The sequence below is a fragment of the Caretta caretta genome, chromosome 10, assembly GCF_965140235.1.
Source record: "Caretta caretta isolate rCarCar2 chromosome 10, rCarCar1.hap1, whole genome shotgun sequence".
Taxonomy (NCBI): Eukaryota; Metazoa; Chordata; order Testudines; family Cheloniidae; genus Caretta; species Caretta caretta.
In genome coordinates, this window is record NC_134215.1 from 83,197,348 (window position 1) to 83,457,056 (window position 259,709).

General features: G+C 44.5%; 2 protein-coding genes, 1 long non-coding RNA gene and 1 other non-coding gene across 8 annotated transcripts; 2 read left to right on the plus strand and 2 right to left on the minus strand.

The window, feature by feature from the left end:
- Positions 1 to 9,523: 9,523 nt before the first annotated feature.
- On the minus strand, positions 9,524 to 50,021 carry MORF4L1 (mortality factor 4 like 1). Of its 4 annotated transcripts, none has more exons than XM_048866555.2 (14): positions 49,914 to 50,021; positions 41,560 to 41,606; positions 34,391 to 34,458; positions 32,083 to 32,109; positions 31,579 to 31,665; positions 30,664 to 30,744; positions 27,238 to 27,300; positions 22,552 to 22,577; positions 21,818 to 21,906; positions 20,647 to 20,748; positions 18,095 to 18,183; positions 14,069 to 14,241; positions 13,650 to 13,734; positions 9,524 to 10,212 (listed from the first exon to the last, which is right to left on the minus strand). In XM_048866555.2, the coding sequence occupies exons 1-14, from the start codon at positions 49,951 to 49,953 to the stop codon at positions 10,128 to 10,130; spliced, it is 1,062 nt and encodes a 353-aa protein (XP_048722512.1). In that variant the 5' UTR covers positions 49,954 to 50,021; the 3' UTR covers positions 9,524 to 10,127. The 4 variants fall into 4 exon arrangements, with proteins under 4 accessions (XP_048722512.1, XP_048722513.1, XP_048722514.1 ...); XM_048866556.2 differs by lacking the exon at positions 49,914 to 50,021 and adding an exon at positions 41,757 to 41,775; XM_048866557.2 differs by lacking the exon at positions 27,238 to 27,300.
- Positions 50,022 to 50,510: 489 nt separating this feature from the next.
- On the minus strand, positions 50,511 to 50,583 carry TRNAK-CUU (transfer RNA lysine (anticodon CUU)). The gene has a single exon. It is a non-coding gene; the product is annotated as a tRNA-Lys (tRNA).
- Positions 50,584 to 55,599: 5,016 nt separating this feature from the next.
- Positions 55,600 to 64,517, plus strand: LOC125644140 (uncharacterized). The gene is made up of 2 exons (XR_007358911.2): positions 55,600 to 56,203; positions 64,347 to 64,517. It is a non-coding gene; the product is annotated as an uncharacterized LOC125644140 (long non-coding RNA).
- A 3,470-nt stretch (positions 64,518 to 67,987) lies between these two features.
- On the plus strand, positions 67,988 to 213,032 carry ADAMTS7 (ADAM metallopeptidase with thrombospondin type 1 motif 7). 2 transcript variants are annotated; one of them, XM_048867455.2, is made up of 24 exons: positions 67,988 to 68,473; positions 75,914 to 76,269; positions 85,379 to 85,577; positions 90,554 to 90,750; positions 92,104 to 92,187; positions 93,120 to 93,244; positions 94,634 to 94,783; positions 97,872 to 98,015; positions 108,773 to 108,917; positions 109,464 to 109,556; positions 111,095 to 111,240; positions 120,738 to 120,907; positions 121,379 to 121,512; positions 127,195 to 127,315; positions 129,217 to 129,461; positions 139,350 to 139,491; positions 150,931 to 151,057; positions 151,958 to 152,171; positions 162,008 to 163,945; positions 166,448 to 166,600; positions 167,421 to 167,594; positions 169,108 to 169,254; positions 170,327 to 170,486; positions 210,958 to 213,032. In XM_048867455.2, exons 1-24 carry the CDS (start codon positions 68,389 to 68,391, stop codon positions 211,119 to 211,121), a joined length of 5,613 nt encoding a protein of 1,870 aa, XP_048723412.2. In that variant the 5' UTR covers positions 67,988 to 68,388; the 3' UTR covers positions 211,122 to 213,032. The 2 variants fall into 2 exon arrangements, with proteins under 2 accessions (XP_048723412.2, XP_048723413.2); XM_048867456.2 differs by lacking the exons at positions 67,988 to 68,473; positions 75,914 to 76,269 and adding an exon at positions 90,262 to 90,399 and having other exon boundaries at positions 85,503 to 85,577.
- The last annotated feature ends 46,677 nt before the right edge of the window (positions 213,033 to 259,709 follow it).

Sequence of the window (259,709 nt, forward strand, 5' to 3'; positions counted from 1 at the left end):
TTCTCAGCACAACCTGACTGGAATTTCATGGGACACAGAAAAGCCACTTCTCCAGCCCCAGGATGGTCCCTATTGAATTTCAGCGCTCTGCTGCAGACACATGAAGCATGAGAGTTTCTCAAATGACGGGCAAGGGCCTTTGACCAGGGGAAGGTTAGGCAAGCTAAATATAAGGATCGCAACCAACTCCCTTTATAAGAAGAAATCAGTTCCAACTAGTCTTCTCTCCAGGGTCTAGCCAGAATCCACTCCCCCTTTGTCCTCCAATTAAGTCAATCTACTGTTTGTAGAAGCACTTCCTCCAAAACACTGGTCTAGAGAAGCATCACTGGCTAGGCACTCCAGTATGGTCCAGTGGGGAGAAATGTAGGACTGGACGCCAGCAGGATGAGCGTCTATTTCAGGTTCTCCAGCTGATTCACTGTGTGACCCTGGGGAAGTCATCACTGCTCTGAGCCTTAGTTCCCCTGCTCTGTAAAAGGAGGTTATTTGCTCCCCTTTGTAAAGTGCTTTGAGGTCCTCACAAGAAGCCTTCATGTTATTGTGTGCTGCTGTGTCCAGCCCTTAACTCCAGGCATTGCTGGTCCGCAGGCTCTGCCCGAGCATGGCACGAAGAGAAGACAATGATTTCCCTAGTATGTGGCATCTGGTTTGGCCACGGATCCTGAAAAACACAAGCAAGGAATCACAGAACAGGAAGGGACCTCGAGAGGTCATCTAGTCCGGTCCCCTGCACTCGGGGCCAGAGCCGTCCCGTCCATAGGACGGCCCAGGGCAACCCCCCGCGTCCTGCGCTTCGGGATGTGCAGTCCAGGGTGGCCTGGGGAGTTAGCGGGGGCCTGGTGCTGGCAGCAGCGAGCGACCCAGCCTCAGTCCACTCCACCCTGCCCCGCCGGCTCCAAGCACCACTCGGGGGAGGGGATGAAGCCAGAAAGAGGCGGGGCGGGGGTTTGGAGGAAGTAGTGGAATGGGGGCAGGGTGGAGCAAGGGTGGGAAGAAGTGGGGCAGGGGCTTGGGGCAGAGCAGGGGGTTGTCCTGGGCCCCACACCCCCTTGAGGACAACTCTGCTCATGACAGGACTAAGTATTATCTAGACCAGCGTTTCTCAAACTGGGGGGTCAGGACCCCTCAGGGGGTCAAGAGGTTTTTATGGGGGGGGGGTCACGAGCTGTCAGCCTCCACCTCAAACCCCTCTTCACCTCCAGCATTTATAATAGCACTGAATGTATATTAAAAAAATGTTTAAATTTATAAGCAGGGGAGGGGTCACACTCAGAGGCTGACTGTGTGAAAGGGGTCACCAGTACAAAAGTTTGAGAACCACTGATCTAGACCATCCCTGACACGTGTTTGTCCAACCTGCTCTTAAAAAAATCTCCAGTGGTTCCACAGCCTCCCTGGGCAATTTATTCCAGGGCTTAACCACCCTGACAGTTAGGAAGTTTTTCCTAATGTCCAACCTAACCGCCATTATTGCTATTTCATTCGTCACTCTGAAATTTACCTAGTCTCATTCCTAGGCCAACTTAATTCCAGGCACCAAACTCTCCTGCTCCCCTCTACCCCACGTTGCCCAGCTCAGTGACAGTGGTTGCGTTTTTCCAACCGGAACACGCAGGGATCTAGTTCCTACCAAAGGAACAAACGAAGAATTGCAGCAGATCTGTACGGCGCACACACAAAATACCATTTTCCAGATTCCGTGTGCTGGAAGGGAGACCCCCGCTTCCACTCGCAGGGGTGGTTTGGCAAACTGCCAACGCATTGCTCTAATTCAGAATGTAATCTGGGCTCCCCTGCTGGGTAATAGCCGGGATAAACAAGAAGTAGTTGCTAATTACAGTCTCAAAGCTATTCATTGAAGGCTGCACTCTGAGCGGCGCGCACAGCAATCTGTAACAACGCCCAAGCACTGAGAGATGTGTTCTTCTACACCATGCACCCGTAGCTCCTAGAGACCCCACTCAGCCCCTCCTCCTACCGCCCTCCCAGTAGACCCTGGGGCACGGCTTGAATCCACAGCCAGCTTCTCACTATCAGCTTCCACACCAGGGCAAAGGGCCCTCTCTGGACTGGGCCCCCTGCATCTCCTAAACCAGCCACTCTTGCAACCATGAACTGCTCTCAATGTAATTTAGAGTTTCCATAGCAACTTGCAGAAACTTAATTGCTCAGTGTCCTTATTTCCATTTAAGGAGACGCCTGCTGGTCCTTTAGATCTTTCCTATTTGTCTTTTTACTTCTCAATAGCCAGCCAGGGGACAAAGCTCAGTTTTGTGCAAAAGTGATCAGCTCTTTAAAACCTTATGCTCTGGGCTTCTTAGAGCACAATTAAAGATGCACAAAAAGACCACCCGTGCATGCAGCCACCTCCAGTCCTCAGCTCAGACCCCCCTGAGAGTAGCTGCACTTTGCAGCATATCCAGGAGGTTAAACAAATCTGACATCTGATGGAGCAAGGTGGGGATGGGCGGGTAGAGGGAGCGATTTGCAAATGCAAAGTCAAGGAGCCCTCATAGAAATGCCCTGATAATCACGGTCTCTTGTGCACATCAGGATGGCTCCTGTTCAAGTGCATCTGCTGATCTCCATATTTATTGTGTGAATCAATCTCCTCTGGAGATTCCCCCAGGGCAACAAAGCTCTGCCCTGACCATTATTCTGGTCTGTGCCTTAATGGCCCCTCTTAACCTTTAGGGCACGGGAATAGCCAAATACTATATTCCCGGTATTCCTATAGTCCTGGACTTCTCGTCAATTCTATGCCTTTGCATCCAGCCTAGGAATATCAATCACTCTGAATAAAGCCACAGTAACTGCCTTCAGGAGGACAGGAAAGCCACATTCGTTATTCAGGTTTCGGAGTAGCAGCCGTGTTAGTCTGTATCCGCAAAAAGAAAAGGAGGACTTGTGGCACCTTAGAGACTAAGAAACTTATTTGAGCATTATTCAGTGGCACATACACATTGGTCCCTAGGCCAAAGCAGGAATTGATTCCAAAGTTTGATGATCAACATTTCAGACATGCAAAGTTGGAGAGTAGACTGAATAAGATTTGTATGATTAGGGGGAAATCCCCAACTCCCTTCCCAGGGAAGATCTGATTCGACCAGAAAGAATGGTATGAGACTATTTGGCAGTAAAGCAAACCTGCCATACTTAATGCAGTCTGACTGGTTTTGCAGGTTTAGTTTTTAACCACACAAATGCATAAAGCGCTATCGGTGTAGAGGGCTTGATAAACACCCAGGGCAACTGGTTGGGAGGGAGCTTTCAGTCTAAAGTAGACATTAAAATAAATGATGCAGCAGGCATCGCAGTAGAAGCAGCCACAGCCAAGAAGATGTTAGGGAGGGAGGGAGGATTAAGAAACAGCGTTTGGACGAGGACGCTGGGAAAGTGGGCTGGGGACTTGCTGCACAGGAGCAGGGAGGCTCGTCGTAGCAGTGGGGGAGGACAGGAAAAGGCGGCAAAATGCTTGAGGAAGGGAAGGAGGCAAAGGGAGCAAGGTATGGACAGAGCACATGCCAGAAGTAGAACATGAGAACCAGGGCAAATCAGCGTGCTTGAAAAGAGAGCTGCATGCCAGGGCTACTGTAATTACTCTGCCCTTCCCAGAACAAAACACTGTTGAGCTGGCAGGGACCTTGCAACCTCACAAGGAAAGGGGGAATCCAGGTGTCTGCTGCTTGTTAGAAAGAAGCCCAAGCAAAAATCAGACCAACCAACCTGCTGAAGGCCAAAGAGGTCTCAGCACAATGGATTTAAAGCAGTTAGCACCATCAGGCAGTCCTTCAGTTCCTCTGACTCTGAGGATCAATTTCCCCTGTCATCACCAGGAGATGCAGTAACCCCTGGTTCTAGCTCACCACCCTGCAATATTTGGCATCTACTCCTCCTCAAGCAGATCTATTTAATGTCTCCAACTTTGAAAGGGTCACATAGTACATGGACTCACCTGATGGGAGTTCTAACCCTATCACATCAGTGATGGGTAAACTAAGATGTAAACTGGGACATGGTGACCTGGCTGTCAAAACTCTGCATTAAGCAGTCCAGGCAACTAAAGATGTTAATAGCTTCCAGAAAGCCATCAGATTGACCATATTAATTTAATGCAGCTCAAGCTGCTCTTTCCTGGTTCAGTATTTCCATAGATTCATAGCTTCCAAGGCTAGAAGGGATCATAGATGACCTACTGAGGTCCTGTGAGCCTCCAAAACCAGCCTCTCTTTCTAACATAAGCTGCTCCGCATGTAATTGAGTTTCCATAGCAACTAAAAAAGGTCCCTTCCAGTCCCACACTTTTATGATTCTATGACCATGATCTAGTCTGACCTCCTGTGTAACACAGGCCAGAGAACTTCCCCACAATAGTTCCTAGAGCAGAGCTTTGAGAAAAACATCCTATCTTGATTTTAAAATTGCCAGTGATGGAGACTCCACAAGGACACTTGGTAAATTGCTTGAAAGGTTAATTACTCTTAAAAATTTACACCTTATTTTCAGTCTGAATTTGTCTGGCTTCAATTTCCAGCCAGGGGATTGGGTTACACTCTTCTCTGCTAGATCGAAAAACCCACGGTCAAATATTTGTTTCCCATATAGGCACTTATAGACAGTCATCACATCATCTCTTAACCTGATCTGTGTTAAACTAAGGAGACTGAGCTCCTTGAGCATCACGGTAAGGCAGGTTTTCTAAGCCTTTAATCATTCTCGGGGCTCTTCTCCAGTTTACAACATCTTTCTTGAATTGTTTGCAGAAGAACTGGACATAGTATTCCAGCAATGAGCACACAAGTGGCAAATACAGAGGTGTAGGAACAGAGAGTTTATGCATCCAAGGATTGCGTTAGCCCTTTTGGCCACAGTCACACTGGGAGCTCACGTTTAGCCGATTCTCCACCATGGCCCCCACATCTTTTTCAGTCACTGCTTCCCAGGGAACAGTCCGCCATCCTGTAACTATGGCCTACATTCTTTGTTCCTAGATGTACACATTTACATTTGACTGTATTAAAACGCATACTGTTTGCTTGCGCCCAGCTTACCAAGTGATCTAGATCACCCTATCAGTGACCTGTCCTCTTCATTAATTACCACTCCCCCAATTTTTGGCTCATCTGCAGACTCAGTGATTATTTGTTTTCTTCTAGGTCATTGGTAAAAATGTTAAATAGGGAAGAGCCAAGAACAGACACCTGCAGGACCCAACCAACACACCTGCTTGATGATTCCCCATTTACCATTATATTTAGAGGCCTATTGATTAGCCAGCATTTAATCTAATGTGTTCCATGTTAATTTTATATCATTCTAGTTTGTTAATCAAAGTGTTATGAGGTACCAACTCAAACACTGTTTGATAGTCCAAGTATATTATATCAAACACTGTTACCCTTATCCAAACGGGTCAGCTCAAAAGGTATCAAGTTAGTCTGACAGGATCCATTTCCCATAAACCCAAATTGCTTGGCAATAACTATTATCCTCCTTTAATTCTCTAAAAATCAAGTCCTGTATCAGCTGCTCCATTATCTTGCCCAGCATCAATGTTAGGCTGACAGGCCGATAGTTACCCAGGTCATCCCATTTGCCCTTTAATATTTCCACACTTTCAAACAAAGCTAGTTAAAAGCTGATTAGAAAATTAAAAAGAAAAAACACCAGAAGAGTGATTCCTGCTGAAAAGCTAAGCACAATGCAATCTCTTGCGAGATTAAGCCTTCAACATTTAACATTTGCTGGTTTGCTACTTTTTATACAGACATTGTGGCTTTCCTCCACCAGGTTTGTTCCATTGACACGGAGATGCACACGCAGCCGGTTATAGAATCCCTGTGCTGAAACACCCTCAGCAGCTCCTTTGGCTAATGGAGGTCAGTGGCTGTAAACAATTCCTGCATTTCCACGTTTTAGCATCTTGAGATTCCAGTTACATCAAGAGAAGAGTCAGGAAGGGCGGGCTGGGGGGACATGCCCTTACACAGAATTCTAATCATGTCACTCCAGCAGAGACTGTGCACAATCTTTACCTGTTAGTGACCACTTACATGGACTAGGACAGATTAACATGTGAAATCAACATGTGTACAATGCGGATCACAAGATGGTTTGTGTCTTTATGCCTAACACTTATCTAATTCAGTAATAAAACAAATGCCAATATATAAATCTTGAGTAAGGCATGCAGTTTTGTTCACCCTATCTCAAGATTATAACTGGAAAAGGCACAAAGAAGAGCAACAACAATGATGAGGGGTCTAGAACAGCTTCCATATGAGGAGAGATTAAAGAGACTGGGACTGTTCATTTTAGAAGAGAGATGAACAAGAGTCATAGGTGCCAGCTCCCTCCAGGCCCAGGGGGCGCTCAGCCCTCTGCTATGCCCTGCCCCCACAGAGTCTGCGCTTATCCTAAGGGTGGGAATATGAGAGGTCTACAAAACAAAAAATGGTATGGAGACAGTGTTATTTACTGTTTCACATAAACACAAGAACTGGGGATCAACTTATGACATTAAAAACCAAACGAGTAGTTCTTCACCCAATGCACAGGCAACCTAAGGAACTTATTGTCATGGGACGTTGTGAAGGTCACAAGTACAACTGGCTTCAAGATAAGTTCCTGAAGGATAGGTCCATCAATGGCTATTAGCCAAGATGGTCAGAGATGCTACCCCATGTTCCTGGTGTCCCTAAATTTGACTTCCAGAAATTGGGACTGGACAACAGGGAATGAATCACTTGATAAATTGCCCGGTTCTGTTTATTCCCTCTGAAGTATCTGGCACAGGCCATTGCCAGAGACCGGATACTGGGTTAGATGGGCCATTGGTCTGGCCTAATATGGCCGTTATGTACTTCGGATAACTCACAAGAACTGTATTGATTTGTGACTTCAAGATCACTGGAAAGTAGTGACTGCTACAAAGCAGTTGTTTAAAGAGATGAGCAGAGAGGTGGTAACACATCAGGAATGATTTTATGGCTGAAAACTTTGGACTCATTTGGTCACTCCAATACCATCAGAAGAAAGTTTCTGCAACAGAACAGAAGGAAATGTTGTAAACCGGGTGAAAAGTCAATTTGCCAAATCAGTGTTGAAAGTTTATCTAAAAAGCTACATATACCATGCAAACATGTACCATAAAAGCTACACATACCATGCGTGGATAACGTGCTCTTTTGTTAGCTTGTTAAAAAATAAGAATATAATTTAAACATTCAAAATTCAACCATCAGTAGCCTCATGAAAAATGTATGGTTAAGACAGTTATCCCTACCTGATCTAAACACAAGAGGCAGCATCAATGGAAGGATGAATCCAAATCTATCATGAACACCAAAAAGTTAAGCAATACAGGATGCAAACAGTTGCAGCGAAGGCTAAAGAAGTGTTTCGTATTGTACAGCTGTGCTATAAAGATAAATTACTGAGCAGATAAATTTCTTTTTTGTAGAATTAAGGATTTAAACAGCAGATTTTCTTTAAATAATCAAATCAGACATTTGTGAGGGTCCCCCTGTCAGACTGGATTTTAAAGTTTAGAAGGGTGAGGGAAGGCAGATGTACAAGAGGTAGATGTACGCATGGCAAGTTTTAGGTTGCTATTGTTGTAGATTAAGTTTAAGATCACATCGATAACCAAATAGAAGCCATGACAATATCAGGTGTTAAGACAGGAAACTAGCCTTAATTCTGAGGATTTTCTAAAAGAAGCTATGTTTTCCCAGGTTCTTATTTTAAAAGGTTTTTTTTGCCAACAGGGTGTGTCAATGATTTCAGACTGGAGAGACTGAATTCTGCCGCCTACGAAGACTTTACATATTCATAGTTCAACCACAGCAATATTCTCTCACAAGTGTCTGAAATCCTTTCAAATGATCCCAGACTGGAAGCTTATATTTGGGTCAAGACCCACCATTGTGAAGTCCTTAGCAGGCGTGTGTAGCTGTAAAAATAAGAATTGAAGTACTGGTATGAATTTGCAGTGATAATTCAGGGTGATCAACCCTAATTTAGGGCCTCTGGGTGCTACCATTATATAAATATTTAATTATGTTAAGGCAGATGTCCGTTGAAAGGCTATGCCTCATTTATATCCTTTAACTATTCACTATGCCAGGGACCGGCAACCTTTGGCCCGCGGCCCGCCAGGGTAAGCCCCCTGACAGGATGGGATGGTTTGTTTACCTGCTGCGTCTGCAGGTTTGGCCAATCGCAGCGCCCATCGGCTGGGGTTTGCCACTCCAGGCCAATGGGGGCTGCGGAAAGTGGCGCAGCCCGAGGGATGTGCTGGCCACCGCTTCCCACAGCCCCCATTGGCCTGGAACATCGAACCGTGGCGAGTGGAAGTGGCAATCGGCCGAACCTGTGGACACAGCCAGTAAACAATCAGCCCGTCCTGTCAGGGGGCTTACCCTAGCGGGCCGCGTGCCAAAGGTTGCCGATCCCTGCACTATGCTTAGCACTCAGAAGTGACTAAAATCCATTGTACTTGTTGAGATTTTAATTTGTTAGATCAGTGCTTGGCAATGTGCTTTAACAGCTTTCAACCTTGTATGAATATACTGTGATTAAAGATACAGACGGAAAATTAAGAGGGAAAACTTGGGAAAACATTATTCTAACAAATTTTCGTTTCTCGTCTGCTCAGACAAAAAATCATATCAATACATATTTAACACATCTTAAATTTTTTTTAAGGATTATCCAAAAGAAATGCATAGAACTCATTGCACTCAGTGTGTATTATGTAAAATTACAACTGCGACTTCATGCATATTGTTTGGAACTACCAAGTTAGTTATTCAAGAGTTCTGGATTAAAGCCACTGTAGATATACAAGTTTCTTCATGCATGGTTTGCATTATTAATCTGTCCCAATTTAGTTTAGAAAGATATACAAGTCAAGTATATTGCAACTGTCTTATCAGTAGATAGGAATTGAATTATTCCCTACTGGAGGGAGGAATCTAGTCCATCAATAGAAAAAATAAATACTTTTGATGCTTCTTTACCACTGGAAAATGGGGTTTATTGAACAAGAGGCACACTGGGGCTTTTTGAGAAAAATACGCTAGTCCTACTTCACATTTTATCTGTCCAGGGTCACAGTCCTGTGAATTTCAAGTTTCTGCTGTCTGAATGGGTTGGGAGAGGCTGAAAAGTGGTCTGTTTTCAAAGTGTTTGATTGGTTTCAAAACACTGTTTCTAATGATCTTTTACAGCTTTGTTGCTGTTCCATGCAGTTTGATTTCTTTATTCAAAGAAGTTGGAGTAGGAGTGCTGTATCCTAATGGATTTCAGTTAGGAGTAAGGAATGCTGAAGAAGGCTCAGACACAGCACCTCCAAATTACAACTAAAAATCACAAATTCACACTTTATACTGATATTTTCAGAATACTGCAGATTTAACTATGACAAAGCAATCTGATTTATGACTGAGCGCGAGATCATGTGAAAATGCTCCAACAGATGAAGCAGGACACAGGTCAGTTAAAAAGTCAAAATAGGTAATGTTTGAAATAAAAAAGTTTATTTGAAGACTTGAAAAATAGCTCCTTGAAAGACCAACATTTCCAGAACACCAAGATACAATACATTTTTCCATTGTGTTAGAACAGAAAAGTCACAATCCTTCAACTCACTAGGCAAGGAATGAATTTATGGATCAACAAATGCTATACTTCAAACACCAAGAAAGTGAGTCTGCTTGAAAGTCAGACTAATTAGTAGCATGTAAGTTAGGTGATCACAACCCTGTGGCACACTTGTCATCACTAATCAATAATGCAGGTTAGGTAAGAGCTTAGTGTCAAAACAATGAACCTATAAACTTTAAGGAGCTCAGACAATGAAAATATGCTAAATTGCATTTCTTTCCACATCCTACTGATGGGTTCCCAAAGCCTCCTTTTTAGGCTTCTGTTTCAAAACAAACAAAAGAAAACTTTAGAACTTACAAATGTCAGTTCAGTTTTAACACACACTTTATTCACTTCAAATTTACATAATCTGTGCAAGAGACATGTGCAATGGAAGGACAAAACAAAATGTAGACATGGACAGCACTGTTACAGAAGATCCAAGTATTACTTCACTATACAGAGGCATGCTGTTATACTGCTTTCCGATGGTATTCGGGAGGGGCTACTTCATAGTCACTGGCACTAAACAACGTGGAAGCATTCTTCGCTAAATACCTATGAAAAATATACACATTCAGAAATTAAAATACCTTGTTGCTCATTGTCTCAAGATTTCAGTTTTAGTGTACACAAACTGTTATTTCACTGCTTGGAACCGGATTCCAGCATACGCTGTTGAAAAATCTGTCAGTCTTTGAACAGCCCAGAGAAACACAGAGTTTAATTCTGGACAGGTGTCAGACGTTGTACTATTGAAATCCTCCCTAGTGCCTCACTCAGAATTCCAAGCAGTGAAATCATATTGTCAAACAAATGAGACCACAGCCAAGTGTTGCCGCAAGACCTCCGCCAGGTTGAAATAGGTTCCGCTTCGTATCAAGTGTCTGTCCTTTCTGGACGTCTGCCAGTCACTCAAGCAGGCAGGTAAAAAGTACCCTACTGTTCTGTACAAACAAGTGTGGTTCTTAACAGGTGCTAGGAGAAGCTTTGTAACTAGGGCTCCACCAAATTCACAGCCGTGAAAACCACATCATGGACCGTGTAATCTGGTCTCATGCGCTTTTACCCTATACAATAGGGATTTCAAAGGGGGGACCAGCACGTGTCCAATTGGGATCCTGACCCAAAAGAGTTGCAGGAGGGGTTGTGGTATTGCCACCCTTACTTCCGTGCTGCCTTCAGAGCTGGGCGGCTGGAGAGCAGTGGCTGTTGGTCAGAGGCCCAGCTCCAAGGGCAGCACCCAGCCAGCAGCAGCGTGGAAGCAAGGACGACAATAACCACACCAGGCCACCCTCCCTTCTGCGCTGCTGCTGGCGGGGGCTCTGCCTTCAGAGCTGGGCTCCCAGCCAGCAGCTGCCGCTCTCCAGCTGCCCAGCTCTGAAGGCCGTGCCGCTACCAGCAGCGCAGAAGTAAGGGGAGCATTATCGCACCCCCCCACAATAATCTTGTGACTCCTCCCCCCCCAAACACCACCCTCCTTTTTAGGTCAGGATCCCTACAAATTAAGGCACCACGAAATTTCAGATTTAAATAGTTGAAATCATGAAATTTACAATTTTTAAAATCCTTTGACCATGAAATTGACCAAAATGGACCGTGAATTTGGTAGGGTACCATTTATAACCAAGGCTAGTAGAGGAGTGGCCAGTAAATACGGCATTCTACAAACGGAGTGCTGCAGCGATACTCAGGCCGTCTTTGTAGGGCAGATTCAGGTTTCCTCCCGAACCACAAGCTTTTACATTTTAAATGGGGATATTCTTATGGTTCTGTAAGGCCCCCTGTGAGAATCACTAATTTTATCACCTACTGCACTTCATTTACTAACATTTTCAAACGTTATGGATTCGCTACCAATGGCTTTTAGCCTGTCTTTGATCTATGAAATTAAGTCAGTTTTCAATTCTTCACAATAGTGTTAAAGAAACAATGGCTTTATTGAAGGAATAAAGAGAAAGCAACAGCAACAGAATGTGGTGGTAAAAAGACTAGATATAAACAGGTAGTTCGCGCATAGAGAAAATAATGGTATGCCTCTGGAGTATTAAGGCACAAGGCCAAGCAATTTCAAACATTAAGTATTTAAAGTGCCTACAAGACTGAGACTGCCTGACATTTCCCTCCCATACTGGAAAGCAAGAATCGTGCTTGTGCATTTGCCGGGGATTATAAGCATAGACACCAATGACAATTGGAGAATTAACCCTGCACCCGGAGTTCTAAAGCATAAGCCGTAAATAGAAGTCCTCTTAAATTTTAGAACTGCAGAGGATTCTTTCATAAATTAGAACTCAAAATCAGATTTTAAGTTTCTAAAATACAGAGGACTGATTCTTTAGAGTAGACAGCTCCTCCACTAACAGAACATGAACTTCCCGCTTTTCGATTTCACATTTAAGTCCTATAGTAAGATAGAGTAAAACTTTAAAAAGCACCTAACTGACATAAGAGTCTAAGTGTCTCGAAGTGCTATGAACAAACGGGACTTAGACTTTGTTTGTAACTGTCGCCTTGCACATATTTCAGGAAAGGCAGATCAACGAGTTCTAAACGCATCAAGAAACAAATGGCTTAAGCTTGGCCTTTCAATGAGCTGAAAGATGGTCTCGTAGCTCAGCTACTTAACTGGGATTAGCTCCCAGCTCTGCCACATACTGAGACACTTTGGATAAGTCATTTAACCTCTTTTGAGCTCTATTCCCCATCTGTAAAATGAGGAGAATGCTCCTCCTCCCCACACTTTTGTCTGGATTGTCTACTTGGATAAGCTCTTCATGGCAGGGACCATCTCTTATTGCATGTATGTAGAATTGGGTGCCAATCTTGACTGGGGCCTCTACACAACTAAAATATAAAGCTGCATAATAAATTAAAGATGTTTTTCATTAAGGCAATCATAGATGACAGTTTTTGAAACTCCTGATGGAATTGCTCTGATTTAGCAGTTTGCAGCAGTGCATGCAAGAACAAAAATGGATCTTTTTTCTACCCAAATGGTTTGATTGATCTTTTTCCTTTTAAACAGCAGTGTACTGGAAAAGAGAGGGAGTATATAAATTGGGCTTGTTTTTGGCTTAATTGGCTTGTGAGTTGCTAGTTTTTTTGCTTATAGCTTGTTGCTTTCTTTTTTTAATTGATCAGCTCCCAGCAAGCATGGGGTAAGGGGGGGGCAAGCAGGGGGAAGACTCAGGGGTGCACAGCAGGCCCACCACAGTCCCAGAAACTGCAAGCTGGGGGGGAATCTAGTCATAGTGTTGGGGTTCTTAAGGATTGGCTTGTTTTGAAATGGGATTAGCTTGATTTGTGGTTTATTGTGAAAGTTGGGTGCTTATTTACCACGTGAAAGTTGGAAACTGCTTCAGATGTCAAAGAACTTTACTGAATGTGAGTAATGACAGAAAAACTCAACTGTAAAAACCCATGCATTTCACCTTGGTTATGTGCCTTCACATGGAAGCACACACTTGTCTCTAATCAGGAACAATTTTGTAGTATGTCAACACAGAGTGCCAAAGCAATTTCTAGTACAAGACCTCTCGTACCAACTCTGTGTTGCTACAAAGGTATGACTCACTGCAATATTAACCAAGCAAGCTTTTTTCAGTTTAGTTAGTACAGAAAAATTTAAGCTGCTTTAGGTAAATTTAGGTCCTGAAACTTGAAATCTTTAACAAGTTACAGCCTATTGTGCATTTTACTGAAGAGTAATACTAATTATGCACAACTGACCACCACCACAAAACTGCAAGAAAGGCTGTCAAGAGATCAAAGTGCTTGCTCTGGATTAGTGTTTCAGATTAACTGTGACATGCACTGTCAATATGATAATCAAAATACTGTCATAAAAAAATTATGAGTCAGAAAGCATGCAGGTCAGAGTCGTATAAACACACACATGCTTAACATTAAGCATATAAATAAGTGTTTGCAGGATCAGGGCTTTAGCGTTTTTAAAATACCTCCAACACACAAACATGAAAGGCTGAACTTACTTCAAGAAATCATGCAAGTAGTTTAACAACAAAGCCAGGCTCTTCTCATCAAGAGGGGTGTAGGCAAGCATAGCTCCAATTCGTACTGTTAAGAAAAGCATAAAGTTGTCATGAAAAACAGTCAAATATAACAAGTTTCACCATACATGAGTATAAGTCCAAGATCTGTTCTAACTTCAGACTGCCATTCTTCCCTATGCAAGCTTGTCTAAACAACTATGTTTTGAAAAGTTCCATTCTGAGTAGGTGATTTGTGGCTTTGAACATTGTATATAAATGACCCAAGGATAGAACTGAGTCATTTGTTTAGGCATTTTACTCTGATTCACTGTATTATTCCAATTAACAGGACAGAAAAGAAGTCGGAGCAATGTAACCATTTGTCCCTTTTTATGGTGGAATCAAGATGCCATACTTACCAAATAATCGTAGTAGGTGTGGTGCACCATAGACCTGTGACATAGGTGCATCAGGATGATCTGCTAAAATTTCAGCATACTGTGGCCTCTCAAATTTGTACAGCAGCTGAGTCCCCAGCATTACATTGAAGTACTCTTTTATTCCAGCAACAACTTCATTAACAGCATATTCTCTGGCACACAGAAAGGAAATGTGAAATATCATTAAAAATTTAAATAAAAAAACCAAACCGAACACCAGGGCTGTGATTTTTTCAGGGTAGTTGTGCACTTGACTTTTAGAAGTCGGAAGAGCCAGTATTCATGAGATGGCACAGAGAAACATATGCATCATTCTAGTGGTTCTGCTTTTTAAAAATGGGGTATTCTGGCTCTACATGAAGACATGCTTCAAGCCAACTTAGTTCTAAGTAAAAAGTGACTAAAAGGAAACATTCTGCCTTCCCACCTGCACCTGATACTTATCCAAATGCATGACTAAAGTGGCACATTCAAAGCAAGATAAAAAGGCGATTTCTTAAAGTCTTGGAACATACGCTTGTCAGTTTTATGCCACATACATTACTAACTTCAGCAACAATTGGCATTGGAATGAAGTCAGAGCTGGGTTTGATAGCTCAAGCAGTCCTGCACTTCATGATGGCAAACAATCATTCACGCAGCTGAATTTTAAAATATCTAGCCACACTTTTTCAAAACCATAATACATATGGCCCTACAAATCTTCAACTCCATTATCTGTCATGAAGTCATTACACAGTGTCTGCACCAGAACCATGCTATGACTCCAGCTTTAAAACAGTCTGTTGGAGGAACCCTTCGATGTGCCCGACACCATGGTGGTCTCACTCTTCCTTCAGTTTAGGCCACACAGCCTCATCGGCTCCTGAGTCTGAGCTTCAGCACTCCTGCTTTACACCATGAGCTGTATTCAGTGAGTCCAACTGAGAGACTCCTGGTAGAGGCTGGTCCACCCTTCCAGGATTAATGCACCTCACCCAGTATTTAAAGTCACACCAAGCAGGGTTTTCAAAACAGCAGGGCTTATTAGGCAGCTGGAAGACAGCACAGGAAGTCCTGAGGTTAGCACACAGAAACAAAGGTTAAAGCACAGTCCATTCTGGTCAGTCCAGAGCCCAGCCATGCTGTACTGAACTCCATTTTCAACGGAGGAAGGGGGTGTCAGTCCAACCTCCTTAGTTGGTTCCCAAGTGTGAGAGAGAGAGAGAGAGAGAGCGCGCGCGCTCAAGTTTCTTCCAGAACTCACCCTCCCCTCAGTCTTCTGTTCTCAATTTGGGGTTTTTGCTTAGCTTCTCTGCTGAGAGGCAGGGAAATCCATGAGTTATTGGAGCTTGCATTGTCTTGTTGACCAGGGTTGGTTTCAACCAGTTCTTTAATGACTCTTCACTCCACCCAAACAGGAAGGGGACACACGCCCTTATGACCCTCAGAGACCCTGAGAAATAATTTAATCCTCCCCCACATTGGGTAGCCATGCAAAGTTGAGCAGGAAACTGAGGCACATATTGGCTTCATACGAAATATTACAAACAGTTTCCACTTCATCACACATAGCTTCGCCTTCTGTACAAAAGAGGTCAACTACTGCATCTCTCTTAACAGAAGAGACACTCAGTCCTTATCCCTATAAGGAAATTCAAAACGTTGAGGTTACTGCTTTTAACTTTAGACTTCCGTAACATCAGCAAAGAACATAAGCCTTTCACATCGAACAGATTTAACATTTGAGGGAAAGTGCTGTGCTCTGCATAGGAGTAAGGAAGGGAAAAAGATGTACCATCAGGAGAAAAAAATTCTCTTCCCCTCAAGTTAGTTTTATTTCTACAGGGTTCACTTACCATAGCGAATCCATTAAACCAGGCTATTCTCCTGACATTTTGCAAGGAGTCCAATAATACCCAAACAAGAGGTCAGGACACATCAAGAACAGGATGGAAGACATGGAAGTTCTAATGCCATGATATAAATCAGTGTCATCCTCATCTGGAACACCAGTCACCCAATCTCAAACGATATTGTAGAATTAAAGGCGTTTTCAGAAAAGGATCATGAGAACAATTAGGAACGTGGAAGACTCATTGATGAGAGATTGAAGGACTGATCGTTTACCTTTGAAAGTAGACGTAAGAGGGAATGTGACAGAACTTTATAAAATGAATGACACAGAAAAGGGAGATTGGGAGCTTCTATTTTCCCTGTCTCAAAACAAAAAAAAAAGGGGGGGGCATGTGATGAAACTGAAAGATGGCAAATTCAAAACTGATAAAAGGAAACACTTCCATGCAATTCAATTAGACTGGAATTCATTGCCTCATGATTTAATGGAGGCAAAGGGATTGGACCATTCACTTGGAATACAAGCATACCCAGTATTCTAGCAGTTAATACCAACAAAAAACCTTTCAGGTCTTAAACCAATCTCTATAAGTAATTAAGGTACGAATTTCACGGAGGGTACATTATTTCATATCTGCAAGCTGCAGGGTTTCTTGTATCTTCCTCTAAAGCACCCGGTACTGGCCACTGTGAGAGACAGGATACTAGACTAGATGAACCCCAGTTCTAATCCCTAGGTTTCTCTTCCCACTGACATCATGTGGGTGTTTATTTCAATGGACATTGGATCAGGCCCTGGATCTGGGAGAATCCCGTAGGAGCCCTTACAAGATGCACAAAGAGGGTAAGATACTGTGCAGCTTCTTAGAAGCGCTTCCCCTCATGTGCCTCAAAGTGCATGAAAGAGCATTCCAGTAGTGTCCAGCCCTAGAAAAATCCACAAAGAGAACTAAAACAAAGCTATTAAGATTGCACAGTTAAGCACTCAGAAGTCAGAAAGTGTAAGCTACGGTCTTGCAGGAAACTTAAATAGTGTATTATGTGCATACAAACAGGGGGCAATGCTAAACAGGGCGTTATAAGGGAAACACTAATCAACCTAAGCTATTCAGAGCCACTCCAACTATAACATATATATAAAGACATGCAAGCCTAATTTTCAAAAGTGTAAACCTAGATTTTGGCATATACAGGAGCACAAGATTAGCCCCCTTTATGAAGAGCACTTTTAGCAACTGGACCTTGTGTTACATATACCAATAGAAGGAGAGAAACAAGCAGGTACATTTACACTGGTATTTTCAAAGAAGCTCAAGGAATCAGGCTTCTTTGAAAATTCCAGCCTGACAATTTGGTAGCACAGAAGTTATTTAATTATTCAGGTTCACTTCTTGATTTGCACTGCAGGTACTCAAGTACCATTTGTATTTAACAATTTCTGTGGTCGCTGTGAGATTGGGAGAGGTTTCGATCAAACTGAACTCCAGGTTGTATTTCAGCCTTCATTTTAATTGTAACCATCAGTCACTTTGTGCTATAGCCTTCATTTGGGGATTAGAACGTTCCTTTCGGGCTGGGGACTGGTCACAAAGGTGAATGACTATAAATGGGAGTCGGAGAACCATCAACTCGGATTAACTCTCTGCTGCTGTGTTCTGGATTTGCAACCAGGAGGCATAACTGACTTGACTCTACCCAAATCTAAAAGGACAGGGCTGGAACTCCTTGGTCTAAGCACATAGCTGGAAAGCTGCAGTTTGACCACCTGACCACAGATGAGACACTTTAAGGATGGGTCTGTGAGGGGGAAGCCATCCACTACCAGATAACGAAGAGGAATGGAAGAGGAAGAGGAAGGCAGCAAGAGTGGTCTACCTTGCTTAAGGATGCTGAACAAACCCAAGGCTGACAAGAGCAGGGAGATCAAATCGGGTGGATTGTGTTCATGGGTTTGCGGTTTTCCAGCGATCTAGAACATTCTAGTGCTGTTCCACAGTAAAGATCTGTGGTTAAGAAATTCCTGAGCTAAACTGGGCCCAGGATTACGTGTGGTCCATTTACAAGGAAGCGGTGCTCATCCAGGAAGGGGGACTGGGACAGGCTGTAACAGTAAACAGCAGAAAGCCATTTTAATGGCTAAGACATGCCTTTTAAAATGCCATTACTTACTTATTATCAGTGTTTCCTCGTGATTTCTTGTAGCTTGCGTAATCCTCTAAAATTGAGTCAACGTTCTTCTTGGCAGGAAGATAAAAGAGCTATGAAAATCAAAGAATAAGTAGATGGACTAATGCAAATAGTCTCACCTGCAGAATATTTGTGTCTGCATACTGGTTTTAAAGTACTGACAAATACAAGAGGACCTTTGTAGAAAATAATTTTTCTACAACATTCAGCTGTTGAGAATTTGGAGCTAGGATTTTACTTAACCATGAAGGTATTAAATCACAACTAATCATTCCATCAAGTTTGCCCCTTCTCTTTTTGCATGTTACATGCTTTTCAAAAGTCATCTTTTACTGTTTGACTAAGCAGAGCTCCTCAGAATCTAGAATATGCAGCTATGAATTCTAGAACATCAGCAAACAAATCCCTACATGATCTAGTGGATATAGGTAGGAATTACAGAACTCCTCCCATCCAGGGACAAGACTGAGCACCACAATATCTTTATGCATCAAACCTTGCCCACTATTTTAAGTTTTATCTAAAATAAAGTATTCTGTTCTAAATCTAATAGCGGATAGCATTGGGTTACACACAAGAGTCCAGATTCTTCTCTTTTGACTCCCTACAGATATCAAGGGCTCCTCATTTCTTGTTCACTCTCTGCTAAGATCTGCTTGCTGACAGCAGACATATTTCAGACACCACTGAGCACACCCTGTATGTTTGTAAATTGTAACGCATGCAGGTGGAATGTCTATCTAAAGAGGGCATCACCCAACTGCACCAGAGCACAGAGAAGCAGAGGAGTTATTATTCAAATGCATGTGTCATTAAGGATTTTAGATTCTATGTTTAACACTGTACATAGAAGCCATTATATATACACATACAAGCCACAATTAAACTGTATATTAGTTACTACACTCACTTTTCACTTCTGAAACATGAGCTCAAATACAAATCTTTTGTCACAGCTGGATTCAATGAGCCAATTCCTTTCACAAGAGCATTCCAGTCTGAGGAGATTCAGAAACTGATGTTCCCAGAACTGGAAAAAGTACTGTATTGAATACCACTACTAAAGTACATTTTCAGAGTTGCATGGGAAAGCGTCCACAGCCTTATTTCAGGCTCAAGTCATGGCTACTCATCTCTTAAAAATGTGACTTCTTTTAAAAGCAAAAGGAAGTAGTTGGGTCTGCCTGTAAGAGTCTACCACAAGTTCGAGATCCATTCTAGGCTTTGGTGTTCTCTCAACTCCTTTCCTATCCTGAAGGTTAATCATAGAAGCATAGGACTGGAAACAGCCCCCAGCACTCAGGGCAGGACTAAGTAACTACTAGACCATCCCTGACAGGTGTTTAACCTGTTCTTAAAACCCTCCAATGATGGAGATTTCATAACCTTTCTAGGCTTAACTATTCCTGTGCTAACTAGCCTGACAATTAGGAAGTTTTTCCTAATGTCCAACCTAAACCTCCCTTGCTGCAATTTAAGCCCATTGCTTCTTGTCCTATCCTCAGAGGTGAAGAACAAATTATTCTTCTCCCTCCTCCTTGTAACAACCGTTTACATACTTTAAAACTGTTATGTCCCCTCTCAATCTTCTCTTTTCCAGACTAAACCCCAATTTTTTCCAATCTTCCCTCATAGGTCATGTTTTCTAGACCTTTAATCGTTGTTGCTCTTCTCTAATTTGTCCATCTTCCCTGAAATGTGACGCCCGGAACTGGACACAATACTCCAGTTGAGGCCTAATCAGCGTGGAGTAGAGCAGAAGAATTACTTCTTGTGTCTTGCTTACAACACTCCTGCTAATACATCCCAGAATGATGTTTGCATTTTACACAACAGCGTTTCACTGCTGACTCATTAAGCTTGTGGTCAATTATGACCCCCAGATCCCTTTCTGCAGTACTCCTTTCTAGGCAGTCATTTCCCATTTTGTATGTGTGCAACTGATTGTTCCTTCCTAAGTGGAGCACTTTGCATTTGTTCTTATTGAATTTCATCCTATTTATTTCAGACCATTTGTCCAGTTTTGACTTTTAATCCTGTCCTCCAGAGCACTTGCAACCTCTCCCAGCTTAGTATCGTCCACAAACTTTGCAAGTGTGCTCTCTATGCCACTAGCTAAATCACTGACAAGGATATGGAACAAGTCAATGTCTGTATAAAATGCTGCTATGGACGAACTTTCTCTACCAGCTAAAATGAGTATGTATCAAAAGGCAAACAAACAGCCACAGGCAACATCATGAGTTTAAAAGGGCAAGCTGACATTTTAGTTTATGCCTGCCCAGACTTAAGAAGCCTCCAGGATGTGCTCTTAACTGGCAGCTCTGCTGAACATCACAGGTGACCTGTGGGAAGAAACCAGCTGGTACCTACAACCCAGTCAAATAAGCCTCAAGTAGACATAATACCAAGTATACCTTCAAAAATAGACCAACACATTCCCCCAGCTGGAAGGAGCAGAAGTTCCAAACTGTCAGCTGACATCAGTCTACATGCTTATAGATAAAGGATAATTTTCACAATGTGAGGGTTACCTGTTTTTGCCTGGTGATCAAATCCCAGTCATCAACAAGCCATGGTTTCAGCTCTTCTGGAATTTTTACCTTTACTTCAACTCTGTTCATAAAGGTTTCTTCCTGAAGAATCAACAAAAAAAAGTCATCCTTCTTTGGTCATTATACCCAGGTAAGTCTTAATTTTCCAAAATGTAGCTATTACATAACAGTCTATCAAAAGACTCAAGACTGCAGCTGCTATTGTTACCTCAAAATCTTATGGAGCGACAAACAGTTCAACTCTTGCCAGTTCAACTCTGTTAGACAAAGCTATCCCCATGGCAGCACTTCAAGTCTAAGATATTAACCTTACAAAACTAGTAGAGCTTTTCCACTTGAGAGCATTACTTCTCTTTTCTGTTACATTACCTATTCATTAATTCATGCTTACACCACCACTTTGTTGAACAGGGACAACAGTCAATAGTAACAGCTAATCATAAGCCAGCTTTTAAGTAGTTGCGTAACTATGCAACTTCACTTCGTTACAAATGCCTCATGCAGTGCTGATGGCTCAGTGTCACCTCTGACTCTAGACCCACATGTCTGATATTCTTTAAATGCTATTAAATAGATCTATTGACAAATTAAGTGTTTTCCTCCAACCAAAAAAAGTTTAAGACCACTTAAATATCAGAATTTATGAAAATAGATTTTTTTTTTTTAATAAAACTGTTAATGGAATAGTTAAGTCCCACAGCTGCAAACATCATCTCTGAAATACTTAAGATGCAGCCTCAACTAAAGCAGTGCTTCGAGATGGAAAGAACAAACTCAAAGCTCTCCGATTTCAGTCTGAAAGCTGCTCACAACGATAGCATGTTAACTGGTGGCATTTTCCTCCATATACTTATCTTTTGCCAGAAGCACAATGATAGCTTGGAGTGCTAGGTCTGGAAATTCTGTATTAAACAGGGATAGGACGCTAACTCAGGTAAATACATTACTCAGAATATTTTTCCCCTGCTTCAATTACTGACATACTTGTCATGCATTTGTGACCAAAAAGATAAAGCAGATCAAAAGCTGCAGATTTCAACAGGACCTTGTTTAAAAACCAGTAACCAAAGACTGAAACAGAACTACCAAGACAAACCATTCAATCTGTTACAACTAAATGGAGAGTTACTACAGAGTTAAAAATACATACACTTTCAACCGTGGGATCTACTCGAGCCCTTTTCTTCCTAGGAGGCTGGGGAGTCTCGCTGGTACTGCTGCCTTCCCCAATTCCAGGAGCTACACATACAAAAAACAGCTATTATTTTGTTCGCAGATGCATTTTATATCTACACTAACAATAGTATTTCTACTGACATTTTCACTAAAGGACTTGTTTGACTATACGCAGGTCTCAAACTGCAGATGAATTCATTGTTTTCAATAAAAAAAATCATTCCCCCTCCTGAAACATCCCCTACATTGATAACTTGGACACAAAGATTACAGGTTACAACGCAATATAAGTTCTATTGCGGACCCACTCTTACTCCTGCATGTCCCCACTATGCTACAGCAGCTGAGCCTGGCCAATATTCCACACTGAAAGAAAGAAAGAATACCCAACACCTGTTTAATCAGAGAAAGAATGATTCTACTGCAGAACTGTTATATGCAAACAATTTGTGTTGTTTTTAATTTGTAAGCAGTCCTGACCCTGACAGACATTTCCATTTGTATGATTTTAATGCTGCCACCTGGTTAACAGCCTAAAATCCGAGGCAAAAGTTATTTCATAAACTTAGTTGGGCAGATCATCAACCAAGTAAATGATCATAGCCCCAGTGAAATTGGAACTATAGCAATTTACATCAGATGAGCATCTGTCCCAGTAGATCTTCCATTATGTACCAAACACTAACTTACGAATAAAAATATGCTTACTTTTCTGTTTGTTCTTTTTTGTTTTCCTGCAAAAATGGAAAAAAAAAACACATTATTTCAAGTCTTAAGGTACCATAAGAAATAAGTCTTAATTTTTGTGGACACCCATACACAAAGATCTCTAGAAAGTATTTAAAAAGTTAATCAATAGGCAACTTGACCCAGTAACCCAGGACAATGAACAAAAGCCCACCAACCCGCTTGACTACATAGCGAGAAGAAACTAATAAAATAAAGGAAGGTAGAGGTTGTCACTAATGTAGTGTCATTTACTTTCTCCAATATAAATATAAAGGTACAACCAATGAAGTTAAATGGCAACAAAGTCTAAACTGATAAAAGCTATTAGTGGCATGCTCTTAGCACCATAGTTAATCCTATGCCAGCTTTTTCCATTTAATAGAACATTTACAAGACTGTTTTGATTGGAATGGTAGTGTAAAAGTAGATTATATAGGTGGGGATTAAAAAACCCACAATGCATGGCTAACTGATGGAATTCTCTGACACAGAATAGAGGCCAAGAACTATTAGTATTCAAAAGAGGTAGTGACATTTATTTAAATAATATCTACAGTGCTGTGCAGAGGTGATACTTCAAAGTTACCTTGGGTAACGTGCATATCTTGGGTAACTAAATAAAATTTGTAGCTGGCCAGTATTTCAGGTATTTACTATCATAAGCTCAGTGCTGTGAAAGGAATACAGCTTGATAGGGAGGTTTATAAATTAATTAAATCTCAGTCTAATCTTGGGTAAAATTGGCATGTTTTAGTATTATCACCATAGATGCAGAGGATGAGAAAAAATTAAAGTAAATGGCAAGGTCAGATTGATAAAGATGCGTGAAGCTAGTATGGATTGTCCTTCACATCTGCATCATGATTGGCAAGAACAGTTCACTACCATACTCACACCACCAGACACTGTTCAGCACTCGCTCTGCTCCATGTACCTTTTCAGGTTTCTAATTGAAAGGCAAATCTTTAGACTGTTCTCTAAACCCATTACACTTCAGAACAGCTTTTCATATTTTTATGCTAAACACAGAACTGTACAGAGAAATCATTTCCATGAACAACCAGAAAATTTAAGTTGGTTACTTTAAATGAAAACATGTAAACCCCCTTCAACTAGTTTTCTTAACATTCACAAATGCAGAATGTGCCTAAAATCATATAAATTATGCCTAAAATGCAAAATCAATCACATACAAGCACAATTGTTTTCTAGGATATAGACAACTGCCTGTGTTACATACGCATCTGCTAGGCCAAGCCACTGGTTCAAGTTGTCTGGATACAGTCCTAAATAAGATCTTAACCATAATTCTGTCACATTCATATTTGCCTATCATCTTCAAGGGCAGATTTCTAATACTACCATGACTTAGTCCAGATAAATTTGGATGATGGAACAAGAACTATCTGTCATAACTGTTTGGGTCATGTTCTTTATAATGTGATGACTAACAAATATGCTCCCATACACTAAACATGATGTTGTGATTTTGTTCCATACTGTAAGAGTGAACCTTCAGAAATTCAGTACAGTGTCAGGTCAGGTCTCACTCTATTCATATTTTAGACACCAGTAAGTCAGTGTTCACATACAGAACCTTTTTTCACAAAGGAGCCTCCATTTACACTGTTTTAGGGCCCAATCCAACATCCACTAACGTCCAGTTGGCAAAGAATCAGGCCACTAGTGAAGCTGCATGTGCATTGGGTTTTCCCCAACAGCTTCTGAACTCTTACCCTGTATGTGACTAGGTACTACCTGGGTAACAAAAGGGGACAAGCAGAGCCACCACAGAAGTGGTGGGGGTTAGGGAAGAAGAGGCATTATAAGAGTTACTTTTTCCCCCCTACATGGGGCGCGTAAAATGTATCAAAGTGTTTTTCAGATGTGAATGAGGAGGGTTAAGGCAATAGATCACTTCGCTTCCCACTGAAATGCAGCCACAAACAAGGTGGAATAGCTGTCATCCTATGTCAGTTTGTGCGGGGGAAAAATAGAAGCAGACAGGCTGAATGTCACACAAGTGGAATTCTGACCAGAACACAAAGGCAAAAAAAGTTACTCTTAAACACACCAACTAGAAGCAGAGGCCTGGGGGGGGGGGGGTGTCTTTATAATCCATAAGAGAACTGGAACGATTGTGATAATTAGGGAATATAAATTAAAGCATTTAAGAACCACTGCAATTTGTCAGAACAAAGAATCCTCCTAGGTCTGGAGCAGTTCTGTTTTTTGCACGACCGATATGTACAGTATAATGCAGGTGCCTTGTGCTCTCCCATCTCTCAGATCCCTAAATTTCAAAGCTATTGCTCTGTATTAGGTCAAAGTGACTATCATTTTTCAAAAAGTCTAACAGACAGTGGCAGTGCAGCAGGGGACTACTAAAGAAGCAGCAAGACACCAAGGTCTCCTGTTGAAATAGGTTAAAAATAGCTCACTAGTAACAGGTAGCTTTTAAAGAAGTAGCTGCTCTCTGAGGTTTCTGTGACCGTCAGTCTGCCGAAAGAGTCACCTCTACACAGTAGAAGGCTGAGCTAATCACCACTCTCTATAGTAACGGAAGCAAGACACCTTAGTGAAAGGTTTATTACGAACAGAAGTAACTCAAAGTTTTGTGACCGCAGCTGTGGAGGAATCGGCTTAATCCCGCTGTTGAAGCGGCACTGAACAGCAGTCTTCAATTTGACATTTACTCAGTATCTTTCACCCTGAAGGATCCTGAAGTATTTTACAGGCTACATAGACAGGAAAAACTTTACCTACTACTGAAATGCAGTCCTCTGAGCCTGAACATGGCAGCTGTTTAACAGCATTACAACTGAGGACAGGAAGTGAACCTCACTAACCAAAAGACTGAAAAGTAAATGCCATTTTAGTGACTGTCCAGAAAGCAACAGGGTTCTGGGGCCTTTTAGTGATGTCTGGTTTTCAACTGAAGTCTATATTTTCAGATGCAGAATTTTAATGGGCATGTTCTAATCTAGCAGTGGGCAAAAGAGTTTGAACAGCTCATCTTCCAGAACTCAACCACATCTTGATAACAGAAAACACATCTAAGCAAGATTTCGTTTTCAAACACTCAACCTTAAAATATAGTTTCACTTCATAATATCATGCTGTGCTCTCATTCTGCCAGTGGAACAAATTATGCCACTTGGCAACAAGATGACTTGCCAGTCAGCCAGCTCAGAAACGCCACCTTTCCAACACCTTGAAGTGTACATGCGGAGAACTGCTTCCGACCATGTGAGCTTTCAGAACAGAGAACTGATATATGACCACAGTTCCCCGTTAAAAGGAAGTCCGAGTTTAACTCATCAGCCTTTTTAAATTCAGCATACAAGTTCTTGCTGTAGCATTAGGCAATAATATGAAAGTTAAAGCTCGAAATTAACTTCACATCTTAGGGACTTGAGTTCTATTATTCATGCAGCTTTACCTCATTTTGCTAAAGGTGGACACCTGAAACATACACATGTGTTTCAAAGGATGGGTAGAGCCTGAAGTCTGAATCTCCTATCAAAGGGAGAAAAATGTAAACAAATTCCAATTCCCAGGTTCCTAAATTGTCAACGCAGTTGCCTTGGTAGCACTTCTGGCCAGAGCTGTAGCAAATCATGCTATTTAAAAAGAACCACAAGACTTCCATTTCCTGACTTCTCTAACAGGTTTGCCGCTGGCTCTTGTGTTCTGATTCTCTAAAAGTACAGCATGTCTTTCTTCACATATTCCAAAGCACTGGCTGCCTTCTGACTGCTCGCTAGCTGTTCTAAGTGAAAAAACTTCTGTAGCTAGGTCAGCCATGTCAGAAGGGCAGAACCCCCGAGTTGTCCAGGGACAGCAACCAGAAGCCTGTAATTTTGCAGAGAAAAGTACAGGGAAGTTTATCTCTAGAAAATGTTAAGCCTGTTTTTTTGATAGCCAACTGTCATTGTATGGCATTCTTCCCATCCGTAAGAATAGCACCATAAAACAAATTTGTATTATTAATACAACTAGCACATTACAAATCATTGTATTTGGTTAAAAATTACTTAATACCCTCAGCATACTTTTCTAACATACAAACTATAGCAGGTTACAGAATAAGTATTTTGAAAGTTCCCAAATCCATAGTTACATGAGACTCAATCCTTACATTCACAACACCATCTATGAGCAAAGGCCAGAACTTAGCCCTACTGATGTCAATAAGAGTTCTGTCATTGATCTCAGTGACACCAGGACTTCACCCTTTGGTAAACAGGTAGCAGACCAAGACTAGTCTTCTAAAACCACCAATTTCTAACACACAAATAAATAAATGGAAGTCTTAAAGTTAAAATGTCTGCAGTTCCTTTTTAAATGGATGCACAGAATTCTCACTGAAGAGCACACATCTCATAGGTTTGTATACTTTCAATTGGCACAGTGCACATGTTTAGAAATAGGTAAGAGCTACTAGCCCATACAGACTTTTAAAAAGAATTTTAAGTAGCAACTGTACTTTATGGAGATGTTGTCAAAGTAAGAGTTACTTCCACAGTTGTTACCTGTGTTATCACCAGCACCTTACATTATTGCAACTTAAGACTTTAAGAGCCTATAAAAGAAATCTACAAAAGCAAGGAAATTTGGATTTCAGGATGAAAATCCTGGTGTGACAATCCATCCTTAACTCACCGCGTCGATATTGTAGGGGTCTCCAAACAGCAAACTGTATGCGCTCCATCTCGTCTGAAAAATCTAGGCACAATGGGGGTTGAGTTAAGGACAGAGTGTCAGACCTGATATTTAGCCTTTAAGAGAATCTATTTAAGCTTCAAAAATTTACCTTTTAGAGGACATTAAAAACACATTCCACATCCCTGGAGCATGATACACATTTACATTGTTATTTCCTTGCTATATTGTTTGGGTCACTGAAGAGCCAAATTTTTTTGTTCTTGTTGTATTTTTAAATTAAAATTTTTCTTTTTAGATTACAGGCATCCTCCAAGGATGCTACAGAAGGTAAATTCTGAGGCCTAAACAGATTGACAGTGTTACCCCTTTAAAAATGTGGTTAGATCAATTACTTTCCCTCCCCCACTAACCACACTCTGCATCTGCAATGCCCCTTTGTTTTTTAAAATGCCAGTTATGGTTTCTTTAAAAGAAAAAACCCTTATTTTAGTAGTGCAATTTGAGAGGATATATTTGCAGTTCTCAGATCCCATCTTCACTTTCTGGCTTAAGTGGTCCAAGAGCCACTGTTCTGCAACTCTCTGCCCTACAGTCCCAGGCACAGTGTTGGGATACTATCATGGGGAAGTGATTTCTCTTCCTCAGTCTCCATCAGAAGGGGACAGGGAGAGTTTCTGCTGTTGAAGGAAGCCGTTGTACATCCAAGCTGCTAACTGAGGAGAAAGCACCAACGGTGCTGACAAACGAAAGCGAGGAAGAGCAAGTTCAATGCAAGAGGCACAAGGCCCTTATGCTAAAAAGGTACCTTTACTACCATGAGGTTAGGGCCCTACCAAGTTCAGTCATGAAAAGCGTGTCATGTACCGTGAAATCTGGTCTCCCCCCATTGAAATCTAGTCTGTGTGCTTTTACCCTATACTATACAGATTTCACAGGGAGACCAGTGTTTCTCAGATTGGGGGGTGCTGACCCAATAGGGAGTTGCAGGGAGGTCACAAGGTTATTTTAAGGGGCGTTTGCAGGATTGCCACCCATACTTCTTGGCAGACAGAGAGCAGCGGCTGTTGGCCAAATGCCCTGCTCTGAAGGCAGGGCCCTACTGGCAGCAGCATAGAAGTGAGGGTGGCAATACCACATCATGCCATCCTTATTTCTGCGCTGCTGCTGGCAGCAGCTCTGCCTTCACAACTGGGCTCCCAGCCAACAGTCGCAGCCCTCCAGCTGCCCAGCTCTGAAGGCAGGGCTGTCGCCAGCAGCAGCAAAGTAGTAAGGGTAGCAGTACCGCAACCACCCCTACAAAAACTTTGTGACCTCCCCGCAACTACTTTTTGGGTCAGAATCCTTACAATCAGAATCCTTACAGTTACAACTACCTGACATTTCGGATTTTAATAGCTGAAATCATGACATTTACGATTTTTAAAACCCTATGTCTGTGAAATTTACCAAAATGGACTGTGAATTTGGTAGGGCCCTACATGAGATGAACGATAGCATCAAAAGCCAGTTCACTATTCCAATAACATCTTCCCTTTTCATGGATTCCTCTTATTGATCTGAAGATCCATCATTGATTAACTGTTCCCCACCCCAAAAATGAGAGACTTATCAAGGTTTAGGAGGACAGTTAACCTACCTATGATAGTGTCCCAGCTACTATGGGACACCATCAACCCCAGTTTCTGTTCTAGTGGCAACAGAAGAAGAGATACATCCTCCTCTCAGATGCTGTTTCAACCGTGAAGCAAAGCCAGGGCTTGAAAACATGGTTTCAAAATTACACAAAATAAGACAGGCTCTTAAAGAAAAAAAGCCCACACCAGAGTGGTGTTTCTGATGTGCTTTATAACTAGAGTGATTGAGAGGGTTATGATAGCAACTTTGAATTTCATTGCTTTTCTGAGAGAGTTAAATCTTTAGGGGTCACTCCTGCTCACCTTACTCTCACAAGCCATCCCAGTGAATTCAACTGGGACTGCTCATATGAGTAAGGCTAGCAGGAGCTGGTCTCTAATCTTACCATTAGGAGTGTTCAAATACCATGCAAATTAGGAGTGGGGAAAGTCAGAACTCTGATCTCAAAAGCATGGATACATATATTCATGATATTAGTAACCATAACCCTGTTATGGTAACAGAGCAACACAGAAGCACAACTGTACTCTTACCAACTTCACTGTCCATAGAATCAAGTGCACTAGGCCCTTCGACAGAAACACCAGCTCCTGTCAGTTTAAATCTATTATGCTAACTTAATAGTGTTACACTAAAAGTGTCTAAATAACACTTTTGACATCAAAATAGAAGATCCAAAACAGAGATACATATTTCATAATGCTAAAAAATCACCATCATCAAAAGAATGATACAGGACCTAAAAAGGAGATTTGAAACTGCCATCAAATGCCTTTATTTTTAGGAAATGGTGTCAAACCTTAGCCAGCTCTCTCTTGACAAAGACCAAAAAGCAAATCAAGCTAGGAGCTCAAAGTATCACATTAGCAATGAATACCTTCAAAAATTAATCAAGCCCACCACCTTCTGAAATAAAATATTAAAAGTACATTGTGGCTACGAGTCTGGAGCGAATTTTGCTCTAACATTAAGTGCCTGGATGTAACTGAGTCTAGATATAACACCACAATCCTAGTCACTAAAACCCTACAGATAGAACTGAGACGATCTGTTGATTACTTGTGAATATACGTTTGTTTTCTAACAAACACTTGAGCTTGGGTCTGGGTCTCTCAAGCTTGCAATTTTAACATGCAAAGCCATTTTGTTTTAAGACCCACACACGTACTTAGCATTATTTTTGTCCAAAGAAATAGAATAGTTAAAGAACAAAATGCAAAAAATGCAACTTGCGGTAAATAAGCTAGTATTCCATGAATGGCAGAATATCACAAAACTTCGTTTGCATCCTAAACCGTCCTTTAATAAATATACACCATGAAGGCAATATGAAATCTATTCTTTTGAGCTACATCCCTGTTTTCAAGGATTCTTTATTACTGTTTGCGTGACCAGGGTTGATTCTGCCATTCCATGGGGAAATATCAGTTTCACTAAGATCTACCATGTGAAATATGATGTGCCCTTATAACTTTTGTTCAATAATTTACGAGAAATTGTATGTAAAGACTGGTGCAGAATTTAAAAACGTAAGTGCATCCAGTCATGTAGTTTCAGCAACATGTGGGTCCTGCATTAGTGAACAGTGCATTGAGAGAAGGTTTTGCTGGATAGATAAGTAGTTTGTCACAACAGAAGCACTCCATGTTTATAAACTAACAGTTCTTTGAATTTTAAGCAAAGATTTTGCACTTTAAATTTAACCTCTGGAAACTCACAAAAGAGTGCTGCTTAAGATTTAAGTGTAATGACTGATAAGCAAAGATAATTTTTAAAAAAGCTTCTTACACTTCAACATTTTTCTGTTGCAGACCAGATGTCTTCTTGCCTGGAGCAGCACCTCTCATCTTGCCCTCTGCATATTGTTCCCTTTAAAAACAAATTCAGCAATAAGAGTTTACTGTAAGAGAAGTGATTATCTTTTCTAAAAGGTAAGAGTCCATACAAACATTTAGAGAATTTGTAGTGAATGGGTTTAAAGAGAACAGACACTGAGGAAGCTCCTTCATGACACCGGGGGAGGGGGGGGAGGAGAAAGAAGAATCCAACTACTGACAAGATTGAACTTCATTATATAGTTCTGACCAACCATTTTTACTTACACATAGACACCCAACTCTTCCCCACTCCTCCCAATATTCAGAATTGTGAGAAAGAAATACACGGGAGCTGCTTCAGAAAGATACCTACTAGAAATATTTGTATTCTAAGAGGTCATTTTTTTCCAGAATAAAAAAAGCATTCATATGGATCAATACATGTAGAGCCATCTTATAAAAAATTAGTCTTCAATAAGAGGACATTACTATTTTACAAGATATTTTAGGTGACTATTACATATATATATACACACACATCTATGCTTTATTTTCTGAGATACCACAAAGCAGTCTCCTTCATTTAAAACTATGTTACCCTTTTCCTTGCAACTTAAAATTCACATACTTCAGGTTTTGATTACAAGCTATCGGGAAGTCAAGGAGTAGTGATCCATTTGGCTGAAAGATTATGAAGATAAGGACAGGTCCACGTTAGAAGTCTGAAGACAGGCACAAAAAACAAAAAAAGGGAAAGACAATATGACTACCACATTCCTTCAAATCTAAAAAGCCCATCTACTCCCTTGGAGATTTATTTCTTGGGCTGAAGCACTGTAAAAAGGAAATCATGGTAAGTCAAATCAGTCTATCACAAAATACTTACTGATTGGCCTTTTGAAGTTCTTTCTGTTTCTGCAGATTCGTGTCCACGTATTTGAGCACTCTGCTTTCTGGAACCCATTCATCCCAGCTGAAAAATTAAACCATCATTCAAAAACACTACATAATTAGATTCTGTTCCCAATAATCAATTAAAGACTTCACAGGATTTGAGACTGAACTTTTGCTTCTGTGGTAAGTCATGAACTGGCACAACTGAAAGTGTAAGTTACCAGATAAAATGCATTCCCACTGATTGAAGCTCTAACCATTTCTCTAGGACAAAGTGAAATTCAGTCTTTCCCGCAGAGGTTGCCAATTGTGAAAGACTCCATATCTTAAAATTTCCTTAATTTTTTTTTTTAAGTCCAGTTTTTTTTTTAAAAAGTGCTACACTTACTATAACATGGGAAATCTGCAGCCATAACTAATTTATGCAGCAAGATAAATTTACTGTATCTTTTCCAACATATTTTATAGGTGAACAAATTCAGCAATAAGATCTTACTGTAAAAAGAAGAGCTCTGATTTCTCTCTGTAAAGGAAACCAAGATGGCATGAACATTTGAAAAATCTGAAGTAAATGATTTAATATAAACGTATGTTGGAGAAATTGCCATTGTAAGCAAGCAAATTCCACTTTGATAAAGTGCAGATAATCTTTCAGCAATTTGACAAAGGATTTTAAATTAAAAGCACATTAAAAATGGCCATGTGAAATTATGTACAAGTTTTTCAAAATATATCAAGTTGTATGTTTATTTATATAAATGTGTATGTAATATACAGAGCTTTGTAAATTAGAGTTTCTCAACCATTCATTTCATGGTGAAGTAATGATCTCATTGCAAAAGTTGTCAAGCTTAGAATGTCAATATGGTAAAAACAAGTTCACTATAAGTCTTCAAGATTCTTAAGGTAAGTTTAGTGTGCAACTATTACAAAACACAAAAATAAAATACATCCAACTGTACATATATTAGAGGCTATATATTTAGGATGAGGCCTTGGTGAAGTATTTAAGCCACTTGATCTTTGCTCCCAAAGTTTATATTGTTGCCAGAAACCCTCAATAGAAGAAAACTGTACAACTGCGTGAGAATGTATTATGCTATATATGACGTGAAAACTACTTCCTACCAAGGCTTGCAGAAAACACTGGAAGCCAAGCAGTTTAAAACTCATGTATTATAGAGAGCCATAGCTTAATTATAAAGTCATAAATTAAAAAGCCATACAGTCCCAGTTGTCTAGATGTTGCAGCAATGCCACTTTTAATGGAGATAATTGGAAGCTTGGAAAAGCAAGAAAATAATCAAAGGCAAACAGTTAGTGCAAGTGGAGAAAGACAAGAAAAAGTCATTTGACACAGCCAATGACACCCACCACTACCGATTAAATAGAAAAGAATGGATTTTAACTGACCCCAAAGAGTCAGCATGAACTTAGCAGCAGGCACAAGCGTTCAAGTTCCAACTTGTTACACAAGTGTTTACATGAGGACACTCCTTTGGCTGTTCACTGCTTTGGGGGAAACATTTTTTTGAAGATACCAGATACCAAAACATGAAGTTTAACTTGGACCTCGCTACATGCTGACAAAAAAAAAAACAACAACAATTCAGCCTCGTGTGTCCACAGTGCCTTTTTCAGAGTATATGGCAGCAATGTTCACATGAACCAAAACGACTCTGAAAACTGCGGTCTCTGAAGGAGACCGGGAATATGAAATGCTGCTGCTAAGGAAAAACAAGTATTTACTGCTCCTACACTCAGTGTTAGACCAAAGAATATAGTTAAACTTGAACTGAGCAATAAAACTGAGGGCAGTCTAGTAATATTCTCCTTTTGAAAATAAGAACACTTCGCAACCTCCAAGCGCCATGTGGATGCTGCATCACGATTGTTTACAGAAAGCTGGTGACCAAGAATAGGAACAACTTGTAATCAAAACATTTTATCAATGATGTTGTTCTCAATCCTTATTGATCACCCAAAAAACTCACAAGAAATATACTTGCAATTCCAAAAGCAAGATGCTCACACAGACTTTTTAATCTTTGGAGACATGAAAGAGAAGTTTTAGTTCCTGAGAGGAAGAGAGAAAATTCTAAAATCTCATCATTTTTACAGAAAGGAAAACCTTGTAACCAGCTTTACTACAACCTTCCATCACCCCTGACCTCAAACAAGTTTCTACCCAACAGGCGGATGGTGCAGTAGAGACGGAAAGCCTCACTTATCAGAACTTAGGGCACACACCCTCTCATCTATTCTGAGAGCAGCCTTCCCCATCATGCCACTAATCCTACTCCCTTTTACATCACCTGTAGTACTTGTTTACATAAACAGAACAGATGTGTCTGACTGGAGAAAGTACTGCTCCACTGTTCAACAAGCAGGGATTGTCCCATATCCCAGTAAACAACAAAAAGTTTGTTGTATCCTATATCTTCAAACCTAGAAAACATTGAAAGAGTTCTCAAAATGGGTAGGCTGTGCACTGGACTGCTGCGATAAGGCAACCTAGTTAATCTAGCAGCACTTTGAGCTAGTTTGACTATCCAACTGATGCACCAAGGAAATGTGCCTTTAAAAACAAAACAATTATTTGAGCAACATGAGCTTTGTATTATTCCAGGCTTTAAGTGGTTAGGCTTTGCTGCAGTACGTTGACTTAAACCCAAGTTAATTTCCGAGTTAGTGAAACATATTCAATTGACTTATGCTTGGGAGTGTCAGTCCATTAAGTTAACACCATCTTGGGCAATCAATAAAGGAAAGTTAAGTCTTGTTTTCAGAGACTTGTTACTTACTTTTTATTCCAACCACTGTAATGTATAAAGTATTTCACTTGTTTGTCCTTTATGGCAACCTTTACACACTGAAATAAAGAAGAAAGTTGGGTTAGCAATATGATTTGGGGAAAAAGAAAAAAAATCTTTGGAAGACTGATTAAAAGCTTTCAGTCTAAATACAAAGATTGCCGTGCAAGCCACTGAAGTATTTGGCAGCAATGTCACCACAGACTAGAAATTTTTCAGCAAAAAGATACACACAAAATATTTAACTGAAATACAAAGCCTATAATAATGTATCAGAAGGGCTATATAAGCAGAATAACTGATACTCAGCTACCCAGAGGTTTTTTGAAAGGCTTAATAACTTCTATTAGGAGGAGAGCAAGAGAACATGCTGCTGAACAGAAGACACAAGGAGCAGGTCACTTTAATCTCTTCAATACTCTCCAGATGGCTAACCAGAAGTCACGTTTACATAGTGAATGACTCAAGGCTTGTCTCACTACCACACTGCGGGTGTCTATTAAGCAGGTCTAGTGAAGACTCACTAAATCAACAGCAGAGTGCTCTCAGGTTGACTCTGGTACTCCAGCTTCCCAAGAAGAGTAAGGGAAGTCGACTGGAGGGCATCTCCCATCCATGCAGTGCAGTGAAACCACCACGGTAAGTCGACCTAAGCTATGTCAATTCCAGCTATGTTATTCATGTAGCTGGAGTAGCTTAACTTAGGTCGACTCACCCCAGTAGTGAAGACAAGTCCTCAGTATCATTGTTCGCATGCATACCCCTATCTCAGAGTTAATTACAGGAGAGGACTTCACAAAAGTAAAGAACTATTTTGGATTTCTGCAGCCACATAGCAAGCTCTACATTCAGCAGTAACTGTTTGCAGGCTGAAAAATTTCTGAAGGATAAAGCTTAGCTTGGTCTCACTATACTAGAGTGAGGTAACCTAAAACATTCCAAGCCCTGAATATCTGATCAAGGTGAAGATAAACTGTTGTTGTTACACACTTTAGCTAAGATAGAGTATACAATAAGAGTAAAACATAGGTAATGAGTATAAAGAGTAAAACAAAATAAGCTGCTGCACCAGACTACAATACTATTCGTAGATTCATAGAATAAGGCCAGAAGGGGCCATTAGAGCATCAATTCTGACCTCCTGTGCATCACTGGCCATTACATTTCACTCACTTACACCTGTATTAAACCCAGTAACTTGTGTTTAGCTAAAGTATATCCTTCCAGAAAGGCATCCAGTCTTGATTTGAAGACATCAAGAGAGAATCCATCACTTCCCTTGTTCCAACAGTAAATCACCACCATTAAAAAACTGTCCCCTACTTCCAATTTGAATTTGTCTGGCTTCAGCTTCCAGCCACTAGTTCTGCCTTTCTCCATTATATTAGAAAGGCCTTTAGTACCCAGTGTTTCCTCCCCATGAAGGTACTGATCCACTAATCAAATGCTCTCTCAATCTTCTTTCTGATAAGCTAATCAGATTGAGCTCTTTAAGTCTCTCACTGTAAGACATTCTCAAATCACTTTGGTGGTTCTTTTCTACTCCCCCTCTCCAATTTGTCAACATCTTTAAAAATGCTGACACTAGAACTATTCGAGTATCGGCCTCACCAATAGAATATACAGAGGTCAAAATCACCTCCCTACTCCACACTCCAAGTACCTCATTATCCCTGTGTCATATCACATCACACTAGGTTAGGTTGTTAATTGCTTGGTCACTAGGATCCCTAAATTGTTTTCAGAGACACTGCTTTCCAGGATACTATTCCCCCATTTGGCTGGTATGGCCTGCAATCCTTGCTCCTAAACATGACCTTGCATTTGGCGGTGTTAAAATACATTGTTTGAATGGGTCCAGGTAACCAAGAGATCCTGAACACTCTGTACAACTGCCCTGTCTTCATCATTTACCACACTCCACCAATCTTTAGCTACATCCAGACTGAGAGCGAGTCTCCGGGTCCTACACACACTTTCCCTACCTCTGACTGACCTACTGGGAGCATTCCTAGCAGCGCAGCCGCAGCACCATGGGCAGAGGTGACACAGCGTAGCTGTGCTGAGTTCAGAACCAGCAGTTTCAGGCAGGTTTGTACTTGGCACAGCTAAGTTATGCCTCTGCTGCTGCCCTGGCTACTGTGGCTACACTGCTGTTTAGACTCCTGCTAGCTCAAGGAGGGCTAGCGAGAGCACGTGTGCACAACCAAGAGAATCACACCCCTACCTCACATGTTAGTGGTAGATTTTGTGTCATCTACTGATTTTATCAGCAGTGATTTTATATTTACTTCCAGATCATTGATGAAAAAGATATTAAATAGCATTGGACCTAGCATCAGTACCTGCAGAACCCCTTTAAAACACCTCCATTTGATGATTCCCCAGTGACAACTACTTCGAGAGCTGTCATTTAACCAGCTATTAATCCATTTAACATGTGCTCTGTTGGGATTTTATAGTGCTTAATTTTTTTTTAATTGAAGTGTTGTGTGGTACTAAGCCAAATGCCTTACAAAGGCAAAGTATATTACATCTGCACAAAGAAAAGGAGTACTTGTGGCACCTTAGAGACTAACCAATTTATTTGAGCATGAGCTTTCGTGAGCTACAGCTCACTTCATCAGTGTAGCTCACGAAAGCTCATGCTCAAATAAATTGGTTAGTCTCTAAGGTGCCACAAGTACTCCTTTTCTTTTTGCGAATACAGACTAACATGGCTGTTCCTCTGAAATCTTACATCTGCACAGTTATCTTTATCAACCAAACCTGTGATCTTCTCAAAGAACGAAATCAGGTTTGTTTAACAAGACTGTTTTCCATGAAACCTTGCTGACTGGCATAATATTCCTAGCATTCAATGCTGTATTAACTGAATTGCATTTTGTCCAGGACTGATGACAGGCTAACCAGCCTATAGTTACCCAGGTCTACCAGCTTGCTCTTTTTTGCATAGTGGCACAACACACACACTCTCCTAGAATTTTCCTAGTATTCCAAGATTTATTAAAATCAGTGGGCCAGAGATCTCCTCAGCCAACTCTTTTTGGACCCTTGAGTGCAAGTTATCCACACCTGCTGATTTAAAAACCAATCATTCATCCCTAAGAGTTTACAAACCATCTAAGTGAAGAACACAGATTAGAATGAAAAAGGCACGTGAAGTTCAAGTCAATCAGAAGGGCAAATTTTGTGGACCCCAGTATTTTCCTTACCAACTGATCCTTTTATGGAAACAGACTGCATTAGTCTCAATTATGGAGAAAAATCATTCCTTCTACACTCCCAGCTGTCTTATATATGGAGATGGAAGAGCACAGAAGGATAAAATAGTAGACTAAAGGAACCGGGGGGTGGGGGAGGAGAGAGAGAGAGGAGAGGAAATCAAGGATACTACATACCATAGACTACAGACTGAATTCTCACTTAAGATGCAACTTCTTTGTGCCACTCAGGCAGCACAAAGGGGTCAGATACTGGCTCTAAGTGGGCAGCAGGAATTACTCTGGCAGACAGTTCTTGCACCATCCACCTCACCTCCACCTAGGGGATGTATTGTGCAGCATGGGAGAGAAGAGATAAGCGGATCATACTCTAGTGCGTGTGTGATGCACAAGAGATCACACAATAATGGCATAAGATGGAGCAGCCTACAAGCTGCTCCAACTCACAGACTGGTGGCAGTAGAGACTGGCCCTCATAACTAGGAAGCCATAATGATTTCCCTGGCCATCACCTCCCCTCTCCTGCATCAGGAAGAGCTCAGATAGAGGAGGCAATCTGGACCCAGGTGCACACATTCAAAATGAGCCCATCTTCAAGTGCCAGGGGAAGGGAAGGAACAGACTAAATAAAATGCAACAGATTGCTATTAGAACAAACTTACTGCTTTAAGTTTTGCATCCATTGCATTATGTTAGTCTTTGTCAGCCCAAAATTGAAAGAAAAAGATTTAGTGTCTTAGCTGTAAGAGATACACTCTAAACAACAAACTGAAGTCTCACTGCTAGAGAGGTACTCTTGAAAATGTTTACTACATTACAACGATCACTTCTAGATGGCATAAAGAAAATTTGGGACATTTGTAATCAGTCTCCCTTTACCTACTCCATTCCAATCAAGTCCTCCCTATAGTAATTTTTTTTCCAATTAGCCTTTACAGATACTAAAAACTATTAAATTAAAGCATCAGTTTTCCTGGTAGGTCTAAGCATAAAACTAAATATCTCAAGAAAGCTTCTACAAAATTCCCCAGCCAACATGCCTACAGTTCCTTCTTGGTTCAAGAGGAAAACAGAGTTCTAGCCAGTATCAAATAGATCAGGGACAGAACTTTTAAGTACTCAGATGATACTGCACAAAGGCATCAGGTGAATACACAAACCAAATGGTTTAAAAAAATGAATAAATGTAGCAAACTCAGACTCGCATATGAAGCGCGTACATGTTCTTTTAGTAACAAAGCCTAATGCTTAGTTCCTGAGATTAACACATTCTCACTTCAATTTTTAGGAGGACACTGTCAATCAAGTTTGTTTTAAATTTAATCCAGGATCTATAGCCATCCCTCAGAGCGTTGAGAAATAAAATTGGTCTCAGTTCCAATTTTGTCTTGTCTAATGAACACGGACTTTGTTCAGCATCTGCATTCCTAACGAAGCTCAAATTAGCATAATAGTCATGCATCAGCATTAGGACCCAATCTCATGATGTGCTAATGCCTCCCACAGAGCGACAGGTACCTCAACTCTCATTAAGGTCAACAGAAAGAGTGGACCTTTAGTGAGTATACCAGGATAGGTCTTTAGGATCACGGCCTGTAAAGCCATGCCTCACTAGCGCTAAGCTACCATGGCATTACAAATGGTCGAACCTGCTGTAATGACTGGCTTTAGAAATTCACCCTAATTGAGAGCTCAACTGTGGGAAAGTGGATAAATGTTTACAAAGTGTTCCAGTCACATAGAACAATAAACATTGATGGGAAAAGGTACAAAAGGGAGAGACAGACTGAATTAGTCCAATCAAGGCAGCCTCCTAATCGAACTCCAGGACTGTGTTAAGCTCATGACTGGTAAACAAGAAAAGCATGGGACCTAAAATTGGTGTCTGAAAATAAGCCTGTTGGGGGACAAAATGACAAAGGGATGAGTTATTCCACACACCACTCTTTTGGGGCCCTTAAAAAAAAACCCAGAGTTTTGGGGATAATTTGAGGATGAGTGCAACAACTGCTGACTGAAAGAAGGGAAGAAGCAAGCATCACCATTGTGGCTGCTACTCCCAAAAGCTCCTGGGGCCCTGGAATCCACTGAGACATTGTTGGACATTCAGCATCCTAACCAGCCCAGGCCGAAAGAGGGACCCAGAAGACATTGCCATCTCCACTGGCTCCAAGTGAATCTCAACCACCATGTAGTGCGTCAGACTTCATCTCTTCCTCCACCCCTTGTGTTCTTCTTTCCCCTTCTCTTTCCTACCCCTCTTCTTCTGCCTTCTGTTCAATAAGAGTCTTGTTAGCCAGCAAAGACAGCATCTTTTGCAACAGTACTGTAAGCCTGTAACCAAAAGACAGTAAATGCAGTGCCCGTACCAACCCATGCTGGTACAAACCTGCTAGGTCACAAGAGTGGCTGATAAAACCATGTACTCTGTTTTGCAAGCAGTGAGGCTGAAAGTGAGATCAGGCACCAGAGAAGCTGCATTTTCTCTCTTGTGTGTTCTCCTCATCTTCTAGGAAGCAGGATCATACTTTAAACAACCACTATCTCAGCTCCAGCCCCTCTCAACTAATGTCTTCTCTTTCCCCCCCCAAAAGGACTGTTATTAGCATCTTTAACTCCATCTAGGACTGTCAAACAAGAGCAGTTTCCCTTCTAAAGGGAAAAGGAGCAATGGATGTTCAAATGAAAGCCTTAAGACTTTACATTTAAAATGTTTTAATTATTTCTCCTTTTTCTGTATCTTCAATAAAAGACAAAGGATTTTTAATGGTGTTTGCGTCACGGTACTAAGCAGGCTGAGGTCTCTGTAAACCAAATCCCAAACTTTGTTTAACCCTGTTTAACGTTGGACAGGGACAGGATCATATTAACACTTTTGGCTTTTCAGGCCCATTGATTCCATCTCAATATAACAGACCCGTCCACATGCCATTACTACCTCTGCAGGAACTATTTTAGTGCATTTGACATGGTTCCTGAATCTTATCTGAACGGAATGCATAAGACAGAATGGGCTTTGACTACTTCTGTAGATCTAGTACGTACTGAGGAGAATTGGTTACTCACCCATATCCACCCCTAAAAAAAGGGTAGAAAACATTTGGAATTGGAGTAATCTCACTGTATGAAATATGTTGTAGTCCTGCTCTGCCTTAGAATACCCTTTTAAAACCTCTCCAACTACACCTCATTTTGTCCTAGTACAAGACAGAGCTTTTTTGGTTTTATTGTTATTCATTCTCCCTTGACGCAATTAGGTGTCATTTTGTCCCCACCTACACAGATTTACAAGCAACCTTAGAGCCTAAAAAATTTTTTTTAGAAACTGATCTGACTAGAAATATGGTACGGGGATAGAGGGAGCTTCAGTAACCTGAGAATTCAGTATTTTATCTAACAACTGAAAGATTAAAGTATTAAGAGATGACATTCATGATGAATGGGAGGCCAAACTGGAAGCCAAACCAACTTCCAATTTCTTATTTTGTAATATATGAATACATACACATGCTCCTTAGAATCCGAGAGCATATTTCAAAATAGCAGACTTCTAATAGGAGCCTACATGATATATATTCCATTTCTCATTTGGTGAAATCTTTTCATGTTTTTACACACACGCCTAGGTCCATTCACATGGCTTCAAATTCCCACTTACTACCTCCATTACACCTTTATCTTGAAAGTTTTTAATTTGAATATCAATATCCAACAAATGTATGTGCTTTACAGTTTGTAAAACTGCAGGTTTTTTTACAAAAAGCAAAGTAATTTAATATTTTCTTTTCATCGGTTCTCTCCTCAGTTTAGCTTGAATTCTTGACTCAATCCAATCTAGTGCTTAGCCAATAGGCTACTTAATCCATTCAATTCTTGTGTTCTTTATGTAAATGCTATTTTTTGCCATCATCTGCAAAAATGAAAATCCAGACATACCTTTGCTTCATAAAGGAGAGGTCCATGAAAACACAGCACTCGTTCACCTGGAAAAATTTGCAAATAGCCATCTGATTAGACATATTGATGAACAATACTGCATACGAAGACATGCATTTTACAAAAAAAACACAGGAAACCAAATGCCATTAAGAGTGCTGTGCCAAGAGACTGTCCAGTGGCAGCATATTACCTACACATGTCAAGCTAGAAAGCAATCCAAAGGTGGTCATAACTTCAAAAAGCACCTGCTTATAAAATGGAAGATGAGTGGAGGGTTAGCTCAAGGCTCTCTGCACCACCAATCCCCATGCTGGGGATGTGCAAACGGGTTGCCTGCTGAGCAGCCTCACAGGGGTGCCTGTGTATCCCCTGTGCTCTGCAAGAAGGACTTCTGTGCAACCCCTGCACAGGCTGGCACTGAAGGCCACACTGTATGGAATATCTTGGGCTGCCCCAGATATCTGTTGATGCAGATACATAATGGATGCAAATGGCACAAAGCCCTCTCTCTATTCCAGCCCACAGCCTGGGGCAACAGCTGTGAGGGAGTGGCACAGCAGCCCTATACCCAGGTTCTGAGCTGGATTTTACCTGCCTAGCCTCTCTGCATTCTAACTGGATAGAGTTCTATTACGCTGGCTTTACATGAGTGGACTGAATTTCAACCTGAATGTACAAGCAGTAAATAGCACAGCAGAAACAGGTCAGTCTTGTTGCAACAGAGTTAAATTCTTTTAGAGTGCTCGGTTTCATTTTGTTTTGAGAAAGGGAACATGATTCTCTCTTTTCAAGCCAACCTACCGTCTCATTTTAAAATTATGGTGCAAAAGCAGCCTAGTATTTAAATAAGATTTTTCCTTTTCCTGGAGGAAACTCAGCACCTGACATTTCTATTGCAAAAAATAAACTAAAGAAAACTAGATATAATGACATCAAGTTCTCCCCCTCTCCAAAGGAGCCAAAAAAAGAGTACATCTGAACGAGGGCACGGGGGAAGGGGGAAGAAGAGGCTCTTTCACTTTTGAACAGATTGTTTTTACAATCAGGATTTCAGCTGCTATAAGATCCCTATTGTGCAGTTGTTTACAAAGTGGAAGTCTCATTTATTTAACATAAGATCTCAGAGGGCAGATGTTTCCTCCTGTACAGTACTCCCTTGTAATAAAGGTCACACCCTTCACATTGGTGACCAGTTCTGCATACCAAAATAATTAAGCTGTACCAATAACTTACAGGGTTACAGTCCACTACTGAATACCCCACATTCCCTTCCTTTTGCAAGGCGGCCATTTCTAGCTTTGTCTGTCATTCCTTATTCTATGCCTACAGAGTAAGCTGAGTTTTAATAATCCTTTAACTGCATCAAATATTTAGTGATCAATTTACTAAACCACTTTTCCAATTAATACTTTATTCCCAGATTCAATATAGTGGTACAATAAAATAGATTTGGAGAGTTCACTGTAAATGCTAATCAGCGGGATTTCATGCTCACAGTGGGTCAGAAAAAAAGATTCACTTACATGAGAGCAAATTCAAGATAACTTTGTACAGAAACTGTTTTAAGAAAAAAATCCGTATGAAAGTGGCTTGCCAAGACTGGTTTGACATTTTTAGACACCAGCTTAAAAAATATTTTGCACAGAGGAAGTACCCACTTTGAAGTCTATTGTGTATTGTTATTAAAATGTGTTTTCCATTATGAATATTTAATCTTAAAACCAGTTACTCAGCATGCAAAACAGCTATTTAAAAATTATGACTATACTATTTCACCTCTATTTTGCACGGTTTGTTAACACTACTAGAAAACAAGCCTTGTTTACCTGTTCTTAAAAATGAAAATTTTGCCTGTGTTTAAGAGGCGTTAGGCTCTTTACATAAATAGAGACCAAGAACATTCTGTGGCATTATGGCTGCAAGACACCCAGTACGGAGAAATCAGAAAGGCTGACAAACCTTCTCCCCCACCACCACACTTCACACTCAAACATTAGGAAGAAATTTACAATAGTCTTCCTTAACACTAACTTAGATCAAAATTCCAAATCATATCTGTACAGTATATAGACATACAAGGTGCACTACAGTGAGACCCCACCTTTATTTATTCAGTTCTCATTAAAAAAACAAACCAAAACCCATTTTTTAATGGAGTCGTTTTTTGGCCAGGCATGCTTTACCAATGTTCTTGAATGCCAAACTATGCCAAGTGGTTTTGTTGCTTAGTAATGCTGCTCCTAGTTTCTAAGCTAGAGCTGGTCAGTCCATGCTGCTGTCCCGAGCTTGCAAGTTCTTCTGCCCACATGGCACAATCTTGGCTTCCATTGGGCTCCAGATAAGCCCCCCCCCACCCAAAAAGACACAAAAAACCACACCTTGCAGGATTGGGGCTTAAATGCTTAATGCTACATTAATTTCACATGTGGAAGGTCTCATGTAGTCCATGGGATTCTAATATCTACATTAACGACCTGATCCAACACCAAGTGAAGTCTTTCCATTGACTTCAATGGGGTTTCAATAAATTGCCAGTTGCTGGATCAAGATCCAGAATGGACAAGATATAATGCAAAAGACAACTTTGCAAGATAAGTCTGCTTTTTAAAATAAGTAAATACTACTAAATCCAGGGAAAATTTTTAAAGATCACTTGGTGTCAGCTTTTCTGAAGCTAAAATAAAAATGTGGCATATTATATATTACACCAGAAATTCACATCATCAGCACTTATAATACTTCTCTTTCCTATATGAATACATCTTAATCTGTGCATTTAAAAAAAAACCACCAATCTTTCAAATTGCGTATTTAAATATCAAGAAAATCTCATTTTCTTAAATCGTAGTGAATCTATTATAAAAAGCTAAAATAACTCTCCCCTCTCGCCATCCCCACCCAAACATTCCCAATAGGATTCCTTCTACAGAAAAACTAGAGCAGGGGTTCTCAAACTTCATTGCACTGTGACCACCTGACAACAAAAATTACTACACAAGCCCAGGAGGGAGGACCAAACCCTGAGCCCACCCAAGCCCCACAGGGGCGAAAGGGATTTCAGCCCTGGGCAGGTGTCCTGTAACCTGAGCCTTGGGCTTCAGCCCCAGGCCCCAGCAAGTCTAAGCCAGCCTTGGTGACCCCATTAAAACAGGGTCACAACCCACAGTTTGAGAACCACTGAACTTGATAAAGGATATATTTGAGTAAGCCACCAACCTTAAAAGGGACACTCAATGCAAAAAAGCATACCTAGTAAACTGGTAATATACCTGGTTTCAGAGTAGCAGCCGCGTTAGTCTGTATTCACAAAAAGACAAGGAGGACTTGTGGCACCTTAGAGACTAACCAATTTATTTCAGTTAGTCTCTAAGGTGCCACAAGTACTACTTTTCTTTTTGGTAATATACCTGTTTATCAATTTCTTAGATTACAAGTGAAAATATTTTTTTTTACATCAAATCTGTCACTATTTATGTTCTGTTTACTAATAGGCCGTCCTCAGCACAGAGTGAAGATCAGTTAAGTTGATTTAATTTTAGATTCCTAGTGCTGTAATGTTTGTGGTTTAGGCACCACAGGGAAAAGTTTGTTGAAGTAAATGTTTTCAGTTGACTTTATTTCCTTTTGGGCTGTGAACATGTTTATTTTGATCTCAGGCCTCCTAAAAATGAAGTTTTATAAAATTTAATTTGAGCCAAATTTAAGTTGATGGTGCTCTTCAACTGTGAAACCATCTCACTTCCTTGTGTGAAGTTTCACTGAAGTAGTTATATAAGGTTTTGCACGCCATCCAATCTGATGTTAGTGGAATGATTATAACATAAATCCCACCACAGAGACAATGAAATTCCTGAGCTTTGCATAATTTCCATACTAGATACTGAAGTTTTCTATGCAGTGTTGATGAGGTATTAAACACTTTTTTAGAGCCGAGGTGGCCAAACTGTGGCTCATGAGCCATATGCAGCTCTTCTATTGTTAAAGTGTGGCTCACAAGCCCCCCACCTTCTCTACCTACCAGGCTGGGAGTGGGGGAGCTCAGGACCTCTGTCTTGCAGTGGGACCGTGGGGTAGGGGCTTCTGTCCAGCAGGGAGGCGGGGTCTTGGGGCTTCATCCCTGCAGGGCACACCTGCCAGGACTTGGGGCTTCAGCAGGAGTGGGGCTGAAGTCTCAAGCCCTGGCTCCCAGCAAGTGTGCCCCAGCTCTCAAAACTTCTGAAGATTTGTTGTATGCTGTTCCTGTCGGCTTGTAGTCCATCTTTGTGTGGAATGGAGATGTGGAGGGCTTCTACATCCATAGTGGCCAGGATGGTGTTTTCAGAAAGATCACCAATGGATTGTAGTTTCCTCAGGAAGTCAATGGTGTCTCGAAGATAGCTGGGAGTGCTGGTAGCGTAGGGCCTGAGGAGGGAGTCTACATAGCCAGACAATCGTGCTGTCAGGGTGCCAATGCCCGAGATGATGGGGCATCCAGGATTTCCAGGTTTATGGATCTTGGGTAAAAGAATACCCCAGGTCGGGTGTCTGAGCGGATTTGTTCTTGTGCTTTTTCAGGGAGTTTCTTGAGCAAATGCTGTAGTTTCTTTTGGTAACCCTCAGTGGGATCAGAGGGTAATGGCTTGTAGAAAGTGCTGTTGGAGAGCTGCCTAGCAGCCTCTTGTTCATATTCCGACCTATTCATGATGGTGACAGCACCTCCTTTGTCAGCCTTTTTGATTATGTCGTCAGACTTGTTTCTGAGGCTGTGGATAGCAATGTGTCTGCACGGCCGAGGTTATGGGGCAAGTGATGCTGCTTTTCCACAATTTCAGCCAGTGCACGTCAGCAGAAGCACTCTATGTAGAAATCCAGTGTTGTTTCAACCTTCAGGAGGAGTCCACCCAGAATCCTCCTTTATGTAGTCTTGGTAGGAACGTCTCTGTGGGTTAGTATGTTGTTCAGAGGTGTGTTGAAAATATTCCTTGAGTCGGAGGTGTCGAAAATAGGATTCTAGGTCACCACAGAACTGTGTCCTGTTCGTGGGGGTGGAGGGGCAGAAGGAGAGGCCCCAAGATAGGACAGATTCATTCAAAAACCAGTTGGAGAACACTTCAATCTCTTTGGTCACTCGATTACAGACTTGAAAGTTGCAATTCTTCAACAAAAGAAACTTCAAAAACAGACTCCAACGAGAGACTGCTGAATTGGAATTAATTTGCAAACTGGATACAATTAACTTAGGCTTGAATAGAGACTGGGAGTGGATGGGTCATTACACAAAGTAAACTATTTCCCCATGTTTATTCCCCCCCTCCTCCCCCCACTGTTCCTCAGACGTTTTTGTCAACTGCTGGAAATGGCCCACCTTGATTATCACTGCAAAACATTCCCCCCGCTCTCCTGCTGGTAATAGCTCACCTTAAGTGATCACTCTTGTTACAGTGTGTATGGTAACACCCATTGTTTCATGTTCTCTGTGCATATAAATCTCCCCACTTGTATTTTCCACTGAATGCATCTGATGAAGTGAGCTGTAGCTCACAAAAGCTTATGCTCAAATAAATTTGTTAGTCTCTAAGGTGCCACAAGTCCTCCTTTTCTTTTTGCGAATACAGACTAACACAGCTGCTACTCTGAAACCTATATCATTCTTGGTTTTTCCAAAGTTACTGTTATTAACTGGCCAGGTTATGTTTCTTTTGCAATAGCTCTAAGGATAGACTTCAGTGTTGTACAAAATTCATCTCCGAAGCCAACAAAGCTTAATATACCCCTACAGTTGTCATTTGTCTATTCTAAAACCACCACCTATTTTTAAACCAGATTTTATGGAGTAAGTTGAATCTTTCATGGAAATTTGTATGTCATGTTTCAGCCCAATGAGAATTAAGGCCTGGTCTACACTACAGAGATAAGCTGCCATGCATCGAGCTATGTTGACTTAACTACGCAAGTGTCTACACTAAAATTTTGCTCCGACAACAATTGTCCTGCTACACCGACTTAACTCCACCTCCATGAAAGGCATAGAGCCAATGTTGATATAGTTACGTCAATGCAATGTCAGTACAGACACTGTGTTGCTTATATTGACTATTACTGGCTTTCAGAAGCCATCACACAATGCCCCACACTGACGGTACAATCAGTAAAGCGCTCCTGGTGAGGCTGCACACTGACGTAAGTTAGGTTGACTTAATTTTGTAGTCTAGACACGCCCTAAATATTAAACTAAACTGGGGGTCTGTTATGAACAGAGGCAACCATAGCTATAGCAGTGTTGCAAGTCACCACAATAATCAGCACACGGGATTTTACAATATCCTTAAGCCATACTTAAAAAAAACATGTCATAAGGCAAGATTCAAGATCCCTAATTGGGCTATCTTATAAAAATATTTTAAGTAACAAAGTAAACATACTTCTCAACCTCAAGAAGGGAAAATCTTGACAGTCCTACTAAAAAAATCTTTCAATGGCTTAAATGCCCACCGATGTCCATGGGAGTGCTTTGATACACACCTATGAGAAAAACAAAAATCAAGCATATTTTGAGTAAAGGAAAAAGTCCAGAATCTCACAGGTGAGCTGAGAGTGTTGAGAAGTATGAAAAAACTAAACAGCCATTTCCTAACCCTTTCTCTGATCCAGGGAGTATTAACATCCTAAAGGTCCTCTGTGTCCTCAGGTACCAGAACAGAATGGAGCCCAAATCTTGGCTAGCTAAAGGTCTCATTGAAGGATTGCCAAGGAGCTGCAAGCGCTCTGCAAGATGGAGTACACATACTGCACCTACCCCTCCTTTTACCAGAAAGGGGTAGCTGGAGGAGACTGCTTCCAGCAGGAAACCGTCCACCTTGAGCTAGGCTGCAAGGCCACTCAGATTCATCATCACCTGCCAGGATGGGTCATCTCCATGGGTTATAACTGGCCTTGGAGGCTGCATTTCAGCCGCACAGTCCACAAATCGCTAGTTTCAGATACACAGTGCGTACAGAAAAGGAGGACTTGTGGCACCTTAGAGACTAACCAATTTATTTGAGCATAAGCTTTAGTGAGCTGTAGCTCACGAAAGCTCATGCTCAGATAAACTGGTTAGTCTCTAAGGTGCCACAAGTCCTCCTGTTCTTTTTGCGAATACAGACTAACAGGGCTGCTACGCTGAAACCTGTCACAGTGCATACAAGGGGTACAAAGCACAGAGCGATAGAGTGGCTTCCCCTACAAAAACTGCAGCAGTTGGTTGGTTGATGGGTTGGGTTTTGTTTTGTTTTTTTAAGAGAACCATCATTTCCTTTTACCCTCCCCCCCCCCCCCCCCCCCGGCCCCGCAGAGTTAGAAAAAATAAACTGCAGCCAGAAGACTAAAAAGGCCCTTCCCCAGCGCAGACACGCCCCACAGCTTTGTGCAATGCTACAGCATGGATTGGCCACAGGATCAGCTCTGCTTGCCTCCCCAACCCCCGGACACCCCACCCCCCCATAGCCCAGCCGGCCTCTCCCTGCACCGCCCCCCCCCCATAGCCCAGCCGGCCTTTCCCTGCACCGCCCCCCCCCATAGCCCAGCCGGCCTCTCCCTGCACCGCCCCCCCCCATAGCCCAGCCGGCCTCTCCCTGCACCGCCCCCCCCCATAGCCCAGCCGGCCTCTCCCTGAACCGCCCCCCCCCCATAGCCCAGCCGGCCTCTCCCTGAACCGCCCCCCCCCATAGCCCAGCCGGCCTCTCCCTGCACCGCCCCCCCCCATAGCCCAGCCGGCCTCTCCCTGCACCGCCCCCCCCCATAGCCCAGCCGGCCTCTCCCTGAACCGCCCCCCCCCCATAGCCCAGCCGGCCTCTCCCTGAACCGCCCCCCCCCCATAGCCCAGCCGGCCTCTCCCTGAACCGCCCCCCCCCCATAGCCCAGCCGGCCTCTCCCTGAACCGCCCCCCCCCCATAGCCCAGCCGGCCTCTCCCTGAACCGCCCCCCCCCCCATAGCCCAGCCGGCCTCTCCCTGAACCGCCCCCCCCCATAGCCCAGCCGGCCTCTCCCTGAACCGCCCCCCCCCATAGCCCAGCCGGCCTCTCCCTGCACCGCCCCCCCCATAGCCCAGCCGGCCTCCCCCTGCACCGCCCCCCCCCATAGCCCAGCCGGCCTCCCCCTAGCCCCACGGGCCTGCCCAGCCCCTCATCAGCCATCCCTCCCCCGACTCCCCACCATAGCCCAGCCCGCCTCTCCCTGCACTTCCCCAGCCCCACACAGCCCCTCCATCACCCACAGCCCCCCGCCCCGTCCCCCCATAGCCCAGCCGGCCTCCCGCTGTAGCCCCCGCCCCCCAGCACACACAGGTCTCCGGGCCCCCCCCCCGGGGAGCCGTGGCCCCGGCCCGCACTCACCCTCCTGGAATTTGGGCTTGGGGTCCTGCTTGGGCGCCATTTATAAGTGACTCTCCCTCCTCCCCTCCCCGCCCCTCCCAGCGGGGCCTCGCCCGCTCCGCCGCATTATAGCGGCCAGCCCCGCGCATGCGCGCCGCCGCCGCCCGAGGCATGCTGGGATTTGTAGTCCTGTGCGGGTTGAGGCCCGGGCCCCCCGGGCGGGGCGCTGCGGTTGCGGGGGGGAGGCCCCATCGCTGGCGTTGCAGAGCCAGCGACTCCCCGGGCAGGGACCCCATCGCCAGCTGTCCCCAGGGGCCAGCCCCCGGCCGGGGCGGTATTGCCTGCCCGGCTCCAGGGAGGCGGGCATGGGGCTGGCATTGCTCCGGCTCCCGGCTCCCGCTCGCAGCTCCGCGGTGCCCCTTTCCTCGCCCTGCCGACCGGGGCCGGGAGCCTCGCCCGCTGCCCTGACAGCCTGTGCACGAGGGGCCCTGCACGGGGCCTGGCCGCGGACTGCCGCGGGGCTTGTGCCGGGCGAGCCGGGGCCGTGCCCAGGGCGTGCGCCCCGCGGGTCAGGCTGAAACCTGGTGCACTGGCTGAGAGAGGAAAAAGAAAAGCTCGCGCCCAACGTGGGGCTCGAACCCACGACCCTGGGATTAAGAGTCCCATGCTCTACCGACTGAGCTAGCCGGGCGCTGCAGGGAGGCTGCCGGGCGCTGCGGGGAGGCTGCCGGGCGCTGTGGGGAGGCTGCCGGGCTTTGCTGCAGATCCTGCCTTGCCCGCCTCCGCCGGTTTGCAGCGTGCGTCCCGCGCTCCTGCCGCAGGCGGACTTGGAGAGGGCTGGGGCAGGGTCCCCGGGGTGCTGCGCTAGGCCGGGCCCGCGCCTTTGTCCGAGGGCGATGCAAAGCCGGCGCCCTCCCGTGGCTGGCCGCGAGCTGCGGGGCCGGGGTTCTCACGGGATGGTGCCGCCCTTCCCGGACAGCGCCGTTCCCACGGCCCCCGCGGGGCGGGAGGGGTGTCAGGATCATGCCCCCACCCGGTCATCTCTCAGCGGCTCGGGCCAACACATCGCACTGCTCAGCTCTCCCAGGCTGTCGTTTCCAACGCCAGAGCACCCTCGCCCCAATCCCGCGGGCTGCTCCGTGGCCTGGGCAGCTCCAGTGCCCAAGCTGCTTCACCCGGCGCGACTGACGCGGCTTTCCCCTTACCCGCCTCCTCGAACCCGTGCACGCTGCGAGCCCCGCTGTGCACCGGCAGGATGCAAGAAACTGAGGCTCCCCTGCTCCCCCCCGGAGTGATTCAGACGCTCCTGCTGCCTGCACCGCCCTAGCAGAGCTCGGCTTCAGGGCCTGAAGCGTTCCCCGTCTCAAAGGCGAAAATCCCAGCCCTGCCTCAGAAACCGCAGAGTTTAGTTCATACTCAATCGTGAGAAATTGCAAATTAGGCCCAAACTTGTGTGTTCACCCTGTGTGTCCCTTTGCTCCCAAAATACATCTGCGCTTCTGCTTTTGTGACTAGTTTTACATTCATTGGATCAAAAGGAGTATTCGGATCTCTAACGTGGGGTGAGCTATGATCACATTTTTCATGTATTAACCAGCACCAGGTTGAGATCAGTTGGACAATAAGATGGAGGGGCCAGGGGACTGGGCTTGACCGTTCACAAGCACACAATTCTGTGGCTGTCAAGTCCACACCGATGGGTTAGTGAGTACAGTGTATGTGCCCACCCCTCCACCAAACACGATTGTTTAAAGGTTGCCAGACTTGCAATCCTGGGGGGACTTTAACTTGTCGGTGCTCTCTAACATTGAGCGTCTTCACCCAGGTGCATGTTATGTGCTTCATATTTTAAATATTTCCAATAAACATTAAAAAAAAATGAAGCCAAAATGTAAATACCTTAAGAGATGAAGTATTCAGGTGTCGCTGGCTGCAGGGGCCAGAGTCGTGGTAGCGGTGTGCAGGTTGTACCCTGGGTACACACCTTCCAGTTGTGCTAGATAACATCTCACTGGGAAACCTTCCTCTTCCCCCCGCCCGTAGTCAGCTACTCAGCCCATTTTGAGGGACCACCTTAAACACAGAGCTAACCTGCTCCTGCTGCCCAGAGAGCCCGGGGATGACACAGTATACAAAGACTAATGAACCTAGTAAAAAAGTCAGTTCCAGCAGTGAATTGAAGATAGCAGCTCTGGAGGAAAGGGAGTCTGCCCTGTGGAATGCTGGGCTCCAGGAATGCTGGGCTCCTCTCCCATCACCGCAAGAGCCTTCACCAAGGAACTGGAACCCAGCCAGCCAAATAACTGGTGCTTTATACCTCCATTAGGAAGAATATAAATAGCTTATGCATGTAAAAGCTAAAGAGGCGTAGCAGAGCGTTTGTTTTTTATTTGTTTGTTACATCTGATGAAGTGAGCTGTAGCTCACAAAAGCTCATGCTCAAATAAATTGGTTAGTCTCTAAGGTGCCACAAGTCCTCCTTTTCTTTTTGCGAATACAGACTAACACGGCTGTTCCTCTGAAACCTGTTTTTTATTTGTGTTCTAGGTCTGAGAAATCTAAGAATTTGTACTGGAATTCATTCAGACCGGTATGTTCTGAATGGCCGGCAGCCAGTGCTTTTGTTTATAGCAGCGTATGTTGGTCAGCTTGTCAGACAGCCATTCCCCATTCCAACTAATCCCGTACCTAGGGCCCTACCAAATTCACAGCCATGAAAAGCATGGCATGGACTGGGAAATGTGGTCTTTTGTGCACAGATTTCACAGGGGAGACCAGCATTTCTCAAACGGGGATCCTGACCCAAAAAGGGGTTGGGGGGTCGCAAGGTTATTTTGGGGGGGTTGCGGTATTGCCATCCTCACTTCTGCGCTGCCTTCAGAGCTGGGCGGCCGGAGAGCAGCAGCTGTTGGCGGGGTGCCCAGCTCTGAAGGCGGTGCCCTGCCCGCAGCAGCACTGAAGTAAGAGTGGCAACACCATACCATGCCATCCTTACTTCTGCGCTGCTACTGAAGGCAGCTCGGCCTTCACAGCTGGGTTCCTGGCCAGCAGCTGCCGCTCTCCGGCCACCCAGCTCTGAACGCAGCAGCGCCCCCAGCAGCAGTGAAGAAGTAAGGGTGGCGATACCACAACCCCCCTACAATAACCTTGCGACCCTCCAACTGCTCCTTTTGGGTCAGGATCCCGACAACTACAACACCGTGAAATTTCAGATTTAAATAGCTGAAATAATGACATTTAAGGTTTTTTAAATCCTATGACTGTGAAATTGACCAAAACTGGGGCCATGAATTTGGTAGGGCCCTACCCATACCCTTTCACCATGCAGCGCACCTCCACAAATTAGGAGAAATCCATCCCCTGCAGAGAGCCAGGGCAAGGTATAAGTGGTGCCTAGCCCTTGTTCTGTTCTTTTGCAGAGGACTGAATCTTGTCTTATTGTAATTTATGATTGGGTAGCCCCCAGTGGTAGGGGGCAGGGCTCAGCAACCCTGGTACTGTCTTCTAGTTTATGTCCTATGTTCCTAACGTGCATGCTTCAGGGTTTCAGCCAACCACTGGCAGGGGTCAGGAAGGGATTTTGTCTCCTCGAATGTATTCTGGCAGGGGCTTTTATCTTCTTCCTCCAAAGCATCAGGGTTGGCCGCAGCTGGAAATGGGACATTGGATGAGGAGGGCCAGGGCCCTGAGGTGGCAGCAAGCATTCTCTCTCTCAGGTGCGTGGCTGGCCGGTTCTTGCTCACAGGCTCAGGGTCTAACTGATCGCCACATGTGGGGTCAGGAAGGGATTTTCCTCCAGGTCAGACTGGCAGTGACCCTGGGGATTTTTCACCATCCTCTGCAGCATGTGGGTGTGGGTCACTTGCCAGGATTATCTGGGTGTATCTCACTGAATCATTTCCCTGTCCCTGCAGGAGCCTCAAGCACTGGTGCACCTCAGGCCCTCGTAGTTCTCGGCCTCTGGTCTCCAGTGCTTGTTAGACTTTGGTCTCCATTCAGTAGTCGGGCTTAGCATGTGCGTGCTGGTGTTGGTGGCCTGTGAGATACAGGAGGTCAGGCTGCATGACCTGGTAGTCCCTTCTGGCCTTGAATTCTATGATTCCAGGCTGTGAGCTACTCACAGGATGCTTCAGGCAACACTCTGCTGTGTGCACTCTGCAGGCCAGGGCAGGATTCAGCCCTGTGATCCCACAAATACAAAATAAATAAATTCAAGTTGATCTAAAACAAACAATTTGGGGAGCAGATGTTTTAAAAAAGCAGCTTTTTATTGGCAGTTTAGTATTGAGCCTTCATTAAATAGCATGAGAAGCACCTTGTTATAAGAATGGTACAAGGGTTTGGCTATTTACAGGCCATTCATGTTTTTGTACAAGTCAGGCATAAAGAATCACTTTAAAAATTGTTCATACTTTGCTGCCCTTCTGTGATAAAACTCTCTCCATTTTCTTAGGCCAGTTACCCAGTGGAAAAGTTTATAAATAATCTTTTAAAGTAAAACTCTTCTAAAAAATAAAGATTCTGGTGGAGCTGTCTGACACCCTTATGTCAGTTTAGCTAGCAGGTAAGCTCTTTGTGGCAGGGACTGTCTTTGTTCTGTGTTTATACAGCACCTAGCACACTGCAGCCCTGCCCCAGACTAGGGCTCCTAAGCGCTGCAGTAATAGCAATAAAATAAAAATAAATAATAATACAGTGTAAACATCACTCTCTGATGTTGGGCTCTCATGTTGCTGACTTCAGCTTGCCACAGAGCAAAATAACACATACAAATAAATACACACTTTACAATTATTCATGTTAAGACTCACATTTAAGACAACGCGTTTTGTATTTGGGATGCCAGCGAAGACTTTGTACCCACTGTGCTCGCATTGTGCCCACAGCAGAGAAACGATGCCATGCTGCGCTGAGGCAAATGCAGCCGTCCCTCCAGGTGAAGGGGGAGATCCCCTGTTGGCTTCTCTCTTTGACAAGGCAGGACTGTCTCGCCAGGGCTCGCATGTGCAAGGAACTCTGTTCAGCCTGGCTCCGGAGCTGAGGAGACAAAAACAGCTTTATACGGGGCTGATGATTGTGTCACCCCACGTTATCAAAGCCCAGTTCACGCGCACCTTTTCCACATTCTTCGCTATTGTACGTGCAAACACTCCCCGGGCAGTTCATTTCGAGGGGATCCTTGTCCTTCCTGAGCGTTTGCAGTCACCCTGGTCGGCTCGCACCCCTAGAAGCAATTTGCAGTTGCCTGGAAATGCACCGCCAACCCCATTGCTAACCGACAGCACCCGCATACGATACACCTGAGCTCTGAGACCATGGGCTACATCCCCAAGAGCTGGTGCTTTTCAACCCCCTTCCGTTCTTTACTCCGCCGCCGGTGCCCGGGGAAAATGCACCGATCTGGCGGAGTTTGCAGGAACTTTTGGGTCTCCTTTGGCCTTCATCCGAAGGAAGGGCTCGGGCCGGGAGCGCACGGGGGCTGCGCCGCTGGGCCTGGGTCCATGCCAAGCGTTGGCAGGTCAGCACGGCGACTCCTGGAGCTGCCCTGGAAGCCTGGCTTCCAAGGTGGGTCCAATGCGCCTTCCCGGGGGCTGCCGCAGCCGCTCCCGCGCGGCTCTGGAGGGGGGTGCTGGTGAATGAAGGGGCGGGTCTTTCCCTCTCTGTGTCACCCGGCTCCCATCCTCCGGCGGCCGGCGGGCGCGCAGGGGCCCCAGCACAGCTCCCGGCGCGGCTGGCGGAACTCGGGGCGCCGCAGGCAGTACAGCAGAGGAAGGGGTCGGCGTGCACCGGGCAGCAGGCTGGCTCCCAGGGCAGGGCGCCCCAGAGGCGGGGGGCCTGGTTGGGCAGCCAGCGGAGGAAGAAGGCCAGCACCGCGATGGTGGGGGCCCGGGTGACCCGGGAGCCCCGGGGCCGGGCGCTGCCCAGCCGGCGTAGCAGCGGCCCAGGGTGGCCAGCGGCAGCACGAAGGCCAGCAGGACCTTCTGCAGGTGGTAGAGGGCCAGCCGGTGCCGGCCGTCGGGGAAGCGCAGCCGGCAGAGCTGCTCGCCGGGAGGAGAGGGCGGCGGGCAGGGTGGCCAGGCCGGCGGCGGCCCAGAGGAGCGCGCAGAGGCAGCGCACGGAGCGGGGGCGCCGCAGGGCGAGGCCAGAGAGCGGGAGCGGGCCACGCTGAGGGCGGTGAGGAAGAAGGCGCCGGCGCCCATGTCGAGCACGGTGGCGGAGAGCACCAGGCTGCAGAGCGGGCCCCCGCAGGGCCAGCCGAAGTCCAGCGCCGAGTCGGCGGCCCAGAAGGGCAGGGGCAGCGCGAACTGCAGGTCGGTGGCCGCCAGGTTGCGCACGGAGGCGTTGAGGCTGGAGCGGGGTTGCCCGCCGCGCCCAGGGCGCACACGCCCAGGTAGACGGCGGCGCTCAGGATCCGCTGCGCCGGGGGGCGCGGGCCGGCACCGCCAGCTCCTCCAGGGTGCGGAAGGTCGGACGCCCCCGGGCCGAGCCGTTCGGGCGACCCCCAGGCGCGTTGGCGGGGCCCCCTTCCAGCCAGGCCGCCCCGCCGCGGGCTGAGAACATGGCCCTGCCGGGGCTCTGGTGGGGGGCGCAGCCTAGACGGGCTGCAGCCGGGGTCGCCTCTGGGTCCCTCGCAGGGCCAGGGGGGAGTCCGGGAGCTGCCGGGGAGGGGGCGGTCGGCGCGCAAGGCTGGGCGCCGGGACCCGCAGCCAGGACTGAGGACCCCGGCTGTCTGGTGGCCGGCTTCGAGGCGCTTTTATCGGGGAAGCAGCCACGGGGGCGCCTCCCCTGGCCCCGGCGATTGTCCGCTGGTGCCTGGCCCCTGGCAAGGAGGGCGGGCTGGCCTGTCCCTCGCCGCCTGCGGCCGGAGGGGCCGCCAGCCCCGGGGTCGCACGGAGCTGTCCGCGGTGCTGAGCGCGGCTCATGGGCGGCTCTCCAGGGAGGCGTCTTGCCGCCCGGCTCGGGGGAGCCTAGGCCCGCTGCCGCACTTGGCTCATGGCTCGGCTCCTCCGACGGGTGAAGGGAGGTGAGAGTCTGCCAGCGCCGGGCTGGGGGGACCAGGGTGTAGGGCGCTGCCCTGGACTGGCGATGCGGCGGACCTGCCGCGTCCCCTGGCCCAGCCACTCCCGGGGCAGGGATCTTGTCAATGCGCTGCGCGTTGCGGGGCGGGTGCATGTGAGGCTGTTCCCTCTGCTCGCTGGGCTGGGGGCACCCGCTGGAGACCATCAGCAAGGGATTAAAACCCCCCTCCTGCGGGTCTGCTTCTCCCCTTCCCAGCGCAACCGTGGGTCACCCAGCGCCCCCGCCCGAGGCCACTTCCCGCCGGCTGGCGGAAAACAAACCCACCGGGCGGTTCCCAAAAGGGCCTGAGCCTCCCATTACCGCCGATGCAGCCCAGGTGCTGCTGGGTCACAGGGACAAGGGTCATACCTGTTACACACACAGAGAGACACACTCACAGGGACACACACTACGCCAATACATTGTCACACACACACAGAGACGGACACACCTACCTACATAGAATCATAGAATATCAGGGTTGGAAAGGACCTCAGGAGGTCATCTAGTCCAACCCCCTGCTCAAAAGCAGGACCAATCCCCAATTAAATCATCCCAGCCAGGGCTTTGTCAAGCCTGACCTTAAAAACTTCTAAGGAAGGAGATTCCACCACCTCCCAAGGCAACGCATTCCAGTGTTTCACCACCCTCTTAGTGAAAAAGTTTTTCCTAATATCCAACCTAAACCTCCCCCACTGCAACTTGAGACCATTACTCCTTGTCCTGTCCTCTTCTACCACTGAGAATAGTCTAGAACCATCCTCTCAGGTAGTTGAAAGCAGCTATCAAATCCCCCCTCATTCTTCTCTTCTGCAGACTAAACAATCCCAGCTCCCTCAGCCTCTCCTCATAAGTCATGTGTTCTAGACCCCTCATCATTTTTGTTGCCCTTTGCTGGACTCACTCCAATTTATCCACATCCTTCTTGTAGTGTGGGGCCCAAAACTGGACACAGTACTCCAGATGAGGCCTCACCAATGTCGAATAGAGGGGGACGATCACGTCCCTCGATCTGCTCGCTATGCCCCTACTTATACATCCCAAAATGCCATTGGCCTTCTTGGCAACAAGGGCACACTGCTGGCTCCTATCCAGCTTCTCGTCCACTGTCACCCCTAGGTCCTTTTCCACACACTCCCCCCAACGCAAGCTCTGTAGCCTGATCTATAGATTATATATTAATTACTTAGGCATTCCCCGGTATCCCGAGGAGGGTTGACAGGTTCTTGTCTCAAGACCAGGCCCAGTATTATTGAAATGACAGTGTAGTTAGGAAGCCGGTGGGCACAGGTGTACCATTCACACTATGGGAACTCTTCACTATTTACCCTTAGCACAACCACACTCACTTGTCTCAGGAAGGTGGCTAGTCATAATACAGAAAGTACTTCTGGACATCCGTGCTCACACCATCCCTTGCAGAACAACTTGCAATGCTACCCATTATCTTCCTTATCTTTGCTAGTGGCCGTCATTCTGGCCCCTCCCACGGACTACTTCTCTCTGTCCTACCCCCCTAGGCTGGGATACAACTTGTATAATGTGTTACACTGATGCCACTATGGCTAATGCATATTCAATAGGGATTTCCCCCTCCCCCATTTGTATTTCCTAAGTCTGCTAATGTTGAGGTGTCCTACTTTTTTAGGTTACAGAGTAACAGCCGTGTTAGTCTGTATTCGCAAAAAGAAAAGGAGGACTTGTGGCACCTTAGAGACTAACCAATTTATTTGAGCATGAGCTTTCGTGAGCTTTCATGCATCCGATGAAGTGAGCTGTAGCTCACGAAAGCTCATGCTCAAATAAATTGGTTAGTCTCTAAGGTGCCACAAGTCCTCCTTTTCTTTTTTAGGTTAGTATATTAATTATTTCAACTCATTATCATATAGGTCAGCTCATTGCCATGGCACGCTTTTGGTTGGATGTTCTTCCCAAAACCTGCTGTTAGCTCATGTTTCTGTAGTTGGCTGATGTCATTATGGAGAAAATTCCCCCATATGCTCTACTTCCAGTTCTCCAAAACTTAGGGGTGACTGTTGGGGCGTTTATCTGTGCCAAAGTTCATAGGCCGCAAGCCTCCTGCTAGCTGCTGAAGCCCATGTCTTACAGGATACAGGCCTGAAGTTTCCTTGTGGTACTGCTGAATATAATGAAGGTGGCATAATAAAGGCAAGGCAGTGAATATAGTAAAGGCAAGTTCACACCCACAAATGTTCACTCCCCCCAACACATGGTGTCTCACACACACACACACAAATGGGGACACACACTCCCCTGAACACATGGTTACACACAAAGGGACACCGTCACACACACACACACAGAATTTAAAATAAGGAAAAGTGTGTAAAGACAGACAATCCCACTGGTAACCCATCACTCAAAGGGGGTCCCAGTCCAATCCCCAGGCCAACCGCTTGCAGGGAAGGGCTGGCTGGGGACATGAAAGGTCTGGGGGGGAAGGGACTTTTCCCTTCACAGAACGAGCCTGTCCAGATTCTGGTGTTCCCCAGTTCTCCGGCTTTGCCATGGTGAACCCCTTTCTGTGAGAATGGATGGGTTATTGGAGAGACAGGCACTCAGAGGGCACAGTGCTTGACACTGACTGGCAAACAGAAGGCCAGCCCTGTCACTCCTCCACCTTGAGTGCATTCTTGGCCAACCTGATGAAACACCCAGGGGGCAAGATGGGTTGGATAGGACTCCAGGACATTGCTGTGCAAAAGAAAGAGGGGTCAAGGCTTTGAGGGCCCAGCTGTGGATGTGAAATGCACAGCTCCTTCCTCCCCCATCCTAAAGAATGGACGGGGTGGTAATATTGCTAGAGTAGCCTCTGCATAATGCACAGGCAGCCTACCGGGCTTCAAGCCGCTCTAAGCGAAGGTTAGCATGTAACAGGCACCGTTCCCCACCAGGAACCATCCCTTTGCCAACCCTCCTCCTCCAAGGGTGCTTTCTCTTTATTTTGTGTATTTAGTTTGATACTGATTTCAAATATGTGTTATTAAAAAACAAAAAAAACTCAAATACATCTCAGGTAAGAGTTTGATCTAGCTATCCTGCAATCAGAAGATGGAGTGGAAATGGTGGTTTCTAGATTATTGTTCTGTATCAGCATTGTTCATATCTAGTTCTATGAGACTAAGACCCTACCACAAGCTTCAAAGAGATCTGAGATCTCTCCTCACCTCTGCACATGTCGTCAATGTCAGGCTAACCAACAGCCAGGACAGGCTTTTGAAGCCAGCATGAGATCCATTTGTTTCCTCATGCAAAATTATAACAAACAGCACATATTTCCTCCTCGCTGCTTGTTAAATTTTGCTTTGTAAAGCAACTGGATGGCAGCAGTAATGGGGATGCCTGCTTGCAGTTGCACTAGATTTCCCTGATGAGATCATATCATGCTCCTGTGTAAGAGAAAATCCAAAGGAGATCTTTAAATATCAATGTAATTTGCATGGTGAGACAAAAGTTTACAGTTGCTACTAATGTTTCTTATCATAGATTAAATACTATGGTAACTGGTCATAAATACCATAGGTGGCTAGATAGTTAGCTAGAGAGAGCATTGTATAATCCTGGGGGAATTCTGCACCAAAAATATTCAAAATTCTGTGCACAATGTTTTAAAATTCTGTGTATTTTGTCAAAACACCACAATATAATCATGCCAGTTTCAATTATTTTGGTAATTTATTTCAAAATACAAGCATCTCTGTAGCAATATAGACAACAAAAAAAGATTAGTTACTAGGCATATTAATGCAGAACGTTGAGTAAAAATTCATTTAAACTATGATACAGAAACATATTTCCTGCACCCGTCAGAAGCAGTGCAAAGTCTTGGGGGAGTCGGGGGTAACAGAGGAGCTGAGGGAACAAGTCTGGGAGTGAACTTGGAGGGTTGTTGGGTGTGGGTGGGAGAAGTATGCAACAGATTTGGTGGTGGGGGGGGGATTATTAGGGAGTTGTGGAGCCTCCCCCATGCAGACCCAGGCTGACCCCTAGCCTCTCCCATTCAGTCAGGCACATCTGCCCAGTCCTCGTGTGTCCCTGCAGGCCCCTACCCCGTCCCCAGGTGTTCCTGCACCCCTCTACACCCTGTCTCCATGTGGCCCTGCAGCCCCAACCCACTCATCCCCTGGATCAGTGATGTCACCCCACTAGCCCCTGAGCCCATGCCCCACTCTGTCCCCCTCCCTAGCCCTTCTGAACCACGGTCTGACTCTCCAGCAACCCAGCGTGACCTGCTCTGTCCATCGGGTGCCTCCTCCCCTGACCCCACTGTGAGGAATACCGCCCCTCCACCAGCTGACTGCCCTCTCTTCTGATGCCACAGCAGCTGCTGGGGAGCAAAAGGTGTAACTGCAGCGCCTCTCTAGTGGAATCTATATTCTGCAGAGAAAAAAAAAATCTGTGGGGGACATGGATTCTGTGCACATGCTGTGGTGCAGAATTCCCCCAGAAATGATTGTAAAATATGCATTTTCTGTATTGTGAATGAGGTGGGAAGGGAGATATCCTGGTAAAAATAAATTGTTCATAAAAGTTGTTGTCAAATCTATGACAAAGCATACCTGTTAAAGGCAATTTTAATTAACCTTCAGCCACTCCACTCTGAGCAGTTTTCCCAGCCTATGCAAAGCTAGGCCTGCTCAAAACTGGGATAAGCAACATCTGACTAGAACCCAGGTGCTATAGACAGTGGTGTTAGTAATTCATTTGATTAGAATGCTTCCTACTGCATCAGCTCTGACCCAATATCCCAACCTGGTTTTGTTAGAAGACACAGGAGGGACTGTCCTGCTGGAGATGCTGCATTATGGATGAATGATAAAAGCAAGTGCCTGGCCATTAAATCACCCATCTCACTTTCTGCAAAGTAGGGGTGTGTACCCAGCAAATTTCAACAGAAATAAATATATTCTGCCTAATTTAAATTCCTTCTGCAGTTCACTGAAGTTATTCTGCACTTGCACACCCCAAAAAACAGCTGTGTAGTCTCTCTGAGAAAGGGCAGCTGTCCTCCTCTAGTCCAGAAACAGCACATTTCCGTAGCAGTGATTTATGGCCAAAATTTTCAAAAGAACTCAGCACACACAACTGTGGCCAGATTTTTTTTTTTTAAAGAGTTCAGCATTCTAGGTGTGTTGAACTCTTCTGAACAACTGGTCACAACGGGAGCTCCTGGGGCGGGGTGGGGCGCGATTATTCTGGAAAATGTGGTCCTTATTTAGATGTCTAAATGGGATCTGAGCTCTTGAAAATCTGGGCCATAGAGATCAATCCTTCCCAATGCTAAATACCATCTGTGAAGGGCAAAGCACCCTCAACTTCCACTGATCTAGGTCCCATTGCCTGATTCATTCATAGTCTGTAAAAGGCGGAAAGCCTACCTGATAAAAGACTATCTAAACTGAACCTGTAGCCATGTGTGGAGCTGCCTCAGATTGGGCTCTTTACCAAAAAAGAAGCACACTATTCTTTCAAATATTACAAAAGCAGTGAAAGAGCTCTCACATGTAACATAACTGGAGCATACCCACGTCTATCTAGATATTGCTAGGGTGGCCATCTCTCCGTTAGCTTTTTGGACACAAATGATTCATCTTATAAGGTTAAAATGATTGTAAATGGACATCTGTGAAATCAGGCCAATTTATTTAAACAAATGTCTAATTATCCAACTGTTTATGGCTAAACTTTTATCAGTTTTGTTGTAAAAATCTCTCCTTGTCGTTCCTTCCCCGCCCCCCCCCCCCCGGGACCTTTTCACACATTTCAGTCATCAGCCAAATAAAGACCCAAACCAGCACAAAGGAAAAAAAGAGTAGCACAAAGAGACAAGTTTATGGGAAAGCTACTGGACATCTAATACAGTTTAGAAATGTGACCCAGGTTTCAGAAATGCCGCCTCCCCCCCCCCCCCCAAGAGATAGCCAAATATATAGTTTGAATGTCTAAGGGAATAATTATTTCCACATTTTTAGCATGACTGGCTTGTAAAATATCAGTGACACTCAGGCAGCATTGCTTTACTTGAGATAAATTATATATTATTATTTTATCTTATACCTAAGCATCTGTTGATCAGCCTTAAACAGACCGTGATTGTTTGGTTCCCCCACCAGGTGTCATGCTCACTGTAAAATACAGTACCTTAAAATGTGATCAATATTATTTTCAAAACAATATTCCTGAAAATCAGAAAGGCAAAAGGGGACTAATTCTGCTCTCAGATACATACCCAACCCCAGTGTAACCAAAAATAGGTCCTTTAAAGTAAGCAGAGTGACTGCATTTAGCCTGGGGTAGCTGAACAAAATTTGGCCAAAGTGTAGCAAACATTTCGAATGTGCTTCAAAACGTTCATAAATCTTTTTCTTTAAGGAAACATGAAACAGTGGCTGGATTTTCAGAATTGCCCAGCACAGATCTAATTCTGCCCTCACTGAAGCCAGAGTTGGGCCAAAGTTAAGTGCTCTAAAAAAATCTCATCCATTGTGTTTTTGCAGCGATTCCCATTTGCTGGAACATCAGCTATTGGGGTGAAATTCACCCATGGGCAGAGGACCAGAACATCTGATTCAATAAGTTAATTCATAACAGATGGAATCTGTCAGACTCAGAGTCCTGCTGCTTCACCTGACCACTGACTTTGCCCCTGTCCCCTACTCCAGTCCATTTAGCCCAGTATCATAGAATATCAGGGTTGGAAGGGACCTCAGGAGGTCATCTAGTCCAACCCCCTGCTCAAAGCAGGACCAATCCCCAATTTTTGCCCCAGATCCCTAAATGGTCCCCTCAAGGATTGAGCTCACAAGCCTGGGTTTAGCAGGCCAATGCTCAAACCACTGAGCTATCCCTCCTCCCAAAACTTAGTTAACAAGAGTGCAGAAACGGTCTGTAGTTGGTAAAGTTTCTTCCTGTTAAGTTAGAGGATGCATTTAGCTTGCTAAGTTTGATTTGGGATGTCAGTTTTTTGCCTGCTGAGGGTTTGTGTTAGTGCTGCTTAAGCAAGAGTTACCTTACCAGTGTCCTGTCTTCCAACAGCGGCCAAGGCCAGGTGCCCCGGAGGGAATGAACAGAGCAGGGAATCACCACGTGATCCATCCCATCACCCATTCCCAGCTTCTGGCAACTTTAACAATACATAACGCAAAGACTAACTCAACTGTGCTTAGCAAGACCAATAGGTCTGGCAATGAAGTACTTCCTTAAAAAGCATCTGTGGGTCTAAGAGAACAAAAACTTAACATCCTGTTTTCATGAGAATCTTGCATTTAAAAAAAAAAAAAAAAAAGCACAAATAACCCTCCAGCATGTACTTCTCTGAAACCAGACTCTCATTTTTGCCATTCATTAAATCTCTTCCCTTTCCTCCCTATTCAGAGCTTGCCTGGTGATGAATGTCAGCAACGAAGGAGGGATGCAGTCAGCAAAATGAAATAGGATAATCCTGCTAAATTACAATAATTGAATGTATTTAATAAAGATGTATCATTTCCTGCACTCCAAGTGCTGTGCTGAAGCAGAGGTTTAAATAAAAAAATACTTAGCAAGGCAGAGCCTAGGATCATATTCTCCTTCAGCCATTTCTAACCTGGGAGCATTTATTCTGAGGGCTGTATCATGGGTCTTATTCTATACAGAGAATGTGCATGCAGGTTGCAGAGCACAGTCACCCCAGGGCACTCCCTGCTAGCCACACATGGTACTGCCTCAGTTTCCTTCCCCAGGCTGGGTCTCTTCAGCTCTCCACACACCTCTCTGTGCGGGAGATGGGGCTCTGCTCACCAGGCACGGCATAGACAAACTCAATTCCTTTTAGGGTAGCAGAAATCCAACTAAAAAGTCCCAACAAACAAACAGCTCTTCTGCCCTCGAAGGGCTTTTCTTCATCCCACTTTCAGGGCTCTGTTCTCACCCCTTTCTGGGCTACCTTTGAGAGTCCCCAGTCTGGCTACCTGGCTGGCTACCTGGAGTACCATTTTCAGCCCCTGCTGGGCTTGTTCCATGTACCCTTCCCTGCTCCGTTATAGAACCCCAGATCTACAGGAGCACTCAGCTGACTCCTGCAGACCCTGACTCAGAGCCTTTCACAGGCATCTACCTCCTCTCTGTGATTCAAACCCCCACCTGAGTTCACTTAGCTCTTTCATAAGGCCCAGGTGTCCATTCATGTATCTGCTGACCCTCCTTAATCCCACCCCCTCAGGCTGGAAAGCAGTTAATTCATGGCATAGGCACGGCTGGCCCCAGCTCCCCTTAAAGGGACTAGGGACCATGTGAGCATGGTACACAGGAAAATGTAGCCCTATGTGCCTTATGTACAACATACAATTAGGGTGACCAGACAGCAAATGTGAAAAATCAGGACAGGGGTGGGGGGCAATAGGAGCCTATATAAGAAAAAGACCCCCAAATCAGGACTGTACCTATAAAATCGGGACATCTGGTCACCCTACATACAATTATTATGTGAGGAGGGGGAGAAAAAACGTACTCCAGTAAATGTCCAGACCTTGTCCCAAGTGCTAGAGCTCAGTGGAGACACCGCTTTGTTGCATGCTGCTGCCCAAGCTTTCAAAGCGAAAGTTCACCAGGGTCAATGGCTCCTCAGGTGACATCGCGAAGGCACGTCAGTTTCACGGCCAGTGGTGCACAGGGAGCGAGAGGGCCAGCATCACATTTGACTGCCTTTGGCTGCCCTAACCCCATGGCTCGGGCACCCATTTTGCAGCTGGGTGAACTGAAGGTGGCCTGTCAGTGAGAGATCCAACGAGACTCAGACCAGTGACCTTCAGGATTGTAGTTGAGTGCCTTCACCATGCACCATGGCACCTCTGTTTCACACTGTAAATAAATATCTTTGTTGCACTATTATTTGAGGAGTTGGGATAAGTATTAATTAAATCAGTACCTATAGAAATTCCAGCTGCTGAGCAGCCTTCTGTAGGACAAAGGAGTAAGGAAGGGTGGTTCTGTGATTAAAGGCCAGGTCTAAGAATTAGGAAATCAATGTCCTATTCCCATCTCCACTGCAGACCCTGGGCACTTAACTTCCCTGTGCCTCAGTTACCCCCACTTGTACAATGGGGATAACAACACTATTTCTCTAACCTCTGTTCAAGTCCTAAACCTGTGCAAATAAGGTGAGTGAATAGCAAGTGTGAAAAATTGGGATAGGGTGGTGGAGGGTACTAGGTGCCCATATAAAACAAAGCCCCGAATATCGGGACTGTCCCTGCTGGAACAGCTTCCTGCGGTTATCATCAATAATAAAACGGCCCATTTTTGACCCACGTGGCTAGTCAGAGTTGGGGGGCCTGGGAGCAGAAATCAGTGATTGTCAGGTATTTCTTGGATGCAGCTTTATTTATTTACTAGGACTGTACAAAGTCATGTGTCTCCGAATGCAGAAGGGATCAAATAGCAGGAAACAGCTTCTTTTGCTCACAGCCCCTAAAGCATTCTCTTCAGGCTTCACCCCTGATCCCAAAACTTCTCCCCAGGTTTCTTCCGCAGTCAGACACCATGCTTACAGCTGCTCCTTCTGCCTGTCTGTCCCCCAATCTGCTCTGCATTTGTGTGTGTTCTCCCTTCCCTCAGACACCCCACCCCCTTACCCAAAACAACAAATAGCAAAAGTCCTCTGCCTGCTCATTCCAAAAACTCCTAGGTGCACTCACAACCCCTTTTTGTCTGAGGGGTAGGGGTGCCTTGTGATTAATGTATCCAGTTACGTTAATTGAAGGGTGCGTCCACATCCAGTCTCAAAGATGTCTGTGATCTAAGCAGTCACCAGCACACAGCATAGCAATAAGAATACAGGGGAGCATACAGCAGGCCACCACTGAGATCAAGGCCCTGTTGTGCAAGGCGCTGTACATATGCATAGTAAGATGTAGTCTCTGCCCCAAAGAGTTTACCCCCTAGATTGCCAAAACAAACAGTACGGGCAACTTGCCCTGGTCACACACCTAGAGAATCTGCTGCACAGGGGGAGTTGATCTCACACCTCCTGAGTGCCAGTCTGATATTGCTATGGGTCCCAGCCTTGGGACAGGATAAGGGGTTCATCCCACTCCCAGAAATAAGATCCAATACTTTCAGACCCTGTAACAGACATTGCTCCACCTTCCCCCCACACTGGTGGAGGAAGAGAAGCTGGTTAGTATTATTTAAATTAATGCTAGCTTTATTTCTAAAATCTCATTTCTGGCGACCTTGAGCCAGCAGCGCCGGACTTCCTGGAGAATGTCAGAATTAGACCAGCAGGCTGTACTGGGCAGTGGGCAGATGGGCACAAGTTAGAGCAGATTTGGGGCTACTCTAACTGACAATGTGGCATCTAGTCTATAGCTACTCCCCGACTCTGGATGGCCCCTCAAAGATGCCCTCCCCCTCCTGCCCTGTGCAAAACATAGCTCCGGGGCAGCTCAGAATCTGGGGCCAATGTGTATAACTCCCCCCAGCAAGGTCTGCTGCGTACTGCAGTGTTTGAAGGGACAGTCTTGTCATCTTTGTATCTCAGTCTTTACTTTGTTTTTTAAACGATTTCCCACGGGGATGTAAGTTCTAGGGCGCTGCGGCTGGCCTGCCACCCTACCGGTCTAGAAATCACCTGGCGGACGCTTAGCATTAGATAAAGTGGCTCCTGGGGTTACCCTTACATCTCAGGTTCCTCTTCACTCCTGCAGCAGCAGGGACCCGGAATGGGACCACGGAGGCCTGGGGTGGTTTATGCCCAGCCCAGCACCACACCGAAGTCTCAGGCCAACCCCCCCCTGCTCCCAGCCCCCGCCGCGGGACACGCAGCTGCGCTCCACGTGGGGCGGGCCCCCCGGGGCCACCTGTAGCGCCCAGCGGCCGAAGGAAAAGCCCTCGGCCAAGGCAGATAACTCAGCGGGGGAGGCCGAGCGGGGCGGGGGACGCACCGGTGGGTGCTTCGCAGAGCCACCAGGCGGCTCCCTCGCACCAGCCCGAGAGGCCGGGCCCGGGGAAGGAGCCGCAGCGGCGGAGGGGGCCCGGGGGCTCGGCGGGGAACGTCTGAGTCACTCCCAGCGCTGGTCCTGCCCCGTGTGCGCGGCGAGCAGCGGCTGCGGCCCCGGCCCGGGACACGCTGGTTTCCCCCGGAGCCGCGGGGCGCTTGCGGGGCACCCGGGGGGGCTGTTCCCTTTCAGCCCGAGGCGGCCGGGGTAACGCCCGGGGCGCACACGCTGACAGCCGGGCACGGGGCCGGGGCCGCCGCGGAGCCGCCCCGGGAGAGCCGGCAAGTGCCCGCCAGGGGCCCCGGGGCGAGGAGCGGCCCCGGCCGGGGCAAGGAGGCGTGCAGGCAGCGGGACGCGGCGCCGTGGGGCGCCGAGGCGAGACGGGGACATGCCCCTTCGCCCAGCCCGCCGGGAGAAGTGAGCCCCGGGCCGTGCCCAGCATGGCAGCCCCCCTGCGGCGCCTCCTGCTCCTCGCCGGGGTCCTGGCGGGCTGCGCGGAGCCGCCGGACAGAGCCGCGGAGAAAGGTCTGTACCCCGCGGGCGGCTCTTTTGTTTGCATCGGGGGAAGCCGCTGCGAGTTTTGCACCAGAGCGGAAAGAGGGAGGGAGGCGGCGGCGGGCGAGCCGCCTTGCCGGGCTGGCTGCAGCCGTGTTTTGCGGGGGAGCCTGCGGAAGGCTGCAAGCGGCTGCCCCGGGGCGCACCGGGCGAGGGAGCTGCAAGGTTTGCAAAAGCGGGTTTGCCGCGGGGAAGCGGGCAGGTGGGATTGGACAGTGGCGGCTGTTTCTCGGCCGGAGACACGCGCGGTCCCGCCGGACAGAACCCGGGCCAGCTCCGCTCCTGCCCGTGGGTCCCGGGAGAGCCCGCTCAGTCCGGGCCCTTCATTGCAACGAGTCGTGTTCCGCCCGCCGGCGGGTCCGGGGTCAGCTGCCTCGTACCGGCCGGTGGACACCCGTGTGCGGCAGGAGAGGAGGCGGTGAAACCAGGAACAGAGGTTGAGCTGGACCCCACAGCCCCGGGGATCCGTTTACTGAGCGACTGAACCATGCGCTTGGCAAAACTCAGCCGCAGGGTAGATGCAAGGGCCGGCCCCTGAGAAGCGGTGATGGCCGTTGACCCGGAGAAGAAGGGGCATGTGTCTAAGCGCTCCCCTGTCTCCAGCATTAGAAGCCCTGTAATGTATCCCCAGCAATAAACTCCTGGCTTGCAGCAGGTACCAAGAGATGGGAAGACTCTTGAAGGCTGGGACCCTTTCCTCCTTAGAAACAGAGCATGGTAGGACTGGGAGGCACCTCCAGAGGTCTTCTAGCCCAGTCCCCTGCACTCAAGGCAGGACTAAGTATTACTTGGCCCAGACCAATTCCTAGAGAGTCCCCCAGGCCTCAGAGCCGGGACCCTCCATCACTCAGATTCCCGATGAGTAGAGACAGAGGAGAAACTAGTGCAGATGCCAAAGCAGTCAAGAGGTCTGGGGAGATCCCCTGGCATACAGGGTGCTTTGGTACCTTCCCCTGGTGTAGGTGCCCTGACGAGGTCACACAAGTGGAACTACTGTACAAGCCTTAACTAGTCACCACATGTATCACTAGGGGGCAACTGTTTACCTGAGGAGACTTTGTCTCAGAAATCACATCCGCTGCAAAGTGATTTTCCTGGACGGTCGCTGCATACTTTTTACTTTGTCCCTTCCGGTGTGACAGGCATTTTTTTATGGGTAATATAGATGTACAAAGACTGTTTGGTTTTAGAGGAGCAGCCGTGTCAGTCTGTATCTGCAAAAAGAACAGGAGGACGTGGGGCACCTCACAGACTAAGCAATTTATTTGAGCATAAGCTTTCATGAGCTACAGCTCACTTCATCCGACTGTTTGGTGCTTGCAGTATTGGCAGACCAAGGGATCCATATGTCTTTGAGGCTGCTGTGCCGAATCGTGTCTCCTGTCCTTTTTACATAGCGTTCTCCTGGGGGAATTCTACGTCACCATGCATGCACAGAATACATGTCCCCCGCAGATGGCTGCCACTACGGGCCACTGGACCCAGCAGAGCCCAGCTCCAGGGCCAGATTAACCTTTTGTGGGCCCCAATGGAGAATGGTGCAGGGAGGTCAGTCCCCAGAGCGAGGGGCCAGCCAGAAGCAATGGGGCATGGCATGGCAGGGGCGGCCCTGCTCTGCCCAGTGCGAGGGCGCTATTTACAAACCGGCAGTTGCCAGATGCACAGTGGCCCACCTGGCCCTCTGCTGCCAGCATGCCCCTTCCCCTTGGGGGTGGGCCCATGCCACACCACACAGCCTCCCTGCCCAACACCCCCTGACTCCCTATGGCCAGAGCCCCCCGGACCCACTATGCCCAGTACCCCCCCAAAACCCTCCAAACAAATGCACAGCGCCTTGCACACCAATCCTGCCCAGCACCCCCCTGCCCACAACCCCACCACAACTGCCCAGCACCCCACACAGAACCCCCACTTCCTAGTGCCCCAACATACACATCTTCCCTGTCCCCTCATGACCCAGCACCCCCCGAGACTCCCCAAGAGACCCACTCCCCCATGCCCTGTCTCCCGGCCGCACTCACCAGTCCTGTTGGGAGGTGACCATCTGCTGAGCTGAGCTGGCCGTGCAGCCAGGGCTGGTCCCAGGGCCAGGAATCGCTCGGGCCCCTCGGGAGTGGCATGATCAGCCAGGCCAGGGCCTGCCCCGGCTGGGCTCCCTCAAGACCCACTTGCCTGGAGGGGCCCAGCCAAGCCCCCTCTCCCCCCAACAACCTCCCCTCCCCGCACCTGGCTGAGACTGGCCAGGCTTCTGCACCAGTCCCAGGCAGCTCGGCTCCGGGGAGTCAGGCAGGGCCCCACAGGTGGTGGAAGCGGAGACTGCCCGGAGCTGGAGGTGCCCTGAGGTCCAGCCGGGGAGCCGAGAGGAGCCCTCAGCCAGCCAGACAGCCGGCCGGCAGACCGAGAGAAGCAAGTGGTTGGCCGGGGGAGCCAGTGGGGTCTCTGTCACAAGAGGCACGCCCAGCTCGCACATAGAAGACACTGCTGGGGGGAGAGAGAGGGGGCGAGAGGTCTCCTGGCAGCTGCAGGTCCCCGCACGCCCTGAGGGAAGGAGAGGGCAGCGCACAGGAAACTGGGACCAAGCATCAGGCTGTTTCTCCCTCTGCATCCCTGGGCTCAGGGGGAGGTGAGCAGGTGTCTGGGCTGGTGAGGGGGGCATGGCTGGGCTCTGGGGAGAGGAGGTGTGGGTATCTGGGCAAAGGGGGGGCTCTGTAACTGGGCTTTGGGGGGGCAGGTATCTGGGCCATGGCGGCCCTGTGGCTGGACTCTGGGGGGGTGGGGGTTCAGGTATATTGGCTAGGGGGGGCCATGGCTGGGCTCTGTGGGGGAGGGGTTGTGTGTGTCTGGCCCCCGAGCTGGGCTCGGGGGAAGGGGCAGAGAAACAGGAGCTGGGTTGTCATAGGGGTTTCTTTAACTCTTTACTCCTGGGGGAGTTTTTGTGTGTCTGTATTGTTACAGACATACTTGCTGACAGGTATTTTGAAGTAAATTACCAAAATAATTAAAACTCGTGTGATTATGTAGTGTTATTTTGACAAATAAAATTTGCAGAATTTTAAAATTTGTGGTGCAGAATTTTTAATTTTTTGGCACAGAATGCCCCCAGGAGTAAATGGGGTTTGGGATTCTCTTCTGGGATTGTTTGTTTCTATTAACTGTTGACGACTATTTAAAGAGATTCTGTGGTTAGGTGATGGTTTGTGGCTTCTCTGGAACTCAACTCTGGGGGAATCAGAGTACACTATCCTAGAGTACTGGGCTGTAATTATTCATGTTTTCCTGTGTCAGGTGGCTCTTCAAATGATGGAGAACATAAGAATGACCATTCAGGTCAGACCAATGGTTCACCTAGCTCAGTATCCTGTCTTCTGACAGTGGCCAATGCCAGACGCTTCAGGGGTAATGAATAGAACACGGCAATCATCAAGTGATCCATCCCCTGTTGTCTAGTCTGAGCTTTGGGCAGTCAGAATCTTAGGGACATGTAGAGGCTGTGTGCTTGACCATCTTAGCTAATAGTCATTGATGGACCATATGAACTTATCTAATTCTTTTTTGAACCCTGTTATAATTTTGGTCTTCACAACATCCTCTGGCAAGGAGTTCCACAGGTTGACTGTGCATTGTGTGAAGAATTACTTCCTTCTGTTTCTTTAAATCCTGCTGCCTGTTAATTTCATTAGGTGACCCCTGGTTCTTGTGTTAAGTGAAGGAGTGAATAATGAAGTGTTATTTACCTTCTCCACACCAGTCATGATTTTATAGACCTCTGTCATATACCCCCTTAGTCGTCTCTTTTCTACATTGAGCAATTGCAATCTTTTTAATCTCTCCTCATATGGAAGCTGTTCCATACTCGTAATCATTTTTGTTGCGCTTCTCTGTACCTTTTCCAATTTTAATATATCTTTTTTGAGATGGGGCAGCCAGATCTGCATGCAGTATTCAAGGTGTTGGTGTACCAAGGATTTATATAGAGGCAATATGATATTTTCCATTTTATTCTCTATCCCTTTCCTAATGGTTCCTAACATTCTGTTCGCTTTTTTGACTGACGCTGCACATTGAGCAGATGTTTTCAGAGAACTATCCCTGGAAACGCCCCAAGATCTTTCTTGAGTGGTAACAGCTAATTTAGAACCCATCATTTTGTTTGTATAGTGGGATTATTTTTTCCAATGTGCATTACTTCGCATTTATCAATGTTTCATCTGCCATTTTGTTGCCCAGTCACCCAGTTTTGTGAGACCCCTCTGTCACTCTTCTCAGTCAGCTTTTGACTTCACTGTCTTGAGTACTTTTGTAACATACACAAACTTTTCTACCGCACGGTTTACCTCCTTTTCCAGATCATTTATGAATATTTTGAACAGCACTGGTCCCAGGACAGATTGTTGGTGTACTCTGCTATTTACCTCTCTCCGCTGTGAAAACTGACCATTTATTCCTACCCTTTGTTTCATGGATCGGTAACTGGTTACAAGATAGGAGAGGACCTTCCCTCCTATCCCATGACTTCTTACTTTGCTTAAGGATCTTTGGTGAGGGATCTTGTCAAAGGCTTTCTGAAAGTCCCAGTATGCAATATCAACTGGATCACCCTTGTCCACATGCTTGTTGACACCCTCAAATAATTCTAATAGATTGGTGAGACACGATTTCTCTTTATAAAAGCTGTGTTGACTCTTCCCCAACATAGTGTGTTAATCGATGGGCCTGATAATTCTGTTCTTTACTACAGTTTCAACCAATTTGCCTGGTACTGAAGTTAGGCTTACCGGCCTGTAATTACCAGGATCACCCTGGAGCCTTTTAACAAAAATCAGCATTATATTAGCTGTCCTCCACTCATCTGGTACAGAGGCTGATTTAAGGGATAAGTTACATTATCACAGTTAGTAGTTCTGCAACTTCAAATTTAAGTTCCTTCAGAACTCTTGGGTGAATCCCATCTGGTCCAGGAGACTGATTACTGTTTAATTTATCAATTCGCTCCAAAACCTCCTCTATTGACACCTCAATGTGGGGCAGTTCCTCAGATTTGTCACCTAAAAAGAATGGCTCAGATAAGGGAATCTCCCTCACGTTGTCTGCAGTGAAGACTGATGCAAAGCATTCATTTAGCTTCTCTGCAATGGCCTTGTCTTCCTTGAGTTCTCCATTAACACCTCAACCATCTAGTGGCCCCACTGATTGGCAGGCTTCCTGCTTCTGATGTACTTAATTTTTTTTTTTTTTGCGGTTAGTTATTGTCTTTTTCTAGATGCTCTTCAAATTCATTTTTGGCCTGCCTAATTATACTTTTACACTTGACTTGCCAGAATTTATGCTCCTTTCTATTTTCCTCAGTAGGATTAAACTTCCAATTTTTAAAGGATGTGTTTTTGTCTGTAACCACCTTTTTTATTCTGCTGTTTAGCCATGGTGACATTTTTCTGGTCCACTTACGGTTGTTTATCTATCTATTTATTTATTTATTGGGGGTATACATTAAATTTGAGCCTCTATTATGGTGTTTTTAAATAGTTTACATGCAGCTTGCAGGCACTGAGCCAAGATAACCCTCACTAGGAACCAAATGTAGAACATGTGTGACATCTTGCAAAGTCTCAGGGAAGGGCAAGAGAGCATGGTGACCCATATCATTTGGGAATAAAAGTTGCTAATGAAAAAAATGGAAATGAGAGTTGGAAGTATTACATCAAGTGAGATGGTGTTAGAATATGTACTGCCACATCCGATAAAAAGCAGAGATGGGTTCAAACTGCAAACTTTGGCAGACACCTGAAAATCTGTGGCTGATCCTGGCAATTACAGGCTGGTAACCTAACTTCAGTATCTGGCAAAGGGCAACAAAATGATCAGGGCTATGGGACACCTTGCATACAAGCATCCGATGAAGTGAGCTGTAGCTCACGAAAGCTCATGCTCAAATAAATTGGTTAGTCTCTAAGGTGCCACAAGTACTCCTTTTCTTTTTGCGAATACAGACTAACACGGCTGTTACTCTGAAACCTTCCATACAAGGAGAGCTTAAGAAGACTGGGACTGTTCAGCTTAGAAAAGAGATGATTAAGGGGAGTATGACAGAGGTCTATAAATCAGGACTGGTGTGGAGAAAGTGAATAAGGACGTGTTATTTACTCCTTCACATAACACAAGAACCGGGTGTCACGCAATGAAATTAATAGGCAGCAGGATTTAAACAAACAGAAGGAAGTAATTCTTCACACAACTCACGGTCAACCCGTGGAACTCCTACCCAGAGGATGATGTGAAGGCCAAAAGTATAACTGGGATCAAAAAAGAATTAGAGAAGTTCATGGAGGACAGGTCCATCAATGGCTATTCACCAAGATGGTCAGGGACACACCCCCATGCTTTGGTTGTTCCTAAACCTCTGACAGCCTGCAGCAGGGACTGGATGACAGAAGATGAACTAGATGGACCATTAGTCTGACCCAGTATGGCCATTCTTCTGGCTGTTCAGATTTGGAGGTTTGGTTCAGTCCATTATAAATCAAAAAGTAGCCATTTGCAAATTTCAGATCTGTATCTGTATCTGTATTTTGAACTCTTTTCTCTTCTTCAGTCTCCTCATCATAAGTAGTGTCAATAGAGCTGGTTTCCTAAACTCTCTCTGACATTATGTGTTTCACTAATGCTATACTGGAAGACAAAATATGTATATGAATGAATTTCATGCTCAATGTCTATCTCCGACTGATTAAAACTGGATGTCATTTTTTGAATTTTTGTCAAAACCTTTAATTGAAAATTTTATGTTCTCTGGAGAAAAAAAAAACCTAGAATTTGTTTATGAACATTTTTATTTTTTTGGGTGGCAGTTTTCAAACAGCTGTAATTAAAACAATCAAATTAAACTCTTCTCTATTGAGGATTAAATATTTACATTTGAGCTACTATTGCTTATGAAGTTCCATTATGAGCATGTAAAAATTTATTCAAGTTAAACAACTACTCACCCAGAAAACACCTTCTCTTGTTTCAGAGGGAGACTGTCTGCTCTTCACCACTACTTGTCTAATGAAACTTTCATATTTATTTGGGATTGTTTCCTCTGGCACTTTGTAAGAATAAGGGTGTTAACTCAGGTGTCCTGGCATCATTCCAATTTGAATAATTACATCTGCTCATGTAATTTAGCTTGCCTAAATTCTCCCTCTCAGATAATCTTCACTTCCTGTTCTGAATTATTGTGGTGTAATCCTTTGCTCTTTTAAACAGCTGACACTTATCATCACATATGTGTCTTCAGTTCAGAGGTGGGAAGAATGATCCCTCCCTACTGAGAATTTGTAGACCCAATAAACATAAAGTGCACTGGGATCCTTTGGGATGAAAGATTATCATCGTCTTTATATCTGATCATTGCAAATATTTTCTTCACAGAGACGGTTCTCCGGCAATATTCTGGCTATGACGTTGTTCATCCAATCCGAGTTGATGAGAGCGGATCTTTTCTGTCCTATGATCTGGCTCATCGCGCAATTCACAAAAGGGCCCTTTCCTCAAGGAACAATTTGCTCTCCTTTTATGAGCTGCATTACAAAGGACAGCACCTAAAATTCAATTTAAGCATTAATAACAATCTCCTTGCTCCTGGGTTTGTTAGTGAGAGACGATATGGAGGAATCACCAATGCCAAGATCCAGTCTTACAATCACAACTCTTGTCATATGATTGGAGAGGTCCAGAACTGGGCGCTGAAAGGTGGTTTAGCAGCTCTTAGCACGTGTGATGGGCTGGTAAGTGTTCCAGTTGAATTCAGAAAAATGATGCTTTAATCACAGGGATATCAAAATATTAGAAACGATGGGTAAAATCCTGGCTCCATTGAAGACAATGGCAAAACTCCCATTGACTGCAATAGGGTAAGGGTTTTACCCTTCAGATTTGATGCTGCCTCCACTGAAGTTAACGTCAAAGCTCCAATTGACTCCAGTGGTGCAGGTTCACGTCCTGTCGGCTTGTCGGCTTACCTGTTTGGGACTATGCTCTCTTGTCTTCTTTCCATACTCCTGTAGAAAGTAGATTTCAGGTGTCAACCGCTGAAGACTGTCCTATCTCATGCCTCCTTCATCTGCTATAGTCCAAATGTGGGATCACAGAGGACTCCATTAAAAACAGTCCGTGCAGAAATCTTAAAGATATTTATGGTGAAACGATTCATGGTTGATGAAACTCATCATGTTTTCTGGACATCAGTGCCAAAGTCACACTCTGCTATAACTAATTTAAATCAGTGAAAATACCGGGTTTGTGTAGGAAGCAGCTAAATTTGGGTCTGAAACGAAATGACCTTTCCAGTGAAGGAAAGATGAAAGGTACGATAAATCCAGTCTGTTTCCATTAGTTATTAGACTAGAGTCACACCTCCCTGCCCTGCTGAGGATTAAACAAGTCAAAGGGTAACATTTTCAAAAATGCCTAAGTGACTTAGGACTCTAAATCCTATTTTCAAAAATGACCAAGGAATTTAGGAGTTGACGTGAAAGTCTCATTGAGTGCCCAGGTCGTTTTTGAAAATAGGATTGAGTCTTACATCGCTAAAGCACTTTTGAAAATATTCTCTTCTATCTTGATCAATATAATTAAATCCAGACATCGCCGTTTCCATGCAGATGTCGTGGGGCAACAAATATTCTGATTGTCTTACAGCAGGCAGTGGAATGTATGATGTATTTGTCTTCTAGTGCCTGGCCCACAGACCGAATAAAGGGACCGACGACTGGGGAAATCCTTTTTAGCTCAAGTGATAGAGGCCTGAGGTTCTGGAGATAAGGAGGGCCCTAGATGTGGTTGCCCAGCAGGATGTGTGTGTGAGAGATTCATCTAGTAATTGTGTCAGTTGCCCTGCAGCATGGCTTAAGATTAATGTATTTAAACAACAGCAATATGCATCCGTGCATTGCATTCGTCTTCTGGCACGCGATGCTTTTTTAGAATCAATAACCTGGACAGGTTACAGATTTGGTTTGGGTTTTTTAACTTGAAATTTAGGCATTTGCCACTGACATTCTGTGACAAAATCATTGATGTTGTTGGTCAGATGCTCAGCTTGTGCAAGTTAGTGTAGCTTCATTGCATCGGGCCCCGAAAGCCCTGTTGCAGATTACTAAGCAGTGGGCATCAGATTGAACTCTGCACATAGCATCGGTTGATTTATTGGAGAAGGTGAAGGTAGTAACAGCGAAGATCAAATATTTGTAACTATTACCTGATGCTGAATGTTATTTGGAATTTAAGAATAAAATTTGGGAGATGCTTAAGGTGTCAGCTAATCACTGCAGAGATCAGGAAAGGTGTGATCACCGTGTGCAGGATGTACATCATGGAGAGAATACTGTAAGGTGCTGAGCACATCCTGGGAGGTACAGAGGACCCTTAGCTTCTACTGAAGGGAACAGGAGCTATCTGCGCTCAGCATCTCATTACATTGCAGGATCAGGCCCTTTAGTTTGAACTTTCTCCCTAAGTTCTACAACTCATGAGAAGAGTTTCTGGATTTTGACATACAACTGCTGAGTAAAGGGCGGAGATGCAGTGTAGTGGCCTGGGCACCCCAATGGGAACCAAGGAGTTCTAAGGCTGCCTCTTACGCTGACTGCCTCTCGGGCCTCGGTTGCTTTTCAAATCTCTGAAGTTGGGATGGGAGAGTAAAAACTACTTACTTCTTGAGCTGAACAAATGCCAAAAAAAAATATATTCCCAAGCATTCATTCAGATAAAAGAGGTGAATTCCTTTAGGAGGAGCCCATAGCCCTTTGAGTCGCATGTTTGCGAATGTCTTTCTGAGTGAAATATTGATTGCCAGATTGTTCAGGGAAAGGGGAAGTGTCATGAATGCTCATGTGAATGTATTTGCCCATAGATACCCTGGGCAAATATATAGGCACACTGAAAGTATTCACAAGGCCATCTTGAAAGCTATTTATAGGTGAGGGACTTATCCAGTCAGGAAACAGAAGCAATACCATGTGACTTAGATGACCAGCCCCATTGCAGGAGTTAGGCATAAACAAATACTCAAAGCAATAACTGTAAATAGTTCATAGGCTGAAGTAAGTTCACATGAGCCATTCATCAAATAATATTCAAAGAAGAAACAGATTAGTGAAAATTGATGTCTGTTTGCAGATAATCCACAAACAGGAGAAGGGACTAATAACAAATGCATTATTTGCTAGGAATAACTTGGCCAGCTCAGTCCCTTTCACAGGGGTGTTGAGAGGACTAAGTAGCTAGTTTGTAAAGCACAGTGAAGAAGAAAAGTACAATGTAAATGCTAAGGATTCTTATTTAAAAGTGGATTTACTAAAGTAATGATTGACAGGAAAAATGGTTAGACTAGAAGAACTTCGCAATATGTAGTTTAGCAGAGCTGGTGAGCAGCTATTTATCATATGGTCAACTTATTTAGAATCACAAGAGAATAAACAGTTTAATGCTCCCAAATCAGTGAGCTTTTCAACTTCGCTTTATATATTTTTTCTTAAAGCTAAACCTGAATTTTTCAGCAGACAGACATTAAAACACCCAATGCTATACAAACAAAATAATGTCATATATAACAATTGTTGAAAGTAATGCAGCATGAGCTGTGCCTTCATTATAAAGGGTTAATCGCATATCATTTGGAATTGTGCTAAGAATTACTGTATGTAAACAAGGAAGACAATACAGTTCTGCAGAAGCTGGAAGCTACAGGGGTAGGACACAGTGGCTTGCTTTTATGTGTGATGGTAATACTTTACATTCTAAACTTAATGTTGTTTTCATCCAACTTGTAATGTACAAGTGACTTGAAATTTCTGCCTGTGACAAGATCAAGTGTAATTAGCATTCCTCAAGGCCAAATACCTCTTATCTTTTTGATCAACATCTGGTCTAGCATTCGTTATTCTGTGTAAGTTATAGTAATTACATGTTTAGTAGTATCGTTCCCCTGCCTTTCTAGCTTTGTGTTTTTATGACCACGTTTCCTCTCTAACAGATTATTTTTAAAAAAGACCATCACACTTAGATCCTTGCTGTCCAGAAAATTAAAATAAAGCAATCTTTATTCCTTTGCCCATTAAGGGCCTTATTCTGCTCTCTCTTAAACTGGTTTTCTGCCAGTGTAATTTCATCAACTTCAGTGAAGTTACTTCTGATCTGTACCAGTGTAAGTAAGAACAGAATCTGTCCTACGTACTGTACAGGAATTACTGAGATAAAATAAGGAATTATCACATGCAATATGCAAAAGCATTAATAAAATTGTAAATATTGACATGAAACATACAATCCCACCTGGAGCAAATCTCATCCCTTGATAAAATTTAATTTAAAATATTTTCCCAGGAGAAAAATCTCCTTGTGATGAAAATGTCCCTTTTGAAGGATATTCTGGGCGGTTATTAGGCAGAGGCCATGATACACATCCACCTTCCATTATGGGGGGGGGGACAGAATAAAACGTATTAAGAAACTAATTGAAAGCTCCCTAAGGAATAGATCTGCGTAAGGGACAATGTCCCTGGAGCTCCCATCTCCGCACCCCTGTGTTGTAATGATCTTCCCAGAGACAGCATTAATAGCCCGTGTTTCTGAAAGTCTCCTTGGTACGCCACACTGCCAAGAATGCACCTGGGGCAGTCCTGTCCTTCTCTGAACACCGCGTTACAGGAGTGTCAGCCCTACGCTCATGGAATTACAGGAACAGCCCTTTGTGCTGTCAGCAGAGAGAACCATCCCAGTTACAGAGCTGAAATCCTCAGAGCGGATTCCAGGGGCTGCCGTAACCCTCCCATACACACCCGACGGCGAGCTGCGCTTTACTGCACGGGTGTGTCCCCTCCACACATCGCAGGTACAGCGTGAAGGCATCGTTCAGCCATAAGATACATCTTGGAAACAATGTAACCTGAAAAATTAATGGCTTCATTCTTAAATGAGAAAAGTGAGGTCAGACTGGCCGTGCTAAAAGCTAACCCCCTGGGCCTTCATTCCTTAACGGAGCTGCAGACTGCCACGGGGTCCACTCACTGCAGGTGGTGCCTCCTGCTGGCAGCTCTGGGGAATCTGTCCAGGCCCAAGGTCCCCTTCTGCTGCTTGCTGCCTGCCCTGCTGCCTCTCTCTCTGTGGCCACTCTTGCTCTGGGCCCTGCAGCCTCCTTTTCATGACTGGGCGCTCTGACCAGGTCACTCTCTGTTTCTCCTTTCCATGGTACCAAAGTCTCTCCTGCCAAATGGGCTCAGGCAGTCTTCCCATTCACTGCCCAGCCAGTGCCACTTCCTCAGTGGCTGGAGGGGAACCCGAGCCCAACCCCTACTCTGGGTTCCATCTCAGGGGCCTTTTCTTCAGCAGCCAAGGACCGTTCCCTCCTGGACCTTACTACCCTTCCCTAAGCTTCTTCCATACCTTCTAGCTCTCCCCACCCCCCTGGGTTTGCCAGCCTCACAACTCCCTCCTCCCAGGGAGTGACTGCAACCTACGCTCTGCAGCCCCTCTCTGGCTTTATAGGAGCCCCACCTGTTCTTGCACAGGTGAGCTTCCCCTAATTAGGGTCTTCCTCTCAGATGTAATTCTCCCAGCTTCCTGCCTAATAGGTTAATTGGCCCACCTTGCCTCCATTAACCCCTTTAGGGCAAGTGTGGGATGGACACCCCAGCACACAGACAAGAAAGAATCAGCCAAGCATCAACTGGAAGATCACATGAACTATTGTTAAAGAATATTTGTGGACAAGAGCTGGAGACCCACGCTGTCCTTGGTGTCCCAGCCTCGGGATTTGCAGTGGAACCCCCATCTCCTCCATAGGCTAGAACACAATATTAACCCCTACATTTGCCTGATAGAGATGGGCCCAGCTGGGAAGCTCTGGTCCAAATACAAACGTCTCCAAAGTTTGGATAATTGATTTTTTTATTAGTGTTTGTGGGCCCCAAGGGCAGAAGGCATCAGACACACACAGAGGTTGTTCTGTTTGCAGGAGGCATCGTGGAGGATAGCAATACACAGGACAAGGAACTAGGTGGTTTGGTGGGGCTGGTGTTAGCAACAGAGAGAAGAGAAGAGACACCATAAGAAATGAATTTCAGCTCCATGAGCCTGGTTTTCAAAGCTCCAGCTGAAATCCATGGGGGCTGTAGATGCTCAGCATCTGGAAAATCACAGACCCATTATCTTTTCCATGGAGACCACTGGGTTACCACCACTAATTAAGGCCACAACCGTGCAATTGGATCTGTACAGCTAGACCCTTGTACAAAGCCCATTCAAGACACTGAGGCCTTGCATGTGCATAAGGGCCTGTCTTTGTGAATCCGGTTGCAGGATCAGGGCCTAATTTGGGGGGGTAAATCCTGCTCTTCGGTGGTGTGCGGCTCCTGTGGGACCCTGCCAGACCCAGCCTGGGCGTGTGAGGTTGGCGCATGTTGGGTTCACTGTGGGATGAAGTAGCAGGAGAAAAAAAGGAGCATGAAGAAGTGGCCTACACCAGAGCGCCTTTGCATGGCCTGGGGTCATGCGTCAGGTAGCCTTCCTCAGTTTCCCCCTCAAGGGGCTCCTTAAGGAAACTCCACACACCCTTTTTGTCCAGTCACAACACCTCTTCTTGGAGTCTGGATCAGAATAAAATAAACTCAAGGATGAAACTAAGTCCAAACCAAAGTCCATCCATTTAACCCTCATCAGGTCACTACCAGTCATTTCCTGCCTGTAGTCTCAGTCCCCCATCCCAGGAATCTCCTCTGTGCACTCCTAGCAGTCTCTAATCACCCTCCTTCCAGGCCTTCCTGCCTAGGGCTTGGCTTCCCGCTTTGGCAGGCCACTCCCACGCCCTACCTGGCTGGAGTCGCGGTGCCAAGTCCCCGGACTTTCTGCTGGAGCCAGCCCACTCCTAGCAGTCCCTGCTCTCCCACCGCAGTAGCAACTATCCCTTCACTGCGCTCACCTTCTGCGCTTTATAGGGAAAATCACCTGATCCATACCCAGAAAGCAGTGGATGTATTGTTTCTTGATTTTAGCAAAGCTTTTGACACGATCTCCCACAGTATTCTTGTCAGCAAGTTAAGGAAGTATGGGCTGGATGAATGCACTATAAGGTGGGTAGAAAGCTGGCTAGATTGTCGGGCTCAACGGGTAGTGATCAATGGCTCCATGTCTAGTTGGCAGCCGGTATCAAGTGGAGTGCCCCAAGGGTCGGTCCTGGGGCCGGTTTTGTTCAATATCTTCATAAATGATCTGGAGGATGGTGTGGATTGCACTCTCAGCAAATTTGCGGATGATACTAAACTGGGAGGAGTGGTAGATACGCTGGAGGGGAGGGATAGGATACAGAAGGACCTAGACAAATTGGAGGATTGGGCCAAAAGAAATCTGATGAGGTTCAATAAGGATAAGTGCAGGGTCCTGCACTTAGGATGGAAGAATCCAATGCACAGCTACAGACTAGGGACCGAATGGCTAGGCAGCAGTTCTGCGGAAAAGGACCTAGGGGTGACAGTGGACGAGAAGCTGGATATGAGTCAGCAGTGTGCCCTTGTTGCCAAGAAGGCCAATGGCATTTTGGGATGTATAAGTAGGGGCATAGCGAGCAGATCGAGGGACGTGATCGTTCCCCTCTATTCGACATTGGTGAGGCCTCATCTGGAGTACTGTGTCCAGTTTTGGGCCCCACACTACAAGAAGGATTTGGATAAATTGGAGAGAGTCCAGCGAAGGGCAACAAAAATGATTAGGGGTCTAGAACACATGAGTTATGAGGAGAGGCTGAGGGAGCTGGGATTGTTTAGCCTGCAGAAGAGAAGAATGAGGGGGGATTTGATAGCTGCTTTCAACTACCTGAAAGGGGGTTCCAAAGAGGATGGATCTAGACTGTTCTCAATGGTAGCAGATGACAGAACGAGGAGTAATGGTCTCAAGTTGCAGTGGGGGAGGTTTAGATTGGATATTAGGAAAAACTTTTTCACTAAGAGGGTAGTGAAACACTGGAATGCGTTACCTAGGGAGGTGGTAGAATCTCCTTCCTTAGAGGTTTTTAAGGTCAGGCTTGACAAAGCCCTGGCTGGGATGATTTAACTGGGAATTGGTCCTGCTTCGAGCAGGGGGTTGGACTAGATGACCTTCTGGGGTCCCTTCCAACCCTGATATTCTATGATTCTATGTACCTCTTCAGGGTTGGCCCCAGGCCTCCAGCCCTTAAGAGGCAGCCACCCTGTAATAAGGAGCCATAAGTGTCCAGAAATTCCCTTTTTCAGTATCTTTGTAACAACAGCAAACAAACAGCATAGAAATAGCTCTGAAAGCCACCGGAGCAAAAGTGAATTGAGTTGTGTCTCTGTATGCCATGTGGCTGGAAGATTTCCACAGTGTGGAACTAGCCCTCTGGGGGAAGGAGAAGCTAATTGCTCGTAGTCAGGCCTCTTGTAGCATGTGAAGCCTGGTGAACTGATGATCATACTTACAAAACGTCTCCTGGAATAAATGGAGAGTCTAACAACAAGGCTTTATTGTGCCACATTTTAATCTTCCCTCGTTTTTTTCCTGCTTGTGGCATGCAAAAGTAATGAAAATGTCAGATCAAAAGCATAATAAACAAAGCTGAAAACGAATGGGTTATTATGTAAGCATCCTACACAACAATCCACTTCAGACAAGCCAGACAGAGAGCAAGGCTACTCCACAGCAATCAATGCAGCTCAGAACCCACAGAGTGCTGTTACAACATGCAGATACATTCAAATCACATTTCTAGCAGCACTACCCTCCCGCAGCTCAGTGATCATCCACGACTAAGAAACCTACAAACTCCTTCTCCAAAACTCCCCGTTCCTAGGAATGAAACAGATACACAGAGCAAATTCAGAGAGGCTGAAGTCAGGAGAATGGGAGCATTGCCTAATTGTAGTTACTTTTGATATCATTCAATATCACAGATTTGAGACTCAAACACAGAGCCCCATAGCGATCAGCAGTGGGAGAGTTTATTAAACAAATGAAAGCATTAGGATTTCATTTCCTGCCAAAGGAAAGATGCCAATAGCACCTCCTCGTTGTGCTGTCCGTGCAATTGTTTGGCTCAGTGAGTAACTCTGAGTTTCCCAGCTTTGAGTTCCTGCAGTGAACTTGGACCCCTACAGCTTCGTGTTCCTCTGCTTCCCTAAAGATGTTCTGATGCGTGAGCATAAGAAACCAGAAGCTGGCACTTTGGTTAAGGGTGGTTAAAAACCATGGGTGCTTATACCGTGTAAATGGGCAGCAGCAACTACCTTGAATTTAGAGGGACACCCTAATAAAAATACTGCAACGTTCTACAAAAAACTACTCAAAATGCTGGAATAGCACTGTGATAAGATGTAGTACATTGGTCTGTTACAGAAGAGTAACAGAACTTTTTAAATAAGGGCAGAGGCAAAGAGTGATTTTAACACAGGAGAGAAAAAGAAGCTTGCAACTTACTCGCACACATAACCTTACTGTTCTCTCTTGGTGTTTTCTGTGTCTGCTTGTCTTCAGAAGCCTCTGTCTGTCTCTGTCTAAATCCTTACTGTTATTGAGCACCTCAGCATCAAACAGCCTTGCCCTTTGTTTCTAACTGGAGGCAGTTAAACTTTGCAGTGCATGCATGAGTTTTGCTTTCTGAACCCTAACCCTAACCCTAACCTTTGACTAGTGTGTTCAGTCCATGCTGGTTTGTTGTTCTGTGTCTGGGAGCTTATAGTTCTCAGCATGGATAAAGAGGCAAAAGCAACATCTTTACAAAGCATCTATTTCTGCATGACAAATTCTGCAAACCCATCACACTGTAATTGTCTTCACCGTGAGCCAATGCATCATACAAATGACACTGACTTTCTCTCCCCCTCCCAGAGAGGTGTATTTCGGCTTGCAAATGAAGACTATTTCATTGAACCTCAGGCTACAAATAAGCACGAGGACGGGACAGCCCGTCCCCATAGGATCTATAAACGTCATGCTCCAAAATATGAGGAAGAAGAGTCGATAGTGGAATCCAGCAGAAAGCGAGACAGGAAACAGCCCGATACCTTGGGAACATGTGGAGTCCAAGGTATTTTATCTCCTTTATTGCAGTTTCATAGTGAGTCAAAAGCAGCTAGAGGATAACAGATTTTAATAATAGGACAATGAAAGATAAACACTTGGGGCCCCATCCTGCCTTTGATATCAAAGCTCAGCATCTACCTCCTGTGCTAAAGCATTCAGCATCCTCACACACAACTCTGCCTGCAAGAGGGATAGAAATTGAACATTAATTTGATGCTAAATCATACTGAAGTTTGGGGTTTTATTCCTGGAATGTATTGTACTGCAGGTCAAGCGTACCAACTAGCAATAGGCTGGCTAAAAAGAAATCTCTTAGGTCATCCAGAATATTTCCAGCAAAGACATACCCCAACTGCAAGTGCATTTATGCCCCAAAAGGGACAGAGCCAGAGCCTTCACGAAGTCTACTAATCCCAGACAAGTTTTGAAGTGGGAGATGCTCAGGTACTACAATGAGAGTAGCACAATGAAACTCTAGGATAAATAGATGTATCAATAGCTTGACAGCTATTCTCAAAGAGAGTGCCAAGTTTCCAGAATTGTAGACAAACATTATTTCCGCAGACGTTTGTATTATGGAAGGGCTGGCCGCTTTTCAAATTGCCGGTCATGAGTGAGTGACAGCTGCTAAGGAATTTGCTTGTACGGCACCAGGCAATCATTTTGTGGCGTTCATAACTTGAGTCCCACAAGTAACAAGGGTTACGCTGGAGGGCAGCATTTTTATCGTCACGTGGCAAGAGTTCTGCATTTGCTACGTCTTCTCACGTGCATGTGCTCAGTCACTGCAGCCCTAAACCACAAGCCACTGATTGCCATGTTTTCCTTCCACTCTGACGTCAACTTTCTACTTCGTCGTGACTGTTTGTTTTCTTGCAAATATGAGTTTTTTGTGACTTAGCAGCTGGTTGGACTTTCAGAGTGAAATAGTGGCTCCACTGAAGTCAAATTCTTCCAGAGCAGTGGGCTTCCTACATTCTTCTGGAATTTAGGTGGGGATTATTTGATCTAGAATAACTGATCCAAAAGAGGAGAGATGTGAAGACTGAAATCAGCAGGCTTCCTTTCCAAGAAAAGAGCATGCCTGGAAAGACCAGTGGCCCCCTCCATAAATTTCAGCTTTTAAGGCCATCAGGGACCATTATGGTCACCTAGTCTGACTTCCTGAATAGCACAGGCCACCCAATTCCACTCAGCTATTCCAATATCAAGCCCACAACTTGTGGAAGAGCTAGAAAATATCTTTTAGAAAGACATCCAATCTAGATTTAAAGACTTTAAGTGATGGTGAATCCACCACATCTCTTGGTAAACTGTCCCAACAGTCCATTATCCTCACTGTTAAAATTTTGCTCCTTAACTGTAGCCTGAATTTATCTAGCTTCACCTCCAGCCACTGGAGCTTATTATGCCTTTGTCTGCTTGATTAAACAGCCCTCTACTGTCAGGCATTCTCCCCACATAAGTACTAACACACCATGATCACTTCAGCATCACCCAAGAGTTTCCAAATTACATTTTGTACCTCAAACATTGACTGTACTATTGGACAGGAGCTAGAGCAGATTCGATTTTGCAGGCTTGGGAGTGAACCTGTGCCAGCCTCAGAGAAGGATACCTGTGTCTCGTCCCTTATGAAATTCTGAGGCTTTTCACAAAGATGTTACCACTCTCTTCAGAGGCAAAGGATAGCCCAGTGATAAGAGCAGTGGCCTGGGGACTGAGAGACCCATATTCAATTCCCTGCTCTGCCACAGATATCTTGAATGGCCTTGGGGAAGTCATTTATTTCTCTGTATCTCAGCTTCCCATCTATGAAATAGTATTTTCCTACCTAACTGGGGTGTTCTGAGGATAAATACATTAAAGATTGTGAAATGCTCAGTTGCTGTGATAATGGGGAGCTGTGTAAGTATTTTAGACAGACTTCTCAATTGCCAGGGCAGGAAGCAAACGGTACATTATTTACCTTGTGTGCCAAGGCAGAAAGGTTTAAATGCACAGTTTCTTGGTTATGAGCTCCTTTGGAAAATTTGTAGATTGAATCCACTGCAGAACAGGTGAGACCCTCCACAGCTGGTCCAAGAGCCCAAATTTTCTCAGTACTTGCTGCCACAGAAAGTATCATCAGCACAATCACGCGTCCTTCCAACAACGAAGGAGACAGAAAAGGGTTGGTTAAGAATATTACCTAATATGCTTCCCATCCTCACCGTGGCTTCTCTGCGGCTGTGGAGCATAGTAGAATTCCTTCCCAGGTGAAGTAGGGTGGATGGTACAGAGCGCCACTGGACAGGAGCTGCATTTTGTTCCCTGTGCAAGGTACACTAGATAGCGGAGGAGCAGTAAATCTGTGTGATGTGTAACTCTAAGACACTATGAACATACTTTGAACATACTGTGGGCTTGAAGCAGGATTCACTGGGTGAAATTCTATAGCCTGTACCATGTGGAGGATGAGACTAGATAATTCATAGGTTTAAAGGTCAAAAGAGTCTACTATGATCATCTAGTCCAGAGGTCCCCAATCTGTGGGGCCTGCCCCTCCTCAGGGGGGCATGGAGGAATGTTTGGGGGGGGGGCATGGCTAGGGCCTGGGCCAGCCCCCACGGGGGAGGGACGGGGAGCGAGTGCCACCCGGCTCCACTGCTGGCCCCAGCCGCTGGCCCCCTCTGTCAAGGCTCTGCTCCTGGCCGTGGCTGCCAGCCCCATGCTTGGGACCCCAACTGCTGGACAAGGCCCCTGGACAAGGCTCTGCTCCTGCCCCCAGCTCTGGCCCCAGCCTCAGCCCCTTTCCCTCTGTCTGCGTCCTCCACATCCGAGAACCGTGGCCCTACTCCTGGCCCCGGCTCTGGGGAGGCGGGGGCATGAAGTAAAAAGTTTGGGGACCACTACTCTAGTTTTACCTGCATAACATAGGCCAGAAGACCTCACCCTGTGACTTCTGCTTCCAGGAATCCTTTCCCTCTGGTTGATGTAGAGCACATCTGTTAGAATTCTGGGCAGTCTGGACGCTTGTATCTTGCCCCAGCAGAAGTTGGCCCAATGATATTACCTCCCCCACCTTGTCTGTCTCGTATCCTGGGGCTGACACAGCTACAACACCACCACAAACAACCTTTCAGAAACTCATTCAAGTCTTGATTTAAAGTCTTCAGATGATGGACAATTCACCCCATACTGAGGGAAAGGTGTTCCAGTGGTTAGTTACCCTCACTCTTAAAAGGTTGCACCTAGGACTGAATTGGCCTAGCTTCAGCGCCCTGCCATTGAACCTGGTTTACCCTTGTCTGATAGACTGAAGAGGTGTCTATGTCAGAAGTCTTTCCCTATGTAGGTATTTGTATACTGTGGTCAAGTCATCTCTTAGCCTTCTCTTTGTTAAGATAAATAAATTGAGCATCTTTAGTCTGCCATTACAAGCAAATGATCCCTTTTGGCCTTAAAAATCTATTAATTTATGATAATGAATGAGTGACTCCCCTGGGGCCTCGTTTGGCCAGATGATGATGCATGTAAATTTCCACTAGAGTATAGACTAGTAATTTAGTCCCAATCACACTATGGAAAAGAACATGTAGAAAATCTGTAGGATTTCCATTATTCTGGTCCTACCACTTTGGATTATTAAAGGGGCTGATTTCATTTATAAAACAATACCCAGCAAGAAATGGTACATTCACCACATATGCTGTTTTCTTCCAATGCGTCCTGCGGCATTCAGTGAACATACACGTACAGCAGGGTGAGTATTTAAGATGGTGTTTGCAGTTATAATTATATACACACTTCCTTTGGTGTCCAGAACTCCATGTTTTCCCAGTTGCACCACATCATAAGACCCACATAAGTCAAAGCTTTACAGCAAAGACTGCAACAAAAATGAGTTCTAAGTAAGTTATTTTCATTAAACTTCCACGATGATATCTTAGCACTGGAGACTTCTCAAATTATCTGGATATTTGGGATTCTTTAGGACTAGAGGGCAAACTTTCTCTCATTATTTAAAGCACAATGCAGACCGTAAATATGTACAAGTTTATTGTTAATGAAGTAATCCTGACCCATTCCAGCCTGAACATAAAAGCAATTCCAGCTCTTTATGATGTGGTTAGTAAAGCTCTTATTTAGCCTGTGATTGACCCTGACACGGGGCAGCATCACAGAAGAACTCTCCACATGAGACTGCCCAGTTGCTCTATGTAATTAGGCCCATTCAAGCTTCCCTTCAGCATCATGCCATCTTTTCCCCTGTTTTTTTGCATGAACGCTCTTGCTGTCTCTCCCCAGGGTGGAACGCCTGGTGGCAGGCCCAGGGGATTCTTAGGGGAATTCCATCTCCTGTGCAGCCCTGCAAAGCCTGAGGTTAGGTCTTTGGTGGCTTTTCTAGCTTGGTCAGGACCCTTGGAGACCTTTAGGATTTGGTGTGAGCCATCAGTCCAGTTTATGGGGCAGTGAATTCATTGTATTAGGGAGCTGTGGTCCCCTGGCAGAACCTCCTGTGCTGCATGGGTGAAAACGGCCCAGATTGTTCAGCCACTAATATTATTTATCTATCATGTATGTGCCCAGACACTCCTTGAGGGTTGCATAATAAATTGGTATATAAATAAAAATATTAATAACTGTGCAATGTAGGTTTCCCGTTGCTGTTTGAGTTTCTCCATGACCCGCGTGCAATATTCCAGGGCAGAGTTCCAGTAAAAGAACTTGAGCCAAACCCACATTTGGATTTCTCTCCAATACGCTAATGCCACCAAGCAACGGAAAGAGTTCAGAGGCCTTTCTTCTAAGTGGTCTTTTGAACATGTGGCTCGACAGAGTAGGTAAGAGTGAGTTAATGGTCTATCAGTCAATGGTCTGTGTCTTGAGAGCTCTAGTGGCTTGAATGGAATTAATTCCTTTTTTAAAAAAAATCCTCTTATATTCCACCAAGCTTTCAGCTGTTATCGAAAGCCCATTCCCTTCTCCATTCTTCAGAATCTCCGCAAAGCCTGGAGACGTCTGAGAAACGGAGAGAGAGATGGGAACAGAAACAGCAGAGGAAGCGAAGAATAAAGCAGCGCTCCATCAGCAAGGAGAAGTGGGTGGAGACCTTGGTGGTAGCGGACACCAAGATGGTGGAGTATCACGGAAGTGAAAATATAGAAAAGTACGTGCTGACCGTAATGAACATGGTGAGTGCTGGGTTCCATGACCGTGAAATCCACTGGTGTCCTTGGAGGCCTAAATATAACCCATACAGGTCAGTGGCATATATACAGGTCATTTGCATTTCCAGGGTTCAGCCCTTTCCAGTCATGCCACTTGCTTGTGCAGGGGAGGAAGGCTGTGGCTAACGCTCCCTTACTCCCCCATGCACACATGTAAGGCAACTGACAGTTCTCTGCTTGATAAATACATGGAAAGTCATAGCCTGCCCTCATTTTGGGCCTGATCCTAAGCAATGAGAGTCAATGCAAAGATTCCCATTGACTTTGGATCCAGTCCTTCATGCCCACGACTCCTGATGTTTCCGGTGTTAGTGTCACATGTCACACAAGAGCTGCAGAGAAGATGCAGTTGTGTTTAGCAACCTCATCTAGAAACAGCTTCCTGCAGCCCACCAAACAATGCTCTGAGCTGGGGCCAGCTGACCCAGGACCGAGTGGAATACTAGCTTGGCTAGCATTGGATATGTGAATGGCTTTCCTACGAATGTGTCCTTGTGAACTGTTAAAGGGAAAGAGGCAAGTAAAGCAGCCAGTAATAGGTGATGAAAAACCCTGGCACAGAACTAGGAGAGTGTATGTTATGTGCCGTAAGGGCTGTAAAAAAAGTCAAATGCAGGCTTGAAAAGTTAATTACAGTAATTGCATTCATATGCTTCAACAGCGAACATTGATGCTTAATCTTTCAGCGCTCAGAGACTCATTTAATTGGAAGGTAGGTGGCATCTTGGGTTAATGAGCTAGCCCTTCACCTCCAGAGACCCACATTCAGTTTTGTCTGAGGTCACAAGTGGAATGAACTTAGTGATCTCAGTCTAGTCACCTGCTGGTATTTGCTCATATCATAAAACCACCAGGCAGTGTAGCATAATTTGGCACAATTAGCCTGCTCCTCTTTTGGGACCGAAGTAACACAGGTTTGGATGTGGCTAGCGGTTCCAGCAGAGGCTGGTGGGGCATCACCCCGGATGGAGCAAATGGTGTTGCACCAAGTTGGGGCAGTTCCCCTTGAGAAACCATATTCGGTCACTGCACAGCGTGAGCACGCTCCCACACTCGGTTTTGGTTGAAATTCGCAGCTCTAATGATTTCTAGTAGCAATTTGGGCATGTCATTAATGTTTAGGTCCAGCTCTGGGTCTGAACTTGCCTGGAGTTGGACCCATTCCTGATTCTAAGGAACTTCTGATTTGGGGCTACACTATCCAGCAGTGTCTTTTAGGACCATGCTTCTCTAGCCCATGTGTTTGCCATGAGTATTGCAAGCAGAGTGATTGCTTTCTCCTGCCCATTATTTCATTGGCTGTTTATATTTCTGCAGGTGGCAGGTATATTCCATGATGCCAGCATTGGAAACCCTATCAACATTGCAATAGTTCGTCTTATCCTGTTAGAAGATGATGAGGTAAAAAGAAAACTACATGACTAATATTTTTGGTCCATTTCCATCTTGGCAGCTCAGTATGCTTCTGTATGGTCAGTTGAGAACTGGCCATGAAAGCCCATAAACTCTCACTTTCATCTCATGTGCATGTCCAGAAAGATCTTGCACAGAATAAACACAGACACTAGAGACTCGATGCAGTGACTGCTGCATGGGTGGGATTCTCTTGGAAGCCAGCGGGAGTTCCACAGGCAGAGACGCTGTAGAAGCTGGCCCTTATATTGAGAAGTAGCCATGTATTCAGTAGTTCATAAAGGATTCCCAACAAAATACAGGCATCATCCTCCCCATCCAGCAACCTACGGGAACTAGCCCTACTGCCGACTGGACATGCTGTTTTGCTCTTGGCAGCATTTCCATTAAAATTAGGGGCGGGCTGGCTCCACTCTGGCAGAGAGATGACCGTGAGTTAGGGTGTTTCCTAGTAGATGTTGTAGTCTTCTCTCTCGTTTCCAGAATTGGCTTAGTCCCATAGGAGCATCCCAGCTAGCAGCACTGTATGATTGATGTGAAATGCTGGTTGTTTGTGCTTCCCAGCTGCAGTTATCATTCTCAGCTAAGCCTGAAGCTGCTCAGCTGTTTGATCTGTTTCCCCCAGCTGCGTCCTTGTAAAAGATTCGGCAGCCTAATGGGAATATTTTCCTGCAGGTTTTTTTTACTTCCTTCACTAGACTGTCTAACATTTCCACTTGATCATCGTCAAATGACAGTAAAAAAGGGGTGGATTCTGAGCTCAGCTATGTGGTGTAAATCTGGAGTAATTCCATCTAAGTCAGTGTAGTTACTTCCAATCTGAATTTAGTGTAACTGAGATCAGAATCTGCCTCCAGTGTCTCTAAGTGACAAAAGGGACAACACCGTGACAGCAGACTTTTACTTTCTTATGTTGGTAGGAAGATTTGAAAATCACCCACCATGCAGACAACACTTTGAAAAGTTTTTGCAAATGGCAGAAAAACATCAATGTGAAAGGAGATGCCCACCCGTTGCATCATGACGTAGCTGTCTTGCTCACCAGGTATCCTGCTTTGTGCTTTCTGCTTGCGCTAGCTCTCTGGTTTCAGCAATTTACCAAGTAGTTAGAAATACCTAAAAAGCTGGGAGATAGAGAGAGACACTAGGCTGGAGAGAGACACTAGGATCTAATGTGTGAGAGAGAAAGAGGAGGCTATTTAAATTCCATTTTCCTTATGTGGGCCCTTTTTTGACACTTACACATGTAACTAGAGATGCAACCTGCTGTTTTGAGATTAGCCTATTCCCAAGATTGGCACTAGCCTCAGAGTTCGGATCCAAATCTGGAATATGGATTCAAATTTACCAGCATCTGGGGCTGTTAAAATGCAAGGTTTTGGTTTGACCCCATCTCCAGTTTCCTGACCCCCACGGGGGATGTTCACTTGTATAAACTTGCCATTTTGTCTTATGGATTTGTAAAAGAGCATCAGGGAGGGTGTCTGATTCCCAGTGAAATCCTGTGGGATTTGGGCACTTGGATTCTTTAGGCTTCTTTGAGGATCCCAGCCCAAGTGTGTTTTCCTTATGGGTAAGGGGTACAGTCTGCTGGCTTTAAGCCACTGTGGTCTGGTCTTTGGTGATCTCAAGTCATTTCACTAACTCCCAATACATTCAGAAGCATGGCATCTCCCACAACACCCTCATTTTCTCCAGGAGATTTACTTTGCAATAGAAATAAGACACTGTAGGGCAGTACATGCCTGTGGGGTTATTGTTACTGTTCTTCTTGGGTGGCTGTAGTCACTTTGCCATAGCTATCTGGGGCTGAGGTAATCCCCCAAGAAATGCACCGGCCTGTTGTGTCCCATTGCTTAATTATTCCCAGCCCCAGCTGTACTTTTAAAGTGGAATTAATGGAACCAAGCTGCTTTTGATTTTAAATTAACCAGTCTCCTTAGTAAGATGGGCTCCTGGGAGAGCAAATGGAAAAAGAGGGCCATAATTCTGTTACATTCAGATGCATCCACTCTTTGTTTCTGTTTAAACAGTTAATATGTTGTCACCTTTTATATACACACTATATATGTTACAGCTGGGTTAGCTAGATACTATGTCATGTCACAGGATGGAACCCCAGCACCCAATCAGCCAGAGGCTGCAGATATAATTGCATTGTGCAAATTGTATCCATCAGGTACACAGCACAGAGAGCCTACTGTATTGAAGTGAGACCAGAGTCCCTTCTACTTAGGGAGATGTTTACCATCCCCTACTCAATACAAACCTTGCAACATTCGGCGTTCCCCTTTCAATCTAATTGCTGACCCCACTCCAGCGTTTTCAGACAATAGTTTTGCTCAGTTTTATTTTGACACTTTGGAAGATGCTACGATTTAAACAACCGGTTTGTCCTGTGTGTGTGTTTTGTTTTTCCCCCTGCCTGTAAAAGGAAAGACATCTGTGCTGCAATGAACAGGCCTTGTGAGACTCTGGGTCTCTCTCACGTGTCAGGAATGTGTCAGCATCACAGAAGCTGTAATATAAATGAGGATACAGGACTTCCCCTGGCTTTCACCGTGGCACATGAACTCGGACACAGGTACTTAGGGATTTGTTTAATCTCTTTCATGACCCCTCTCCTGGAAAGACACACCATTCAGCTCTTACTTTAAAAAGTGCAGGTGGTACACAAAGTGGGAAAATATCCATCTGTAATCATAGAATAACAGGGTTGGAAGGGACCTCAGGAGGTCATCTAGTCCAACCCCCTGCTCAGCCTTGCCTTACTCAGGCAAAACTCCCTCTAAAGTCAGTGGAAGTTCTGAGTTTACCCTGAGGATTTTGCTCAGAGAGTTTCATTTTTAGAACTTTATTATTTTCTGAGTTTAAACTGTCTCTGCACACTCCCAGGAGCCCCAGTGCAGTTACATTCATATGTCAAATCCAGTCTGACTGAACTCTGACTTCAAGGCAAGCTGAATGGTGTTCTGTAAATGCGCTGGCCCAAGATCAAACCAGAGTTCGTGAAATGTTTTGAACAAGACTTTTTAATTAGGAATTCTTCAAATTTAGTTTATTTATAGAATTGGTGACAAATGTTTGGTTTGTTTTCCCAACCTGTTTAATGCAATTAACTTTGGAAAGGTCTTTTAAATAGCAGTTTAATACAGCTTCAGGAAACCATTATATATTTTAAATGTTAATTTCGTCTCATATTGTGTATATCACATTTCTGTGGGTAAGTATAGATTATCTGAAGTTTAATTTAATCAGTTTTGTTCAATAGTCTCATCTTTTCCTTGTTTGAGTTTGAAATAAGAAAGACTACTTCAAAATATTTACATAAAAATATATACCTTAAGGAAAGTACCATGTATTGATATATTCACTGACTTGCACTAAACTTTGAATTCATTGATCCATTAATTAAATGTTTGCTTTACATTTTCCCCTTCTACGTCCCCTATTGAGTTTGATATCAGCTATACCACATAGATCCTCTTCTTTGCAGGCAGTATTTCTTCCACATTATTTCAATTACATTTTTAGCAAATGCCTCAGAAATATACAGAAGTGAATAATATGTCAAAATGGCAACTTACAGACAGCCTAGACAGCTGTAGTAAACCACAGCCTTTAAATTAAGTAACACCATTTTCTGCGTGCTTTGTTGTCCCTGTCAGCACCTGGATTCATTGTCTTTTATATCTGTTGCCCCCGGGAGCTTTCCAGATTAGATGTAGTTACTGCTGACAGTGTGTAATAAATACATTTCTAAGTCCATGCATTTCAATGAGTGGGAAAGCAACAATATAGGCATTATTAAGCTTGGCGGCTGTGCATTTGCAAAAGCACAAAATGAACCATTTGTGGGAACAAGGAGCTAGGCAGTGACTCCCCAAGGTTCAGACTGTGAACAGCACGTTCCTGTACGCCAGTGTATGCAGTGATTATATGAGACAAATATTTGTTCATCGAGAACAAATTGGAAACAAGCTAATTTTCATCATCCTCTTCAGGCAGTTGGGCTTAGTCAATCATTCTTGCACTGAGTTCTCTAGCCACATTCTGATCTCACTTGCCCTGGATTTAGGCCAATGACTTCAGCGGAAATACTCTGGACTTACACCAGTGTGAGAGGAGCAGCAGGCCTCTGGGTTGGAAGGACATAGAGTAACTATGGAGAGGAGATTATGAGGCTGTATCCCTTTCATTTTTGTTTGTGGGCAAAATTTTCAAAACCACCTAAGTGACTTACAGTGGGGCTTGGTGCTTTGGAAAATTGTACCCTGTACATTTTGGGTTTTACATACATCAGACAATAACTCACAGGGCCAATTTTAAGTGTGAGCCACCACTTGGGACTCCACACTGTGGGAGCCTTGCAGTCTTGCCAGTGTTGATTCACCGCCCCACTGCAAAAAAAAGAGCTGCAAGTATCTGCCTGAATTTTATCCAACTTTGCTTAGTCTGCACTCAGTGCCCTTTGTGCATTCACTTCTCAGGATCATTTGTGCAAGCGTGTTTTACTGGCAGCAATATTCATGGAAAGTGCACTGCAAAGTTGAATGCACGAGTAGTTGTGGAAACCTAATGTTAAATTCATACTTGTGGCTATAGCATGCTTGCCCAATCAAGAAACAATAGCATGTGACTTATCTGACCAATCATAACTAACCAAATGTAGCTCTAATACAGCAAGAATCAAATACTTTCTGTGGGGTTAAAACAATAATCACATGAAAGTGCATCAAATTTCAAACAAGTAAATCTGAGGAAACTGCCAACTGTTCTCAGGTATTGTGCGATCAGAAAAGAGGCTCATTGGATGCTACATCATCTGTTGCGTATTATCCACTCAGCTCTGCTTATTGTATGTGCTGTCCTGGTCTCCACCCTGCCCTCTCTCGACAGGCAGCAAACCCACCCCATGTCCATATCTCCACTTCCAGCCCTGAAACTCAAAATTGCCGAGGGAGGTTGTGGAATCTCCACCACTGGAGGTTTTTAAGAGCAGGTTGGACAAACCCCTGTCAGGGATGGTCTAGATAATACTTAGTCCTGCCTTGAGTGCAGGGGACTGGACCAGATGACCTCTCGAGGTCCCTTCCCGTCTATGTCTCCATGCCCTGCTGCAGGCCCTGCATAAAGTGCAGGAACCGGGGGGGGGGATTCCCCACATCACCCAGCTACCTACTTCCCTCCACACATTGATTAGTTATTGGTATACAGCAGTGCATTAAGGCCCTCACTGTGACTGGAGCCCCATTGCTCTGGGCACTGTCTATACACCCAGGAGTCCCTACCTCACAGAGCTCACAATCTAAATAGACAAGGCAGAGAGAGGACGGAGCTTGCCCCTGTCACACAGTGGATCAGTGACAGAGCCAGAAATAGATCACAGGTCTCCTGGTTCCCAGCCCAGGGTTCAGTCCATTGAATCAGCTGGGTTCACACTGACAGTGATGTAACTTCTATTGCATTGGACCTGGCTTCATTAAAGTTGACGACGAGGTAAAATCTCTGTGCAGAGCAGTGGTGTGTTAAGAACGGAGTAACTGGGAGAAACTGTCCTAGGTCTTTGTAATGAAAGGCTTGATGTGAATGTGCTAGAAAGCAAAGCACCTGTGCTGTTGTATCCAAGCGTGCGGCTCACCTCTCCTTTGTGGGACTGTGCTCTTACACAGTTTTGGGATTCAGCATGATGGAAGCGGCAATGACTGTGAGCCAGTTGGGAAAAGACCTTTCATCATGTCTCCACAGCTCCTGTATGACACCTCTCCACTCACCTGGTCCCGCTGCAGCAGGGAGTACGTCACACGATTCCTCGAGTAAGTCCCCCACCCTCTCTCTTTACTTTCCTTCAATATCTGTGCTAGTGTAAGGGCTCCTCAGCCAGTCAGGAGTCAGGCGCCGTAGTCGGAGGGGGCCTGGATGAAACAGAGAGCTGGACTCAGAGCAGCAGGTGCAGAACACATCTGATTGCTACTGGCTGGCCGCCTTCAGCATGGGCTTGGAGTGGCTGGGCTGCCTAGTCGTTGGTAGGAAGTTCAAGGACTTGAGAGTGGAAGGAGGAAAAGTCTTATGTAGCGGTGAGGTGGGAATGGGAGTGGGGGTGGAGGTGGGTTTGCCCCTGAGGAAGAATTTTCTGGAGGAACAACAGGTCTGAATTGTGAATGGACTTGGGGCCTGTGTAGCCTTGATCCATCCACAGCAAGACCCACACTACATCAAGACTTGGAAAGGACACGGGGCCTTCAGAGGTGGCTTATCTCATCTACTGATCTCTCATGTTTAACATTCTTGGGATGCACTTTTAATCTTCATTGTGCTGTATTTTCAGTGCCTTAAAAAGGGAGCTGGCCCTTTGTTAATGGAGGAAAGGCTCATTCTTTTTCACTCGAGCTTCTGGAGATAACTCCTCAGCCTCTCCTGTAAATGGGATTTTGACTTCTTTCAGCAGTGCGTCTCACTGAAATGCAGCTTGAAAGGGCTTTCAGGTGTGGGTCATGCAGAAAGGACCATTCAACAATGAGCTGCAGATGTTCTTGATATTGGCATATCAAGGCAGAGAATGGGACAGAGGGCTGGGACCTTTGGTAATTGGCAACCAATGTTTCTGATATTCTAGAACATGCATCACTTGAATCATTTCCTTTGTCTTCAGCAAATGTTGGTGCCCGACGTACTCCCAGTGTTATGACAAATTATTGAGATTTTTATATGGGGCCAATTTGCTGACATGACCGTAAAGCAATCTATATAATGAGATCTGAATGCAGGAACTGGGGGTGAGTAGAAATGTGCAACCTCATTCTTCCCCCATTTATTGTCCATGAGCCCTTGTGTGTCCAGACTCCAGATCACTGGTATCTAATTTTGACAGCTGACAGGGAACCATTTGGGAAGTCGAAAGGAATTTGCTTTCGGACAGCACCTTTCATAGTCAATATTCCCAAGGGGCTTTCCCAAATAGGGAGTTAGATGACGGGACTTAGGCATTGTGGAGACAAACTGAGCAAACATCGGGGCCCAGTTCCCTGAATTGCTGGTCCCCACCTTGACATGGAGTCAGCTGCCCTTCATTCCCACTGGACCTCAGCATCTTGCCGAATCTGGCCCTACGTGAAGTACAGTCACAGGACTGGCCATTGGAGCCCTTTGTGGAGAGGAGGCACGCTGGATGGGATGCTCGCAGTGAAATCCTGGCCCCATTGAAATCAATGGGAATTTTGCCGCACTGTAGGGTTACTCCTCTCTCTTGCTGAAAAGAGCACTGTCGCAATGCCACCGGTCTCCTTTCTAAACAAAGTCCTATTTTCTTTCCCACTGCAGCACACGCGCAGTGACGACCATCCAGCCAACCGGTGTCCGCTCACTCTCAGGCTCCGGAGCTGTGTAAAACTTCAGTTCCAGTCTGTTCTACATTTCATTGCCTCGTGCCACTGACTGTTAATCCTGATTGCTAATGCACATTTAAATCACATGCAGCTTTCTGGATCACACGTCCTTCTATCCTGTCACATAAACGCGTGGCATTACGCTATATCCTACACGAAAGGACCTGGAGCACTATAAGAGACGTTCTTTTGAATGTAAAAAGAAAAGGAGGACTTGTGGCACCTTAGAGACTAACCCATTTATCTGAGCATAAACTTTCGTGAGCTACAGCTCACTTCCTTGAATGTGTGTATTCGATTGTTGCGCTCAGTGTAGATCCTTAAGACCTGTCCAATTTTCTCCGTTTAATTACTAGTCGGGATACTCACAAGTGCAGCACATGTGCATGCCCAGAAATACTGGTTCTGCTCTCACTCACGCCAGCGTCTCCTCACTCACACCAGCGTCTCCTCACTCACACCAGTGCAAGTGAGAGGAGAACCGGACAGAGCATTTTGACCAATTCCGCCAAAGGGAGACGTGGCACCTGTGCTTTGGTTCGTGTCATTTTTACATCACACTGACCTTAACAACTGGAAAAGTAGGACTGTAGCCACTCTGTAGACCCTGCTCCCCACCCCTGCACAATATAAGCAGCAGCAGAGTGCCAGGGAAAAAGGGGACACCTCAGTCTGGAACGTTCCATGCCCCTACGGCCTCGCACTGGCAAGCAGTGTGGGCAGCAATCTGGGGCCAGACAAGCGCTGCCCATAAGAGTGCTTGCGATCTCTCCTTTTCTGCTGCTCAGGCATTCCCAGCACCACTGCAAACATGACTGGAGAAAACCCAGGCACTGGCTTGTGCCAGTTGCCTTTGTCACGCTCTTGAGACCTGGTATTCTCATAGCAAAGCTTTACCTTGCTTTATCCTCTGCTCTGCACCGAGTGACTTTCCAAGGCAAACTAATTCTGTTGGTCTCTGGGCAGGAGGTATTCCATGCTGTAGCTAGGCTGAGACACATTCTTTTGTACAGCTGTTTATTTTTAGCACCACACTGCTGACTCTTCAGTTTGTTATTGGGTTCGTAAGATTGGTGCCTTGAGATTTGCATCCATCCGTGAGTACCTGGCATTGCTGGGACATTCCGCTTCCTTGCTGCAGGGAAAAGGATGAGAGGGCCTTCAAGAAGCAATGATAGGGGAAATTGCAGCTGCATCTCATCTGCAAGGAACCGAGCAGCCAGGCAGAAGGCCTGGCTATGTGCATGGCGTGCAGGCTGGCTGTGTGACTGATCCCACGTCTCAGGTACTCAGCTCTAAATGACAGCCAACAGCTTAAATACACAGCCTTGGCTCTCAGGTAGTGTAAGCTGGTGTAGATCTATGACTTCAGTGGAGCTATGCTGACTTTCACCAGCTACTGATGTGGCCTTCTATTTTTAACCTTCACTTTTAGAATAGGAATTTCCTGATCACCATCACCTTGAGCTGCACTTAGTATCCCAAGAAAGAAAAGGATCATCTGGATGCATTTCCAGTTAATTTCTGTCTCTCTCCTCCCCCAAGAAGGGCAGCTCTTCCTTCAAGGGAAGAGAACACTTCAGCAAAAGTATTTCATTGTCTGTGACATCCCTCGGGCCAGGGAAAGGGGATGGTGTGAGCACAGAAATGTCTGTGTTGTTAAAATAATGTTGGCAGGAAAGTAGGGAGGTGTAAGCCAAGGAATTAGACCCTCCTGACCCAGGCTTACTAGATATCATAGAATCATAGAATATCAGGGTTGGAAGGGACCCCAGAAGGTCATCTAGTCCAACCCCCTGCTCGAAGCAGGACCAATTCCCAGTTAAATCATCCCAGCCAGGGCTTTGTCAAGCCTGACCTTAAAAACCTCTAAGGAAGGAGATTCTACCACCTCCCTAGGTAACGCATTCCAGTGTTTCACCACCCTCTTAGTGAAAAAGTTTTTCCTAATATCCAATCTAAACCTCCCCCACTGCAACTTGAGACCATTACTCCTCGTTCTGTCATCTGCTACCATTGAGAACAGTCTAGATCCATCCTCTTTGGAACCCCCTTTCAGGTAGTTGAAAGCAGCTATCAAATCCCCCCTCATTCTTCTCTTCTGCAGGCTAAACAATCCCAGCTCCCTCAGCCTCTCCTCATAACTCATGTGTTCTAGACCCCTAATCATTTTTGTTGCCCTTCGCTGGACCCTCTCCAATTTATCCACATCCTTCTTGTAGTGTGGGGCCCAAAACTGGACACAATACTCCAGATGAGGCCTCACCAATGTCAAATAGAGGGGAACGATCACGTCCCTCAATCTGCTCGCTATGCCCCTACTTATACATCCCAAAATGCCATTGGCCTTCTTGGCAACAAGGGCACACTGCGGACTCATATCCAGCTTCTCATCCACTGTCACCCCTAGGTCCTTTTCCGCAGAACTGCTGCCTAGCCATTCGGCCCCTAGTCTGTAGCGGTGCATTGGATTCTTCCGTCCTAAGTGCAGGACCCTGCACTTATCCTTATTGAACCTCATCAGATTTCTTTTGGCCCAATCCTCCAATTTGTCTAGGTCCTTCTGTATCCTATCCCTCCCCTCCAGCGTATCTACCACTCCTCCCAGTTTAGTATCATCTGCAAATTTGCTGAGAGTGCAATCTACACCATCTACCATATGCCTGGAACAGTCTTTGCATTGAAAATTGCACTGTTCAATTTTGTATAAAAGAGAGAAAGAAATCAAAAAAAGATTTGAACATGTGAAAACAATTCATATATTAAACGGAGAGCTGCCCTGGGCGTGCATCCACGTGAATCTGCATGTCTGACTCGGAAGCCTCTGGGCCTGAATATGTGAGGGGCTGAACGCTATCAATGCACAAGAAGATCAGCCGCACTCAGCTGGCTGAGGTCCCAAAGACCAGAGATGGCCTCTCCCTAGCGACTCTTCCTCCTCCCTCATTGTGACTAGATTTTTTTTTAAGTGACCAGCATCATTTAAATCTAAGAAATCCACTGTGAGTCTGGAGGAGGCTGTGAATCTTATTGCCCCCGACCGCTAATGGAGACCCTCCTTTGGCTCAAGAAATAGCTCTGCTGCTCATGGATCCAAGGGTCGCTGGTGCAAGTCCCAGCGAAGTTGGCTGTTGCCACGAGTAGTTCAAACCACCCCGTGTAATGGACCTGTGGAGGCAAGTCTGGTATGAGGTCTGGTGGCTTAAATAACAGACTTAGGAAGCGACACCAATTGTGCACTCGCAATCAAGTGCATTGTTAAAGTAGGGCACCTGTGTAGTTTTCTCCCTCTAGCCTTAGCAGAAGAGAGTATTAAGGCTCTTAGGTGTCACCATTAAGGGGAGAGGTTCCATAGTGAAAGTAGAAGACTGACTTTACTATGGGGGGAACGAACTGCGCCCGTTTCATGTCTCATCAGTGCCAGATTTCTCCCAGCCCTCTCGCTGTCTAGGCCAAAGGAGGGAGAATACTTTTGACAGGTGATGTAAGTACCCTTGGAGGTCAGAGGCTGGCTGCAGGTCTGACAGGAACTGCAGCTCAATGACACACAAAATGAGGGAGGATTTTGGCTTCCAAAGACGATGCATGAATACGGGAAAAGGGTTTCAAAGGCAGATGCCAAGAATGAGAAAATGAAGTGCTTTCCATCCTAGTGCCACTCCCTCTGTGTGATCTGAAAAGCAGGGGGCATCCAAAGGTGTCCATGTTGTGACGGCACTCTCTGGCTCGATGGCCATCAACTAGTCTGACCTCTTGTGTATCACAACCCACCAGCACCACCGCACACCAACCCCAACAACCAAAGTATTCCAGTCCACAGTCCACTAGACTAGTATGTGCCATAGGCAGGGGGGAAGCTCATGGAATCAAAAACAAAATATCAGGAGTAATTATTCTTTGTCTGTTTGTTACAGTTATCTAGAGACTGAATGGCCATACCAAATGCCAGGGAAAGATCAAGGAGCAGGCTTTTTCACCCTTGTTCTTTCGGACTGAAGTTTCACATCAGACAGTGAACAAACCAGTCTTAAGGAACAGCAGTGCAATGCCTTGGGTGTAGGTGGCACTTAGAGTCCAACTCTTATAACTTGACTTGACACTCCACTGAATGCATTGCTTTCCTTTCTATAAAACACCCTTTTGATGTTTTTCCATGAGCAAGTAAACAAAATAGCTTTGGAGCTGCCAGGCCGTGACTTTGCTGGACTCAGAAATTAATGTAAAGCTTGCAACAGGAATATACTATTTCCTCCAGTCACATGATCAGCTCTTCATTTCATGCCAGTTCAGCACTATAGTATTCACAGAAATCCAGACCTCTCAAGCATGGTCTAGAGGACACTGTGTCCTAGCTCGAATTAGACTTCGATACATTTGGCTGGAAAGACCCAACCAAGTTCAAAGCAGCGGTCTGTTTAAAAATGCTGGGCACCTGTCCCAAAAGGAGAGTCGCTGGGAAGCTGCCTGTGGAAAAAGATCCATGTAATTTTAAAGCATTGTGTTTCCAACGGGGTGCATGGGGCTGTGAAGCCAACGTTCTGACAGGAAGGGTGAGGAGATAGGCAGCCTTACTGGGCAGAGACACTGTGCGTTAGGCCAAAGGGGGAGTGCTGTCTGGGACCGGACTGGCTACACCCTTTGGAAAGATACAATGTGTCTGTCCCGGGGGGTACACTCTCCTCATTGAGTGTTGTGGAGAAGTGTATCTGACTGTGTGATAGGCTATAACCCCATGTACTGGTAGGCCTTGTCTACGTGAGAACAGCAGGCCAGTTTCACTTAAATCAGTTTCTAAATCAGTCCAGTTAACCCCCTGCGCAGATGCTCCGATTTTGGTTTAAGGCTGTCTTATTTTGCGTTAATTTGAATCTGTTCCCAGTCACCTTAAGCCAAACTGCTATAATCCACTTGTACACTGAAATCGGAGTATCCAGGCAGGGGTTTGCATCAGGTGAACCATGTCAGTTTAAATAAACTCCTTAAAGTTAAACCGGTGACACTTGTTCATAGACAAGCCCGTGGGTAATACAGCAAAAGCATTTGATGGCAATGAAGGCAGATCAGGAACATTCCAGAATTAAGTGCCCATGGGGCATCCTCTAAACGTATCCTCCTGCCTCACTGATGTTTACTAACCTCTGAAGACTTTAGCATCTGAAATACCACTATCAACAAACCTGGTCGTCTTTGCTTCTTAATAACTGTAGAAAGACCTGGATGTTTCAAGAGGTAAAAAACACGAGCTATGAGACCAGGGAACGTGGCAGTGAGGAACATTAGCTCGTACTGCATACAGCAGTAGCCACGGAAATGCAGCCTCCTTTAAAGGTGCTCTCCTCAGTACCTACCAGCTTCATTTTTGAGGGTTGTAGCTTGGAGATGCAGATCTGAAGGTCAGTGAGCTTTGGTGCTGACCATCTGTATTAGCAGGTCATTGACATTAATGGTATGACGTATGAAGCACCAGGACATCTGCCATTAGCCCTGTTTGCTCCAATGAGACCCTTTCCTGTAAGTGATGAAACTGAGGTCATGACTTCCTCAGAGTGAGGAACTTGGCTGTGACCTCATTACACAGCTAAAAATCTGCCACTTGTTCCTGGTGAATGTGCCATTGGTTGTACTCCTCCAGGGAGTCGCTGAGATGCTTTGCGATTGGTAGTGGGATTCTCTTGTAGCTCATCTGGAGACAAATGCATGGTACTAAATCAAGCAAAGAGTGCTTGTCCTGTCTGTGAATGCTAATCATGGTGGAAGTCAAGGGTGTTGTAAACCGACCTGAATTAACACCCTAATGCTGAAGAAATAAGCGGTTGCAGTTTTATAACAACTCCCCCAGGAGTGCTCTTTGCTCATATTGTGAGTTGGGTAAGGAGTTACAAGGAGTCAGGAGTTTAGAGCCTCATCAGGCTGTTGCTACACGCATCTGTTTTACTATTGCACTTTAATAGCTGATTCCAGGTCATAAGGCTAGAAAGGATTGTGCAACCAAACCCATTCCAGCAGCAATATTGCAGGCTCAACCCTCTTACCAGTAAACTAGGAACTACCCAGAGAAGCACCACTAGGTTTAAGTAGTCTGATGGTCCCTCACAGCCCAAACAGGACCCTCTGTTCCATATTCCCTTTCTGGGGAAGCCTTTTCAGTTTCCTAAGACCAGCAGGAGTTGGACGGATGTCAAGATTTGAGACTCATTGGAAGACGTTTTCTTTGCTATTACCTTGTTTTGTTACACATTAGAGAACTGTCAGATCCCCTTGCATCCCACCCTCATCTGCTGATTGCAAATGACAGACATTTAACCCTATCTTTCCGTATCTCCCCACCCCCGTGGTATGTAGGTGCCCCATTCATATACGTAGTAAATTAGCATATTTCCCAGGAACAAAGTATGACCATTTCCAGCAAGTGCATGTAACATATGTGCTTGCCAAGGGGCTTTGGGTGTGAGAGCCTTGGTTTGCACGGGGAAAGCTAATCACTAACTTCTCCCTCTCCAAGCCGTTCCAGGAGTATACACGCCTCCAGGACATGCTAAAGGGGACATTTTTGCAGAAGCTGTTGTTAAAAGGACTGGAAGGAGATCTCTGTGTTTGAATCCCAGGCCCGTGCTCCAATTTGTTTTATTCTGGAAGAGTCAGGATGCTTCTGACTTGCTTTAGCTAAATAAAGAAATAAAGAAATAAAATACCTAGCCAAGATGTTTTTAAACCGTAGGACAAGTGTTTCAGTGTAAGCTTGGCTCCTTAGAATGACAGAGTTAAATCTTGGATCAGGGTCTGCTTCCCCACAGAGGAGACAAATTGATTTGAGTGCACTTTACTATGTGTGGGTCTCTTGGACAAGGCCTTCCTGCCGAGATCCTGTCTGCTTTGCATGGTTTTTGAACTCTTACGGCATTGGCGTCTCTTGAAAACCCACCTGTTTGTCCCACATTTCCCCTCGCTCACTGTGGTGTATGGTGGTTGATGGCTGCCCTTCACTTTGGAGGCAGCTGCATTTGAGCAGAGCTGACTATAAATGTGAACTGCATTGGGATCCTTCTGTACTGAAAGCGCTGTCTAAATGGAGGATGCTATTGGTGTTATGCCTTAAAGTGTCCCCTTCCCCAAAATACAGGACTTAAAAGAAAATTAAAGTTTGTCTCTGTAGTTGTTGAAAAATATCTTCCATCTCCTCTAAATGCACCGCCTCTGCCCCAGACTAATGCATTCTCCTGGTCAAACTAGATCACTGCTCATTTTGCAGTGCAAGCACAGTGGCCTGGCTGAATACATAACTTTCTGGATATCCACAAAGCACAAGGCAGGAGGAAAAAAGCTGCAATGGAGCGGAAGTAATTTCATTTGTCTTTTTCATCTCTGACTTTATCTCCTCTATGGGGTTAAAAATCCATCGTAACATAAACATCCTTAAAGATTCCTTTCAAATGCTGGTAAACATTTTTTTAAAAATATTTTGCCTCTATCCCTCCTGCTGTGGTGCTTTGAAACACCATTTGGATTTTGTTCCTGAATCTAATAAAACTGCTGCTCGTTTTGTCTACATCTTGTGGTTCTGTGGAAGTAAACATTGTCACAACTTGATGTGCAACTGTTATGCTTGGTCTCCTACGCATACTGGCATCCTCTTTAGCTCAGCAGCTGGCCTTTCTTAACTAGCATTGAGCAAGAACATAAACACGCTGATGCCTCACCACTGACATAAATGCAGCAGTGCATAGTCTTTTCCACACACATTTGCAATGCCCTTACTTGTCCTACACCACATAGGAAGCACCCACAACTTACTGTGCTGATTTTAACTGGGAATAGATTGGATCTGCCAATAATTTCCTTTACATTCCCTCCCTGACTTGCTAGTAAGATATCCTGGCTATTTATTTCCATCTCGGCACTAACCGCATCTCTCTAGCTGACCTGATTTTGCAGCTCTTGACCTTAAGCTGTGCTCCTTTCAGGGTAGCTGTGACAAGGAGCCTGTGAGCTATTATATTTTAAATGACCTGCAGAACTGGTGCTGTCTTTTCCTTCTGATAACAACCATTGCACTGCAATGAGCTCTCAGAGACCTTTAAATGAAATCGGTAACGGGAGATATTGTTCCATGGCTGGGGTGCAGGAACGAGTGCAGGTTTCTTGAGTAAGGGATTTATAGACACGGCTTCAGAAGCGTCAGGCACAAAGCCAGATGATGGGAACAGGGAAAAGTGTCTCCCATAATAGGAACAAGGCCAAGAGCTCAACCCTGCAGTACGCTCTTGCAAGGAGAGAATTTAAAGCGCAGGCTGTCTGCAAGCCTGCCACCTCATCAAACTCTAAAGGAGCAAAACTAATAAACAGAGCAGAGGAAACCAGTGCTGTTCCATCTAGGCCTAAGGAAGGGTCTGCAGACTCAGACTTTCTTCTCAAATTAACCTGGTGCAAGAAAATCCCTGACAGCTGCTCTCAGGGAGGTGTAATTTTATTGCGAACATTTCTCATCTTGGCAGGTTAAGAATGTGTCCGAGCAGTGTTTTGCCCTCTATGTTGTGATAGCTCATTTAAACACAGTAATAACTTACTTGAGTGCTTTCAAGGTACCACAGTAAAAACCAGGCTGCCTCCCCATCTTTGACAATGAGGATTTAGGCTGGAGTTATTTGTATTCAGACCGATGGGTGGAAGATTTTTCTTCTCTTGATTTAATGTTAAATGTGGGGGTCTCTTTGCTGAAGTTTTCAATAGAGTCTTGCACACAAAGTGGGCCATATCCTGGGAGTTTCACCATTGACTTCAGCAGGAGTAAAATGGGTCCCACATTCTGAAATACTTTACAGGTAGAAATAGAGCAAAGAGGTAATGCTTGGGAATAGCTGCTCTCATGCTGCCCGCACAGAACATTGTATGTACATGCACTGGGGTAAGCGGTAAGTGTTGGAAATCCTCACAGCCTCACTGGCTCAGCTGAGTACCTAACATTGAGAGCAGGCTCTCCCATGAAATCTCAGGTCCAGCAGGGTATCAGAGCAAAGAGCTATTGGTGCTCACCAGCTGCAGATGACTCATGGCTGCCATTTGAGTCACGACTCTTCCTTTGTTTGTAACAACAATTCTAACATTCTACAAGAGCCTGTTTTGCGAGTCTCTTCTTGCCCTACATTGATCCCCATCTGCTTGAGTCTGACTTGTCTGTTTCATGTTTGCAGTCGAGGCTGGGGGTTGTGTCTGGATGACCCACCTGCCAAAGAAGTGGTAGACTACCCCTTGGTTCCACCAGGAGTCCTCTATGACGTCAGCCATCAGTGCCGGCTGCAGTATGGAGCGTATTCCGTCTTCTGCGATGACATGGATGTAAGCCAGTTTTGGGGGTTCCTGCAGTTTTCCTTTATGAAATGACAGAATTTGTGAATGCTGAGTGACAGGCTGAACTGTGAGAGTCTTTGCATAGACACTCACTCTCTGCTGATGAAGGGATAAATAAATCCTGCATTATGAATTGTTAGAGGCGAAAACACCATTGTTATCTTGGCTGAATTAGGAGAGAGGTTGGTTTGTTTGTGGAGCCCTCTGCCCCCAAAGCTCCCCTTCCAATAGATCCAGGGAGTCAAACTGACAGCACACACAGACATTCTCTCCTCCTGGTTTAAGGAAGGGTCACCGTAAAGGAGAGGAAAGTAAGGGGGCTAAATATGGGAAAGCGAACGTTCGAACTGTCAGAGAAAAGGGTGGCCAGAAAGGCAGTTCTATAGACAAAAAGGTCGCTGTGGCTTTCTTTGCTGACTGATTAGATCAGTGGGATAATTCAATCTGTGAACACGTTTCAAACAGGTCCAATTTGGGCTGGCCCTTTGGAATGCTCAGTAATCCCCATGCTGTGTCCACACTTGTTTTCTGCAGAACGTCTGCAATACGCTCTGGTGCTCAGTGGGGAACACATGCCACTCCAAGCTGGATGCTGCCGTCGACGGCACAAAGTGTGGCGAGAACAAGGTAATTAGAGTAAATTGTATTTGCAGCCACAGTCGATTGCAGAGTGTAATTCCACAGCATCAGAACTACAGCTGTGAACATGCCTAGAAATGGATACATTCGGCTCCGTTGAATTTGTGTGTTCTGATAATTACTTAAATGTTCAGCACTGTTGAGTATTCAGACAGCGTATGCTTCAAATCACCGAGGCAGCCAGGTGCTAATGTTTGCCATGTCACGGCTACCGGCACAGCTTTGGTTAGGTGAGGTCTAGAAGGACCTAGCTACGTATATTTTTTCTGGTACATTGCATGAACTTGCACAAGGATCAGCACATCTGTGGGGTGTGGGGGAAATGGGGGATTTGATCTCCTCTGCTTAACTTTAAAGGTAAAGGGTAAAATCCAAAATTTTGCAGGCAAAAATACACCCCTACATCAGAATGCTTAATATAGACCCAGTCATGCAGTCCTTACTCTGGCACAACTCCAGTGGCTTTCAGGAAGAGATCTGCCTCAGTAAGAATGTCAGGACTGGGCCCTAAATCCATTGAAGCAGCAGTTTGCTGAAGCAGCATAAGAGGTGGAGTTGTGTTTTGCTCCCTGATGCGTTCACATGGCAGCTGTTGGCCTTATGGGCCTGACTTTCCAAGCATTGCATATGCAACTGCAGCCTCATTCACACTCAACTTTCCTCCAGCCCAGCAGAGTGTAGCTAGAACGAAAGAGGAGAATTAACAACCAGCTCGAGGCCGCCGTTCCACCTGCTTTTTTGCAGTAGCAGCACCCAACAGACAGAGAAATCCCTGTGTGGCATAGGGCTAGGGTAGCAGCCCCTCTGCCCCATCTCCAGGTGTAGAGGGCGTGGCAAGGGCAAAGGAGCATGGCCAGAGAGCAGCCACAACCAGCCAATCCTGGGCTGCTATAATGACCCTTGGTGGGCTATTCCCAGGGCGCACATCACAAAACAATCCTGAGACTCGTCTAAATTGCATCTTGGGACCAGGACAGTGGCTTCAGGTTCAAGTAGCATAAAACAGAATAACTGTAACATAAAACCATTTGTACGTCCCCCACTCCTGGGCAGAGCTTAATGCAGAATGGCTGGTCCCAATAATCTGGCCCTAAGAGTTTAATCTGTAGTTCAATTCTACAGATCATGAAGGACTCTTGAGGCTTTCCCTGTAGAACCTGCCATCTTACCCGTTCTCCGGGTTAACTGGGTAACCAGCTGGTAGAGCCTTTGTTATGACACCAGAACCAAAGCATTAATCTCAGGCTGGGCACATGCGCTGCCTAGGCACCGTCAGAAAGCTGGAGCGCGAGTTGTGGTGAAATAGAAATGTGTGAATCCAAACTAGTTTTACTCCCATGTGCACACCTCCCATTAACCAAGTGTCCCGGCGTTTCCCATTGCGCTGTGATGCCCACCACTCTTGTTCGGAGTTCTCTGTAATGCACGTTCACCAGATTAGGGATTTATAAACGAGTGCGGTTGGTGCCTTGTAAGAGTATTGTTAAACGTCAGCTGGCCTCACTCTTGTCTGGGTTACTCTGCAGTGGTGCTTCAATGGAGAGTGTGTGCAGGTGGGCTACCGCCCGGACTCTATTGATGGAAGCTGGGGAACCTGGAGTTCTTGGTCTACTTGCTCTCGGACATGTGGTGCTGGCGTGCAGAATGCAGAAAGGCAATGCAACAACCCCACGTAAGTCAAGGTTCTTGCTTTGTCTAGATGTGATTAGATTCATTAACTAGGTGACTTCATTAGGAAAACCCCATTTACAGCACATATGTGAATATCTTCTTATCATCTAGCAAGGAATGACCCTGCCCCAAGCACAAACCACTTGGGCTGCGACCTAGTGATGTATTGCACAGTGAAACAGTAACAAAGAGGTGACCCACAGAGAGGATATTTTCAAATGCCATTAATTATATCTTTTAAAACATCTCTAATTTTTGACAGGCCGTGTGCGCAAAAAAATTCTTCTGTGCAAATTATTGTGCTGTGTGCAAATGTTTGTGCGCACGGTGTTTCCCCGTGCCCACGGTGTTTAGGATCTGTGCACACGCACACACATGCACAGCTTAGAGGGAACAGTGAACAGCATACATCTGAAACAACACAAGCAGTTCAACTGATGGGGCTAGCTAGGAATCTGTGCAGTGGAAGGTCTGTGGATTGAAGTTTAGAGTTTTCTTTGTTACCTTTACATGCAAATCACTCATGATTAGTCCAGGCAGAAAGCACCTGAAATCCAATTCAAAGGAAAGGTCAAGATGAAGCACTTGTGAATGTAACACATATGCAGTGTCTTTTTTAATGCCAAAAAGAAAAAATGTTCCTTTAAGCAGATTCAGAATCACCGGGGAAAATTTCATCACCATTTACTGTCCTTTGTTCTCAATGAGCAGTTTGCATACAGGTTATAGCAAGGTGTGTGAGCCACAACAAGAGGGTTTCTTTCTGTCAGACTTTAATGTGGCAGCGGCCAAATATGGCATAACTTTCTAAGAAAGGTGGCCCTATAATCAAAGCATCTGAACAACAGACTATGGTGTAGCATTGTCTATTCCACGATTTCTGGGCTGATACAGCTGCTCCCCAGATGTCTCTTCCTTCCCCCACCAGATAACTCTTGGACTGTATTAGAAACAAAGGTTTCCCAAAGGTTACGATGTCAGAGCCTGTGACCCAAGGTGAGGAGCTGGAGTTATGATGAACCACAGCGACACAGTGGGTTTAAAGGATATGGGGCTATGTCATGCCATCAGTTCATAAGCAGAACTTCCCATTAAGTCTATGATAAGTTCTGCTTAAAAGGCAGAACTCAAAAGATAGGAAGGTTTTCTAAAATGAGCCCCCCGAAAAAGTGCCAGGGCTGGTGGTAAAAAAGAGTGAGGATTAAGCAGGATAATCTGTAAAGTGGGGACTGCCACCAAGCTCCTTGCAGAGGAATATTTTCACAATGGTCTGTCCTTCCGAATGAGCTTTGAAATGACATTCCAGGTTTGCAGAACTAACAACACAGACCTCACAATTTAGGTGCATGATTAACAGCACTCCCATCCTAAGTGTTTTAATGCACACCCCTGGTTTTCCTGAGGTCTTTTGAGTACACAATCAATCACAACCACAAGAGCAATTTTATGGTCCTTACTTATTTTTCAGGTGGCATTCAGCCTTTCGTGGCTTAAGGAGTTTCAGAATCAGGTAAAGGTCTCTAATGAGCCCAGAATAGGTTCCCTGGTTAACTGCTTTCATAAGTACATTGTTTTAGATGTGCAATTGAACTTGGTTTAAAAACACCTGTATGTAATCTTGTTTCTAGGTCAAGAGCAAAGTTTATGTTTGACATGAGTTTTGCTGGAGGAGTGCCGTTGTCATTTACAGAGTGTTTTAAACACAGCCACAGGCATGTAGGAGAGCAAACACTGCAAACCTGGCAGAGCTCGCCCAAGGAAATTATTTGTTTTGGCTGCTGTAGGTAAATCTCTTTGGCCTTGTCTTTCAGATGGAGCGAACATGTATATGAATAGGGTAGTTTTTCTTCTTTAGGGGTTTCCATAACCATAAAACATAAATTAATTTTATTTTCTTTAATTCAAGTTTCCCACAAAGAAACTGTTCAGGGAAAATGTAACTTCCTTATGGTCATATGGAAATGGGCCATGGGAAATGTCACGACAAGCTGAAGTTGACAAAGGGTTAAGAAGCAGGAAACAGCTACAAATAGTGCCCAGATGTGCTGGTAGCTTCCAGACATCAGAAAATAACTATTTACTGGAAAAGAGTTTTACTCATTTAAAAAGACAGGGAAGAGTTAATTTCTTTTTTTTTCTTTTTCTTTTTTCTTTTGGAACAACTTTCCCATTCTACCCAAGAAAACAAGGCAGAGCTTGGCATCTCCTACACACAGAGTGAAAACTCTTTCCATAATTTAAAAATTGCTAGCATGGAGCATTGAGGACATGATCCCAAACCCATTGAAATCAATTGAAATTGAAAGATTCCCATTTATTCCATTGAGTTTTGAATCGTATCTGGCATCAAATGGCCCTTCCACCTCTCAGGGGCCCTGGTGGCCTCAGGACAGCCCGGCAAACAGCCCCTTGCCTCAGTGTCCCTTCTTAGTTCCACAATAAACTTCAGAAGCGGCTTTTACAAGTCCAATAACAACCTTCCTTAGGAGCTAGTTTTTTTTAACAAAGTTCAAAATTAAACACAAAAAATTTCCCTCCAGCCTTAAGCTGGGCACCACCCCAAACTCCCCTGGTCTCAGGGATTTCTTTCTTGAGCAGGCTTCTCCCAGCCCCTCCTAGCCGGGCAACTCCCCTGGCCTCAGGATCTTGCCTGCAGGAATCTCTCATTCTCTACAGTTTCCTGAGCTTCTCCCTCTCTCTAGCAACTTCTTGCTGCCCTTTGATTCTAATTAAATCCCACACCTCATCCCAGGCAGGCAGGTTAACTGTATAGGCTGGTGAGCTGCAGGCCTAAAAGGGGCAGGTCACCCCATTACAATACCCTTAATGAACTGCCCTTCCGCTATATAAATGGTGTGGGGATGGGGGAGGAGGGGGTTTCAACTGCAGACACATGTTCATGTCTGGGCTGTGATCCAGTCCTGCAGTCCTTGCTCACATGAGTTGCCTAATTGAAACCGTTGCCCATTTCTTTGATAGCCCTCCAGACTTTTTTGCATTAAAATAATTTTGAGCTCATCCTGGTTCTGCTGTAGTCCACTTTCGACTAGTCACCTTTCAGTGATGGGAAAGGAGTTCAGTCCCCGTAGCTTCTCCAGTCTTTGGCCTCTCTACTCGGACTCCTTACAGAATTGCCAAATAGTGCCAGTTGTTCCTTCAGAGTAGATCTGAGGCCCATTGGGAGCCATGTGGAAAAGATGGTGGGTTCAGTTGGTTGCAAATGCTGACAATTTCCCCCCAAAATCATCATCATTATCTTCTTTTTCAACATCTTCTTCAAACATCTTTGTTTGAGGTCAGTGACTTTTATAGCCTTCTTCCAAAACTCCTGATTGGTCTCTCTAACGTCCCCTGATATCTGGCCATGTATTGATTCTTTGGCCTACTTTTGGTCATCTTCCGTCCATGATGATTGCAAGGGCATTCCTATCAATATAACTCTCAAGTCTCCATTGGACACATCCATACCAACGTAGCGTAGCCTCCCTCAACTTATCTTCAGTTGGGGCAACCCACATTAGGATCCTCACAACCTCATTTCATTTCCTGTCATGGAGTGTCCAACCATTTCATCATCTCAGTATCTTCATTTCCATGGTGGAGAGCATACCGATTCCTTTTGTTGTGACTGGCCAAGTCTGTTCCATACATCCCAAAAACATTGTGCCAAAAAATTCAAACCAGCTCTTCTATTGCAACTTTTGGAAACTCTCTCTGCGTCACATGAATTCCAGTGTTCTATATGTGAATAGATTGTTATGAAATCACTTATGCTGCTGGTATCAGGCACTTAGGCATTTATTATATTACAGCTAGAGTTTGGCAAATAACAGATTTTTCACTTTACCGGCAACTTTGAAAAGTAAAAAAAAAAAAATAGCTTTAGGTTGAACCAAAAACATTTTTTTTAATTTTTAGCAATTTGAAAAGTTGAAAAAAAATTAATTTCAGGTCAAACAGAATGTTTTGTTTTGATTCTGACCACTTTTAACATTTTTGAATATTTTAAATTTTAAATATTTAAAAAATAAAATTAAAGGAAATTTAGAACAAAAAGTTGTTTGAAGCAAAAAAAATCAAAACATTTTGATTTTTCAGATTTTTGTTTCAAATGAACAATTTGACAAAATGGACACAAATCTGTGAAACATTTTGGTGTCCCCAAACTGCCTTTTTTGCTTAAAGTTATTTAAGATGGAGATTAAGATGATTAAGAGAAAGTTTCAGATGAAAAATTTCACCCAGCTCTAATTAAAGTAGCACCTATAAAAAAAAACCCAGTGGGGGTCACAGTCCTTTTGTGCTGGACACTGAACAGAAAATAAAAAACAGTTCCTGCTTCCAAAGAGTTTACCATCCGTTCAGGTGAAGGTTTCTTTTCCTTATTTTATAAAAGGGAAGGACCTGGAAAGCAGTTCTAGCTAGTGTGTGTGGATGTTATGTCTAAACTCCGTGTAGGATTTGATGGAATACATTATTATCAGTGGTAGCAGATGACAGAACAAGGAGTAATGGACTCAAGTAGCAGTGGGAGGTTTAGGGTGGATATTAGGACAAACTTTTTTACAAGGAGGGTGGTGAAGCACTGGAATGTGTTACCTAGGGAGGTGGTGGAATCTCCTTCCTTAGAGGTTTTTAACGTCAGGTTTGACAAAGCCCTGGCTGGGATGATTTAGCTGGAGATTGGTCCTGCTTTGAGCAGGGGGTTGGACTAGATGAACTCCTGAGGTCCCTTCCACCCTTGATATTCTATGATTCTATGATTCCACATCAGACCACTTCCCCAGTGATATCAGTTACACTGATAAAAATGACAAGTAACTCCACACCAGTATAAAACTAGTATAAGTGAGATCAGAGCCTGACCCAATGAGCTGATGTGAATTCAAGTTAGGTTATGCAGCTCTATATATGTTTCAATTAGTAAAATGTGGTATTGCTCCTTGCCACCTCTTCATGGTGCTGTATGTGTGTACGATCTTTGGACCTTTTCTTCTGTCCCTGAAGTGTAAATAAATAGTTATAGTAATTGTTCTACTAGTATTTGTTGGCCAAGCATCTGTAAAAAAATGTACCAAGGGCAAACTGTAGAGGTATGGGCAATATAGAGGCTTCTGTAGTGATGTAAACAATATGGAGACAAATGAGAACTCACTTACAGCTGCCTATTGAAGAGAAAACATGGTCAAAGTATTCTAGCTGGCAAAAAGTCTCTCCAGTGTTATACTAGTGCAAACACTTAGCACAGAATAAATCACATGCAAAATCAAGTGTGATGGTCAAAACTTTTGTTTAGCACATTTAAGATTTTCACTTTTCTAAGCACTCATGAGAGGGACATTCTTTCAAAGGAGAACAATAGATGTATGATTAACTAAACAATCACTGTAATTAATTGTAATTTTATAGATGTAATAACTGTGTTGTACCATGTGCTCCAATCACCTGTCACAGAACATTAGACTCGAGGAAGTTACGCTGTGGATGTTATTTTCACAGCACTTGGAACATAAAGGGCTCAGTCTTGCACCCACAGAAGGCAATGGCTGTTTTGCCATTGATTCCAGTTAGAACAGGAGCAGACCCCGGGTTGGAGACCTGTCCTTGGGAAAGCTGAAGAGTAGCACTCTCCAACACAGACCCAAAATGGGCCACATTCTGATCTCTGTTACGCTGGTGTAAACCTGGAGTAACTCCACTGAGGGCTTCATTTCAAGGATAGAATGACTCCATGTTTATACCCACATGACAAGAGGACAGGACCTGTGCCTTCTATTTATTAATACAGAAATAGACTTAATGACATTGAGGATCTCTGTTGAAATGTTTCCAATAGCTGGTCCATTTTTTGATAAATCTGTGGCCAATTCAGGAAGATTATGGTTCCAGTAATCCATGCTATTAGCCAAAGCAATCTCATCAGGGCATACTAGCAAAGGTGGTAAAACAGATGGCTTTATTTTCTGTGGAACGTAACCAGCCAGTTTTATCTTGAGAAATGGCAATCATTTGTCAGTGATTGAAAACACTGAGGAGATGGCTGAGACTACAGGTTCCTACATAGATAATGATTCTTGACTGCAACTGCAGGAAAGAAGGGCTTCAAACTTCCAACATTACCATTGACGCTTAACTTTAATAATAATTTTTATACCACCATAAATCAAGCCCGTAAAATTGGACATATTGGTAACAGTAAAGTCACATTGTTGAGGTAGATCCAAAACGTAAATTTGGTTTTTAAAAGTTCTACAAAAAATCTCATAGAGAAGTCATAGAAATTATTTAACCTGTGCTTTACTTTATTTTATTCTAATTTTTAAAAATAAAATAGGGGTTTTTTCCCCCCACATTTGGCTTTAAATATTCCCCTGCAGTGTGGTAGTCCAGACATTGCAACATTCTGCTATGGCAGAACAACCCAAAAGTGCAATTGTCTAGAAACAAACCCAGAAGGAATTAGTCAGGTTCCATTGTCCTAGTGCAGTGAAATGCAAAATGTAAACAAGCAGACCCCTGATAAAAGTCAATTATACTTTAAAAATTCCCTCACTTTCACTAACTTGAATAATTATTGAAAAGAGCTCAGATCCCACAAAGTTTCCTTTGATGCCACAGCCTAGAGGCCTGCTGTGCTGTACAACGTGTTTACAGCACCGGATGCTTGCTGTGTGCCCACGGCTGCCTGACTGGGATATTCCTCTCTAAAGCATAGAGTCAGCGGAGAGGTTCAGCCGAACTGGAGGCCATCACGACAGCCGTGGGCCTCAGGACTCACACCTTTTGATGTAACACAGACACTGGCAGGGCCTCAGATCTTCCTCTCACAGCCAGTTCACTGGCTCTTTGGGAACGTTGCTTCTGAATGCAGCTATTGTTCCAGGGTGGGGGGAAAGGAGGGGGCAGAGAAGGCAGGAACCCTGCACTAAATTGTTGCTTCGTTATTTTTTAATTGGTGTTCAGCTCATTTCTGTTTGAAAGCCAGAATTCTATGGGCTTATTTGTTAACAAAATCTGTTGAAAGATGAGCAAAGGACTTTGTCCCAGGGATCAAAGCTCCCTTACCCAAGATGGCAAACAATGCTTCCTCTTTTTTTGGGGGGGGGGGGCGGGGGGGGGGGGAATGACATAACCTGAAAACAAGAGAGCTAGGTCTGAGAACGTCCACTCAGTAAAAGCCATCTTTGAGCTGCTGTGTTAATAAACCATCAGCAGGTCAAGTTCTAATCCCAATGGGTCCAGTAGACACATCTGCCAATTACGTCATCAGCAAGGTTATTAATCTAGAAACAAGTTGTATAGCAGGGACTCAGGGCTTTTTTAATTTCACTGTGAAGAACTGGCTTTACGATGGATTTGGGTTTAACCTGGAATGTTTGCTGCTTTTATGGAGTTGTTTCTCAAAGATATACTAGCAAAAAGCCTGATACATCATTCACTGAAGTCAGTGGTAAAGCTCCCATCAACCTCAGTGAGGATCTGCCCCAGAATAAAGAAATTTCCTAATAACTGACAATATATCAGCAGGGGAAAGAATGAATGGATATGATTATCAGATACAGAGACACCAGCCATTGGTCTGATGTGACACAAATAACTTTCTTCTGTGGCACTTTCCATTTGGATATGTTAGCTGCAAAAAAGCGAGCTCCTTATTTGCGTTACAGTTCTAGGTCTGTCTGAGGAAGGAAAATCGTACTTATTAAAACTAGCAACAGATCTGAACCAAAACCACAGATCCAAACATACCAGAGCTTCACAGTTCAAATCCAGATCTGTCTTCCCTCTCTAGAATAGTCCTAATCAAACAGCTGACTTCAAACTTACACACATACACCCCCTGAAATATGGGTATCTTCAGATCTGGGATGCAAGGCTGAAACTCTGAGCTGTCTCTTGTTAGCACAGGTAATGTTTTCCATTCCATTCGATTGCAGAGTCCACGTGGCTACCTTCTGCTCTCTGCTGTGCTGTGGGAATGCCACTGAATACAGTAGAGTTATTCTGGATTTATGTTGGTGCAAATAACAGCAGAATTTGGCTCCATATAAATAAAAATGAAGTCACAGGGCAGGGATCGGCAACCTTCAGCACGCGGCCCATCAGGGTAATCCGCTGGCGGGCCGTGGGACATTTTGTTTACGTTGACTGTCCACATGCATGGCCCCCCGCAGCTCCCAGTGGCGGCGGTTCGCCGTTCCCAGCCAATGGGAGCTGCGGGAAGCGGCAGCCAGCACATCCCTGTGGCCCATGGCTTCCCGCAGCTCCCATTGGCCAGGAATGGCGAACCATGGCCACTGGGAGCTGTGGGGGGGCCGTGCCTGTGGACAGGGCCGTCCCTAGCCATTTGGGTGCCCTACGCAGCCCCCCAGGCCTCCCGTTCCCCTGGGTCTGGGAGGCAGGAGCTGTGGGGGGGCACTTCTGGGGGCCCCACAGGCCCAGAGGATTAGCGAGGGGCCGGGAGGAGCCCATTCCACTTCCCTCGCCCCGGTCTCAGCTGCGTCGCTCGGGGGAGGGGGCTTGGAGGAAGGGATGCCCCTGCCCCGCACTCACAGGCAGCGGTGGGAAGCAGAGCAGCCCAGCCCCAGCCCGCTGTACTCCGCCAGCTCCCAGCCGCGCTGCTCCGCTTCCCGCCGCAGGTGAGTCGGGGGGGGGAACCTTTCCCTAACCTCCCCCCACCCCCACCGAGCAACATGGCTGGGGCCGGGGCAAGGGAAGCAGAGCAGGCTGGGGCCGCGTTGCTCCGCTTCCCGACACCGGTGAGTGCGGGGGGCATCCTTTCCCCCACCTCCCCACGCTCACCGGCAGCGGGAAACACAACGCCACAGCTGGGAGCTGGCAGAGTGGAGCGGGCTGGGGCTCCGCTTCCCGCCGCTGCCGATGAGTGCGGGCTCGCTGGGGGGAGAGGTGGAATGGGGGACGTGCCAGGGGCGGAGCAGGGGGGAAGGAGAGGAGGTGGGGCAGAGAGAGTTGTCTGGGGCCCCAAACCCCCAAGGGATGGCCCTGCCCCTTGCAGTGGGCACAGCCCATGGCAGGGCCAGCCGAGGGATAAGGCTGGTCACCAGGGCTGGTCCTGCCTCATACGCAGCATGTAGCTGCCTAACGCACCATGAAATCTGGGGCAATTTGGTGCCCCAAACTTCATGGTGCCCTACGCAGCTGCGTATGGCTAAGGACGGCCCTGCCTGTGGACAGTCAATGTAAACAAAATGTCTCGCAGCCCGCCAACAGATTACCCTGTTGGGCTGTGTGCCAAAGGTTGCCGACCCCTGTCACAGGGTGTCAAATTATGTGGACTTTATCTGAGCAAATCTCCATGGACTTTAGACAGGGTTTTGTTTGACTGGGGAATCTGACCCAATGTGGTAAGTTAAAAGATTAGCAACCAATGGGGATACCACTCAGAAATGTGCCCCTTATATTCTATGATAATTTAGTGAATTTCATCCTAATGTGTTGCCCTGCTTTTGTTTTCTGTTCTCCTGCTCTTGGTGGCAGACCGAAGTATGGCGGTAAATACTGCCTTGGGGAACGGAAGCGATTCCGCGTCTGTAACATGAAGCCATGCCCCACAGACAAACCGTCCTTCCGCCACATCCAGTGCAGCCAGTTTGATGCCATGCTATATAAAGGGAAACTCTATAAGTGGCTGCCAGTACCGAACAACAGTAAGTCCAACCCCCTGAGCCTCTATTTGCTAGACAATTATTTTAATTTGATTTTACTAATGATCTGTATTAATGGTTAGAATCCATGCGCAAGGCCAGTAAGTTTTACCTTTCAGTGCTGTCATATTATTATTATTTTATTATTTGCATTTCTGTAGCATCTAGGAGCCCAAGTCATAGCCGAGGACCCTATTGTATTAGGGACAAAATAGCGAACGAAAACAGGCAGTCTCAGCCCCAAAGAGCTGACATTCTAAGTTGGCAGCATTTCAAGTGAAGGGGTCATAGGTGCATTTGCAGGTTTAGTTTATGGGTCAAAAGATGATTATTTAGAGCAGAGGAAAGTCCTGACAGTGGAAGTCGTGGTTCTGTAGCAGGGATGGCTCTAGTGGGAGAAGACAGGACATGGGTGGAAGTCTGCAGATACTCTTGGCCCTGCAGGTTTATTTACAGTCTGTTTGGAACCCGCAGTCAATCCGTGTGAGTTGCACTGCCGCCCAGAGGACGAATACTTTGCCGAAAAGCTCCGGGATGCTGTCATTGATGGGACTCCATGTTACGAAGGGAACACAAGCCGGGATATCTGTATCAATGGGATCTGTAAGGTATGCTTTGGGTGTCCGTCTCTCTTTGTGAAACATGTCTTTGAGAACCTGTGGAGGGGGGCAGAGTTATTTTGCTGACTCACCCTAGAAGCTAGGCCAGCTGAGTCCCCTTTGTTTCAACTCCGCATAGCTCTCTGAAGAAGAGAGACTTAGAAGGAGAAACCAGGATCTAGCTGAGAAAGGCCCAGTTATGTCTGAAAGCACAAGACTGGTCTTAGAGATTTGTTAAATGAAGACAAACCCAGGACAGCCCTATTGAGTGTTTGGTGCGCACGAAGGAACGGTGTAAGGACTTTGCCTGCTCGCACCAAAATAAATGTTTTATTGACAAACATTGTTATTATTTTCATACCTGCGAATGACGGTGTCTTTTCCTGACTCATGTGGATGGGGTTTTATGAAAATAAGACACGACCATAATTGGACCCATGTTGTGGATGGGACTTGGCCTTCAGGAATGGAAGTAAAACAATGGACAGGTCTGAACAAAAACATTTTTATCTTAATATAGAACCCAGACCCTGTGGGTTTCTGATTTTTTGAATTTTTATTTTCTTTCTTTGAAACTCTATAAAAACTATTCTGGCGTCAGGCCGAGCTCTGCTGACTGACACCTGGGAAGGACATTTCCCAAACTCAAGTGCTGCCAAAGCCAACGGGGAGGCAGATAGGAGGCATAGCAGCCAGCCTCAGGAAGCAATTCCTTTGGCAGAAACACCCTTCAGCAATACCATCTGCAAGGTGTCGCTGATGAAGAGCAGACTGTACAAGTTTTGTAGGCTGTCTTGCTGCTAAAACCCTCCTCAGGACTGTCGAATCATGCCTGCCTTGGAATCCTGTAGGAGTCTTCTTTAGATTTCTGTGAAGACTTTTCCAGGGGACAGAGGGATGCAATCTTGCAAACTCTTACTCACACATATAGCCCTTACTCAGGTGAGTAGTCCCAAGATTTGGGATATAATGACTATGCCTCATGTTTTATCAGAAAACGTTTTCACAAAGAAAACCCTCTATTTTATATTTTATAGCTAAGCTCTATTTTTGCCTATTAAAATAGGGCCTTACCCAGTGCCCTGTGACATTAATGGAGAGCGCCCCAAAGTCGTCAGTGCCCATTGGATCAGACACGTAGAAGGCAATTGGAGGCATCTTGGTTTTGCAGTCCATGGACCAAATTTATTGCTATCTTAAGCAGCTGCAACTCCATGGACTTGCATTGACAGGGCTGCCCGCTCTCTGAAGAGTAATGATGGTTCCCAGGCAATTACATGTGAGCCACTTCCCTCCTCTTGCAAGTGCCCTAGAGCAAGCAGAGGAAGAGTGACCCGGACAGCACATGATTGGGATTCAACTGGTGCACTGACAGTCAGAGTTCCATCCGTGGCAGGTGCATGGTACCTGCAGCAGCTCTTAGGTAAAAATGTACTTGAAGGACTGCCATGAAGATCGGAGTGTGTACGATGCAAGGGTGAAATTCCCCCCTGTGCCGATGACCAGCACAAGTCCTCACCATCACTTAAACCACCCTCTGCACAGAGGTGATTTGCACCCTAATTCCTTGGCCAGAGATGTTGTTTATTTGTGGGTCCATTGTCCAGCCCCTCTCACAGTTGCAGCACATGGTTTCATTCGCAGCCAGCTGTATCAGCCTGCAGACCACACACAAGCAGATTTTCCATTCCATCGAGTACAATGAACCATGCAGGGATTACAACCGTTTCACTTTTGCTCCATGGAGTGGACTTCCACCGCCTGGGTTAGCTGTTGTGTAATAGTGGTGTGCGGACAGAAACAGTAGCTGGGCTAGTGTAGTGCTCAGCTTCTGTGTCAGCAACGTGCTCCTTCGGTGACTTGCCAAAAGCTCTCTTGTTCCCAGACGGCTTTCACCGCCAGATATTCCCAAACAGAATTAACGAAAGCAAACCCAGCCAACTACTCGTATGACACTAGCCAAATTCACCACCAGCTTCCTTGTGCTTGGAGGGAGTTATGCCCTACCAGGACGCTCCTTCTGTGCACCTGGCTGTTGAGCCAGCTCATTCAGTGTTCCCGGTGGGTCATTTACTCCGCTCTGGCTATAGGGGAAGTGGGAGTGGATCTGCAGACAGGAACGCAGCGTCTGGCACCGACCTGTTCCTAGGAGCCTGGGAAAAGGCTTGGGCTGCAGTTGATTGTGTTTATTTGGTATTAGCCTGTGAACACAAACAAGCCTGAAGGAGGAGGGTGATTTTTGGCTCTATACATCATGGATTGACTGCAACTGGGTGAAGGCTGGGAAGCCACCCACATGTGCCAGCAGTGAACTCGACCTATAGTTCTCACGGGGGGGGTGAATGGGTAAAAAAGAAACAGCCACTGGACAAAGGGAAAAGATAAGTCCTTATCTTCCTGCTCATGTGAGTTGCTATGTACTCACCAACATCACTCAGAGCAGAAAGGAAGCTAAAAGCTGAGCAGCAGCGTGTGTGTGAACATACTCAAGTCTTGGCTGCTGCCAATCGGAGAGAGAAATTCCCGGACTCAAAAGAGGAAACCTGGTGCTGCCTGTTCCCCTTTATTGTGTGTGGGAAGAAGACGGTTGCAGAACGACACCAGCACTACAAGACTTTCCCAGATGTGTGTGGGCTGCTGGACCTTTCACTCCATATGGCCCAGAGAGGAGGTGGGGAAATAATCAATAAGCAATTATCTTTGCAGCTGCTTATGTCGAAACCATTCACGGAAAATCTCACTCTTCCTTAGAAACAGCCATTCAGATTTTGTTGCCAGCAGAGCCAGAGTCCAAAGCCCAGTGGCAGCTGCTTCGCCGAGCAGAACTCACAGAGCCGGGTCCACTTTTAGTCTCGGCTCAAAGGGTTGCAAGCTTCATGGGATACGTACGAGTGAAAAATGAGATTTAGCAGCCTCGTGTGCAAACGACAAGTTAGTCAGCCAGAGCTTGCTGCACACACAAAAGCTGGCGCTGTCTTAGCCTCTGACACCAAAATTAAAACAAACTCCTTGGTTCAGAACAGGAGTTACGGTAGGAAAAAGTAATAACGTTCTTTCCCCATCACAGAAATAAAACTGTTTTCCTGGACACTACTGCACCCAAATGGGACAACTCGCCTATTCACACAGTGAGAAGGGGCACTCACCTCTTGAGTGCCTTGAAGTGGCTGGGTGCGGTACTGCAGACTTTTTCTCACCCCTGGCACCCCGGATAGGCTGCCAGCCAACCCTGGCGGGTCTTCAGTGGCTTGGCCCTCTGGCCATATCACAAAGTCCAGATGAACCCGGGGGTATTAAAGCGTCCAGTAACTAAGAGTCTCTTTGCCCTGCTAGGGCCTTCATCCCTGGCTCAGGGCCCTTTAGATTTGGCCTTTTTGTCCAGGCTCCCAAATGAGGCCTGTCCCCTTCTTGGGCTTCACGGCACTTTACCTGTGGCTGATAGGGGCTGGCCCGCCCTCTGCTCCGGGTTTCAATCCAGGGACCCTATACACAGCAGCCATGTACTGTTTATTCAATCTGTCGCTGCTATTTCCCTGGGCCTCTTGCTACAGGGCCCTTTTATCTCCAGCCCTAACTGTGGGCCAGTGTCCATAGGTCCTTCTCCCTCTGCAATCGCAGTGTAAGTTCAGCCAGCCACGAGTGCTGTCTGCTTGTCGGCCTTTGGCCGAAGAGAAGCACCCTCCTTCGCTCCTCTGCTCCCTGCTGGGAACTGACCTGCTAAGGCCCCTCAGATTTTTCTATGTGAGCCTGCCGAACTCTGCTTGGTCATCGCTAGCCCTTCTAGCCTGTGGAGGACCAGGTCTCTCTGCCTTCTAAGATGGCCACGCCAGGGAGGCCTCTCTAAGCAAGCCTAGAGGATGCAGCTTTGCTGCTTTTTTCCTCCCGCCTTGCAGCTTCTTGGGACGGGTGTAGCAGAGCAGCAGGGCCTCCAGGAGGAGACCACGAAGGCCTGGTACACTCTGTCACACGCACATACTAGAAGGACCCTTTAGGCATTCACTCCGGGGCTTTTACTGAACTAAAATCAAATGGATACCTCTGGTACTGAAGGGTGAGACACTGGGCACTGCCGCCCGCATGTGAGGGCACACAGTATGTTAGCAGAATATAAAAAATCTCCCTGACACAGCACAGAAGCTGCGCTGGCAGATCTGTCAATCAGGAGGCTGCCCTCTCCCAGCTAGAGAGCGGGGTTTAGCACAAACAAAGTCCGAGAGTTCTCGTCTCCTACCTGACTGACTCCCTACTCTTAGGTTCCTGTAACAGGAGACCATGAAAGAAATGAGCAGAAAGGTAAAAGGGTGGGCTGTTACAAATAGTATTGCATCCAACTTTCCATCAAAATCTGTGTAAAATTGAAAGGATGCAAACAAATGCTAGATGCTCACAGACAGGCCCAGGAGAAAATGGAAACAGGTATATGGACTGCATTCTTGCCAAGGTGTTTGAGTGCCTAACTTCAAAAAGACACCCAGGTGCTGTATGTGTAGCAATTTAATAACTTACCAGCACAACCTGGCTTTGGTGGCTCTTCAGTGAACTGCCAGACCTGACTCCTTCATCCCTTCTGAGCAGGACAGGTGGCAGGAAAAGTGGTCATGAGTAAGTGTACAGTTAGAAATCTGACATTGTGTGCCTCAGCGTAAGGTACATCCGGCTGGCTTCAACCCTGTGTAAGTGTTTGCAACTTCACTGAAGCTAAATGAGTTGCATCTGCTTGTACCCTGATCCCTAGATTAAGATGAACCGAACTTCAGAGCCGTTAGCTGAGACCGCATCATTTGTAAGAAGAGAGATAGAACAAGCACTTGGATACTACAGCTACACCCTAGGATGGTGAAGTGAAACCAAATAGAAGGCTGGAATAGAAATGTAATAACATTACATTATTCTTCAGCAATGGCCGCGGACAAAACAGTTCAGGGCACAATCACCAAATTCATGTCACCTAAACATCCCCCCTCCCCATGCTCCTGGGACAGGTGGGGGCCTGAACTAGACCCCCGGATCATCAAGTCTGCTCTCACTTACACTGGCAAAAGCAGTCACCCTCGGGGCTATTGTGTTGGCTGGGGACTGGCAGAACACAGCACATTCCAGCCCCGGACATTGTTATTATCATTTGGAATTAATGTTATTGTAGAGTCCAAGGAGCCCCAGCTACGGACCAGGACACCATGGTACTAGGCGCTGTACATGGCCTTTCCTTGCCCCTAGCCAGAGACCCAGCCTACCCCATGCACCAGGGAAGCAGGAGGAACTGGCTATATATAAGTTCAAGATTTCCCCCATGCCAGAATCTGGCCCTTAATCTCCCTGGGTAACCCATGTATCTGTCTTCCTTATTTCCCATCCTACCAGTGACAAATGGTACACTGCCAGGCAGGCCGCTCAGTGAGCCTGGTCCTTGTCACATTCATTATTTCCTGTGAGGACTGGTGATCTCATCATGACACTCTATGACTCGTGCACAGTTTGCTGGCATTGAGAGACACCTGTGTGCTGTGTGATGGAGAAACAGACCCACTGACATCATTAGACCAGGCTGCCATGCACTGTCTGCCTTTCTGGGAGTGTATAATGCAGTTGTTGGAGCCAGCAGAAATTGCACTCCTCTCGTCATTTAAAACCAGAGCCTTGTGATGAGATTGTCACTACCAAGCGTGAGCTCCTGGAGTTCTTGTGTTTCAGAATGTGGGCTGCGACTATGAAATTGACTCCAACGCGGTCGAGGATCGGTGCGGGGTGTGCCATGGGGATGGATCCACCTGCCAGACTGTGAAAAAGATGTTCGAGGAGAGCGAGGGTCTGGGTAAGGTTGTCTGTCACAACCGTCTACCAGCCTGTCCTTGAACTTTTGCTGGTTCCTGTTCTGAAAGGGAACGTTTGTGAGCAGCACAAGTTGGTGAGAATGCACAGCACCTGCCATGTTCCATAATGTGGCTCGTTTAGGAAGGGAAACGGGTCATAAAAGGTTAAACAAATACTGATAAGATATAGCAATACAAGGTGCTCAGAGGTTTTGCAGCTAGAAGGGACAGATCCACCACACAGATCTTTTTCTCCAGGAACCCTTCAAGCCAAGGCTGGAGGCTGCTGGACTGGCAGGCCGGGGATGTGCTGTGGAATGCATGCGTGAGCAGCATGCACTCCTGGCCAGTTCATGCTGGCGGTGGCAGCATTTGTAGTAACTTTCTGGGGATAGATAAGCCTCTACTCGGCAGATCACCATGCCGCTTAGGGGACACAGTGAATGAGCCAGTGTGGTGGATGGTACCAGTCTTTCAGGGTCCTCGACTCAGGACAACACGGTTACCTAGAGCAAGTCACTTAGCATCTTTGGTGCTTCAGTTTTCCCTGTCTGTGAAACAGGGAAAACGCCAACCTCACAAGGAGACTGTAGTTCATCACAGTTTATAAAGGGCTTTGAGATCCTTTGGCAGAAGTTGCTGTAAAAGTGCAGTGTACTGTTGTTATTATTTATCATTATGTCTTTGAGCACCAAATTCCCTCACAACTTTTTTTTTAAATAGGAAAGCTCTGTTTCCCTTCCATGCTTTATATGTTAAAATGCCAAGATGGTTTTTAGATAGATAGAGACAGCACTCCTTTTAATAAAAGAAACATGACTGGAACTTTGTAAAGTATAACTAAGCTCCCCTAATAACTAAACATTGCCCTGAAAACTGAGCAAGTGGACAGAATGAGGTTAGGTCAAAGATCTTGCCAATTTGAATAAGAAAGAGAAGGAAAAAAAAAGATTCTGGCTTGTTGTTTTAAATGATTTTCTTAATACAAACACCCTTAATCTGTAGATCCAGTTTTCCCCTTTATCAGCAGTGTGGGGGGAAGGGCAGGAATGGTTTGCAAACAGGAACCCTTCAATAACACGACTGTTAGGAAATTCCACAGGGGAAAGTGGGGTCAGCAATAAAGAGAAGGTAAGTTATTGCCAGTGCAATTGTTCTGAGAGGTACTGGCTATGACATGTAGGAAGCTAAGGGAGTGATTCCGTCAATATCACTCATTTCATTCCGATTTATCTTTGTTAGAGACCAAAAATTTGAAATCACCCTTTGCTATTTAATCTTGCTCCTTTTAAAATCACTGGTACTTTTGCAGTTGACTTCAATGGGGCAGAGATTTAGCCTTTGGAACAGAGACATGTTAACCTGAATATCATCCCAGAGTTTACCGCCGGGAGGAAAAATATCCATTTACAGACCTTTGCCGCTAAGACGTTGTCTGCACTCTAAAAAGAAATCTGAGTTAGCTGGACCTATGGGTTCAGCTTAACAGAAGGTTTAAGAGGGTTTGGATGGTCTATGTGGACAAGGTAAAAGCACGTTAAATCCATTAAATGCATTAAAAGCACATTAAATACAATGTGGACACGGTAAAAGTACATTAAATGCATTGGTCAAGGCTCAATGGGGACACTTTTAGTTCTGCAATGGAATGGACTAGCAGAGAACACAGGCTGGCTCCATGTAAGATTCTGCATGTGGCACACTGGACAGAAAGAGCTATTTTATCTGAGCCCCCCAGTACCCCCTGATGTTGAAATCAGCAGCTAAAAGACAAATTAGTCTGTTTAATCAGCATGGCGGCTCTCATTGCTCTAGCGATTTGACCGGAAGTGATTGATTTATTTGGCATGGGGTTCTTCTGTTTGTTTGACTGCCTGAGATTGACAGTCAGTGAAATTCCCAGGTTACGTTGACATTGGGATGATCCCAGCTGGAGCCCGGGAGATTAGAATTGAGGAAGTGGCAGAAGCAGGAAATTTCCTGGCCTTGAGGAGTGAAGATCCAGAGAAATACTTTCTGAATGGCGGGTGGACCATCCAATGGAATGGAGATTACAAAGTGGCTGGGACAACTTTCACCTACGAGAGGACTGGAAACTGGGAGAACCTCACATCCCCTGGGCCCACAGGGGAGCCCGTCTGGATCCAGGTACTTGTATGATGTTTTATTTTGCCATGTAGCTACATGTGATGGGTGCGAAGATCTGGGTGGGGCAGATCAACCTGCAGCAAAGCTCTTTACAAATATAAACTTAAAAAAGTGCCTGCGGCAGCTAGGAAAAGCACTTAGTCCTTATTCGCTGATAACATAGCTCTGATTATTATTAGTAGTATTATAATATTGCCTTGAGACCCCAACCAAAATCTAGGCCCCATTGGGCTAGGGACTGTACATACACCTAAGTCTCTGCTCCAGAGAGCTTACAATCTAAATAGACATGATGGACAAAGGAATTATCTTCCTTTTACAGAGGGGGAATAGAGAATTAAGTGACGTGCTCAAGGTCACAGAGGAATTCTGTGGCAGAGCTGGGATTTGAACCCAGAGCTGTCAAGGCTTTATCTATAAGACCATCCTTCCCCTTGATTAGGGAAGCATTAAGTTTTAAAGCAGAGCAAATGCCTTATCATGGCAAACTGGGTGGAGTTTCTCTCCCAGTATGATTTCAAATCAGCAAAGCAAAGCTGAGCCTATCAAAATATTTTCAATTTGTAGTAATTGCAGCCAGTGGAATAATTTTGATTTTCCTCACTGAGTCCAATTTAAGCAGTTGCTCTGGTTAGACAGCACACTTACAACCATGCACAACAGAACCTGGCAAACCTACCGCCAGATCCTCCCAAAATGAAGTGTGCATTTGGTGGACCTCAGAGCAACAGACCGTTAAAAGTCTTATGCAAGGAAAACGTTGGCCTGGTGGTCACACCATTTCGCTGCTGCTGAGGAACGGGAGCACTTGCCTTCGCAGCCTGCAGAGCCAAACCGCAAGTGCTGTAATCCGTTTAGGGGAACTCGGCTGTACTGTGTTGGCAGTCAGACACCTTAGACTCTGGAAATCCCTTCTGCTCTTCCTTTTCCCATCAGAACTCACAGCTGCCTGTGGGATTTCTCTGTAGAAGAGCACAGTATGCCTAGCTCTCTCTGCTCATGGGGCAGTCAGAATTTCACCGCAAACTGGTGCTTAGATGGCGACTAGTAATCATGCATGTTTCTTTGGGAACAACTGTAATTAGCAGCCAGAAGGATTCGCTTGATCTGACACGCATATTTCCCAATTAGTGGGTGGATCCAGCCCATGTTCTTTCCAGCTGAAACTAATCCCAAGAGAAGCATTCCTCAAAATATTTACACAGGAGAGAGAAGAAATGTCTATTTCCTGAATTCGTTTTCTTTTCTCCTGGGGAAAGAGATCACAACATTTTTAATAGGGTTAACAGAGCCCTCAAGATGAAACAGTGCTTTGACATAAGACCCCTTGGCCTAGATGCCCCTTCCTGAATGCAGCAGCAGTGTTGGGTTGGGTTGCAATGCAATGCCATGACAATGCCATCATCCCATGACAATGCAGTATTGTGACCTGGTGGCATCTCGCCAGCCCCTCAACCATCCTGTAGCCAAGAGCCTTGGCATGAGAGTCCACCCATGCCCTGCACTAGGCCACTAACCATTCGGAGAGTGGGGGCTGATGGATATGTATACAAATATAACACTTGGGTTGCAGTGTTAAAGGTGTTAAAACCACAAACGACGAGAATCTCTTACTCAGGGCAAAATCCAAACCCTCCATTCTCCCCAGCCCCCCAAGAGTCATGTTTCTAGGCTGTAAAGAGGCCTTTCTCATGAACACAGCTCTGTAATAGCAGCAAGAGGGGAGCACCAAGAAACTTTCCAATGCAAATAGAGACAAAGATTTTTCCCCTCTCTTATTTTAAGTTATTGTTTCACCCTTTGGCTCAAGGAGATAAGCCAAAGTTGAGAGCCTTGCAGGGTTGCTTTTGTTAGAATAATAAATTGATGATATGCATCAGGTATATTCTCGATGCTATCTTGTTTATTTACCAAAAATGTACCCAAAATCCTGACTCCCTGAACACAGCAGAAACAAGCAGCAGCAGGCAGTTTCCATGCTCAGAAATCCCCAAGTCTGACACTCCAGCGAGCTCTGTGCCCAAGAAGCCCTGTCCCTCTGCTTCCTCTCCAGGTCACACTCAGAACTCCTTCCCCTGTCTTTCTGCCTCCGGCATACACAGCCTGGAACCAGTATCCCAGCCCCTGCGCCTGCCCCCAGGGAAACTCCTCAGCCCACATGGTTTAGCTATGACCTACCATGCAGCCTAGTACTGGGTGCTAGTCCCACAGTCTGCAGCTGGTTTTACTACAGGGCTTGATTGTCCTTCCATTGAGCCTGAAGGAGAGTGCCTGCCCCATTGGCTTTAATGAGGTCTGTTATGGTCTTTGGATCCCAGACCCCCTGCTGGAAGCCATCAGCACCTTCTAGTGTAACGTTACACAGGGATCAGCTGCAGCTCAAATTATGAATCTAAATTTCCATTTGGGGATTCCAAAAAGGTCTTGTCCAGAGACTTTGGAGACCCCAGTACAATTCCCTCCTCTGCCACAGACTTCCTGCGAGACCTCAGGCAGGTCACTCAGCTTCTGTGTGCCTCAGTTCCCTGTCTGCACAATGGGGCTAACAGCACTTCCCCCCTCCCAGGGCTATTGGGAGGATAAATTCATTAAAGCGCGTGAAGTGCTTTGAGATCTACCGAGGAAAAGCGCTATAGAAAAGATGATGATTCGCCATCCATTCAGATTTTGCTTCTGTGGTTCAGCAGGTCACCAGATCCACCGTGAAGGAATTCGAGTGTAGTTCAGCAGACTCTTGTTTGTAGGGCAGGAGGCTCCTCTTCACTTCTGCCCATTCCCTTTATCTGTTAATCTAATTACTTACTTTTAGCAAGGGGAACAAAGTTTCTGTCTCCTGCCCAAACTTCTGCTCAGTGTGAACCTGCCTCATACTAACTAGCAGGTAGGTTTATGTCTTTCAGGTAGCCAGACTCACTTTACTAATGAGGTTTTGATCATTTTTCCTTTTAAAACACGAGCTCTTCTAGGACCAGCCAGCCGTCCCCTCTCCCTCATGTTTAAATACCTTTCCAAGCAGCACTACTTTGCAATAAAGGCCCCGTGTCACTATTTACATTAACTAACTCAATTGTCAGAGGCTTCTATTTACGCAAGCTCAAAATTTCATTCCAGCTGGATCTCTGCCAACTTAACGTCCAGCACAGGAGTGAGTCTTTAAGATTTAAGAATAGAGGGGGCTGACTTCTCCTCTCATTTTACACCACTTTACAACTGCGTCACTGTTTGACTTCAGTGGAGCTACGATCGTTATACACCAGTGTTAGTGGAGAAGGCCGATAAAATGCTGCCCAGAGACAGCTCCATGAGGGGAAAGGAGCCCCTACACAGAGTGACACTGCAGTGGTCTGTTGGGGACAGGCTTATGTGGAATTTGGACTTCAAGTTCCAAATCAAACCAGTCAGACCCCAGGACATTCAGAACGAAGCCTGAGCTTTCCACTTGCCTACATCCTGTCCAGTCATCGGCCGATCTCGCTGCGGTAGGAGCTAAGGACAGCGCTCCACCGTAGTCGTGAATTTTTGTTGGCTTTTGTCAACTCTTGAGTTTTCATGGTGTGGGGGCGAGAACGTCAGAAATCATTGAATCATAGAAACATAGGAGTGGAAGGGACTTCGCAAGGTCATCTAGTCTATCCCTTCGGTCTGAGGCAGGACCAAGTCAGCTTAGAGACAGCATACCTGACAGTGTTTTTCTAACCTGTTCTTAAAAACTTCCTGTGACAGGGATTCCACAACCTCCCTGTTCCAGAGCTTATCTATCCTTATAGTTAAAAAGGTTTTTCTACTGTCTGACCTAAATTTCCCTGGCTGCAGACTAAGCTCATTACTTCTTGTCCTACCTTCAGTGACCATGGAGAACAATTGATCCCCATCCTCTTTAAAACAGCCCTTAACACGTTTGAAGACTGGTATCAGGTCCCCGCTCAGTCTCCTTAAACGTGCCCAGCCCTTTTAGCCTTTCCTCACAGCTCAGTTTTTCTAAACCTTTTATCATTTTTGTTGCTCTTTTCTGGATTCTCTCCAGTTTACCCACATCTTTCTTAAAGTGCGGCACCTGGAACTGGACACAGCACTCCAGCTGAGGCCTCACCGGTGTTGAGTAGAGCAAGACAATTATCTCACATGTCTCACATACCACAATCCTGTTAATACCCCCCAGAATGATATTAACCTTTTTCGCAGTTGCATCACATTGTTGGCTCATATTCAATTTGTGACCCACTATAACTCCCCCAGATCCTTGTGAGCAGTAGCTCGCCTAACAATCATTCCCCATTTTGTACTTGTGTGTTTGATATCACTGCCCATAACAGAAAATGAAGGCCTAGTTCTGGGGATCAGCTAGGGGGACGTCAGCGTAGGAAGGAGAGGTTATTGTTACGTGTGCGTGTTCCTAAAAAGTCAGTGTACATTTTAAGAAATCCACTGCACAAACACATCTGCTGGGCAGCAGGGATGGAGGAGGGGTGGGAATAGGTCCTTTGCCCTGGTTATTTCAAATGTTAATTTCAACAGGCTCTTTTCTTTGCTTAGACTAGAGCAAACAACCAAGGGAGCAGAGGTAGCAGTTAATGAATTTCAGAGTTTATTTATTCCAATGGTGCGCTGTTTACTTTAACATTCCCCTCCTTCGCCTCTCATCCCACCCCACCCCACCCCACTCCACCCCCAGATTGACAAGAGAAGTCTTTTTTTCTTTTCCCAAATGATGAGAATGCATATTAGATTTCCTCCAGCTGGTAGATTACTCAGGAGTTCTAACCCAAAACTTCCCCACGTATCCTGGGCTCTCCTGTGACTGGGCTGGGCAGCCTGAACTCACTTTTGTTGTCCTTAGTCCCCCAGGAAGCCTTTTCACAAATATGTACATTTGATTCCCCATTCGAGGAACACTCTGAATAAGAGCAAGACTTGAATCCCAAAAAATCCCTTCTCAATGGCAGTTACAGAAGATCTGGTGCTTATTTGAAAATTGCCCTGTTCTGCAAACAAACCCTACTATTTTACTTGTCACCCTACTCAATGTAAAAACATTGCCGGAGGTATTATGTTTCAGCGCCACTTTATCTTTTAAGTGGCTGTGCGTGGCTTTGTGGGGGGCTATCAGTCTATATGAAGAGACGGTCTGAAAAGTTATTTCTATGTGGATTGCACAGAAGCCAATTCTCATCCTGATTTTCAGCTATGGATCTGGCTGTGCAAATCCACATACTCACAGCTGCAGACGCCAGCCCTGGTTGGTTTAACACAAAGTCTCCCAGTTGACGGAACCTCTCGAAGCTTTAGAATGGGAGTTACTTGAGAACAGTTCTCGTTAGACTATGAGCCTGACCCTTCTACTGAAATCAATGGGCACTTTGCCGCTGACTTTCATGTCAGTAGAATCAGCCTCTACCCCTTGTGGTTCATAGTCTGTTCATCTCTAACGACTGCAGTTCTACATCTGAACAATCAGTTGCCCAAAGGTTCACACAAAGTGCAGCATACGATGATGCCTCTTTGAAATACAGCCAGAGCGAATCACACATGGGCATTTGGGTTTATTTGTTGATTTAACTGCATTATTCCGTTTTACTGCCCCTTAATACATGGAAAGACAGATTGCATCTGCTTTGTGAGCTGTGTTAATTCAAGGGGGAAAAGCAAAGGAAAAAGGAAATAAAAGACTCCCTCGGTGCAAGGCAAGTTGTTCTCAAATACCTGAAGGGGAGGAAGGGGCTCCCTAGGAATTCTTGGCTTTGTAATTTTGCAGCTAGACGCTTAGACCACAGATTTCCCTACTTAATTATTTCCCCTTGTGTTTGCATTCACGTCCTTTGCAGGCTGCCTGGGTAAAAAGGTAAGGACAGCAACAGCTGACATGAGAAGCCTGCCTATATCCTTTCCCTGGGATGCCAAGTTTTGCTGTATGTGTCAAATGGAACTCCAACCCCCAGCATCCACAGCCTTATGACATTCCCTTCCACGAGTGGGGTGGGAGGGAGACGGGAGATCCTGGGGCTAATCCTCTGCTTCCTTGAACTCTGTGTTGTCATTTACGCTTGTGCAAGGTAAGGGCTTGACCCTCTGCCTGCTGAAGTCAGTGGTGCAGGATCATGCACTCAGTGCCGCGTGGGTGTTTGAAGTTACCACTCGTGTAAGTAAGTGGGGAATTCTGGTTGGATACTGTATCATGCCCACTTTGTACAGGTGCACATGGCAGCAGAAGGTGCAAAGCAGTGCACTATCAGGCCCTATATTCTTATTGTCCCTGTATTATTGGAGTGTTATGTCTTCTATTTGCAATTAATATGTTTCCCATCATGCATTATGCCACCACCAGTTTTTGATAGTCCTCTTCCAGAAGCTAAATACTAGTTTCTGTCTCTACTTGTAAACAAAAACCTGTAGTCTAAGTATCTCAGCCCAACCTGGGACACCCTTCTTCATGCTCTTGCAAACCCAAGCCTTTCCTTGCAGAAATTAATTGTAGAGCAAGTCATGCGTTCCCCAGCCTCACTGGCCAAAGGGTCTATGCTATGCTTCATGGCACAAAAGTTTTGCATGACTGGCCAAACTCTCAGGCAGCATAACCCTGGCAATCCAGCCAGTGGCTTTTATTTATTTATCTTATAGTTAATTAAATATTAACTATAAGAAGTGCCTGTTACTGCTGCCATGTTATGGGACCCTCCCAGTCCCTTACAGAGTTTGGCTAAGTGGTTCAAGGCCTCTTAAAACTGTATTTTCACTTTCTTGATGGCACCTCATGCTTCTTAGGCACCTCTTCCTGCATGTTGGAGCTACCAGTCTACCATGATGGGTTAGAAGTGGCGGTTAGGTAAGCAGCAACCTGTGGTACTTTGGCCATGCTTTCTGCTTTGATGGAAAGGCTAGATTGTATTAACACATCTGCTTACTTGATATTTATCATTTTTAGAAAGAAATAAGAGAAATCGTAAAGTTTTCTTGTCCTAACATTGTCAGTATCGTTTTCCCTTGTTAATGTTAACCATTCGGAATGCCTTACACCAGAAAATCTCTGAAAAGCTTCCTGGGATTTGTAACCTAATTAAAACCTTCTGACAATGAGGTTTCACTATTCATCAGAAGGTTCTTGGAAGGAAGCCCTCTGCTCCACCAAAGTTCCAAGAACAACAGAGCTTTGGCGATAATGGAAGCACTTAGGCTAAGAAAACAAGGCTAAGCCCACAAGCTTTCATGAGTGCTGTGGCTTTGCTGATTGGTATGTGAGGCAGCTTGGATTGAATTGATATTAACCAGTGAATCCATTTCAGTCATGCGGAGATCGAGCCCCACATTTCACATGGGAGGAATGCATAACATTTTTTCAAGTGTGTTTTTGCTAACTGAAGATTGTTCTGGGTACTTATTTCATCTCCGCTATTTTCCAGCTCTCTGCGCTAGCAATTCTTAGACCACTGCAAGTTAGTGTGACTCTGCTGACTGCTTTGCTTGGTGCCATATCACCAGGGGCTATGGTCTCAACAGATTATATTTGCTAACCAGAGTTGGGGATGGGCAGTATTTGGTTGGGAGACCTCCAGGGAAAACCCAGGTGCTTCAGGAAATGGTGTTAGTCATGGTTTTGTCTCCAAGTCAGCAAGGTGAGCCACCCACTTTTATTCAGATGATCATGACAACAGTGGAAATGACATAGGCCAAGAGAGTTATTTTAAAAACAAATGTATTTTAACTCCTCTCACAAAGATTTAACCAAAGGCCTCATTTTATGATTGACCAGCTCAAATGCTTTACAGCAACGACTTCTAGAACATGCTGCTGCCAGAAGATTTTTGTTCCCACTCTCTCGTCGCCTATTAAAGTACAAACTTGAATTGCATTCCCTTCTGGCTTCCCTCTCACACCATCTTAAGACAAGTCAGTTTTAATGGTTCACACATAACAGTGTTTTTCCTGATTTCTACAGCATCAGCATTTCTTCTCTGCCTTTCTCTGGGGTGACAACAGCCAGTCTCGCCTACAAAGCCAGGAAAAGTGAGAACCTCAGAAATTCCCATCACTTATAAAATTCCTCAGTGGAGATCTCAGGAAAAGTAATTTACATGAACTAGCATTCAGGCAGCTCAGAGCCAGGTAATCAGGCGGACATCCAATGGCTCCCCTCTGGCCCGCCCAAAAGTTTGGTATGTTCCACAGAGTGTGGAAGAGTTCATCTACTGAATCTGCAATTAACACAGCCTGTTCCCATTCTCCTTTCATTCAGTTAGGATTAAAGATGAACTTCAGCCTGCACTCTGGAGCCAAAACCCTTCTCCCCTTTGGGAAAGCTTGGCCCTGAACTTCATGGCTTGCCCTTTATATAAGGAACTGAACCAAACCATCAAGAACTTTGGGAAAGTCCTGATCTGGCCTGCACCTGGAAGCTTGGCCTCATCTCTGATTAGAAGGGAATGCCTTTAACTATTTCCTAACCATAATATCCTTGCAATGGCTAATTTTAACACCACCAACCTTCACTAAGCTGATGTGGTGCTAGGAGGCACTGTGTTTTGGGGGGTGAGGTTTGTCAGATAAGACATAAAACCAAAGTCCTGACAGTCTGGACCCTTATCAAAGGTCCTATGGCACTTTTATGGCAGAGGAGGGAAGACAAAACAAGAGGTGTGAGCCCCATGGATGTGAGTAGGTCTCAGTTGTATTAATGGCATTGCACCTACCGCAATTTCCCTGTTGCTTCGCTTGGATTTGCTAATTTTCTCCCCCTGTTCTAAAACTCCTGGGTAGCATTGCTGGAGTAATTGTGATGGCTGCAGCTCCGTGGTGGGGGAGGAGAAGTGATCTTTATAAACACTTTATTTTTGTACTTTCGAAAGCACTTTGTTGCTTGCAGAAGGTGCTGTGTGAATCAATGTATAACAACAGGTTTCAGAGTAGCAGCTGTGTTAGTCTGTATCCGCAAAAAGAAAAGGAGGACTTGTGGCACCTTAGAGACTAACAAATTTATTTGAGAATAAGCTCACGAAAGCTCCTGCTCAAATAAATCTTAGTGTCTAAGGTGCCACAAGTCCTCCTTTTCTTTTTAATGTATAATAAGTTTGCTACACTTGGCCAGCTGGGTAAATTGTATGGCCCGTGCTATAGAGGAGATCAAACGAGATAATCACAATGGTTCCTCCTGGCCTTCGAACCTATGATTATGAATTATCCAGGCCCACCTCCACATTTCCTTTACTGCTGCAGTTGAATCAGCCAGGGAATGACATCTCTATAGTAATGTCAGATTTGTTGCCAGTGATCCCCTGAACAAGAGGCTAAAGGTCAGATCCTGAGTTCATGTTAGGGTTACCAGATAGCAAGTGGGAAAAATCAGGACACCTTTTTTTTTCTTTTCGGGGGGATAGTTGCATATATAGGACAAAGCCTCTAATGGTGGGATGGTCCCGATAATCTTGGGACATCTGGTCCCGCAAGTTCATTTACACCCAGTGTCAATGAAATAGCTCCACTCAAAGTATTGGGCACTAAAACTGGCCCAGTATCGGTGTGTTCTGGTTGAGCTATTCAGCATCTAAACACCCTCCCACACTGCAGGGGCCTAGAGCTCGTGCTCCAGCCTGAGCTCAGAAGATTACATGGCAAGGACACAGCCTGGCAGCCCGACTCCATGAGTCCAAGTCAGCCGGCACATCCAGCTGCAGATTTGTCTTTGCTGTGTAGACAACCCCTAAGGGCCTTGTGTATTGAACAGTACTCTCTCCAGTCTTCTCCAGATCACTCTATCGCATGCAAGTATGGTTGTGTGTGTTATACCGCTGCATGGCAATGTCTTGACCTATACTAGATGCCGGAAAGCCCCATCAATGCCAACAGAAAGTGGTTACGTTGCTGAATGAGCTGTGACTCGGTTTGATTATCTCCTCACAGCTGTTGTTCCAGGAGACGAACCCAGGGGTTCGATACCAGTACACTATCCGAAGGGAGTCTGACCCTGAGAATGAGATTCAGCCCGCAGAGTTTTCTTGGCGATACGGCTCCTGGACTACGTGCACTGCCACATGTGGGACGGGTAAGTTTGTCGACCTTTTCACGTCGACCTGACACGCTTAAAACCAGTAGCTTTGCTCTCACACACTACTTTACAGCAGGAAGGGGAATAGAGGTGATTTTTGTAAAGTATTCCATGCACATAGAAACCAAGGAGTTCTGGTACAGCACATCCCATCCAAAATCAGTTTTACTAGCTAGTCCACTGATCAGATCTGTATGATGCTAAAATATTTGCTTAATCATTGGGGGTTTCCATCAAAGTTAAGGTACCAGAATAGGTCTAGTTCTCGTGGGTACAGTGTAACCTCCCCAGTAAATAGGTCTGGAACATGCCGGTTCTGGCCAAATCTCTGTAAACATCATGTTTAAAGGGAACAAAACAAAATAATTCATTTGTGACACATTTTACATCACAACCTAGGAAATACACATCAGAACAGTTTGCTGACATTTGTCTTAGAAACTCTTTGGCCTTAGGTTTCAGTGGGTTTGTAACACAGAAACAGCTGCTGGGGTCATAAATATCCAGACCAGACCCCCTGCGGAGCTCAGGCGCTTGGAGACTGCACTTTATCAGCTTTTTCCTCTTAACTTGGTGTCCTGTTACCATGCTGGTTGCCTGGAGGTTTCAGGGCCTTCTGGTTGATTCAGACAAAAGAGTTTTAGAGAAGTTGAATAAACATAAAATTGCCTGTATTTGGGTTTGCACAACACTATTTTAAAAAAAACAATTTCAAGCATCTCACAGAGGATCAGGTTTGAGAGATTCCATGGAAATGCCTCATCCCAGCAGATCCCTGAAGCATGCAGGGCTGGGCTCATGCTCTTCCTTGATCTATATCCGTGATTCGCCATTCCCTCCACAGCTTTCTCCTATGCTCTTCTCCTCCTCCTTCCTGGTGATCAGTCTGTCTGCTTCAACAGCCTGTTTCAGGATGTGTGTAATGGGCTAGACACCACGAGGTGCCCCCTCGCAGCCAGACATCACAGCTCTCTCACTGGGCTAGCGCCCCCTGCCAATGGTCACGCCAGCACCTGGACTGTGACTCGGCCCTGCGGCCAGGACACCATCTTTCGTGCACCCTTTCCAGGTCCCAGTTGTCCCAAACTAAAAGTCTAAAAATGTCTCTAATGGAAACAAAAATCCTTCACCCTTTCTGGGGCTTTTCCTCAGCCAGGCTTCAGCTCAGCCTGCTGGGCTCCACACCCCCTGTGACTGGCAGGAGACCCCAGTCCCACCCTCTGCTCTGGGGTCCAGACCAGGACCCACTCCCAAAAAGCTAGCTCCCAAAACACCCTGTCACCCAGTCAAAGCAATCACCCCTCATCTGACCTTTCACTCCTCATCATCCAAGGGAACCCACACAACACCCTCCAAACCCAAGCCTGGGAACTTAAATTCACAACTCTGCTAGACACTATAAACCGTGGACTCAGCAGAGACCATGATCGTATGGCTCATCACAACACTTTGTAACACACCCCACTGTCTACTAACCCTTAATTGCCCGCTTCCTTTTAAATTTAAATGGTCTCCTATAGCATGTGTAAACCCCTTATGCTTGACAATCTGTCCCAACTTGTATTTAGCTCAGACACTCTGTTTTCCTTCCCTAGACCTGAAGAAGACCTCTTTGAAGCTCTAAAGCTTGTCCCTTCCACCAACAGAAGTTGGTCCAGTAAAAGATATTACCTCGCCTACTTTGTCTCTCTCATATCCTGGGACAAACACAGCTCCAGCACTGCCAATGTACATTTTGCAGTGTTAATTAATGACACTTGGTGAGGCTGCAAGTAAACTACAAGTCCCAGTGAGTTTCCAAACTGGCAGAGTAATGGAGACAATTTATTCGGCAGTTAGAAGAGTGGGAGGCTAAGGGGTGTACAGCTGTCTGTGAGTTTTACAGAACCACTTGTCCAATATGAGGAAGGTTAAACTTTCAAGTGTTTGTTACAGAGATACAGCAGAGAGGCATATACATTGCTACATGTCTTTGAACTTTAGATTTCTTTCCTATGATCCCATGGCTCCCTTGGGAGGTTGAAGCTTTTGAGGTGTGTATATGTGTGTGTGGTCCTCTATCTCCTCTCCAGCTTCTCAGAGGCAGCAGAACACTTTGTTTTGATTTTACTCCATAAACAGAAACAAGAAGAATCTGTCTCTTGTTTTGGTTTTGGCTTTATAATGACATATTATCTTCTTTTCTCATTGGTTTTGAGGGTGAGCGGTGACATAGCATGGGGCTATTATGAGAACTGTGGTCTAGCAGCTGAATGTAAAACTTTGGTTTTGTGTAGCTGCCTTGCAAAGAGGCTCACACTTGAGTGCACAGTTTGCAAATGTAGGAGCCAGCGTTGCACTGCTGATGGCCTTATTCAGAAGCCACTGAGGATTATATTACATAATTATTATGGTCAGTATTTCCCACTGCTCAGAGAGAGAGAGAGAGATTCAGTGACCTGGGTACATGGAAAGTTTGTGGAAAATCTTACATGATTTTCCTCTTTGTCCTTCACACACAAAGCATTTGTGTGTCCACTAATCCCTGTGGAAAGTCATTAGAAGCTGAAATGCTGCCTAGCACACGTTCTTTATTTTGAAAGGACATATTAAAACCCGCCTTAATGATCAGCTATGTCAGGGCGCTCACCCATTTCCATTCTTTTAACTGAATTTTATGTTTTACGCACCAAGGCACCTTCATTCTCCAAAGAAACATTTTTTCCTGTCCTGCAGTGGGTTCTAAGAAATCTGTTTCTAACTGAATCATTCTTGTAATCAGTTGAGAATGTTTAAAAAAAGTCTGCATAGCCATTTCTTATAGCTCCCCTGAGACTGGTACCTTGAGATGTATGGACAGTAATCTCACAGGGCATTAGGCACACATCTTGTAAATATTTTTGGAACTTCCAAGTGGTTATTTCTCTTTTTAAATAAATGTAAAAAATAAAGTATCTGACCCAAATATGTAAAGACAAAGGGGCCCAATCCTTGCTCCCACTGAAGTTCATGGGAGAGGTTTGCCATTATCCTTAACTGGAGCAGGGTTGGCGGGTAAGACACACACACACACACACGGCAGATTACATTTCCAACAGTCCAAAGATGCTTTTGCCATCTGAGAAAACTTTATCCCTACAACTCCTAATTCTTAATGTAACCTAGTGGCCTGCGCCAGCTGCTTCAGCCAAAGAAACTCTGCACTGAGTAAATCCGTAATAACTTATCCCCAGAGAACGTTTCCACCTAGCCCCCAATGGTTAGAGGTCGGCGTGTGCCTGAAACATGAAGGTTCGTGGCACATCTCAAAATCCTAGATTTTTATACTGGTTCTCCACTTGGTTGGGACTAGTGCCTCAAATGGCACACTGCTGTGTGATGAAGGATCGAGATGAGAGAGAGAGAGAACTTAGCTCACTCATTTTCATTTATAACCAGTTTCACTTTGGGATTTGCTTGTTTGTTTTAATTTATCATGTTTCAAAATAGAAGGAATAGGAAATAAGATGGTCAGACAGAGTCACAGCTATCCAACCTGCCCCACTGAGTTGATCCTGATCCTATTTACACCAGAGTGAATCAGGAGTCACTCTGTTGAAGTCAATGGAGATGTAAAAGTGGTGTGAAATCGGAATCAGGCCCATTGATTTCCATGGGGGCGGTCTGAGAGGGCATTTACTACTACCATCTAATGCCATAGGGCTAGGCTGCAGTGTCACCATCTGCCCTCGGAGTTACAGTTCTCTCCCTTCCTTTCCCTTGCTGCATGGGGGAAGCTGCATCAGTCATACTCCCAGCATAGCTTATTTCCCACTCGGCTTGCGCATGTCAGCTGCACTGGCTGGCATTTTAGGGGGCTGCGCCGCTGCCCACCACACCTCCACCACCCGCACAGGAGCGGGAACGGCAGTCTGATGGCACCCAGGGCTCTCCCCTGCCCACCATGATGCTGGAAGCATCATGCCACATAGTAAGGGGACTGAGAGCAACAATTTGTGCAAAATTCCCCTCGTCTGGACAAGGCTCCGGCAGCTCAGGGTCAGAGCACAGTGGTGTGGGAAGGCTTGTGCTGTGCTTGTCCTGTAAATAAACAGGCCTTCAGGCACCAGGGCTGCCAACCTCACACATTTCACCAGCGCCAAATACCCTCCGAAAATCCTCACTGACAAAGCTGAGCCCAGTGGTCTGGGAGTTTCCTCTTCTCAGCAGAGTCCAGGAATTCCCTCTGCCGCCGGACTTCACAGCATCTTGGTTTTATCGCTAGTTACAGCTCTCCACAGGCACGGCAGAAGTGCGCGCGGCAACAATTCAAAAAAAGGGTGTCAAAGCTGCTTGTGGAAGGCGAGGTCAGCCGTAGCTGCGTCTCCCCACCAGGGCTGCCAGAGGGACGCAGGAAGTGCGATCGGACAATTTAACCGTTCGCTGAGAGTGTCAACAGGGCAGGAGCTGGCTTCTTGCCAGTCAGACTTTTTTTTTTTTTATACTGTTGCCAAAAGTACATCTGTAAAAAACCGATATCCAGTCACAGACTCAGGCTACCGGCCTGCCAACTGGGAGATGTCAGGGCTGCATGCTAGTGGGTCCCTGGAGCATGGTTGTCATTCGAACACTAAACGAGCCTCCACATCTCTTCCTTATTTGCAGGGAATCTTGGATGCTTTTGACAGCTTGTAGATAGGCCCTAGCCACAGCAGAACCAAAGAGCGAGCCCTGTGCACAGTCAAACACTGCAGGAACTCACCAGAATCACTGGTACTGATGGTTTCCACTCAGCTCAGCTGTAACAATAGTGCGACTAGAGGGGGCTAGCGTTTCACAGCAGACACGTGGGTGAGATCTTCCACCCCCACTCGGACAGCGGTAAAGTCCGCTGCTTACAGTAGACTTGCGGTAGCTGTCTTATGCTGGGCCGGTTTATTTGGAGACCCCGAGGCAGGCTATACGATTGAAAGCGCTCCTTTGAGAATCACTGCCATTTCCGCTCAACAAGGCCCCGTTCTTGGTTAACCCATAGGCACTACTGTAGTAAACATGATTAATGATAAATAATACAAATATCTAGGGCTCACTCATACCTCACCTCTGTGCAGAACTGTATAGCACAGAGGCACTTTCTGCTTTCTCCAACCCCTCCCATGAGCTGGGGCCAGGGGCCATGCCAGCCCTTGCATTCTGGCAGCACAATTACATGAGTCTAACACCACTGCTAGCCCTAAATTCCCCGTCAAGAGGAACAGAGGGAGCTTAAAGCAAGGGGATTAGCTCTGCCCAGCTAAGGTTCGTTGAGCTGGGCCCTCCCAGGGAGAGCATAGGTGCACCCTCTCAAACAACAAACCAGAAACCAGATTCTCCTGGCTCTCCTGGAGGCTTTGTGCATGGAACACCCCTAGAGCTGGATGGACCTCCAGAGCAAAATCTAGCCCAGAACATCTTCTAACACCCCACTAAGTTCTCATCTCACATGCCTGGAAAAACTCTAGAAAATGTAGCAGAAAACAACAGCCTTTCTGTAGGTTCTCTGAACTGCCCTATAGAATTTATTAAGACTTGGGTTCTTTCCTGGCTCTGTTGTTGGCCTGCTGGGTGACCTTGAGCAAGTCACGGCCCTGCTCTGTGCCTCAGTTTCCCCATATGTCACACGTGGACCATGATAATGATGCTGACATGATAATTTGTAAATTGTTTTGAGCTCTGATGATGAAAAGTGCTAGCTAAGAGCTGGGGATTATTATTATTATTATTATTTATTATTTTATTTCACACTCTTTTAGGATGGTTCAAAAACTGATCGAAAGGACACAGTATAATTCTCTATTAAAAGTCTGTGTCCCACCCACTGGTGTAAATCAGCAGCGCTTCATTGTCAGTCGGTGGAGCTACACTATTTACACACATTGAGGACCTGGCCCTGTATGTACTTAGCATAATTTCTATAGACCCTTGTTGGGTTCGTCCCTAGTAAATTCCATTGGACTCTTCGCGGAGGGAGATAATTTTTCTGCATTTTCTTTTCTGTCGCTGTTGAGTATAAAACATCTGTCTGTCCAAAGAAGCTATTCACTGCCTCTCCTCCCTGCTTAATTCATCCAGCCATGCCACAGGCCAGTATATATGAGATGAAAGGCACAAGTCAGAGGCCAGAAATACCAGCACTGAGGCATCACCGAGTGAATGTGGCAATGGCTGCAACTTGCTAGCAAAGAGAACACATCTGTTTTGTACCAGGCTTGTTGCTCTGAACTGTTTAAACACAGAGATAGATCATAAGCCATTGTGGCATAGAGAAGGCCCATGAGGTTCATTGCAGTTAGTTGAGATTAAAGTAACCTGGCCTTGCCAAAGTTTATCGGAGTCCAGCAACAGTTCTTGACGTGATTTAATCTCTACCCTGCAGTTCAGTGGTTTGACAAGCTCGCGCTTTTCTGATGAAATCATTTCTACTCACAGCGTAGACAGGAAGAGAGGAAGGATGAGCCTATGGTTCAAGGGCAGAAGTGGGAGTCAAGAGACCTGGTGTCTGTTCCCAGCTCTGGGACAAATCACTTAACCTTCTTGAATCTCAGGTTCCCTGTCTGGAGGATGGAGCTAATAATCACACCCACTAAAAGGTCTTTGGAGACTTCATTGATTAGTGTTTGTAAAGTGCTTTGAGCTCCTCAAATGGAAGGTGCTATAGAAACACAGAGGAGTTATTTACTGGTCTGTTGTTCTCACCTGTGATCACTAAAACCCGTCATTTTCACCTTACTCTTCTTAACTGTCCACCCTATAGCTATACCCGCAGAACATCTAACCCATTTCTTATCAACCCAATGCAGGTGGCAAATGGTGCTTCCTCTTTCTTTGTGCTTCCCAGATCCCTCTCTTCCATCACCACCCCTGGCTGCTCTGATTCAAACACTAGAGTCCTGGGTCCATTTCTACACCCTGAATTTACCTAGCAGAAAATGACCAGCCACTACAAGGGCATGACAACGTTCCCTGCAATGTGTATTGATCATTTCAACTTTTACTAGCATTTTGTCCTGCCCACCTGGCTGTTCTGTACTCCAGACCTTTCTCAGAAAGACTCCAAAGCCCTGGTTGGTCTTACTGAGCACAGTGAACTGCTGATTTATTTATTCTTTTACACCAAGGAAGTGTCTCCATGTCCGAAAACATGTTCCTTTCTGGCTCTAGTAGCTTCTGGGAAAAGGGGCTGAAAGGAACATGTACATTGATAAACAGTGAGGAGTCTGGTAGCACCTTAAAGACTAACAGGTTTAATTGGGCATAAGCTTTCATGGGTAAAAACCCACTTCTTCAGGTGCATGGAGTGAAAATTAAAGATACAGGCATAATATGTGCCAATATATTTATGCCTGTATCTATAATTTTCACTCCATGCATCTGAAGACATGTGGGTTTTTACCCACGAAAGCTTCTGCCCAAATAAATCTGTTAGTCTTTAAGGTGCCACCGGACTCCTCGTTTTTTTTGTGGCTACAGACTAACACAGCTACCCCTCTGATAATTGATAAATAGTGACGTTTCTGAAACAATGTGCTCGCATGCTAGTAATTTCAGACCCTTGTACCTTGCAGTACATTCTGTTTTAGTTCCCATGTAGTAATGAATTACTCTCTTTCCCAGCTAAGGAAAGAGGTTAAGGTTAGAGGGTAAGCCAGCCATGCTGTTAATGGGACTGCTTGTGCAAACAGTGTGACACCATCTTGTGATCCTATTAAATTCACTGGTCCAGCTCTGTAGGGCAAAGGTCACCCCCTCGAGGAAATGAAATCTGCGTGTCAGGCCAGGTTTTGTTACCTCCAGGGGGACAAAGCAAGCAGGTGTTGAACTGGGGATTTTTATTTTTATTGTAACCTGCAGTTTATGGAGTGTGGTCTGGGCCTAACAAGCATTTACTGTGGGAGCCATGGCCTTTGTCGTTTCAGAGGCGACCAAGGCTGCGTGAAGAATCTAGTGTAGGTGACTGAGTGAGGGGTGCTCACCTGGTGTAACTCAGCAGAGCACCGGTCACTTCACCGCAGCTGTGCTAATTTACACCATCTCTCACACTGGTGTATATCAATGCTTATTGGTGAGATTAGCAAATCCGTCAGTACACGGGAGGCTGGCACACAGCTCCCGTGATAAGCTGAGCTCTCTGCTTACCTGCGAGATGCTGGGGTCCTTAGCTGGTTTTGAACACACAGATTTTTCATAAGGGGAAAAAAACACCCAACTAATGTGTGGGCTAGCTCTGCATAAACAAACAGAAGCAGCCAAATGATGGTGAGCCAGGTGAGAGGAATTAGAAGCACTGGCAGAAAAATAATAAATTGAAACTCAACTAGGAAACATGCAACCTGTACATTTAGGGGGAAATAATTGCAAACTCTTAGACTTGATAGAAGGGAGACAGCTAGAAAGTCAAGATGCTGAGGGTGTTAGAGGTGACAGTGGGCAACAAACCAGACATGAGGTTGAAATAGAATATGGCTGGCGGAAAGGCTGGTGCCGTTTTGGGTTGTGGATGTTCATAGAATCATGGAATCGTAGGACTGGAAGGGCTCTCAAGAGGTCATCTAGTCCAGTCCCCGGCACTCGTGGCAGGACTAAGTATTATCAGACCATCCCTAACCTGCTCTTTAAAATCTCCAATGATAGAGATTCCACAACTCCCTGAGCAATTTATTCCAGTGCTTAACCACCCTGATGGTTAGAAAGTTTTTCCTAATGTCCAACCTAAACCACCCTTGCTGCAATTTAAGCCCATTGCTTCTTGTCCTATCCTAAAAGGTTAAGGAGAAACATTTTTCTCTCTCCTCCTTATAACAACCTTTTGTGTACTTGAAAACTGTTATCATGTCCCCTCCCAGTCTTCTCTTCTCCAGACTAAACAAACCCAATTTTTTCAATCTTCCCTCATAGGTCATGTGTTCTAGACCTTTAATCATTTTTGTTGCTCTTCTCTAGACTTTCTCCAATTCATCCACATCCTTCCTGAAACGTGGCACCCAGAACTGGACATACAACTCCAGCTGAGGCATAATCAGTGTGGATTAGCATGGTGCCTTGCTTACAACTGGCAATATATACAGAGGAGCAAAAACTATCCATGATTGCAAGTTGAGAAACCCTCCACTCCTCGAATGGTGCAGCTCCCCGCACCTGCAGAGAGACTGGTTCACAGCTGGTTTTTTGGTGGTTTTTTTTAATGTTTCAACTGTTTATAATTGAAAGGAAATGAAGTTTGTCATACACAATGTTGTCATAGGTAATAATGAACAACATGCCCATTGCAGGAAGAGTCAGCAGGGGATCTTTCTTATCCTTTCACCAGATGCTTCCTATTTTAGCTAGTCAAGGTTATGAGTAAGTGGATAGATACATGTTTGTTCATGCAAACAATTGTGTTAAAATAAGCTGGAGGGTCCGAAAAATTAAGCAAAACTCCCATTGACTTCAGTGGGGCCAGGATTTAATGTAGGGAAACTTGCACTCCCCCGCTGGAGTTGTTATCATAATTACACTATGTTACAGAAATACCCTTATTATTGCATCAGACACATGACATGGTGAGCCTTTCCTCTGGGGTCAGATGGAGATGGTGGCAGGTATAGATCGTGCTACCTACATTGTGTCTGAGTCTCTACTGTTCAGAAACGCTTGGTATTGAGAGTCCGTTTATGCAGAGGCCGTGTGTAATTTACCTGATTGCTAAACCACATTGCAGAGAGCTTTTCCATTAGCGACACCTGCACTTGTGCAGCTAAAAGAAGAGAGTAGCAGTCATCTCCTTTGTGTGCTGGAACTTTAAAACAGAGTGGCCTCTCTGACTGCTGCAGAGCCAACTGTGCGGCAGCTACCCGCTAACAGAGTGAGCCACTGTACCGGTATTCATTCTCTCCTGGAGACTTGATATTTGCTCTTTCTTCCTTGTTTTCCTTAAACTGAAATACAATACTTTGTCCTGCCTGGAGTGCAGGGGACTAGACTAGATGACCTGCTGAGGTCCCTTTGAGTCCTACACTTCGATGAAAAATCAGCTAGACTGAGGAATGTATGCTTCGCTCTTTCGGAATGGATGAACAGAACACATGGAATGTGAAGTTTCACTCAGAGTGAAGGTTAAAGTGTAATGAGGCGAATTATATTCATTTTGCGTTATTGGGCAACCTTTGATTTGTTTAAATACCTACTGTATTCAAGGGACCAGGGAACTTAAATGTCCTTGCTTATTCTATGTTATTTCCTGACCACCCTGAGCTTTGAAAGTGAGTTGGCAACGTATAATCTGACACATTTCTTTCTTTTATTCTTTTTCTTTCTTTCTTTTTTTGACAGCTACACATTTAGAAGATCTTTCTACCCTTGATCTATAGGTTTCTGCTTGGAGTGCCCTAGATTGGATCTAAAGTCAGAATCTAAGAATTTATTTCATCCGGCCAAACAGATAACACATCCCGCTTCCCTGGGGAAAATCTTGCATTGCCTGCTGTGTGTTTTGTATAGTAGAGACTTGGTGCCCTGGGTGGATTGGTACTCTTTCTAACCCTTCACCTCTACGCTGCACCAACCAGTGGGAGATGTGTATCCAGGATTCTCTTCCAGCACTGTGCAGTTCCAGAAATCAGATTGTGATAACATATCATGTATTGGGTTTCCTCCTGCCCTTTTCACATCCACGGACAATGCAAGCGTTGTTCCTCCGACAAGCTGTGCCAGTGCAGATGAGTGAGAGAGGGACAAAATTAAGTGGCTGCTGAGCAGAAAGGTGACCGTTTGTGAGTTTCATGAACGGTATGAAAGATTCTGGGCAGGCATCACGGACAAACTCTGCAGAAACAGACTTTTCACGTCATTTAATTTTTAAGGATTTTTTTTCTTTTCTTCTTAGTTGTCAGGTTATACGGGGCCCTCCTGTAACATGTTAGCAGTGGATTTTTAATGGCCAAACACCTTGAAACAAGAGAATAAAAACCACACGATGCCAGTGCCTGACTGGTGGTTTTGTAGCTTACCATTTTAAAGGAGCTATTGTGGGGAGTTCATTTTATTCCTCCTACATGAGCAGCATTATCCTCTCTAATTTTTTACTTTTTACAGGCTACTTTTTTGGTTGATTTAAATTAAGGAGCTGAGGGAGGGAGCTGCCGGCAGAATGGCTAGCAAAGGGAAAGCTCAGACAAAGGCGCTGGTTGTTAATACTTTATGATATGTGCTGTGCATGTGTGTCTCGGAGTGCTGCAATCTAAGCCTGACATCTGCTGACCTGAGGCCCAAATCATTTCATTCCGAGGCCACTTAATTATAACATTCCATGCCTCAAGCCCCCTATAACGGGGGCTGATTGTAACAGCTCCCTGCAGGTGTGCAGCTCAGACACTCAGCTCTTGACACACCAAAGCCATTTTCAGTGAGGGCCCCGCTTGCCACACTGAACCTGTGTTTGCTGCCTCTCCCTGTCGCCAGGTGTTCAGAGGCAGATCGTGCACTGTGTTGAACAGCTGGCTGGGCTAGTGGAGGACCGGTACTGTGACTCATTGACCCGACCCGACGACAGGCAGCGGACGTGTAGCGAAGAGCCCTGCCCAGCCAGGTTTGCTTTCCTTTGCTTTTCCGTCTTCTCGTTCACCCAGCCCCGGATGCTCTCCCTACTTTAACAGAGGGGCTGCGGGAGGGCAGAGTCTCAGCGGGTGCAAATTAGCATCTGAAGTCAGTGGATCTACGCTGACCTACAGCAGCCTGGGCGCTGTCCTGTCTGTATAAAAGTGACCACTGGACTCCACGATTCTGCATCCGACTCCCTCCACCCTGGCCTCTAGTAAGAACTATGGCCCCAGTCCTGCAACTGGATCCATACAAGAGACCTTTTGCTCCTATGCAGAGCCTCATTGATGTCCATGTGAATAGGCATTTGCAGCTTGGGCCTGTAGACAGATCCTCAAAGGTATTTAGGTGCCTAATTCCTATTGAAGTCACTGGAAGTTAAGAGGATCCAGGTCTGAGCTCCCCTGGGTTAAGGCTTTGCTGGAAAGGCCATGAACTCGCATGCTGCTCTATAGATAACAACTCATGCCACACAGTACTGCAGATAATCTCAAGAACAGATCCTGAATCCCAATGCCCTGAACTTTTGGGGAGGTTGAAATCCAAAACCCTGATCATGAGCCAAGTTTCGCTAGTGACCCCTACCTTTATAGTGGCCCCTCTGACCTCTAGACAGAAGAGCAGGAGAGGCTGCTGCAGTCCCAACTAGCCTCTGCTTTGCAAATGGCTTCTGTCTTTACACGTAAACCACACTCCAGGCTCCCAATGCCCGTGCAGATTGGAGTGTTTGAAATCCAGCTCAGAACGTGGAGACATCTCTGTGAACATCTCTGTAACACTGAGTGTTTCTCTATAACAAGGAGGATAGATATTTCACTGTCACTAACAACAAACCTGCAAATGTGAGTGCTCACTTCGGCTCCCACCTTTTCCCCTTTCATTTTCCTAGGTGGTGGGTTGGCGAGTGGCAGAAATGCTCTGCCACTTGTGGCGAAGCTGGGATCATGAAGAGGACGGTCCTTTGCATTCAGAGTGTGTGGCTGGATGAACAGCGGGCTTTGCAGCACACACAATGTCAGCATCTCTCCAAGCCAGATGCCACTGCGCCCTGTAATAGGGATATCCTCTGTCCTGCTCAATGGGCCATAGGCAACTGGTCTGAGGTGAGAAAGTCAAAGGGTAAAGAGCACATTAGTCTTAGTTCCTTGGGAAGCTTGAAGGGTCACTTAGATAAACATGCTCAGGGAACAATGGGCTCTGTTGGAACCACAGTGAATTTTAGAGCAGTGGTTCTCACCTGGGGTCCACGGACCCCTGGGGATCTGCAGACTATGGCTAAGGAGTCTGCAAAAGGTTGTTGTTACCATAGAACCATGGTTTTCAATCTGTGGTCCACGGACCTCTGGGGATCCTCAGACTATGTGTGGAAGATTTCCAAAGGGGTCCACACCTCCATTTGAAAATGAAAAAAAGTTGAGACCCAACTTTTTAGAGAAACAACAAGGAGTCTGGTGGCACTTTAAAGACTAACAGATTTATTTGGGAATAAGCCTCCTTGTTGTTTTTGTGGATATAGACTGACATGGCTACCCGCGGATACTCGGTTTAGAGAACTAATCCTTGATTCAGGTGGCTTGTTCATCACTGCACTCACACGCAAAGCACAGGGCCCTCGTTAAGAATTCTCTGGGAAATCACTACGTCCTAGAACAATCTCAGCAGTGAAATACTTAGCGCAGGGGCTGGCTCAGATTAAACCATTTTAAAGAGGGGGGGGAAGAGAGGAATTCAGACAGAAAACTCAGGTTGGGGGAGGGGGAGGAGGTGTCTAGCTCTCATTCGAACTCCACCTGTCAGACATTCCTGGAACTAGTTGGAGTCCTGACAATTTAAACATTAAAATTCATTTTAATTCTCTCCTTTTTTTGAGGAGCTGCAATTATAAAAACCAGATCAAGTGAAAGGCAGGTTTGTGACCCAGACAGATCTTAAAATAAAGAATCACCCCGAGGCTGTTATAATCTTTTTTCCTTCTTCAAATTTGGCTGTTTCCTCCATCAGGGTCTAGTAAAAACTCGGTGCTTGGTGCAAAGAATTAGATTGACAGAAATAAAAGCTTTTAAAGCTTTTTAAATATTTTGCAGCACTACAAGTTTCCACCCTAAACTTTGGCAGAATCCTGCACATGTTTTGAGCACACTGCAACATGGAGTTTTAGGGAAGTCAGGAGAGTTTGTATGTGTGTACACACTACGGGTGTGTCCACGCTAGAGTTAGACACCCCCAGCTGGCCTGTGACAGCTGACTCCGGCTAAGGGGCTCGGGCTCAGGGTCTGTTTAAGTGTGGTAAAAAGAAAAGGAGGACTTGTGGCACCTTAGAGACTAACCAATTTATTTGAGCATGAGCTTTCGTGAGCTACAGCTCACTTCATCAGATGTATACCGTGGAAACTGCAGCAGACTTTATATACACACAGAGAATATGAAACAATACCTCCTCCCACCCCACTGTCCTGCTGGTAATAGCTTATCTAAAGTGATCAACAGGTGGGCCATTTCCAGCACAAATCCAGGTTTTCTCACCCTCCACCCCCCCACACAAATTCACTCTCCTGCTGGTGCTAGCCCATCCAAAGTGACAACTCTTTACATAATCAAGTCGGGCTATTTCCTGCATAGATCCAGGTTTTCTCACATCCCCCCCACCCCCATACACACACAAACTCACTCTCCTGCTGGTAATAGCTCATCTAAACTGACCACTCTCCAAGTTTAAATCCAAGTTAAACCAGAACATCGGGGGGGGGGGTAGGAAAAAACAAGAGGAAACAGGCTACCTTGCATAATGACTTAGCCACTCCCAGTCTCTATTTAAGCCTAAATTAATAGTATCCAATTTGCAAATGAATTCCAATTCAGCAGTTTCTCGCTGGAGTCTGGATTTGAAGTTTTTTTGTTTTAAGATAGCGACCTTCATGTCTGTGATTGCGTGACCAGAGAGATTGAAGTGTTCTCCGACTGGTTTATGAATGTTATAATTCTTGACATCTGATTTGTGTCCATTTATTCTTTTACGTAGAGACTGTCCAGTTTGACCAATGTACATGGCAGAGGGGCATTGCTGGCACATGATGGCATATATCACATTGGTGGATGTGCAGGTGAACGAGCCTCTGATAGTGTGGCTGATGTTATTAGGCCCTGTGATGGTGTCCCCTGAATAGATATGTGGGCACAGTTGGCAACGGGCTTTGTTGCAAGGATAAGTTCCTGGGTTAGTGGTTCTGTTGTGTGGTATGTGGTTGTTGGTGAGTATTTGCTTCAGGTTGTGGGGCTGTCTGTAGGCAAGGACTGGCCTGTCTCCCAAGACTTGTGAGAGTGTTGGGTCATCCTTTAGGATAGGTTGTAGATCCTTAATAATGCGTTGGAGGGGTTTTAGTTGGGGGCTGAAGGTGACCGCTAGTGGCGTTCTGTTATTTTCTTTGTTAGGCCTGTCCTGTAGTAGGTAACTTCTGGGAACTCTTCTGGCTCTATCAATCTGTTTCTTTACTTCTGCAGGTGGGTATTGTAGTTGTAAGAAAGCTTGACAGAGATCTTGTAGGTGTTTGTCTCTGTCTGAGGGGTTGGAGCAAATGCGGTTGTATCGCAGAGCTTGGCTGTAGACGAGGGATCGTGTGGTGTGGTCAGGGTGAAAGCTGGAGGCATGCAGGTAGGAATAGCGGTCAGTAGGTTTCCGGTATAGGGTGGTGTTTATGTGGCCATTGTTTATTAGCACTGTAGTGTCCAGGAAGTGGATCTCTTGTGTGGACTGGACCAGGCTGAGGTTGGTGGTGGGATGGAAATTGTTGAAATCATGGTGGAATTCCTCAAGGGCTTCTTTTCCATGGGTCCAGATGATGAAGATGTCATCAATATAGCGCAAGTAGAGTAGGGGCTTTAGGGGACGAGAGCTGAGGAAGCGTTGTTCTAAATCAGCCATAAAAATGTTGGCATACTGTGGGGCCATGCGGGTACCCATAGCAGTGCCGCTGATCTGAAGGTATACATTGTCCCCAAATGTGAAATAGTTATGGGTAAGGACAAAGTCACAAAGTTCAGCCACCAGGTTAGCTGTGACATTATCGGGGATAGTGTTCTTGATGGCTTGTAGTCCATCTTTGTGTGGAATGTTGGTGTAGAGGGCTTCTACATCCATAGTACCCAGGATGGTGTTATCAGGAAGATCACCGATGGATTGAAGTTTCCTCAGGAAGTCAGTGGTGTCTCGAAGGTAGCTGGGAGTGCTGGTAGCCTCCAGCTTTCACCCTGACCACACCACACGATCCATCGTCTACAGCCAAGCTCTGCGATACAACCGCATTTGCTCCAACCCCTCAGACAGAGACAAACACCTACAAGATCTCTGTCAAGCTTTCTTACAACTACAATACCCACCTGCAGAAGTAAAGAAACAGATTGATAGAGCCAGAAGAGTTCCCAGAAGTTACCTACTACAGGACAGGCCTAACAAAGAAAATAACAGAACGCCACTAGCGGTCACCTTCAGCCCCCAACTAAAACCCCTCCAACGCATTATTAAGGATCTACAACCTATCCTAAAGGATGACCCAACACTCTCACAAGTCTTGGGAGACAGGCCAGTCCTTGCCTACAGACAGCCCCACAACCTGAAGCAAATACTCACCAACAACCACATACCACACAACAGAACCACTAACCCAGGAACTTATCCTTGCAACAAAGCCCGTTGCCAATTGTGCCCACATATCTATTCAGGGGACACCATCACAGGGCCTAATAACATCAGCTACACTATCAGAGGCTCGTTCACCTGCACATCCACCAATGTGATATATGCCATCATGTGCCAGCAATGCCCCTCTGCCATGTACATTGGTCAAACTGGACAGTCTCTACGTAAAAGAATAAATGGACACAAATCAGATGTCAAGAATTATAACATTCATAAACCAGTCGGAGAACACTTCAATCTCTCTGGTCACGCAATCACAGACATGAAGGTCGCTATCTTAAAACAAAAAAACTTCAAATCCAGACTCCAGCGAGAAACTGCTGAATTGGAATTCATTTGCAAATTGGATACTATTAATTTAGGCTTAAATAGAGACTGGGAGTGGCTAAGTCATTATGCAAGGTAGCCTGTTTCCTCTTGTTTTTTCCTACCCCCCCCCCCCCGATGTTCTGGTTTAACTTGGATTTAAACTTGGAGAGTGGTCAGTTTAGATGAGCTATTACCAGCAGGAGAGTGAGTTTGTGTGTGTATGGGGGTGGGGGGGATGTGAGAAAACCTGGATCTATGCAGGAAATAGCCCGACTTGATTATGTAAAGAGTTGTCACTTTGGATGGACTAGCACCAGCAGGAGAGTGAATTTGTGTGGGGGGGTGGAGGGTGAGAAAACCTGGATTTGTGCTGGAAATGGCCCACCTGTTGATCACTTTAGATAAGCTATTACCAGCAGGACAGTGGGGTGGGAGGAGGTATTGTTTCATATTCTCTGTGTGTATATAAAGTTTGCTGCAGTTTCCATGGTATACATCTGATGAAGTGAGCTGTAGCTCACGAAAGCTGATGCTCAAATAAATTGGTTAGTCTCTAAGGTGCCACAAGTCCTCCTTTTCTTTTTGCAAATACAGACTAACACGGCTGTTCCTCTGAAACCTGTCTTTAAGTGTGGTGTAGACCTTCAGGGTCAGGCTGCAGCACGAGCTCTGGGACTCTCCCTCGTCACAGGATCCTAGCGCCTGGACTCCAGCACAAGCACAAACATCTACACCGCTGTTAAATAGCTCCTTAGCCCAAGACCCGCAAGCCTGAGTCAGCTGGCCTGGACCAGCTGCCAGTTTTTAATTGCTGTGTATACAGACCCTTGTCCATGGGTGGTTAACTGCTCTGTACATATACTGTCATATATGGTCATGAGGAAATTGACTCTTCACTTTTAAAAAAAGAGAGCAGGCTAGAGTGTATGACTATACAGAGCTGCCCAGACTGTTCACTGATCAGCTTACATGATGCCCTGCTATTTAAATAGATAAATCAGTCAGGTGAATTGAGGTAGCAGAGGAATTCTCATAAGAATGGGGAGGTTTGGGGATGTGGGAGGAGTTTGGCAAAGAGTTAGGTCAGCCAAAGCTGGTGGCAAAGCAAGAGTTTATTTTCTGTAAAATATTTTTTCTTTGACATTTGACTATTTTTTAAAAATGGAACTTTCATTATGTATATAAATTTCCAAAAAGTTACATTTTCATTAAAAATGTCCATAGAACATATATTTTCATTTACTATATTATATATATATATATAACCTTTTTGATTTTTTGTATTGCCATCTTTGATGGGTCATCTTAATCACAGATTGGATTTTTAACTAAAAATCATAATTTCAAATTTTAAAAAATAATTTTAAAACTAACTTAAAAATAAGTTTTGGTTTTAAATTATTTACCAAAAACACAACAGAATGAAAAGGTGAAAAGGTGAACGGAAGAATGTAAATGATAATTGGGAACTGTTTAAGAAAATATTTTACTAGATGCCCCAAAAGCCACAATTCCACAATCAAGAAAGAAGGCTTCATGATCAAAAAACCAACTTATCTTAGAGGGGAAGTGAAAGAAGCTATAAAAAAATTATATATATATATATATAAACAAATGAGAGAAAGGGGACATTTATAGCAATGAATATAAATTAGAAACATGAATTGTAGAAAATTGATAAGGGAAGCAAAAGGATACAAGTAGACCTTTATGGCCAGCAGTGTTAAGGACAATAACAAAGAGATTTACTAAAATGTATTAGGAACAAAAGTAATCCTAACAGTGGTTTCTCCATTGCTAGATGGAAATGGTAGAATTGCCCATAATAATACAAAATAAGCAGAAGTGTTGAATAAATATTTTTGTTGGAGGGGAAAAACAGATGAAGTATTCATATCGGATGATGATGAAATTCTTTCCATTTCAAGAGTAACTCAGGTCAACAGGTCTGGATAACTTGCATCTAAAAGTTTAAAAGGGGCTGGCTGCGGAGCCCTCTGGACCATTTATGGTGATTTTCAATAAGTCTTGGAACACTGTGGAAGTTCCAGACGGCAGGAAGAGAGCTAAAGTTGTGCCAGTATTTTAAAAGGGTCAGTTGGAAGAGCTGGGTATTTATAGACCTGCCAGCCTAACATTGATCCTGGGCAAAATAATACAACAGCTGATATGGTACTCAATGAATAAAGAATTAAAAGAGGGTAATATTATTTATGCCGAATATGGGTTTATGTTTGATATCTTTTTTTGATGAAATTACAAGTTTGGTTGATAATGGTAATAGTGTTGTTGTAATATATGTAGACTTCTGTAAGGCATTTAACAAGTTACCACATGACATTTTGATTAAGAAACTAGAATGATCCAAAATCTATGTGGCATACATTAAATTGATAAAAACAGGCTAATGATAGGTCTCAAAATGTAATTGTAAGCAGGGAATCATCACTGAGTGGGTGTGTTTGCAGTGGGTCCCACAGGGAACAGTTCTTGGCCCTTCGCTAGTTAACATTTTTATCAGCGATCTGGAAGAAAACATAAAATCATTCCTGATAAAATTTGCAGATGACACAGAGACTGGGAGAGTGGTAAATAATGAAAAAGACAGGTCAGTGATCCAAAACAATCTAGATCGCTTTGTAAACTGAATGCAAGCGAACAGCATTGATTGCAATATAGCCTAACGCAAAGTCATGCTGCTAGAAACAAAGAACGCAAGCCATATTTACAGGATAGGCGCTGCTAGCCCAGGAAGAACTTACTCTGAAAAAGACTTGTGGGTCATGGTGGATAATCAGCAGAACATGAGCTCCCAGTTCAATGCTGTGGCCAAAAGGCTAAAGTATGTTGTTAAACTTTTCCTCTGCTTGTTGGTTGCCACCCCTGTGAAGTTCCTAATCTCTCCCTCCTTGTGCTGTCCTGATAGTTGAGATCAGCCTGCTGGGATCCCCTAGATTCAAACGTCCGGAGACTGGGGCCAGAGCGTTCTCAGTGGAGGTTTTCTACTCTGGAACTCAGTTCCCTTGTGCCTTAGCTGTCTGAGCTTTTGGACCTTCTGCGTACAGTGTTGAGGCCACCTGTTTTCTCAGGCTTTGGCGTACGTAATAAGGAATGGGCTACAGACATTGCTCCTTGTTCCAGTTGTGTTTTTATGGTGACAGCAGGGTGGTGCGAAATAGGCTTGGATCCTGCTAAGAGATGTTAGTACGTTGTAACATGTTATTTCAGTTCTATTTTGTAACTGGTATAAATGCCTGGCAATGGGCCCTTGTTGTTATAAATAAACTGCTCCTTGTGCCAAGCACATTCCTTACTCCAGATTCACTCATATTTTACATTTCTAAAGAGCCTGTAACCTACAGTAAACGGAGGCTCCGTCCTGCCCTTTGATACTCAGGCAGAGGCTGTGAGCTGCTGAGTCAGCAACTGATAAATGCAGGGAACCTTGGGGCTGACTAAGGATGGAGAAGATGCTTCACTGGATCTGTCCTCCACACAGGAGCCCACGGGAATTGTAGTGGGGACCATAAGCTCTTTGCAGTCCAGGACTGGCCCTTGGTTCCCAATGGGGAGAGCAAAACTAAAACATCATGAATTGATTTACATTTAGAACCAAAAAGGTATTTGAAAATCCTTCACTGACATGCTGAGAACAGAGTTCAAGAAACCAGTGTTTTCCCCATAGCATTAAGCATACATCATATGCACATAAAGCCAGAATAAAGACACACACCCCTCCTGCAATGCCACCCCTACTTGTCCATCCATCCATCCAAGTTATTCATACTGCCTTCCTTCACCATAGTGTGTGGGCACCTCACAATTTGCAATGTATTTATCCACACAACACTCCTATGAGGTAAGGCAGTGCCGTTATCCCCATTGTACAGATGGGAAACTGAGGCACCAAGAGACTAAACGACTTACCCAGGGTCACGCTGGCAGTCTGAGACAGAGCAGGGAATTTAGTAGGGCTTGTGCCCTAATCACCGGGCCAACCTTCCTCTCTGTTCAACCATGCAGTAGAAACACAATCTTGAACTCTGTCTTAGTATGTTCATGAGAACGGGCCTGTTTTCCCCATATTTTGATTGAAAATATTAATACACTTGTTCTTTTTAGTATATGGGCCAGTGACACGAATGGCCCATGTCAGAGCTTTCACTGGTCAACTAGGATTTCTCCAGTGTGGGCGAGCACCCAGGGTAGACGGCCAGTGTGCCGGCTCTGTGCACATCTCATAACCAACCCCCGCACTGTGTGCCCTAGGGAGAGGATGTGACCTCCACTCCACTCACTTCACTCCCCAGCTGCCTTATTGGTCCCTCAGAGAGCCATTCATAAGTGCCAAGGGTTAGCTAGGCCCTTAACAGCATGGGGAACTGCGGAAGCACAAAGTTGGCACCTAATGACGTTTGCACAAATGTAACGTACCCACCCCCATACACACATTCACATGGGTCTGCCCCCAAGCACAGCTTGGCCAGACCCTACATATAAACTCTGCAAATAGTCTGAGAAGTTAATCTGTGCAATTCACCTTGAATTCTGATTGCCTTGCTTTGGTCGCTATAAATTAACCTCTTGCCCAAACTGATATATTGTCAACCCAAATATATGGTATTTCTATTGAAATCCCCTGTGCTTAGGTTTGCTTTTCTAGTTTGATTATGTAAGGGACTTTGTAATACATGACTAATGCTATATACATCAGTTATAATGAAGCATAATGATCTGCGGCTCATTCAGAGCAAGTGTGATGTTAATGGAATTACATATTAGGTAGGATAATTTCACTGAACTTATTTCCAGTTTGTGGGTCTCTTTTATACTGAATATTGTCAATGGGTCCATTATGTGCTTTTCCTCAACCAAACATCTTATTAATCCTCATTTTTCCATTTACCAGGCCCGCACCCTTTATTTAACAATCTCTTTCAAGAGAAGGGGCAGAATTCATGGCAACTGCAGTTGGGGCTATTAGATCATCTTATCCAGTCCTCTCCACAAACCCCAACTCCACGAAAACTTTCTGGCCAGCATGTAGGCCAAGTTTCAGCCTGAAGCAAAATAGGCCAAGATATAAATACACCAGCAAAATGGTTTGTAACAGAAATATTATAGGCTCACTACCAGATCTTTTTTTTTGTAATATACAGATTTCTTGGTACTGTATATCTAGCCAGCAGAACTAAGTGCCATTATATCTAGTAAAGCACTCCTGAGTCAAGTTGGTTGGAGAAGGTACAGAATTTTTATTAATTGCATGAGCACGCTGCTCAGTTGAAGTGTTTTCTGGCTTCTGGTTTTACAGGCTCAGAGAGCTAGCACTGATATTAGCATAGTCACGCCCATGCAAATATTAAATCATCTCATTTGCAAAGCCACTCCCATGGTTGTATGGTAATGCATGTCCTTGCTGTAATTTAATGACTACTTTCAGAGGAACAGCCGTGTTAGTCTGTATTCGCAAAAAGAAAAGGAGTACTTGTGGCACCTTAGAGACTAACCAATTTATTTGAGCATGAGCTTTCGTGAGCTACAGCTCACTTCATCAGATGTTTACCGTGGAAACTGCAGCAGACTTTATATACACACAGAGAATATGAAACAATACCTCCTCCCACCCCACTGTCCTGCTGGTAATAGCTTATCTAAAGTGATCAACAGGTGGGCCACCTGTTGATCACTTTAGATAAGCTATTACCAGCAGGACAGTGGGGTGGGAGGAGGTATTGTTTCATATTCTCTGTGTGTATATAAAGTCTGCTGCAGTTTCCACGGTAAACATCTGATGAAGTGAGCTGTAGCTCACGAAAGCTCATGCTCAAATAAATTGGTTAGTCTCTAAGGTGCCACAAGTACTCCTTTTTTTTTTAATGACTACTGTTTCTCATGCTCTCGTTTCTGATATTTTCATTTCTTTTTCTTCTCTAGTGCTCAGTAACATGTGGAAATGGAACACAAAGACGCCTTGTTTATTGCAGTAACAATACTAGGACAACTTGTGATCCTACACAGAGACCACTGTCAGAAACTACTTGCTCCCTGAAGCAATGCCAGAAGAAAATAGAAAATGCCAACACTGACTGGTCTGGCAGCGGATCTTCAAGCAGAGAACTATTTAATGAAATAAATTACATTCCCAATCATCACATTTCCCACTTCAGCCCCTCAATTCCGAATAATCCAAAATCCAAAGACAAGAATGTCATAACTGAGGAAGATTTTTCAAGCAGCAGTAACAAAAAGGGAAATGTGTTTGTTGATGATTTTTACTATGATTATAATTTTATCAATTTCCATGAAGATCTGTCCTATGATCCCCTGGGTGAGAAAGACATCAAGAGTGAGGGGTTTAAACCAGATGCAGATGGCGAGGCAGCTAATAACCTGGAGGATTCTAATGAAACGTCTCCTAACATTCCATATAATGTAAAACCAGAAGGAGAACGCAATGAAGGAAACTCAGCAAGAAGTGAGACAAATACTTCCGCAGATGTGCATAATGAAGAAAAGGAAAAAGCTGGGATTGGAGACAATAAAACTCTCTTCAGCATAACTGAAGAATATGAGGATATCAGGACATCTACTGCCCACTACATAACCCCCTCCTACATTGGAGAGGAGGAGGAGGAAATGCATATGCCACTTTCTGAAGATCAGCCATCCACTGAGAATGGAACAAGACTTTATTCTATAAACAGCCAGGATAATCTGCCCACTGATAAAACCCAAGGAGTCCTGCTGACAAGGACCATTTCTGAAGAGGATGCAACAGTCACCATCCCCTCTATCAGTTATCCTTATCTGGCCATCCCCACTCCACCACTGCCTGTTGACAAGGGCAGTGCTGGTGGAGAAGAGATGTATGACATTTGGGGAAGTACAGGAGAGCCTGGAAGCAGAGAAGAGGACAGTAAAAGCACAGAGGTTCCTATTAACAATGACAGCAAAGATCATGGCTTGGCTGGTATTGCCCGGCCAGGCCAGGAAGATACCAATGAAATGGATTTGGTCATCATTGATGATGGTGAAACTGACTCCAAAACCAAAGATGAAAAAGCAAAGGCTGGTATAACCGCAACAGTGGAGAGTGCAGATGTGAACAGGCCCGCACATAACCCACCTCCCCAGCCAACGACAAATGAGCCACTGCATCCTGCAGCAAAGGACACCCCTTTCCTCTCCACTGAACACAGATCTGAGCAGGAAACAGGAGGCACTAGTAAAGACACTGACCCCACTATGGGTTCATATAACTCAGATAACAAAGAACCGGACGACCATACATCCCATGCAGAGGATGTACAGAACCAGCTAGATGATTTCAGTGCTGTTTCACAGACACACAACCCGCAAGCAACCACCATGATAGCTCTTCCCCTGCTGTGGTCCATGCCCCCCCACATGCATGAGCCATCCACACAAGAAAGCAGGACACTTACATCAAACAGTCTAGCCCACCAGGGTGCCCAGGCACCAGCCGTGCCAATATCCTCAGATCCAAACCCCACAGCTGGTCCAGAAGGGACGCTTTCAGCTTTGCCAGCCAAGTTAACCACAGCATGGTGGGCTGAGAGGGAAGCAAATGAAATAAAGACGACTCATTATACAAAGGATGTGTTTTCTGATGTGCCTGGGGCCACCCGCGCAGGCCCAAATGAAAGCACGGGCCCGGATGAGAGCTCGCCATGGGGCACCCAAAGGATATTTGCTAATAGGGATGGAGAACACGGACCATCTCTCCCCATGCCCAGCCTTCCAGACCGGCAGCAGCAGGAGGCAGAAGCAAAGGAGGATTCTTTCCTATTGCTCCCTGCTACCGGAGCAGCCACAGTAAAGACCAGCTGGGAAGTTGGGAGCTGGAGTGAGGCAAGTACAGCTGAAACCTGTGAAAAGAGTAACCCAGGCACCGTCTGGCAGATGGGCCCATTCCTTTAGCAGGGCTTTGTCGCGCGGGGCGCTCTTGTTGGGCTTACTGAAAAGGTGCTTGTTTCACAGATCCATTCTTTTCCTTGGCCAAGCTCCATTTCCATGTGTTAGCAGAAGGAATCAAGTGGGAAGGGTGCTAGTGGTACACAGGGGTGGTGCACAGAGGTGCCCTGTCCGGGGGTGGAGATCAAGAGCAGGAAGCTGGCCAGAGCTTCCCAGTGCACGGGCGAGCACACTCACTGTTACGCTCCTAAGGGACGTGGCCTGCCTCCCCTGCACACACTCCAGCTCTGCTGGTTGGTGCACAGGGGGTGCTGTTGTACCCATCCCCGTTGGGGCCGTATGCTCCCACTGAAGCAGCCTGTGCCCCCCCAGCACAAAGGCTGTGGTTAGACCAGCCCTTCCATTGGCCTCACAAGCGGGAGAGTAGGGAGAAGGCTCCATACTCCCTCCCACACGCTGTGCAGCCACTGGAGGCCTAACCCTAACTTAGCCCCAACTTGGTGAAGCATGGAGCAGCCTGCACAGTCCCATTGTGCACAAAGCCTCACAGGGAAGGGTTATGTCACCCCAAGAGCCAGCCCTCCCCAGCTCCCGAGCGGTGATGTGGCCCAGCCCTCCACTTCGCCCAGCGTCTACATATATAGTACTGCAGTGCGCCAGCAGGCAAGAAAACGTGCTCCAGACCACAAATGGGCTTCCAGTTCACTTCCACTATTGGTATTACTGGACCGCACGGGGGCCCCGTCAGGTCAGGGCCCTTTTGTGCCAGGCACTGTACAGACATACAGTAAAATGCAGACCCTGCCCCAGAAAGCTCGGTTACACCTTTGTGTGAGAGAGCCTTAAAACATGGTAAAATCACAGGGATTCTATTCGCATCAAGACTACAACTTACCAGAAAAATCATACAGCACTGAGTCTGCATATTGAGCTACTGTCGCTAATTATTAGTGTCCCTTTATTGTAAGGCGATAGCTTCCTATGACTATTCTTTGGGTAGACTTTGCAATGACATACAAATGGCTGATGCAATTCATTGCATGGTAATGAAGTGAGAGTCAAAAAAGCGCAAAGAAAACATACATTAGTGTGCCTTTCTGCTTCCCCAGAATAATCTGAATTTCCCTCCGCTGCACTTTCTCTGTCAGGAATGTCTTTTACAGAGCTCCCAATGTGCAGTGGGTCTTATCTGCTCAGGGACATATATGTCACAGCAATGAAACAGAATTACGCTGGTTTAACTGAGAGCACAATTTAATCACATATTCTGAATGTGGCTCATCAGTTCCTGATGCAGGGCTAGAATAATGCCCATGTTCAATGACCTTTTTATACATCTTGTGTGCTTGATTGTCTTAGACTGATATTAAGGATTGTCCCAAAATTCTTAAGTTCTGTACCCAAACTTCTCAAGAGTCTCCTTGTAATTAGGCTTTAGTGCTGCATAACCATGAGAATAATGTGTGCTCTGGAAAATAAGATGCAAGAGATAAGCCCAGAGAGGAGAACAAGATGCAGGCTCTACACTTTGGAAGGGGACTGATAGGAGAGAGAAGTTTATCAGAACTTGTATCACATAAAAAGACTTGAGACGTGAACTACAAAAAAAAAGGAATGCTTGGCCTTAAAGGAAATGAGGAGGAGTTTCTTTCCAGAGAGCAGTTAAACAAATGAAGCCAGCAATATTAATTAAATGAAACTCTAAAATTAACCAGGCTAAATCCAACCCTGTTCAACTAAAGACCCTGGAGCTGCACCCACTTACCCCGTGACTTCATGGCCCAGTAGGTGCAGCTACTTCCTAATCAGTTACAAACTCCTGGTGGGTAATGCCAAGTAACAGTCAAATACATGGCTCTGTAAAGCAATACAGAAGGCAAAGCTGGAGTGGACAAGAAAGAACACAGTGTCCCAGCCAGAGCAGACACAACTAGAGTTATTCTAGAGAAGCTCCTTTCCTACTCTTCTTCCTCCCAAAACACAAGGAAGCCTGAAGTCCTCTAGGAATTGATTAGAGAATGAGACTCTTGCTGGGGAATTTGTAAACTAACACAAAGACTTCTCTAGCAGGGATAAAGTTCTCGATCAACTTCTTTAGGATGGTTTAAATGTTCTATAGAAAGGCTTTCATTCTCTGTTACATTCTGTGGTTGTGATTCACTGTTGCATTGACAGAGATGTAACACCACTGACCTGCAGTAATCCAGTGGTGAACTGGGCCCTGCAGGTTTTAAGGCACATTTCTGCAGAATCCCATTTAATTTTTATTGCGTCCTTGTGATTTCATCTTTGTCAAATTCCATAGGATTTTTCCATGAAGACAAGTTGTTTGCTTTGCTGCCTCTGTAGCTCAGTACTCCCTGATTGCTGAGCTTTGGTTTCTGTGTGTGGGTGGAGGCAGGGGTTAATTTTTACTCTGTGTTACTGACTGTGTTCCAGTGTTCCACAACCTGTGGCTTAGGAGCTAGCTGGAGGACAGTGCATTGTAGCACAGGTAAAGATGAAGATTGTGTTGCTGCAAATAAACCTGTCCCTGCTCGAAGGTGTTACCTGAGACCATGTTCCTCGTGGCGTATTGGAAACTGGAGTAAGGTAAACATAAAGATATTCAAACCAAAAATACGGAGGGTATTTGGACTTCCCTTCTCCTTGCCCTTTATTGGTGTCTCTGGGTATGTCTGCATTGCAAAGAAAAACCCAAGTCTCAGAGCCAGGGTTAATTGACTCAGACACGCTGGGCTCAGGCTGCGAAGCTAAGAATAGCAGCGTAAACATTCCTGTTGGGGCTGAAGCCCAAACTAGGAAACCTAGCGAGCATAAAGAGTAACTAAGTGGGAACATAATAGCGCTGATTGGAAGGGAGTCAGCAAAAGTAGGAGTAGAATCACTTAGGGTGGTCAAAAGAGGCATGGGCTAAAGCTAAAGAAAGGAGAGTTGTGGGAGGATACTGGGGAATACCTTGGGGGCTTTAGGCTCCCAGAAAGTTTCACAAGAACCCCTCATAGCACAAGTCTTTTGAAACTAGACTGGACAATCCCATTGATAATGAATGGTAGGCAATGCTCCTGGAATGGCAGGATTACTGTGGATGATTTTAATAGGTCTTAACTTTCAAGATCTGTGGATGTGGGGACATGACCTCAAAAATCTGTCACCACTAAAAATGCAAATAAAATCCTTCCAGAGTGGAAAGCACTGGTGGTGGAAGTCGTGCTTAGGACCCTCTCCAGCTCGGGCCAGCTACAATCATGGAGAGACCCAAAGGCAAAACCTGAAAGAGTTAATGAAAGACAGAGCTTGACAATTCATTTCTTTAATAGCTGGGTAAACTCAACTTTGCCAGAAAGATTCATGTCTGGACACTGTTACCGCCTCTGCTCCACCAGCCTGACTCCTTGTATTGTTTACTCAGTGCTCCAAGAACTGCGGAGGGGGACTGAAGGTTCGGGACGTGCACTGCATTGACACCCGAGAACAGAGGCTTCTGCGGCCCTTTCATTGTCAAGCTGTTTTCTACAAGCCCCCAATGCAGACTCCCTGCCAAACCAAGCCTTGTCTGGACTGGTATACCTCATCCTGGAGAGAGGTGAGGGGGATTTCTAGAGAGAGAAGGTACATGCAATACATCGTCAGAGATGGGCCGGATCCAAACTTCCCTAGAGTTCAGATGGTCCTGATGCGGGCCTGTCTGTAAGGAATACATGAAGGGAGAGATGGACCAAGTTTTTTTCAATATGTTTTAATAGCTGTTTGCAAATAACCAAACACTATCAAGTGTCTATTAAATGATGAACTGCCAAACTATGATGAAAACTGGGTTAATCTCAGACACGTGTTGAATGTTCTAATGGAAATTCCAGTAGGCAACTGCTGCTCTTTGTTCTCTTCCACTTGCCCCCATAGGCTTCCATGGGCAGATCAATAGCCCCACAAACTAGGAAACTAATAAATCTGGTGCTAATAAATCTGCTAGCCATCTGCAGTTCCCACCAGGAGGTACCCTAAGCAGGCTGGTGAAGGCTCTCAGCCCCAAAATAGCTTGTAACTTCTCTGTTTTCCTTTCCTATTTTTTCCTTGTTTGCTGGAGATGTCACAGAATGAGGCATTCTGGGATATCATTGGGGAGAGGCATTCTGAGATTACAAGGAGACTTCTGGTATTTGTGAAGCCACATAATGATGCATCCCGGGGTATCTTCAGTTGGAAGATTCCACAGAAAAATGTTTAAATGGTTAATTAAATGTTATTTTTTCACTGATTTTCTCCTTCCCCATCAGTCTGAGCTTGGCACAGTCCTCACACACAGTTCTGCTTTCGTAACCTCCATGCTTACACTGCAGCATGGGATTAGCCCATTATCTTTTATTCCATGTTCATTTTTGCCTTCAGCTTTAAAAGTAGCCTGTCAGCTAAAAAAAGGAATCTGAAGGCCTTGAAATCTATTGTTTACTCTACACTCTCCCAGTCAAATATCTTCCGAACCTGGATCCATTTATCACTAGATGCCCCATTCATTTTCTTATCTGTATATCCAGTAAATATATTTTTTGTCTGGTTTGTGATGTGATGTTTCACATCAGCACTTATTTTTCATTCCCTTCCCTGCAAATACATTTTGCTGGCATTTTACTTTTGCTTAGCCTCATAGTGCAGCGTATAATGGCTATTATTTAAGAAGTACACAGTAGTACCAGACAGCTTATAGGCCACATTCCACACTCGGTTCAGCTTGTCCGACTCTCGTTGATGAGAAGTCAGTGGGAGTATTGTGTGAGCTTTGCTGTGGGCAGAATCTGACCCTCTAAGTATTTGGATCTAGGAAGTAGTAAATGTATATGAGCTGAAAGCTGCTGTAATCTTACAAAGCTGTGTGTGCCTAAGAACCAAACTTCAAATCCATTTAGTATCCTCACTTCCACAAATGAAACCACGCGCCGACAATAGTTATAATCACAAAAATGGGCATTCAACACTGGAGGCAAATTTTTCTTAGGGCTGCTTCACACTGTAATTCCATAAGAAACGAGTAAGTGGGGTGTTTTTCCCTTTCTGGTACTCCAGACTGATTCTGATTTGATGGTTTGTTTGTTTCTCCTTAGTGCTCTGAGTCATGCGGCAGAGGTGAGCAGGAGCGCTTAGTTACGTGTCCAGAATTCGGACGGTGTGATGAAATGTTAAGGCCAAATAACACAAGACCCTGCAACACTCACCCATGTACCAAATGGGTAGTGGGATCATGGGGAGAGGTGAGCAAATGTTTAAGGGAAATAAATGTCTCCTGCAGCTGAATTTCTCTTGGGAATTAATCACATGTATTGTTTTTGTACAGAGGTTTTCCAGGGACTTAATCTCAGATCTCAGATAAGCATACACCTGCTATACCACCTGGTCCGTAACACTGATTTCTGCAATCAAGCCCACACAATTGATAACAGAGTTTATAAGGCCTTGTCTACACTTAAACATTTTGCCGCTTTAACTATCCTGGCTTAGTTAAAGCAGCAAAAAAATCCTAGTATAGGTGCATAAACGTGCTTCTACCAGTCTAGCTTATTTTGGTTTGGAAAGTGAAATAAAGACGCTGGTATAAATCACCTTATACCACTATAACTGTGTCGATACTAGGGCTTTTCCCCACATAACCATGTTGGCAAAAAATCACACCCCTCACTGCCATAGTTATGGTGGTAAAACTTTTCAGTGCACACCAACGTCCCAGTCCATGTGCATGTACCTGAGAAGTTAATGGAGACGTATTGTGAGTGACTCAGTTTCAATAAATTGAACAGAATATTGACAAAAATAAACCACACTGAAGAGATTCTCATTGACTAGCTTTGCTGAGAAAAGGCACTTGGGGGAATTCGGTTTCTAAAGAAGTCCTGTTTTGACCAGGTACGTTGTAAAAACTGGACAAGCCAGGCCAGCTGTGAAGAAAATAAAGGTTAATGGACATGTGTTGCTAACCGTGCCTCATGTCCAGCCAAACAAGAAGCCTCCCACCTCCTCAGTCAGCAGAATTAATCGAGGTCTGTTCACTTAGCGGAAGCTAACGTTGTGTGCATAAACTCTGGGTTACGTGCAATAGAAATGCCTTTGTATCCTATACAAACAGAACTAACTGGAGCAGGGGATAAAGGAGAAATAAGTTCTACAAAGACAGTGTAGGAATTTTGCTCGGGTGCCACTCTAAACCTGTGAATAGCGATGTAGCGCATCAATATTTAAGTGCAGTCTCAAATCCAGCAGCAACAGATATAAAATAAACCTTAATTCTGGATGCAGCTGATTATATCCCAGCTAATTAACTTTCTGCAGTGCACAGCTCCCTGTGGTGGTGGCATCCAGCAGCGACAGGTGAAGTGCATGAACACAAACACTGGTGAAGCTGAAGAAGACAGTAGCCTATGTGACCACGAAGAGTGGCCAGAGAACACCCAGAAGTGCAATCCCCAGGACTGTGACCATAGCGAGTCAAGTAAGTGTTTAAAAACTAATGCAGGGTCATATGACTTCAAAAACTTAGCACAGAAAATTCAGGGATTCAATATACTTCTTGCCAGTGAAATTAACATTACATATTTTTCTCTTTAAGCGAGTCAAGCTGCACAAGGGCTTGTGCAAGGCTTTCCAGTGTAGAAATTCTGCATTTCATGAACTCTGCTGAGGTTTGTTATGATCTAAGGGAATTGTAGACAGTTGAACTTTGCTTCCAGTTAAGAAACTCTAAAGTGGGGGATTGCATTCAGAATAAATATTTGCATTAAATCACTTCTGTATTCTAGCGCAATCTTGTTGATAACCCTGTAATGATGCCACAGCTAAAACAGTTTGGATTCACACACAATATGGAGCCCATTTAGGAAAGCTATAATAAAAAACCTTTTGTCATCACAATTTAGAATTATTAATCATCTAAAGGTTGACAGTAGATTAAATTTAGCCATACTCAGACTCATGTAACAATGGGCTCACCTTTAATAAGTAAAGATATTATAGCAGCCACAATACACAGAAGCTGGGCCATATCTTCAGCTTGTATAAATCAGTAGGCTTCCTTGCCTTCAATGGAGCTAAGCTGATTTACACCAACTGCAGATCTGGCCTTTTCAGTTAAGCACCGATAATGTCAGTGCTGTTGTTCAACCTTAGAGCCAATGATATTTTTATGAGGCAACAGGAATGGTTTAAAAACCATCCAGATGTTCCAGTTTGGTATACAGGAGAATTGGGATTTGGGGGGTTAATCCTTCGAGGTGCTGAACACTCTGGCCCAAGTCAGCAAAGCACTTGAATGAATGGCACTGCTCACATGCTTAAAATTAAGCCCATGCCTCTGTGCGTGGCTGGATCAGGCTGGAGGACTGAGCCCCTTGGAGGACTGAACCCTTTGTGAGGTTGTTCGTGTGATGCAGCATTGTGCTTTACGTAATGTCCAACAGATGTCAGAATTTAGAAATAGCTTTACAAGAAAACATGGTTTTACTGGACATGAAAACATCTGGCTGGCTGCAAAGCAGATGTTGCATGAAGTTATCACATTTTCATATTAAGTAGCAGGATAGACATTGTACTGTACTCTACAGGTGGGATTTTCAAAAGTGCTCAGCATTGGACTAACTCTGCTCTGTTTGAAGTCAAAATGAGTTTTACCAGGGACGCCAGTAGGTGCAGTTAGGACAGCACCGATTGAAAGCCCCTCATTGACTTTAGTGGGTCTTGGTTCAGGCCCCTTATCCTCTGTTTCTGAGAAGGAGTATTTAATTCTGAGCAAATGTAGCAAAAAAATTTGAATTTACTTGGGGGGAAAAAACAGACTGAAGCTTTTGATCTGAACATCCATGCCCCCCCCCCCAGCCATCTCATTGGCTTTCCTCGTCCTCTCATCGGGACTGGCTAGTGTGTAAAATAAACACTACTAGTTCATATGTTATAAACATTTGTCAGCCTGCAGTTCCACCCACTCAGCGAGGAGTCAAGCATTGCATGGTGAAGATTTATTATGCCACTTCAGATATGAATCATGCGCAATGCGCAGTGTGTCGTCTGAAAAGACAGAATGAAATTTCAGGATCTCAGGCCTCCTAAACATCTGTGCCGTGAACTTGCCATATTGATTTACGTAATTGTCCTGCCATACAGGAGAAGTCCCCTCAATACTGAGTTTTACGAAGGAGTGAAGTAAGTTCCAGGTTTACAGTGCGGGACTCGGCACATCTGTGCAATAATGCAATTGCCATATTTCCTGTAGAGATTGGAAACATTCCAGAACGCATATTGTACCAGCCAGCAAAATTGAACAAACCAGTAACTAGATAAAAACTCAACATTTGCCCACAGGATCTGAGATTCCACAGCTATTTCCTATAATAAGTACAGGGAAATATAGTGCTGCATCATTTCACACACTGTTGGTAAATGTTGTTTAAATGGCATGCACTTCCTTGAATTTATGGTCTCTTTGCCCCTTACTAAGCTGTGCTCTGAAAAGGACTGAAAACCACATTGTCACACGGTGCATTTTCTGGGTTCAGTCAATGTAAATATTGTTTCTAACAGAACTTAAAGCCTCCCATTGTTTGTGTTATCCCATCCTCACATTGCACTTGTGAACCCCTCAGGGTAACTAACCGGAGGGAGCAGATTGTGGCTGGTAATCTGAAAGACAATGGGCAAACCTAATCTTTTAGGGGAAAATCCTGCCCTCTGTCTCCACCATGGCTATGCAGAGTGTTGCCTGGCAAAGTGGAGCCAACACAGTTCTGCTACGTGGGAAGGGAGTGATATAAAGAGGGAGGCGTACGCAGCCTGTGGCATGGACATCCACAGAGCAGTGGCTGCCAGGCAGCAACACACATGGGGCAATGCTATTGGATCAGACACTGCATAGATCTTCCTACCCTGCCGAGGGGGCACACTGGCAGCTGCTGCAGCATCAGAGCTGCAGAACAGCAGTAAGGTAGGGAAGGAAAGGGGGGTGTCCCACAGCCCTTCGGCGCTACCCAGAACCTAGCCCAGCTACTCTGGCAGGTTGATGGGCTGAGAATTTGGGCCTTTCCAAGCTATATTCCTTTATTACATTTATAAGGAGAAGCTATCATTCTTTTTATGCATGGCTTTAATGTATTTTTAGGACCTTCATTAACCCCTGATATTTTATTCTCTTTTCCTGCCCCCTTCCTCATGTTAGTGGGAAATGTGTAGTCCCCTTTCAGATCCCTGCACTGGCCAGGAAAGTGGTGTGAATGGAGGAGTTTTGCCCAGTTCGTATATTTACGGGGGGCTCTCATCTGTGAAATTAACATAACTTTCTGAAGGATGCTAACGTAATAGGAGATGACAGTCTTGCCTTTAAAATAATACAATGCAGAGCATTGATAACAGCAGATCGCTCGCACCTCCTCAGCAAGCTGGGGCAGCTGGAATGTTCCCTTTTGCCTGGTTCACCACCCCTGACTAAAGGCAGGTTTTCTCCTATTAATAAAAAGAGTTTTCAGCTAAGTTTTAGTCCTTTCAATGGTCATAGATTTGATGCATGTTTTTTAGGCAGTTTGTGGACACATGTTTTTCAGCTCTCTACATCTGAATAGCCTAGCAGATGGGTGTGTAGGTCTGCAGGGTCCTTGACTGGAGTTGTTTTGTAATGGCACCAAGGAATATCTAGCTTGGGGAAGGCAAGGCAAGCAGCTGACGTGCACATAGGTCCAAATCAGAGTATTCAGAGGTTTCACGTCATTAAAAAGGAAAACAGCAGAGAGAAACGTTGCCAATATGGAACCTCGGGCGATTGATAGTCCTTGTGGATGGAAAATCATATGGCAATATACAATGATTGTTCTCTTCCTTTTCCTCCCTTTGTTCTCATGCTGAATAGCAGTGATAAATAGGCTCAAAATATCTCTGCACTGATATATATTTGGATGAGTCGCTTCCCCGTGGTAATAGGACTGTATTTCTATAAGCCTAGGAAAGCCTCATGCCAGAGGCATAGAGTGAGAAATGTGTGCCAAAGGGCCCTAGTGATGTAAGGGGCCCTTTAGCAAATGACCCCTGCTACATGTGTTTCCTTGAGTAAAGGACAGGTCACAATGATCCTTTCAGGGTGGAGGCTGCACAAGAAGCACTTATGATTAACCCTTTTCATGGTTCAAATTCATGCACTCAAGGTGGGGGAAATTCTCATGCTTTGGGGCATCTCCACGATGCTCCTTTCCTAGGACAGTGGCAGTGTGAATGCCATAATCTAGCCCATCGTGGCCAGCCAGCAGGGGGTCTGGTAGCCATTGTCAGTGATACGATAAACCACTTAAAGTAACCTTTAACCGGCAAAAAGAAAAGGAGGACTTGTGGCACCTTAGAGACTAACCAATTTATTTGAGCATGAGCTTTCGTGAGCTACAGCTCAAGTCTCTAAGGTGCCACAAGTACTCCTTTTCTTTTTGCGAATACAGACTAACACGGCTGTTACTCTGAAACCTTTAACCGGCAATTATTTCTGTCCATCGTCAGAGCTGCGCCGGGGTACAGCTGTTAACAGCCATGCCAAGTCTCTGGGCTGCGTGGGGTTCTTGGGCCAGGCTGGTGGCCTTGCCCCTACATGCCCATCACATTCTCCTTTCACCCAGACTGAATACGAACCATGGAAGGGTTAACAAACGGTCTGGAATTTAGACCCAGATCACACTGATTAGGGATGCAACAAGGCAAACTAGGTGGGGTGCAAAGCTGGCTAATGAGGTGTCAGTGGTCATGGTTAAAATACAGGCATTTAGAATGGGGGGTTAATATCCCAGAACCAACCGATTGCAGATGAATTACCTGCACTGTAGATTGAACTCACCTTTTGGAGCTTCGAGCCAGAAATGTAGGTTAATGCCCAGGAGCAATCAGAGGCTCCTCTAAGAGCTGGGTTAATGCTGAACAGTTCCAGTTCATAGCCATGTGTTTTGAAATGCAGCAAAACCCAAAACACTGGGATTTCATTACTCTAAATGCAGGAGTGCTGGGACTCGGGTGACCAGACGTCCCGATTTTAGGGTCTTTTTCTTACATAGGCTCCTATTACCCCACCCCTGATTTTTCACACGCGCTGTCTGGTCACCCTAGCTGGGAGAGTTTTGTAGAGTTTACACAGAGCAACTGATAAAATGTGAAAAACTAAATCCTCTTCTGCCTTCCATTCTACCTCCACCCATCCTTCCCCAAGATGCAAACAAGAAAAATCCTTAAACTCTCACCGTTTTAAACTAGGTCAAAAACTGAAAGCAGTAAAATCATCTTAAATCCACCTGTCCCCTAAGAAGTCCCTGAGTTAAATTGGTGGCAGTAGGCAATTGTTTTCCTGTGGCCCATTGCAGAGGGACTCTGAACTTTATTTCAGTCCAGTCGTGCAAACAACTGTAACTTACTGGGACTCTGCTTCCCACACAAAGCAAAGAATACACGCTGCAGATTGTGAGAACAGGGCAGTCACCTAACCTACTTGTGAAAACAGCCTGTCCAAATACAGACAAGCTGACGTGAGGTATCCCTAAAGAAGTCGGCTCTTTCCTTGACTCTTAGAATTTTGATGCACATTTTCTTTTCATTTTGGTTCAAACAAGAAAGCGTCCACTGCTCGTAAGCAGCCCTCACTCCCTCGGGCAGCTGTGGTTCAGAGCCATGGGATGTCATGTTACGAAAGGCGTGGCTAGGTTCCTAACAGACTACGGTGGAGTTTGCAGGCAGAGTTAAGTGACTGGACTCAGAAGAAGCTTGCAAAGCGTCCTGGGGGCAGCTCAGCGGGCCGTGTAGCATTTTGTTGTGTGACACACTCTGGTCAGAGAGACCTTGACACTCATACCCTTCAAAACCTGGTGAAGCCGTGGCTGCGTGAAGCGACAGTGCCCCTTGCTCATTGTGCTCAGATAGCAGCTTTGCAATGTCCCAAAAGCCAGCTTGCTATAAGTCACCTATGTTATTGACATTGAGCACATGCAGTTACCATGAGTGAAAGGAGATTCACTATGCAGGGGAGGGGAGAAGTGGCTGCAAACCCTCTGACCCCACTTAGGCCAGTTTAAATATCGCTGAGTCACTGACACAGTGAGTTGTGAGGCCTCTTTGCTTACATCCCTGACAGACTCGGAGGAATATCACATGCTGTACTTGAATGCTTGCAGTGGTTGATCACGCACGACCGTGTTATAACCTTTACTGCTTTGTAAATCATAATTTCCCCACGCTCTCTTATTTTGCTTGGTCTAAAAATTATCCAAACCAGCTTCAGCAGTCACCAGCAGCAGCAAGGTGAAAAGAAAGTTATCCAAGTTATTTTTGCCCCAGATGAATAACACGGGCAGCTTTCTTTGAATCTCTGAACCAATACAGCTTAGAGCAACCCCCATTTGTCAGAGATGGAATGTGGCTGGGACTAAGTGGGACTAAACAGTTTCTTGGATTAAGGAAGGGGAGAAAAAACAATGGCTGGATTTGTAGCTAGGTTATCTAAAGTGCCAGTATCTCTCCCCTTTAAATCCAACAATATTTGAGTATTTCTGACCAGGCAGCTCCCAGCCTGTTTTGTTTGTAAACCTCCATTTGCATCGTTTAATTTTAGACCATAGTTTGGTTTTCCAGCCCCCTGCCTTCACTTCCTGCTCCGTGGCAGGGATAAGGGAAGCAGACAGGACAGGAAACTGAGGAGGCCATGGCCCAGCGACTGTCTCAAGGAGCCAGTTATGGAGGTGTGGCAGGCCCACTTCAGTGACAGCAGCTGGCTTTTGGATTGCTGTTTGGCTTGGAGGCAGTTCCCCCAAACCTTCAGCCCTCCCCCAGTTGGCTACAGTGGAAGGGAGCCAAACTGGCTGGCTGCTGGGGCTGCAAGTGGCAGGCTGGGAGGAAAAGTTCATAGATTCTAAGGCCAGAAAGGACCAGTGCAATCATCCAGTCTGACCTGCTGCATTACACTGGCCATAGGACTGCCCTAAATTAATTCCTGTTTGAACAAGAGCAGATCTATTAGAAAAACGTCCAGTATTAATTTTAAAGTGTCCAGTAATGCAGACTCCTTAGTAAGTTGATCCAATGGAGAATTACCTTCACTTAACAATTTGCACCTTGTTTCTATTCTGAATTTGTCTACTTTCAGCTCCCAGCCATTGGATCTTGTCAGACCTTTGTCAGCTAAATTGAAGAGCCCTCTATTATCAAGCATTTGTTCCCCACGTAGGTAGTTATACACGGTGATCAAGTTACCTGAATTGTCTCTTTATTAAGCTAAACAGATTGAGCTCCTGGAGTCTCTCACTAGAAGGCCTGTTTTCCGGTTCTTTAATCAGTCTCATGGCTCTTCTCTGAACCCTCTCCAATTTATCAACAGCTGTCTTGAGTTGCGGACATCAGAACTGGACACGGGATTCCAGTGCCAAATGCAGAGATAATATAATCTCCCTACTCCTACTCAATATCACCCTGTTTATACATCCAAGGACGGGGAAGTTGCTGCCACTGAGTGTCTGGACTGTTTAGTGCCTCTCAAGAGTCATCTGGAAAGTGGCAGAGGAGCCTTTATCCCTCAAGTGGCTCTGACTATTCACCCTCCTTGTAATCATCTTTGGTTTTTGTTGCTCTTTCCCCCAGATTTCGTGGGTGCATGGGAATGTACTCAGGAGCATTTTTGGGGCTGAATCCAAATCAGATTGTGCTACTATAACCTAGAGAAAAGTAAAGTGCTCTGCAATACAACTAAGTAATTATGGCGGTAGAATGAATCTAAGACATCAGATTGACAGAAATTTACTTATTTCCATAAATTAGCCTATTCTAACACTCTGTTCCATCATACTATTACGTAGCTGACAGCTGCAAAGAGTATTTTTTATGATAGTCAGGCTGTGCAGATAATCAACCTTTGGGAACACATAAAATCAGAAAGCCAGCCCTGAAGCTGCAGGGTTTTTCCACAAACCAGTCACTTCAGAGCTGCTTACAAAAGGCTAGTTGATCTTCTGATCCGTTGCATGAAAATTTAACATTCCTTTCCTCTGCCACTCTTACCCCTCATCACTGTGCAGCTGGGCTGCCATAATTGCAGTTATGTACCTATTTAAATTTTGGAGGAAGCATATTTGTACTGTTCCTATACGGGGGAGTCTGAATTCCCAGGGACATTTTGAAGAAACCTTGAGCGAGAAGCAGGACGGCCATATCAGGAGGAATAATAACTGCACAAACCACAGAGAGAAGGAGAGATCTCAGTTTCAGGAAAGTTTTGTGCTTGCAGTATCATTATCCAATGCCTACAGTTATACTTTGATTCCATCCAAAGCATTCTGTGGCCAGGTAGCATGATGAGTAGACTATGTAGTCAGCAAGTCATAGAAATAATTCTGTCCAGAACATTTACAATACAAGAAATCACTTCTTGAATTTTCAATGCCTTCGATTATTTATAGCCATTATTATGCACATCCAAGTTATACCTTCATTCAATCTGCATCAGATCCGAGAAGCAGTCTCCTCCCGTGTGCCCCGCACACACCAAAATGGTGCCAAATTGTTAGAGCACATCTAGGTTGGTAAAAACATTGTTTTTAAATGTTTATCGTGTAACTTTTTAAAAGTAGATGAAAACTTCAAATAATATAATTGCACACACCTGTAAGGCTTAAACTAAAATTCTCCCACTCCCAAGATAAGTAGAAGTCTGGAGCTGGCAAGGGGTCCTCCCTTGGGCTGCTAGAATTCAGAAATAATTTGTGTGCTATGAAATCTTCCTTTGTTCACCTGTGTGGGCTGCGGAGGCTGCACATTGCCAAGCAGGAGGGGGGCGCATCCTCTTCTCCTCCCTCTACCCAGTACTGCCTCATAGTATGACCTCATCAGTCCACAGGGACTGCATGGATGATCTTCTCAAAAATCAAAGGCACTTCGCCATTCGAAAGGGGAATGTTGGTATCTTAGAAGCTCATAATTGAAGAGTTGTAAATACTAACTGGCTACTTCCAAAGAAGTATCATGTCAACATTCACACATCTACATTTGCAAGAAGTTTGGTAGTGCTCTTAGGTGTATGTCATTATTTTACTTGGGTGCTCTGCATCATAGTAAGAAGTTATGTTGTGCATTATTTATTACATTTCAAAAGATCTAAAAGGCTCTCATAAGAATATCACATATAGGAAGGAGACCATCAAATGTACACTAAAGTAATGATCACTTATTAGGACTAATGGTTCTGATTGTGATCCCCTTACTTATACTGAGTAGTGGCGTACCGCAGAGTAATGCCACTGAAATCAACGGGGCTACTTTTAGAGTAAGGTGCTACTCAGTGTGAATAGGGGTAAATGTTTCAAATAAAAAAAACTTTGCTAACAAAACCTAACCCTAATATAGGGTGAAGGAGAAACACCAGACAATTTGCATTTTTCCTTTCTAGAAAATCTCTCATCTTGCTCTGTTGGTGATTTTTTATTGGACAAAGCCTGGCATATGTGGGATGGAAATCAGATAGAACAGATGCCAAATACATGTGCTTTCATTTCATGTCTTTCAATTCTCTCTCTGTTATCCTGAATTGTAGATCAGAATTTTATGATAAAAGTCTTTAGTGAGCAGTGAGATAAACACTGCTTTAAGGAGAAAGATTTGAATCATAATGTTGCTCACCGTAAAGTTTGGCAGTAGAAAGAACAGAGTAGAATTTCTTTCTTGTGAAACGTATCTGAATATTTCCATTCCTGTCCTTGAGGAAAGGTTAGCTCACTTAGCAGCAGCTTAAGTATTTATGAGTTCAGTGGAACTTCTGCATCACTTTCGCTCAGAGCCAAAACATCACTTGATGCTAGAGGAGAACTGGGCACTTTGGCTTCACTAAAATCATTTCACATTTCAGAGTAATAGCCGTGTTAGTCTGTATTCGCAAAAAGAAAAGGAGGACTTGTGGCACCTTAGAGACTAACCAATTTATTTGAGCATGAGCTTTTGTGAGCTACAGCATTGCATCTGATGAAGTGAGCTGTAGCTCACGAAAGCTCATGCTCAAATAAATTGGTTAGTCTCTAAGGTGCCACAAGTACTCCTTTTCATTTCACATTTGTTTCCAATGTTCAAAAACTAGACAGAAGATGGAGTTACTCTGCCACAAAAGATGAGGCCTGGTAATGTACTGAGCTGCCTCTGGAGTCTGGAAAAGTAGGAAGAACAATTACAGCTTTTGCTGAACAGTGACAACTGTGATCTGTGGTGGGTGTAACTGGCACCGAGTAGGATGATTCTCAGAACTGAGCACAATCTCAGGATACACCGAGAAGACATTCCTGAATCAATGAACCCTCCCTCCATGTCTGCCATTTCAAGTTCAAGCTTCTTTCCTCACCCTTGAGGCCCTTTGCAGCTCTCCCTCTAACTACTGTCTTGTGACCTTACCTCTCTTCTCTCCACACTGCCAACAGTCCTAGCCTTAAACACCCGCCTGCCCATTGTCCCAGCTGCCTTTGTGCCTTCTTCCACAGCACCCATTGTGCCTGGAACCATGCAATGGGCTGAGCAGGAGGGGCAGCAGGGCCCTCTCCTCCTCTAAAATCTTCTCAAGAGTTCTGCTGCAATGGCGCAAGAAATCAGCCAACAAGTGATGGCGAGGCTTCAGGCAACTCCAGGAAAAATTTATGGGTCAGAGCCTCAGCTGGTGTGAATCAGTGTAGCTTTAGTCAGTGGCTTCAACGAAGCTGCATTGGTTTATACCATCTGAGTATATTTGCACATAAAAATTGTGCGTATACGTTGCATATATTTTAGTGTTTTCTTTCCCTTCTCTTTGTACGTCACTTGTCGTTTTAGAGCCAGACGCAGTGAAGCAACGCTGTTCACTTAGTGGGATTACTCATGGAATAAGGTGCTACGCACTTTAAGCCAGTGGTTCTCAACCAGGGGCACACATACCCTGTGGGTACGCAGAGGTCTTCCAGGGGGTACATCAACTCATCTAGATATTTGCCTAGTTTTACAACAGGCTGCATAAAAAGCTCTAACGAAGTCATGTAGAATTTAAACTTTCATATAGACAATGACTCGTTTATACTTCTCTACATACTATACTCTAAAATGTAAGGACAATATTTATATTCCAATTGATTTATTTTATAATTATATGGTAAAAATGAGAACGTCAGCAATTTTTTGAGTAACCGTGGCTGTGACACTTTTGTATTTTTATGTCTGATTTTGTAAGCCAGTAGTTTTTAAGTGAGGTGAAACTTGGGGGTACGCAGGACAAATCAGCCTCCTGAGAGGGGTACAGGGTCTGGAAAGGTCGAGAGCCGCTGCTCTAAGCAACAGCATCAGATTTTACCCCTTAGATCTGTGTTTGTGCAGCGCCTAGCACAATAACATCTTGATGCTGATCGGAGCCTTCTGGGCACGACAGGAATAGGAGTAATAAAAAAAAATTATTTTTAAACACTTGGGATGTACGAGGTGATTGGAAAAAGACAAATGTGGTTTTGATGATCAGGAAAAGGAAAGAAATTATCTTGTCAATTACAACGTATTTCAACCCCTCATCAAACAGACTATTAAGAGACTATGTGTGCGTTCATTAGAGGAAAATGGAAACACCAGCAGTGAGCAGTTTGAGCTCACAGAGACCTAATCAGACCAGACAAATTTGATTGTTTTTCTGATAAAAATTCAGAATTAGTAAATGAAGGGAATGCATTAGATGTAATATACACAGACCGAGGAAAGCATTTGATCCAATGTCTCATGAAATCTTATTTGCAACATTAAATCAATTTGGCTTGGAAAGGAGCACTGTCGCATGGATTTCAAACTGGCTGATGTGCCACATACAAAGGCAATGTTAAACAGCAAACCATACAGCTCTAGGGACTAGCAGAGTGTTAATGAAGTTCATGGAAGTTACTAAATCAGGAGGTGATACAGATAGAAGTGAGGACATAGATGTAATAAAGTGAATAGAAAGAAAGGCAGGAAATAACAGTATGATAGTCAGCTTGGTAATAGCCAATGAATCTATCTGGAGAACTATCGCTGCAATTTAGACAATCAGTGGGAGCCAGCAATCTGAAAAGCAGTAATGCAGAAGGAGATCTAAGTGTGATAATGGGCCGTAAGTTAGCTACAGGTTTACAATGCAGTATGGCAAGAAAAGAGACCAGTGGAATAGTGGCTACAGCATAAAAATATCAATGGCACAAAGCAGGGTAGTGATAACTTCTCTCTAGGATAATCTGGGAGACAGCACATGGACTATTGCATCCGGTTCTAAGTAAATAGATGTAGAGAAATTGGAAGGAGTTTAGAGAACATTAAACATTATTAGGAGGCTGGAAGGTGTGCTTTGCACAAGAGCTAAACAGAGATATCTTGGCTAAGCAACAATTAAGTGGGAACATGAAAACCACCTACAAATCTCTGATGTGTGCAAACAGCAACAGGGGAATTGTCCTCTCAGAAATGCAAATCCGGAGCAACTCCACGGAAGGCACTTACGTTTCACCAGGGTAAAACTGGTTTGAAAGTAGCCCCGAGGGTGGAGGGGAATTGTTTAGTGTGGTACAAGGAGACAGAACTAGAAGTCATAGGATGTAGTTAAGAGAAGGGAAGTTGGAACTGAATATCAAAAGAAAACTTGCTGACAGGAAGATCGGTTAGATTGTGAAACAGCCACTCAATTCAGTGGTGATGTCCCATCACTTGAAATGGTTAAAACAAACCTGGCCTAAGCACGAGAAAATGTGCCATCAAGCACAATCCTGCACTGACCCCTGGAGATGCTGGACTAGACCTGGACATTTCTGTCTCTAACCTGAACAATGCAGACTATTTACTGGCTTTATTTACTTACCTTGGCTAGAGGCATAATGCTCTTTTATGTAACAGGGACTTTGTTTATTCCTTGCTCCTTTCACCATCTGTCAAAGAAACATATACATGTGCCATGGTACCAGACAATCTCCTGTCTACTGGCAATCTCTCTGGGGCTGCCAGGGTTAACATTACTGAAAAGCAAAAGCAACATAATGAGAGGATTAGATGTCACCGATAATAGCCTGTTAAATATTAGTCATCCTTATCACTTTAATGTGTCTGGAAAAGAGCTTTTTGTCTGCCCAGAAAGAAACATTGAACCCTTCAGAGTTTTGTTTAACAAAGAATGTATTAAAAGCTAGATCCAGTGCAAGCTACTTGTGCCTAGAGTTGAGAAGTTCAGCTGAAGGAGTGTATTGGGCCTTTGCTGTAGAATGGGAGGCTACACTGCCGTCTAAATGAAGGCCCCCAGGCTACTATCTCTGGGGATGCAGAAGGGACTACAAAACAAACAGAACCCCCAAAAAGTTAGAAATAGCAAACAAAAGACACAAAGAGACTCAACCTCCACTAGACCTGTATTTATCATCTCTTCGGCAAAGAAAATCCTTGGTGAAACTAGACAACCCGAGAAGTAACCTTGCCCATTTTTACATTTTCAGTAATTGGTGGAGTAGCTTACATGCAATCCAGAGAAACCAATCCAAGCAATGTGAACCACTCATTTAATTTGCTGAGATCAAAGTTACTTATAGCCTTAACTCATATTTATAGAGTTACAGCGACAAGAGACCATTAGATCATCTAGTCTAACCTGCTGTGTATCACAGACCCTTAAATTTCACCCCACTGCCCCTGTATTGACACAAATAACTGCTGTTTGGTTAAAGCGTATCCTTCCAGAAAGGCATCCAGTCTTGATCTGAAGATGTCAAGAAATGGAAAATCCACCACTGCCCTTCGTAGTTTGTTTCAGTGGTTAATCACTCTCACTGGTAAAATTGTGTGTCTTATTTCCAAATTGAATTGTCTGGCTTCAGCTTCCAGCCATGGGTTCTTTTTATGCCTTTCTTGGCTACATTAAAGACTCTTTAGAACCCGGTAAGTGTCTCCCTGTGAAGGTATTTATACCTGGCAATCGTATTTCCTCTCAGTCTTCTTTTTGATAAGCTAAACAGATTGAGCTCTAAGTCTCTCACTGTCCGCCATTTTCTCCAGCCTTCCAATCACTTTTATGGCTCTTTCCTACATCCCCTCCAATTTTTCAACATCCTTTTAAAAACGTGGACACCAGAACCATATGCAGGATTGTAGTCTCTCACCAATGCCCTATGCAGAGATAGTCACCTCACTGCTGCTACTCACTACTCCCCTGCTTAGACATCCCAGGATCACATTATCCCTTTCTGTCACAGCATCGCACTGGGCGCCCATGTTGAGCTGCTTGTCCACTATGACCCCTAAATCCTTGTCAGAGTCTCTGCTTTCCAGGAAACAGCCCCCCCTTCTGTAGGCCAGGCCTGCATTCCTTGTTCTTAGATGTATCACTTTGAAATTAGCTGTATTAAAACACATTTTGTTTGAACAGGCCCCGCTGACCAAGCAATCTAGATTGTTCTGTGTGGCTAGTCCATCGTCCTTCATTACCACTCTGCCAATTTTTGTGTCACCACAAATGATAGCAGTGATTTTATATTTACTTCCAGAGCATTGATGAAAACATTGAAGAGCATTGGGCCTAGTATCAATCCCTGTGGAACCCCACTAGAAAGACCCCCATGCAGCAATGATCCCCGCTGACATCTACTTTGAGATCTCTCAGTTAGCCAGTTCTTATTCTTAGCCAGTGCTTTATCGATATTGTATAGTGCTAATTTTTTAAAATCAGGATATTGTGTGGTACTCGTTCAAATGCCTTACAACCGTCTCAGTATATTACTTCTACTCCGTGCCCTTTATCAACCAAACTTGTAATCTCATCAAAGAATGAAATCAGGTTTTTTGATAAGACCTATTTTCCATAAAACCATGTTATTATATTAACATTAACATGGCATTAATTATATTCCTAACCTTTAATTCTTTATTAGTTGAATCCTATATCATCTTTTCCACTGATTGATGTCAGGGTAATCAGCCTATCATTCACAGGTCATCCTGCTTGCCCCTTTGTGAATATTGACACAACTTTAGCACTCTTCCAATTTTCTGGAATTTCCTGATATTCTAAGATTTATGAAGAATGAACATCAGAGGGCCAGAGATCACCTCAGCCAGCTCTTTTAGGACTGAGGTGCTAGTTATACAGGCCTGTTGCATTTAAAAATCTTTATTCCTAATAGATATTGTTTAACATCCTCCTTGGTTACTAATGAACTGAAAAGTACTTAATTATCTTCATGTGATACAGGTGAAATCCTTTATGTGAAATCCTGCTTTCTTCCAACAACGGAACAGAAATATTTATTGAACAATTCTGCCTTTTCTGTATCATTATTAATAATTTTACCATCGCCATCTGCTAATTGGCCTATAACATTGCTAGGATTTCTTTTGTTCCTAATATACTTTAAAAACCTCCTTATTGTCCTTAATCCTGCTAGCCTTGGATTTTTTCCTGATGTCTTTTGCTTCTCTTATCGATTTTCTAGACTTAATAAACTTCTAAATTTATATTGATTCCTAGCTCTTTCCCCTTTTTTTCAGTTATTATCAATTGTTATATATTGCTTTTTTATTGTTAATGGCTATCTTCAATTCACCACTGAATCAGGATAGGCTTTTAGCCAAAGGTGTCCTTTTTCTTGATTGTGTACTCATGGCTTTTTGGCCATCTAATGAACTCTTCTTAAAGAACTCCCAATATTCATTCACATCTTTCTGTCTAAATTTTTCCTCCCAGTCAATTTCACTCAATTTTCTTCTTCTTTGAGAAATTAGCCCCTTTGAAGCACCAAGTATCTATATTACTAGTTGGGACTCTCTTCCCTTTGCCCATATTGAATGTCATCAGGTCATGATCCTTGCTCCCTAGGCAACCTCCAGACAGTCCGGTGATTAATTTATCTGTATCCATCATGATGAGGTCCAAAGTAAAGTTATGCCATGTTGGATGCAATAACTTTTGTATTAGAAAATTAACTTCTATATTTTTAGAAACGAATGCCGTTTCTCTACTGCTGTATGTACCTGTAAGTTCAAATCCATTTTGTTTCCATCGTAGGTGCAATGTAGAGTAGAGCCGTGCTACTAGAGGAGGGTCACACTTTTAAGGTTAGTTTTGTCATTACGTCAGGGCCCGTATGCTACTTCAGGCTTAATCTCATTAGATCTGTAATTAAGCTAAGTACCTTTGGACCTGATTAATACTGTATTGGGTTGGAGAAGTCCAAAGAAAAAGAAGATAGGGAAATCTATATATGTGATATACCTTGGTTTTAGCAAAGCTTTTGATATGGTCTCCTACAGTATTCTTGCCAGCAAGTTAAAAATTATGGATTGGATGAATGGACTAGAAGGTGGAGAGAAAGCTGGCTAGATCGTCGGGCTCAGCGGGTAGTGATCAACGGCTTGATGTCTAGTTGGCCGCCGGTATCAAGCGGAGTGCGCCAGGGGTCGGTCCTGGGGCCGGTTTTGTTCAACATCTTCTTAATGATCTGGATGATGGGATGGTTTGCACCCTCAGCAAGTTTGCGGCGGTCTCTTCCAACCCTAATCTTCTATGATTCTAAGTGGTGTTTGTGATGTAATTAGGTGGCAGTCTTCCTCTGAGGTCCTGATCCAAAACCCATTGAAGTTAATGGGAGTCTTTCCGTTGACTAATGGGATTTGAATCAGATCTTTCATATGAAAAACCAATGGTCCTGATGATTTCTTGTAATTAATTATCTCCTTTCCAATAGCAGAGGCTTTCTGTCCAGATTCCATAGGGGTAACAATTCCATTCTGCTTTTTGAAAGTCCCTTGTTGCTTCAATTAAATACAATCAGACCTGTTCTTTAACTGTCACGTAGGGTTATGTAGGGTTGCTGGCAGGGTTATAATCACTGGCTTGTTCCACCTCAAAGGTGGCTGCATTTTAGTGATAGCTAATCCCTGTCTGTACAGAGTCTGTAGTTCTATAAGGCACTTAAGGAATGTTCAATTAAATTCAATTAGTAATAGTGGTAAGGAAATGTTTTGTTATTTGAACAAACAAAGAAAGTGTATATCCTAGACTTTCCCAGAAACTACTATGGTGAGGGCCATATAAATACTGAGCTATATAGCTATGGATTTACTAGAATAAGCATTTGAGTACATGTTCAACACACAAATGTCTATTTAAAAAAACAAACCCTAAAGTTCTTGGTTAAAAATGACAAGGATGTTCAATATAGCTCAGGGCAGGAAACATCAGTGGGAAACACAAACATTTCCTGCCAAACTACGATGAGTAACAAAACCTTCACATGGCAGGAAGTGAGAGCTATGTAAATCCACAGGTAAAAGCTCCCAGAAAAAGGCATGAACATAAATTTGTATTCTCCTTTTTGTCTTTAAGCAGCTTTTACAGAACAGGAGTCATAAAGGCTGCAACATTTCTGTGTCTGTGTTAGAAGGACAGAGAACGTTTCTGTAAAATAAGCTCCCATGATATCAGCAAAATCATTTATTTCTCTTTCTGTGACTATGTTTATGTTGGCCATAAACATGCAAATAAATTCAGCACAGTTTAAAGGTTAAAAACATCATAATTCTAATTTTTAAAAGAGGCGGCAAAGAGATCAAAAATAAACAAACATCTCACTTTTAATTATCTCTACTCTAATTAAAGAGAATCAGAACAAATTAAAGCCAGAATCCTATTCGGTCTCCACGGTATAAATTAATTAATGATCGTATAGAAGTTATTTTTAAGCCAGCTTCTAATTTTAAATCCCCATCCAGCTGTGGGCAAAGATGATCGTATCTATCTGTGTCCTTACATGACCCACAGAACAGACAGATTGGAGAACCACACACACTTTCACAGAGTTATCCTCACAGCACCCCGCCGAGGCAGTAACGATTTATTAGCTCCTTTTACAGGTGGGAACCTGAGGTGCAGAGAAATTAAGTGACTGGTCCAAAGTCAAACCGGAAGCGTGTGGCAGAGCTAGGAGTTGAACCAAGATCTTTTGAGTCTCAGTCCATTGCCTGCACAAGAATACCCTTCATTTCTCCCCTGTGATGTTGAGAGGCTGCATATTGCAATGGTGGGCACAGTGTAAATGCTGTTGGTGATAAAATGTAGTCCATAAAGCTCTACTTTGGTCTAAAAGCTCTGCATCAGATCACACTCAAAGTTTTCATCATGACCATAAGGGCTAGAAGTTAAATTTATTTTTAAATGAAAGCTCAAATTCTGTGGGAACTGATGCTACCCTCAGGAACTGGTGGGCCAATGTGCCACTCCATGCCAGCACAAACCCACCTCACAACTGGAGCCAGTTGGAGAATTGTGGGAAGTGAAATAGGGAAAACAAGCCTCTGAAGTGTCCAGAGCTTCCAGTAAGTATCTGAACGTTCAGCTCCCTCTCCAAACTGCACTAAGTCACTAAAGCCTTCTGGGGTTCACCCATCACTGGTACAGGATCCCCAGATTTCCACTCATTTATGGTATTGTGTGCTATGCACACTGTATAGCTTCTCTTCCAAAGAAGCAATAGAAAAGCTAGTAGAGACACGTGGGAGGTTGTTCATGGGTCATTACCCAACCTGTTTCAAAATGCTTTCAAGTCAAAGTTTAGTTCAGGAGCTGTGTGGCTTAGCACATTGTCCACTTACAGTTGTATTACTGTTGGGCAAAACACACAGGTTTTATGTCCCCTCATGTGACTAGCAGTGTCTGCTGTAAGAAAGCTTGGAACTGCAACAGCATGAAAAATGAATCACCTTTCACCCCTAGATGGAGCTAAATTTTTGGAGAGGGTGGTAGAAAAACACCCACAGTGCAGCTGTCCATGGGTAAATGGAAAATTTCAGTTTGCAAATGCTGGAAGCGTTTTCAGTTTCCAGTCACAAAATCCATTACCCCGCCCAAAAAATCCCTGTCTGTGGGTGTGCAGAGATGTTAGTCTTTGCCAATTGCTTTGCTGGATGGGAACTTCCATTCAGCTATGAGCATTGCCTTCATATGAAAACCTCACAATTTCTTGTTGACTTTCAGAACTATTATCTGGATGTCACACTCTCGACCACAGTTCCTAGAAGATAAGAGCAGAAGCAGCTTTTGGAATATAGACAAGGCTGCCAGTGAGATAAGAGAGCCAGCAAATGCCTCGGTAAAGCTGGTTGCTGTGTGCCCTGTGTCTCTGCCCTACCCTTTTGAGCCCAGGAGCAATGCAGAGGGTCATCTCAGCCACATTAACCACTCCATCATCAGATAAGAATTTCTCCAAACACTTAGGCAGAAAATTGGAAAAGAACTATGCAGTGCATCTAGTTTTATTACAGCCTTGGAAGCAAACTAAGAAACAAATCCCACGGCAGGAGTACCAAGTAACAGGAGCCCTTTTATCTAGAAGGCAAAGCTGATTGAAACACAAGGGCAGCAGCTACTTTATATTCAAGCAAAATGTCCAGGGGTAAACAGAGGAGCATGTCCTCATGTCACAGTGAATGCCAGGAGATGCATAGTCATTGTGTGTGTGATTCCTTTTGTTCATATCTCATCTGTCCCGGATAAAATGACCCTTTATTATGATTTTTCAGAGCAGTAAGAATATTGCAGAGGTATTAGTGAAGTTGTCAATTAACTCATTCACTCCTACCAGTGAGCATCTGTTCTGGCCACAGGTTTCAGTTCAATATCAACTAAATGCATATGGTACATTGTTGTGACCCTGATCCTGCAAACGTGTGCAAGCACAGACTTCTGGGCTAGTGCAGAGTCCCACTGATTTCACTGGGTGCAGGACCGGGGCCTAGGCTTGGTCAGTGCAGACTGCTGAGCGGAGGTGTCCTACTCGTCACTTCTGACCCTCAGCTACCCGAACCGCCTTGCTGTGCTTTCTCAGGGAGTGATGGCCCTCATGCAGTGTCATTCAGATCTGTAGGTGGGGGGACACCCAAAGAAGAGAGGGCAGAATTTGTGGCTGAGACCAGTATTGCAGATGGTGTCACTCAGAGGTTCACTCAGTGGGTTTTGCCACTGAGAAGTCAGGATGTGTCAGCATCTGAAACTGATCCCGATTACTTGGATTTACATTCAGTTAGGTCTTTTGGGGGCTTGCTTTTTTTAAACCTCCTCACCCACGTCCACAGCTGTCTGCACAGTGCCTCTCCAAACTGAATCTAGGCACCCAGGTTCTAAACCATGGAAAAATGCGGTTTCCAGTAAAGAGTCACGGACCCGAAGTCTAGTGGCACAAGTAGTGCTGCCAGAATGGTCACAGATTTGAGTGAAGGGTTCAGTTTTAAAAGTGGAGAAAAAAGGGACATTATGGGCTGCAGGCACTGTACAGTGCAAGTTCATTGATAAAGTTCACTGCTCCCTCAATGTGGAGAGGAATATGCACAATACGCTGGTGTTAAACCAAGCTGAGATTTTCCCCAGACACTTCAGTCAAAGGCACACTGGTTTAGATTAAAACAAAAAACAAATTTTAACTACAAAAGGGTAGGTTTTAAGTGATTATAAGTGATAGCAAACAGATCAAAGCAGGTTACCTAGTAAATAAACAAAACTGCAAACTAAGCCTAAACTACTAGAAAGATTGGATATGAATTAGCAATTTCTCAATCTGGCTGATGATACAAACAGGCTTGCAGATTCTCAAGGCACAAGCTGCACTTGCTTTGTAGCTTGGGATCCCCACCCCCATTCCAAGTCCTTTTCTTTCAGAACTTCTCTGAGGTGTTGAGTTGTGGGGGAGTGAAGAACCATAGATGAGGTCACTCCCTGCATTATATAGCTTTAGCATATGGTGGGAACCCTTTGTTCCAAAAACAGCTCCCAGCCCAATTTGTGGAAAAATACAGGTACCCAAAATGGAGTCCAGAGTCATATGGTCTGGTCACATGCCCTTGAAGAGTCATAGCAGCCATTACTTACAGGCTGGCCGAAATGTCCACTGGAAGGCTGAGCTATTCCACAGCCCGTTGTCTTTGTTGATGAGCCATTAGCACTGTCTGGCTTCTTCACTGCTGTACCTGAAAGGCTGGCCGTGGGTGTTTTTCAGAGTAACCCATTTGAAATACAGATCCATAGTCAATTTTCATAAACTTTTGATACAAACATGATCCATGTATACAAATAGGATAATCGTATTCAGCAAATCCTAACTTTCCAATGACACCTCACATGACTCATCTTGTACAAAATGCATCATAATTATGCTATAATCATATCTTAATCATCCAACCATGAAGCATATGGGGGACAGTGTCACAGGGAGCTCCATTTTAGTGTAGACACTTACAGAGTTAGGTTGATGTAAGGCAGCTTAGACCAGGCCTTAGATGAAGGAAGGCGGAAGTGTCAGCAGAGGCCCCAACTTCACGAGTCCCTGGGAGGGTGCTCAATCCCCGCTCTGACCCAGGCCCTGCTCTCCCTCCACCCCTTCCCCCAACTCCCCACTCCAGCCCTGCCTCTTCCTACCCCCACCTCATTGCCTCCCTCCCTCTTCCTGCCCCCTTCCCACCAGCACCTCCTGGATGCCGCTGAACAGCTGATCACAGCAGGTGGGCAGCGCTGGGAGGGAGGGGGAGAAGCTGATTGGTGTGGCCACTGGCAGGTGCTGAGCTATTTTTCTTGAGGGTGCGCCAGTCCCGGAGCACCCACGAAGTTGGCGCCTATGAGTGTCAGTCCAGTTCATAACCGGCTGGTGTCCATACCACTGAAACCACTGTCAGAACTGGTACTGACCACTGCACTGCTGTTGAGACCACCAGAGACGCCGAGCACTGACTCTGTATGGTGACTAGGGGCAGGTTGCAAGTCAGAGACTAGGCATACCGGTGGGGCAGCAAAGGGAAGTCAGTGATGTTGTTCCTAGCCCCACCCCAGGGGTATTATAGCACAGCTAAGCCTATCCCAACTGGTGACACCATTGGGTTCATTGCCTTCTCTTTACTCTGAAAGCTGAGAGCTAAAATTAATTTTTTCTGCAGTCAGGAACTGATCCAATCCCCATTAACTTCTACGGAAAGATTCCCATTCCCTGAGAGTTGGCCCAGGTCCCGTCTGTGGTAGCTGCAGCTGAGGTCAGTAGTCTGCTTGGATACAGTGGTGTAAATCCAGAGTAACTCCACTGACATCAATTAATTCACCATATTTAAATAACGACGTTGAGCTGTGGCGCTTGGCACGCATGGACATGTGCTCATGTGACACAAAGGAAAATAAAGCAATCCACCATAACTTTAGGACCTGTCTGAGTCGTTACCGTGCTGCTGCAGAAACATGGTCTTGAGATTTGTTTATTTTTTAAGAGAGAATAAGAAAATAGTTCTTTGCTGATTAAATCAGCAGACCAGAAATATTGAGAGGACAAGCTCGCTTCGCTAGGATTTACTGTACCGTCTGCATTCTGTTCTCCGCCAAGAACGCTTTAGCACATTACCTGAAATTATTATAGGTCATTCAATGATGGGCCTGAGCTGCAGGGGTCCTAATTTTTTTTTAATACCACTGTGAAACTTGGATGTGAGCCTGTGTTCGATCCTGAACGGTATGGAAATGTGCCCCAGCCAAGAACTGCGCAGCATTAACCCAATTTAAAAAAAGGAGGGGCCCAATTCACACAGAACCCAATGGGGAAGTGAGTGCAAAGGTGGCTTTATACCATGTTTATGTTATTCCCACCCCCATCCTGGAGCTGGCCTGGGGCCATTTTGGCCCATGCCACAATTTAGGGCAGCCTCAGGGCTGCTCTAAAGTGTGTTTGGCTGTCTAGAGCCCCATAACTTGGCCTTCATGTATCCCCATTGGAAAAGAGCATACCATTTAGTTTCCCAGTTCCTGGATGCCAGACTGACAAACGCGTTGATGTGCTGTGGTCAGAGTTAAGGACTGCATTATAGTGCAATCCTGAGAATGCGGGAGTGTCTCTGTACATGAGATTTATTTGTAGAGGGACAGTGCGTACATGTGCTGTGTGGGGTTTTGAGACACGTTAAAGAAGGATCCCTCACCTAGGCATTTCCTTGCTTTAAGGGTTTCTGTGGGTTGGTGACCCACCTTAATGTGTTTTTAGCTAAATTTTCACTTTTTGGGAGTTATATTATTTCTACACAGATCCCTTAAACTTAAGGTGCAGCCCTAAAAAGAAGCTAATGCATTACACAGGCCACACAGCAAAGATGATCAAAACTCTTTCACACAGTATGAAAAGAAACAAAATCACTAAGCAGAGTTCCTTTCTAACAGAACAACAATTCCATCATCTCCTATGATTAATAATGAAAAGTCAGTCTTACTTTGTTGGGACTTGGATTTCCCCATTTTAGCCAGCACACTGTGGCTAAGAACACACTTTTTAAATGTCTGGTTCAAAGTACAGCTCCATATTACATGTAACTCTGTGGTGGATTTTCTGCTCAGGGGACCTATTAGTGAAACCATTTCTCCTTTGGAGCCAGAAGGCTAATTAGGATCTAGTGAAAAATGTATTAACAAATAGCATCAGGAGAGAAAGTTCTGCTGTTGCCTAAGGGTTAAGGTAGGCAGCTGGGATCTGTCAGCATTATTACCCTGGTCAGAAGTATAAACATGTTGGATAATGAGCAATGTATACATACAAAGTACCATTAAAATACTTTGTCAATTGTTGTGTCATTAAAACCAAACACTTCATTCCCTATAGGTTGTCATCAACTTCTGTGTTCCTTTCCCTGATTCTCCCCACCACTGCCACTTGCCTTTTCATAGTAAATTTCACTTGCTGGAGTTAATTTAATTCAGGTATGTTGAAGACCTATGTACCAGCTCCCCTAGAGCTGATGGGGATGGTCAGCCATGCCTATTCCTGAGATTTGTGCTGGAAATGGTCCACCTTGATTATCATGCACATTGTAGGGAGATTTCAGAGTAACAGCCGTGTTAGTCTGTCTTTGCAAAAAGAAAAGGAGGACTTGTGGCACCTTAGAGACAAACCAATTTATTTGAGCATGAGCTTTCGTGAGCTACAGCTCACTTCATCGGATGTAGGGAGAGTGGTCACTTTGGATGAACTATTACCAGCAGGAGAGTGAGTTTGTGTGTGGGGGGGTGAGAAAACCTGGATTTGTGCAGGAAATGGCCCACCTTGATTATCATACACATTGTAGGGAGAGTGGTCGCTTTGGATGAGCTATTACCAGCAGGAGAGTGAGTTTGTGTGTGTGGTTTTTGGAGGGGGGTGGGGGGGTGAGAAAACCTGGATTTGTGCTGGAAATGGCCCACCTTGATTATCATACACATTGTAGGGAGAGTGGTCGCTTTGGATAAGCTATTACCAGCAGGAGAGTGAGTTTGTGTGTGTGTTTTTGTTTTTTGTTTTTTTTGGGGGGGGGGGGGAGAAAACCTGGATTTGTGCTGGAAATGGCCCACCTTGATTATTATACACATTGTAAGGAGAGTGATCACTTTAGATAAGCTATTAGCAGCAGGAGAGTGGGGTGGGAGGAGGTATTTTTTCATGCTTTGTGTGTATATAAAAAGATCTTCTACACTTTCCACAGTATGCAGCCGATGAAGTGAGCTGCAGCTCACGAAAGCTTCTGCTCAAATAAATTGGTTAGTCTGTCAGGTGCCGCAGGCACTGGACAAACACACTGAGACAGTCCCCACCCTGAAGAATTTATAGTGTAAATAGAAAGCAGGTATTATTATCCCCATTTTACAGATGTTTTAAAGGGCTTGATTCTCCACTGCCCTGTACCTTGTGTAAAGCAAGTGCACAATAGGTGTGCAATTTACGACTCTGGTTTGGTGGCCTTTAGATCTAGATCTGCCCATAGTCTGGGGGTGTTGGGATCCCACTCTGAATTTCTCCAGAGTTTGTGCGTGTTTGGATTGTGGGGTGCGGGTGGGGGTTGGGTTGGGTCTGTCTTGCACTGAAGTGTGTAACGTAGTATATATGCTCCTGGAACTTTTGTTGTTACTCCGAAAACGGGGCTAGTAGGGTCACAGCAGCTGCATTGTTTTCTGATTTTAGTTCCTTCCTCTCCATAAGGCTGTTTACACGATGCCGCGCCTTGTTGCACTTGGTACCAGTTAGCAAGTAAGGTGAATATAAATGTAGTGTTTGAATGGGGCAGTGAAATAACGAAGGACTTTTCTACAAAGCTAAAGTTGGCCTCGAAGAAGGTGTATTAGAAATCACTGCAACACATTCCAATTTTCAGAATCATTTGTGCATATAAGTCTGTGTCCTATTCCATGGATGGGGAAACAGCAGTAAATGTGCCATTGAGTTTCCTTTATTTCTTGTGAAATACCAATAATATGCAGTCAGGAATTGGTATTCCCAAATGATACTTTGTCATTGATTTAATGTAGGAGTGCTACCTGTTGGACACTTTAGAATTATTTATCACTGCACTCAGCAACATGAGGAGCATGGTAGCTGAACTAGCATGCTCTGACATAGGTAATACTGGTCGTTTTCTGCTGAGGTGAGGTGTATTGATGGAGGGGCATAGGAGAATGGCTTTAGATGGGTGGACTTCACTCAGTATGGCAATCAATCCAGCATCTTTCATGGACACCAACTGCTTCTACGTTTTTTGTTTAAAGTACACACACGCCCTTTCAACCACAACACATCCTCAAGGCTGTGACTTTGTCCTCTTCTGTATTTGTGCAGCAAGCAGGAATGGCAGGGTGTTTACCAGGGGTGGGCTTTAGCTGGTAAAATCTTGATTTTTACTGCCCAGGAAACACTAGGCAGGCCCAGTTTAAGACATTTTTCTATTTTAAAAACAGTTTTATCAATAGACACCACATTATACATGTCATGACTCATATTTCCATTTTCAATATTATATAAACAAAAGTCAAAATCAGTCGATTAGATGAAAACGCCAGTAATGCAGGGTGGTAGGCTTGCAGCATTAAGCAGTCAGAAGCAAGCAGAGTTGCAGATACCAGCCCAGGTCATTTGGCCATGCAGCGTTCTATAGCTGAAGACCAACTTTGATATAGTGGATAGACAGAGCCTAATCCTCAGTTTTGAATGGCTGTACCCAAAGTTTGAACAGATTAATTCTGGGCTTGCTGAACATGCTGGACACTGATGCAATTATTTTTCCCAGTTTCCTGATTTAACCAGGTTTAAGCTGATATTTACCAGTGTCCTGTCCTAAACTAGTTGCCAGCTCTAACATCAAATAGCACAACCGGGTAAATAATAATAAATTTAATAATGATCATTCAGATGCAACTGCCAAGAGGTATTTCATTCCCTAATTAGAACAGTAGATTTTTCATATCACAGGGTGATACTTTTATTGAAGTGACCATGTTTTTTGACCAACTCATCCGGAAGATTCCCGCCCCACCCTCCCCACAAACAATCTCTGTGCAGATAACTTTAAAAACTAAATCCCAGTAGGCATTACTGCCTAGTGCATCCAATTAGAAGGCTGAAAGAATCTCTCTGTTTATCTTATGCTTTGCCTTACACCAGTCTGAATGTATAAGGACCTTTAGTGTTCTGGAGTCTCATCCTAAAAAGAATCTCAGTTGTTACAGTGATAGAACTCCTTTGCTGGCTATTTAAATAGCCCTGCAAAGGAGCCTCTCTTGAAAGCCTTTGATAAGGAGGCCTTTCAATGAGGAAGAGAGACCTAATCTGAGCAACAAAATATTAACCCTTACTTAACTAGTTTGAAAACATTCCAAAACACAAAGCCATTTTCCTAGCTCCGTTTTTTGGCATTTTTAGGAGACATACAGGAGAGAAGAGAAGAGCTAAAACTGTAGGGACAGGGGTTGCTACAGCTTCTGGCTAATCCACTGCCCAGATTTTTTGTACACAACTTGATTCTATAAAATTTGGAGAACAGTAGAGGGGTTTTGGGGATGAAGGAGCCCAAGCTCAGGTCTGTAGCAGAGAATAAAAATATGTATTTCACCCCCAAAGTGCCACTTATGAAATCTGTGTTCAGAGCTACTCTGGTGGGTAATTCTCTGTTAAAATAGCCTTCAAAAGATAAAGGGAAAAAAACAAGAAGATTGGCCAATAATGTGATCATACAACAAATCTCCCCATCACTGAAAATTTCATTTAATTGGGAGACATCGGCATGCTCCTTAAAGCACTTCTCCCCTCCCCCCTCTGCCCCATTTTAAGAAATCATGCTTTATCTAAGGCTTCAGAATGTGGTGAACTCAGCCAACATTAATTAACACTTCCCCCTCCTCTAAAGCAATCCTGCTTCCTGCAACCTGGCGGTGTGTGCAACTCCTGTTGATATCAAAACAGAGAGATCAGTACATGCCACTAATAACGTAGGCCGAAATATCACTATCCCTTTTTCCTTTGTAGTGTAAAAAATGTTGCTTATGCAAAATAGCTGCCCATGAAGATTTATTTGTTGCAATAAGAATATGATTATTTTCTCATTTTGGAGTTAATGCAACTCGCAAGAGTTTTGAGAATTCTTTAGTACATGTATTTAAATTGGTTTCATATTTTGGATAGGAAGTCACAGGGTCGCGTTAAGTGACTCATTTAGACATAGTTGGCTCTTTCTCCCCCTATTGTTCATACGGAATGAAATGAAAGAAAGGGCATTCATTTTTCATGAGTTTAAGAAAAGTCCTTCAGTTCTGGTTCTGCCTCAGCTCTTGGGAAAGGAGAATTTCTCTGTCATGAGATCCACAGACTGAAAAATGGATAATCCCTCTTAACCTCTCAAAAGACACAGGCATTTTTTTCCCTTTGTCTACAGTTCTCGAAGTCAGACACTTAGGAAGTGTTAGATGTAGGCTACGTAATTGGACTGTGCTTTAGTTCAGGGCGAGCTGTAGAATGGGACTGGTGTCACCTCTGACCTGGTGATGTCAACACTTGCACTAGATGGGAACAGAGCACTTGCATTCAGAATGAAAACACTATTCTCCTTGGGGTCCGAATGTGTGACATCCTCCCCGCCCATCACTCTGTTATTTCTACACTGCTGCTGCCAGTGAAGAAGCCATGGTTTAAAGGGGCTGTTTCTTGTAATGTGTAACCCAGCTTAAAAGCAGATTTAGTGATCTCTGTTTACAATGGCACCTCTAGAATGTGTTTCTCTTTAACCATTTGATGGATTAGCCTCTCACAGCTATGAGCTGTCTGCAATTTTACAGCCATAGTTTCTTCTCCAAAATAATCATTTCCAGAAAGGAAAGGATAAAGCTGTGTAAACGCCTATATTACAAAAGAAAATAAAAATGTTACATAGTAAATTGCGAGGAGCAAGAATGCAGCATGGACTAACAAGAGCCAGATCTTCTACATCGGTATACTGAGCTATAGAACATCATGGCCAAGATTTTCAGAAGTAAACCACTGAAGCTAGGCTCCTAATTCCATATTTCGAATAACTGGCCCGATTTTCAAAAGTGCTGAGCACCGTTGAGTTGAGCTGAATGTTCAGCTCTTATGCAAATCAGCCCGCTAGTTTGGGTGCCTCCGGAATCTAACTTTAGACACCCTGTATTGAAAATCTTGGCCCATGTTTCCATGGGTAAAACTCTCCTGGTTATTATCAGAAATACATTTAATCCACAAAGTCTTCAAGAGATTCTGCTGTCTCTCTGTTAAACCTCTCTGAGACACAGAAAATTACCAGGTCTTTGGAAAGTCTTTGATTTGCTTCTCCCAAAATAATTCACATTTTACAGTTCCTTGCAAGAAGTGCACACTTAGTTGCAAACCACCCTTTTTGCACTTACCAGCAAAGCATTGTGTGTGCTTCCCATGCAGGAAATGGTGCACGTCTTAAAGAAGCCAAAAATTGGAATCCAATATGTTCACTGGGCTGTAGCTCCTATGAATGTGTCGGGTTTTGGATTCCTGTATGCACAGGTGCTGGAACTAAGGGTGCTGGGGGTGTTGCTGCACCCCGTGGTTTTCATCATATACACGGTTTGCAGTTTGGTTCAATGGCTCTCAGCATCCCCACTATACAAATTTTTCCAGCCCCCCTGCCTGTATGCAGCATGCAGCCCAAGATGCTTGTAAAAAGCATGAGGGAAGACAGGTCTCTTTATGGCTTAGATTAATGGACTTTCCAGTTTATAAGTCTGGCCAACAAACCCTTGCATGAGGACAGCCACCAAAATAAGAAAAGGAATTAGTATAATAGCATTGTGGCTGTTCCTGCACAAATGTTAAACACACTGCAAGGTAATCTATGGTAATCAGCTTTTTTTAAAGGGAATTTAGTGCTGACTGAACAAGTCAACAGTAATGCAAGTTTCCCCACACATCTCTGCTCGGTGTTGTATTTAGGCCAGTGAAAATAAATCGGATATTATTATTTGTATTACAGTTAGCAGCTAGAGGTTCCAACCAACACCTGAGCTCTAATGTGCTGTATAGACAAGGCATAAGGGACAGATGTAAACACTTTTCAGTCCCTACCGCCTCAAATTCCCTCATCTAGAAAGAGTCCCCCTCAAGAAGAATAGCAACAGGCTCAGAATCAAGGAACAGAATCTAAAGAAATGGAAGTTGTGTCTTTATTTTTCTCCCTATCGCTTCCAGGGCTCTGATGTGACTAGCCCATAAACATGAATTGTATTTATTCTCCATCATCTCAGCCTGCCACAGTCCATGCATGAGATCCTGCCTAAATGCGATGGTGATAGTCCCTTTAGAAGTGCACACACAGGGGACTCTGACATCAGTTGTGATGGAAAGTATACTCTGAAACAACAAAGGTGTTAAACCAGTTTCTTTAATGACAGTCCACAAGAGAGTCTAGTTTCCTGGTTGCATGCATACAACGTGCACCCTGGCCTCTGCACTATAACCCTGTATTTACACAGCGTCAGACGTTGGAATGTAGTCGTTCATTGGGCTTAATCACTACCGGACAAGGACCAAAACCGAAAATGGGGGGTAGCAGGGCAGGAAGCTTATATCACTTAATTTATACATTTCTTTTTGTAGCTGTGCACGCTCCAAGTATTTTATCTTCTCCCTCTTAATACAGTGACCAAGGACAGAGCTTATTTTAAAAGGTCAGAAAACTATAAAGAGAAGTACATATTTTCTCTCTCTGTTTCACACACAGATATACATTTGCCAAGATGAACAATATCTATATATTCAGCTAAAGAGGCTATCAAAGGCTGGATTAAAGACGGACATAATGGGATGATATTTTGGAGAGGGGGGCAAATTTTCAATGGAGTTCTGCCAATCTGTGTGATCTACAGCCTATCAGATAGAAAGAGCCAACATGGACTTCATCACAATTAAGCCAACATATTGCCACATGCTTACTTGCTCTCTAATAAATCTATTTTTAAAACAACAGCTGTTACATCTGGAGCATTTCACGAATGCTTGAGCAGAGCTGAGCTATGAGTGGGAATGACAGCAGGCCCCAATCCTGCAGGTGACCCCAACGTGGCAGCTCTGAAGTCAACAGGGCTCCATGGGAGCACAGAGCTCTGCCCACCCAGAGACAATTGCAGGATCAGGACTTTATTCTGTACAAGCTGAAACCCAGAGGAAAAATATCCACAAGTCCTCTCAGTAATGAATCCAACCCATATTCTCTAGTTATAATTCCAATGTAATTAGAAGCATAGGACTGGAAGGGACCTCAAGAGGTCATCTAGTCCAGTCCCCTACACTCATGGCAGGACTAAGTATTATCGAGACCATCCCTGACAGGTGTTTGCCCAACTTGCTCTCAAAAACCTCTAGTGATGGAGATTCCACAACCTCCCTAGGCAATTTAAGTCCATTGCTTCTTGTCCTATCCTCAGAGGTTAAGGAGAACATTTTTCCCCCCTCCTCCTTGTAACAACCTTTTATGTACTTGCAAACAGTTGTGTGCCCTGTCAGCCTTCTCTTCTCCAGACTAAGCAAACCCCATTTTTTCCAATTTTCCCTCATAGGTCATGTTTTCTAGACCTTTAATTGTTTTTATTGCTCTTCTCTGGACTTCTGTCTTTCCTTAAATTTGGCACCCAAAACTGGACACAATACTCCAGTTGAGGCCTAATCAGCACAGAGCAGAGTGGAAGATATTGCTTCTCATGTCTTGCTTACAACACTCCTGATAATACATCCCAGAATGATGTTTGCTTTTTTTGCAACAGTGTTATACTGTTCACTCATATTTAGCTTGTGATACACTTATGACCCACAGATCCCTTTCTGCAGTACTCCTTCCTAGGCAGTCATTTCCCATTTTGTATGTGTGCAACTGATTGTTCCTTCCTAAGTGGAGCACTTTGCATTTGTCCTTAGAGAATTTCATCCTATTTACTTCAGACCATTTGTCCAGTTTATCCAGATCATTTTTAATTTTAATCCTATCCTCCAAAGCATTTGTAACCACTCCCAGCTTGGTATCATCCTCAAACTTTATAAGTGTACTCTGTATGCCATTATCTAAATCATTGATGAAGATATTGAACAGAACCAGACCCAGAACTGATCCCTGTGGGACCCCACTCGATATGTCCTTCCAGCTTGACTGTGAACCACTGATGATTACTCTCTGGGAATGGTTTTCCAACCCATTATGCATCCACCTTACTGAAGCTCCATCTAGGTTGTATTTTCCTAGTTTGTTTAGGAATAGGTCATGCAAGACAGTATCCAAAGCCATACTATAGTAAAAATATACCACATCTACTGCTTCTTAATCATATCTATTCATCTTTGAATTATTTTCTTTAGAGTAACCAAATTTAAACTGTTGAATTCTCCTTGAAAAAATAAAACATTAGCTGATTTACCTTGAATATCTTTTAACAATTTAAGAAATAGCAGTTGGTTTCTAATCTCAGTGGTCCATCAGAGGGAGCAATGCAGTCATGCATTAGGTTGTGCCTTTATAAGAAATATTACAAACCTGGGTCCATATCTTGCTATCTTCCTATGGAAAATATAACAGATTTCTGTGGGAGTTCTGCACTCAGAAGAATGTGCCCCGTAATAAACAGGGTAGGTTAGGATTGTTGATTTATTTACTTGTAGCAATTGCTCACCCAGTGCAATTTGTACAATTCAGTAGGTCAAAGGACCATGCTGAGAATGGTTTCAGAGTAGCCGCCGTGTTAGTCTGTATTCGCAAAAAGAAAAGGAGGACTTGTGGCACCTTAGAGACTAACCAATTTATTGGAGCATGAGCTTTCGTGAGCTACAGCTCACTTCGTCGGATGCATTCAGTGGGAAATACAGTGAGGAGATTTATATACACACAGAACATGAAAAAATGGGTGTTATCATAAGTGATCACTCTCCTTACAGTGTGTATGATAACACCCATTTTTTCATGTTCTCATGTTTCAAGGGTGGATGTGTTGTGTTAATACCAATGCATCTCACACTGGATACATGACTGAAAAGAGATAGGAAGTTAGTTTTTAAAAACAAAAAATGTCTTCTGGCTAGAAGTCCCAGTGCTTCTAGACTGACATTCTGAGATGGGATTGCCTCAGCATTAGAAAAATCCAATCACAACTTTACCATTGCATAGGTGAGAAAATATGTTACATGAGAGAGAGGGATATATATAGAGAGAGGTATATAGGTGTGTGTATATAGGTATATATAATTCATTTGTGTACACACAAATACACACACACCAGTACATACATATATAAAATTTTCTGTGATAAGGTTTGCACAATTAATTTTAATATGGAAATAGAGTCTGGGCAGCTCTATGAGAGGCAGGAGACTGGGATAATACTTTTTAAAGTCAGAACTGGGACTCAGAAAATCACAAAGGCCAGAGGTCAGAAGCTTAATTCTCTGGTTTTGCCAACTCAGCTCAATGCTGAACTTTTCCTTGTTATTACAAAACCTATACCAGGAAGTTTTTCCCCCCTCCAGCATAAAAGTAAATGCCTATGTCTGAATGGCAGCCATTTAAATGAAATTTAAAGTGACTTTCATGCCAACTTGAAAAAACAAAACAAGTTTTCAGTTCCTAACATGTCAGCACAGCCCTGGCTTTAGCCAGCCCCCCTTCCCCTCCCCCCTGCCTTTTTTTTTAAGCAATTGCTCTAGACTAATGTTTGGAATAAACTTGTAATTTGGGATTTGCATCCAGATCGCTAGTTAGGATTCTAAAGAAATAAATACAAAGATTTAACTGAAAGCAGGGCTAAATCACAGGACGCCCTCTAGAGATCTGGAAAAGTAGATTTTTTTTTCCCAGCACAGGAATAAGCATCTTTCTTTCCGTGGCTGTTAAGTAAGGATAACAAACTAGGGGCAGGTTTGTAATGGTCCTTAATTCCTGTGGTTGTTTGTTCCACAGCCTGAGGCCAGACCTTGACAGTGCTCAGTCTGCTGTACAGACCCAGTTTAGCCTGCTGGTAGAAAGCTCCATTTTGCCTGAGGAGCAGAGCTGACAAACACAATCTTCATCATGGAGCTTTAGGCTCTTTTAAATATCCTGGGGCCAGGCCATTGAGAACCATGAGGATAAGAACCAAAAACTTGACTAACTCTCTATTCTATTGGAAGCCGGTGCAGAGAGCAGAGAACAGGTTTGATGTGCTCACGGTAGCCATTGCTGAGAAGATGCACTTCCACGTTCTTGTACTATTTGGAGTTTCCATAGGGAAGGTGATTTCCTGCCCAGATCTATTGCTTTGCTGTAGTCCAGCCAGGAGGTGACAAAGGTGTGCATAACCAAGGCCAGGTCATCGTCCACCAAGGTGGGATGGAGTCTCCTACCCAACCGTCAGTGTGCTATGCAACAATCTTTTCACCTCTGTAATCTCTGATGATATAATTAATCTAATCTTCTTGAGGACAAGAGTAGACCCCTTGCAAGTTATCCACTCAGTGTACAGGGACAATAAATGCAATAGAGGGGTCACCACTTGGCTCACACACAAAAATTGAAGCCAAGTGAAAAGTAAGGTAGGCAGGAAAGTTATTGTGACAGTGTGTGTAACACGTGGCCAAACACCACCTTCAGGTAAATCATCTGGAATAAATCTTTTTTTGTTGTTGTTTGATAAAAATCACACCTTTGTGGCTAACACATGTGTAAACAGTGGAATATCAAATATGAGTAAGAAGCTGGTGTTACCTCGAACACGGCATTAGGGAGACCATTAATGAAATATTGTATTCAGTTCTGGGGTCTGCAGTTTAAAAAGGATCAGACAAATTGGAAAGGGTTAAAAAAAGAGCTACAAGAATGATTAGCGATCACACAGTGGAAGCCTAAAGAAGCTCAAGCTATTTAGCTTAGTAAGGAGAAGTTTAGAAGTGACTGGACTGTAACCTACAAGTACCTACATGGGGAGAAGATTTCTGATAGCAGATGGCTCTTTAACAACAGACATAGGCATAATTAGATCCAGTGGCTGGAAGCAAGACTAGAAACAAGATCCAACATTCTAACAGCGAGGGTAATTAATCATTGGAACAGCTCATCAAGGGATGTGGTAGGATCTCCTTCATTTGAAGTCTCATAAGCAAGACTGGAAGGCTTTCTAAAAGTTGTAGTTTAGCACAGTTAGAAGTTAAGGGCTTGATACAGGAATTAGCTGGTGAAATTATCTGGCCTGTATTATGCAGAAAGTCAGACTATGATCATGATGGTTCTTTCTGGCCTTGAAATTCTATGAATCTATAAATAATGGAAACATTGGAAAAAATACACAGTGCCCAATGGATGTCAATCTCAGTATGTCCCCTCGACGCTTTAGTGCTCGTTGCCCAAGGCTGCAGTACAAATCTTATGGGAATTCTGGCTAGCTAGAGCGCTGGACGGCTACAGCACTGGGTATTTTTTAGGCAAGCTGTTTCAACCTCTTTGCGATATTTTTGTTTTTTCGTTTCCACCTATTTAACCTCAGTGCTTAATGAACATTATGGAGAGCTCAAGAACTGTCATCTTTGCAACATCCCTACAGAGGACACTTCTTCTTCTCCTTCTCTCTTCTGTTCAGTGTCACTTTCAAAGCGGAAGTTCTGTAAGTACTGAGATTTTAGAGGCAAAACTGAGAAATTCCACAGGAACCTGAAATTCAGCAGGTTTGGGTTAACCTGAGGTCATTCCTCTTGTTGAAGAGTAAATGATTACTGTACCCTGTAGAGGTGAAATGGTTTCACTTGCGTAAGTGACTGAGATAATGGCATAAGATTGTGATTGTGAGCTTGTGCATTCAAATGAACAGTTTTACCCAGTTTTATAACCCAGAGGGTCAATGATCTGTTAAGATTTCCATCACACACCTTTACTTTCAAGGGGGTTGCTCCAGGCTGAAATGTGACAAAAATTTTAGAGGGACAAGGTGGGTGAAGTAATAGCTTCTATTGGACGAGGTTGTGTTGGTGAGAGAGAGACGAGCTTCCAAGCTGACACAGAGCTCTTCCTTAAGTCTGGGAGACAAAGACCAGGTCTACACTACAAACATATTGGTATCATTGCGTTACTCAGGGGTGTGAAAATCACTTCTCGCCTTAGCTACCACCTCTCGGGCAGGTGGATTAAATACGCAGACAGGAGAGAGTCTCCTGTCAGTTTAGTAGCATCTTCACGAAAGCACTACAGCAGAGCAGCCAGGCCGAGGCAGCTGCAGCACGGTACGTGAAGACAAGCCCTGACTCAGGCCACTGCTAAATACAAGGTGGAACAGATAGTTTAGCACAAGTAGTTAACACCTATTTCAAGAGACCATTCAAGGTGCATCCGATGAAGTGAGCTGCAGCTCACGAAAGCTTATGCTCAAATAAATTGGTTAGTCTCTAAGGTGCCACAAGTACTCCTTTTCTTTTTGCGGATACAGACTAACATGGCTGCTACTCTGAATCCTGTCATTCAAGGGGAAGTGCCCTGTTAACCCCCGTCCAGTCATAGGGAGGAAAAGGGAGGGGCAAAGCAGCTCTGCGGGGCAGATTTGGGTCACAGAGTGTTGTAATTAGCCATCAATCCAGTGTCTCTCTTCAGTCCATAATTTTTAGTGTTTTTGCAAAGTCTTTGTTTTTCCTCAGAGGCTTTGGAGATATGCGGCTTACTTCTCAATAGACCCATGCCCTGCAGCGTCTGGGAGTGGGACGCAAACCACTCCAGACACAAGTATGTCTTATGGCCTGACATTGGCAGAGAGCAGCAAACATGCTGAGGGAACCACCTCCCCATGGGGCCTGTACACCGAAGCTTGCCTGCTGACGCACAGGGATAAGTGCTGTGAGGAGGGGAGACAGAACGAGACCCTAATTCCGAGGCAGGGCCATCCTTACCCATACGCAAAGTAAGCAGCTGCATAGGGCACCAGGAAATTGCCCCAAATTTCCTGGTTCCCTGCGCAGCTGCATGCTGCTCCAGCCCCTGCTCCGCCCCACCCCGCCCCTAGTCCACCCCTTCCCCAAAGCCTCCGCCCCAGCCCCGCCTCTTCCCGCCCCCACTCCACCCCTTCCCGAAAGCCCCCGCCCCTGCTCCGCCCCAGCCCTGCCCCCACGCCCCCCCTTGCCCCCACACCACCCCTTCCCCAAAGCCCCCACCCCTGCTCCACCCCAGCCCTGCCCCCACTCCACCCCTTCCCCAAAGCCCCCGCCCCTGCTCCGCCTCAGCCCTGTCTCTTCCCGCCCCTGCTCCGCCCCAGCCCCGCCCCTACTGCCCTGAGCTCTGCAGCAGGGCTGGGCCTGCACTCACCGGCGGTGGGAAGTGCAGCGACCCAGCTCCAGCCGCACCACCAGTGAGAGCTGGGGGGTGGTTTCCGCCCTACCCCCCCAAGCCAGCCCTGCCCCCCCACACAGAGTCCTGGCTCCCCCCCACACACACACACCCCATGGGGTGGCTGCATAGGGCCCCAGAATAGCTAGGGACGGCCCTGTTCCCATTTTGCAAACAGTGCTTTCAGAATTCAATGCCTAGTGCCATGGACATGTTTAGGAACGGGAAGCCAAGCTCTGTTGGCTAGGATTTGAAGCTAGACAAGTTCAGAAGGGAAATAAGGTGGGATTTTTTTTTTAAACAGTGAGGGTAATTAGCCATTGGACCAACTTACTGAGGGACATGGTGAAGACTCCGTGACTTGAAGCCTTTAACTCCAGACTGGTTATCTTACTCAAGGATTTGCTGTAGCTCAAGTGGAGGTTAGGCCTTGATGCATAATTTACAGGATGGAATTCTCCGGCCTGTGCTGGGCTGGGGGTCAGACTAGATGGTCAGAATGGTCCTATCTGGCCGTAAAGTCTGGGAAGCTATAAACAATGAAGAAACACAATGAAGTTACTCCACTTTCTCAAATGTCTGTAGCTCTCTATGAAAATACCTGATGTCTACTAAAAAAACCAACAACCCATGTTGACTACTGAGCCATATGAAAGTGTCCAGTGATGGCTTCTATAGTACCAGTTCTGTAGTACAGTGTCTGCCGTAATTTTAAATCACCTACCGAACAAACCCATTAAAGCAACACTAAGGATCTGCTTTATACCCATTAAACTCAGGCGGAAAAAGGCCAGCTCAGGCATTCTATGGCTCAGGGGCCAGACTATGGGATACAGAATCTCTGGGCAGGTGCCGAATGCCATCACACTCTGACATCTGGTCCTGTAGTGAGGTGCAGGCCACTTCAGGGGACAGGTTGAAAGCAGCCCCTCAGGTCCACCAGGACTATAGTGCTACCTTTGCATGGTGATTGGAATGGGGGAAGTGGACAGCTCTGGGTATCCTGTAAACCTAGGCAAGAGCCACTCACAACCTGGCCCTTTGCTTATAGAAACCAGATAGGGAGCAGATTTCTCATTAAGATCTTGAGCCAGTTCACACACACACGGATGTGGAGTTCCTGAAAACCGCAGCCTGGGCTTTCAAACTCACCCCCCCCCTCCCCCCAGCAGCCAATGATTTTAGTACATCTCAGCTTTCAAGGAGTTTGAATGGATTCCGCAACTCTGCTGACTGGGCTGGACATTGTAACCATGCAAAGCAGCCAGCTTCTAGCTAATGGGGGCTCCCTTTAAGTAGATGCCCTGAGGGGAAGGATAGTAGAGGTTGGGTGTTTAAACAGCTTTTCACCAGTGAGCCAGCAAAATGAATTAATGGATAATGACTGGCATTTAGGGGCTTAGTCTATTGTAAACAGGTTTTTCAAGCCCCAAAGAATTATTGCCAAGCAGGAATAGCTGAGGGAGAGCGCGAGAGAGAGGAAAGATCTCCACTGAAATAGGAAATTCGTTTAAAAAGCAGATTGGCTTTGTTAGTGAGAGGCTGGGAGGCCAAGTGTGGAATCTGAAATGGGCACAACAGTCTCTGCTTTCCACATTGCACAACATTCTTTCCATTAACAACTGAGGATAAAATTCTCTCTCCTGGGAAGCAGGGCATTGGCCTTTCCCTAAACAAAACCTTTTGTCCCTTGAGCTGAGGCAACATGAAGTGATGGTCAATGACCAGTATCCCTCCAACTCAGTACCAAATCGTGATAGTAAATTTAGGATAACAGTGTAAATAACAGGAGATTTGTGTTTAGTAATCAGACCTCTTCTGAGTCTATGAGACTTGTCCAAGTGTTTAATTCTGCACAATGGAGGGCAGTTACTAGTGGAGTGCCTCAGGGATCAGTCTTGGGACCAATCTCATTTAACATTTTTATTAATTACTGACTTTGGCACAAAAAATGGGCATGTGCTAATAAAATTTGCAGATGACACAAAGTTGGGAGGTTTTGCCAATACGGAGGAGGACTGGAATATCATACAAGAAGATCTGGAGGACCTCGTAAACTGGAGTAATAGAAATGGGATGATATTTAATAATGAAAAGTTATGCATTTAGGGACTAACCAGAAGAATTTTGCTATTTTGGGGGATGTATCAGTTGGAATCGACAGAGGAGAAAGACCTGGGTGTAGAGACAGGGAAGTATTAGTACCTGTCTACAAGGCACTGGTGAGACCTCATCTGGAATGGTGTCTACAATTCTGGTCTCCCTTGGAGTGGGTGGGTGAAGTTCTGTGGCCTGTGATGTGCAGGAGGTCAGACTAGATGATCATGATGGTCTCTTCTGACCTTAAAGTCGTGAATCTATAAGAGGGTGTTGCCCAAGAGTGGACAATACAGAGAGAATTAGCAGATTTCCACCACCACACATCAGATCTATACTTTGGGAAGGATCTAAATTGTCCTTTTAAGAAGGAGTCCATTTACTTTAGTAATTCCTATAGATTACAGGGGGAAGTCGAACTGGGCAGAGGTGCTGTGATTTAATGGTGTTTAAAGTAGCCATGTGCATGGGTGGAACGTGACTCCCGAATTTGGGGAGGCTGGGTGCGAGCACCGGAAGCTCCCTCAAAGTGGGGCAGCCCACTGGTGCCTGAACTGTGACACTGCCCCCTGCTCAGCCTCCTCCCTTGAGGCCCTGCCCACACTCTACCCCCGTTCCACCCCAGACCCTCTTGGCCCCCTCCCCCAAGTCCCCTGCCGCTCGCACTTCTCTGCCCCCTCCCTTGAGGCCCCCTCCTCCTGCCGCTCCTCAGCGGGTGGGGGGAGCCTCAGGGGAGGGGGCAGAGAGTTGTGACCAGCAGGTGGGAGAGAGCAGGGGGGGCATCAGGGGGAAGAGGTGGAGCGGAGGCGGGAAGAGCAGCAGCGTGGGCAGGGCCATGAGGGAAAGGGACGAGCAGGAGTGGAAAACCAGGGCACTGAGCCATTTGAGCTTTGCCCATTGCTAGTTAAAATTTCATGACAGCTTGGAATATTTCAGCTGAACGAGAGGAGCATTAATCTGGTGAGTATGACAAACTCACAGGTGACCTTGCTCACTGAGCTGATTGATTCCTGTGCAGCATAAATCTAATGTTCCCACTGAGACAGGCAGAGTGTTAGCATAAAAACTCAAGAGGGGACAGTGTTTGCGTTTATTAACAGCTGACCCGTGACTCAAACAAGATTTGGGGCACACTGATGGTTTTAAATTAGGGTCTGAAGATGGGAGGATTAGAGGAAGATCATAGTTAGACCAGCAGGGTTTTGTGACTATATTGTCAAGGAATGCTACTGTGATGCGGTAATCCATAATGGATAGTATCTTAAACCAAGGCCAAAAAGCTGATGTTATTCTGATTAAAAGCCATCCAGTTAGTTCATGGTGCTCTTGTAAGAATGTAAAAGAACTCAACACTCCTATGAAAATTATGTGCCATACAGACTCCGGGGATGGAGCATTCATACCCAGAAGTCACCTGGAAGCATTCCTCTGAATTCCAATAGTAAGGTGAATGACTGGCATCCACAATGCTGCACTGTGCCACATACTTATGATCTGATTGACCATTATCGTATAATTCACTGATTTGGAAATAAAGATAGAACAGTTAAGGGACAGACTCAGGCAGATAAAATCATTGGTACAGACCTGCCATGAGTCCCACTAATAATAATAATTTGCATTTATATAGCACTTAAGACTTCAAAGCCATTTCCAGACATTAACTGATTACCAGTAATCTCTGCAAGGAGCTGAATGATATCCACTCCAACTGACTTCAGTGGGAATTGCAGCAGTACATGTCTGATTAAAGAGCCTGCTGTGAAATTGACATATGACAAAACTTAGCCACCCCAGTGCCTTTTAGTGTCCCAAAGACAGGCAGCGTTATCCCATGAAGTCGCTGTGGGGGAGGATTCTGTCTCTTTAATGTCAGCACAGAGCCCCGCCCCCATCTATGCAAATCTTGCTACTCAAGCTTTGTGGCCCCATGACTGATAAATAATGAATAAATACGATTATTCTAATTGCTTGATTTTGCTAAGTTGATGTCACAGGCCTTATCTGCGATGGGTGAGTTTCCATTGGCACTTAGATTAGATGGGAACAAATCTGAACATTCAGCCCTAAGGGAAAGAGGACTCCGCTTTCCAGGGCTGCGCTGGTCTTTGTTCCTATATTTACTTTACTGTCAGCCAAATACAGACTTTTGCATCAAACCTTGTATTCAGGGTAATATTATTTCTGTCTCTTCATTTTTTCTCCTTCAGCCTTTATCTGTGAGCAGGACCGCCTCACGTTCAGTTTTTGTCAAACCCTAAGGATTCTGGGAAGATGCCATCTTCCAACTGTCAACGTGCAGTGCTGCCGAACCTGCCGCCAGCCTGGTCACAGTGCTCGGGATCGTGGGAATGAACGTGTCTCCAGGAGGTGAAACCATTTAGGTAGAAGGACCCTTTATGGGGAGGGGAAAAACAGAGCTATAGAAGCTTCAAGAGAACATACATTATGCAGTGAACAAAAGGAACTCCTTAAAACTAGGTTTTGCCACGTGGTCTGTTCAAATAGCAATGCAGAATGTAGCTACAAGTTCCTCCACTGGGGATTTTGTATGGTGCTCTTTAAAAACACAGGGAAGATTTTTTTTAAAAAAAACTACACTACATGGTGCTCAAATGATCAGCCTGAGAAACAGAGCCTAGCTCTCACTAGACAGCACTCAAAGTCCTGCTAGTTACCATGGAGAAATGTACTGTTTCCTAGCAAGTAGCTGAAAACAGATACAATTTTCCATATCTGGTGTCATGCCTAATGTTAGACAATATACAAGAGAACATTTTAGGAAACAAACTTAAAACAGAATAGCAAACATTTTTGGGAGATCTCTCTAAAAGACACATGGTGCTGTCATTTGACATTTTCAGCGTTTGGTTGGTGTTGGCAGGCCAGCACAAAACTCTGACCAAGTGACTTTTTATTATTATTATTAATTATTATTATTATTATTATTATGTATAAGTGAGCATCTATGATTCCAAACAGTGTAGCTTTTGCCTTTTTCCTTTTTTTCTTGAGGGACTCAAAGCTGGCAACCTACTTTTGTAATTTACTGAAGAATGTTTACAAATTGAAGTTAGCTCTACATAATTTAAGAAACTGAGACAGATCAAAGTGAGCAAGGATGCAAAATACCCGCACTAGTCATTATCACCAAGAGTATTAGGCTTGCAGATCCTCCAGTATGTCTGAGTATTCCTCGCCCTTTTAATGCTGCTGCTGGTTTTCTGTGTAAAAGTGAGGGTACATATGAGCGTGTTTTGATGGAGGGTAAAGGGGTGAGGAGATCAACACATGAATGAAGAGACAAATTTATGTTGGAGGAAAAATTACATAGTCCCAGGCATATATTTGTAAAGAGTCCAGAATACTATCCTAGTCTAAGTCATGAACAGTGTATTAGAACTGCATCTACTGCTATTTTACCTTCTCCACATTATTCCTCTGGAAGGCACAAATGACAAATTGGATTGTTAATGGCATAACTGGATTTCTGCATGTGATTACAACACTTTGTATAAGTTTGGTGGTTAATTAAGGTTTTGTCTTTGTTTCTACAAATTTAAAAATCTTCTTTCTGCTTATATAGCTTTACTTTCGTTAAAGTTAGTTGATTCTTTTAACTAGACTGTCCAATATTGTACAAGGAAATGGTACATAATTATCAAGGCAGGCATTGTTCTTATCTGTCCGGGGTCCAATAGTGACTGTATGTTAATCCCTCAGTGTATTAGGAAGGACGTATTATATTGGTCCCTGGAAGAAGGTCCAAAACATTCATTTGTATGTTACTCTTCAAAAAAGACCAAATAATTGTAGACAGTGAATAAAATCCTACTTGCACTAAAATAAATGGGATTTTGCCATTGATTTTAATTGAAGTAGGAGTGAGCCCAGTGTCAGTTAAATGACGTTTGTGCAATACAATTGTACCGTTCAGAATAAGTGAACCTTTTCTAGTGCCACCCTGATTTGTACTGTGTGAAGTTATTTTCAGTACAATCGCCAAGATGACAAGGGGAATTCCTGTGTATAATGTGTGTGTAAACTGCAGCCCATCACTTTACCACCTGTATTTTGTTTCTTTCCAAGCTGATGTAAATTTTTTATATTTAAAGAGATTGTGTATGGTCTTGTTTTATTTCCCAGCAATCGTGCCGTCCTGTGCAACATTTTGTTGTATTCATCAGGGCTCTAAGATTTTACTGAGAAATAGTTTCTAAGTTTGTTGTTTTTTTAAATGGCTGTAGCTCACAAGTGTGTTAAATTAAACTGTTACAAAAGGAAATTTAATGTTTGCAGATTTCTCTGTTCTCTCTGTTCAAATAATTTTTCATTAAAATCCCACAGAGAAAGCGCTGGTTATACCTGACAACTTTCCTCTTATATCTGTAGCAGAAACCAACAATCAGGATGCTTCAGAAAATACCTGGAGGCTGCTGATGGAAATTATTATTAATGTTGTGATATCAAATATAAAGCATGTAGATATATGCAGATTTGGGGTAAAAATGTGAAAGGACCTAGGTGGCTTAGGACTCTTTTTGACTTCAAAGTCACTCAGGTGCTTTTGCAGATTTTACCCCTGTGCCAGACAGGTTATTTTCAATGATAGTCCAAATTTCAAAGTGGCCCAGGGTATCCAAAACACAGATGACTAAAGTTTGGCAAATTTGCTAATTTTGACACTTCGACGAACATAAGTACCTTACTTGGAAATCTAGATGGTCACACTCCAACAGAATTATTGAAATTCTCCTTTAAAATATATGTATTTCCATATATTTTATGATGAATGGAAGGTTTGATACCTGATACAACTGGTTCAGGTAGTCAAGATGCTGTGAAACTTAAAAATAGAAGTTGCTGATGAGGAAGAGAAATCTAGAGTAAAAAAGACAATTCTTTCAATGGTGCACACATTCCATGCCGCTAGAAGGAACTAGTCATAATGGCTTCTTCCCAGCCATTTTGTTTTTACTTATCATGGCGAATTCTCACATAGCTGCAGTGATTCTCTGTAACATGAGAGTTATAAAACTTGCCTTTCAACATGTGACCCTCCATTAAATGAGCATTGGACCATCATTTTATTTTAATTAATATGTGAGCAGATCCAGGGGCACTAGCCACATTTCATCAAAAAGACATGGCAGCCTTCAAAACTGAGCTATTGAATTGACAAGGATGGACATTGTACAATTAAACGGAAGTATTCATTCAAGTATATTTAATTCAAGCATAGTATCACACCAACCAACACCTGCACACCAAGTTATAACAGAAGCAACTGTATACATGCTACAAAAATATTCCTACAGCACTTTCCAATTCAACATCAATGTAGAGAAACACCACTGGATTTTGCTACATCCTCTAATTCAGCATGAAACCAACAGAATAAGGAACGTTTTCCAGCTCTGGGTGATGTATTCTGCTGTAGGTATTCTGTTTTTGTGAGGCCAGTTTGAAGCTCTCTGTTGAATCATAGACTCACTGGCATGGTGTATATATGCCTTAATTATTTGCCCTTCTTTGTTGCCGTTTGGAGGTCAGTTCACATTCATGACAAAGCAGAGCAGAATTCCAGAGCAATTTGGTGTCTCTTGGTATCATACAGGTGACGCCTCTGCTGCATGCACAGCTGTATATGCCTTCCCTTACATAGCCTCAGCCATTCAACACCTCTGTCAAAAGAGACAGCGGTATCTGTGTGCTTAACTTAGCCCAAGCACTCAGGGACTATCCTGTAGCTATCCAGAAGGATTCTAATGCCTGAGAATAGCCTGTGCCAAGAATAACCTTTTCACCACAAAACGATGCTCAGTGTACGAACTACATGTGCCAAACATTGTCCATTACTTCCCTGAGTACAGAGCAATTGGGAACCCCTTTAGTGAGAGTGTTAGCTGGTTGTCCTGGCTACAAAGAATAATGGATGTTCCTATGGCTCAAGCATTACAAAGATCGTAGTTCTTTTATACTGGAAACATTTGTGCTGTGCACAAAGGCAACCACAGATCCAGATCTTGTGAAACTAATGCCTCTTTCACCCGGTCCTGTAAAAGCAAAGAACAGTGGGAAAGACTCAAAAGCCTCGCTAAACACTTTGCTGTCATTAACACTCTGCATTGCCAGTCAAGTTTGCTATACGGATATGGATGAATTTTTCATTCATGGAAACCAGGCAGACCTGGGGAACTGACTGGAGAGTGATATAGCTAGCAGGCACTACAGAAACACCCAAGGTGTTGATGTAAAGTTATACAAATGCTTCGCTCTTGGGGAATTTAAGCCTTTGAGGGCTACAATGATGAAATGTACCCCCAACAGCAGAAGACACAGGTTACACGTGAGAGCTTTGTGCACCATGCATTCCAGTGCGATAACATCCTGGCAGAATTTCACAAAGCTGTTAATGTAGCAAAACTAACTAGCCCTGCTCTCCAGGTCACACATGGAAGCAATGTAGGGGGAAATCAGGTGTCCCTTGGTAATCTGACACAAGACTCAGTTTGCCTTTCCAGAGAGAGCCTGCTAAACGATTAGACTAGTGTTACATCAGTGAAGGCAGTTAGAAAACACATGGGTGCAGCAGAGCCGGTGCTAGGCATAAGCAAAGTAAGCAATTGCTTAGGGCTCTGAGCAGCTTCAGGGGGGCCCCCCTATTCACTTTTTATAATATATGGTGGGGGAAGGGCCCCACAATAGTCCTGCTTCGGGTCCCTAATGGGCTAGCACTGCCTCTGGGGTGCTGCTTACTAGCTGTAAGGGAGCTACAGTTGCCTGGGGACACGAGGGAGGAGGAATGAATGTGCACCTGGAAGCAATATTGTTTTAGATTTCCAGGTGCATACTATGGTCCAAATTACACCTCTTCGGGTTGGAGAGTTGAGGTGGGCAGGAGCAATCCTGCTGCACTGCCCATGTGATGGTGGCAGGAGGCACCATGCCTGTGAGACCAACGGGCTGGTAAGATGCCACCAGGCAAGGTGGAGAAGATGCACCATGCACCGCACCCTAATCAAGGCCAGATTTACACCTTACTTGCCCCTAGGCACAGCACCTCCTCCTCCCCACAGCTGACCTTCGTGTTTTCCCTAAAAAATGAAACTTTTAACCCAGTTTTCACTTTTAGACGCCATTAGAACGCCAGCAGCCCTGAGGCACGTGCCTCACGGGAAATCCGGCAAAGGCCCTAGCACAGCTCTTCAGGTGCCATCAGGAGTTAAGGGGGGGCAGGTCCGCAGCCCTGCCTCACTCAGACGTGCAGCGACCCAGTGCAGACACTCGGGACTCAGACAGCCAAACTGCACAAGAAAAGAGGGTGGGAAAACAGACTGGAAGGAGGGGGAAGGATCATGGTGATTCCAAACATCCAGGAAGCGGAAGAGGAGGGCAGGAGGAGAAACACTCCCTTCCCAACAGCCAGAAGTAGGGGCCAGGTGAAGAAACATACCACTTCTTCCCAGCGGCCAGTGGGAGTGAGGAGAGACTGGAATCAGAGCACCACTGAATAATTACGACTTCCCACTCACTTAGAGCCTTCCCGCTCACAAACCTGACCCTGCCCTGCAGCCTTACAGACATGGCATTATGGCAATACTCAGTGACGCTGGGCCTCGCTAACGATGCAGAGAGCCAAGCGGTAGGCCTAAAGCAACCAGCAACAGCCTCCCCTTCGAGGGGTATTGTGAGGGGGCGGATTGGCCCCACGCTGGGATCACAGGGGATAATCCTTCTCGCCACAGGTACTATGTCTACATTCTACAGGCATGAGAGGAGAAATGAGGGATGAGGGTAAAAAGAAGTTGTCCAATAAAAGAAATTACCTCACCCACCTTTTCGCTCTCTACACGGCAGTTAGCCTCTGGCCTCTGCTCCATACAAGCACCAATCATGTAAATCAAATCTTACTCCTGCCTAGCTCAAAACAGTACAGCCAGTGCCCTCCTGTAAAGACCTGTTCCAAGTTAATTTAATCGAATATTTCAAGAAACTGTAAACCACAAAAGGTCTTAGAAGATCAGTATATCCGGAGCAGAGCTGTGTGCCTTAGAAATCCAACTAGTTCCAGCTGTCACAATACTCAACTTGGAGACCACTGCAAGGCTTTGGGGGGGGACTGGTGAAGGCAAATTCCAAGCACTCAAATTGTGAGCAGTTGGAACTAATTTAAACCAAAAGCACAGCTACAAATCTAGCTTCACAGATCAACTCCATGCCAGAAACCCAGTAGACATTCATAGTGGTTACTTAAAATGCTGCAAGAGATTTGCAAGAGAGTGGTTACTTAATCTGCTTTAATCTACTCTATGGGGATATATAATATATATACACAGACTTTCCATTTGATTTCCAAATACATGACAAGGTAGACATCCCAGGAGAATTCAAATAAAAATGTATGGTAACACAAGTAATAATATACGATATTTTGTAATGATCTGAAATATCTGGTAAACTGAGATAACTGCAATTCAGGAAGGGAAAACACAATATGTAATTTATTCAGAACCTGTCTCTTAAACGCTTGTCCTCACAAACTGAAGAATGATACCTTCCCATAGGTGCTGGAACTAAAGGGGCCAGCTTGAAGTGGTTTCCATCATACCCAGGGTTTACAGTTTGGTTCAATTGCTCTCAGCACCTCCACTATACAAATTGTTCCAGCACTGCTGAGGTTCCCTGCTTACTCAGAGCATAAAGTTAACCACATGCTTGAGTGCTTTGCTGAAGCAAGTCCCTAATTACTATATAGGTCTGAGTCACATCCCATTGAAGTAGACAGGAGGCTTTCAGTTCTCTTCAGTGAGAGCTGGATTGATGCCTAACTCATGCATTCTCGGGAGCATATTATAGTCTCTCTGGAAAACAGCAAAAGTTATTCAAATGTCCAAGAAGATCAAAAGAAGTGTAATTGAGCTCTCTTTGGTGGCATATTTTTGCATTGAAAGCTAATCAGCTTATCAATTGTTTGCCTCCTAATTAACAAGCATTATTTTTAATGTAACAAAACAATCAATGAATCTGCTTTCCTAATTATTCCTTTTGATCTTTGTGATAGCAAAATTACAAGAGATTGGTTATAAATAAGTACTTGGTTTTGAGTTCCAAACGCCAGCACATTTCCGTTCATAAGTCTTTGGCAGAGACTGCTAGTCATTACAGTCCTAAATCTTTGCTACTGTACCCTTCTTTCCCCACATGATCATCAAAGCTGCATGGCCGTTCATAAAAATCTATTACAAGGGAGGGGTTTGTAACATTCTCTCCATTATGATCATGAGAAGTCATCGGCTTACAATACACCATAGATGCAGACATTTCCACATGCCAAAATTTCATTTTATTCTTCACATGGAAATAATCTGTATGAGATTGATAGTCCTTAAGAAATATATATAGTTTACAGTCTTTGTATAACATAAGGGGACTGTAATTTACTGAAACAGCTCTACCATTTTAAGCCTAGGGTCTTCCATCACCAGCAGCCCCATTCCGCATAATATTCCAGAGCCTAACGTGAAAAGCTTTTTCTCCAATCTACCATGACAAGAGTTTTCATCCCTTCTCTGAAGAGTGACTGGAAAATGGCACCTTCATAGTTGACAGACCTGTTCCCTGTGTGCAGTGTGAGATCAATTGATGTTAGTGACAAAAATAAGTTTCTGTTACTTTTTATCCACATTAACTCTGCAGAGCAAACACAGCTGAAAGAATAAGCTGCTTTTGTACACCAGCAACAGAATTGTTTACTGAGTTACAGAGTGCAGGGCAAATCAATAACATCTGTGCAAATCTTTTCAGTGCACAGGTGTCATTGAGGCAATGTGGCTGCACCAGGGAGACTAAAAGTACATTTTTGCCACCAGAACCCTTTTTTTTTTTTCTTCAGGTGATGAAGACCGAGGCCGACGGTCAGAGATCAGGATGAGTTCACAGGGGCGATGGCTTTTCTATCTATCTTCTTTACTGTAAACCAGAACGGGCGTCACTGACGCAGCTCCATGACGCTGCTTCCAGAGTCAATTTCCAGAGCGGACCTGTGCATTAATGTCTTTTACTAAATACAATTGTCAAATAAAATCTCAACTGGCACCCTATGTAATGATTTAATAAATAACACATGGAAAAAATTAGCATAAGGAAATTGTTTCAGGAGTGGACGTTAACCAATCTTCCAAGTGCACATATTTATGTTGTACATTGAGGATCAATAGCAGGAATTTTGATCATTATTAGTTTGTTCAGTGAAATCCTAGCCTTGCTGCAATATATTCACCCAAGGATTCCTGTAGACGCTCAATTACGCAATCATTGTTTTAATTTTTAAAAAAGCCAGCAGATCATGCCTCACCTCAATTTGTCATTAAACTGAAACAAATTCAGACACTTGGTATGTGGCTCTGTGAAGCTTGCAGGATAGACTCTTTCCCTCTGTGAGCTTTGACAGCCACCTAAGTGATGTCAAAATGAAAGGAAGCTTTTTTCACAACATATTCAAGAAGTCCTGGGCTGATGGGATCCCTTAAAATGCCTCACAGCTCAAGTCAGCCATTGGAGTAAGAACCATTTTCAGGGTTGATGTTATATACCAGGGGTGGCCAAGCTTACTGACCCTCCCAGCCGCATATGACAATCTTCAGAAGTTCGAGAGCTGGGGCATACCTGCTGGCTTTGGGGCTTCAGCCCCACAGGAGGCGCCGACTGGGACTTGGGGCGTCAACACCACTCCTACTGAAGCCCCGAGCCCGGCAGGTGCGCCCCGTGGGGCTGAAGCTCCAAGACCCACTCCCCGTTGGGCAGAAGCCCCTACCCCACCATCCCACTGCAATTGAGAGGTCCCATGCTCCCCACCCCACCCCCCCAGTCTGGTAGGTGGAGAATGGGGGGGCACGCCAGTTAAAGAGCCACATGCAGCTCACAAGCCACAGTTTAGCCACCCCTGTTATATACCGGAGACTAGCACATACTCCAGGGCTGATCTGCACCAGGTGGAAGGTACTTGATTGGTGGGAGCTGAAGCGCACAGGCTATAGGGTTATTCCCTACCCTTATTTGCCATAACTGAGCCCTTGTCCATCTGGTGACAATGTGAGGGGTTTAACGGTGGAAAGAAAACTTGGTTGGGACTTCAGTCAACTCAGCATCAGTGTTATATGGGGGATATATGGGATCGGTGCATTGCCTGGTGCAATGGACTCTATTAGCAACTTCCTAGCATAGATCAGGAGGAGCAATACATGTGAAAACTGAGGCTCTGACGCGGGTAGGGTTAAGGCCTCTGTAAGATAGCGGCAGGTGGTGTGAAGTCCAGGGTCTAGCGTCTTTGCGTGAGGGGCTTGTGCCCACACTGCGCGGGCGTATTCAGCAGAGAAGTAGCACACTGCCAATGCAGTCGATCGCAGAGTGGACGTCGATGTCACCAGCTTGCTGAGAATGTTGTTTAATCTGCCAACTTGGCTTTAGTCTTCTCAGTGTGCAGTCGAGAGTAACACCGCGGAATGCGGGATTCATGGAATGAGGCTGTTTCGTCCCAAGCCAGCTGATGTTGATTTTGTGTTTGGCCTCTCAGCGTCTGAGATGGAATGTGGTTGCCTGCATCTTTGTTGGGTTTGCGTGCAGTTGGCTGGCTGCATAGTACTTGTCTAGGGTGTTAAGTGCAGGCACCAGGGTAATACACCAAACTTCTTGTGCTGTGTGGACACAGAGATAGTCTGCGTAGATAAAGCACCTTGTGCCTGGGCAGGTTGGCTGGTTGTTTGCGTAGATGTTGAATAACATAGGTGCTAAAACATTACTTTGTGGGAGGCCATTCTTTGGTCCAGCTCCATTTGCCACAAAAGTTCATAAATAATTTTTTGTTCTCCAATACGGTCCGTATTAGCTTTGGGGAGTGGTGGTTCTTCATTACCAGTAGCGCCTTGGCAAAGAGCCCCTGATGCCTGACTGTGTCATAGGCAGCTAAGAGATCAACAAACATTGCTCCCGAATCAATCCCCTTTCATACCCAGTTTGGAGCTGTTGAGTCAAACTCAGTAGCTGTCCAGAGTGACCCAGGCGAAAGCCAGCCTGTTCGTTGAGAAGATGTAGTTCAATAACTGGTCTGAGGCGAGGTAACGGTAGTTTCTCAAGCCATTTGAAAATATCACACAACAGTGAAATAAGCTGAAAGTTTTTGGATCAGATGGTTCCTTACTAGGCTTCAAAAGGGCCACTACATTGGCTTGTCACGAGATTTTCAGTATCTTGAGCTGGATGAGACAAGTATTGAAAATACTTCTGTGTGTGGGCCAGAATGTTTGATCTGCTCAGTTCAGATGTCATCTAGGCCTGCTGCTTTCCCTGTTTTCAGGGCACTGATTCTGGAGTCCAGTTCCTCCATGGAGAAGGGCGCCGTAAGATCTAGATTGCTATGGCTGTTGAAATCACCATTTATGATGCCTGGTACACTTTGTCATTGAAGGGCAGGTTGACGAAATTGAGAAGGATCTCTGGTGGCTTGTAGATGGACGTTATGGAGATCTTGTCGAGCTCAATGGTGAGCAACTCTCTATTATTCTCTTCTATTTTATAGGTGGATGCAGTCCTGATGCCTGGTTTAACACATATGGCACTGACAGACATATTGGCTGTGTAGTCTCTCAATAGCCAACAGCAGTCCTGATCTCTCGGGTCATTTATCCTGTAATCCCCAGTGAACCTGGGGTAGACAGAGAAAGTAGGCACCAGTGTTTTGCCCAAATATCAGCAATTATTTCCTGTTTAGGGGATGACAGTCCTTCAGTGTTTATGGAGAGAACAGTCTGTGAGAGACCCAAGAAGGACCCCAGGTATCCAGGCTTGGATGAAAGTTCTTGTCATTGACGTCTTCCTTTGCTTTGTAGCATCACAGTGATAAGAAGTGGGAAAGCTGTAGTACGTGGCTTAGTACGTAGTTACCAGAATTTGCAAACTTCAAGGCCAGCAGGGACCATCACGGAAAGACTCCTGCTATGGCCCCCTTTGCCATAGTAAGGAGTAAGTGAAGCCTATTGGAGTGGACCCATAACAGCTAAACATTGTGGCCCAAATTCTTTGCTTGTGTGAACAGGCCAGATGCCATCAAAACTGATAGAGTTTCATCTATTTACAGCAGCAGAGAATCTGATTTGTCCCAGCTTCTACATTTCTAAAGATAAATCTGACATCTTTCACAGAAAATTAATCAGTAACAATTCCTAATTGTGAAGAGTCTCAGAGGGCACGACTTCTTTTTTTTTTTTGGTAATTTAATTCTAACGAAGATTTTAAGGAAGAGATTTTCTCCAGTAAATGTTAAGAGTTTTGCTGAATCAGGTCTTAAGTTTCTGTTGCAAGGAAGGGGGCTTTTCTATCTAAACAAGAATAAAAAATAAATGGAAATGTAAATATTTCCATGCATTACGAGTTCAAAGTTCATCATTTCCTGTTGAAGAGAAGCCAAGTGTTTACTCGGAGCAAACTTTATAAATGTATTAACTTGCTTTGCTCAGTTAAATAGCAACATTCTGACTAGCCCCTTGTAGCCAAACAACTGTATTAAATTTCTCTTATTTTCTGACCTTCTTTTATCAGTATACAGGCACTGCAGGGGCATTACTAGAATAAGAACTGCTAAAGGGAGTCTGAAAATGCATGCATGAAAATAATTATACACTGAAAATGTCTCAGTAAAAAGGTGGTCATTGTTGACACTGCGCTGTGAAAATCCACACCCCTGACCAATGTAGTTATACCGACATACGTTTGTCATGTAGATCAAGCCTATGTCTTCAAATGCATGTGTCCAGCACCTCGCACAATGGAACCCTGATTTGGGTTTCTGGGCACTACTTCAGTACAAATATTCAGTAATAATAATGGATCAGTAGGAGCTAACAGAAAAGGTGTGACCTGGATATAACACAGACGTAGAAGAGCCAGCCTGCTGAGAACTGAAACATGTGTCCATAATGCTACTTGACTTTTCTCCTCTACTCCATGGCATGCATTTAATCTCCCATTCACCTGCTAAGAAAGAAGCCCATTTTGAAGGCCGAGTTGTTACACCATCTCACCTGCTATAAACAGAACCCAGAGTAAAACAGCTGATCAAGCAGCTCCTAAATTAGCGCCTTATTCAGCACTTCATTATGATAATTGGACTTTCTAATGGAGAATTTCACAAGAATCAAAACCAAATTATTTTCCTTTGAGACATTTTACTTGGAATTGCTATTTTAAAATAAATTGCACTCGCAGTTGGGATGCTTTAGAAATATCCCTTCTTCCTGGTATGACATTTATAGGCACAACTAGTGAATGAGTTCTGTCGTGTATAAGAATTGGATAGTGCAGGTGCAGTCTAGCGGGCTTCCTTGTCTTCTATTGCAGAAGCCCCCAGAACCTGGAAGAGCAGCCATGTATATATGTACCTCACCGTATATGTTTGTACAGTTAGTAAAAATAGTTATTTGAAAACCAGCTAGGCCCATGTGGCTTTCTCAAATTCTTTGCAGCGTGAAAAAAGCAAAGACCCAACAAAGGTGGTTGGCTGAATGTCTCTGACATGGTGCAGCAGCTAGGCAGAGGATTCCTTACAGACAAGCTTAGAATCAGACTCCCAGCACCAGGCAACAATTCCGTCACTACTGAGCCTGCAGCTAGGAGAAATTACCATCAGCACGACACTATCAGGATTAGAGGGTGTGTGCCATTTCTCTACCCTTGTGGCATCTCTTTACGGCCAGGGGCTGAGTACTGAAACAGCAATGGCCAGTTTATGTGAAGAATCCAATCAAAGAAAAACACAAACACAGTTACAGAAATGTCGGGCACAGCCACTGATGTCGCCCGCAGGGCAGCATTGACTCCTTTGCAAGATGAGGGAAATGTAATTCTTTGCATGTGATGCTGCAATCAGTTCAGGAGCTACGATCAGGGGAGGAAGTTACCCGTTTCAAGAACAAAGCCAAATCTAATGTGGTCTTGGCATCTAAAGCACTTACTGTATTGTAAACCTTGACTGTTAATATTACTGTCTAAAAAAAAAAAAAAAAAACAAAGCTTGTGCTAAAGCATAAAATAGATATGAAAAAAACCCTACATAAAATTCCATGTGTGAATCCCTGCCGAGCACTCGCAGAAGGGGAAGGAAATAGCTGAGTAGCCTCTTTTTATGTTAGGTGAGGTACAAAGTCCACCAGGAAAGTCATTAGAGATGAACCCTGGAGGTTGGGTTTTGCAAATTCAAGTATAGAGATGGTTTGAATTAGGGTCTATTTTGTCCCAGACTACCACAGCTTATGGGGAAAGAGGCTTTGGATAAAAGGTTTCACTTTTGTCCTAACTCTATAATGGGCAAAACTGGGTGGCAAAAATACAGGTTGATTCAGATACTGGTTCCATTTTATACTAACCACCAAAGATGAGGGGTGGGGAAGGTTGGTTCCTACTCAGCTGTACAAGAAGGATATTGGCCCACGCTTGTTGCCGTTGAAGTCAATAGCAAACTTCCACTGATCTTAAAGGGCAGAGAAAAAGGAAAAATCTCCAGGCCTAGCACCCACTGCCCACAGAATCTCTGCTGCAATAATGGGCTTGATCCTGCCTCCATTTGAATCAATAGTCTAACTGGCACAAAGAAGTTCCCAGTTCTTTGCTTTTCCTTCCAACCTTCCTCTCCTGAAGTGCAATATTTCATTTGCAGCAGCTGAGTTTAGGCTGTAATATGGGATGAGGATGGAGGATCTATCTTAGTACCTACACACGTGTGTCACTTGAAACTACTGTGAACATCTTTGGGATACTCTTGCTTGGATTATGTTTCACTGACATTTTCCACTGTACATGAATGGAAAGTAGTCTCTCTCTTCTAAGGCAGGAATTTTGCAGTGTATTGGGAGCCAGTGGCTATTATAAAGGGCTTGGACAGGGAATGGATGGGACACATTTTTGCTTCCTGATTGGAAATGGATTTTGTGACCCTTACATAACAGAGGAGGAACAGAGGCAGCCCAGGGACCTGTCTGGAAGCTCTGCTGTCTCCAGCCTCTTGTTATAAAACCTAAAAAAAAAAAAAAGTGGTGTCAGAAAACAACTCCTGTGCAAAGAAAATCTCATAGCCAATGTGGGGAGGAGGGTCACTGTAAAATCCCCTCCCAGCCTCCTGTCAAGGCAGTCAGACTGGTCAGCTATTCCTAGGCTCCAAGCCCAATAGTTCCCTTTTAATTTTAAACCCCAGGCCATCCACTTTTTACTGAAATATCCTAATACTACCTGACTCCAGCTCCTCTTGGAAATGTGTTCTAGCTCATTGCTTTGCTGTAAAACAGCTCTTTAAATCTCTTCCATATGCCAATTCTTTGATGTAGCCAAGCCCCTGGTTCTGCTCTGTTGTGGCTTAGTGACCATAAGAACCCCGAATTACTGGGGTTCTTATGCTCTGAGAAGAAGGACTCCTGCTCTGAGAAGGTGGGTGTAGGGATGCTTACTGTGGGATGCTGCAGAGTCTAGTCTTGCTGACGACATAGGTGGGAATTCATATTTTTCCTACATAACTTTGTTACTTTCACCTCCATTTGATTCCATGCCTGTTTTATAGAATAATCAAGGGTATTTCACCCCAGTGGGTGGAGTTTCAAGACATTATTTCTTACACCTGGAAGACCATGTCCACAACAACATGTTCTTGGTAGAGCAGGTTGCTGGAGGACCTGTTGTAGTGTCTCATTTTAGAGTCTGATGAAAATATATATGAAAAAAGGATACAAATATCTCCAAATGACTTGGCTGAAAGAAGACACACTATCAAACTCTCAGCTTTCTCTTCGGGGAGTCACAAACCACATTTAGAAAAGGAGGACTTGTGGCACCTTAGAGACTAACAAATTTATTTGAGCCTAAGCTTTCATGAGCTACAGCTCACCTCATCAGATGTAGCTCACGAAAGCTTATGCTCAGATAAATTTGTTAGTCTCTAAGGTGCCACAAGTCCTCCTTTTCTTTTCGCGGATACAGACTAACACGGCTTCTACTCTGAAACCACATTTAGGATATTAAGATTTCACCCAGGAGGGCTTGTCTACATTTGGAAATTTACTAAAATAGCCATTCCAGAATAATTATTCCAGATTAGTTATTTCAGCATACCCCCTCTGTGTGGGCACTCAGCATACCCCTCCTGCTTCGGCACTCGTATTTCTGTATTGTCAAACCAATAACCAAGGTAAACTGACTCTCTGGGGTCTTTTCGACCACCTGGTTGGTGCACCTTGAATGCTTAACACCGTACAGAGCATTAAAGGGTGAAATCTTGGCACTGTTGAAGTCAAGGGCATTTCACCCAAAATGTTTAGCTCCTGAGCCACCCTCCACTGAAAGCAATGGGTGTGTCTCCACTGACATTGAAAAGGAGTTAGACTAGGCCATTGGAGGAGAACAAAACCTGCCTGGCAAACAGAGACATAGTAATAAAAGAACGTAGCGTAGTGGGCGGGGTGAAAAAACAAGTAATTATTTAGCTAGTATGTTCACATAGCATTCATAACCTAATTGTATAAGCACCACCCTTCAGTTTCCCATAGACCAGAGGAAATCCAACAGCAAATGTCCAGGGCCATTGAGACATTCTAAGTTCTTTTTAGTTTTAAATTTAGGCTTCCTATTATGTCTTAAGGGACCAGCTCTTCCCTCCTCTGCTCTCTGTAGACTGTTACTATTGTTCATAGTCCAGTTGTGATGCTGCATTGTTATATTATTAGCAATGTGCCAAAATGTCACTAGGTAGCAAAAAACAACTCATTACCCACATAGGGCCTGAGCCAAAGCCACATGGAAAGACTACCATTGGCTTCAAAGGGCCTCAGATCAGGCCCTAAGGCTATTTCCTCATCTCCTTTTGCTGCTGTACCTATGAACCACGGAAGCACAAATAATTGGGCAGGTTGCCATGAAGGAAACTGTAAATGAAATGGAAAATAATAGCTGGACGAGGCTTTGAAGAAGTTCATAATACACATGGCTGTTTCAGGAAACAGAATGTATGGTAAATACAAGAGACAAAAGCACAGAGCAAGTCTTAAATGTGTCCTTGGATTAGCCTCACTAAATATGAATTCAAATATTGTACTTATACATTGGTAAGTGCTCATGAGGCAAAGCTGAGCTCAGTATTTCCCTGGATAGTCACCTCAAGAGCTGCCTGTTAAGAAAAGCTGGGTCTGCATTTACCTCATGATCATCCACACATCTGATCTCAGAAATTTTCTATCAGGGCATTTCTACTGTGCTCAGTTTTCATGGAGTTTGATGATGCCACTGCAGCAAGCCCTAGAAATTCAATCCCAGCTGCAAACATGTCCTCTGAGCAAGCAAGCGGGCACACTATTTTTGTCCAAATCCTCTGGATTTTTCACTTTAAGACAGTAGTTATCACAGCACTGATCAGAGCTGGAATTAGGAGATCATATGCAGCCCAATCCTCAGCTGCTGTGATTGGGCTCTGATTTGAAACTCATTGGCCTTTCCAGAGGTCAGTCATGTAATAAACAAATCATGGTTCTAATGAATACCATTCTGTCAGGTCCGATGGGCTCCAGACTGGGTAGTGATCCCAAAACAACCCCACTGCACTGAACGAGAGATCAGAAAAGAACACACCGCCTTTCAAACCGCAAAGCAGAGACTCAGGAAATCAAAATAAGTAAATCCTCACGCTACTGAACGCTGCAACATTCTCATGCACTGTGTTTTGTAGTGGATACATTGTTTCATTGACAAATGAGTTGGAAAAGCTTTGTAATAAAATTCAGTGATTCTTGAACTCGTTAAAACTCCTTGTGGTTGTACGTTAGCTATTTTGCTTGTTAGCCCAAAATCCCAGCACACAACCTGAGCAGTCAGGTTGTCGTGTCCTTGGGAGCTTGCTAGAGGAAAAGGAGATCTAGCCCCATTTGTTTGTCTTTCCAGTCGTTTTAGTTTGTGTATTGGACAGCACTCCATGTGGAGTGACAGGGTTCAGAGTAGCAGCCGTGTTAGTCTGTATTCGCAAAAAGAAAAGGAGTACTTGTGGCACCTTAGAGACTTCTCTAAGGTGCTACAAGTACTCCTTTTCTTCATGTAGAGTGAGTTTCTCCTGTTATTTGTGGGGAGAGGAGGTTGTTTTGTTTGGGGAGCGGGTGCAGGTGCTGTAAACAACATGGTTTGGAAAGTAAAACTTCAAGTTTTTATTGTGAAGTAGCCAGTCTGATCTTTCTGGGCATTATTTGATATGATGAAGTAGTGGGCTCTGATTATAGAACTGCTCTGATTTCTGCTAAAAAAATATTACCTAAAAAAATTACTGCATCAGATTTAGCCCACAAACAACTTCCGTGGCTGAAAGAACTGAACACTTGCAAACAGAAGGTTCTTTTTTCCTAATCCATGAATCAAATGCAAGTAGAAACAGCAAGGCATCAATCTGCATACAGCTAGCTGGAACTTAATGGCAAATCTTTTCAAGGTTCACAAATCGATTCAGGTGAATTGAAAACAGCAAAATGTTAATTAAGGATTTCATAGGCCATTTCTTTGTTTTATGTACATTTGAAATTTACTCATGATTATATAGATGTATCATATAATCCTAAACACCACTATGGAAGTTCCTGTGGGTGGGGGAAAGATTTAATACTCAACTCTCTACTGCTATGATTTCCAAAATTTGCCTTCTCACATTTTAATTGTTAAAAATAATAAGAAATATTTCAAATGGCTAGTTTGGGGGAAGTTCCTTTCAAATAGGAGACTGATTGCACATCTAGATAAAAGACTAAAAAATCAAAATCAACCAAAAATATCCATAAATTTAAAAAAAAAAAGAGAGAGAGAGAAAGAATCTTTATTTCATTCAACAAGAGACTGCAAGAGGCTGACATCCCAACCTTCACATTCCTTGTAAAATGTCAGACAAAAGCACCCTTATATTCCCCATTTTAGAGAATTACATTACTCATCTCACCTCCCATTGCACCCCAGTATCAAAACAATCCAGCACTCCAAAATACTGTAATTTAGCCTGTCATAAAACTCTGGCACCCAATATCTCCCTGGACTCCCCTCCAAACACTGAGAGAGCTTGGATACACATCCCAGCTTCTTCAAAGACCAGAGCCAAAAATCTGTGCATTGTAGTCCTCCCTGATTCAATATGCTCATGTTTCTATGTTTAACGATCTTTTTTTTAAAAAAAAAAACTTCTTCAGTGCACTATCCCACATGATATTGCTCTGACCTTAAGGCTATTTACATAGACTGAGCATTACGTTTTGAAATATTCATAAATGGTCTTTTCCTATATTTCCCACAGAGGAAACAAAGCAAACAAAATGCTTTTTTAACTGTGTTTCAGCAAAGTTTCCTAAAATCCATTGTGCTACTGTGTTTTGGTAGTGGCTTATGGCAGCTAATTACCAAACGTGGAAAGATTTACACAGGAGCTTAACATGCCACTTTTTGGAGTAACACATTATAAATTAAAGACAGGCTTTTTTGGACAAGCTAAAATTGTCATGGTACACTGGTTTCTTTTTTGTGGAACTATTGTTATCGATGTACGGATCTATTGAGAAATCCCTCCAGGAGGTAGCTTTAGACTCAGAGTTAGAATGGATCAGATTGGGCAGTCTATATTCTCTTTGTTACCTTCAGATTGCAACACGTTTCCTTGTAGGCAAAAGAAGGTTGGTGTAAGAGCCACACACAATGCATATTTCAAAATGCCAATATGCATTCCAAGACTCTTTCCCACAGTTACCCCCAACCTAGCAGATGCACACAACCAGACTACCAGTAATTAAGGACGGCATTAAAGACACAAGAGAAATGCCTTCATATTTATGGTTCCATGGCATTTTTTATAAAGAACTAATAAAAAAGACAAAATTATTCCAGAGAATAATTGGGCTCTGTAATAATTTGATTCTAAAATAAAGGTTTACAATTATTTCCTTAAAGGCATGGTTCTTGGTTAGGCATGTGTAGGCTGCATTAGCAGCACTGGGTATGTAGAGGTGATAGTAAGTTGTTCAAACAATGCACTGTTCTGGACAGGGGATAAAATCTGGATTTGTACTAAGAGTTTTGAAGACATATACAGTAAACTATCCATATGATCCAGGCCACTCATGCTTGTGGAGCAAACTTTTAATTTTATTTTTGAGTGACTAATACTTTTATGGGAAATGACAGAAATGGATTAATTTAAATGAAGCCACTTTTTAAGATAAAAAAAAGCAAAATTTTATGATCTACCATGGAAAGGTGTGAGTAAATATGTTCAGTTAAATAAATGGATCAGAAACAAATGACTCACAGTTAGAGCTCGTTGAAATTTTTTCATCATAAAGTTTTGTCAACAACAACAACAAAAAGGCTTTTCAAGCTATACAAATGGTTTGTGGAAAATTTTGTTCCATTGAAGGTTTTTCCATTTTTCTTCAACTAGAATTAAAAGCCCAAATGCTTTTGGTTTCAGGGGGTTTGGTAGTTCTATACCTTTCTCTCTCTTTTTTCCCCCTTCACTATTCTTCCCTTTCTAGTGGAATAAAGGGGTGAAATAAAGAGAAAGGAGAAAGAGGGGAACAGCAAACTGAAAGTTTTTCATTTAGATGAAAAAAATCAAAAGTTTTCATGAGGAATTTGGAAATACACAAAACCTTTTCATGGAAAATACCATTTTTTAACCAGCCCTTCTCAAAATATTAATCTTAGCTCAGTCTTAGTAAATTAACTAAGCTTCATTGTCCCCTAGTCATATGGGCCATTGGGGTTTCTTTAAAGAAAATGTGACAAAAGTAAAGCAGGAAGCCGCTAATTTCAGCTAGACAGTAGGGTAAATCATCAGCTAGCGCCCTGACCAAGTAACCATGCTGGGCAGTGGGGATTTCTACAGAGGAAGGTTGGAGGAATAATTCTTGCCCCAAGACTATGGGGCACTCTGCAGAGACCAGTAATTGGAATAGCCTCCACAGCCACAGGCCCCCTCTTCTGCAGGTGAGGGGAGAGTCCGGTGATCCAAACTACATCCCCAGAGCACCCTGATGCAGGAATCCCCTGGGGAACTTGGCTCTCCCACCACACTGGGGATATGCACTTCCAGAATGGCCACTCAAAAATCCTCCTTCCTGGCCTATGCAGCAGAACCATATCAAGGAGTAGGGAGCAAGATTTGCCCGTGTATACAACCTAACAGTGATTTGATGAGAGAGGCCCACACCAGAGCAAAGCGTCTGAAACCTTCTGCTGTCCTCTTCCACAAACCTTGCAAAAGTTCATATTCATATCTGAACTTTGCTATTCTGGCCCAGGGATGTCCCAGCTCCTCCAGCCGCTCCATGAACAGAACTCCCATTGAGATGAGGTCTTCTAGGATTTTCAGACCCAGCGAGTGGAGACTAGAAAGAACACTCAACTGCAATGACCTAACTGCTGTTATTCTTGAAAAGTATTGACAAGATCCAAGAGAATGTAGACCAGGTAGTTTAACCTCTCTGAATTTGGAAAGTTATTGAAATCTACCGTGGATAAACCAGTGGAAAGTGACTTTGAGGCATGAGGATTAACTAACATAATTTAACTCAGATTTAGGGGGAGCAGTATATGGCATTCAGAGTCAACATCACTGAATATACTGTATTGCAAACCAGGCAAATATACAGCCGTTGGCTTTACTAGTGTGGGGAAGGAAGCCATGCCACTTAGGGCCTACTGCCATTCGCCTTGCACAGGCCAAATGAAGGATACACACTAAATAATACTCCACACACACTAACACATAGATGAACTGCAAGGAACTGATGAAAAGAGAGAGAGAGCTGAACACTTTAAAGTTGTGAAATAAACCCATTCCTGCAGAACATGGAGCGTCATCATTTGTATGCAGAATTTACTTTCATCACAGGCAGAGCTGGGGCTGGGCTGTGCTGTTTGGATCCAGATCTGACCTGGTGTAAAGCTGAAGAGGGTTTCGAGCTGGTGTTCTAGTTGGATCCATCTGACTATACCATGGGGTGAAGACTTGGAATTCATATCCTGACTTCTTTGAAATCCCAGGGACTTTGCTTCTGGTGCAAATATAAGGCCTTTTCAGAAAGGCGGTAGATTTCTTTATGTGGTCTCCTACATTATTGGTTTTATATCTATAACTTCTAGTCGTAACCCAGTTCCCAGGACATTTCTGCAGCAAGGAGTGTGCATATGAGAAGTTAATGATTTGCATGATTTTGCATGGCTGAACAGTGCGTCACCCCACAAAGGGACTTGGCCTTTTAATAATCAGTGGATCCACAGAGAAGGCTGGGGTCACGTGAAGATAAGATCACTGGGCCAAGGAGGGTGCTGTGCCAGTAGATACTCACGCACAGAGCAGGAGTCAGGTTTCTAGGAGGGAGAGGATAGACTGCAACTGGCTCAAAGTCTCTCAGATCTATTATCTGCCTGGTAAAGTAAACATCCATTTAGAACTAGAGCAACTGTCCAATAAAGTGGAAACATCAGTGTGACTGGAAACATTAGCTGGGGAATAAACTGAACTCCTTTGGCCTCAGTTTTGCCTGTTAAATATCAAATGTCTTTTGACAGGCCACAGATCCCTCTGCCACTAGAACCTGAAATTGCTGAAAATTACTTTCCAAGGGATGGGGAAAGTGGAAGCCTCTGCTAACGCAGCAGCCTCATTGGAATGCTGCAGTGGGGTTCTCAGGGGCAGATTCTGCTCATGTTTATGCCCTTTGCAACCCAGCTGACATCACTGTGGGATGCACAAGGCATGAAGGCTGAATTCAGCCAAAAGAGCCTGAAAGGTGCTGAGTGACTACCGGGAAGTGCGGACCTCAACTCCAACTTGACCTCAGTGGGAGTTAAGGGTGCTCAGCATCTCACAGAATCAGGCTTTAAATCTAGTGATTGTCTGGCTTTACCCCAGTGTCTCTTACTTTATGTCCTCTGTGCCCCCCAAGCTGCCTCTGAGTGATGATGCAACCAATGGGCCCTGCACTACTTCCATCACTCTCATTGGGAGTTTTGCCATTGACTTCAACAGGAACTGGACCCAGCCCACTGTTCTGGAGACAGATGTGGTAAATGTAATTCCCATAGTAGCGGTCTCACTAACTGTGTGAGTATGCAAGCCCATGCCTGGATCTGCCCTCACAGCCCTTCCCTATTGGGTCATGTATGATATGGAAATAAAATGGAATGATCTGATTAGGAATCTGATAGGCGCCTGCGTACAAAAGGAGAATAAAACATGCCACCAACCCCCTGGCAGTGGTCTCCCAAAACACAGCTGTAAGACAGAGGAAAGGAGGACTGCCAAACTGAGAACCTGATCCTGAGATTTTGTGGTTGGTATCATTCACGGCTCTACTCTTTCTACTATTTTACTCAGGTAAAATGTGCTCTAGTCTGGCCTGGGAGGCACATGAGGATTTGGGAGGACATGCATCAAGTGGGATTACTAAATGCAACTGAAATAACCAGGCGTCTCTAATATAAACAAAGTCCAAGGTCATGCCCGTCATCAGATCACTAATCAAAGCAAGCGGCTCGTCATGAATGGAGTGTTCATCCACGGAAACAACTTTAGGCTCCAGCTGAATCCAGCCATCTGTAATGGATCCTACAGTGGAGCATTTTACTGCAACAAAGGGAACAGACGGAAAAACCAAATGAAATTTGGACATAATGAAACCAAAACACCAGAGACCTTCAACTGACAAGTGCACCGTCCGTGTCTGAGGTGGAAGGCAGGAGGCCAAGAACAGCAATGCATAGCCATGGAAGTAGAAGCAAAGCTCTGATCAGTGATGTCTCCGTAATGGGGGTAACAGATGTTGCTAGAAATTCACCAACCCAATACAGGCACACTGTCACTGCTGGACAGGAATGACCATGGGATGGCCAGCAAGCAGATAACGTTCCACAACAAGGTTCGTTTTTCCAGTGGAAAGGCAGGAATAAAAACATGGAAACAGGAGAAATGGAGCAAAAATTGAACTTTTCCTTTTGTTAGCCTTCCACACCAAGATTTCCTTAGGGCAGAGGTCCCAGGAAAAACAGAAAATTCCAGCACTGAGCTTTAAATAAAGTGGTGGATATAGAGACTTCCCCTGCTAGATCTGTAATTGAAGTGGAGATGAGCTGCTGTGTGTGCAGCTCCTTGTAAAATTCCACAAAACTGTCCTTCAAATCTGCCAGCGCAGGGATCGGCCAGCGCATTTCAGACTCACTCAAACATCATTGGTCCAGACAGTTAGCATTATGGGTTGCTCAATCCCCCACTGAATAAAGGTCTGAGTCAAGGCAGAGATTAAAATGATCTAACGAAAAATCAGTCTCCCCAGGCACCTCATGGGCCAGCCTATCTTTGGGTGAGTTCTTCTAGCCCTAAACAGAGCACAGATGTCCTTTTCAGCAAGAAAAATGTGGTTGGTTTGATTAAAGTTTCCACTGATGAAACATGGCTTTAAAATGACCGGGGGAAATAGTTCAGGTTGTCGAACAAGCCAAAGCTTGAAAACATGAGGTTCACCAGTAGGTTTGCCCATCTCGCCTCTAAACCAATCCCTGCACCTTCTTCTGCATTAGCACAATGGTCCACATTTAAAATAAATGAGACAGGAGTATCACAGTGCATCCATTCCCTCTCCATTAGACTAGAATCTACTGCTAGAATGCCTACTTTAAACAGTGACATTATGAGAAGCACCTAGATCTCTTTAAAAAATACACAGCCATTTCTCTCATTCCAGTCCTTTGAGCGGAACTTAGTGAATAAGCCATAAATATTTTTTCAATTAATTGGTTTTGCCTCTTTTTCAGTTGGTGAATTGTTTGCAAACAAATCCCAATTTTCTCAGATGATTTTGGTTTTCAGATGAAATCAGTGAATAATCCTGCAAGTAGTTCTTGATCCGTACCTTCCGAGGTACATAATGATCGCCAGACTAGGGTCAATCTACTCCTTTGTCCTGTCTCCAACAGTGGCCAGCACCAGAGGAAGGCGCAAGAAACGGCATAATTGTCAGTTATGGGATAATCTCTCCACAGGGGAAGTTTCTTTCTTCCTTGGTGCAAATATGCCCTATTTATAATTCCAGTTGTTTTGGAAATGGACCACAGGGTATATTTCTATTCTAATTGGATGAGTATAACCTTTAGAATCAGATTCCACATACAAATTATAATAATTACAAATTCAAAATTCACTCTCCACAAATATTCTGCAATAGTTGCTTAACATTTGCTGTTTTGGCAACCATTCTTGCCAGTAAATTAATTCACTAGAATATTCATGGAAAGTGCACAGAAAAAATGTGCAGACACAGTCAGGGGGAATGTGCTAAGATATAGCCATGAAAGAGTTGACTGAATACAGGAAAACAATCTGTGATTGGAATTATCATAACAAATCAGTCCAGTTTTGCAACAGAAAATATTATATTAGCAAGAGAAATTTTAGGTGACTAGGGTAGCGTTTCCATGCTTTCGTACTAGAACTATAATTTGAAAACATCTTCTCATGGCTAAAGAAACAGGATGGGCCAAATAAATCCAAGCATCCATGTGACTTCAGGGGAATTGTACCAGAGATCAGTTTGGCGCAGTTTTCCCTCTGAGGTGCCTGGTTCCAATATCTCCTTATTTAGACAATAAGCAGGTATCTTCAAAGAACAGACCAAAGTACATAGATACCTGCTGTGGGAAGTGTTAATCATATTTTTGACTGTATCACTCAGTAAAGTTCCCTGCAGATAGGGTATAAAGTCTGATCTCTATGGAGCAGCTCTCGCTTACACCGGAGTGAATTTAGCCCATGGAGCACACCATTAACAACTAAGAGCCAAAATTGCATGTGGTCTTTCAGCAGACATAATCATGGGACATGAAACCATGGGCTGCTGTGCCTGGTTCCAATATCTCCTTATTTAGGCAATAAAAGACAAACTGTTGCTCTTTTTGCTTTTCACATCCATCTTCTTCCTGGGGAAAGAAGAACTTTCACATATTTTCTGGTAAGAAGAGATTCCATGCAGTGACATAATTCTGCAATAGCAACAATGGAAAGCTGGCCGGGACACTCCTGCCAAACCGCAGTTGGCACAACCAGTCTGTTTACTTATTGCAGCTCTGACTTATTCGGAAGGGATGGGTCTCTCTGCAGCCAACCCGCACGAACTCAGTCCCTTGCGATTGTTTCTTTTGACATTACATTTAACTGGACTGGAGAGCGCATCGTCAGCGTTATCTGAGTTACTCCAAAAGCAGGGTATGCGAAAGGCTCTTTTATTTATGCAGACAAGATAAAATTTTTACTTCATATAAGACAAGAGTCTGCATTTATTCAAATAAAAATATATATGAACTGCGTGGCCCGCCAGCAGCTTGCGGCCATTAGAACACAATTCTACATAACGGAACTAAGAGAGAAATCATCTCGTGTAGGGACAAACTGCATAAGAGCAAAATCCTGTGAGACTTGCAAAGTCACAGGAGGCTCAAAACGCAGCGGACATGCTGTGGTGGTTCTCTGCAGTGGAACACAGACAGCAGATACAGTGGGCCTGTTGGGGGCCTAGCCAGTGGGTGCCACATAAGGGGAAATCATCAGGCTGCATTCACCAGCCTTCCTGCAAAACAGAGTGGCTTGTGGTTCAGCTCCACGGCCCATAGCTAGTGTGCAGGACTGAATCCCTCCACTACGCCTTTGAGCACATTTGTGAGAGTGCTCTGCTCATGTTACGTGGACTGTGTGCGCCATTTTCCAGGATTTGGTCCCTACCCTGCCCACATTCGGTCGCAGCTATCTTGTTCTCCAGAATCTAGGCACACACACACAATGTTATTCCACAGCATTAGAAGTCTTGAAACAGAGACTAGCGAACCTGATGTTCCATTGGAACTGCACCGACACCTTTCTAGGATATCCGCATTGCTGCTCCCTCTTGACTCCTACATCCCTGGTGTTTCGGCCATTTGGCCTCTGCTGCACCATTCCCTTCTCCAATGACTAATGGTCTTGCCTCTATACCAAATAAATAACCAACATCTGGTTTTGAGATTGCCCGGCAAGATCCGCTCTCTGAGGCAAAAAGCTGGAGGCTACACAGAGAGGAGATCTAAACATTTACTGAAAACAAGATAAAACCAGATGAGCATGAGACAGGTTCGAATGATATGTTCTAGTGCTTTGATGCATCAAGGTGTTACAATAGTGTAGCCAGGTATAGAAGGATTTCTGAGATAAAAATTTAATTTATTATTTACACAATGGCGGTTGATTTACTGATCTTAATATAATACGTAACATTTGGTTTTTATATTGTAATAGTGCAAGGCCAAGGTTACATGAAGTAAGTTTGCCTACCTACAGTGAATTCATCTGGCTATGTGATTATTTAAACCAAAGCAATGAGTTTGGATTACTTAATGATCTGATAATAGGTCTCTTGAAGGACACAAAGAATGTATTTTTTCCCTACTCCTTACAGTTCAAAATGAGAGTAAAAAATCAGATCAGCTTTCTGGGTGTAGCTAGTGAATGACCTGTGGGACTGAAAAATCATGTCAATATTTTAATAACTTTTCTCTGCTGTGTACGATGTTTAAAATGGGTTCCTTAATCTTCATATCCATTCATACTGTGCACATTTATACTGTACATGATATCTAAACCAGTTCTGTGTGTTCCTGCAAAAAGGAGGGGTGCCTCTCCAGCTCTGAATAGAAACCCTGGGAGGAAGAAAGTACGTGTGCATGTGAGAAGCGAGGAGGAAAGGGTTTAAAGGAACATATCTGGGCACCTAAATCTGATGAAAACTTTCATTTCAGTGACAGAAGGAAACAAACAAATTAAATGTAGTGCTATAAAATATGTCTTCTAGCAAAGCAGGAGAGTGAACGTAAGCCATTTTAGTGATGGCTTTAGGCACAGGCTGGACAGGCAGCTCCCTAGGGACCCACCTTACAGAAGGACACGATTAGTATGGAAGACATTCCATGGCAAAAAGAGGCTGTCTGGGGAGAAGATCTCTGCCCTTCAATACTCCATCCTTAAAGAACAGGCTACAGGAGAGGTCAGCTGACTACCAGAAGACAAGTTCTCTGCTCTAACCGGGGAGCTCAGGGAGGAAGGAGCTCAAGCTGGCAGGAGCCAAAGAGAAACATGATTCTAGAGGGAAAGAGATATGACTCACACAAAGTCAGGGCAGTGGGAAAGTTGTAACAATAAGTTACTAGTGTTGGAGTAACTATGGACACAAGATGATGTGATGCTAGGCTGCTTGTGACTGTACTAATATTTATTTTAAGCCGCTACATATGCCCAGCGTGAACTAGTTTTCAGAAGCTTGAGCAGAGTGTTTGTGGAGGGCTTTGACAGCGGTGACTAAAAGTTACTATATGGCCCCAACCCAGCAAAGAATTTAAGTGTGTGAATAGTCCTAGTTAAACCAAGGGATGCCCAATTGAGACTTTAGGAGGTAAGTAATATTAATACATAGGATTGTTGCCAGTCTCATTAGAATTGACGTTTCTCTCAAAGCCCCTGCTCTCAGGTTCATCTGATTAGAAGAAAATCTCCATTTCATTTTTAAAAAAAGTTTCTAGCCCTGAATGTTTCAGAGAAAAGCTTGAAAACATGATCTGAACACACCTTAAAAGCTCAAAAAACAGAAGGCAAATAAAAGGAACCTAAAAGGACTTTTCATCTCATGAGTTTTAAGCCAATCTCACAATTTTTGGACTCTGGCTGACGATTTTTGAATGAAAGAAGTTGGCAATACTCAAAAAGGTTCGGTGATGTTGGACAATTGGTTCCTGAGTACCTATGAAACACTACCAAAACAAAAGTTACCCTTTATTTGAGTGTCCAAAACCCCAAGGTGTGGGCCGTACCTGTTCTGACCATTTTGCATACCTGGCACCTGAAATTTAGGTCATCTGACTATATGAGGAGACATGTAAGAAACAACACCATGATCAGCAGAAGAGAGGAAGGAAAACAAAAAATACAAAGGGAAAATAACAAGACTTCTCAAGAGCCTACTGCAGCAGATCCTACCTACCAGAAAGCTATATTTGGTTTTACCAGAGTTTGTGACTGAAAACGTGCTGCAAGATTGTGGTGGGAGTGGGGCTTAGGCAGCCCTTAGGCTAAGCTCCCCTATAGCTCTTATCCAACACATAGCTTAAAACAAATGGAACGCCAGGGGTTCCCCCCATAGAAAAAGCAGGTTGAACCTGTGAACCGGCCCAAGAAGAGAATGAACAGGGGCATTAATAAAAAGAGTCACATGGATTTTAAGACCCTATATTTCTCAAAGCCATGCTGGTCTTGCAGTTTTTCAATCTAAGGTTTGTCTACCACCTCTATCCCTGATTAAGCTCCTCAGAGGCCCCCCGCTTACAATGCTTTCCCTATTTCAGTTCCTGTTGTTTTCCCCATCTAGATTTCTGAGCTTCCCTTCTGTAGTATAAGTTTTGCTAAGCTAGGCCCCAGGACTTATTTTTATAGCCCCACTCCCTATCAGGGCAGAGGCCTGGGCCTCCCAGGTGCAGTCTATAAGTGAGGGAACAAATAGCTTCATCAGGCCTTAGAGAATTAGTACCATTCCTGCTGGCCAAACCCACCCACAAGTAAACTTCTTGGGAAAGTGCCTCAATCCAGTCTCAGACCACTAAACCAAAGTGACTCTGTCACAGAGATGGCCCACAAGAGTCAGAAGGACTCTAAATACGTAACTAGCTAACAGTTTGTGATCTGACCTTTCCATAGTAGCCTAATAGATTAGTACCTGTGGTGAGGGGCGTGGCCTCCCTCCCAGCTGGACAGATGGACAGCCACGACTGGCCCCTTGTGGGCAGAGCCAGGACACCCATGCCCACCCCACTGGAAGCAGAGGGGCGGGCCAAGAACCAGAAATATAAAAGGTGGGCCGGGCCTGCCAGCTTCCTTGGGGGAAAGAGTAGGATATCTTTTTCCTCCCGCTGGAGCTTGGATCAGACAGGGCCACTACAGTGTCCAAGACCTGGAGGGATTGCTAGTTGCCAGAGACGCTGAGGCACTGTTGGGGCTGCCTTTAGCAGTTTACCTTGGTGAGATGAATGATGACTCTGGGACCCAGGTACCCCCTTGAATAGGGTTGCTACCTTTCTAATTGCACAAAACTGAACACTCTTTACCTGCCCCCTCTTTAAGGCCTTGCTGCTCCCTGCCCCACTTCAGCCCACCTTTCTCTGTTGCTTGCTCTCCCCTGCCCTTGCTCACTTGCCTGGGGCTGGTGTGCAGGAGGGGGTGAGGGCTTTGACTGTAGGTATGTGCTCCGGGATGGGGCTGGGGATGATAGGTTTGGGGTACAGGAGAGGGCCTGTGGCTAGGACCAAAGGGTTCGGAGTGGGCCTTGGGGCTGGGGAGTGTGGGAGGGGGTGTGGGCACTGGGAGGGAGTTTGGGTATGGGAGGGGGTTCTGACTTGGGGCAAGGGATTGGGGTGTGGATGTGGGAGGGGGTTCTGACCTGGGGCAGGGGGTTTGGGGTGCAGGCTCAAGGCAGTGCTTACCTCCGGTTACTCCTGGTCAGCAGCGCAGAGGGGCTAAGGTAGGCTCCCTGCCTGCCCTGGCTCCATGCTGCTCCAGGAAGTGGCCAGCATGTTAGGCCCCTAGGCAGAGGCACGGTCCAGTGGCTCTGTGCAGTGTGCGCACTGCCCCTGCAGCTCCCATTGGCCAGGAACCACAGCCAATGAGAGCTGCGGAGGTGGTTCTGGGGGCGGAGCTTCCCTGGCTGCACCTCTCTGCCTAGGAGCCAGAGGGAAATGCCAGCCATTTACAGGGGCTGTGTGGAGCCAGGGAGGCTGCCTTAGCCTCACTGTGCCACCAACCAGACTTTTAACAGCCCAGTCAGTGTGCTGACCAGAGCTGCCAGGGTCCCTTTTCAACTGGGCGTTCCAGTTAAAAACCGGACACCTGGCAACCCTACCCTTGATTGGGAGTGTAGGAAGTGGCTCCGGGAAGCTGAATATAGTTTAGCTGTGTTGCTGACTGACCGCTGACTGGCATGTTGTGGATGGATTCCCTGCTGACCCAGTGGTGGACCACTGTCACTATTAGGATCCTGGGCTGGTACCTGGTGGAGTTGGGTGGGCCTGGGTGATCTTTCCCCCTACCACCTCACCTAGGGGTGGCAAGCCCCCAGTCTAGGCCAAGAGGCCCGTGTTTATCAGCAGTCTGCCAGAGCCAGGACCCCTGACTGTTAGTAACCTGAGGGCCTGGGCTCTGAGGTTACTAACTGCTCTAACTCACTGAGTGGTGGAGGTGCTAATTCCTCCCTGAACCATGCCCCTCCAGAGGCCTTGTAGCAAGGGGGTGCAGCCTCTCTCCCAGACACAGGGACAGCTGCGACTTCCCTACAGTATTCCTGCCTTGCACATCATTCTGATTTATTTTTTGCCTGGCAGGAGAAGAGCGATTCAGTTCCATCAGTGAGCAGGAGCGTTGCACAAGGAAGTGTGATGAGCCGTGTCTCCCTCAAATGCTGCATGGACCATTGGTGTTCTGCGAGCATCCCAGTAAGCCAGAAAGTCCTCACTCATTGTGCCCAAGCTGTGGTGAGCTATACAGACCCTCTTTCAGGATTGCCAGGGAGGAAACTAACATGGCCTCCCTGAGCAGAGGATAGCCCAGAGCTGTATAAACTCAGGGCAGAGCTGGTGTACGAACTAGTCCATGTTGTGGCAAGGCAGGTGATTAAACCCAAGGTAAAGGAATGAGGAATGAGGGTAGCTGCTGGCCTGTAATAGAGGAAATGCAGACTGGGAATAGCAGGTGGGATTCAGAAAGGTGCTTGGTGCTGAAAACCAGGTCTTAGCCACCCGCTGCGAATTCCCACTCAGCTGCTGTTGAACCCCTTAGGCACCGAGTGAGTTTAGGTGCCTATGCTTTTCCTCTGGGCATACGCACTGCAGCCTCATTCTAGACACTGGCACCTATATCCTGCCTCCGCACGTGCTCTGCTGCCCCATGAGAAGTGTCCAGATGCCCATCTCCCGCCGAAGCCCCAGAGCAATTCACAAATGGGAAAGGAAGGCTTTTGGCGGCTCAAGCCATGGCGGAGGGGGAAGCAGCCCTGATCGAGGGCAGGAGGACGGGGCAGCCCTCCCTTATAACCTTTCGCCCTGAGGCTAGGGTACTCACCCAGGATGTGGGAGACTGCCAGTACAAGTCCCCTCTCCTCCAGAAGGGGAGAAGGAATTTCATAGGTATCCACCACCTCTCAGGTGAGAGCCCCAACCTGTAGATTATGGAGTCACTGTGACTTTCCTGGGCTCCATTAACATTTAATGATTCAGTTGCTTAATTAAAGTGGAACAGCTTCAATAGGCAGGGCTGTCCCTAGGGGGGTGCGGGGCCCGGGACAACCCTCCCTCTCTGGCCCAAGCCCCTGCTCCCACTCCACCCCTTCCCCCAAGCCCGTCTTCCCACTCCTGCCCTGCCCCTGCTCCTGCTCCAAACCCCCACCCCACCTCTTTCCCGCTTCCGCTCCCTCCCCTGAGCAACACTGGGAGCTGGTGGAGCAGGGCAGGCTGGGTTGCTCGCAGCTGGCGCCAGGCCCCCCTCTAGTCTGCCAGGCCGCCCTGGACCCTGTGCCCCGAAACATGGGGCTCCTCAAAGTTTCCCTATGGACGGGATGGCTCTGTCAGTAGGAGAGATTGCTGGAGTCCCATGTCAGAATATTCCATAGCCTAGTTGTTGGGACACTCGCCCAAGAGATGGCTGGGCCATGTTCAAATCCCTTTCCCACCTCCGAAGGAACCGAAACTTGAAAGTGCAGGTTTCCCACATCCTGGGTGACTACCTTGGCCACTAGGCTAAAGGTTATAAGGAGCACCTCCCCCTCCCAAACCATTTGTTTTAGGTCTCACACACAACTTTGGCACTGAATGCCTAATCTTCCCCTTCCCCCCCCCCCCCCCCCCCCCACAATGCATGGATCACAAACAGGGGGAGGTGCTTTCCTCCAGCCCAGACTTCGGCACTGTGATGTTTTGGGGACCACCCATACTGGTAAGGACTTCCATCACCATCTCCCCTATAACTTCAGGGTGCCTTGGTGCCATGCAGCTATGGTTCAGAAGATTCTTGAAACCAGGACCCTGCCCACGTGCACAAAGTCTCAGCCTGCAAGGAGTAAGTAGGCCAAGGTAACACCTACAGCTCTTCAGTCTAGAGTCTCCCCAAATCCATCCTCCCTGAGTCCTTAAGTACCAGACATTCAGAATGTTCTCCCTGGTTTGTCACCCCTGAAGGTGACACCAGCCCCCCAGTTATCAGCTGACTTTGGCGCACATACTCCACAGAGTTTGCATACCGGCTAGCTGCTTGGGAGAAAAATAAACAATTGATTTAATAGAAAATCACAGATTCAAAGATTAAATAAAAAGGGGGAGCAAACATGTACAAGGCATGCAGAAAATAAAGATGCAACTTTAGATTTGACACTTCCATATTAGATAAAATCCCTTTTCTAATTCAAGTTGCCTTTGAACAGTTTCCTAGTGCACACCTACCGAGCAGGTGGATCCAGTGTTTCATGGACAGCTTCCTGTCCTCAGTCTCTGGATTTCACATCAACCGCCTTTCATTTTAACGGGATTTACAGGGCTGTTTTCTTCAGTCAGTATAATATTCAAAGTGGGGAAATTCCAGTTGTCTCAATGTCTTTCCATTAACTCGAATGGCCCATCATTGTCTTTTCCTGGGTTGCACAATGGATCAGTAAGTCTGCCCAGTTTTGTGTAAACACCTGGCTTGAGAGGTGTCTCTCCCTGTCTGAGGGGGCTTTGCACTGCTATGAGGTAGAGCCAGAGCTTACAAGCACAGTTATCTATATACACAAATACATAGATTCATAACCACAGCCTGCAACGATTATTAAATTTAGAACATTACAAGCTTTTATAAAAGACCTTGCTCAATATACTTCTGTAGTATGGTGATACCACATGCAACCAGTTGGTTCAATTGCTCATTTTTGGGGCCTATACCTTGGGTGTCAGGTACCTGTGACAATCAGGGCCCAAGAGAAGGACTGGACTTTGATCAGCATCTCCCGGGGGCTGGCTTAGGTGGCTCCCAGCCTCGCGTGCTGGCTTTGTGAATCGCTGTCTGGGGACAGCTAGGTGCCTTATTCTTTGTAAAAGGAGCCTGGGTGCCTAATTCAGACTTTGGGGATCATGTGTTGTTCCTGTGGTTTGTTTTTGTTTTTTCTTCTAATTGCCTGAAAGTTGGGTGTCTCAGCACTCTGTGCTATCCTGCCTAAGTCCCTCTTTGGACCCCACCCAGCCTGCCTTGTGAAGGACTTGAACTTCAGTTACACACAGTCATTTTTTTGGGCAACATGTTGATCCCAGGTAGAAAGCTGGGCAAAGCCCACGCCCCTCTGTGAGTTTGGATTCACGCTCTGGCTCAGGAAGCCCAGGTTTGGCTGTTTGTTGGACTGGGATCAAACCAGCCTGAGTGCCCTATCGGCGGCCCCTGCTCGGAGCTCTCCAGGTAGGCTGCCCAGAATGACTCTTACTTCTTCAGACAATTTAATAGCCCTGTACAGACAGTTTCCCCATTACTGTATGCTCCTATCAGCACCTCATAGGTATAACTGTCCCATGGGCCGACATCACCAAGGGAAGGGAGGACACGTAAGCGCAGGGATACTTTTCTCCAGTAACCAATGCTCAGCCTTACACCCGCACAATTAGCTCTTTAGTCCCTATTTCATCCAAGACACTTACTTGTAAACCTATCTGATTCCTCTCTTAAAAATGTAAAACACTAGCCTGGAATCCAGATCACTGCCTGTGGAATCAGTCAGCCCAGCAGCCCCTACATGAACCCTGTTATTGAGTCCCTGAATATTCTAATGCTCCTATGGCCCCAGAAAGTCATTAGCCATATGAGAGAGTGGAGAATTCTGAGAAGTCAGACCCTGCATTCTGAGAGCAAGCTCAGAAAATCCAGTGCTGCTCTGGCTCACTACTGCCCTCTGCAGTTGATTCTTTTATTGTAAATATGAAACATTGATATTGCAGGAAGGTTCTCTTTCTCTGAAACAGGACCCTGCGAGGATGGCAAGTGTCATGTGTTTTGTTCCCATTGGTTTGGGAATGGCCGGAGAACTCCACATAGGCCTCTATGACTTCATCTCAGAACTAAAAATTAATGGGAGCTTAGGTAAAAGTGATCATGCCTTGTTCATATTTATAGTGTGCAAGAGGAATGATGTCCAGGCTAGTTATATATATATAGATATATGGTGCTCTAATAGGGCCAGTTTCACAGAACTGAAAACAATTATGTGCCAAATCAGCTGGTATGAAGAATTTAATCAAAAAATATTGGTGATAATTGGGAATTATTTAAGAACTCCTTTCTAGATGCCCCAAAAGAAAGAAGGATGTGCAGGTTAAGAAACCAACTTGGTTTAGAGGGGAAGTAAAGGCAGCAATAAAAAAATAATATATAACAAATGGAAAGAAGGGGAATTTGATAGTAGTGAATATAAATGAGAAGCTAGGAATTATAGAAAATTTAAAAGGGAAGCAAAGAGACACAAGGAGAAATTTATGGCCATCAGGATTAAAGACAGTAAGGAATAGTTTTTAAAATTAGGAACAAAGAGAATTCTGACAATGGTATCAGTCTATTACTAGATGTAGAATTATCAATGATAATACAGAAAAAGCAGAAGTGTTCAATAAATATTTCTGTTCTGTATTTGGGGAAAAACAGATGATATAATCACATCATATGGTGATAATACTCTTTCCATTCTGCTAGTATCTATGGAGGAGACAGAAGCTAGTATAGTCAGACATTTTTAAATCAGCAGGTCCAATAACTTGCATCCAAGAGTTTTAAAAGTTGTAAAAGAGCTTGCTGGACTGTTAATGTTGATTCTGAGTAACTCTTAGAACACTGGAGAAGTTCCAGAAGACTGGGGAAAATGGCTTTTGTGCCACTTTTTAAAAACAGTAAACAGGATGCTCCAAGTCATTGTAGGCCTGTCAGTCTGACATTGATCCTGAGCAAGATGATGGAGTGGCTGATGTGGGACTCAATAAATTAATTAATTAAAAGAGGGTAATATTAATTAACATGGGTTTATGGAAAATTGATCCTGTCAAACTAATGTGAAGGCCAAAACTATAATGGGGTTCAAAAAAGAACTAAATACATTCCTGGAGGATATGTCCATCAATGGCTATTAGCCAAGATGGTCAAGGATGCAACCCCATGTTCTGGGTGTCCCTAGTCTCCGACTGTCAGAAGCTGGGAGTAGGTGACAGGGGATGGATCACTTGATGATTCCCTATTCTGTTCATTCCCTCTGGAGCACCTGGCACTGGCCACTGTCAGAAGACAGGACACTGGACCAGCTGGACCATTGCTCTGACTCAGTATGGCCGTTCTTATGTTTTTATGTGAGATTGCATGTTTGGTTGCTAAAGGTAATAGTGTTGATATAAGATACATAGACTTCTGTAAGTGGTTTGACTTTGATTAAAAAACAAGAACAAAATTAACAGGGTGCACATTAAATGGATTGAAAACTGGCTAGCTAATAGGTCTCAAAATGTAATTGTAAACAGGGAATCATCATCAAGCAGGTGTGTTTCCAGTCAAAGTCCCACAGGGATCAGTTCTTCACTCTGCAATTTAACACTTTTTATCAATGACTTGAAAGAAAACATAAATGATCACTGATAAAGTTTGTAGATGACCCAAAAATTGGGGAAGTGGTAAATAATGAAGACGAGTCTCTGTTTCAGAGCAAACTGGATCGCTTTGTAAAGTGGGTGCAAGCAAACAATGCGTTTTAATACAATTAAATGTAAATGTATATATCGATGAACAAAGATAAGTATGGTTTCAGAGTAACAGCCGTGTTAGTCTGTATTCGCAAAAAGAAAAGGAGTACTTGTGGCACCTTAGAGACTAACCAATTTATTTGAACATGAGCTTTCGTGAGCTACAGCTCACTTCATCAGATGCATACCGTGGAAACTGCAGCAGACTTTATATATACACAGAGAATATGAAACAATACCTCCTCCCACCCCACTGTCCTGCTGGTAATAGCTTATCTAAAGTGATCATCAGGTGGGCCATTTCCAGCACAAATCCAGGTTTTCTCACCCTCCACCCCCCCACACAAATTCACTCTCCTGCTGGTGCTAGCCCATCCAAAGTGACAACTCTTTACATAATCAAGTCGGGCTATTTCCTGCATAAATCCAGGTTTTCTCACATCCCCCCCACCCCCATACACACACACAAACTCACTCTCCTGCTGGTAATAGCTCATCTAAACTGACCACTCTCCAAGTTTAAATCCAAGTTAAACCAGAACATCTGGGGGGGGGGGGGTTAGGAAAAAACAAGAGGAAACAGGCTACCTTGCATAATGACTTAGCCACTCCCAGTCTCTATTTAAGCCTAAATTAATAGTATCCAATTTGCAAATGAATTCCAATTCAGCAGTTTCTCGCTGGAGTCTGGATTTGAAGTTTTTTTGTTTTAAGATAGTGACCTTCATGTCTGTGATTGCGTGACCAGAGAGATTGAAGTGTTCTCCGACTGGTTCATTAATGTTATAATTCTTGACATCTGATTTGTGTCCATTTATTCTTTTACGTAGAGACTGTCCAGTTTGACCAATGTACATGGCAGAGGGGCATTGCTGGCACATGATGGCATATGGAGGACTCTATCCTAGGAAGTACTGACTCTGAAAAAAATTTGGGGGTCGTGGTGGACAATCAGCTGAACATGAGTTCCTAGTCTCATGCTGTGGCCAAAAGAGCTAATGCGATCCTGGGCTTCATAAACAGGGAATCTTGACTAGGAGTAGAGAGATCATTTTATCTCCAGATTTGGCACTGGTGCAACCTCCACTGGAATCCTGTATCTAGTTCTGGTGCCCACAATCCAAGAAGGATGTTGATACATTGGAGAGGGTTTAGAGAAGACCCACAAGAATTATTAAGGTTTCAGAGTAACAGCCGTGTTAGTCTGTATTCGCAAAAAGAAAAGGAGTACTTGTGGCACCTTAGAGACTAACCAATTTATTTGAGCATAAGTTTTCGTGAGCTACAGCTCACTAAAGCTTATGCTCAAATAAATTGGTTAGTCTCTAAGGTGCCACAAGTACTCCTTTTCTTTTTAAGAATTATTAAAAGATTAGAAAATCTGCCTTATAATGATAGATTCAAAGAGCTTAACAAATAGAAGGCTCAGGGGTGACTTGATCACAGTCTATAAGTATCTAGGTGGGGAACAAATATCTAATAATAGGCTCTTCAGTCCAACAGAGAAAGGTCTAACGAGATCCAATGGCTAGAAGTTGAAGCTAGATAAATTCAGATTGGAAATAAGGTGTAAATTTTTGACAGTGAGGGTAATTAACAACTGGAACAACTTACCAAGGGTCATGGTGGATTCTCTATCACTGACCCTTTGTAAATCAAGATTGGATGATTTTCTAAAAGCTCAACTCTAGGAAATATTTTGGGGAACTTCTATGGCCTGTGTTACACAGAAGGTCAGACTAGATGATCACAATGGTCCTTTCTGGCCTTGGAATCTATGAGTATTTACAGAGCAAACAAAAGAAGTTTCATTGGATGGAGGGGAAACCGTCAGACAAAAATCATGGTGCTAACATGACACACACTAAACGTCACTGCTCAATCACTCTGTTTTTAGTAGTCTTTCATCCTGCATCACATTTTCTATTTAGACAGTAAGCTGGTTGGGCAGGGAATTTGGACCAAATTGTTCTCTTAGTTACAGGAGTGCAAAGTCCACTTGTTTCCGCATGTAATTGAGCAAGTTTTGGACCTGTGTCATAATACTTGTCTGTACAGCCCTTGTACATGCTGGTGTTCTACAAATCATTGTCATGAGTAATAATGTGTGTATGTTTTTAACAATATTCATTCCATCTGAACTTGTTTATGTGCTACCTATCAGCCACGATATTTTATTTGATGTGCTGTTCTTGTAGATGCAAATAATATATATTAGGGCAATATAAGAGAGCAACTCCTCTGCCAATCTGAGAATCTTAATCCATATATTTAAGATTCTATCCCAATACTTACTCACTTTTGAAGAATCCAAAATATTCATGATTTCTCAGATCTGATTGGAAAAGCACCTATTTTTACAATTAAACAAAGAACAGACCCCACAGCATACTGAGGGGTGAGGTAAAAAGATGTGTAAGTCTTGATTTGCTGTGGGGCTAGAAGAGCAAGAGGGGAGAGTATAGCATTCTTTGAACATTTCAAAGTTACACGTATTCCTTACATTGCTGGAAGATATATTGATTTGTAAGCAGAGTTGGCCCACACCAGAACTTTTTCTCCAAAACATCCCCTCTTCCAACTTGATTTGGAAAAAGTGAGGCTTTGTCAGTAAAATATAGAGTAAAATCTGGTACCCTTCAAAACAGATTCCTCTGGGGAAAATCAATCTGCTGAAAATCTTCTTTTGGTGATGTAATCTGAGGCTCTTCATTGGCAATCACTTACCCAATAAATTACCAAGCAAGTCAGTCCAAGAAACAAGTCTCATAGCTCACAATCATAGTACTTAAAGTAATCTCACTGCTATTATTAAAGGTCTTCATTCTAGAGGGAAAATATGTATCATCTTGCTGGGAAGAAATAGGAGTGAGCTTTCACTGTACTAGCTGAACAGTAATTCCATCTGATGTTAGTGGGTTTAAATTAATACTTCTCTTTGGGATATTTATCAGTTGATAAGAACTTCTCTTTCAACTATTTTTATAACCCAGGGCATACGTCTAGCTCTGATGTGCTCATACACAAATACATTTACTTAAATGCTCCTTCAAAAGGCTGTCAAGCAATAAGACAAATTTGATTATCAAAAAAAAAAAAAATTCTAGAGATTTCATGTCAACTCAGAAGGCATCCTTTCCTCTCCCGTAAGAAATATAAATATAAGTGGACGCCCTTAGACTTAGCTCTAAGGGAATACTTAAGTTAGATCACCATGAGCTTCTTTTTTGAGAGCTGGGGTTATTCAGTCTTTATAAGATTCTCCTTTGAAATCCTTCCAAGTGTTTTTGCTATCCTGTATTAATCACTGTATGCATCCTTTCCAATTCTGAGTATATGAATTATTTTAATAATTTCTGATGGAACTTCATCACTTGAAGAAAAAAAACTGCTTCAGACTCCTATTAGTGTGGGTTTAGAATGAGATCCTGCTTCATCCTTTAGCAGTACAGGAAGGTCATATTAACAAAACTTGCTCTGAATGGTATTTTCTCTGTATTCCTGGAAGTAACCTCACTAAAAATGTGTGTTCTCTCTATTGGTGCAGTACAGTTATATTAGTCCATGCTGGCCATTAGTGACATCCTACAGACAAACACCAAAGCTGTTAAGAAAAAGGTAATTTATCTCTTCCAAATTTATGTTTTATTGCTGTGTGTGCTCGCATGGTTAGAACGCCATTATATTAATTTTATATAAAATAACATGTATTGATATGAAAGTCAAATTCCAAAATATAAGTTAGAAAGTCCATTTTAGCTGGAATTAATCAATTAAAATAGACCTACTCTTCTTTTAAAAGAGTATGGGCCCCAACCAACAACCTTTCATAAACAGGTTCTGAAATAACCGAAGACTTATTTTCAGATCATAATTCTGTCCCTTTTATAAAAGTAATATCTTATTTCTTAATCCGATCCAAAACTCTTTCCAATAATTGTGTCTAAGTGGAAGGGATAGGAAAACCACTTCCATTAAAGCATAAACCAATCCATGCTCTCACTCAAAACTCAAGCCTGCTTTTGGAAACTTTTTGATAGCTTTCCCCCCCCTTCTTGAGTTCACCAAGAAACAGATGTATCAAAACATCATTTGAAAGGCTATTCTTGAAGGATTTTTGACCCAATGGGAATAAGGAATTCCATTTAAAGATTTCTAATTAGAGCCAATGAAAAAATGTTTTTGAAAATTTTGTCCCTGCTTTTGTCATGCTCTGGAGCAGTCCCTGGGAGGATCCCTTCAGTATGCCAACCCCACCAGTCTTAGTCAGTAGGGTAAGCCACTTGGCTTCACTGTTCTTAGACGAACCTCAGAGCCTTCAGCACTCCTGTTTTTCACCATCAGCTCCCTTCAGAAAGTTCACCCTAGTTGGACACCTGAAAGTAACATACATCCAAAAGGAGCAATGCACCCTCTCTTTCAGCATCTGTAGTGACTCTCAGCCAGCATTGTAAAAGCAGTTTATTAGATGTCTGGGACACAGCATAGAAAGTCCCTGGTTAGCACAGAGAACAGATAGTTACAGCATGGTCAGCCCCAAGCCCAGAGCTCTCTGACCCCTCTTTTATCCCAGCAGTCTGCTCTTAACCTCCCATCTAGCCCTCCTCCTCAGCCCTTTGTTCTCCATCTGATGAAACATGGTTGGCTTTCTGTGGAGGAGTGGTCCTTTCATGGTCATTAGGTGCTAGGTACCAAATGTCTGGGCAATTGGAGTGGCCATTGTCTTCTAGGACTACATGGACATGGGTCCAGGGGGCAGACAGTTAGGTGTCAGTCACATCTATATGTCTGGGTCTCTGGAAAGAGTAACAACTTTTTTCCACCCCCTAGTTAACCATGCAGCACACTGAAGAAACTGAGGCACCCACCTGTGACAGGTTGCTCCCTCTTCTGTGATGCTACCTGATGTACTGGGGTATCAATGAGCCTGCCTGTTCCACCAACCTGGGCTCCCTCACTCTGTCCTGCTAAGCCAGGCCCTCAAGCCTCCTCTAGCACAAACACAGGTAGGGATACACCCAGCTGCAGAAAGGCAGACACTGAAATCAGCACTGCGTGGGAAGGCTTTCAGCTAAGGAATTGCCTAACGCTCAAGTGCACATCCCCTCTGGAGTGTAAACCCAGAATTGTCTTGTGCTGCACAGAAATCTGTACAGCGTAAGCTCATGAAAATCGCCCCCTCCCTCAATGTGGAGGAAGATATGCACAGCTTTTTGCCCCCCCAGTTATGAATTGCACAAAGTGGTGTATAGAAAACAAAAACAAGTTTATTAAGTACAAGAGGTAGATTTTAAGTGATTATAAGGGATAGCAAACGGATCAAAGCAGATTACCTTAGTAAATAAACAAAAACCGCAAACTGAACTTAACACACTAGATAGATAGGATATAAATTAGCAAATGCTCACCCTGAGTGATAAAAAGGGTGGCAGATTCTTAAGTCACAAGCTGCCTAGGCTTTCCCAGTTTTTCATACACAGCTAAAGATCCTACTAGCCTAGGACCATCGCTTCCCACAGTTCAGTCCTTGCCACTCAGGTGTTTCCAGGTGTGTTGTTGCAGGGACAGTAAGGTCCCCCCAGGATGTCATTGTCCCCCTTTTATATCTTCTTCCCACTTGCTGGAAAGCTCTTTTGCTGTGAGCTGGGTCAAACAGTTCCCATCGTGTAGTGCTATCTCGAAGAAGTTTCTATTGTACACAGTTCCTGGGGTAACCCTTGTGCCTGTGTGCATTTCCTCCATAAGCCATTAATATTGTTTGGCCTTTTTACTGTTGTACCTGAAAGGCTGCTTGTGGGTGTGTTCAACCTCACAATGTGTTCAGTAACACATACATCACCAAACTTCATAACTTCACATACAACAACACACACAATCCAAGGAGATATTACTGTCTAGCAACACACAACTCATTTAAAACCCAAAAGAATGCAGTCCTCACCATATAAATCAAGCAAGAGATGCTGGCCAATCCAGCGGCACCCTCCCATGGCTCCATGAGGAATGGCAGTACCGCTCTTCTGAAATCAAAATCATAAGCTCTCCCCCTAGGCAGAGGAAAGGTGCATGCTAAGGAACGTGTCTAGTAACCTTAATCTTCTCCCACCATTTCTTAGAGCACATACTATACATGCAGATAAAATTACATCATCACTTACCTGCAAAGAATATTAAACTGTTTTTTGTCTAAATTAGAAGCACACTTTTAAAGGGTAAATTGGTTAAATTTACAATTAAGGAATAGTGAAGGAATAATCAGAAGTCATCCCAAAAAGATATATGCAGAGAAGCTCCATACGCTCAAGGTTAAGTGTATCAAATCCATGGCAGCAGTAGCTGCTCGTAACTTCTGAGAGTCAGGGCTGGGCAAAATTTTTTGTACTAAAGCTTTTTTTTTTTTTTTGGTGGGGGAGGAGGGAGACAAAAAAAATGTAGATCCAGTGATATTGAGATGTTTTACAAATCCCATGATGCCAAGTTGTTTCAGTAAAAAAAAAAAAAAAAATCCTAAAAAATTCCAAATAAGAACTTCAAGTCATTTTGAACCGAAAAATTTTCAAAATTTCCTTTTAATTTTTTTAAATAAAAATGTTTTAAATGGTCAAAATCAAAACATTTTATTTGACCCAAAATGTTTTTCACCCAATTATTTTAATGGCCAGCAAACCTAAAAAAACATTATTCACACAGTTCTAGTAAGCGCCACAGGTCTCAGTTTAATAAGCAGGAAATGCTACCTTCCCTCACCTGTACTGCTTACCTGCAAAAGGCATAAGAAATGTAAATGAATTAGTTGCTCAAAAGTTGATATTAAGTTATAGAGCGGTCTCACTCACCTTTTGTCCAAGCGGAGCATTATTTGCAACAATGGTATCACAAGGTCACAGATTGAAGTGGATTTAGAGGCAAAGTTAAAACTAAACAAAGAAACTTCTGAAATCCTCACAAACATGAGGTCAGTTGGACATTCACTGCGATTTTTGCATCTCAGTTCAACGTGTTCTAAGATATATACTTCCATTTAGAGCACACAGGCGGCCAGCAACCCAGGGAACCAAAAAATAAAAACATAAAATAAAATAAAAATATTACTTGCTCCTGTCCTAAACTTAAAAGCCATGCATTCATGTATAACTAAATAAGGGCAACCCAGAATTCCCCACTCAAAAAGTCATGTCTATGACCTCCAATGATCATGCTACATTGTAATATAACAGTGATTACCCACCCAATCAGTTAAACCCTTCACCAGAGTCAATTCCGCCTGTGGGCTATATTCCATCACCTTGCAGAACTCACCAGGAATTTTACACAAAGGCAGAACTTGGCCTGTGGAAAGAAGAATTTTGCCAATAGGGAAAAACAAAGCTCTTATTTTAAGGCCGGAGGCAGCAATTCAAACCCTTCATATGTTCCATGCAGCAAGGAAGAAACTGAGGCACAGTTATCTTTTCAGTCTCTTTTTCCACCACCTTTCCCCTGCTCAGATTATTCCATCCCTGCAATTCTTTTCCCATGTCCCTTACAGTGTTCTTTTCATATGCACTGTCCCGCTTCCTATTAAACTCTTCCCTATTTCTCTCTTCCTCAAAAGGATCCTGCTGTTGTCACTGCACTTTCTTCAGACTCTCTCTCCAGCCATCCAAATTCACCTTCAGTTGCTATAGAATCTTGGGATTCATGTTCCATCTCTCCCCAATTGCCCCAGAACTTCCCACTTCCAACATCCCAACTGCCATTCCAAACTCCTACGGCACCTTTTGTCTGCAGCATCAGTTCTCTTTTAAAGGGAGGCATCACTCAAAACATTCTTTTTTTGCTTTGCACAAGATAGAGGACGCGAATATCGCTCTGGGTGCAGGACATCACCTAGAGCTCAAAGTTAAGGCTAGTTGTTTGCGTTTGGATGGCACTAAATGGCCTGCTACTTTTGAGTTTCTCCTAGGACTCTGTTTAGTCCATTGGACCCATAATGCTCTTCAGGATTTGTACACCTGCCTAGCTTTATATGTCATCTACTACAAGAGTACTTCAGAGATGGAGTGAGGATTTATGATGTTTTCAATAGTTACTTGAAAATGTAAACACCCTGCATATGCACAGATATTTCCATTCAATAGCGCATATAAAGAAACTGAGGAGGAAGATTAGTTTTTATTTTCAGCCCTGGTCACACAAATGCAAGAGTTTTAAGTGCACATAAGAGGCTTTTTTGTGCACTTAGGATAAGGATATAACAACTCAGTTTGGCTATAAAAATTGACAATAGTTTTCTTATTTAGCACAAACATTTCAGACCTAAGTTGTCCTCAGTCAAGGTACCTTAAGAAGAGTGTCCTCTTCTGGTCCAATACGTGAATATAGCTGAACCGCTCAGTAACAGTGATCATAATATAATTAAATTTAACATGCTTGTAAGGTAGGGGGGCAGCGAATACCAAAGAAACTCACCACAGTAGCATTTAATTTCACAAAGGGCAACTACATAAAAATGAGGAAGCTAGTTAAATGGAAATTAAAAGGAACAATCACAAGAGTGAAAGGCCTGCAAGCTGCATAAAATCTTTTTAAAAACACCATAACTAAATGTACACTCCCCCTCTCTCCCCCAAAAATGTAAGACCACCAAAAAATGCCACCATGGCTAAACAATGTGAAAGAGGCAGAGATAAAAATTGGAAGTTAAATCTGACTGAGGAAAATAGAAAAAGAGAATAAACACTAGCAAGTCAAGTGTAAAAGTTTCAGAGTAACAGCCGTGTTAGTCTGTATTCGCAAAAAGAAAAGGAGTACTTGTGGCACCTTAGAGACTAACCAATTTATTTGAGCATAAGCTTTCGTGAGCTACATCCGATGAAGTGAGCTGTAGTTCACGAAAGCTTATGCTCAAATAAATTGGTTAGTCTCTAAGGTGCCACAAGTACTCCTTTTCTTCAAGTGTAAAAGTGTAATTAGGCAGGCCAGAAAAGAATTTGAAGAGCAATTAGCAAAAGACACAAAAATTAACAGCAAAAAAATTGTTAAGCACATCAGAACTCGCCTGCCGAACGATCAGTGGAGAGCACTCCTGGAAGAAAAGGTTGTTGTGAAGAAGCTAAATGAATTCTTTGCATTGGTCTTCCCTGTAACAGATGTGAGGGAGATTCCCACACGCCAGCCATTCTTTTTAGGTGACAAATCTGAGGAACTGTCCCAAATTGAGATGTCGATAGAGGAGGTTTGGGAACAAATTAGTAAATTAAACAGGACTAAGTCACCAGGACCATATGATATTCACCTAAGAGTTCTGAAGGACCTCAAATGTGAAATTGCAGGACTACTAACTGTATGTGTAGCCTATTGCTTTAATCAGCCTCTGAATGAGAATAGCTAAGGTAACACCAATTTTTTAAAAAGGCTCCAGAGGCAATTCTGGCAATTACAAAAGTTGGTACACCTAAGAGTCAGCATGGAAGAGTCAACATGGCTTTTGTAAAGGGAAGCCATGCCTCACCAATCTATTAGAATTAATTGAGGGACCAACAAACACATGGACAAGGGTGATCCAGTGGATATAACGTATTTGTACTTTCTGAAAGCTTTTGACAAGATCCCTCACCAAAGGCTCTTAAGCAAAGTAAGCAGTCGTGGACTAAAGAGGGAGCGTCCTCTCATAGATCAGTAACTAATTAAAAGATAGGAATCAAAGGATAGGAATAAATTTTCATAGTGGAGAGAGGTAAATAGCAGAATCCCCCAAGAATCAGCCCTGGGACCAGTGCTGTTCAACATATTCATAAATGATCCGGAAAAAGGGGTAAATAAAGAGATGGAAAAGTTTGCAGAGGATACAAAATTACTCAAGCTAGTTAAGTCCAAAGCTTACTGCGAAGAGCTACAAAAGGATGTCACCAAATTGGGTGACTGGGCAACAAAAATAACAGTCAAGATTCAATGTTGATAAATGCAAAGTAATGCACATTGGAAAACATAATCCCAACTACATGTACAAAATGATGGGGTCTACATTAACTGTTCCCACTCCAGACAGATCTTGGAGTCACTGTGGAAAGTTCTCTGAAAATATTGCTCAATGTGCAGCAGCAGTTAAAAGGTCTAACAATGTTAGGAATCATTAGGAAAGGGGTAGATAATACAGAAAATATCATGCCACCATATAAAGCCATGGTACGCTCATGCTTGGAATACTGTGTACAGTTCTGGTTGCCCCATCTCAGTAAAAGGTATATTGGATTGGAAAAAGTACTGAGAAGGGCAACAAAAATCATTAGGCGCACGGGCGGCAGGCGAGCCCCCCTTCAGGGAGGCTAAACTGCCGGCCCCACTCTTTCTGCCCACATCCCACCCTGCGCTGCAAGAGGAGCCCCAAGCCTACCCCGCCCCTAATGCTGCTGGAGGGGAGCTTTAGCCACTCACCCGCAGGCCCCCTGGCCCAAGCCACTGGCCCGACTCCTGAGACAGCCAGAGGTGCCGGCGAGCAGCAAACCCCAGCCCCAGGCCGCTGGCGGAAGCTGAGCCCTCGCCGTCTTCAGGGGAGACAGGGAGTGAGGCACTGCCTTGGGGCAGAACAGGGCAGGGCCATGGCTTGGGTTAGGGGAGGCTTAGCCTGCCCTGGCCTTTGATACCTGCTGCCTGTGATTAGGGGTATGGAACAGCTTCCATATGAGGAGAGATTAAAAAGACTAGGACTGTTCATCTTAGAGAAGAGATTACTAGAGGGGGATAGGATTGTGGTCTATAAAATCAGGACTGGTGTGGAGAAAGTGAATAGGGAAGTATTATTTGCCCCTTCACATAACACAAAAACCATGCGTCACCCAATGAAATTAACAGGCAGTAAGTTTAAAACAAAACATAAGGAAGTATTGCTTCACACAACACCCAGTCAACCTGTAGAAGTTGTTGCCAGGGCGATGTTGTGAAGGCCAAAACTGGGTTCAAAAAAAGAATTGTGTAAGTTCCTGGAGGATAGATCCATAAGTGGCTACTAACCAAGATGGTCCTGGATGAACCCCAGATTTGGGGGTTCCTAAACCTCTGACTGCCAGAAGCTGGGACTGGATGGATCACTCAATAAATTACCCTGTTCTGTTCATTCCCTCTAGCGCCAGCCACTGTCGGAAGAGAGGATACTGGGCTAGATGGACTACTGCAGTGACTCTCCTGAAAGGGGTACAGTAGTCTGGAAAGGTTGAGTCTGATGTATCTTTAAGTGAGATGAAATTTGGGGGTACACAAAACTACTTGCTTACAAAATCAGACCTAAAAATACTAAAGTGTCACACCACTATTACCAAAAAATTGCTGACTTCCTCATTTTTACCACATAATTATAAAATAAATCAGTTGGCATATAAATACTGTACTTACATTTCAGAGTGTAGTATACAGAGCAGTATAAACAAGTCATTGTCCGTATGAAATTTTAGTTTGTACTGACTTAGCTAGTGCTTTTTATGTAGCCTGTTGTAAAACTAGGCAAATACCTTGATGAGTTGATGTACCTCCTGGAAGACCTCTGCATACCCCCAGGGGTATGTGTACCCCTGATTGAGAACCAGTGGACTATTGGTCTGACCAAGTATGCCATTCTTATGATAATGATTAGAAAACAATGCTTTAATAAGAATTTCAAACACTGGAATTCTAAAAACATATCCAGAAATCAGTCTTTGAACTGCAACAGATGACTTGTTCCAATAACTATTTTAACCGTAGTTTGCAGTTCCTAAGTGGTAAAGAAGTGGTATGATATTTAAATTTTAAAAGTAGAAGAAAGCACAGAGTATGCCAAACATCCTTCATCATAATATTGAGTAAATAGATCTATTAACCATGTAGAGAAAACAGTAACAAAGCTAATTGTGATTGAGACAGGGCAGCCATATAGGCGAGGTTGGCTCCAAACCGGACGTTCTTTCACACTCTAGAGATAACTAGAAGAACAAAAACCAATTCCACCTAATAGTAAATTTGAAATACCAACCTCTGTTACTATTCTCTCTCTGTGCTTACCTGAGCAGCAGATGCTTCTGCAGTAAGCACAGTCAAACTGGCACACAAGTAGAATTGCACGTTCAACAAAATTTGAATATCAGTACTTTGACATCAAGGTGATTAGCATGGTATAAATGCCCAGAAAAGAACTGTTCTCATCAAGAGAGCTCTTTTGGAGGACTCCATCATTTATATCAGGTTCTGATACATAGAAAGGAATTATTAGTGCAACAGAACAGCAAAAATAAATTATATAAAAAGAGAGACTTTTACAATATTGACAGGTTTCAGAGTAACAGCTGTGTTAGTCTGTATTCGCAAAAAGAAAAGGAGTACTTGTGGCACCTTAGAGACTAGCCAATTTATTTGAGCATAAGCCGATGAAGTGAGCTGTAGGTCATGAAAGCTTATGCTCAAATAAATTGGCTAGTCTCTAAGGTGCCACAAGTACTCCTTTTCTTTTTACAATATTGTATGAGCATTCAGTTATACAAATGAATACGGAAAGGTTCCCATAGTAACATGAATCCATAATAGATGGAAGAGTCTGGAATCATAGATAGCATGTTCTTGTCTCCATAACTGGTCAGCAACACCAATATAAATCATTAATGGCATGGTCTAGTTTTGGCTATTCTCAGCTTCCTTCTCATTATGGCAGAAGTTCTTCCCATTTTGCATATAGGTGGCGCTAAGTAGTTAAGTGAACAGTAATTGAATTTTAAGTCACACAATTTGGACCTGTTCATATGCAAGCAGCTCTTTAAAAGGAAAAATAATTATTTTTTGATGGCAAGAGTAAAGACAAACTCATATAGGCTGGGAAGACATTGACCAAAAAAGTATAGGAAACTTTGATTCCCTTGGAAATATAGCCATCATATAACTTGGAGAGGAAAGCATCATTTAAATTAATGTTGTAGTTTTTCTAAAAACATTAAAAGAATCAATCATACCCATTAGATCATTTCTAACTAATACATAACTATTCTTGAGTGACATTGTTTTTTTGTGCAAGATGTTATGCTGTTCTGTAATGGATACTGAAGAAATTGCTGACTGATGC

What these genes read in the sequence shown, in the direction of transcription:
- MORF4L1 (XM_048866555.2), bottom strand. Translation starts at nt 49,953, where the DNA reads ATGGCGCCCAAGCAGGACCCCAAGCCCAAATTCCAGGAGG. An exon ending in CTCTCCTTTATGAAGCAAAG is followed by an intron (nt 34,459 to 41,559) that starts GTATGTCTGGAT and finishes TCTTTATTTCAG; the next exon opens with TGTGTAAAGGTTGCCATAAA. An exon ending in CGAGGAAACACTGATAATAA is followed by an intron (nt 14,242 to 18,094) that starts GTAAGTAATGGC and finishes TCTGTGTGCCAG; the next exon opens with AGAATATGCTGTTAATGAAG.
- ADAMTS7 (XM_048867455.2), top strand. Translation starts at nt 68,389, where the DNA reads ATGGCAGCCCCCCTGCGGCGCCTCCTGCTCCTCGCCGGGGTCCTGGCG. An exon ending in TCCTGTTAGAAGATGATGAG is followed by an intron (nt 92,188 to 93,119) that starts GTAAAAAGAAAA and finishes TTATGTTGGTAG; the next exon opens with GAAGATTTGAAAATCACCCA. An exon ending in CTGTGACCATAGCGAGTCAA is followed by an intron (nt 170,487 to 210,957) that starts GTAAGTGTTTAA and finishes TTTCTCCTTCAG; the next exon opens with CCTTTATCTGTGAGCAGGAC.